The 286,427-nt window shown below is 48.2% G+C and overlaps 7 protein-coding genes, 2 long non-coding RNA genes and 1 pseudogene across 32 annotated transcripts; 5 read left to right on the top strand and 5 right to left on the bottom strand.

Annotated features, from left to right (window-relative positions):
* Positions 1–31,669: 31,669 nt before the first annotated feature.
* LOC142854243 (butyrophilin subfamily 3 member A2-like) lies at positions 31,670–58,624 on the bottom strand. 2 transcript variants are annotated; one of them, XM_075979543.1, is made up of 10 exons: positions 58,302–58,624; positions 57,265–57,434; positions 55,402–55,749; positions 54,257–54,538; positions 53,943–54,143; positions 53,722–53,742; positions 53,583–53,609; positions 52,234–52,260; positions 33,804–33,830; positions 31,670–33,464 (listed from the first exon to the last, which is right to left on the bottom strand). In XM_075979543.1, the coding sequence occupies exons 2-10, from the start codon at positions 57,347–57,349 to the stop codon at positions 32,737–32,739; spliced, it is 1,746 nt and encodes a 581-aa protein (XP_075835658.1). In that variant the 5' UTR covers positions 57,350–57,434; positions 58,302–58,624; the 3' UTR covers positions 31,670–32,736. The 2 variants fall into 2 exon arrangements, with proteins under 2 accessions (XP_075835658.1, XP_075835657.1); XM_075979542.1 differs by having other exon boundaries at positions 31,679–33,464; positions 58,241–58,624.
* Positions 58,625–70,342: 11,718 nt separating this feature from the next.
* On the top strand, positions 70,343–104,449 carry LOC142854233 (H-2 class I histocompatibility antigen, Q10 alpha chain-like). 3 transcript variants are annotated; one of them, XM_075979511.1, is made up of 8 exons: positions 70,343–70,454; positions 70,660–70,929; positions 71,220–71,495; positions 73,078–73,353; positions 73,481–73,594; positions 73,774–73,806; positions 73,961–74,007; positions 74,148–74,567. In XM_075979511.1, exons 1-8 carry the CDS (start codon positions 70,391–70,393, stop codon positions 74,178–74,180), a joined length of 1,113 nt encoding a protein of 370 aa, XP_075835626.1. In that variant the 5' UTR covers positions 70,343–70,390; the 3' UTR covers positions 74,181–74,567. The 3 variants fall into 3 exon arrangements, with proteins under 3 accessions (XP_075835626.1, XP_075835628.1, XP_075835627.1); XM_075979513.1 differs by lacking the exons at positions 73,961–74,007; positions 74,148–74,567 and adding an exon at positions 104,361–104,449; XM_075979512.1 differs by lacking the exon at positions 73,961–74,007.
* On the bottom strand, positions 98,152–100,480 carry LOC142854242 (uncharacterized). The gene is made up of 2 exons (XR_012911307.1): positions 99,805–100,480; positions 98,152–99,755 (listed from the first exon to the last, which is right to left on the bottom strand). It is a non-coding gene; the product is annotated as an uncharacterized LOC142854242 (long non-coding RNA).
* Positions 100,540–200,263, top strand: LOC142854236 (H-2 class I histocompatibility antigen, D-D alpha chain-like). Of its 16 annotated transcripts, none has more exons than XM_075979526.1 (9): positions 100,540–100,692; positions 100,898–101,167; positions 101,443–101,718; positions 103,295–103,352; positions 130,246–130,463; positions 130,591–130,701; positions 130,882–130,914; positions 131,063–131,110; positions 131,250–131,666. In XM_075979526.1, exons 1-9 carry the CDS (start codon positions 100,620–100,622, stop codon positions 131,252–131,254), a joined length of 1,092 nt encoding a protein of 363 aa, XP_075835641.1. In that variant the 5' UTR covers positions 100,540–100,619; the 3' UTR covers positions 131,255–131,666. The 16 variants fall into 16 exon arrangements, 15 of the variants coding, with proteins under 15 accessions (XP_075835641.1, XP_075835640.1, XP_075835648.1 ...); XM_075979525.1 differs by having other exon boundaries at positions 130,246–130,474; positions 130,599–130,701; XM_075979520.1 differs by lacking the exons at positions 130,591–130,701; positions 130,882–130,914; positions 131,063–131,110; positions 131,250–131,666 and adding exons at positions 170,519–170,624; positions 170,805–170,837; positions 170,984–171,031; positions 171,172–171,548 and having other exon boundaries at positions 100,541–100,692; positions 130,246–130,474.
* Positions 143,142–152,713, bottom strand: LOC142854231 (butyrophilin subfamily 3 member A2-like). Its single transcript, XM_075979510.1, has 10 exons — positions 152,349–152,713; positions 151,377–151,546; positions 149,499–149,846; positions 148,352–148,633; positions 148,038–148,238; positions 147,820–147,840; positions 147,681–147,707; positions 146,087–146,113; positions 144,779–144,805; positions 143,142–144,440 (listed from the first exon to the last, which is right to left on the bottom strand). Exons 2-10 carry the CDS (start codon positions 151,459–151,461, stop codon positions 143,701–143,703), a joined length of 1,758 nt encoding a protein of 585 aa, XP_075835625.1. The 5' UTR covers positions 151,462–151,546; positions 152,349–152,713; the 3' UTR covers positions 143,142–143,700.
* LOC142854240 (H-2 class I histocompatibility antigen, L-D alpha chain-like) lies at positions 196,200–250,238 on the top strand. 4 transcript variants are annotated; one of them, XM_075979538.1, is made up of 8 exons: positions 196,200–196,323; positions 196,530–196,799; positions 196,995–197,270; positions 198,780–199,055; positions 199,183–199,296; positions 199,477–199,509; positions 199,658–199,705; positions 199,845–200,263. In XM_075979538.1, the coding sequence occupies exons 1-8, from the start codon at positions 196,260–196,262 to the stop codon at positions 199,847–199,849; spliced, it is 1,086 nt and encodes a 361-aa protein (XP_075835653.1). In that variant the 5' UTR covers positions 196,200–196,259; the 3' UTR covers positions 199,850–200,263. The 4 variants fall into 4 exon arrangements, with proteins under 4 accessions (XP_075835653.1, XP_075835655.1, XP_075835652.1 ...); XM_075979537.1 differs by lacking the exon at positions 199,845–200,263 and adding an exon at positions 249,866–250,238 and having other exon boundaries at positions 196,234–196,323; XM_075979540.1 differs by lacking the exon at positions 199,658–199,705 and having other exon boundaries at positions 199,845–199,977.
* Positions 213,726–232,069, bottom strand: LOC142854230 (butyrophilin subfamily 1 member A1-like). Its single transcript, XM_075979509.1, has 10 exons — positions 231,718–232,069; positions 230,740–230,909; positions 228,472–228,819; positions 227,328–227,609; positions 227,014–227,214; positions 226,791–226,811; positions 226,652–226,678; positions 225,299–225,325; positions 215,357–215,383; positions 213,726–215,017 (listed from the first exon to the last, which is right to left on the bottom strand). Exons 1-10 carry the CDS (start codon positions 231,774–231,776, stop codon positions 214,275–214,277), a joined length of 1,905 nt encoding a protein of 634 aa, XP_075835624.1. The 5' UTR covers positions 231,777–232,069; the 3' UTR covers positions 213,726–214,274.
* On the bottom strand, positions 240,802–269,608 carry LOC142854241 (uncharacterized). The gene is made up of 3 exons (XR_012911306.1): positions 269,568–269,608; positions 246,269–247,107; positions 240,802–246,094 (listed from the first exon to the last, which is right to left on the bottom strand). It is a non-coding gene; the product is annotated as an uncharacterized LOC142854241 (long non-coding RNA).
* On the top strand, positions 246,487–250,285 carry LOC142854235 (H-2 class I histocompatibility antigen, Q10 alpha chain-like). 3 transcript variants are annotated; one of them, XM_075979515.1, is made up of 8 exons: positions 246,487–246,672; positions 246,878–247,147; positions 247,391–247,666; positions 248,818–249,093; positions 249,221–249,334; positions 249,498–249,530; positions 249,678–249,725; positions 249,866–250,238. In XM_075979515.1, exons 1-8 carry the CDS (start codon positions 246,591–246,593, stop codon positions 249,868–249,870), a joined length of 1,104 nt encoding a protein of 367 aa, XP_075835630.1. In that variant the 5' UTR covers positions 246,487–246,590; the 3' UTR covers positions 249,871–250,238. The 3 variants fall into 3 exon arrangements, with proteins under 3 accessions (XP_075835630.1, XP_075835632.1, XP_075835631.1); XM_075979517.1 differs by lacking the exon at positions 249,678–249,725 and having other exon boundaries at positions 249,866–250,285; XM_075979516.1 differs by lacking the exon at positions 249,678–249,725 and having other exon boundaries at positions 249,839–250,238.
* LOC142854234 (RT1 class I histocompatibility antigen, AA alpha chain-like) lies at positions 269,019–273,211 on the top strand (annotated as a pseudogene).
* Positions 273,212–286,427: the final 13,216 nt, after the last annotated feature.

Here is a 286,427-nt window from a genome sequence, read left to right as displayed (position 1 = left end):
TGTCTCAACTCCCATTCCTGAAGAATTTCCCATACATGTTCCGTGATTGCATTCAAAGTCCATGACACCGCCTGACGCCACGACCTAAGACAAAATGCCCTGAAACGTCACTGAGTTTAAGAAAAGGGAAGGTTAAATAGGTTTAACATTTTTGTTTTCTTTTTTTATTATTTTGTTGAGATTTTTGTTTCTATTTATTTCTCAGTTAAGATGGGCCCTGAATAACCTGCTCTGATGGGAACTTTTCATGATTCTTTGCTAAATTGCGTGCCGTCTTTGTATTAGCCACCCTCCTTCTGGTTGAGCTGTCTCACGATGTCTTTGGGAAATACTGGTGGCATGTAAATTCTGCACCTGTTAGCCACACTGATGCTCCCTTGTTTAAATTGTAGTGCAATTCTCCGCGCCTATCCGTGAGTATCTGTCTTCCACTCCGGCCCTCCCCATAGCCAGCCTGCAAGGGTGGGGGTGGACCTGCCCCTTTCCCGGGCATCTCATTACAGTTCCCAAAGCGACCATGCGTGAAATGCAAAGACCTCGAATCCCATGTACTAACCTAATTAAAAAACAAAACAAAAAACAAAAACAAAAAAAAACCCCGCAGTAAGGGCCTCTAGGGGGCAATATAACCATTCTTCAGAAAAGGAGGATCCACTTAAGCTCTAAGTGTAAGTCTCTAAGGAAAGTACAAAGGAAAACATAGTCACCGCGATCTAATGTGGGGCCTTTCTCGACTGCCTAAGGCTGGCCCGCCACAGCACAGAAAGCAAGCTCCACTCTTACAGGTACCATGTGTTGTACAGTGGGAAGGCTGCCCGTGGCTTAGCGAACAAGCCATGCTCGATTTTCACAGACTTTGCATCCATGATAGTTCTGCTAGCATGAAGGCTGAGAGGCAGGTATTCGGGCATTTCCTTCATAAAGTAATGATCTCTCTCTCTCTCCATCTCTCTGCAGCTGGAGCCACAGGACCTATCAGTAAGTCTCTTGTCCAAATCTCTACGGGGGTGCTCGCTCTTTCTATGCAGTAGCTAAAGGGTCTTTTCCCGCTTTCCCTGGTAGTGTCAAAGGTCTGGAAGTGTCATTTTCTTGGCCTTTTTGGTTTTCCTCCACCTGGCATTTCAGTGAGTCATCTGGGAGTCGTGAACACACACTTCATGGTAGCAGAAAGTAGAGGTTGGGCCCTGGTAAACATCACACACGTGCTTTTAACAACAGCATGAAGGAGGGAGGGCAGTGGGAGCGAAAGAAAATGATTCCAGCAGGTTTTCCTAGTCCTCTGCAAGGCTTTGAAAAGAACCTCTGCCACCCATGTCTCAGGGGACCCAAGGGCGAAGGGCTTTTCTCTGCCCGAGCTTGCTCTAGCGCTTTCAGCAAGTCAGCTTGCAGCAGCCCAACTCCAGTCCACTCCGTCCCCAGCAGAGAAGGCTTGTAGATCAGAGCCCAATCCAGAGCCCAGATCACCTACTAACTCACCTTCTTGTTTCATTCCTTTTTTCTTTCCAGATCTGTCTCAGAAAACCTTCGGTAAGTCACCTCGGTATCCATTGCATGCTTGGACCCTTGGGATACTTAGGCTAATAGTCTGCCTTGGGCCAATGGTCTACACCCACAGATTGAGACACTGAGCACGACCATGCTCCATTGTCCCTCCCAGAGCTCCTACAGATGCTGTTAACTGTGACAGTGGAGCCCACAAGCCCGGGGTTCCCTTCCTGACCCACTTCTCACGACCCAGCACTTTGGAGTCAGCGTGCAATCGAGGTTTCCCACACAGCGCCAAAACCTCCACCCTCCGTGCATTCATTCATCCTGTGAATGATGCCAAGCATCAAGTTTCTCTGACGACTTTTCTCCAGTTGGTTCTGTTGTCACCAGCTGCCATGGCAACCATCACCTCCCGATTCATACTTTTCCTCAGAAACAGCATAAGTAATGGCTAGGTGCCAAGATAAAACTCTTCATTGTTTTCTATATAGCTTTATAAATTGAGTCCTAGCTACACACAAACTAGATTTTTTACATTGTGTTTTGATCTTACTAACAAAATTAAGATTTTTTTTTTAAATGAAGTGCCTCAGAGTCATGTGATTAACCGAATGAGCCGTCACTGGCTAACTCTGAAATGTCTCGTTGCCATTTGTCTTATTTTGGGGGCGTAGCAATGAGGAATGGCACAGTATCATTTTGTCCTTAAGAAGTAAGGACTCAAATTTTTTTTTAATTTATTTTTGTTTTCTATGTGTTGGTATTTTGCCTGAACATATGTCTAAGGGTGTCAGGTTCCCTAGAACTGAAGTTACAGACAGGTGTGAGCTGCAGTGAGGGTTCTGGGAATTGAACCCAGGTCCTCTAGAAGAGCAGTCTGTGTTCTTAGCCACTGAGCCATCTCTCCAGCCCAAGGACTCAAGTTTTATTGACTCAGTCCTTCTGCTACCATTTTTGGGTGTTACAAAGAGGGTTACAGAACATGCTGAATTCAGGAGAGAACGGGCCTAAAGGAAGAGAAGGCGGAAAAAGGATGAAGATGACAGCCAGAGAGAGGAAAGGGAAGAAGTCAGTGAGCAGGAGGCGGGAGGCTCAGTGTGGCTGAGAAGGGGCTGGAAAGAGAGGCTGTGCATGCTGACAGCGGGGGGGGGGGGTGGGGACCGAAGAAAGAGCAGAAACGTGAAGCGGTCATCTGTGCAATGCTGACACTCACTTAGCAAGTACTCTAGAGGTTCTACCCCGAGAGCAAGGGTAAACACGCATGCATGCGTGCGTGCACACAATGAAGAGGGGGAGAAACTGCTAAGGTATGTTGCAAAACACCCAAAATTCCAGCTTGTCTACTGCTCGTGGCCCGGGGTACCCCGATCTGGAAAGCCACCTTCAGATGAGTCAACCACGGACATCTTTCATCATGAGCACCAGGGCATGAAGCATGGTGGAAAAGAAAGGGGCTGCTGTCCCAACGGGGGGTCTTTTGGATGAACTGAGCTGCGCTCATAGGATTACCGCTGCCCTCTGATGCCAGCTGACTCGGTGCATCCTCAGCAGAAGCTGTCAGCCAGCAGGACCGCAGCAGCCAAACCCCTTCTTGAGAACTGTCCTTGCTGTGGTCTCCACAAGGCTCAAAAGCTGTCTCGGCTCTGTTCTCTTGGATGTTCCAACAAACAAAGTAGGAGCTGACCTGCCCTGGAAACCCCGCAGACCCCTCAGAAGCCCTGTGTCTACAGTCTACAGGAATCCTGAAAGGAGCCCAGCCACGACTTCTGAACGAAAATCTGTAGGGTCTCCCTTCTGGACGCGTTACCCTACAAGGCTCATCCTACACAAGCAATGCTTGTGGGGGAGGTGACAGGCTGGTCCTCGGGTCGCCTCGGCGTCATCAACCGAAAGCCAGTTCTCCACTAAAAGCAGAAGGCTCCACTGGCCCTCAACTCAGACTCTGAAGCTCCTCAAACCAGACAGCCCCCCCCCCCCCGTGCACCCCTGGTGAGAAAGAAGACTCTTACCTTAGTCCTCATGTAGGCAAGCAGTCTCTTCTCCTGGTACTGGCGGGAAGAGCACAGGTCCTTGTTTCTATAGTTAGCGGACTGGGTTTGCTCCCCGTGACCCCAGCATTGCTGCCCCTTCTCCCTGCTCGACCTCCCCTAGGAAAATTCTCCAGCAAAAGTATTCATGCTAACATGCTAATTCTGATTTCTTTCTAGTGCAAACTCCAGGCCCTTTTGGTAAGTTGCCCATAGACACACTGGCTCGCCACTAGTGACTGTCTATGGCAAAGGACTTTGGCTCCAGCCACTCTCTAACCCGTCCTTGGCCTTGCCTTTCCCTCTGCCGTCACCGTCCTTCTTAAAGACTTGTCATATTTAAGAAAACAGTCAGTATCAGGCAGCCTACTATTGTTTATGAGCATAACAACGTTAACTAACACTGAAACGACTTTTAAAGCAAGCATAATGGTCAAGAGAGTTGGAGGCAGTGTAGTGATATTTCATTTGTATTTTAATAAACAAAACTGGCCTGAAGTTCAGAGAATAAAACAGCCACACTAAACAGTCTTACAGGTCAGGCAGTGGTGACACACACCTTTAATCCCAGTAGCCACACTAGTTTGCCATAGAAACCAGGTGGTAGTGGTACACGCCTTTACCCAGTCCTAGAGAGAGGAATATAAGATGGGAGGAGACAGCTCTCACAATCTCATTCTGAGGATTCCAAGAGGCAGGATGACCATTTTGGACTGAGGTCGAGGAAAGAGCCAGTGGCTGGCTGTTTTTCTTTTCTGACCTTCAGGTTGAACCCCAATATCTGTCTCTGGGTTTTTATTAATTGTGGTACAAGAAAAGGTTTAAAAGTAAGCGTAAGTTCCAAGAGGGTAGCCATAAAAATGAAGCCTGCATGCCTGGCAGGACAGGGGTGGGAATGCAAACCTGAGGAGGCAGCCCTTCCTCCTGGCTAGATCTAGAGGGAGGCTGGGGGCTGGTGCAGGCTGCTCTCCACAGCCTTTGGAGGACAGTTTACCTGCTCCATATCTAACCACAATCATTTTTTCTATTTGCAGTGCAACTTGCAGAACAAGGTAAACCTCTCGTTTTCCTCTCTGGTGTCCCTTGCCCTCGCATGTTCTGATGGCGCGTTCTGCATCTTGGTGGTTTTTATTGCCATAGGATGATGGTCTGAAGCACGTTGTCATGCTTCCCACTCTGTAGCTGCTAAGAACTCTTCTAGGGTCACATATTAAGAGAGGGGCTGCAGAGATGGCTCAGCAGTTAAGAGCAATTGCTGCCCTTGCGGAGGACCCAGGTTCAGTTCCCAGCACCCACAACTTTAACTCCAGCTCCAGAGGATCTAATACCCTCTTTGGGTCTCTGTAGATACCAGGCACATCAAAGTATACAGATATATGGGCAAGCAGGATACCCATATACATAAAATAAATTTTTTCAAATAAAAGAGCAAGGAAACCACTAAATGCTATGATGTGCTTCAAAGCATGGTATGCTTTATAATATATAGCATATAACACGTCATCTTCCCGGGTCAGGAGAGAGGTCTGCTAGGACACAGTAGCACTAACATAGAGAAAACAACAAGGGGCGAGAACACTGGTCAAGTGAGCCGTAAAGAGCGGAGACTTTACTGCTTAAACAGACTGAGGCTGGTTGGTCTCGGGTGCCGTGGTGTGTACAACCTCATAAAGCATACAAAAGAAATGAAGTCAAACTGTAGAGGGGCAGGGTAGCATCCACAACAGCGTGACCACTGAGACCTCCACAATGGGTGTTGTTCCCACATGACTCTGGTCCTAAGGAACTTTGGGTAAATGAATAAGTCAGTATAGTTGACTTTGGCCACACCCTAACCCTCAGTTAAGGCTACCTCTATCCGGACTCTCAATAACCTTACACCTGCTGTCTTGGAAATTCTCAAAGAAAGAAACTCTTTTCTTAGTGTCCCAAAGTCTCCTAAGAGCCACTATATATCTCCTGCGCATAAATACTTTGGAAATATTATAATGTACACATGAAAATTGTATTACTAGTTTTGCTCCTAGGAGGAATAGCGAGAAAGCCAGAAGCTTTCCTATAAGTTGTAGATGAACAAAAAAAAGTTTAGAGAAAGATAATTAAAACTAAAGGAATTTATAGAAATGAGTGTCTTTAGAAGCCTACAAAAAGGAGTGAGGAAGAAACGCTTTTCAGATGGCTCAGGTGGCCAGGCAGGGAGCAGGTCTGAAGGGACTGCAGGTGACATTATGAATCATGACGTCACCTCGAGCTGTTTCGAGAAGTTTCCACCCTAGATGGAAAGAAGGTAAGTGAAGCCTTGCTGATGACTGTCCCTGTTTGCTCTTCTCCAGCCGAAGACCCTTCAGAGCTCTGCAGCGGTGAGTCACGAGTGCTGGTGGGAATGAAAGACTCTTGGAGAGGCTGGACACTTTTGCTCTGCTTCCTTCTGCCTTCTGCCTGTGACTGTAGCAACTGTGCTCCTCCTGTGCTCCACCCCGTGCTTCTCCCGTCTTTCTCCTGTCTTCCTCCTGTCCTCCCCCTGTCCTCCTCCTGTGCTCCCCTTGTGATCCTCCTGTCCTCCTCCTGTGCTCCCCCTGTCCTCCTCCTGTGCTCCTCCTGTGTTCCCCTGTCCTCCTCCTGTCCTCCTCCTGTCCTCCTCCTGTGCTCCTCCTGTCCTCCTCCTGTGCTCCTCCGGTCCTCCTCCTGTCCTCCTCCGGTCCTCCTCATGTGCTCCTCCTGTGCTACTCCTGTGCTCCCCCTGTCCTCCTCCTCTGCTCCCCCTGTCCTCCTCCTGTGCTCCCCTGTCCTCCTCCTGTGCTCCTCCTGTCCTCCTCCTGTGCTCCCCCTGTCCTCCTCCTGTGCTCCTCCTGTGCTCCCCCTGTGCTCCCCCTGTCCTCCTCCTGTGCTCCTCCTGTCCTCCTCCTGTCCTCCTCCTGTGCTCCCCCTGTCCTCCTCCTGTGCTCCTCCGGTCCTCCTCCTGTCCTCCTCCTGTGCTCCTCCTGTGCTGCTCCTGTCCTCCTCCTGTGCTCCTCCTGTCCTCCTCCTGTGCTCCTCCTGTGCTCCCCCTGTCCTCCTCCTGTGCTCCTCCGGTCCTCCTCCTGTTCTCCTCCTGTCCTCCTCCTGTCCTCCCCCTGTGCTCCTCCTGTGCTCCTCCGGTCCTCCTCCAGTCCTCCTCCTGTGCTCCTCCTGTGCTGCTCCTGTCCTCCTCCTGTCCTCTTCCTGTCCTCCTCCTGTGCTCCTCCTGTCCTCCTCCTGTCCTCCTCCTGTGCTCCTCCGGTCCTCCTCCTGTCCTCCTCCTGTCCTCCCCCTGTCCTCCTCCTGTGCTCCTCCTGTCCTCCTCCTGTCCTCCTCCTGTGCTCCTCCTATCCTCCTCCTGTGCTCCTCCTGTCCTCCTCCTGTGCTCCTCCTGTCCTACCCCTGTCCTCCTCCTGTGCTCCCCTTGTGATCCTCCTGTGCTCCTCCTGTGCTCCCCTTGTGATCCTCCTGTCCTCCTCCTGTGCTCCTCTGGTCCTCCTCCTGTCCTCCTCCTGTCCTCCTCCTGTGCTCCTCCTGTGCTACTCCTGTGCTCCCCCTGTCCTCCTCCTGTGCTCCCCCTGTCCTCCTCCTGTGCTCCTCCTGTCCTCCTCCTGTGCTCCCCCTGTCCTCCTCCTGTGCTCCTCCGGTCCTCCTCCTGTCCTCCTCCTGTGCTCCTCCTGTGCTGCTCCTGTCCTCCTCCTGTCCTCCTCCTGTGCTCCTCCTGTCCTCCTCCTGTGCTCCTCCTGTGCTCCCCCTGTCCTCCTCCTGTGCTCCTCCGGTCCTCCTCCTGTCCTCCCCCTGTGCTCCTCCTGTGCTCCTCCGGTCCTCCTCTGGTCCTCCTCCTGTGCTCCTCCTGTGCTGCTCCTGTCCTCCTCCTGTCCTCCTCCTGTGCTCCTCCTGTCCTCCTCCTGTGCTCCTCCTGTCCTCCTCCTGTGCTCCTCCTGTCCTCCCCCTGTCCTCCTCCTGTGCTCCCCTTGTGATCCTCCTGTCCTCCTCCTGTGCTCCCCCTGTCCTCCTCCTGTGCTCCTCCTGTGTTCCCCTGTGCTCCTCCTGTCCTCCTCCTGTGCTCCCCCTGTCCTCCTCCTGTCCTCCTCTGGTCCTCCTCCTGTCCTCCTCCTGTGCTCCTCCTGTGCTCCTCCTGTCCTCCTCCGGTCCTCCCCCTGTCCTCCTCCTGTGCTCCCCCTGTCCTCCTCCTGTGCTCCTCCTATCCTCCTCCTGTGCTCCTCCTGTCCTCCTCCTGTGCTCCCCCTGTCCTCCCCCTGTCCTCCTCCTGTCCTCCTCCTGTGCTCCTCCTGTGCTCCTCCTGTGCTCCCCCTGTCCTCCTCCTGTGCTCCTCCTATCCTCCTCCTGTGCTCCCCCTGTCCTCCTCCTGTCCTCCTCCTGTGCTGCTCCTGTGCTCCCCCTGTCCTCCTCCTGTGCTCCTCCTATCCTCCTCCTGTGCTCCCCCTGTCCTCCTCCTGTGCTCCTCCTGTCCTCCTCCTGTGCTCCTCCTGTCCTCCTCCTGTCCTCCCCCTGTCCTCCTCCTGTGCTCCTCCTATCCTCCTCCTGTGCTCCTCCTGTCCTCCTCCTGTGCTCCTCCTGTGCTCCCCCTGTCCTCCTCCTGTGCTCCTCCTGTCCTCCTCCTATCCTCCTCCTGTGCTCCTCCTGTCCTCCCCCTGTGCTCCTCCTGTCCTCCTCCTGTGCTCCTCCTGTGCTCCCCCTGTCCTCCTCCTGTGCTCCTCCTCCTCTCCTTCTGTATTTCCCTTGTTCTCCCCCTTGTCCTCTTCCTTTCCACCATCAAGCTGGTGTCCCCAGGAAGTGATGAACACGGTGCCACACTGTATCCCTTGTACTGGAGAGCTAGCAGAGGTGATAATCCAGGGTTCAAGATCACCCTTAGCAATCCCAGTGCCAGTCTGGCTACATGAGAGCTTGTCAAAAAAAAATTAGAGAAAACCCCCAAATATCATAGCAACTTGTCAACCAGAGCGGGAGGGAGGCTGGATAAGTGAGTCAAGGCTTGCACCAAAGTCGGGGGAGAAGGTGAGCAGCAGGGTTAGAAAAGACTCCAACCTGAGGAGCAGGCAGGTGGCAGTCCCGTAGAGGAGAGGAGACGAGAGTGTGCTGGCGTGTCTCCAGCAGGCCCTGAGTCCCTCCACTGAGGACCCTGTCACCAGACTTCCCACCTAACTTCTGCCTTTGTTTTTCAGCTGCCGGATCCACCTGTAAGTCTGGCTGCCTCCTTTCATGACGGACCCCGATGTCTCCAGGGACGTCAAAAAACTCTTGAGCCAAAATGTCCCCATCCATGTTAGGACCCAACAGCTTAAAGCTCCCATTCCTTGAGCCCTTATGACTCTACTAGGATAGTAACAAGCTTCTAGGATGTTGCTTGACTTACTGAAGAATTGAAGGTCAAAGGAAAAAGTTTCCCTGTGGTTCTAAAGATTCTGAATCGGGAACTTATTGCAGAAGGAAGAATGAACAAATGAAAAATAATGCATATTCCTGTCTTCCAGCTGGGCCATCTCTACAAGTGATCAGTGTGTTGTTTGTCCCTGCTGAACCTTCTCAGAGTCCTACAGTACCTATCACACCTGATGTCCTAACAAAGGGACTGAAAAGTCCCATTTTCTGAGCCTTCTGCTTTTCCATTGCCTGGAATTCCACAAAGTGGTCACCAGTTCTCTGAAAATTTTAAACGCCTTTATTGTAGTCTGCAGCAAGGAAGAAATAAGAAATAAGGCTGGTGGTTCGGGTCTGTGAGGGCGCAGGTCTGTGAGGCCAGCTACTCCAGAGCTAGGGGCTGCCTGCTTTGCAGCCAATCTGGACCCAGGCTAAGAGAAGAGCATGGCTGGGCAAACTAGCATGACCTTGTCTCAAAATAAAGAGCAAAAATGCAAAAGAAGGGGGCTGGGAGTGGGAAGAGAAGGGGCCAGGAATATTGAAGAATATAGGTTGATGATAAAGTTCTGGCCTATGTGTGTGAGACCCTAGGTTCAATCCCTAATGTGGGGAGGTTGGGGGAGAAAACCAGGAACAAGCAGGAAGTAGTGGGGCTGGTCTGGTGCCGTCTGTAACCGGGAGTCACAGTTCTAACCTGGTCATAGTGAGACCCTGTCTCAAAGTCACTGTTTTTAAAGGAAGAAAGCAAAGTGTTCAACTTCTCTGCTTGCTTTTCAGGTGCAATGCAGACTCAAGCGATGTGTAAGTCTCCATCCATCCGCCTCCCCCCGCACCCCCATGCTGGGTCCAACAGTCTTTATCTGGCCACTGTGGGATCCACTATCAAAATCTGCCTGGTTACTAGTAATAGCCTCTAAAATCTGAAGTTGACTGATATACAAACATATGAAAGGAAAAATGTACAGGGTCCTACAGTTTTACATAATCACCAATAAAAGATTGGTTATAGAAAAGAATAACTGACAGAGAAAGAGAAACAGGGTACTTAAAAAAACCGCTGTGATGAGGGTGTCCCAGCCTCCTGGATCTGCCTTTCCACATTTGATACCACAACATCTAACCATTTCCCTGGCTGTGCAGGGCATCTTCGAGCCTAGAAGCTGCTGTGTCCGTGTTGCACCCACTTTTACATTATATATATATAAAGTATAAATATATGTATATATATATACTTTTTAAATACTTTTATGGGAAAAAAATCCAAGAATCGACTTATATAAAATAATAGTGGGAAAACTTCTCAACAACTTAAAATACGATGGCTCAGGGTCAAAGGACTTGTCCCGCAAGCCTGACACCTGAGTTCAATGCATGAAACCCTCAGGGAGAAGCAGAGAACCAACTTCAGAAGTTGACCCCTGACCTCCACATGTGTGTGTCCACACACCCTACACCCACACACACGCACACACACATACAAAATAAATACTCTTTTAAAGTGTAAAAATAAAACAAAATAAAAACGAATGGGAAAAAATAAAAAACAGGTAATTTTCTGTTTTTTTGTTTGTTTTTTCTTACCAGGTGGACCACCTCCATGTGCAATCAGTAAGTCCAGCACGGGAGCCCCAAGCTCTCCTCTCTTTGACTCCTAAGGTCTCTGGGTTTAGGGGACATATGACTTTAACTACCTGCCTTCTTGTATCAGAAGCCTTGACATCATGGAGCCCCTTCAGAAAGCGCGGGTCTGCTAAGGCATGGGGACCAGGCGGGACCAAAGGGTGCTTAATCTCCCATCAAGACAGAGCTCTAAACAGAGACAAACCTGTGCGGCACAGAAGCACTGAGCCCCTTCTCTGTCTTACAGGTGGTCGTTCCTCATCGGTTCCGAACTGTGAGTTCTACCTGGTTTCCTTCTGTTGTCCAATGTTGTTATTGTGTGCCCAGCCCATTTCTGCCCTGTGTGCAGACACCTGAGATGTGTGACCCCCAGTTCCCTTTGCCTTTGTCTTCCAGCCCAACCTGGCCCCAAGGCTGTATCCGCGTCCCCCTCCCGTACGAACTAACGTCTTTTCAGTTGCACCGTCTCATTGAATTCCTATGATAGTGAAGTGGATAGGAAACTGAGGCCAACTCTTTACCCGAGAATATCGTCATCGGACCTAATTCAAGACTAGCGCTGTACCCTGCTAAGCTGCCCACATCACAGATGTGCCTCTCACAGCTCTTCTTACTTTTCAGGCCCGTCTGCAACGCCCATAAGTGAGTACCGTTTGATTTGATTCTCTTCTCTGCCGAGACTCTCCCTCTTGTTCCGGTCCAGCTTTCCTGCACCAAACATAACTGCAGGACAGGATACAAAGAAGTAACGAGCTAGCATGGGTCTGCAAAGATCAATCTAAAATCGCTACGAAGTAGCAGACATAGGCAGAAGTTTTTCTAGCAAGAGAATATTGGTGTAGGCAGGAATACAAAGTCCCCCGGTCTCAGGCAAGTCTGTAACCCAATGATGAGGGGACCTGAAGGCATTCTGCCCTGACCTCTTCACCACTACTTAATCTCGCATTTAAATTTGAGCTAATCTGCATGGAGTTGTTTTGAATGCATCCTTGCTCTTTAGCTGAGTAATCCCCTCGCAGACACCATCAAAACCATTAGAGAGTTCTATGTTGGTTCTAGTTAAGAAAAATAAATGGATTTCTCTCTCTCTTTCTCTCTCTCTCTCTCTCCTAGTAATTTCACAGAGAACCACAAGTAAGTTCTTTACTTTTCTGCTGGGGTATGTGGGGGTTTTCAAGGCTTAGCTGATTTCACCTCTAAATGCTAGAAGCTGAGATTGCTGTTTCTTACGTCCAGTTGCTTTCACGTTTCACAAGGTCCTGAGGCCAACTACACGGCAGCCAGCACGGGTCCCAGATACAGACTCCCCCCCCCCTTCTGTTAGCAACACACACCTCAGATACCAGATGCTATCTGAGACTATACTGAACACCAATCAAATTTTGTTTGTTTTGGTTTTCGTTTTGGTTTTGGTTTTTGTTGTTGTTTGTTTGTGGCTTTCAAGACAGGGTTTCTCTGTGTAGCTTTGGAGCCTGTCCTGGAACTCACTTTGTAGAGCAGGCTGGCCTTGAACTCACAGGCAGCCTTTGCCTCCCGGAGTGCTGGAGCTAAAGGCGTGGCTACCACCACCCAACTTGCAGATGGAATGTTGACGGTGACCGCAGAATTCAAGGGCTATCTCTTGAGTCTATTGCAACATCCCCACCTGTTCCTCGTGCTGAGCTTAAAATGCTAAGTTCTTGTCAAGGTTAAAAACTCAGAATGCTCAAGGGGGACCATAAGTGAGTGTGCCCAGAAGACCTGAGCTGCCGGAAGTGGGGTCAGGAGGCTGCAGGGTCTAAAGAGACTGCTCCTCCCAGCCTATGGATTCGTGAAGAAAGAAAGAAAGAAAGAAAGAAAGAAAGAAAGAAAGAAAGAAAGAAAGAAAGAAAGAAAGAAAGAAAGAGAAAGGAAGGAAGGAAGGAAGATGCAGATAGAGAGTTGACAAAGATGACTTGGGGTGAAAATGTCCCCATCTATAACCATGCTGTGTGTCTGAACCCGTCTGGTAGACTACAGACCTCTGCTTCCACACAAGCGGGCCCCAGTCCTTCCTGCTGGTAGAATGTAGTGGTTTCAGTGTTAGGACCAAGGGGCTGCTTTGATGGATTGGAATAGATGCTATTGATAGAACATGTATGTTAGTGCCTCTCTGAAGTCCCCACCCACATGTATTCCTCGACAGACAGACAGATCAGCCAATTTCCACTGCACGATGAACATAGCATCATGACCCAGGACCAAGAACAGAGCTGGAAACTCCAAGTGTCCTAGATTAGGTATCAGTCGCTGCTGTTGTGACAGAAAGCATCTTCAGGAAGAAGGCTTTGTTGTGGCTCGGGATTTAAGGGTAGTTTAGCATGCTGGGAAAGCTGTTGTGACAGAAAGCATCTTCAGGAAGAAGGCTTTGTTGTGGCTCGGGATTTAAGGGTAGTTTAGCATGCCGGGAAAGGATTAAGTATAGTCAGATGCGCTAGGAAAGGATTTAAGGGTATCTGGACATGCCAGGAAGGAAAGGCAAGGCAGCAGGGGTGTGGGGCAGCCGGTCACACTGCATCTGCAGTCAGGAAGCAGAGACAAATGCTGGTGACAGCACACTTCCTCCTCTCTTTATTCAGTCCAAGACCTAGCCCATGGCAGGTGCCACCCACATTCAGGAGCGGTCTTCCCTCCCCGAAACATCCTGCGGGCTGGAGAGCTGCCTCTCTTATGTTGAAAGACAGTGTTGTTAATACTGAAGCAGACCAGAGTTTGGTTCCCAGAACCCACATCTGGTGGCTCAATACCACTGAAACTCCAGTTCCAAGAGATCCAAAACCACTGGCCCCCCAAAACACCTGCACTCCTGTGCACACACTCACACCCTGACATATAATTTAGGGGGGAAAAAGCTACCTGGAAACACTCTCCTACATACACCCAGAAGTGTGTCTCCTGCCTGATTCTAAATCAATCAAGTTGATAAAGAAGAGAACCATCACAAACCCACATACAGCTGGGAACAGGAACACAGGGCCATCGGCCAGCAGCTGGGAACAGGAACACACACAGGTCACTTGAAGTAAGCAGAGGGTCTGGCCACTGGAAATGAAAAGCTGGAATCCAAACTGAACAAATAATACTCTTTTTGGTGGAGGCTTCAGGGACACTAGGCAGAGAAGGCATGCAAAAGCCGGGACATGGGGTTTATGATGGCATAAAGGCATGCCAAAGGCACCTGGGAACTACGCCAGCGCAGTCTCGTCTGGCTTTAAGCACAAACATGAGGCATGCACTGGTTTACAGGACCAGAACAAACCTAGGAGGAAACTGATCAATCTGAAGAGGACTGAGACAAGACATTACTTATTCTCAAGTATGTCAGAGTTAGCAGGCTTGGCAGACACAGATGAGACACGCTGCAGGATATATATGTAATATCTATTGGTCTGCTCTGCCCAGGCGTGGTCCTACGCACTGGTGCCGATCCGGTGACTCCACGTCTCCTCACTCAAGATTTTATTTTGAGATTTTAAAATGTAGTGGAGGCTTCAGAATGGTCTCAGTGGTTAAGAGCACTGACTGCTCTTGCAGATGACCTGAGTTCATGTCCAGCACCCACATGATGGCTCACAATCTTTCATGACTCCAGTCCAGGGGATCCCACACCCTCTTCTGCCTAAAGATCTTCTTTCTGTGGACACATACGGTGTTCGTCTGAATCCGAAGACTCGGAGCAAAACGCAGCAAGGAATAAATCTGAGTTAATTAGCAAACAGATAATACGTGAGCCATGGGGCAGTCAAGCAGAGTGGCTCACGCCTACAATCCCACCACTCTGGAGACGGGAGCTGTCTGTGATGACGACGACAATGATGATATAAAGGACGGGAGGACAGTGAGGAACAGCCGACATGGAAAGAGTAAGAAGCAGACTGGAGCCAACTGGATCATCCGAGGTGTACACAACGATGCAGAGCCAAGGACCACGCTGAAGACAGCCCGTTTGAGACACAAAAGGAGGATGTAGGCACAGACATGGAGTGAGAGGATGGCAATAGCAGAGGCCAGGGTCCCACAGAACCACCTTCCCGAGCTGGAGAGAATATGACTTAGCGTTTGCAAAGTGGAAGTCGTTGCTGACTTTGACAGGACAGGGGTCTCCCTGGAGAAGGTCCCGGAGACAGGGGCTTTCTGATGGGAAGGCAGAGATGCAGGGCAGGGTGTGTGGGAGATCACAGCTTTTTCTCAAAACAAACGCCTCGTAAGTGTGATAGAAGTTTTCATACAGGCGGTGACCATCGGTGCTTGCGCCATTAGCTTGAATGTGGGATTTTTTTTTTATTTCTCAAATCAATAAGAGACCAAACAAAGCAATCACACCCCAAGGAGGCAGTCCTGGAAAAACTGGGCACCTGCAGAAGATCCAACCTTCTGTGTTTCTCAGACAGAGTAGGGGGCAACTAGCGATGAGAACAACCCTCCGTGCTTTCCTCTGTCCCTGGTGAGATCTGAAGGCATCCCACTTCCAGAACTGAAGCCCTTGGCAGCCACGGATGCAGTTCTCGGAAGAGGAGAAACCCAGCAGCTCAAAGAGCCTGGAATTCACAAGACACAGGTTTCTAGCCCACAGCAACACTGTCACGGAGCCTGAGACAGTGTGAGACTCACATCTAAGAACACCGCTGCTTTGCCATCTATCAACAAAAACGTGTGCCCACACTCAGGGAAATGGCATTCACATTTAACCAGGTGGCTCAGAGGCAAGGCAGGCACTTGCTGCCAAGCCTGATGATCTGAATTCCATCCTGGGACTCACATGGTGGAAGGAAAGAACCAATTCCCACGGACTGTCCTCTGATGCCCACAAGTGAGCATCAAATGACAAATGACAGTGGAGGGTCAAGAAGGCAGCTCAGCTCAACACAGCTTGGGATATGGGACTTTAACTAAGTGATCCAGAGACCAAATGAACCCGCTGAACCTCCCCCTCTTAGTCAGTTTGCAAGACTCATCTAGCAGTCATACATGTGCACAGATAATTCTGTTTCATCGGAAACTATACTAACGTTTTTGTCTTTTTCATTAAAGCAAGACCTGGACCACCTGTAATACGTAAGTCCTGCGTTTTCCTCAATTGTATTGTTATTAACTTCCTATCGACGAGTCCCCATGTCAACCCTGTGAATGCACCAAGACCCAACATTTCTATTTCTGACTCTCTGCCTTACTGGCTTTTTAGAATCCCTAGTTTCCCAATTCCCCACTCCTGTTCCCAGCAGCTGGCTTCATTCTCAACTCTCCGCAGCCATTTGGAGGTCATAACTGAAGTTGCTTAGTACCTGGTCTGGTACTGTGATGATAACTATTTATTAGGTATTTAGCTTGTGCCAAGCAGTGAACTCAGTACTTAATATATGAATATACATTGTATCACATAAGTCATTTCCTAACATACACAGGAGGAATTCCAAGCTAACATATCTACTACCATGGTCACTCAGACTAGGTCTCCTTAGCTGACTCTCTGAGAAACAATGGACCCCCAACCCCACCCCTGTGAAATATTTATGCTTATGGAAGAAGAGGAGAGAGCTCACGAAAATGAACCTAAGAACAGCTGAGCTCTAATAAAAATATCGCAGTTGAACACAGTCTTTCCAAAGAGGGGTAAGGAAAGGATAGGGATGTAAAATTCTTAGCAGTGAATTTTCAAACTTCTGTCTGGGGAGACTGGGGAGAAATCGGGGGGAAATGGCCTTTTCCAGAGACACTCGTCTCTCCAAAAGGCGCCTCAGTTCAGAGCCGCCAGTGCACTTGAAGGGCGCTAACACGGCAAGCCCTCACTGGCCTTCTCTAGAACTTGTCGCAGCGTTTAAGAAGTAGCTGTATTCTTCATCCAGAAACTTGTGGTCATTTATCTATCTGTTTCTTTTCACAGTGAGACAAGACCCAAGTAAGTGCCATGTCTGCCCGCCCATCCTGGGTTGGTTCCTACACCCGCTGTCTCAGTCTCTCTTGTTTCATATCACACAGCTTCCTCTAAAGTCACCGGTAACCGAAAACCCTACCGGTAACAAGTCAGATCATGAGCTGCCTGAAGGCGCCTTGAAGTCAGATCCACGCCTTTTGAATATTTTTAGTTGGGTTATTTTGTTCTTATTTGCAATGACATGATAATGTTGGCACTGACGGGCTACTAAGTATCCTCTGTCGTGTGTCTGTGATGTGCTGCCAGCGCATCCAGCACCTTCATCTCCGAGCAGCATCCCTTCTTGTTCAGTGCACAGCTGCTAGCCTTTGCTGGAAGCTGCCGCCCCTACTGAGGACGCCAGCATGTCTTCCTGCTGCTTCGGACAGCTTTCACAAATTGTCCCCTATGGGAAATGTCACCTGCTGCTTTTCTTGTTAGAGTTAATAGATAATTGGGGTTTTTAAACAAAAAGAAAGTAAGAGATAGAAGAAATCAAACTGAATTAGCAAGTTAAGTCAACTGAGATGTTACTCATTTATAAAAAATAAAAAATAGTGGAGGGCCAGGGGAAGGACAACAGGGCCAAGATAGAAAAAAAGCTCATTCCTCCAGAGTTCACTTGTGCATTTGAACATTTATGACGTTTCATGTCCAAGGAAGTTGAGAGAAAAAGAAAAGCTCCTTCTTCTGAGCGCTAACAAATCCTCTTAGAACTTGGTGTGTCTCTGCCCTCACTGGAGAGCAGCCGTGTGGAGAGCAGCCGTGTGGAGAGCAGCCGCGTGCATCGTGCTCTCTCTGCTGGCTTTGCCAACTACAGCGACTCTAAGAAAGCTCCCCTTTGATAAGTACGGCCCCTGCTCAGGGCAGGCGCGTCTGTCTCCGCGTTAGGGTAGATTACCTGCTCAGGGCAGGCGCGTCTGTCTCCGCGTTAGGGTAGATTACCTGCTCAGGGCAGGCGCGTCTGTCTCCGCGTTAGGGTAGATTACCTGCTCAGGGCAGGCGCGTCTGTCTCCGCGTTAGGGTAGATTACCTGCTCAGGGCAGGCGCGTCTGTCTCCGTGTTAGGGTAGATTACATAGTCTCCTGAGTACCAGGATCTCTTAGGGAACAGTGGACTAGCAGAAACATGAACATGACGGTATATTCCTGGTAAGTAGAATGTCTTGCTAGAGTCAAACAAGTTTTACACACTTAGGAAGACTCACACTCCTACAAGATGTCCTCAGACCCCCATGTGCACGCCACGACACATAAGTGCTCAGAGAGGGGGACTAAAGCAGAAGAGGACTCCCGTGAGACGCCACAGGTCACTGCTGTTGTTGTTACCTCCAGCAGCAGCACTAGGGTGCTCCCGATTGCACGGGATTCACAGAGCTCTGCCCCTGTTGACTAAATGGAGTGAAACTGGCAAATACAAGCTAGAGCTGGGTAAGCATCTCCTGAGTTCACTGTCCAGACTCTTCCACAAATAACAGAGGTGAGGAGGATAGGGGAAGCAGAAAAAGTCCCGAGAGAGCAACAAAACTGGGGGCAAAAGCCCGAGAAACGGAGTTTGCCCAGCCTGTGCAGAGGAACCGGATAACAAAAGGAAAGGAAAATGACTCGTCTCCTTTTCACCCTTCCAAAATGACTGTGTTAGTGTAGGAAAAATACACAGCAGCCTCTCGTTCTGAAGGGCGGGGAGGGTCTCTTCTCAGCCCAGAGCCCCTGTCTGGACAGACCTTACCGTTAGACAGTGTCAGCCTCCACAAACTGTGTGTGGTGTTAGCCCGTGGAGCAGTGCCTATCTGCAAGTGCAGATGCCCACAGTGGAGAGAATGCTGTCCTGGCCGATCTCTCTTCGGTGGGATGCTTCTATTCATGACTACCCCAAGCATGCCCTCTTAGTGAGCAATCTGTTACTGGAAAGACTAACACTCGACTGAAAAATCCCCGAACAACCTGCCAACGGCTTTGCTTCTCCTGGTTTTGTAATTTATTTATGAGCATTGGCATTTTGCCTGTGCATATGTCACACCCTCTGGAATTAGAGTTACAGATAGTTGTAAGATGCCACGTGGGTGCTGAGAAAGGGCCCCCTGAAAGAGCAGCCAGTGCTGTTAACCACTGAGCCATCTCTCCAGCTCGCCAATGGCTTTCCATACGAAATAAAAATTTCCCTGCTTCTATCAAGAAGAAAAGCTACAGAGGATGCTACGCCAGGTACAGAGAGAGCCCAGAGGAGCCCAGGGCACATAGGCTGAGGGAGGGGAAGGAGGGAGTGAGTGCAGCCAGCACCAGCTTGCTGACTGCTCTGCCTTTAACCTTCCTTCTGGAAGGGAAGAAAAGGGAGCCCTACAGGGACTGCGGTCACAGCAGACCAGTCCCCCTCATTAGAATATGCCCCACCTCTTATCACAGGTAGCTCTGGGGGGGGGTCTGACACCTGCAGAAGCACTAGCAATGGTTAACTCTTGGAGAAAAAAAAACAAGGAAAGAGACTAGAGTTTGTTCCAAATATTCTGCTAATATGTTTTTGTTTCATGTTGTCCTGCCAGTTGCTTCCGTGATTTTTGGTAAGTTATTTACCCATCTACTCTACATTTCAGTATCGTTTAGAGCCTTTCCTAGATGGAAAGGATTTTGGATTCATGTTTACCAAGCTCCCTTCCTTCTCTGTTGTCTAGAACCCCTTAAGTACTGGAGAATTTTCTGTCTAATATGCACAATGACTGGCCAGCAGGGGGTAAATGGAATGAAGACGACAGATGGACATTGGGGCCCTCCATGGCGCTGGTCACTTAATGCAGAGAGAACTTTAGGACTGATTAGTGCTGACGCTATTTTGGTAGAAATCCTGCTTTCATACATGACTAGTCCTTTAGAATACAAGCAGGCCAGTGTGCTATGAGGTCCAGGAGGGTCCAGGGGCCTGCATTTTGGGAGTGACCCTAAATATGGGCGCTGTCTCTCCAGGGCCTCTTTAGCATAATTCCTAGTGGAGAATTTTCAAGAGAAATCCTTCACCACGGAACTCAGAATCTGCCGCTCCCACGTTTCCTAGGAAACGTTTGTCCCACAGCACAGTCTTAGCTTTTCACGTGACATGGTCAAGGTGACAATCCCGCCACTCCACTAGCAGGGGAGTCGGTGCTGGTCTGTTCCCGGCCACACTTGACACACCGTGGCGTGGCACCTGAGACCTGGAGTGGTTAGTCCTCCAGTGTGCAGTCGTGTGCTCTCTAGTAGACATGACCTACTGCAAGCACTTTGTGGTTGTGAGAGAATTGGGGTTTTAATCAAATGATAAAACCCTGCTAGCATTAAAGACAAATTTTGTTTAGGACTCTAAGGGGAGCTATGGCCCCAGCCCGGGTGCCATTCTCCCGCGAACCCACTCACCTTCCCTCTATATCCTCCCTAACCCACAAAGAGCACTTTTATCAAATGACGGTATTTCAACTCATCCCTAAATGCCTGTGAGCGAAGAGCAAGCCGGAATTGCTCATGACCACCGTACACCCTCAGCTGAAGATCAGTTCAGAACTGTGGTTCTAGCTGCCCTCAGTTCTTAGGAAGCTGTGGAGTTACTGACTTTTCCTCAGTCATGGCATGAGCTTATCACAAAACCCAGAGCAATCTTAAAGACAACTCATGCAGTTTTGAAATAAAGATAAACTGTACTGAGCAATGGGAGCCTTGCAGGGCATGACGGAAGGTAAAGAACAGAATAGACACCATGGAGAAAGGCGCTCGCCGCTGAGCCAGCAACCCAAGTCCAAGCCCTGAATCCTAAGTGGTGGGAAGTTTTTAGAAGGCCCAGAGACTCCAAGAAGTCCCCCCACACACAAGACACACACACACACAGAGACACACACCTATTTAGAAATCTTTAACTATAAAGAAATTTGGTTTATTTCTTAATCCCAAAATATCTCTTATTTCCTCAATCACAGCTCCTCCCAAACCAGCTTTAGAATTCTCATTAAACCCCAGAGACTGTCAAAAATAGAAACTGTAACCAAAGTTTAGAGAAGTTTACTGTCTGGAGAACATGTTGGCCCCTGAGTACACACAGAACGAGGCCATGAGGAAGGGGCTCACGGTAGGTGAGTACACACAGAGCGAGGCCATGAGGAAGGGGCTCACGGTAGGTGAGTACACACAGAAGAGGCCATGAGGAAGGGGCTCACGGTAGGTGAGTACACACAGAGCGAGGCCATGAGGAAGGGGCTCACGGTAGGTGAGTACACACAGAAGAGGCCATGAGGAAGGGGCTCACGGTAGGTGAGTACACACAGAGCGAGGCCATGAGGAAGGGGCTCACGGTAGGTGAGTACACACAGAAGAGGCCATGAGGAAGGGGCTCACGGTAGGTGAGTACACACAGAAGAGGCCATGAGGAAGGGGCTCACGGTAGGTGAGTACACACAGAGCGAGGCCATGAGGAAGGGGCTCACGGTAGGTGAGTACACACAGAAGGAGGCCATGAGGAAGGGGCTCACGGCAGGACCTTGCCAGTCTCCTCAAAGCCGTGACACTTTGCTTTGGCTAAGAATCTTTTTTTTTTTCATTTTGTGAAGGAAAAAAAATGTCCATTACTCCTAAAACTGGTCCCACAGGCCATGAAGATGATGAGGGTTTCTAAGTCACTGGCTGTGAGAAGGGAGCATATTCTTGGAGGATAGAACTGTCTGACTAAGTCCTTCCTCTAGTGTTACAAGTGGGGTCTGGATGGGAACTGAGTGAATAATTTATTTTAAAACCAATCTTTTTTTTCCTTTTCCTTTTAAGTGTTTGCACCAATAGGCTCGGGTAAGTCCAGGTCTCGCCCCTCAAACTCCCTCCGTGTGGGTAGCATCCTTGGTCTCTGCTTGCACTGGCACTTTTGACCTCTGACCGCCGAACTCATGGACATAAATAATTCTCCATCCCTTTTCCTCCACGTTTTCTAGTGTAAGTTTAAATCATTTTATCTGTCTGCCTGCCCTGACCATGTGTCTCTCCCATCACTCTGCCTTCAGTATTTTCTGAGACACAGTCTTGAAATTAAGCCAGTGGAAAACCCCTACACTAGCCTAAGGATCTCCCATTTCAAATCAAAACTAAAAAATGATTAAGGTTAGTGAAGACGGGGCATACAACCTTTTATGTCAAAGAGCTGAGCTGCATAGGAAACCGAAGTGTCCCACATTTAACCCAATGGGACTCAGACAGCAATGACATGGATTCTATCCAATGTAGGGGCTTGGAGGTCAGGAAGGAGGGAGGATCCCCACTGACTGATGATGTGTTTGCCTTTATGTCTTTCAGTGGACAGTTCGGGAAAATTCAGTAAGTGTGTATCACTTCCCTGTTCCTGGGATTAACACCCTTGAGTTTATGTTGCAAAATCTTGTTGAAATGGAAACCCTTCCATCTGAAGGAGTCATTCTGTCTTAAGTGGTTCCTTCTTATTTCAGTTTGGATCCTTCTTGCCTATTTTCCTTTTGTAGGAAAATACAGCATTTTGTCTGATTCAGTTACTAATAGAAGAGCCACCACAGCCCAGGGATTCTCCACCTTAGGGTCACGACCCCTTTAGCAAACCTCTATCTCCCAAAAACATTTACATTACAGTTCTAATAGTAGCAAAATTACAGTTATGAAGTAGCAATGAAAATAATCCTATGGTTGGGGTTGCCACAACATGAAGAACTGTGTTAAAGGGTTGCAGCTTTAGGACGGTGAGAACCACTGGTATAGTCTGCCATAATGGGACTGGCTTTCTCTGTGCTGTGCTATCAAACTGTTTTCACTTAAGATGTTAAGATGAGAAATATTCTGGGGTTGACAAAATGTGCACATCAAGACACGATGATGATAGTGACTGTCAGTCAGGAAAATGGGATTTAAAGGGACTTGTGGGAGAGTAAGGGAAGGCAGGGGATGCATTCACTTAGACCCAGGGAGGACCGACATCACTAGCCTGAGGATGTGGCTCTCAGCTCAGTGGGACAGGGTGGTCTTCTCTGTGGCCAAGAATGCTCTGCTTTTCAGAAGGCTTGGGTTCCGTTCTCAGCACCCATGCCAGGTGGCTCCCAGCTGCCTGCAGTTCCACCTGGCCTCACCCACGCCAGATGGCTCCCAGCTGCCTGCAGTTCCACCTGGCCGTCTAGAGCGTCCCAGCATGAGGCACATGCTTTCTTTCACAGACTAAACACACAAACAAAAGCACAAATAATTTCCTAGAGAAAGGCTGCTGGAAGGTGGGTTCTTTGGGGGTTTGAAGCTGGCCACTGATGTGTCTTCTGTGTTTTGTCTTCTAGCACTTCCTCCTATGGGTAAGTTCCTCAACCATTCTCAACTCAGATATTTGACGTAGCTTCTCAGACTTTCTACATGCCTAAAATTGAGGCACCTCAAATGCTCCTCTTATTCAAAATCTCCTAAGGCTCCCAGTGTCTGTTTTGGGGGCTATTGCTGCAGGGAAGTTGAAGCCCTACACAAGGGCTTACCATTTGCACTGCTACCACCTTCTGAGTGCCCAATGAACATGGCCACATCCATCTTCAGCAGAGCGTGAGGAAAATGCACTCTGAACCCCTAAGTTCTTAGAGTTCCTCTCTTCATAAATGGAGGCCCCCACCTCTTTTCTGCTACCCCTCTAAATGACTCTAGTTGACAGGCAGACTGAGCCTTCCTTCCCCAGCAAAAATGTTCATAGTTTACTTTGATAGCCTAGATAGTTCCTTCTCTTGATTTGGGGAACCAAATTACTAAATAGAAAACAAACAAAAAAATCCACAAAATTCTTACCCAAAGCTAACAACTTGAGTCTTATGAGATCACACAGAAAGGATGGACTGGAAGGTTGGTTACCCACATGTAATTAGAGGGACCTGAAATTTTGAATAATGAGGTAGCACCTGTTTTAAGTAGTCAAAAGTGATTATTTAAAACTGAATTCTGGAATCTGACTAACAGGTTCAGTTCCCACCTCCACCCTCAGCATCACCTGGACCCTGTCCCCAGCTCCATACACCCTCAGCATCACCTGGACGCTGTCCTCCCCACCACCATCAGCATCATCTGGACACTGTCCACACCTCCACCATCAGCATCACCTGGACACTGTCCTCCCCTCCACCATCAGCATCACCTGGACACTGTCCTCCCCACCACCATCAGCATCACCTGGACACTGTCCTCCCCACCACCATCAGCATCACCTGGATACTGTCCTCCCCACCACCATCAGCATCATCTGGACACTGTCCTCCCCACCACCATCAGCATCACCTGGACACTGTCCTCCCCACCACCATCAGCATCATCTGGACACTGTCCTCCCCACCACCATCAGCATCATCTGGACACTGTCCTCCCCACCACCATCAACATCATCTGGACACTGTCCTCCCTACCACCATCAGCATCACCTGGACACTGTCCCCACCTCCACCACCAGCATCACCTGGACACTGTCCTCCCCACCACCATCAGCATCACCTGGACACTGTCCTCCCCACCAACATCAGCATCACCTGGACACTGTCCTCCCCACCACCATCAACATCATCTGGACACTGTCCTCCCCACCACCATCAACATCACCTGGACACTGTCCTCCCCACCACCATCAGCATTACCTGGACACTGTCCTCCCCACCACCATCAGCATTACCTGGACACTTCCCACACCTCCACCATCAGCATCACCTGGACACTGTCCTCCCCACCACCATCAGCATCACCTGGACACTGTCCTCCCCTCCACCATCAGCATCACCTGGACACTGTCCCCACCTCCACCATCAGCATCACCTGGACACTGTCCCCACCTCCACCATCAGCATCACCTGGACACTGTCCTCCCCACCACCATCAGCATCACCTGGACACTGTCCCCACCTCCACCATCAGCATCACCTGGACACTGTCCCCACCTCCACCATCAGCATCACCTGGACACTGTCCTCTCTACCACCATCAGCATCATCTGGACACTGTCCACACCTCCACCATCAGCATCACCTGGACACTGTCCTCCCCACCACCATCAGCATCACCTGGACACTGTCCCCACCTCCACCATCAGCATCACCTGGACACTGTCCTCCCCTCCACCATCAGCATCACCTGGACACTGTCCTCCCCACCACCATCAGCATCACCTGGACACTGTCCTCCCCACCAACATCAGCATCACCTGGACACTGTCCCCACCTCCACCATCAGCATCACCTGGACACTGTCCTCCCCACCAACATCAGCATCATCTGGACACTGTCCTCTCTACCACCATCAGCATCATCTGGACACTGTCCCCACCTCCACCATCAGCATCACCTGGACACTGTCCTCCCCACCTCCACCATCAGCATCACCTGGACACTGTCCCCACCACCACCATCAGCATCACCTGGACACTGTCCTCCCCACCACCATCAGCATCACCTGGACACTGTCCCCACCTCCACCATCAGCATCACCTGGACACTGTCCCCACCACCACCATCAGCATCACCTGGACACTGTCCTCCCCACCACCATCAGCATCACCCAGACACTCATTTCATCTTCATCTGTAGAACTCAAAAAACAACAGTATCCAGCTTACCTGGCTGTTGTGTGGATTGGGCTATTTCATATTATGCATTGCTCTTCCTGAGGATCTGGTTCCCCAAACCCAGGTGGTGGCTCACAGCATCCATAACACCAGTTCCAGGGAATCTGGCACTCTCCTCTAGTCTCCAAGAGCACTGCACATGTGTGGTAGACTTTCACCAAAAACACACACTCAACACAAACAAACCTAAAAACAAATGGAGCGTGGGCTCTTAGAAGAGGATAAACGCGATCAGCTAGTGCTGTTCCACTTCTGCATACTGAAATATGCTTTTTGTCACAGGGACAGCGCTTTTGGGTTTCCTCCCGTTTAAGAGATGATTGTTTCTTCCCACAGTTCCGAGCTCATCACACCCCGTCCCTTCTTTAGACCTGACCACTGAACAAATGACAAGCACATTTTACCTTTTTCCTCATTTTCTAGCTTATTGAAAAAAATCCAGAATTTTATCAATAGTATGTGTATTTTATTAGTTATCAACACCTGTGTTATCTAATATTTAAGTCATAGTAATATCTGTACTATGTGATTTTCATCATTTTATATTTGCGGGGGGATGTCTCCAGTTACTGTGTTTGTTGGCTTTAAAGTCAGTCTTGGGGGAAAGAGATAGGAAACACTGGACACCTGAATCACACACTTTTTCTGTATACCCAGTTCTATTCCCAGGGCACGTGTGTGGAGGGTTTGCCAGAAGAGCAGATTCCAAAGCCCAGATGCTAAAATGTGAAGGAAGCACAATCTGCCCAGACTACAACAGGGAGTCTATGAGGAAGAAAATGCTGGTAGGTTCTAATGAATCCTTTACAGCGTTGCACAAAAGAGAGATGAAACGAAGAGTCAAGAGCATCGAGGGGGCGAGAGACAGGGCGTGGATGGGCAGGAGAGGCCGGTGTGACTCCGACATAAGAAGAGAGAACTACTTGTGCGAGGGTGAGACCCATGTAGTCGACCAGATGGGAATTACAAGGAGACCAGAATCTCTAATTTGCTGCGAGGCAGAAATTCCAAGAGCACAAGAATCTCAAGTAAGGTTTGGCACAGGAGTGGAAAATGAATGTGTGCCCCAAGTTGTATGGTGTGAACCGCCAGCTCCCAAAAGATGGGAATGCGTGAACAGGAAGAATGAGGACGGAATATTGAAGAGACAGGAATCGCCAAGGAGAGCTGAGGCCAACCCATCGGTCACATGGGAACCCCAATACACAAATAATACTACTCCACCTCCTGCAGCATGGCCACCCGAAGCAGGAGCCCCAGCAGGGACACACACAGCACCATCTGAAGCAAGTCTTGGACAACAGGGAGAAGGTGAATACCCCGTGGAAAAGAAGAGTAGGAAGAAGAGGAGAGATGCGAGCGAAGACTGAGAAGGAGAGGGCAAAGCTGAGCCTCCACTGTGACCTAGGGTACAAGCTGAGTCTCAATTCCAGTGGATCATGGCCATAAAATCCATTTTCTCTAGACATCTTGATTTTCTGCTATTCAGAAGTTTGCCATTACTAGACTTACCCGCCACAAACTTCATCCTCCAAATTTTGCTTTATAAGTCAATATATACACAATCCAATGAGGAAAGACGGTGTTTTCTGAAATAAAATGTCTTTACTAAATATCTGATAAGTTCCTTTGACAGTATTTTATCTCTAGCTTACCCAGTTGACCTTATGATCTTGGTGGCTGCAAATGCTTTATTAGTCATAAAAAAAACATAGACAATAAAAGTCAGACTTCCTGCAACCAAGTAGTCTATGGCAGAAATAGAGACAATGTAAGCACAATTCTCTCTCAGAGCCAGTATTAAAATGCGTCCAAAAGTAGTTTAAAAGGACAGGCTGGTAAGAGTTTAGAAATAAAAGGGTCAGAAATCTCAAAAAAAGGAAAATCCCTGTCCCTTTGATGGGGAGAGAGCAATGACACGTGACAAACGGTGGATTAGATGTGGACACATGACGTAGAGAGAGCAGAAAAAAGGCAGGGAATACACAGCAGGAGGCTGTGCTCCCGGGCACACCCTGGTGCCCAGCTGAGACTCGCCAGGGCTAACGTGGGGTTCTGAAAATGGCGGTGGAAAAGAGGTTCCTAAAAACAAACCTAAGGTTACACTTTACTCTCTGGGCAACTGAAAAGCTTCCTGAGTATCTGAGGCAAGTGACTCACGGGGTTAACCTCGTGGCTGTGCAAAGGAGATGGGAAGACACTGCAGGCAGGTAAGTGGTGGGCAGCTCGCCAAAGAGGCGACCTACAAATGGATTAAGTGGGAAATAAGGTGGAATAGTATCGTCTTATCCAAGGAAGCTCGTTTCTTAAGTGAGATTACAGGAACCGATGAGGGGCTCCGAGCAGTCTTACAATTGAGAAAGTAGTGTGGTTAAAATAAAAATAAAAAATAAAATAAAAAAACACAGATTGGGTTTTAAAAGAAAACCAAAGGAATTCTTAATCCGCATAGAACACACACAGAGGCTGAGATAGCTGTTGCGATCCCTGGCACACCTAGTCACTCACTAACCTTACTTAGAGACCCTTTGCTGGCAGTCCTTAAGTCAACTGCTCATGTGAAAATCCTTTGCTGTGGGGGTTGTTAAGGTGGCTCAGCAGTCAAGAGCACTGGATGCTCGCAGAGCCCTGGATCTGACTTCCAGTACCCACAGAGTTCACAGCCTTCAGTAACTCCAGTTCCCAGGGATCCAGCGCCCTCCTCAGGCCTTCTCAGGCACTGCATACATGTGCACAGATGTGCAGCCAACACCCATATCATAAAAGATAAATAAAAGTAAAAATAGAGCCTGTGTGATGGCATGTTCTTAATCCCAGCACTGGAGAGGCAGAGGCCGAGGGAGGCATCGCTCTGTGAGCCTGAGGCCAACCTGGTCTACACAACAGTGACTCTAAGGCCAGCCTGGTCTACACAGCAGTTCCAAGCCAGCCAGACATACATAGTGAAACTCTATCTCAATAATAATAATAATAATACTTTAAATAAAAATTGAAAAGTACTTACCTTCAGCAAGAGACGTAACCCAGCACAGAGCTGTGAGGGGCTCTTTTTTCCCCTCATGTCCTCTTAATTTCTGTCTTCCTGTCCTGCCTCAGAAAGCAGTTGGCTGGTGGCTCAACGGGTAACGTTGCCTTCAGCCAAACCTGAAGCCAGGACCCACACGGTGGAAAGGAGAGCACCTACTCCAAGTTGTCCTATGACCTCCGCACATCATACGCGCATGCGCGCATACTGCTGTGACTGGGGCCAGAAGAGGCTGGAGTGGGGTTCCGTGAGCACATGGGGAGATGCACTGCCAAGACAGACCCCGCCATCCTCCAGCTCCTCTCCTGCTCTCAGCTTGCTGCCCCGCACACGCTTCCCGCCACTGCCTTCTGCTGGTTTCCCTTTCCACTGGTGCCCCCTCAATACCTTCCCCCAGGTTCCCATCACCGCCTTCCTCCCAGTTCCCCTCTCGACCTTCTCAGTAATTCCCTCACTACCGCCCACCCAGGTCCCTCCCACTGTGTTCCCCCTGTTTCTTCTCCTTTCCCTGGCCCTAATTCTCCCTCTCCACCTTCCCCACTTAGTTCCCATCACCACCTTGGCCCCTCAGTTTCCCCCACTCTCTTTTCCAAGTGTCTTTCCACGCCAATTTCTCTCTCTCCCTCATTTCCCCCCAGCCGCCCAACCCCTTGGACACCACCTTCTCTCCTCAGAGACCTACCTCATTCTCCCAATCATCTGCCCCTCCTGCCAGGTCCCACTCACAACTTCCCACAATTGAGCTTTCTGCTCCGGCTGGTCCTTTCTATGAACGTCTGCCTCAGTTTCTTTCTGCACAGGTGTCTGCTCATCCCCCCTCCACCCTAGCTAACTCCACATTCTCCCCTCAGGCTCGCTCAGGTCTCAACCCAGGAACCCTCCTGAGTCCTCAGCCTAAGCGAGATGTCCAGCGCAATGACCAACTGCTAAAGGCCTCTCTCTCTTCCCTGACACAACCAGCAATTTCCTAGAAATTAGAAACCCTGTTTACAGAGAAGAGACACCTACTAAACCCTGTACGACACTACTGTCTTCTGGTTTTCTCCTCCAAGGAATCTCAGAGCCACACTAAAACCTCACTTCGGAAGGAGGGGGTGTGAACTGGAGAGAGGGCTCAGTGGTTAAAAGCACTTGTTGCTCTTGCAGAGGACAGAGGCTCACAACCATGTGAGACTCCAGTTCTGGGGGATCTGGCGCCCTCTTCTGTCCTCTGTGGGCACTGCAGGCAAAACACCATACACATAAAAATAAATCTTGCCCTGTGGTCACACCTTAATCACAATACTCAAGAGGCAGGGAAATCTCTGTGAGTTCTAGGCCACCCTGACCTACAGAATTGAGTTCCAGGACAGTCAGGGTTACATAGAGAAACCCTGTCTCAAAAGACAAATCATCTTTAAAAAAGGGAGAGAGAGAGAGAATGGGGAGGGTGTTTTAGTAGCGTTTTGGGGATGTAACTTGAGGACCAACATGCTGAGTGCTGAGACAAACACCTGTCCATCAGAAGCCAGCAATCAGGCCTCACTCGCTGCAATACTCCCTAGAGAAGCCAGTATTGTGCTGGGCTGTGTCTTCCTTTCTCTCTTAGAGGAGCCCAGGCCCATGTACTTGAGAGTGCCTTAGTCTCTTCCCGGCATGCCTCTCTTTCTCCTAACCCTCGTGACTAAAGCCTATATTTAAAAAAAAAATTGAAAGACTCTCCAATTCTGCTTCATAATAGCTCTGCCATGACCTAGACCTGGCCTGAGTCAAGGTCCCCGTGTTAGAGAAACCTAAAGAATGAAGATCTATAAAGAGAAGGGGATTTACTAGAGTGGCTTATGGGCTGGGGTCCCACAATGGTTGTCTCCCACCGGAAAGTCCAAGAATCCAGCAGTTGCTCAGTCCACGAGGCTGAGTGTCTCAGCTGGTCTTCAGTATACACCGAATCCCGAGTAAGCAGGCTCTGAGGCCAGTAAATGAATGGACTTGCCGGCAAGAGTGAAAACCAGCAGGCAGAGAGAGTCAGCAGGCAGAGAGAGCAAGGCAGAGAGAGCCAGGCAGAGAGAGCCGGCAGGCAGAGAGAGCAAGCCTCTTCACATAAACCGCTGGCAGAAAGTGTGGCTGAGGGCAAGAGCACAGAGCCTTCGGCTGCCAACAATCCTCCAGCTCCCTCTCCTCACTCCCACGTCCTCTTCTGCACAGACAGCCTCATTCTGACCCAGACGACCTCCACCCACTCCTTGTCCACCCCCCACAACACCCCAAAGCTCTTCCCTCTCTCCAACCCTCACCTCTCCACCCTCTCCACCCTCCATCTTGTCCTCCATTGTCCCCTCACCCTGCAGTCCCCTCCCTCTCACAGCTCCTGACAGGACTGATGGAGAGGAAGGCTGGACACTGTGCCCAGCCTGAGCATCTGTAGGAGGAGACGCTGGTCCAGATGCTATCCACACCTTACTCTGTGGGGAGCAAGGCTGGACACTGTGCCCAGGCTGAGCATCTGTCGGAGGAGACGTTGGTCCAGATGCTGTGCACACCTTACTCTGTGGGGAGGAAGGCTGGACACTGTGCCCAGCCTGAGCATCTGTCGGAGGAGACGCTGGTCCAGATGCTGTGCACACCTTACTCTGTGGAGAGCAAGGCTGGACACTGTGCCCAGCCTGAGCATCTGTAGGAGGAGACGTTGGTCCAGATGCTGTGCACACCTTACTCTGTGGGGAGGAAGGCTGGACACTGTGCCCAGCCTGAGCATCTGTAGAAGGAGACGCTGGTCCAGATGCTGTGCACACCTTACTCTGTGGAGAGCAAGGCTGGACACTGTGCCCAGGCTGAGCATCTGTAGAAGGAGACGCTGGTCCAGATGCTGTGCACACCTTACTCTGTGGGGAGGAAGGCTGGACACTGTGCCCAGCCTGAGCATCTGTCGGAGGAGACGCTGGTCCAGATGCTGTGCACACCTTACTCTGTGGGGAGGAAGGCTGGACACTGTGCCCAGCCTGAGCATCTGTCGGAGGAGACGCTGGTCCAGATGCTATCCACACCTTACTCTGTGGAGAGCAAGGCTGGACACTGTGCCCAGCCTGAGCATCTGTAGAAGGAGACGCTGGTTCAGATGCTGTGCACACCTTACTCTGTGGGGAGCAAGGCTGGACACTGTGCCCAGCCTGAGCATCTGTAGGAGGAGACGCTGGTCCAGATGCTGTGCACACCTTACTCTGTGGGGAGCAAGGCTGGACACTGTGCCCAGCCTGAGCATCTGTAGGAGGAGACGCTGGTCCAGATGCTGTGCACACCTTACTCTGTGGGGAGCAAGGCTGGACACTGTGCCCAGCCTGAGCATCTGTAGGAGGAGACGCTGGTTCAGATGCTGTGCACACCTTACTCTGTGCAACCAGGAATCCAGCTTTCCCACAACAGTTTTTACTCTACAAGGGTCAGTAGAATTACTAAATAAAATTATTACCTTGTAATTATTATTTCATTACTAAATAAAATACCTTGTCGAGGCCAGTTAAATTTTTTATAAGAGAACAAATACATATTCTTGTCTGCTTATACCATCACCCAGCTCGGTTGTGGGCACCAAGGCAGCCATACGTACTATACAAATGAGTGAACACTGCTGTGTTCCAATAAAACTTTATTTATGGATATTCAAATTTGAATTTCATCTTTACTCATAGCACAAAGTACTATTTGACATTTTACATTAAATAAATGTTTACAACAGTTCACAGCACATACCGACACACACACACACACAAAAAAAACAGTCAAACACAATTTGGCTCAGAGGAGATAATTTTTCAAACTCTGCTTGAAGAAACAAGCACTAATAAACCAGAAATGCTTTAACTTAATAAATCCGTCTACTTCAGGTAGTTCTTTGTTTTACTTTACAATCCTGAGGACTGAACAAAGGACCTCACACATGAGGAGCTATGATTTCTGGCCTCTACAACACATTTCCCAGAAAGAAGCCATAGGCACCTCGTCTCAGCTAGGGCTTCTGTGCTGTGGTAAACACCATGACAAACATAGGCAACAAGGAGAGGACAGGGTTTGTTTCAATACACTTCCAGATCACAGTCCATCATCAAAGGAAGTCAGGACAGGAACTCAGGCAGGGCAGAGCTGGTGCAGAGGCCGTAGAGGAGGCTGCTTCCTGGCTTTCTCCCACCGCTTGCTCAGCTTGTCAGTTTATAGCACCGGGACCAGCAGTCCAGTGTAAAGATGTGTTGCTGCTTCACTTCACCTGCCTAAGGCATCTGATGGGTTGAGTAAAAAGCTGAACACCCAATATCTAAGCAGTAGAGGGATGGGCAGAGCTGGTGGGCAGAGAGAATAAGGAGGAGGAAGAATCTAGGGGGTTCTCAGGGGAGAAGAGAACAAGGGAGAAAGAGAGGAGGACGCCACGGGGCAGCCAGGCAGCCACCAGACAGACACGCACAGAGCAGGATATGTAAAAGGAAAGAAAGGTAAAAGGTCCTGAGGCAAAGCAGAGATGAAGAGAAACAGGCTAATCTAAGCAATGAGAGCTAGTACGGCAAGCACAAGATAAGGCCAAGCATCCACAATAAATGCCAAGTCCCCATTCAGGACTTGGGAGCTGGTTGGTGACCCAAAGAAAGCCTGTGGCTTCTACAGTCCCACAAGGACACACACTGACAACTTAGAGGCAGTGAACTGCACTATGGGAGCAAAGTGTCACCAGGATGAGGGAGGAATGGGGATTCCTCCCCTGGGGGAGAGTCAACTCCAGAGCCTGGGGTGAACCCCTCCCCTGGAGGATTCCCAGACTCCTTCAGAAAAGGCAAAAATAACCTCTTCCCTTTCTTCTCCCTCTTCTTCCTCTTCCACCTCCTCCCCTTCCTCCTTTTTCTCTCCTCCCCTTCCTCCCCCTCAGAGTCATGCTCCAAGGAGCTGAGAATCATTGAAACATCTCCGGACTTGAGCCTGAAGTATGGGAAAAGAGTCCCAGCGAAGGAAGCTTCACGGAAGGAGAAAATGTGGGACATCTCACTCATGTTATAGAAGGAAATGTCGCCTTCGCTGTAGTCCACAAACACCCCCACACGCTGGGGAGCTTGCCTAAAGGATAATGAAGTTTTTCCAGGTTCAGTAAAGGCCCAATATACATCATTAGACCGTCCCATGGTCCAAAACCCCTTTCCTGGACACTCTGAATACCAATTTTTCCTGTCCACATCTTCCCTGCAGACCCCCAGAGTCCACTCACTGCTGTCCCCATTCCCTATCTCCACCTCCCAGTAGCGTCTTCCGGAGGAGATGCCTTCCATGCCTAACACACTGAAGGGGCCAATCAAGTGCATGGTGGTGTCCTTCCAGGTCACACGCCTCCTGTCCTGAGAGATGGCGAGGGTGGGGTGGGCAGTGTCTGGATCCAGAGTGACAGACCCTGCAGGAGAGTTACCAATCATGGGAGGTCCTCTCCAGCCCCTAAACAAGGCCTCAGCCATCCCATCTCCACCTCAAAGTCTCTTAGCTTCTTCTAGGGAGACAAGTCCCTCCCAGAACATCCTGTGGCTCAAGACCATGACTGGCAAGCAGGGGAAGGGAACAAAAGGCCGTCTAGGGGTTCAAGGTCACAGGGCCCTTGAGAACCAGATCCAGCTTAGTGAGCATCCCCTCTGCCTCCCAGACCACCACCACTGAGGTTGTCACCACAGGAGCTGAAGGAGGGACCAGAGCCATGGGAAGAGCAGGAGGAGTGTCCCTAAGGACCAGAGTCACTCACAGGACTGGAAGTGCTCCCTGCGCCAATCTACAAGAGAAGAACAGGTCATGTAAGAGATTTCAGACACCCATTTTCTAAAGCACAGACTTGGGAGTTGTGGGGACAACAAACCTTCCATAAACACACACACACACACACAGAGAGAGAGAGAGAGAGAGAGAGAGAGAGAGAGACAGAGACAGAGAGAGACAGAGACAGAGAGAGACAGAGAGAGACAGAGACAGAGACAGAGAGAGAGAGACGAAGACAGAAAATCTCCATTAGTAAGGGCAGGTCCTTGTGGCTCTCCTCTCCTCATAGGTTAACTCTAATGCAGGTCTCTGGGTAGTCACAGCTTCTGACAGCTCAAGGAGACAACAACCAAATTGTGCTGACTAACTTTTATGTGAGCTCGACACAAGATAGGGTAATCCGGGAGGAAAGAATCTAAATAGAGAAAATGCTTCCATAGGATTCGCCTGTAGGCAAGTCTATGGGACATTTTTTTGATTAGTGATTGATGTGCGAGGGCTCAGCCCATTGTGGGCAGTGTAATCCCTTGGGAGGTGGTCATAGAGAATATGAGAAAAGAAACAGAGGGCTGGAGAGATGGCTCAGTGGTTAAGAGTCCTGGCTGTTCTTCCAGAGGTCCTGAGTTTAATTCCCAGCAACTACATGGTGGCTCACAACCATTTGTAATGAGATCTGGTGCCCTCCTCTGATGTGCGGGCATACATGCAGGCAGAATTCATCTGGAAGGAAGCACTAGAGCAAACAAACCCAAAAGGAGTAGATGGCAAGATATTATCAACCTCAGGGGCAGAATCAATAAAACAGAAACAAAGAGAACAACAAAAAGAATCAATGAAACAAAGAGTTGGTTCTTGAGAAAATCAACAAATTAGACAAACCCTTACCCAAACTAACTAAAAGACGGAGAGAGAATAGCCAAATTAACAAAATCAAAATGAAAGGGGGAACTTAACAACAGACACAGAGGAAAGAGAATTACTGGACAATCTAAAAGAAATGGACAATTTTTTCAATAGGTACCACTTACCAAAGTAAAATTAAGATTAGATATACAATTTAAATAGACTTTTAACCCCTAAGAAAATAGGAGTAGCCATTAAGTCTTCCAATCAAAAAAAAAGAATCCTAGAGCCAGATAGTTTTGAAGCAGAATTCTACCAGACTTTCAAAGAATAACCAATATCAATAGTACTCAAATTATTCCACAAAATAGAAACAGAAGGAACATGCCAAATTCATTTTATGAGGCCACAATAGCCCTGGATACCCAACCCACAGAAAGACTCAACAAAGAGAATTTTAGCCAACTTCCCTCATGAACATTGATGTAACGATATTACATAAAATACTCATAAATCAAATCCAAGAACATATTTTTAAAAAATCACCCATCATGATCAATAGTTTCATCCCAAAGATGCAGAGATGGTTCATCATACAAAAATCTATCAATGTAACCCACCATATAAACAGACAGAAAGGAAATAACCACATGAATCAACTCATTAGATGCTGAAAAAGCCTTTCACAAACTCCAACACCCCTTCATGATTAAAAAAAAAGTCTTGGAGTGTGGGAGCCCACATGTGACTCAGTTTCCATCTGGAGTCATTTCTGACTTAAAGAAGTCATTTGAGTTCAAGCTTGCCTGCTCTACTTTTTCCTATAACCTCGAGGGCTGTGAAAGACTTCTGATTCATCCCATAAGAAATAAAACACTCTATCTAGTGAAAAGTATACTGCTGACGACAAACCTCAGGAGTGTCAAGATAAAAAAGTAAGGCTGCTTCCGAGCAGCAAACACCTGTTGGAGAGGAGGCTGCTCACTCAAGGACAGGAATGGTCCTGCAGTTAGATACTGACTGAAGCCTGTGCTGTGCTTTGTTCTGCCTTTCTATATAAGCAAGTTCTGAAATAAACGCTCAGCGGTTTGGCTGCTTGGACATGACCAGACAGACTGCCCGATTCTATCCTGTCTTCTGTTTCTTTTAGCTGACTTTTCTTTGGCCACAAGGATCTATCTATTAACCCTAACTGACTCTGTAGGAGGAGCGGGCTCCTACACTGGAGTGGTGAGGGATAAACAGGACATACCTAAACATAATAAAGGCCATTTACAGAGGCGGAGAGGCTGCGGCGTCTGGACACAAGAGAGACACCGCATTCAGGAAGAGGCTTTGGGGGACTGGCGCGGAGGCAGACGCAAGTGGGGACAGGCATGCAATACGGAGAGCAGATCGCCCTACTACAATTAAATCAAAGAGGTAGGCCTTTGGTTGGCCAGGTCACTGGCAAACGTGGAGCCTGGTCCTGTCCTGAAGACCCTTCGGAAGGGTGAGAGGGTTCTTGGCCTGCGGCAGGAACCAGGAAACAGAGCGAGGGCATTTTGTAAGCGGAGCCCTTGGCCAGCAGGGAAACCTGATCCAGTTTTTAAAAGACCCATTAGATAGGATCAATAGGAGGAGATGGGCAGGCGCCAAGGCAAGAATTCACCCAATAATCTGACAAACAACATGAAAACACCAGAACCCAATGATCTTACAACAGAAGTATTTGAACAACCTAACACAGAAGAAGTAGAAAAAATTGATTTTATGAAAGCAATAGAGTCCCTTAAACAACATGTAAAAAATGCCCTTATAGAAATGGATGAGAAGTATAACAAAAAGTTTGAAGAAATGAGTAAATACGTATATGATACCCTGGGAAACCAAGAAAAAACGATCAAACAGGTAATGGAAACAGTTCAAGAATTGAAAACTGAAATGAAGGCAAGGAAGAAAATACAAACTGAGGACCAGCTGGATATGGAAAATCTAGGTCAATGAGCAGAGTCTACAGAAACAAGCATAATCAACAGAATACAAGAGATAGAAGAAAGAATCTCAGATGCTGAGGACACCATAGAGAAAATAAACGAACAGATCAAAGAAAACAGCAAAGCCAACAAATTCTCAACACAAAACATTCAGGAAATATGGGACACAATAAAAAGACCAAACCTAAGAATAATAGGAATAGAAGAAGGAGAAGAGTCACAGCTCAAAGGCCCAGAAAAATATTTTCAACAAAATTATGGAAGAAAACTTTCCCAACATAAAGAAAGATATTCATTTAAATATTCAAGAAGCATACAGAACACCAAACAGACTGGATCAAAGAAAAACATCTCCTCGCCATATAATAATCAAAACACAAAATATACAGGTTAAAGAAAGAATATTAAGAGCTGCAAAGGAAAAAGGCCAAGTAACTTATAAAGGTAAACCGATCAGACTTACACCTGACTTCTCTATGGAAACTATGAAAGCCAGAAGGTCCTGGATAGATGTACTGCAGAAGCTAAGAGACCACGGACACAAACCCAAACTACTATACCCAGCCAAGCTATCGTTCACTATCAATGGAGAAAACAAGACATTCCAGGATAAGAACAAATTTAAACAATACATAGCCACAAATCCAGCCCTACAGAAAGTAATAGAAGGAAAATCACAACCCAAGGAATCCAACACTGCCAACACTGCCTACAATAACTCAGGCATCTAGCGACCCTTCACCAGCACATCTCAAAGAAGGGAGACACACAATCTCTACTACCAAAAGCAATAAGAATAACTGGAGTAAACAACCACTGGTCATTAATATGACTTAATATTAATAGGCTCAATTCACCTATAAAAAGGCACAGACTAAAAGATTGGATATGAAAACAGGATCCAACATTCTGCTGTTTGCAAGAAACACATCTCAACCACAAAGACAGGCATCTACTCAGAGTAAAGGGTTGGGAAAAGGTGTTTCAAGCAAATGGTCCTAAGAAAAAAGCAGGTGTGGCCATACTAATTTCTAACAAAACTGACTTCAAACTAAAATCAATCAGAAGAGACTGAAATGGTCACTTTATACTCATAACAGGAACAATTCATCAGGATAACGTCTCAATCCTGAATATCTACACCCCCAATATAAAAGCACCTACTTATGTAAAAGAAATATTACTAGAACTCAAGGCAGACATCAAACCACACACACTAGTAGTAGGAGACTTCAACACACCTCTCTCTCCAAGGGACAGGTCAATCAGACAGAAACCTAATAGAGAATTAAGATAATTATTGGAGGTAATGAAGCAAATGGACTTAACAGACATCTATAGAACATTCCACCCAAATAGGAAAGAATATACCTTCTTCTCTGCAGTTCATGGAATCTTCTCAAAAATTGACCACATACTTGGAAACAAAGGAAACCTCCACAGATACAAAAAAATATCAGTGTCCACCTGTGTCCTATCTGATCACCACGGATTAAAGTTAGAAGGCAACAACAATGCTACCCACAGAAAGCCGACAAACTCATGGAAACTGAACAGTCAACTACTGAACCACACCTGGGTCAAGGAAGAAATTAAGAAAGAAATTAAAGTCTTCCTTGAATTTAATGAAAATAAAGAGACAACATACTCAAACCTATGGGACACGATGAAAGCAGTGCTAAGAGGAAAGTTCATAGCACTAAGTGCCCACTTAAAGAAAACTGAGAAAGCATACATTGGGGACTTAACAGCACACCTGAAAGCTCTAGAAAAAAAAAAGAAGCAGACGCGCCCAGGAGAAGTAAAAGGCTGGAAATAATAAAACTGAGGGCTGAAATCAACAAAATAAAAACACAGAAAACAGTCCAAAGAATCAATGAAACAAAAAGCTGGTTCTTGGAGAAAATCAACAAGATTGACAAACCCCTATCCAAACTAATTCAACGACAGAGAGAGAACACGCAAATAAATAAGATCAGAAATGAAAAGGGGGACATAACCACAGACACAGAGGAAATTCAGAGAATCATTAGATCTTACTACAAAAGCCTGTATAACATAAAACTGGAAAATGTAAAAGAAATGGACACTTTTTTAGATAAATACCATATACCAAAGTTAAACCAGGACCAGGTGAACAATCTAAACAGATCTGTTGGTCGCGAAGAATTAGAAGCTGTTATCAAAAACCTCCCTACCAAAAAAAGCCCAGGACCAGATGGTTTCAATGCGGAATTCTACCAGAACTTCCAAGAAGAGCTAATACCTATACTCCTTAATGTATTCCACAATATAGAAACAGAAGGGTCATTACCAAATTCCTTTTATGAAGCTACAGTTACTCTGATACCAAAACCACACAAAGACTCAACCAGGAAAGAGAATTACAGGCCAATCTCACTCATGAACATCGACGCAAAAATCCTCAACAAAATACTGGCAAACCGAATCCAAGAACACATTAGAAAAATTATCCATTATAATCAAGTAGGCTTCATCCCAGAGATGCAGGGCTGGTTCTACATACGCAAATCTATCAATGTAATCCACTATATAAATAAACTGAAAGAAAAAACCATATGATCATTTCATTAGATGCTGAAAAAGCATTCGACAAAATTCAACACCCCTTTATGATAAAGGTCTTGGAGAGAATAGGGATACAAGGATCCTACCTAAATATAATAAAAGCTATTTACAGCAAGCCAACAGCTAACATTAAATTAAACGGAGAAAAACTCAAAGCCATCCCACTAAAATCAGGAACACGACAAGGATGTCCACTCACTCCATACCTCTTCAATATAGTGCTTGAAGTTCTAGCAATAGCAATAAGACAACATAAGGAGAATAAGGGGATTCGTATTGGAAAGGAAGAAGTTAAGCTTTCGTTATTTGCAAATGATATGATAGTATACATAAGTGACCCCAAAAATTCTACCAAAGAACTCCTACAGCTGATAAACACCTTTAGTAATGTTGCAGGATACAAGATCAACTTCAAAAAATCAGTTGCCTTCCTATACACTAAGGATAAGGAAACAGAGCGGGAAATCAGAGAAGCATCACCTTTCACAATGGCCACAAATAGCATAAAATATCTTGGGGTAACCCTGACCAAGGAAGTGAAAGATCTATTTGACAAGAACTATAAGTCTTTGAAGAAAGAAATTGAAGAAGACACCAGAAAATGGAAGGACCTCCCTTGCTCTTGGAGTGGGAGGATCAACATAGTAAAAATGGCAATTCTACCAAAAGCAATCTATAGATTCAATGCAATCCCCATCAAAATCCCATCAAAATTCTTCACAGATCTGGAGAAGACAATAATCAACTTTATATGGAAAAACAAAAAACCCAGGATAACCAAAACAATCTTATACAATAAAGGATTGTCTGGAGGCATTACCATCCCTGACTTCAAACTCTATTACAGAGCTACAGTATTGAAAACAGCTTGGTATTGGCATAAAAACAGAGAAGTTGACCAATGGAATCGAATAGAAGACCCTGACTTTAACCCACAAACCTATGAACACCTGATTTTCGATAAAGGAGCTAAAAGTATACAATGGAAAAAAGAGAGCATCTTCAACAAATTGTGCTGGCAAAACTGGATGTCAATCTGTAGAAGAATGAAAATAGATCCATATATATCACCATGCACAAAACTCAAGTCCAAAAGGATTAAAGACCTCAATATCAGTCCGAACACACTGAACCTGATAAAAGAGAAAGTGGGTAGTACTCTACAACAGATGGGCACAGGAGACTACTTCCTATGTATAACCCCAGCAGCACAGACATTAAGGGCCTCATTGAATAAATGGGACCTCCTGAGACTGAGAAGCTTCTGTAAAGCAAAGGACACTGTGACTAAGACAGGAAGGCAACCTACTGACTAGGAGATCTTCACCAACCCCACAACTGACAAAGGTCTGATCTCCCAAATATATAAAGAACTCAAGAAACTAGACCGTAAAAATCTAATCAACCCAATTATAAAATGGGGCACTGAGCTGAACAGAGAATTCTCAACAGAAGAAGTTCAAATGGCCAAAAGACACTTAAGGTCATGCTCAACTTCCTTAGCGATCAGGGAAATACAAATCAAGACAGCTTTAAGATACCATCTTACACCTGTCAGAATGGCTAAAATCAAAAACACCAATGATAGCCTTTGCTGGAGAGGTTGTGGAGAAAGGGGTACACTCACCCATTGCTGGTGGGAATGCAAACTTGTGCAACCACTCTGGAAAGCAGTGTTTCGGTTTCTCAGGAAATTCGGGATCAACCTACCCCTGAATCCAGCAATACCACTCTTGGGAATATACCCAAGAGAGGCCCTATCATACAACAAAACTATATGCTCAACTATGTTCATAGCAGCATTGTTTGTAATAGCCAGAACCTGGAAACAACCTAGATGCCCTTCAACGGAAGAATGGATGAAGAAAGTATGGAATATATACATATTAGAGTATTACTCAGCAGTAAAAAACAAGGACTTCTTGAATTTTGCATACAAATGGATGGAAATAGAAAACACTATCCTGAGTGAGGTAAGCCAGACCCAAAAAGAGGAACATGGGATGTACTCACTCATATTTGGTTTCTAGCCATAAATAAAGGACATTGAGCTTATAATTCATGTTCCTAGAGAAGCTAAATAAGAAGGTGAATCCAAAGACAAACACATAGGCATCCTCCTGAATATTAACCTTCATCAGGCGATGAAAGGAGACAGAGACAGAGACCCACATGGGAGCACCAGACAGAAATCTCAAGGTCCAAATCAGGAGCAGAAGGAGACGAAGCACGAGCAAGGAACTCAGGACCGCGAGGGGTGCACCCACACACTGAGACAATGGGGATGTTCTATCGGGAACTCACCAAGGCCAGCTGGCCTGGGTCTGAAAAAGCATGGGATAAATCCGGACTAGCTGAACATAGAGGACAATGAGGAATACTGAGAACTCAAGAACAATCGCAGTGGGTTTTTGATCCTACTGCACGTACTGGCTTTGGGGGAGCCTAGGCAGTTTGGATGCTCACCTTAGGAGACCTGGATAGAGGTGGGCGGTCCTTGGGTGAAGGCGTAAGTCACAAACAATGCCAATTTGGGATTATGATTAATAGGGTGATATTTATTTAAAGGGGAAAAAACTTACAGATCACTTTCAGCCCTCTGCGTAACCAGGAAGGAAGTCAAGTCACCGGCGGAGCAGGAAGTGAAGAGAGAGAGGAGAGGGAAGTGGCTGCTTTTTTAAAGGGAGAGAGACCACGCCCCAAGGGGCTGGTATCTCAGCGACGATAGGCTGGAGGAGTGGGAGGACCTCCCGCAACACCTCCCCCTTCTGTTTAAATAAGAGAGCTCTAAACCTACTATGAAATTATATACAATAAGTACAAATATGCTATTCTAACTAGCTTAGGTCTTGTATAATAAATAACTTGGCCAAGTCATGAGAGAAAGTAACTACATTTATATAGTCTTCAACCCCATCAAAGATCTGAGAAGGGAAATAATGTTACCTGGGTAATTAGGAAGTTCAGTAAAACAACTTCCAAAACATGCAACAAATCACAGAGACAACTAGCTACCTAGGCAATCACCCAAAGTCACATTAGCAGCGTTGAAGCAACCAACTTTGGCTAAGGCCTAACATAACTGACACACCATTTTCAAAGGCAAGCAACTTTCAAAACTATCTTACCCTGTCTTGGCAGGATAAGACAGCCCTGTTTTATCCATTGATGCATGCTCTGTATCTTTGTCAGTGGTTGAGGTATGGGCATTTCTTTGCCCCAAGGCCAGTTCTGCCAAAAAGAAATGCTCCAGGTGGAGTGTCTTTGGTGCTCAACATTCTCTCGGGAATAGAGTGGTGTTGCCAGGAGCAATTGTGTCTCACTACCACAAAACTCTGAGTTAGATTAAAGGCCATTTTCTACAGCTCTTTGAAGAAGTTGAAGATTATCTATCTATACTGAGTATAATCTCTATATATCTAAAGAACCTGATTAGTCTAATTATAAATGACAAACTTAGATGACTATTAGTCTATATAATTCTCAATATCTATCTAACTTAAAGACTAAGACAATAAACGACTGTGAAACAAATGAGGACAATGACCTCCAAATATAAACAATGTACAAATATACATTGCAGTGAGTAAATATATACCAATACACGAACATTATATAAGTATCTTAATCAGAGGTAGAAATGTACACTGCAATATGGTAAATATATACAATATATATATGTCAATACATAAAAAATGTTTTAAACAGAGGTAGAAACATGAATGCATACAATAGTCAATACAATTTAACTTTGTATCAATATACAAGAATCTATATCAATATATTTGTCTAACAACAGTAACTCACAATTACAAATCTATTATCCCATCATCCCTCTTTTTTTTTTTTTTTTTTTTCAAAATGATCCCTGAGCTTATAAAATTCCTCCCCCAACCCTCAATCGTATACTAATTATAATCAACCCCTAAATGATGTCCCTAAACCCAAGGGCAAACTTTACTGGGAGAGGGGACGTCGTCCTCTAAAATTACTTCCAGCTGTCATAGGGGCGACGTTCTTTCTGGGGGATCCTGTGAAAGTAAAATGATGGTTAAATTTCAAGATCAATGTCTTTTAAAATTGCAAATAGTCTCTGAGTATTTTGTGGAGGTCTGGCCAGAATGTTGTACAAGATGTGCACCATTTCAGCTAACCAAGTTGGAACTGTCTTGTGCAGCTGGTACCCAAAGCAGGTCTTGTTGTAGCGCTATCAGTATCTGACGTCATATCAACCAGGTGGAGTTGTTGTTATGGGGCCCCATCTTCTTCCTGGAAACTTCAAATGTCACTTCAGGAAAAACTCATTGTTCATTATGAAAAACTTAAGCATTAATCATATAGACATATATATATATATATATATATATATATTCAATGAAAGACATGATAGATATATTCAATGAAAAGTATGATAGATATGAAGAAAAGCAAAGATGTTTTCTAAACTCATATTTCTTTCTGTCCCATATCATGGCTCTTGACATGAGACAGAAACTCCAGAAACTCTGGGTTTTTCTCTTACTAACAGGCTTGGAATTGGAGAGGGACTGAGCCAGAGTCCAACTTCAAAACCAGCTTTATAAATTTAGAAATATGGTTTAATATTACTTACACAACCCATTCAGTTTTCTTGATATTTCCTATCGGGCAGGTATTTTTCCATCTGTCAGTATCCAAACATCCAGGGTCCCTTGAATTTCTCAAAGATGAGTGTTTTCCTGTGGAGATAAGAACAGAACCCTGCCCCCATTCTACATGTTTTTCTTACCACCTGTATGAATATCATCATTGTGGATAAGTTGTCATTTCTCCTTTCCAAGAGGTTTCTCCTCTTCAAATCGAAACTTTATTAATTTTGATGGTATCCACAATTTTTCTTCTCCTGTGGAAACAAGAGCAAAACCCCTTCCCCAACGTAGCACATCTCCTGGCTTCCACTGAGAGGTCAGCACATCTTTGAAATAAATCGGTTGATTTAGTTCAGCAGACTTTTCCATTATCCAATGTCTTTCTGCTGCTGTCGTTCCTTTCTCATTAGCGTTAAGAAAATTCAAGGTTAATAAAGCATTATGTAATCTATTTCTGGGGGTATTTTCGGTCCCTTTCTGTTTGTTCAGCATATCCTTTATAGTACGATTTGATCTTTCTATAACTGCCTGACCTGTAGGATTATTTGGTATACCTGTAATGTGTTTTATATTATAATAATCAAAAAAGCGTTTCATTTTCTTAGATACATATGCTGGACCATTGTCTGTCTTTATTTGTGCAGGTATACCCATGATGGCCATAACTTCCAATAAATGTGTGATTACTGAATCAGCCTTTTCTGAGCTCAGGGCAGTAGCCCATTGAAAACCTGAATACGTGTCTATGGTGTGGTGTACATATTTTAATTTACCAAATTCCATAAAGTGGAACACATCCATCTGCCAGATTTCATTTCTCTTAGTGCCCTTTGGGTTACTCCCTGCAGGCAACGGTGTTTGATTATAGAAAGAACAAGTAGGACATCTCTTTATAATGTCCTTAGCTTGTTGCCAAGTAATGGAAAATTCTTTCTTTAGGCCTTTACTATTGACATGATGCTTCTTATGAAATTCTGAGGCCTGCAACACACTTCCAATCAATAATTGATCAATCTCAGCATTGCCTTGGGCTAGAGGACCAGGCAGACCTGTATGGGAACGGATGTGTGTTATGTACATCGGACAAAGCCTGTTCCTGATTATGTCTTGTACCTGGATAAACAATGAAGTCAACTCTGTGTCATCTGGTATAAATTCAGCGGTTTCAATATGCAAGATAACTCTTTCTGCATATTGTGAATCTGTAACTATATTAAGAGGTTCTTTAAAATCCCTTAGCACCATAAGAATGGCATATAATTCTGCCTTCTGGACAGAATTATAAGGGCTTTGTTCCACCTTACTCAATTCATCTGACTTGTAACCTGCTTTCCCTGATTTATTTGCATCAGTATAGAACGTACGGGCTCCAGTTATTGGAGCATCACGTACAATTCTAGGAAGAATCCAAGAAGTTCTTTTTATGAGGTTAAGTCTACCACTTTTGGGATAGTTGCTATTAATTTCTCCCAAAAAATTAGCACAAGCTCTTTGCCACGGTTCATTGTCTTCCCATAACTTTTTTATTTCTTCAGTAGTAAAAGGCACTATAATTTCTGCTGGGTCTATACCTGCTAGTTGACGAAGTCTCAGCTTACCTTTTATAATTAATTCAGAGACTTTTTCCACATAAGTTTTTAATTTTTTACTTGGTTTATTAGGTATAAATATCCACTCTAAAATAATATCTTCCCTCTGCATTAGAATCCCTGTAGGAGAAATTCTGGAAGGCAATATGACTAGGATGCAGCTAAGATTTGGGTTCACCCTATCCACATGTGCCTCCTGTAATTTTTCCTCAATCATTGTCAGTTCCTTTTCTGCTTCAGCTGTCAGTTCTCTTGGACTATTCAAATCTTTATCACCATCTAAGGTTTTGTTTAAATGAACTATTAGATCAGGTGTTATCCCAACAGCTGGTCGTAGACTGGAAATGTCTCCTAACAATCTTTGGAAGTCATTAAGAGTCTTTAAGCGGTCTCTCCTAATTTGTGCCTTTTGCGTTTTAATTTTCTCTAACCCTATTCTGTAACCTAGGTAATTAATAGAGTTTCCTCTTTGAATCTTTTCAGGGGCAATTTGTAATCCCCACCTAGGCAAGACTTTCTTTACTTCTTCAAACATCCTTTCTAAAGTATCTTTATTTGAATCAGATAACAAGATGTCATCCATGTAATGATAAATAATGGACTTGGGGAATTGTTTACGAATTATTTCCAATGGCTTACTTACAAAATATTGGCACAGTGTAGGACTATTGAGCATACCCTGTGGGAGGACAGTCCATTGATATCTCCTATTGGGCTGAGAATTATTATAAGTAGGCACTGTAAAGGCAAATTTTTCTCTATCCTTTTCTTGTAACGGTATAGTGAAAAAACAATCTTTCAAATCAATAACTATAAGAGGCCATCCTTTTGGTAACAGAGAAGGCAAAGGAATTCCAGATTGTAGTGAGCCCATAGGTTGAATTACTTTGTTGACAGCTCTTAGATCTGTCACCATTCTCCATTTACCAGATTTCTTTTTTACAACAAACACAGGAGAATTCCAAGGGCTGGTTGATTCTTCAATGTGGTGAGCATCTAGTTGCTCCTGCACCAGCTGTTCCAATGCCTGTAGTTTATCTTCAGCTAGAGGCCACTGTTTGATCCATATTGGCTTCTCAGTTAGCCATTTTAAAGGTAGGGCTGTTGGTACCTCTAAAGGTTTGGTATTTGCTGTATGTTCTTGTACAGCCTGAATGGCTAGTGACCTTTTTCCATAATACCTCATCATATACTTCCCAGAATTATGAGTTCCTGGAACTACAGGAATGTTAATCTGGGTATTCCATTGCTGTAGCAGGTCACGGCCCCATAAATTTATGGCAATATTGGCTATATATGGCCTTAGTCTTCCTATTTGCCCTTCGGGCCCTATGCATTCAACCCATCTTGTGCTTTGTTTTACACGAGATAGGGTTCCAATTCCCAGGAACTGAACATCTACCTCTTGAAGAGGCCAATTCGGATGCCAAGATTCTGGGGTAATGATACTTACATCCGCACCTGTGTCTAATAAGCCTTCAATAAAAGTGCCATTTATACAGACTCTTAGCTTTGGTCTTTGATCATTAATAGAAGTCTGCCAAAATATACGTTTACTCTGTCCAACTGGGTTTTTTGACTCATCCTCCACATGGATTTCATCATTTAGACCAGTATTACTTTTTACAGCAGAAATTGGAGCTTTTAATTTTCTTGGTGAGGCACGTTCTCCACTGTGACTGGGAATGACTGGGCCACTGTTGGCTTGGGGGCCTGCGAGAGGCCCCTCAAGGAGTTTCCCGACGGTATCGGGTTGCCTTGTTTGTCTGTTGTTGACCTGCATTCATTGGACCAATGTCGGCCTTTACCGCATCTCCTACATATACCTGAAGGCCTAGGTCTCCTATCTTTGTCATTCCCAGAGGAGATAATATTCCTAGAAATTCTGTGCCTGCAATCCCTTTTCAGATGTCCTAATTTACCACAATTAAAACACCTGGCAGTTTGATGTCTCCTCATTGCTGTGGAAATCGCTTCTCCTACCCAAGATTCATCGTTATAGCTAAACGTCTCAACATTCATCGTATGCTGAATCCATTCATCCATAGGTGCTGATCTAGACTTTAAAGGCCCAATTATCTTTTTGCATTCTATGTTTGCATTCTCAAAAGCTAGAGATTCAAGAAGTATTCGTCTAGCTTCTGGGTCTGTTACCCCTATGTCCAGAGCCTTAATTAATCTTTGCAAAAAGTCAATAAAGGGTTCTCTCTGTCCCTGCCTAATTCTGGTATATGATTCAACCCTTTTTGCTGGATCTTGTATCCTATTCCAAGCATTTAAAGCTGCTTGGTGACATAGACACAGTACTTCATCATCATAAAGAGCTTGGACCTGTGGATCAGCATATTCTCCTGCACCAAGAATTTGATCTTGGGAAACCTCAATACCTTTTGCTCTTCCTTGCTGTTCCATATGTTTGGATTCTTCTCTGAAATAAATTCCAAACATCAAGGAAGGTCCATTATCTAAAACTGCAGACACTAACTGATGGAAATCATGGGGGGTAGCTCTAGCATTAGAAGCCCAAGTCCTTATCATTTCCTTTACGTATGCAGAGTGCAAGCCAAAATTAACAATAGCTTGCTTAATTTCTTTTAGATCATTCATTGCTATTGGCGTCCATCTAGCTTCTCTGACTCCCTTTGAGCCTTTAGAAGTTGACGCTTTGTCAGAATTAAGTATAGGGTATGCTGCTAAAACCTTTGGTAAGCCAGTTCTAATAGCTGGTGTTGGCATTGTATTCTGTCCTTGTGCCTTATTACTCTGTTCACCAGCTCCAATCATTTCTTCAATCATTTCAAGTCTTTTTATTATTGTCTCTTTTGAATCCTTAATCTCCTGACCTGCATGAGTTTCTAGTAAAGATTGTATGGTTCTTAGGAGTGCCATGATCTTCCTAAATGATAGAATATGCAAAAAAATACTGAAACCTAGTAACCAGTAAATTAAGTTATCCCCATAGTCATATAAACCTTGCATGATATAACCCATTGTATTGGTAACCAGAACAGTAAAATTCGCGTTGGAAACGAGAACTGCCATATTACCTATTATCCAGCAGGTGGCGCTGTTGCCAAGTCTCGACGAAAACACGGTCCTGTTTCAGAGTCCGCCTAGTATTTGTTAAAAACTGGAAAATGTAAGTTGCTCAACAAAGTAAATGTAATTAAATCAATTCCAGAGAAGGAACCAGAAACCAGAATCCAGGGGTAGGGAAGAGCAACCTGGAAGCCGCTTATGCCTCCACGTGACAGAGTCACCCTGAGGGGTTGCAGCTTTCAGCAACCACGTGCTCTGGTTCGCGCCACTTAAGAGCTGTGCTTGCAAGGGAGATTTGAAAACGACTCAGAAAAGAGCAAATCACGCGGGCAGAGACTTCGCGGGCCTGTGGAGTTTAAATCCACAGGCAGCGGCTGAGGAAGCAACTGCTCCCGCCAAGCTGAACAAGCGCCCGCCAAGCCGAACTTGCGGCCGCCAAGCCGAACTTGCGGCTGCCAAGCCGAACTCGCGGCTGCGAGCCGGGAGAGGTTCTAAAACCAAACGTTGGGCGCCAAATGAAGGCGTAAGTCACAAACAATGCCAATTTGGGATTATGATTAATAGGGTGATATTTATTTAAAGGGGAAAAAACTTACAGATCACTTTCAGCCCTCTGCGTAACCAGGAAGGAAGTCAAGTCACCGGCGGAGCAGGAAGTGAAGAGAGAGAGGAGAGGGAAGTGGCTGCTTTTTTAAAGGGAGAGAGACCACGCCCCAAGGGGCTGGTATCTCAGCGACGATAGGCTGGAGGAGTGGGAGGACCTCCCGCAACACTTGGGCTTCCCACAGGTCAGGGAACCCTGATTGCTCTTCGAGCAGATGAGGGAGGGTGACTTGATCGGGGGAGGGGGAGGGAAATGGGAGGCGGTGGCGGGGAGGAGGCAGAAATCCTTAATAAATAAATAAATTAAAAAAAAATTCCGAATGTTTAAAAGACAAAAAAAAAAGAATGAAAATAGATCCTTGTCTATCACCCTGCACAATATTCAAGTCCAAGTGGATGAAAGACCTCAACATAAAACCAGATACACTGAACCTGATGGAAGAGGAAGTGGGAAGTAGCATGGAACGAACACCTTAGCACAGGAGACAAGTTCCTAAATATAAGACCAGTAGCACAGACACTGAGCAACAATTAATGAATGGGAAATCCTGAAGTAAAAAGCTTTTTGAGGCAAAGAGTATGGTCAAAAGGACAAAACAGCAGCCTGCAAGATGGGAAAAGATCTTCACCCACATCTGACAGAGGACTGATATTCAAAATATATAATGAACTCAAGAAACTAGACATCAGAAAACCAAATAATCCAATTAAAAATGGGATATGAATCTAAATAGAGAATTCTCAACAAAAAAATAAATATTTAAAAAATAAAGAAGAGAGAATGCACGTGAGTAGTTCCAAGTTTCACGTTGGTTCCCATTGTGCAACATCACAGAGAGTCATATATAATTTCAAGTGGATCACAAAGGCCTCAGCAAGACCACAAACATCCTGGAGGCCCGAACACAGACTCAGAACACCTGGTCTAAACACTCAATCCATGAGCAGCCAGGTGCTCTGGAGAAGGAATCCAGCATGGAACACAAAGTAGATCACAGAGAAGGAGAGGGAGAGGGAGAAGGAGAGGGAGAGGGAGAAGGAGAGGGAGAGGGAGAGAGAGAGAGAGAGAGAGAGAAAGAGAGAGAGAGAGAGAGAGAGAGAGAGAGAGAGAGAGAGAGAGAGAACCAATAGACCAGAGGACTAGGAAGAAGAGGAACCCAAAGCAGAGGAATTCCAACCATAAGGAGGACACGGGACCAAAGACTAAGAAGTGAGTCCCGAGCTGCCTGACCTGACTTCTGGAATTTTCCTTCCACAGCATCATCATGACCTCCACCAGTCTCTACCTGTAGGCCCATATTTCTATATGGTATGGCTGCCAGGCTCTAACGCCATAGTCAGTATCTGAAGTGGTCACGTAACCTTCCAGACAGGCTGTCTCTACCTAACAAAAGGTCAGGATGTGGTTTTGCTCCTTTCTTTGTATTTGGAGGATGCCTGATAGAGATGCTGATTCAAGTCTACCTGACAGCTAGTGTACACAGCAGACAGGTAGTTGTAGATGTGACTAAAAGCCATTCGTCTGGTTACCTATGAGACAGAATGCTAATGTATTTACCCCTCAGTTTATGTTTTGGTATATAAGGCTGCTTGGAGAATAAATGAGGAGGAATTCTTCAGGATGTGAACTCAGGACTTCATGAGGGACCACTGAGAATCTCCCTCCCAATAAAACCATGTGAGTTGTGTCTTTATTCCCGCGCCTCCACGCCAGTCCAGAGAGAGATAGTTTATGTTGGGGTCTGGTCCAGAGAAATAATTTAGAGTCCTGGCTAGCAACAGAGCCCAACATCTACGCAAAGCTGAACTGGCCACTAACCCTGCTCCTAGAAGATGTCCACCGAACCAGGCGACTGCAGACTGGGCCATGCTGATGCTGACAATGACTTACACCGGAGAACAAACCAGAATGCATTCTGTGAGCCCGAGGAGGCTCCCTGTGGTGTTCTGATGGAGGCTCAGCAGTGACAAGGACAGAAGGACACTCATCTCATCCTGCCAGAGAGTGGGTGGGGACACACGTGCACACATAGAGAAGAGGATGACGGGAGCTGGAGAAGGTGAGGAAACATGAGAGCCGGTGCTGGGTGAGGTGAACACATGTCTGTACACAGGGACAGGGTACCAAGGACAGATCAGAGGAAAGTCCACGTGAGCACAGAGCATGGGAACACAGACACAATGGCGTTGATCAGGGTTCCTTAGAGAAGCATGAGCCATGGATGAGCGACCACAACACTAAAGAAAAAATCCCTCTCGCCCAACAGCCATGAACTGTCTACATATGAACAGGGGAAGAGCCTGATTAGGAGGCCTCCCCCAGCCCCTTCAACTGCCCCATAGAGGGTAACAGAGATGACTTAGCAAGGATAATGGTGCTTGTCACCAACCCAGACAACCTGAGATTGATCCCGGGGACCCACTTCATGGAAAGAAAGCAAAGACTTCTGGAAGTTGTCCTCTGACCTCCACACTCATGTCAACACACACACATACACACATGCATACACGTGCGCGCACACACACACAAACATACACACATGCATACACTTGCACACACATACACCACACACACACACACACACACAGAGTGAGAGAGAAAAAGCATCTTGGGAAGGGCAGGCCGTGTGACTCCTCTCTCCTAATGCGCCCGTCTTGTGCAGATGTCCTTTGGGCAGTCACTGCTTCTGACAGCTCCAAGGACAATGGCTACATTGTGCTGACAAGCTTCTGTGCCAGCTTAGCACAAGGTAGGGTCATCTGGGAAGAAGGAATATTAACTGAGAAAATGCTTCCATAGGATTGGTCTGTAGGGAAGCCCATGGGGAATTATCTTGGTTGATGGATGATTGATACTGGAGAATGCAGCCCGTGGTGGGCTGTGTCATCCCATGGACAGTGGTCATAGGAACATGGGAAAAGAAACAGAACAAGCCGGGTGGCTAATACGGTACCCAACAGTCCTCCATGAACTCTGTGTTCGCTCCAAACTCCACATCCTGCCCTGTGTGACTTCCTGCCTTGACTTGCTGTGGTGTGGACTGGAAGTGTGAGTCACACAAACTTTCCTCCTCAAGCTGCTTTTCCTCACTTAGGGGAAACCGTAAGACCCGTGTTCTGCCCAGAAGACAGCAGTCTCCAGAGTCACGCACCTGCATACAGCTGGGCCTTCCTCCAGGCTGCAAAGGAACATATTCTCCTGAGAACCAATCAGAACAGCCCACTCAAACAGTCCACCAACCTGTCCTCCCTCCATTATAAAGGTGAGGTTTACCTAGGAGGAGAGATTACCCTGAGGAGCTGGATTCTGCAAGATGCAGAGGCAGCAAAGTATTATGGGAAATTCCCTGGACCACAGATGAGAACGATGGTGCTTTAGGGTTAAGTCTCCCTTTGTCCCAATTCTGTGTGGTTTTTTAGCTGTAAAATGGCTGCCTCTACTTCAAAACCCAAAACTTAAATAGTAATATTAATAATAATCTATAATTGTTCTAGCCTCACTCTTAATCAAACTTTGCTATGTAAGGAAAAAAATTTTAGCGAATAAGTAAAATTATTTGACAATTGTCAGAAAACATGACGATATCAGCACTTCTTGGAAAGATAGCACTTCTTAGAGATGTTCTGAAGAGAAGAATGTGTATAAACATGGACAGGAAGTGAGTTCTGGGTGAAGCGCCCACTGTTCCTCATGGACACTTAAATATCTCTTCAGCCAGGCACCACTATTCCACGGGCACCCCCCTCACCATCCCTTCCCACTCAGGTGCGCAGCCCCGACTCTGCCCATCACTTTGATCAACACCTTCAGAGCTGAGGGAACAGACTCCCTGGGGGATGACTGTGGAATGGGTGGAGGTCACACCCCAGGGTCTGTGACCTGATTCACTTATAAACGTCTTCTGCAGGTTGGCTTTGTGTCAGCTTGGCACAGGCTAGAGTCATCTGAGAGGAGGAGACTCAGCTGAGAAAATGCCCCCATAAAAACGCTGCAAGCAACGCTGTGGGGCGTTTTCATGGTTTAGGATTATTGTAGAAGGGGTCAGCCCACTGGGAATAGTGTCAGTACTAGGAAGGGGATCCTGGAGAGGACTAGCAAGCAGGCTGAGCAGGCCATTGGGAGTGAGACAGCAAGAGGTTGTTCTCTGTGGTCCCTGCTTCAGTTCCTGCCCCAGGTTCCTGCCTGCATCTTCACTGAAAGTTTAACCCTGTTGTTTGGCCCCCAGGGCAGGCAATAGTCCAGAGCTAATGGAGACAAAAGTCAACAATACAGACAACAGGCATTGGTGGGAATAAGGCCCCGGGGCACAGGGCACATCCAGAGACATAGGTCTTCCAGCTCTGAGCAAAGATCTGGAAAAGCACATAGAACAGGCCTCCCCGTCCCAGAACCTTCCACTTCTGTCCCCTCAAGAAGTCCCCATTCTGTCTAGAATCAAGGAGAGGACACCCCGGGGCGCATGTGCACAGGGAACCATGGGACATTGGGGCAGTCACTCACCAGCCATATAAGCTGCCTTCCTCCAGTCTGAAAAAGAACATGAGGACTCAAGTGAGCTGCTGGGCTACGGAGGGGACACAGAGTCAGGAGGAAAAGCATGAGGGGACACACAGGACTCGGGAAGAAAAGCATGACTCACCCAGCTCCTCCTGGAGTCTGCCTGAAAAACAGTGAGAAGACAGGAGCTGTGCACTTGGCAGAAAAACAGGAAACAATGTTTCCTACTAGTCTGCACTAGAGCCCAGCTGACCCCAGGACTCCAGCCCTGCTCTCGGGGCTTCGGGGACCACAACTCTGATCCCAGAACCCTGGATCTTCCTGGAGACTCTGGCCCAGCCCTTCACTGCCATCAGGACTTACAGACTGTCTGCAGCGCATGCTCCTTTGTCTTCTGCCACTCCTCCTGCTCACGCCGCAGATTCTCCAGTACCTGATACGCCTGCAGCATTGCACGCTGTTCCCATATGAGAAAACAGCAAGACCCTAGGACTAGAAGTCCCATCATGGTCATGCTCACGGCAAAAGCTGGCATCCAGGGAGAAGCCTGAGGGAAGAAGGGCTCTGTGGCCCAGGCAGAGAGCCAGTGAGGGGCACACCTAAGGACAGGCAGCCCAGCACACTCCAGAAAGGACATCCACTTCCCGAGCTCTGTAGGAGTGAGGAACCGCCCTCACCTGGGATGAACATGGCCATGGCCTTCTCCTGGCCCAGGATGGGGTTGAAGGTGGAGCAGGTCACACTCCCCAAGGACCTGTCTCTCACCACCAATGTGCTCTCCATGCTGAACAGACCTGCAGCATCTTCAGTGTGGGTCTCAGAGGATGCTGGGAGATTCTCCCCTCTGGAATCTCTCCACTGCACCTGGGGCTTCGGGTACCACCCTGAAGCACTGCACACCACACACACACCACCATCTTCTGTACCTTTGATGTGCACTTCAGGGACAGAGCCCATCCCTGCAGGAGGACACATGTGAGGACCCTAGAAGACACTTTAGGCTCAGGGACCCCAGGATCACCTGTGCGTCTCATAGGAACCTCTCATGGGAAACACAGGTATTGAAGAGGAAAGCCCTCCGGGGCTGGGACCAGGATTTGCCCCCATTGCTCAACAGCAGAAAAATAACAGTGTCCACTGCTATGGGAAAGAGGGCACTGGTCACTCTTCTATCAACCACAAGACCCAGAGGAACTGAAGGACATTGAACCCCAGAGCCCTGAGGTAGAAACCATCACTCCGTCTCCCCATTCTCCACACACCTGTGACCCCCAGGAGAGCAGGACACCCAGCTCCACCCAGGGAAGCCCTGAACGCCCTCCCTTTCTCTACCCGATCATTTGTCTAAAGCATTGATCATTTCTCACTGACGTCTCTTTGGAGTCTCTGACTTTTTCTGCCTACGCCTCTAAAATATGAAATCTAACATCTGATGTTTACCATGACATTGGCAGAAACCCTGGTCCCCAGAACAAGGCCCAGTACATTTAGGGACTACACATATAGAATTTAGATCGACTTAACCTATTGAAGAATGTATCACCTATTTCTCAATTTAAAAAAATGAAACTAAAAATAAATAGAAATAACAATGATGGCCCAGAGCCCTGTATGGCAGAGCATGCCTGTGAGCCCAGAATTAGGAAAAGCAGGAGGATCCAAAGTTCAGGGTCACCCTCCACTACACGGCTGGCTTCACCACAGTCTGGTCTACAGAAGACATTGCTCAAAAATAAATTAGGGAGCTGAGTGACACGATCCCTTACTTTCCTCCCACACACAGGTCCCCCAACCTGTTTAGAACAGGGATCAGTTAACCAACCTGCCACCTTCAGCTCCAAGATGGCCTCTTCATAGAAGAGACCCTGTCTGAAGAAGCAGACATACATCCCTCTGTCTGAGACCTGGACATTTCCGATGCGCACAGCAGCCTTGCCTTGGTGGAACTGGTCCTTCACCAGCGAGGTGCGTCCTGAATACTCAGCCATCTGCTCTTGCTTCTGCTCTTGTTGGTCCCGATAGACAAACACTGCTTCTGAGAATCTGGAGCGGAACCACCTGAGCTCCATCTTCTCCACACTCATGGCTGGAGACAGGGAGCAGGGAAGTATGGCTTCCCCACCTGGAGCAGCCACGATGGGGTCTGAGGGACCCAACACCCGGAACTGCTCTGTGGACACAGATGTCACCGTGAGAGGACTGAAGAGACACAGGTTAAAGCAGAGAACACCCACTATGACACGGAATGTCCTGGGACCAGGAGGCAAAGGCTAGATGAGGTTGCTCTAGGCATTGTGGGTTAGGCATCTATGGTTAATGTATAAGAGATCTTCAGAGCCAAGCAGTGGTGGCGCATGCCTTTAATCCCAGCACTCGGGAGGCAGAGGCAGGCAGATCTCTGTGAGTTCGAGGCCAGTCTGGTCTACAAGAGCTAGTTCCAGGACAGGCTTCATAAGCTACAGAGAAACCCTGTCTGAGAGAGAGAGAGAGAGAGAGAGAGAGAGAGAGAGAGAGAGAGAGAGAGAGAGAGAGAGGGAGGGAGGGAGGGAGGGAGGGAGGGAGGGAGGGAGGGAGGGAGGGAGGGAGAGAGAGAGAGAGAGAGAGAGAGAGAGAGAGAGAGAGAGAGACTCCCCATTCTGCCTGTGCCCCTGGCCCCAGACCCTTCCATTAGGAAACCTCTTGGGATTCCACTCTCCAGCTTCCATGAATCTGGTCCCAGATGCCCTTCAGGTAACTGGGTCTCAGCCCAGAGCTCAGGCTTGAGTAGGTCTGGGCTGGGCCAAGATTCTGCCTTTGTAAAATCCCTGCAGATGCTCACACCTTGGGTTTGAGAACACACCTTGAGAAACATAGTTCTACCTGGTCTGTTTTAGACCACACACAGGAAACTCATAACCTACAACCCTGCATTTACTGTATTAGCGCACATCTTCCTCCACTGAATTATACGTGAACCTTAAGACACAGAACAAAGGCCTGGAGAGAGTGCTGAGCAGCCAAGAACACTAATTCCACTTGCAGAGGACCCGGGTTCCATTACCAGCACTCATGACTGTCTGTAACAGTCTTCTAGACTCTGTGGTATCAGACATGAAGGGGTACACAGTCAAACTTTCTGGAAAAAGCACCATATACATGGAGCCAAAGGCTACTTCTGAGAAAAATCACCCAGCACTACCAGAAATCCCAATTGCTTTTTGATAAAGAAGAAAGATGGCTGCCTCAGTCTGAGTGCCCTTGGCCCTCTAGCCCAGGACTGTGATACTGGGACTGAGGGTGCCATCTGCTGCAGGACCTCCCACCCTCACCCCTGTAGGACCTCCCACCCTCAGCCCCTGCTTCTCTCTGCCTGGCTCTCTCTGCTTCAGCCAACCCTGGAGTCTGCAGCTCCTCACACCCCTGGCACACTGCCAGCTCCAAGGCTGTGTTCCCAGCTCTGCTCCCCAGGTAGGGTGTGGCCACTGTGCGCAGGCTGGGCAAGGACTCGCAATTTTCCATTCCCAGCCTCTCTAACGCTCATGCAAGCAGGCTCAGCCTAGATCTTATTAGTAACTCACTGTAAATGGAACACTAGACAACCCCTGGGTCCCAGTATTAATGAGTCTGTGCACATCTGAGCAGCCTGGTATGTGGCGGATCCCTGTCACCGCAGGGAGACATGGGAGAGAGAACAGAGCACACTCACCTGTGGACACCCGGGTAAGCAGCTGTGCAAGGACAAACAGGCAGGTCACACAGCGGAGCAGAGCATGCTTGCAGCACTTGTCCATGTCCTTGGAGCCGGGGAGACACAGGTGGGGAGACCAAGACCCTTGGGCTGCAGCAGGAGGCAGGTTCCACACTGAGCTTGGACACCTGAGCAGGGAGAGGATCAGCAGGGCAGGTGTCAGCCCTTCTGGACAAAACACGTCTACACTACCAGGCAAACATCCATGCTGGGTTCCTCCCAGCCATGCAGAACAAGACTGGGGAGCTGGGGACATCCAAGTCCTCTGAGAGGAAGCCATCCCTTCATTTCCACCCCATGCCCAGCCACAGTACAGCCAGGCTCCACCCAGAACCCAGGCCCTGCCCTCTCAGCACCCTGAGGAGAGCCCAGAGGAGACACCTTCAATCCCACTCTCCATGTCCACACTGCCTGTGACCCCAGACACGGAGCCTGTGCCCACCCCTCCCTCGGGGACAGCATGGCCTCCTCCTGTGCTTCTGTTGTTCCATAACTGTGACCAGGCGTCATCTGGGCAGCTCCAGAGACAGACGTGTCCCCGAGGAGGCTGAGCTGCCCATCACGAGGGCCTTGGACGAGCTCTTGGTTGTGGAGTTTTCCACACTTCAGTCCCAGCCCAGTCCCTGCCATGGTTCCAGGCCATCACCCCACACTCGGCAGATGTCACACACACACACACACACACACACACACACACACACACACACACACGTCCCACAGACAGGTTTATCCTCCTCTCTCTGTCCTTGATAAAGACCCTGCACGGTGAAGACAGGCTTGAAAAGAACATAAATAAACCCTAGTCTGCCCCAATCACCACTCTTTAGAAGGTTAGGGGAGGGGGCAACCTAAAGGCCTGAGAGGACAAACTCAGGGACTTCTAAGGTGTCTCCTCCAGGCTCAGCCACCAGACATGTGACCTGCTGGGACTCACCGAACATAAACTCCTCCCAGGTTTCTTACTCAGGCTCCAGGTATCTTCAGAGCAAACATACCTGCTTCTCTTTGCTCCCAGCTTTGAAAGGATGTGACTTCATGGGGACACCTCAAGATATTAGGGAACTCAACAGGCTCCAAATCTTTCTCTCGGAGTTCAGCCCTGCTCCACGGTGCTCTCACAGCGCTAAGCTCGGGTCTCCCCAACGCCAGGCTCCGATTTCCACATCTCCAACAGGGTCATGGTTCCTAGGTCAGCAGACAAGAAGCAGAGCCTGGCACGAGCTGTCATGGCCTCTGCAGAGGCTTAGACACAGCCGGCTCCAGCAGAGCGCTCCCAGTCAGTAGAGCAATGGGAACACCGAAACTGAAAGCTGATGTGAACAGGGTGTGTGTTCCTTCTGCTTCTTCCTTTCTCTATAAGGAAGAGGTGAAAGTTCATCTCACCACCCCACTCCACCCCTAATCTGCCACCAACAACCCTGCCTGTAGGGGAGATTCCTGAGCAAAGCAAGATTAATAGAAACTCAGAGAGAGAAACTGGGGTTCAACCTGAAGATCTGAAAAGCAAAGCAGTCAGACTCTGCTCTTACCTCGACCTCAGTTGGAGAATGGCGATCCTGCTCCAGGAATCTCAGAATGGGACTGGGACTGAGAGCTGTCTCCTCCTGTGTTATAATCCTCTCTGGGCTTAGGTTAAAGACGTGCACAGCTGGAATTAAAGGCATGCCCCTCCCTCCCTGTCTCTATGGCAGCTAAAGGTTGTGTTACCACTGCCTGGTCTGTAAGGCTGTAAGGCTGACCAGTGGGGCTGTTTTCTTCTCTGATCTTCAGGCAAGCTTTCTTTATTAAAATGCAAATGAAATGCTGACACCTGAGGCCTACACGTTGTAAGGAAATGCTCTGGGTGAGAGAAGGGGGAAGGAATCATCGCTGAATCTCTGTTCAGCATCAGGAGCTGGGCTGGACTCACCAGAGTTATGTCAGCCCAGTCAAAACTGCGAACAGAGACGATTCCATGGGCGCTGTTCCAGCTCCAGGAACTACTAACATGAGGGGAAGGTGGGCCTTTCAGAAACCTGTCCTCCCTGTGCCCACCCCATCTGCTTGACCTAGAGATGGTTCTGGGACACCATGTGGCTACTGGGCCAACGAGGGCTCCTAACCACGGAGCCGGCTCTCCAGCCCCTTGAAAACAACTTCAGATTTAGGGAAAGAAAGCAAGGCTGGCACAGAATCCTCACCTGCAGTCATCCCCAGCCCCGCCCAACCCCCACCCACACAGCACAGACTCAGTCATCCCCAGCCCTGCCCAACCCCCACTGCACACAGCACAGACTCAGTCATCCCCAGCCCCGCCCAACCCCCACTGCACACAGCACAGACTCAGTCATCCCCAGCCCCGCCCAACCCCCACTCCAGGCTTCACAGACTCAGTCATCCCCAGCCCCACCCAACCCCCACTGCACACAGCACAGACTCAGTCATCCCCAGCCCCGCCCAACCCCCACTGCACACAGCACAGACTCTGTCATCCCCAGCCCTGCCCAACCCCCACTGCACACAGCACAGACTCAGTCATCCCCAGCCCCGCCCAACCCCACTCCACACAGCACAGACTCAGTCATCCCCAGCCCAACCCCCACTGCACACAGCACAGACTCAGTCATCCCCAGCCCAACCCCACCCACACAGCACAGACTCAGTCATCCCCAGCCCAACCCCCACTCCACACAGCACAGACTCAGTCATCCCCAGCCCTGCCCAACCCCCACTGCACACAGCACAGACTCAGTCATCCCCAGCCCAACCCCCACTCCACACAGCACAGACTCAGTCATCCCCAGCCCTGCCCGACCCCCACTGCACACAGCACAGACTCAGTCATCCCCAGCCCTGCCCAACCCCCACTCCACACAGCACAGACTCAGCAGGAACCTGCAAGGAACCTTGGACTCCAGGTGCCTTGATGTTATAAACCTTATCTCCTCCTGGGTCCCCAGTCTATACCTTCCCTGGGGGAGGGGAGGAGAGACTATGACCAGGAGCAGATCAGACAGCCTGAGTGGACACTAACTGGCCTGACCGCTTGTCCACTGTGTCCTCTCCCAGGGCACTGTGGTCACATCAGCTGCACTGACCATAGCACTGGTACAGAAGCCACAGCTGGCTGTGCTGGACACGTGAACCTGAGGCTGTGGAGTGAGACAGGCCTGCCCTCTCAGCGCTCAGAAGGGAGAGGCGGGATGATCAGGAACTCAGGGACATCCGCAGCTACACAGGGAGTTGTGGAGGCCAAAAACGCAGGCCCATTTCCACCTTGTTGAGGGTCAGAGAGTTTGGAGATTTGACAGGCATAGTTGCACCTCCTAACTCAGGAGGTGATTGCCTGGTTCTTTTGAAATTAAGACAGTTACATCCCATCCTGACAGGTGGTCAGGATATGCAAATGTGCTTCTGCTCCTTCTTCAGTAACTATGAGGTCACCTGGGGAAGGGAAGTCTTCAGCATATGTGACCTAGACCTCCTTTGCTACCCAGACAACAGAATGCTGATGATTTGATGTCTCAGAGTGATGAAGCCATTGACTGTGTGAGTTATCCTTTGTATCACGTTAATAAAGCCTTTGTTACCTTCTCGCCCCCATTTATATTAAATATAAAAGCTATAAAAAATAAATGCTGGTAAAACTTCAGAATTTTTAACTGAAATGCCCTCCCAACACTTTCTATATTTTCTGTCGTATTATTTTAATTCGTCTTCAAATTCTTTGCTTATATTTCTTCAATTCCCATGCCCTATCTCCTAAAAAGTATTTTTGTTGAGGCTGTTCCTTGACAGAGGGTTCAACACCAGCCTGAGCTGTGTGAATGCAGTCTCAGAAGGTGAGAGGCTGGGAGGCGGAGACACTTTAACACCAGCACAGACAGAGCAGATGGACCTCTGTCTGCCTGAGTCCAGCCTGCTCTAAATATTGAGTTTCAGAACAGCTCTGTAGAGAGGAATGAAAAGAAAGAAATAGAGAAAAGAAACCACAACAAAGCCAAAGAAGGGGTGAGTATGGTTTAGCAGATTATAGAAGCCCTGGCCACCAACTCTGACAACCTGAGTTTCATTGCTGACTCCACATAAGGTCAGAGAGCACTGACTCCATCATCCCACGACTCCCGTGTGTGAGCCACGACACGGGCACCACAGTCTCATTTCCCTGCACTCACACCCACGCACACATGTAAAACAGATGAAGAATGGTTTCTTAAATCTTTATTTTCTTAAATCTTTATTTTTATTCAATATGCATTCATATCTTCTTATGTTTGTACATGTGTGTCTCATGTGTGCCTGGTTGTCACAGAATCAGAAGCTGAAAATGTGAGCAGCTATGTGGGTGCTGGGAACTGACCCCACGTCCTCCTGTGTGGGGCTGGGAAGTGACTCCACGTCCTCTGAAAGAATGCAAGCATTCCTAACCACTGTGCGGTCTCTCCAGCCACATAGAGAAGTTTACTGGCTGGGACACACAGGCTCCTGTCACCTGCTCTCTCCTCACTGCTGAACACCGTCATGTGTAGCATGAGGAGGAGACGGGGACCAGCAGTGGAGGCAGCGGTGATGACGTCTGCATCAGGCTGTTGGCAGGGTCACTATGGTGCCTAGTTTTGTTCCTCAGCTTGACTACATCTGGAATTAAGCAAAACCGAAACATTGAGGGTACACATCTAAGGGATTTTTGCTAAATTTGAGGTAAGAAGGAAGATCCTCATCATTTTTTTTTTTGTTTCTTTGTTTTTGTTTGTTTTCTTTCTGTGCAGCCCTGTCTGCTCTAAAATTCACTCTATAGACCAGGCTGGCCTTGAACTCAGAGATCTGCCTGACTCCTTCCAGAGTTCTGGGATTGAGGGTGTGAGCCATCACTTTTCATCTTGGTCTTGAGGTGGGAAGACAAAACTTTAACCCTAATCATTTGAGTTGGAAAATCCCACCTCTAATCTGGGCCCCACCTTATGCTGGAAACCTAGGTAAAGACAGGGAAGAAGGAAGCTTCTGATCTCTCCCTGCTGGTTTTCCTCTTGCGAGTAAGTCCATTCCTCCACTGCATCAGAGCCGACTTCTCCAGGGGATTCCATCACACACTGAGGACCACCGAGACAGCCAGCCTCGGGGGCTGAGAAACTTCTGGATCCTTGGGTTTTCTTTTCACACCCAGCTATTTTTGGATTGCCAGGACCACAGACTATAAGTCATTCCAATAAATACCTTTCCTTCAGCTATCTGTGTCTCTCTGTGTCTCCTTCTCTCTAGGTCTCTCTCTGCCTCTCTCTCTGACTCTGCTTCTCTCTCTAACTCTCAGTCTATAAATTCTGTTTCCCTAGAGAACCTTGATGAATACAGACACCGACAGCAGCAGAGGTAACAAGGGGCTGACAAAGGGCTGTGCCCAGGGCAGATCACAAGGACAGAGACACCGAGGGACAGCTGAAGCAGAGGGAGGATGACAGTGGACAGACAACTGTGCAAAAGACAGACAGACAGACATGAAGAGCCAACAATGAGAAACTGCAGACCCAAGTCACCAGATGAGATCTGGATGCCACCAAGCTTCTAGAGTCAGGGCTCCTGGGGCTGGAGAGGCAGCGCAGTGGGTAAGAGGCACACTGCTCTTGTGGAGGAACCACAGCTCTTCAGCTGACTTCAGTTCCAGCTCCAGGGCATCTGGCGCCCTCTTTTGTCCTACACGTGTAACTGCTCTCACCAATGCATAAACACACATAGAAACAAACATTTATACTTAATTAAAAACAAAGCAAAATAAATCTTCCTTAAAGATACAAGGGTCCGGGCACTCTAGGACTGCACACACAGCTGCAACCCCTGCATGTGTGACAGGTGATCCTGAGAATGGCTGCAGCTGAGGATGCAAACACCCAGAGCTGCAACCGCCGCATTTGTGACAGTTGACACAGACAGTGGCTGCAGTTGAGGATGCAAACACCAGAGCTGCAACCCCTGCATGTGTGACAGGTGACCCTGACCATGGCTGCAGCTGAGGATGCAAACACCAGAGCTGCAACCCCTGCATGTGTGACAGGTGACCCTGACCATGGCTGCAGCTGAGGACGCAAACGCCAGAGCTGCAACCCCTTCATGTGTGACAGGTGACCCTGACCATGGCTGCAGCTGAGGATGCAGAGACCAGAGCTGCAACCCCCGCATGTGTGACAGGTGACCCTGACCATGGCTGCAGCTGAGGATGCAAACACCCAGAGCTGCAACCCCCATATGTGTGACAGGTGACACTCACAATGGCTGCAGCTGAAAATGCAAACACCCAGAGCTGCAAACCCTGCATGTGTGACAGGTGACCCCGACCATGGCTGCAGCTGAGGATGCAAACACCAGAGCTGCAACCCCCGCATGTGTGACAGGTGACCCTGACCATGGCTGCAGCTGAGGATGCAAACACCAGAGCTGCAACCCCTGCATGTGTGACAGGTGACACTGACCATGGCTGCAGCTGAGGATGCAAACACCAGAGCTGCAACCCCCGCATGTGTGACAGGTGACACTCACCATGGCTGCAACTGAGGATGCAAACACCAGAGCTGCAACCCCCGCATGTGTGACAGGTGACACTCACCATGGCTGCAACTGAGGATGCAAACACCAGAGCTGCAACCCCCGCATGTGTGACAGGTGACCCTGACCATGGCTGCAGCTGAGAATGCAAACACCAGAGCTGCAACCCCCGCATGTGTGACAGGTGACCCTGACCATGGCTGCAGCTGAGAATGCAAACACCAGATCTGCAACCCCCGCATGTGTGACAGGTGACCCTGACCGTGGCTGCAGCTGAGGATGCAAACACCCAGAGCCCTCCTCAGGGCTCTGACACCAGCATGTCATCTGTGGCGGCTGTCAATCAATCACTCCTGCTGGAAGCTGAGCATCTCATGGCTGTCAGGTGCTGGAGCTGCTGCCAGCTGACGCCCAGAGCCACGGCCAGGTGTGTGCAGCTGTGACCCCAGGAAGGAGAGGAGAATCCAGGTCAGCCTCAGCTGCAGGGAGTAAGGCCCTGTGCAGCCAGGCAGGGAATTTTTAACCACCCTGGCATGCGGGGCAGCCTGGGCCCTATTACCACAGGGTCTCCAGAAGAAGTGACCACAAATTCCCAGGCCCATGCTCACAGTCACTTCATCCTGAACACCTTCTCCTTCATTCCCATGGATTTTTGTGTAAGACTGTGATATTTGGAGGGTTAGCAATGGATAGAAACCTACCCAGGGCCGGCCACAGAATCACAGAGACAAACCCTGCAGGAGTCAGGTTGGCCCCTACAGCCAGATTGGGAAATCACTGTGAGGGGTGCTCCACTGACCTGGGGGAAGTGGAGACAGGAACTTCTACTGCAGAGGTCACTCTCCCTTCTCTTGCGTTTCTGGATTTCTCTTGTATAATCTCTGCACCGTGGTGCAGGTTTGTGAGCTCTGAGTTCTAAGCATCTTAGTGGTCAAGAGCATCTTAGGGGCTTGGAGGAACCGTGCATCTCACAGTGGGACCAGAGCCTGGCAGGACCCCTCAGTGGTCTAGCCCAAGGGTGTGTGAAATGCTAGTCCAGGTGCTGGGGAGATGGCTCAGCTGGTAGGGTGCTCTTTCTTAGGATCCAGGTCAGTTCCCAGCACCCTCCTTAGGTGTTCTCAATCAGCTACAACTCCAGCTCCAGGGATCTTATGCTCTCAGGGCCTCGGCTGGAAACTGAACACATGAGGCATAAACTCACAAAGATATAGACACATACACATAAGTGAAATAAAAATAAATTTCTATATAGGTTTGTTTTTATTGTGCATGTAAGTACATTTGCCACTCAGGAAGTCTCACCTGCATTTCCTCAGCCTCTGTTGCCCCCTTGTGGCCAAAATATGACACAGCAACCAGCTCCCAACTAGGCAGCTGCCCATTGAATTCCCTGTTACACCCTTTGCAGAGCTTTCACAGAGGTGTGACCAGGACTCCCCTCTCCCTTTCCTGACTCCCACGTCCTCTTCTGCACAGACAGCCTCATTCTGACCCCACCAACCTCCACCCACTCCTCATCCCCCCCACAACACTCCAAAGTTCTTCCCTTTCTCCAACCCTCACCTCCCCACCCTCTCCACCCCTCCATCTTGTCCTCCATTGTCCTCTCACCCTGCAGTCCCCTCCCTCCCACAGCTCCTGAAGGACTGATGGAAAGGAAGGCTGGACACTGTGCACAGCCTGAGCATAGGAGGAGACGCTGGTCCAGATGCTGTGCACACCTTACTCTGTGGGGAGCAAGGCTGGACACTGTGCCCAGGCTGAGCATCTGTCGGAGGAGACGCTGGTCCAGATGCTGTGCACACCTTACTCTGTGCAACCAGGAACCCAGCTTTCCCACGACACCAGTTTCTACTCTACAAGGGTCAGTATAATTACTAAATAAAATTACTACTTTGTCCAGGACAGTTAAATTTTTCTGTGACAACAAATACACATTCTTGTCCACTTATATCCTTCCTAACTCAGTGCTGTCTTGTTGGTAACGAGGCAGCCATGCGCACTCTACAAATCAGTGAACAGCATGGGGTTACAATAAAACTTTATTTGTGGATTACGGCAACTGGAATTTCATCTTTTCACATAGCATGTCTAGATCTCATCCAAATAATTTTGGACACTTTACATTAAATATAATCATGAGCTCACAGGCCACAGAGAAACAGTCAAATTCAATTTGTCTCACAGTTATTTTTCAAACTCTCACTTGAAGAAACACAATTATTAATAAACTGACAACATAATAAAAAGGAAGTTATTTTAAAGTTTATCTATTTACATTTTATGTATGAGTGCTGTCTTAGTTAGGGTTTCTATTGCTGCGATGAAACACCATGACCCAAACACAAGCTGGGGAGGAAAGGGTTTACTAGGCTCACACTTCAGCATTGCTGCTCATCACTGAAGGAAGTCAGGACAGGAGCTCACACAGGGCAGGATCCCAGAGGCAGGAGCTGACACAGAGGTCATGGAGGGAGACGCTTCCTGACTCAGCCTGCTGTCTGAGAGAACCCAGGACACCAGCCCAGGGCTGTCCCTAGCCGCTGTGGACCAGGTTCTCCCTCACTAATCACTATTGAGAATGTGCCTTACTCCTGGATCTCATGGAAGCATTTCCTAAACTGAGGCTCCTTCCTCTCTGAAGACTCTAGCTTATGTCAACCTGACACAGAAAACCAGCCAGTGCTGCTGACCCCTATCAACCTTACACACAAACCATCACTATTCAGACACAACCCTCCCGTTCTCACATGATCTCACATGAAAATCATAAATAATTTTAAAAGTCCAGTCTTTACAAATTCAAACATAATAAAAGTTCAGTCTCTTTAGAATATCTATTCTCTTTAAACATTCAAAATCTCTTTTAAAAGTTCAAGTATTTCATCTATGGGATTCTTTAAAATTTAAAAGTGGTGGTGCACATTTAATCCCAGGACTTGGGAGGCAGAGGCAGGTGTATCTCTGTGAGTTCAAGGCCAGCCTGGTCTACAGAGCGAGTTCCAGAATACCTAGGGCTGTTACACAGAGAAACTCTATCTTGAAAAAGGAGAAAGAAAGAGAGAGAGAGAGAGAGAGAGAGAGAGAGAGAGAGAGAGAGAGAGAGATACTAAATACCTTCTTCAAGAGGGAAGAACCTAGGCACTGTCCCAATCTAATCCAAGCAAAGCCAATGTCAGCAGTATAAAAACCCACTGTCAAGTTGTCTGGGACTCACTCACAAGCATCTGGACCCCTGCAAAGGGCTATGGTCTCTTCTCCAGCTCTGCCTTCTGCAGCTCACACAGCTCCTCTTCTAGGCCCCCACTGGCTCCACTCACTGCTGCTGCTGTTCTTGGTGATCTTCCATGGTGCTGCTGTGTCCAAAACACCTGGGCTGCACTTTCACCAATGGCCTCTCACAGGGTCTCATGGTGCCAAGCCTCAAATCCTCGTCATGACCCCTTCAGTCCTGGGCCTCCACTGCCACGGAGGCTGTACCTTCACCAGCGGCCTCTCCTGTCCTCGCACAGTGCCAAGCCTCACCTGTCCTCCATGACTGCTTCATGCCCTCAAAACCAGCACCACCCAGGTGACAGTCACGCATTACCCAATCTGCATCAGGACTGTTTGCACAGCTGGCAGTTGACAAAAAGCAGGAAGCTTTTTGAGAGAACTATGCCCATATTCCCAAATATTGTCTATAAATGTTTGTTTACATTTAAAGGGGGAGAAGCTATGGAGATGCATACTCTGCATTGCTATGGCTCTTGCTCTATCGATACAAATTTAAGGTCAATTTTGTTACATTTCTGCTCTTGGTTAAGGTATTATGTTTGTACAGCTCATTTTAAAATGTAGTGTATAATTAAGAAATATGGGTTACTTGATAATCATCTATAATAGTCAAGCTTGTAGTCATGTTAGTTAGGTTTTCTAAATATATAGAGATATATTTCCGTTAGATAGGTATTCTTCAGATCTTTCAGAGACCTTCAGAATATGGCATTTGAAGTGTTTTAGGAGCTTAGGATTTTCATGACAATGAGACACATCTGCACTTGGAAGCACCAAAAGCTTCAAGAGGAAGATTGGCAGCAAAGAGGCTCTGTATGGAGTTAGCTAGCCATTTGGGCAAGAGATTGCTCTTGTCTAGACTGCTTGATGTGATGCTGTGTGAACTGGACATGCAGAACCCACAGAAAAATGACTGCTAAAGCTGCCTAAAGAAGGTGACAGTCCTTCAGGGTTCCTGCTTCATGAAAGAGTCTGCCAGACATTCTGCAGGACACTGATTGACAAACTGCTAATACAGGCAGAACTGTCTTTGAAATTTCCTGCTTCATGGGAAAGTCTGCCAGATACTATGGGCTTGTGGGCTGAAGATATGTACCCCAGTGATACAGAAGAACTTTGGGTGACTTAGTCCAGGCATGAGATGTCTCTGTCAATTCTACAGTTTTGGAAGTTGCTTACAATGCACTTCCTGTTACTTAGGTAAAATTACATCCTTCTGGAATCTTAAATGGAGTTGAAGAATAGATAGTAATTGGGCTGAAGAAATGGCTCAGAGGTTAAGAGCACTGGTTGCTATTCTAGAGGTTCTGAGTTCAATTCCCAGCAACCACATGGTGGCTCACAACCACCTATAATGAGATTTGATGTCCTCTTCTGGTCTGCAGGCATAGGTGCAGGCAGAACACTGTATATATAGTAAATAAATAAATAAATCTTTAAAAAATTAAATTAAAAAAGAGATAGTTTTCCTTAGTTATTATAAAAGATAAAGGAGATATAAATACCATAACTGTAATTCTTGCTTGATAACTGTTTTGTTATATATAATTTTACAATGTTAAAGTTATAAACTTCCTTTTTATTTAAACAGAGAAGGGAAAATGTGTTGTGGGAAATCCTTCTGTCTATGTGTTGCTTTTTTTGGTTAATGAATAAAGAAACTGCTTTGGCCTATAGCAGGGCAGAACTTAGCTAGGCAGGGAAATAAACTGAATGCTGGGAGAAAAAAGGGGGAGTTTGGAGAAGCCACGGAGCTGGCACCAGACAGACACGCCGAAACTTTCCCAGTAAGGCAAAGTCACATGGCAATACACAGATTAATGGAGATGGGTTAGTTTAGGATATAAAAGTTAGCCAGAAATACACTTAAGCTATTGGACAAACAGTATTGCAAATAATGTGATTTCCGTGAGATTATTTCAGGAGTCTGGGTGGCTGAGAAACAAACAAGCAGCCTCCTTACAACAAAGACCCATGCTCAGGATCTCACCTGTAAACAGAGACTTTGCCTCTTCACTCAGGATCGTGTCTTCACAGCCTGTGCTTACACTCAGACTCCTAGTGTTTCTTCCCAGATGATCATCTGTGGCTCCAGGTGCCTGTGTTTTATAGGGATCTTCATTGCATGGTCCTGAGATTGTCCGTGTGGACCTGGGTCATTGTATCAGCCCAGTAGACCCCTTCTCCATGGGAAAAGACCCCTGTGGAGACAAAATACATCAGGGCACTGACCCTGTCTACACTCCACGTTTCCCTGTGTGCACACACTTCCATGGTACAGTTGCTTTAGGGAATAAACCACAGTAAGTAAGAGTTAAGAGTAACTAAATATAAATCAAAATAAAACCATAGTGTGGTAAAAGTTACATAATATATGGCTCTGTGTGTGTGTGTTTCTTCCTCTCTCTCTCTCTCTCTCTCTCTCTCTCTCTCTCTCTCTCTCTCCCCCCCTCCCTCTCGCTCCCTCTCTCTGACCTTCCCTCTCGCTTTATGAGATGATGAGATAGGGAGAAGATTGTCACAGGCTTGTGGGACACTGGACTTGATAACAGTTGGCTTCTGAGTTCCTCAGTCATGTACAGTGTAGACAGAGGGTGATTCTCATGGCAGAGGACACGCTAGGGATTCTAGATTGTATCCGGTTCAGTAGTGTGGAGAAAAATTAAATTTATTAATTTTTTGTTTCTCTGGATTTTTTTTACTTGATGTCTTCAAATCGCAGCCATACACAGCTCAAGTAGAAAGGGAAAGCAGAGGTGAGCAGGGCCTCCTTCCTGCAGGGAGAGTCACATATGACACAGTGTGTCAAAAGTGCTTAATCAGAGCAGTAAAAACTCCAGTCACCTCCCGATGCAGGTGTCCACAGCAGCCCCGCACCCTCCAGGACTCCGACAGCACCTGTTTCCGTGAACATCCATTTTAAGTGCTGTGTGTATTTTAACCTGGAAACTTCATCCTGACTAACCTGAGGAGCAGTTGTCCTTAGGCAGCTCAGAGACACCATGACACCCAATGCTCCATCCTGCAGCACAGGACTCAGACAAAGTCTTAGTCCCCAGGCAGTGAGGTCTGGGTGGGGAAGCGCAGGGCTGGGGACTCCCCTGTCCCCAGTTTCACTTCACCAGCTCATAACCCGGGTCAGATCCTTCTGCAGGGACACTGATGACAACTTGGCGGTTCTCACCCCCATTGGGTGACGGGATCCCGGGGAACCAACCAGCGTCGCCGGGGTCACAGGTTATAAAGTCCACGGAGTCCGCGCAACTCAGAGTCGCCCCAGATCTGAGATGGGGCAATGGCACCGCACTGGCTGCTCATGCTGCTGGCGGCTGCCCTGGCCCCAACCCAGACCCGCGCGGGTGAGTGCGGGGTCGGGAGGGAAACGGGCTCCGCGGGGAGGGCGGGGGCGGCACCGGGGAAGCCGCGTCCCCGCGTGGCCCAGCCGGACCCTCCCGCCCCTTCCCCACCCGCGTCCCGAGCCCCGCGCCCTGCTCCCCTCCCGGCCCGCGCTCCTGCCCGGGGACCCGGGAACAGGGTCGGGGTCTCACCGCGCGCCGCCCCCAGGCTCGCACTCCCTGCGATATTTTCGCACCATCGTGTCCCGGCCCGGCCTCGGGGAGCCCCGGTTCATCTCTGTCGGCTACGTGGACGACACGCAGTTCGTGCGCTACGACAGCGACGCGGAGACTCCGAGGATGGAGCCGCGGGCGCCGTGGGTGGAGCAGGAGGGGCCGGAGTATTGGGAGAGGGAGACACAGATCGCCAAGGACACCGAGCAGATTTTCCGAGGGAACCTGAAGACCCTGCTCCGCTACTACAACCAGAGCGAGGGCGGTGAGTGACCGCGGTCGGAGGTCACGACCCCTCCACGTCCCCACGCACGGGCCGGAGTCGCCCCGGGTCCCAGGTCCGAGGTTCGGGAGGAGAGCGGGGACCGGACCCGGTTTCCTTTCGGTTTTGAGTCCGCGGGTGGGCGGGGACTGGGGCGGGGCCGCGGGGCGCGGGCGACCGGAGGGCGTGGCCTCAGGGCAGGGCTGTTGCGCTTGCTGACCTCTGGTGGGCGGGGCCTCGGGTGAATCCCGGGGCTGAACAGGTGGGCGGGGCTGACCACGGGGTCCCCGCAGGCTCTCACACAGTACAGTGGATGTATGGCTGTGACTTGGGGTCAGACGGGCGCCTCCTCCGCGGGTACCGTCAGGACGCCTACGACGGCCGCGATTACATCGCCCTGAACGAGGACCTGAAGTCGTGGATGGCGGCGGACACAGCGGCGCAGATCACCCAGCGCCAGTGGGAGCAGGCTGGTGTTGCAGAGAGACACAAGGCCTACCTGGAGGGCCCATGCGTGCAGTACCTGCACAGGTACCTGGAGAACGGGAAGGACGCGCTGCTGCGCAAAGGTGCTGGGGCCGCGGGCAACTCCTCCCTCTGCCCTCTGGCTGGGCTCAGTCCTGAGGAAGAGGAAACCCTCACTGGGGTCACGCCCCTGTTTCTGAGGGCAGACAGGGTCCCTGGGTCTCCTGATCCAGCATGGCAGGGACTGCACTGACCTCCCTGGACAGTTCCACATCTGTCTCAGGAGGGAGGACAGAGGATCCCGACATCACCAACAGTGGCTCCTTCAGTCTGCAGCCCCTGTCAGCCATGGCCTCTCCCAGGCCGGGTTCTCTGCCCACACCCAGTGTCTGTGGACACCGAGTCCTGTCATCTGAGTGTTTCAGCCCTGACACACCAGGACCGGAGTCTCCTTCACCTGATGGGGGACCGGAGTCTCCTTCACCTGATGGGAGACATGGACTCCCCTACCGTATGCTGCTTCCCCAGTTTCTAGAACTTTCCAAAGAATAAATTCTCCCAGATTCCTGTGTGTCAGGTTTGCATCCTTCTCACACCCCAATTCTATCTCTTCCTAGATACATTTATGGGGTTCCCTGGACAAATAGTAAATTGTGGGTGTTTTTCTTTCTTTCTTTTATTTTCTTCTCTTCCTCTCTCTCTCTCTCTCTCTCTCTCTCTCTCTCTCTCTCTCTTCTTCTTCTTCTTCTCTTCTTGTTGTCATTTTGCTTTAAGTTTTTCTTCTGGGATGGTATTTCTTCTTTTCCTCCCCTGTATTATCATGTGTATCAGTCTCCACAGGTGCCCTGGGGACTCTGGATAATGAGACAAGTTAAGTCAGGGTTCCTTTAAATGAGAAAGATTCCTGGGAGCTTAGACTATTTTCTGCCAGAATTAACCATCAGGAGACCCCTGACCCCCCCCCTCTGACCCAACAAGTTACAGTGTAGCCCTAGTGAATTAGGAACGGGGTTTCCTCAGAGACAGGGTCTTCGGCAATCCAGGACTGGAGTGACAGGGAAGATCCACACACCCTGTGAGCACCGCTGTGTCCCATGAGTGCTGCACTGGACTCTATAGCACACTTCAGGGATCCTGGGTGACAATACCTGGTATCTTATCCCCCAGAGGCAGGGCTTGGGGAGTCCTTCTCTCTGGCTGAGTTTAACAGGTTCACCACAATTGTTCCACACAGTTTGGTGATGGCTGTTCACTTGGATTCACAGTTAAACTGGTCAGCAAGAAGGCCACAGATCTTGTTCCCCAATGGTGGCAGCAGGAGTTGGTGGCGCCCTTCATGTAGCCCAATCATCTTAATTTCTTATTCCTGTAGGAGCTTAATCACAAAATAAATCAATTATTTTCCATTCCTTCATCCTTTTCCTACCTAACTTATGCTATAGAACATCACATAAGAAGACCATGTTGACCTGCTGGCTCTGTGGATTCCGTCTTAGCTTCTGAGTCTTCTCAGGAAACTGTGCAGTTCTGTGATGAGGGGACCAGCTCTACCTGCAGGTCACTGTGTGATGACAGAAGTGTTCAAACAGTCACATAGTTAGTTCAGTGTCATCATTGATTTAACTTTGTCTTTGCAGATTTCAGTTTATCTTGTTAATTGTGGGATTTCTTTAATCTTCCACACAGATCCCCCAAAGGCACATGTGACCCATCATCCTGGACCTAAAGGTGATGTCACCCTGAGGTGCTGGGCCCTGGGCTTCTATCCTGCTGACATCACCTTGACCTGGCAGAGGGAGGATGAGGAACAGACTCAGGACATGGAGCTGGTGGAGACCAGACCTTCTGGAGATGGAACCTTCCAGAAGTGGGCATCTCTCATGGTTCCTTCTGGGGAGGAGCACAAATACACATGCCATGTGTACCATGAGGGACTGCCTGAGCCCCTGACCCTGAGATGGGGTAAGGAGGGAGTGGGTGCAGACCTGGGGTCAGGGAAAGCTGGAGCCTTCTGGGGACCCTGAGCAGGGTCAGGGCTGAGAGCTGGGGTCATGACCCTCACCTTCCCTTCCTGTCCTTCCGTTCCCAGAGCCTCCACAGCCCATGGTCCCCATCATGGCAGTCATTGCTGGTCTGGCTCTCCTTGGAGCTGTGATCATTGTAGCTGTGGTAGCTGTGGTGAGGAAGAGGAGGAGAAACACAGGTAGGAAAGGGCAGGGTCTGAGTTCTCTCTCAGCCCCTTTTAGAAGAATCTCTGCCTCATTAATGGGAAACACATCTACACCCCTCATTGTTCCTGTCTCTACCCTCGGTCTGCTGTCAGTTCTGGAAACTTCCTAGACTGGAGACTTCCCTGGTCTCTCACAGCTTTTCTTCTCACAGGTGGAAAGGGAGGCAACTATGCTCCAGCTCCAGGTAAAAGTGGGAGGCAGGATTGTCCCTGAGGCCTGTGGGGTGAAGCTGGCATATTTGGGGAGCTCTGGCAATACATAATAGCTCCTCCAGCAAATCGTCTAGGGGCCAAATTTTTACCTTCCCATGAATATATATATATATATTTTTACCCCAGGCAGGGACAGTTCCCAGAGCTCCGACGTGTCTCTCCCAGACTGTAAGGTGACCCTCTGGGACCTGACTTGGGGAGGGGCAGAATGGACATGATTGGGTTTCAGGGACTCCCAGAATCACTTTTGAGTGAGTGGTGGGTTGTTGGGATGTTGTCTTCACAGTGATTGTTCTTGACTCTTGTTCTGTAGCGTGAAGACAGCTGCCTGGTGTTGATGCAGTGACAGACGATGTGTTCAGGTCTCTCCTGTGACATCCAGAGCCCCTCAGTTCACTCTCAGCAATAGTGTCTGATGTTCCCTGTGATCGTATGGGCTCAGTGTGAAGAACTGGGGGCCCAGCCCACCCCTGCACACCAGGACTCTGTCCCTACACTGCCCTGTTCCCTTCCACAGCCAACCTTCCTGTTCCTGCAGACAGGAGGGGAATCTCCATCCTGTCTCCTCCATGCTGCCCTGAGCTGCTGCCCTGATTTCCCCACTGAAAATAAGAATCTGAATGTGAACTTGATTGTTAATGTCCTTGATCTCAATGGTTGATTAGCAGTAAAATAAAGGATTGAGCTAGAGATTGTGGAGGAAATAAATGGCAGCATGGAGAACCTCCCAGAATCTGTGTTCACAGTGCTGTGTGCATCTGGTGGGACAGGATGAGGCTGTGGGAGCTGAGTGAGAACAGGGCTGTGCGTTGTTGGCTGTGACAAGGTCACTCCTCAGCTCTGTCCCCTCCTAGCTCAGTTCTATTCATCACTTAGAACCAAATGCTGACATCTGTGCAACAGGGACACTGGGATGGCCAGAGCCTCATCCTGTCCCTGGGATTATGAGCCGCCAGGGCTGCTGTGACAGTCAGGGCTGCTGTCCTGGCTGTGACTCTTTCCCCTGTCTTCTCTGTTTATTTCTTGTCTTTTTAGTTAGTATGGAAGACTAGGCCTGTTCTTGCTCCTGTGAGTGGTGTCTGCTTCACTATCCTGTGGGGTCCCTGAGTGACAGCAGTAAAGGTGTTTTCCATCCCTGTCCCCTCAAGGTCCACTAGGCCCCTGTGCTCAGGAGACTGTGGGATGAGAACATGAGCTTCAGTCTCCTGAGCTCCTGCCTCCCTTCAGGCCCCTCCCTGAAGGTTCTCTCCTTCTTTCCCATCTATCAGAATCTAACCCAGGTTGTAGGATGGGCAGAGAGGAGGGATCCACAGGGTCTCATCTCAGATCTGTCCTGTGTCTGCCCAAGGTCCCCTCTCCCTCTCTGCCTCTGGGAATCCGGTGCTGCCTCCAGTGGAGACTCGAGGATTTACAGGCTGAGTCTACTTTAGATTTATGTTTATTAAAAAAACATGATCCCGGGACTGAAGAGATGGCTCAGGGCTTGAGAGCACTTGCTGCTCTTGCAGAGGACCCAGGTTCAGATCCCAGCACCCATCTGATGGCTCATAGCCATATTTAACTCCTGTTCCATGACATTCAATTCCCTTGTGGACACCATGCAGATACATGGTGCAAACACTACTAGCAAAAAAAAAAAAACTCATAGATGCAAAATTCATAAATTAAAATAAAATTGTGGGGAATGCTGGAGATGGAAATTTCTTCATTCCCTGCTCCAGGTTCCGGGCTCTGCAGTTTTCTCTTCTAGCTTTGTGACATCCAGTCAAGAGTTCCAGGAGCCTTAGCAGAGATGTCTGATGACCAAGGAGGTGATCATCTCTGTCATGGGGCTGCCATCTGTCTTGTGAGGGATGATGGGTCCCAGTGCTGACCACAGATAACATTCATACACAGTAAGTATATGAGGAATGAAGAAAAATTAAAAATGAAATATAAGATTGCTTGTCAAAGAAGAGAGATGAAGGGAAAATGGTGGGACTTTCTGAGGGAAAAGGTCAGGTGACTGTGACCTCAGTGTGAGGGGACCTGGGGTTGCACGTGACACCCCAGCACTTGGCCTGAGGTTGTGTTAACCAAGGGAGCTTCTGTTGAAAAGGGAGGTGACTGAATTTTCCTCTGGTCTGAAACATCCCTGCTGGAGCCAGGAGGAGCTGATGAGGCTCAGGAAACAAGAAGGAACAGGTTCACGAAGCTGACACAATGTAGCGCTTCCCTCTCAGGGTTAAACCAGCTGCAGTTCCTGAGGGAGAGGAGATTTGGCGTGGAGCTGCTGGGAGCTGTGCAGGGGACTGCAGTGGTGCAGCTGTGTGAGCGGACATGCGCACTGGGGGGGCTGTCAGTGGTTATCCCCGACTCACCCAGACTCCTGTGAGGGACCAGTGAGCTCAGGGCTCACGGAGCTGACTGTGGATGGATGTTTTCCTTGGTCTGCTGTCACTGTCTCCGTCTGGGTGGAGGAAGTCCACTCCTCAAGCAGGGGGACACAGCTATGTTAATTGTTTGTGTAAATTGTTCTATCATTAATAAATCTCAGAAGTTAGCTATTGGGGTAAAACCTGATAGGTCAAGAAAGCAACAGAAGGGGGCTGGAGAGATGGCTCAGTCGTTAAGAGCATTGCCTGCTCTTCCAAAGATCCTGAGTTCAATTCCCGACAACCACATGGTGGTTCACAACCATCTGTAATGAGGTCTGGTGCCCTCTTCTGGCCTGCAGACATACAGACAGAACATTGTATACATAATAAATAAATATTTAAAAAAAGAAAGCAACAGAAGAAAAACGAGCTGATCCTCTCTCTCCATGCTTCCCACATTGATATCCCCATGAATCTCCATAGGCCGTGCCCTACTCTTTTCTCTGCCTCTCTATCTTATTGTATCCTGGGTCCTCCAAAACCTCTATGGCTATTTCCAGACAGCTGGTTGTTGACTGTGCCCCCGACTCAAGGATAACTTTATTAATAGTCTTGAGTTTCACGGTACAATCACATATCCCTCGACATTTTCCCCTCTGTCCACATAAAAAGGAAAAGTTTTAACTCTAACATAGTGAAACTATGTACAATAAGAACAATAATCAGGTAGGAATTACATTTACATGTGGTGGTGGTGGCACATACCTTTAATCCCAGCACTCAGGAGGCAGAGGCAGACAGATCTCTGTGAGTTTGAGGCCTGGTCTACAGAGTAAGATCCAGGGCAGGCTCCAGAGCTGCAAAGAACCCTGTCTCAAAACAAAAAACAAAAACAAAAATCAAACAGAATTACATTTACAATGTCCAATCCATTTGTATTTGAAAAATTCTGAGAAATTACTCTATTATCTATGATACCTTAGAGTTTTATACATAAACCACTTTCTATCATAACTTGTGTTACTATCCTAAAACTATCTTTTTAGACCTTAGACATTTCTAAGATAACTCTCTCAAGCTTATATGTCTCTCAACCTTGTAAACTTTACATCTCTTTTCTAAGTTAACTTTTCTAAATTTGGTAATAAAGAAAATGGTTTAACTATCTAGTTTTTAACCCCATAAGAGACTTGAAAAAGAATGAACATTGCCTGAATATTCAGGAAGTGTGGCACATACAACTTCCTTTTGTTTTTGTTTTTGTTTTTGTTTTGTTTTTTGAGACGGGGTTGCTCTGTGTAACAGCCCTGGCTGTCCTGGAACTCACTTTGTAGACCAGGCTGTCCTTGAACTTCTGTCCCACAGCAGGTGACTCTTCTGACATGAGACAGAGATTTGGATTTTTCTTTAACAAGCATGCTTGGGTTTAGAGAAGAAGAGAGACACACTCCAACTCAAAAGACAGCTTTAATTTTTAATTGAACTGGGACTACAAAAACACCATTTGCCTTATATGTCTGTAGAGAACATAAACACAACATCTGGGAAGATTGATGAGAATTTGTTCTATTGGATTTGTGCTGTCCCATCAGGTCAATTACTCTCTCCCCCGAGGATTCATCCTCCTTCTTCAGATGTCTCATCTGTCCAGTGGTCTTCAGATTCCTTAATTGGATGCTTGCTTTTATTCTCCTGGAAAGAAAAACCAAAACCTTTCCCCAACCCTAACTTCAGGGAGTTCCCATATTTTCCAGGTTTTGTCTGATCGAATGAAAGGCATTGGTCAGTCTTATAAGTCAGTTTAGACCCAATGGCCATTATGTTTGATGAACTATCACCTCTCATACTCAAGAGGTTTCTCCTGCTCAGATCAAAACGTTGCCCTTCTTGATGGAATAAACAGCTTTCTTCCCATGTGGAAATAAACGCAAAACCCCTTCCCCAACCTAACACACACCCTGGTTTCCATTCTGAGGTCAACACATCTTTAAAGTATTCAGGCTGACTTAACTCGGCAGTTGTTTCTATTACCCGCTGTCTCTCCACAGCTGTCATCACTTCCTCGTTAGCATTTAAAATGTTACAATTAGAGCATTGTGTGATCTGTCTCTGGGTCTTTATTACTCCTTTCTGTTTATTAAGCAGAGCTCTTAAAGTGTGTTTAGACCTTTCTATATCTGTTTGTCATGTAGGGTTGTGTGGTACACCTGTAATATGCTTTATGTTGTAATATGCAAAACCTGTTTCATTTTACAGGAGACATCTGCTGAAGCGTTGTCTGTCTTAATTTGTACAGATATCCTCATGATGTAAGTGTGTAATTAGAGAACCAGCCTTGTCAGAACTCAGACCTGTTGCCCATGTCACCCCTGAATATCTTTATGATATGGTGCACATACTGCCATTTTCTGAGCCTTGCAAAATGAAACACAACCATTTGCCAAATTTCATTTCTTTGGGTTACTTCCTGCAGGTAATGAAGTTTGGATATACAAAGAATAAATAGGACCTTTCCTTATAATTCCCTTGGTTTGTTGCCAAGTGACAGAAAAAAACCTTTTTAAAACATTTTCTTGTAACATGGTGTTTTTATGAATTTATGAGGCTTCTAGCACATTCCCTGTTATTGCTGACCAGTTTCATCATTACCTATGCTAGAGGGCCTGGTAGACTCTTATGGGATCTGATGTGTGTTACATACAAGGGATAATTTCTATTTCTGATTACTTGTTGTAACTGAATAAATAGCAAAGGTAATTCTGAATCATCTGGAATAAGCTCAGTGGTTTCAATGTGTAAAACAACTCTTTCTGCATATTGAGAGTTAGTAACTATATTAAGACAGTCAGGGAAATCTCATAATAACATAAGATTGGCGTACCGCTCTGAGATTTTAACTGAATCACAAGGGCTTTGAGAAACTTTACTTATTTTTCCGGACACATATGCCTTTCCTGATTTATTTGCATCAGTATAGAATGTAGGGCCCCAGAAATTGGTGTCCTTTTTAATATATAAGGGATAATCCAATTAGTTCTTCTTATAAACTAAAGTCTCCTACTTTGATGATAATTTTGTTTATCTCTCCCAAAAAAATTACTGCAAGCTCTATGCCAATGCCCATTTTCTGCCTCTACTGAGGCAACCTCAGCATCAGTAAAAGGTACCACAGCTTCAGCTTTGTCTCTTTCTACTAATTGATGGAGTCTCACTTTTCCTTTCAGAATCAGTGCAGAAACCTTGTTTACATAGGTCGTTATTTATTTACTTAATTTGTTTGCTAAAATATCCACACTAAAATATTTTCTTCTGTTTAAGAATTCCTTTATACTCATATGGTAGTGGCACACACCTTTAATTCCAGCACTAGGAAGGCAAAGGCAGGGGAATATCTGTGAGTTCAAGGCCAGCCTGGTCTAACAAACGAAATACAAATGACAAGGAGGAGGAGGGGGGAGGGTAAGAAGGAGGGGAAGGGAAAGGAGGAAAAGAAGGAAGAAGAAGGAGGAGGATGAAGAAGAGGAGGAGGAGAAGGAGGAGGAGTAGGAAACAAGTCTGGATCCAAGTGATCCACGTGTGCATCCTGTTGTCAAGTTGGGAGCGTATATTCCTAACACCTGTAATCTTTTTTCTATCAAAGCCTATTCCCTCTCAGACTCAGGTAATAATTTTTTTAGATTATTTAAGTCCTTATAACCTCATAAGGTTTAAGATAAATTACTTAGATCTTGAGTAATTAATCCAGTTATGGGCTGTAGCCAGTTAATATCTCCCAACAATTCTGAAAATCATTAAGAGTTCGTAATTGATCTGTCCTGATTTGTACTTCCTGTGGCTGAATTTTCTGTAAACCTATCTTATATCCTAGATAATTGATAGAATCTCTTCTTTGTATTTTTTTCAGTAACAATTTGTAATTTAGCAAAGCAAAATTTTCTTTACTTCATCAAACACTTTTTCTAAGGTATCTGCATCTGAAACACCCAGTAAGATATCATCCATGTATTGATAATTTTTAGATTGAGGAAACTGTTTTTATGATTTAGTTCTCATGGCTGTTGTACAAAATATTGACACAGGTGAGGCTGCTTAACATTCCTTGTGGGAGAATTTTCCATTGACACCTTTCAACACTTTGAGGATTGTAATGTGTAGGCACCATGAAGCCAAAGTTTTCTCTATCCTGTTTTGTTTTAGTTTTTGAGACAGGGTTTCTCTGTAGCTTTGGAGCCTGTCCTGGAACTAGCTCTTGTAGACCAGGCTGGCCTCATACTCACAGAGATCTGTCTGTCTCTGCCTCCCGAGTGCTGGGATTAAAGGTGTGCACCACCACCGCCCGGCTTTCAGAAGCATTCTTTATTTTATGATTTGTTTCTGAGACTGGAGGAATGTTAATCTGTGTTTTCATTGCTGCAATAATCATCCCCCCATCAATTCATGGCTACATTAACCACATATGGCTTTAATTTTCCTATTTAAGCTGGGCAGTGATGGCAGTGGTGTCAGGGCTCCTGGGACAGAGCCTGGACAGTTTCCAGCCTTGTGTGCAGCAGGAGAGGACACAGGCGCCCTGGAAGCAGGATTGAGACCCTAAGGTGTCCAGTTCCCTGGATGCCTGGGTCCCTGGTGGGAAAGGGAAAACTTCACCCATAATTGTTTTGTCCCACGAACCTCGTGCGTGTGTGAAGACTGTGGAATGTGCGGGTGAGTTGTCAGTGTGTCCGTGTGTCTGTCCACTCCTTCCCAGTCACCTCTCACACCACAGTCGTTCCTGTCTGCATTGTCCCACACAGGCCTCTGTCCTGAGTGTGGGGACACAGACTATCCTGAAGGGGGCACACCAGGGCCTCTGTCCTGAGTGTGGGGACACAGCCTGTCCTGAAGGGGGCACACCAGGGCCTCTGTCCTGAGTGTGGGGACACAGGCTGTCCTGAAGGGGGCTCACCAGGGCCCCTGTCCTGAGTGTGGGGACACAGCCTGTCCTGAAGGGGGCACACCAGGGCCTCTGTCCTGAGTGTGGGGACACAGCCTGTCCTGAAGGGGGCTCACCAGGGCCTCTGTCCTTAGTGTTCGGACACAGCCTGTCCTGAAGGGGGTTCACCAGGCCCTCTGTACTCAGTGTGGGAACACAGCCTGTCCTGAAGGGGGCTCACCAGGGCCTCTGTCCTGAGTGTGGGGACACAGCCTGTCCTGAAGGGGGCTCACCAGGGCCTCTGTCCTGAGTGTGGGGACACAGCCTGTCCTGAAGGGGGCTCACCAGGGCCTCTGTCCCACAGCAGCGGGAAGCTGTGCAGAAAGCAGGTTAGCATCCCAGATTGTCCTTCTACATTGTATGGCAGTCAGAGTTCTGAGCGACCTGCAAAGCACAGTTTGCACCTAGCACCCAGAAGATGGTCGCCTAGTCTTTTGATAGTGAGAGAACCTGATGCCATCCTAACAAGTGGTCAGGATGTTAATGTCATTCTGATCCTTCTATTGTAATTTAGGAGGTCGCCTGGGGAAGAGATTTTTCAGTCTACTTGACAAAATGGGCATGGACAGGAAGACATGACCTAAGTCATCACCCTCTGCAGAGACTTTGTCCCAGCCTGCTCCCGGAGAGAGCTCCCAGCCACAGAACACGGGGAGCTTCATCCATCAGAACTGGAAGCTGAAGCAATGGGAACAGGGCGTGTTTCTCTATCAGGAAGAGGTGGAAGTTCACCTCACCACCCCACCTCACCCTCACCCCGGTCACCACCAATGCTGCCTGCTGGGGAGACTCCTGGGGTCACACTTGGTAAGGAAAGGCTGTGGGGTGACAGAAAGAAGTAAAGGAGACCTCACTGAATCTCTGTGACACATCAGGAACTGGCTGGACTCCTCTGAGTGATGTCAACTCCTGTCAGGACTGCAAATAGAGCTGACATCAGGAGCCCTGTTCCAGCTCCAGTAACTACTAGGATGAAGGGAAGTAAGTCTTCCAGAAATCTCTCTTCCCTGTGCCCACCCTGCACTCCCCCTCATCCCCAGCCCTGCCCAACCCCCACTCCAGGCTTCACAGACTCAGCAGGAGGCTGCAAGGAACCTTGGACTCCAGATGCCTTGATGTTACAAACCTTATCTCCTCCTGAGGCCCCAGCCTATGCTGTCCATGGGGAGCGGGAGGGGGAGCAATGGCCAGGAGCAGATCAGACAGCCTAAGGGGACATTGAGGGACATGACCGCTTGTCCACCGTGTCCTCTCCCAGGGCACTGTGGTCACATCAGCTGCACTGACCATAGCACTGGTACAGAAGCCACAGCTGGCTGTGCTGGTGGACACGTGATCCTGAGGCTGTGGAGTGAGGCAGGCCTGTCCTCTCAGTGCTCAGAAGGGAGAGGCCGGGTGATCAGGAACTCAGGGACATCCCCAGCTACAGGGAGCCTTCAAAGTCAGCGTGAGCTATGTGAACCCTGTCTCAAAATGGGGGGGACTGAGTGAGGTGGAAGACACCTTTAATACCAGAACAGACAAGGAGATGGATCTCTGTCTGTTTGAGTCCAGGCTGGTCAAAATACTGAGTTCCAGACCACCACTGTAGGAAGGAGAGGGGGAGGGAGGGAGGGAGGGAGAGAGAGAGAGATTGGGTGGGAGAGAGGGAGGAAGAAAGAGAGGAAAAGAAGAAAGGGAGGAAGAAGGAAGAGAGAGAGAGTGGGGGTGAAATTATGATTAAGTAGATTATACAAGATTCGAGCCCCAAGCCTGACACCTGGAACGGTAGGAGGAGAGCACTGACTCCTGCATCCTGTGGCTTCCATGTGTGAGCCATGACGTGTTCACCCAGTTCTCATTTGCCGGCACCCACACCCATGCGCACACACACACAACAATAGATAAAGAGTCCTTTCTAAAGATCTACTGATTTTTATTCAGGGTGTAAGCATGTCCATACATGCATCTCCATGTGTGCAACAATGGATGTTCACGTTCATGGGGGAGAGGGGCTGGGAACTGAAGCCAGGATGTCTGCAAGAGCAGCCAGCATTCCTAACCACTGAGCCGTCTCTCCAGCCACATAGAGAAGTTTACTGGCTGGGACACACAGGCTTCTCTCACCTGCTCTCTCCTCACGGCTCCTGATCACCGTCATGTGTAGCATGAGGAGGAGACGGGGACCAGCGGTGGAGGCAGCGGTGATGGAGTCTGCATCAGGCTGTTGGCAGGGACACTATGGTGCCTAGTTTTGTTTCTCAGCCTGACTACATCTGGAATTAAGTAAACCCTAAACATTGAGTGTACACATCTCAGAGGTTTTTGCTGAAATTGAAACAGGAAGCAAGATCCCCGTCATTTTTTCTTTCTTTGTTTTTTTTTTTTTTTTGTTCCTCAAAACAGGGTTTCTTGGTGTAGCCCTGGCTGCCCTGGAATTTACTCTGTAGAGCAGGATGGCCTTGAACCCTGAGATCTGCCTCCTCTGCCTCCTGAGTGCTGGGATTAAAGGCGTACACCACCACTGCTCAGCAAAGATTCATTTCTAATATTGGTCTTGAGGGGGGAATACAAACCTTTAACCCAGATCATCGAGATAGAAAATCCCAACTCTAAGCTGGGCCCACCTTGTGCTAGAAACCCAGACAAGGCTGTAGAAGATGCTCTGATCTCTCCCTGCTGGCTTTGTACTGGTGAGTAAGTCCATTCCTCCACCAGCATCAGAGCTGACTTCTCCAGGGATTCCACCATGTACTGAAGACCAGCTGAGACAGCCTCGGGGACTGAGCAACTTCCGGACTCTTGGACTTTCTCTTCATAGCCAGCTATGGTTGTATTAGCTGGACCACAAGCTCTAAGTGATTCTAATAAGCACCTTTCCTTCCTCTCTCTGTATCTCTGTCTCTCTGTTTTTGTCTTCCTTTGCGCCTCTCTCTCTCTCTCTCTCTCTCTCTCTCTCTGTGTGTGTGTGTGTGTGTGTGTGTGTGTCTTTCTCTCTCTTATTCTCAGTCTATAAATTCTGTTCTTCTAGTGAACTTTGATGAATACAGACACCAACAGCAGCAGAAAAACAACGGGGAAACTAAGGAGTGTGCCCAGAGCAGAAACTGCAGGGAGCAGGGACACTGAGGGACAGCTAACGTAGAGGTAGGGTGACAGAAGACAGAAAGCTAGGGTTAAAGAAAGACAGATGGACTTGAAGAGCCAACAATGAGAAACTGCAGACCCCAGATGAGACCTGGATGCCACCAAGCTTCTAGAGTCAGGGCTCCTGGGGCTGGAGAGGCAGCACAGTGGGCAAGAGGCACACTGCTTTTGCGGAGGAACCACAGCTCCATAACTGACCACAACTCCAGCTCCAGGGCGTCTGGCGCCCTCTTTTGGCCTCCACATACCTGCACTCACAAATACACGAACACATACACATAAACATATATGCATAATTAACAATAAAGCAAAATAAATCTTCCTTAAAGATACAAGGGTCCTGGCACTCTAGTCCTGACAGCTGCAACCCCGCATGTGTGACAGGTGAACCTGACAATTGCTGCAGCTGAGGATGCAAACACCAGAGCTGCAACCCCTGCATGTGTGACAGGTAACCCTGACAGTGGCTGCAGGCGAGGAAGAAAACACCAGAGCTGCAGCTCCTGCATGTGTGACAGGTGACCCTCACCATGGCTGCAGCTGAGGATGCAAACACCCAGAGCTGCAACCCTCGCATGTGTGACAGGTGACCCCGACCATGGCTGCAGCTGAGGATGCAAACACCCAGAGCTGCAACCCCCGCATGTGTGACAGGTGACCCCGACCATGGCTGCAGCTGAGGATGCAAACACTCAGAGCTGCAACCCCCGCATGTGTGACAGGTGACCCTGACCATGGCTGCAGCTGAGAATGCAAACACCCAGAGCTGCAACCCCTGCATGTGTGACAGGTGACCCCGACCATGGCTGCAGCTGAGGATGCAAACACCAGAGCTGCAACCCCCGCATGTGTGACAGGTGACCCTGGCCATGGCTGCAGCTGAATATGCAGACACCCAGAGCCCTCCTCAGGGCTCTGACACCAGCATGTCATCTGTGGCTGCTGTCAATCAATCACTCCTGCTGGAAGCTGAGCATCTCGTGGCTATCAGGTGCTGGAGCTGCTGTCAGCTGACGCCCAGAGCCACGGCCAGGTGTGTGCAGCTGTGACCCCAGGAAGGAGAGGAGAATCCAGGTCAGCCTCAGCTGCAGGGAGTAAGGCCCTGTGCAGCCAGGCAGGGAATTTTTAACCACCCTGGCATGCGGGGCAGCCTGGGCCCTATTACCACAGGGTCTCCATAAGAAGAGACCACAAATTCCCAGGGCCGTGCTCACAGTCATTTCATCTTGAACACCTTCTCCTTCATTCCCATGGATTTTTGGTGTAAGACTGTGATATTTGGAGGGTTAGCAAAGGGTAGTAACTTACCCTGGCCACAGAATCATTGAGACAAACCCTGGCAGGAGTTAGGTCTGCTTCTAAAGCCAGGAGAACTCAACAGGAAACCCCCAGACTGAGACATTGATATGGGGAGCGCTCCACTGATCTAGGGGGAAGTGGAGACTGGGATTCACTAGAACTTCTACTGCAGAGGTCACTCTCCCTTCTCTTGTGTTTCTGGATTTCTCTTATATCTCTGCGCTGTGGTGCAGGTTTGTGAGCTCTGAGTTCTAAACGTCTTAGTGGTCAAGAGCATCTTAGGGGCTTGGAAGAACAGTGCATCTCACAGTGGGACCAGAGCCTGACAGGACCCCTCAGTGGTCTATCCCATGGGTGTGTGAAATGCTAGGCCAGGTGCTGGAGAGATGGCTCAGCTGGTAGGGTGCTCTTTCTTAGGATCCATGTCAGTTCCCAGCACCCTCATTGGGTGTTTTCAATCGCCTGTAACTCCAGCTCCAGGGATCCGATGCCCTTGGGGCCTCAGCTGGAAACTGCACACACAAGGCGTAGGCTCACAAAGATACAGACACATATAAATAAAATAAAAATACATCTCTATATGGGTTTGTTTTTATTGTGTGTGTGAGACCCTCAGGAAGTCTCTCCTGAATTTCCCCAGTCTCTGCTGCCACCTTGTGGCCAGAATGTGGCACACCGGTTCCCATCTGGACACCTGCCCATTGATTTCCCTGTTACATGCTTTGCACAGCTTTGGCAGAGGTGTGAGCAGGCCTTCCCTCTCCCTCTCCTCACTACCACGTCCTCTTCTGCACAGACAGCCTCATTCTGACCCCACCGACCTCCACCCACTCCTCATCCACTCCCCACAAAGCTCTTCCCTCCCCCAATCCTCACTTCCCCACCCTCCCCACCCCTCCATCTTGCCCTCCATTGTCTCCTTATCCTGCAGTCCCCTCCCTCCCACAGCTCCCAAAAGGACTGATGGGGAGGAAGGCTGGACACTGTGCCCAGCATGAGCATCTGTAGGAGGATATGCTGGTCCAGATGCTGTGCACACCTTACTTTGTAGAACCATGAATCCAACTTTCCCTCAGCAGCAGGTTTTATTCTACAAGGGTCAGTAGAATCCTAAATAGCATCAGACTTTGCCAAGGACAGTTAAATTTTTCTATAAAAGAACAAATTCACATTCATATCCACTTATATCCATCACTCAACTCAGTGCTGTCTTGTCGGTACCAAGGCAATCCTACATATTATACAAATCAGTGAACACCACTGTTCCAATAAAACTTTAAGTGTGGATACTGAAACCTGAATTTTATCTTTTCACATAGCAGGAAGTAGTGTTTGACATTTTACTTTAAATGTAAACATGGGTTCACAGGCCACACAAAAGCTGGTTCATAGATAATTTATCAAGCTCTGACTTGAAGAAACACAATTATTAGAAAACTGAGAATATAATAAAAAAGAAAATTTTTTAAATTTTATTTATTTATATTTTATGTGTGAGAACTGTCTTAGGTAGGGCTTCTAATGATGTGATGAACACCATGACCATAAAGCGAATTGAGGAGGAAAGGGATTTTTAGGCTTATACTTCAACATTGCTGTTCATCACTGAAGGAAGTCAGGACAGGAACGCAAATGCAGTAGGACCCTGGAGGCAGGAGCTGAGGCAGAGGCCATGGAGGGGAGCTGCTTATGGATCTGCTTGGCCTGCTGCCTTATAGAAGCCAGGAACACAAGCCCAGGGATGGCTCAGGACACGTGAGGCTGGGCCTCTCTCATTTACCATTAATTGGGAAAATGCCTTACAGCTGGATCTCATGGAAGCGTTTCCTCAACTGAGGTTCCTTCCTCTATGGTGACTCTGGCTGGTTCCACCCGCTGCTACTGCTGTCCTTGGTGGTCACTCCATGGTGTTGATGTCTCCAAAACGCTGGGGTCTTCTGTTGCAACTGGGCTGCACTTTCACCAAAAGCCTCTCAAAGGATCTCGTGGTAGCAAGAGTCAACTTCTTTTCAGGACCCCTTCAGTCCCGGGCCTTCAACTGCCAAGAGGCTGCACCTTCACCAATGGCCTCCCCTGGCCTCTCGCAGTGCCAAGACTCAGCTGCTCTCCATGACCCCTTCATGCCCTCAAAACTCACTTAGGTGAGGCTCACATGTTAGCAAGTCTGGCTGCCAGCATGAGGTACAAGCTTGGCATCCTCTGGAGCCTGGTTTCCCTGTGCTCTCAGAAAATACTTCCGTGAAGATTTCACCTCAACGATGCTGGTCTCTTCTCCATCATCGCTGACTTCTTAGCTCCACCGAGCAGCATCAAGTATCTCAGAGACACAAAGGTCCCCTTTAGTATTGGTATTTGGTCATTACAGGAGAATCTTCAGCCCCAGATAACCAGAACCACAGGATCTTAATTCAGTATAACAAATGGCCCTGAGAGAACTTTTAAACTTCCCTCTGAAACTCCGCAGGCCAGGCCTCCAGCTTCTGCACTGCTCTCGGTGTTCTTATCTCCCACGTCCCCACAGAAGACCCCACGGAGATCCTAACACTCAGTGGCTGTTCTAGCCCAAAGTTCCTTCCCACAATCCTCCCAGAAGCACGGTCAGGGTTGTCACAGCAATACCCACAATCCTCCCAGAAGCACGGTCACAGCAATACCCACAATCCTCCCAGAAGCATGGTCAGGGTTGTCACAGCAATACCCACAATCCTACAGAAGCATGGTCAGGGTTGTCATAGCAATACCCACAATCCTCCAGAAGCATGGTCAGGTCTGTCATAGCAATACCCACAATCCTCCAGAAGCATGGTCAGGGTTGTCATAGCAATACCCACAATCCTCCCAGAAGCACGGTCACAGCAATACCCACAATCCTCCAGAAGCATGGTCAGGGTTGTCATAGCAATACCCACAATCCTCCAGAAGCATGGTCAGGGTTGTCACAGCAATACCCACAATCCTCCCAGAAGCACGGTCACAGCAATACCCACAATCCTCCAGAATCATGGTCAGGGTTGTCATAGCAATACCCACAATCCTCCAGAAGCATGGTCAGGGTTGTCATAGCAATACCCACAATCCTCCAGAAGCATGGTCAGGGTTGTCACAGCAATACCCACAATCCTCCAGAAGCATGGTCAGGGTTGTCATAGCAATACCCACAATCCTCCCAGAAGCACGGTCAGGGTTGTCATAGCAATACCCACAATCCTCCAGAAGCATGGTCAGGGCTGTCACAGCAATACCCACAATCCTCCAGAAGCATGGTCATGACTGTCATAGCAATACCCACAATCCTCCCAGAAGCATGGTCACGGCTGTCACAGCAATACCCACAATCCTCCAGAAGCATGGTCAGGTCTGTCACAGCAATACCCACAATCCTCCAGAAGCATGGTCAGGGCTGTCACAGCAATACCCACAATCCTCCAGAAGCATGGTCAGGGTTGTCATAGCAATACCCACAATCCTCCAGAAGCACGGTCAGGGTTGTCATAGCAATACCCACAATCCTCCAGAAGCACGGTCAGGGTTGTCATAGCAATACCCACAATCCTCCAGAAGCACGGTAAGGGCTGTCACAGCAATACCCACAATCCTCCAGAAGCATGGTCAGGTCTGTCATAGCAATACCCACAATCCTCCAGAAGCACGGTAAGGGCTGTCACAGCAATACCCACAATCCTCCCAGAAGCATGGTCAGGTCTGTCACAGCAATACCCACAATCCTCCAGAAGCATGGTCAGGGTTGTCACAGCAATACCCACAATCCTACAGAAGCATGGTCAGGGTTGTCACAGCAATACCCACAATCCTCCAGAAGCACGGTAAGGGCTGTCACAGCAATACCCACAATCCTCCCAGAAGCATGGTCAGGTCTGTCACAGCAATACCCACAATCCTCCCAGAAGCATGGTCACAGCAATACCCACAATCCTCCCAGAAGCACGGTCACAGCAATACCCACAATCCTCCAGAAGCATGGTCAGGGCTGTCACAGCAATACCCACAATCCTCCCAGAAGCATGGTCAGGTCTGTCACAGCAATACCCACAATCCTCCAGAAGCATGGTCAGGGTTGTCACAGCAATACCCACAATCCTCCCAGAAGCACGGTCAGGGCTGTCACAGCAATACCCACAATCCTCCCAGAAGCATGGTCACAGCAATACCCACAATCCTCCCAGAAGCATGGTCACAGCAATACCCACAATCCGCCAGAAGCACGGTCATGACTGTCATAGCAATACCCACAATCCTCCAGAAGCATGGTCACAGCAATACCCACAATCCTCCAGAAGCACGGTCATGACTGTCATAGCAATACCCACAATCCTCCAGAAGCATGGTCAGGGCTGTCACAGCAATACCCACAATCCTCCAGAAGCACGGTAAGGGCTGTCACAGCAATACCCACAATCCTCCAGAAGCACGGTCATGACTGTCATAGCAATACCCACAATCCTCCAGAAGCATGGTCAGGGTGTCACAGCAATACCCACAATCCTCACAGAACCATGGTCAGGGCTGTCATAGCAATACCCACAATCCTCCAGAAGCATGGTCATAGCAATACCCACAATCCTCCAGAAGCATGGTCATAGCAATACCCACAATCCTCCAGAAGCATGGTCATAGCAATACCCACAATCCTCCAGAAGCATGGTCAGCTCTGTCATAGCAATACCCGCAATCCTCCAGAAGCATGGTCAGGGTTGTTATAGCAATACCCACAATCCTCCAGAAGCATGGTCAGGTCTGTCACAGCAATACCCACAATCCTCCAGAAGCACGGTCAGGGTTGTCATAGCAATACCCACAATCCTCCAGAAGCATGGTCATGACTGTCACAGCAATACCCACAATCCTCCCAGAAGCATGGTCAGGGTTGTCATAGCAATACCCACAATCCTCCCAGAAGCACGGTCAGCTCTGTCATAGCAATACCCACAATCCTCCCAGAAGCATGGTCACAGCAATACCCACAATCCTCCAGAAGCATGGTCAGGGTTGTCACAGCAATACCCACAATCCTCCAGAAGCATGGTCATGACTGTCACAGCAATACCCACAATCCTCCAGAAGCATGGTCAGGTCTGTCACAGCAATACCCACAATCCTCCAGAAGCATGGTCAGGGTTGTCATAGCAATACCCACAATCCTCCAGAAGCATGGTCAGGTCTGTCATAGCAATACCCACAATCCTCCCAGAAGCATGGTCAGGGCTGTCACAGCAATACCCACAATCCTCCAGAAGCATGGTCAGGGTTGTCATAGCACCCACAATCCTCCAGAAGCATGGTCAGGTCTGTCATAGCAATACCCACAATCCTCCAGAAGCATGGTCAGGGCTGTCACAGCAATACCCACTACACTGGTGCCAATGTGTCTTATGGTTTCTATTGCTACGATGAAACATCATGACCAAAACACAGGTTGGGGGAGGAAAGAGTTTATTTGGCTCAAACTTCAGCATTGCTGTTCAGCACTGAAGGGATTCAGGACAGGAACTCACACAGGAAAGGATCCCCGAGCCAGGAGCTGATGCAGAGGCCATGGAGGGGCAAAGCTACCTGGCTTGCTCTTTATGGTTTGCTCAGCCAACCTTGGTAAAGAACCCAGGACCACCAGCCCAGGGATGGCACCATCACAATGGGCTGGGCCCTCCCTCATTGACTGCTAACTGAGCAAATGCCTGACGGGTGGATCTCATGGAGACTTTTCCTCAACTCTGGCTCCTTCCTCTCTGATGATCTAGCCTGTTTCAAGTTCACAACAAGCACAGGCAGAACAAGTGCACTGCATGCGTACCTGCAGACAGAGGAATCCTTTAACTTGAGACATGCGGTCTACTTTTGGTTGTTCTTTGTGTTTGTCTTATTTTGAACTACTAAGGATTGACCCCAGGGCCTCATATGTGTGGGTCAAGAGCTCTACCATGGAGCTACATTCTCAGAACTTCATTTCCTGACTCTACCACACATTTCCCAAAGAAAACCTATGTACTCCTCCTGAGGGAACTCCTTCAGCCAATAGCCTTTAAGACACTGGTCCACTTTGGGCGTGGTCACACGTACTATATGTGCAGATGTAAAAGCACCCCGGGATGCGGGACGCAGTTCCAGCTCCACACTCACGCAGAGGACTGCTGATCTGTGAGTCTACCCCTAAACAAAGTGACTTTAATGTACGCCATTCTGGGCTCGTGTGGGACTATTTTATTATATGCTGAACAGATTTCCTGCGTGGCTGTACAAGCTAGCATTCCCACCAGCAATGGAGGAGTGTTCCCCTTACTCCACAGCCTCTTCAACAGAAGCTATCATTGGTGATTTTGAGCTTAGCCATTCTGACTGTTATATGACGGTATTTCGATTTGCATTCCCCTGATGGCTAAGAATGTTGAACATTTCTGTGAGTGTCTTTTGGTCATTTGACATTCTTCTGTTGAGAATTCTCTGTTTAGATCTGTATGCCATTCTTTAATTGGATTATTTGGTATTTTGATGTCTAATTTTTTTAGTTCTTTATATATTTTGGAACTCAGTCCTCTGTCTGATGTGGGGTTGGTGAAGATCTTTTCCCATTCAGTAGGCTGCACTTTTGTCTTATTGACCATGTCCTTTGCTTTACAGAAGCTTCTCAGTTTCAGGAGGTCCCATTTATTTATTGTTGCTCTCAGTGTCTGTGCTACTGGGGTTATATTTAGGAAGTGGTCTCCTCTGCCCAAGGCTACTTTCCAATTTCTCTTCTATCAGGTTCAGAGTGACCGGATTTATACTGAGGTCTTTATCCATTGGACTTGAGTTTTGTACATGGGGATAAATGCGGATCTATTTCCATTCTTCTACATGTTGATATCCAGTTATGTCAGTACCATTTGTGGAAGATGCTTTCTGTTTCCCATTGTATTATTTTAGGTTCTTTGTCAAAAATCTGGTGTTCATAGGTCTGTGGATTAATATCCGGGTCTTCCATTCAATTCCATTTGCCAACCTAACTGTTTTTATGATGACAGCAAGCTGTTTTCTTTGCTATAGCTGTATAATAGAGCTTGAAGTCAGGGATGGTGATAACCTCTGGAAATTCCTTTTTTGTACAAGATTTTTGACTATCCTGATTTTTTGTTTTTCCATATGAAATTGAGTATTGTGTTTTCAAGGTCTGTGAAGAATTGTGTTGAGATTTGGATGGGGATTGCATTGAATCTATAGTTTGCTTTGGTAGGATTGCCATTTTTATTATGTTGATCCTACCTATCCAAGAGCCTGAGAGATCTTTCCATTTTATGGTATCTTCTTCAAATTCTTTCTTCAAAGACTTAAAGTCCTTGTTAAAGTGGTCTTTCACTTCTTTGGTTAGTGTTATCCCAAGATATTTTATGTTATTTGTGGCTATTGTGAAAGGTGACATTTCTCTAATTTCTTTCTCAGCTTCTTTATCATTTGTATGTAGGAGGACTACTGAGGTTTTTTTTAGTTGATCCTGTATCCTGACACATTACTGAAAGTATTTATCAGCTGTAAGAGTTTCCTGGTAAATTTTTGGGGTCACTTATGTATAAAAACATACTATCTGCAAATAGCGAAAGTTTGACTTCCTTAACAATTTGTGTCCCCTTGATCTCCTTTTGTTGTCTTATTGCTCTAGCTAGAACTTCAAGACCTATGCGGAATAGATATGGAGAGAGTGAACGCCCTTGTCTTCCCCCTGATTTTAGTGGAATTGTTTTGAGTTTTTCTCCACTTAATTTGATGTTGGCTTCCAGCTTGTTGTATATTGTTTTATAATGTTTAGATATGTTCCTTGTATCCCTGATTTCTCCAAAACACTTATCGCAAAGGGAATTGGATTTTGTTGAATACTATTTCAACATCTAATGAGATGATCATATGTTTTTTTTCTTTCAGTTTATTTACATGGTGGATTACACTGATAGATTTTTGTATGTTGAACCATCCCTGCATCTCTGGGATGAAGCTGTCTTGATCATGGTGGATGATTTTTTTATGTGTACTTGGATTCAGTTTGTCAATATTTTATTGAGTATTTTTGCATCAATGTTCATAAGGGAAACTGATTTGTAATCTCTCTCTCTCTTGTTTGAGTCTTTATATGGTTCAGTATCAGCGTAACTGTAGCCACATAAAAAGAGTTTGGAAATGTCCTCTGTTCCTATTATGTGGAACTTTGAGGAGTGTAGGTGTGAGATCTTCTTTGAAGTTCTGGAAGAATTCTGCACTGAAATCATCCTGCCATGAGCTTTTTCTGGTTGGGAAGCTTTTGATGATTGCCTCTCTTTTACTGCATGTTGCAAATCTATTTAAATTGTTCACCTGGACCTAATTTAATTTTGGTATGTGGTACCTATGCAGTAAATTGTCCATTTCTTTCAAATCTTCCAATTTTGTGGAGTACAGCTTTTTGAAGTATGACCTAATGATTCTCTGGATTTTGTCAGTAACTGTTGTTATGTCTGCCTTTCCACTTCTTTGTTAATTTGGATGTTCAGACTTTGGGTAAGAGTTTGTCGATCTTCTTGGTTTTCTCAAAAAAAAATCACCTCTTTATTTCATTGATTCTTTGTATTGTTTTCTTTGTTTCCATTTGTTTATTTTAGCCCACAATTTGATTATATTCAGTCACGTACTCCTGTTGGGAGTGTCTGTTTTTTTTGTTCTAGAGATTTCAGGTGTGTTGTTAACTTAATAGTATGATCTTTTTCTGCTTTCTTGATGTAGGCACGTAGTGCTAAGAACGTTCCTCTTAGCACTGCTTCCATAGTGTCCCACAGGTTTGGGAACTTCAGTTCCATTTGGGTATTCATTTTGTGCCTTCATTTTTGTTGAATTCAAGGAAGTCTTTAATTTCTTCTTTTATTTCTTCCTTGATCCAAGGGTGATGCAATTGCATACTGTTCAATTTCCATGAGTTTGTAGGCTTTCTGCTATTAGTGTTGTTGTTAAAAATCTAACTTTAAACCATGGTGATCCGATAAGATACAGAGGGTTATCCCAATATTTTTTTAATCCATTGAGATTTGCTTTCTTACTGAGTATGTGGTCAATTTTAGAGAAGGTTCCATGAAGTGCTAAGAAGAAGGGGTATGTTTTTCTGTTTGGGAGAAATGTTCTATAGATGTCTGTTAAGTCCATTTGATCATCTGATAGTTCTACTTCTCTGTTCAGCTGATGTCTGGTTGACCTGTCCATTGGGGAGAGTTGGGGTGTTGAAGTCTCCCACAATTGGTATGTGTGGTTTGTTGTGCAATTTAAGCTGTAATAATGTGTCCTTTACATATGTGGGTGCTCTTGTATTTGGGGCATAGATGTTCAGGATTGGGACTTCATCTTGATGGATTTTTACTGTGATGACTATAAAGTGTTCTTCTCCACCTCTTCTGATTGATTTTAGTTTGAAGTCTATTTTGTTAGACGTTAGAATAGCTACACCTACTTGTTTCTTACGTCCAATTGATTGGAAAAAACTTTCCCCAACATTTTACTCTGAGAAAATGTCTGTCTTTGAGGTTCAGGTGTGTTTCTTATACACAGCAGAAGGATGGATCCTACTTATGTATCCATTGTCTTAGTCTGGATCTTTATATAGGTGAATCGAGTCCACTGATATTAAGAGATATTGATGACCAGTGATTGTTAATTCCTTTTTATTTTTCAGTGGTAGTATTTGTGTGTTTCCCTTCTTTGGGGTTTGCTGGTGTGAGGTTATCCGATGCCTGTGTTTTTGCTGCTGCAGTTAGCTTCCTTGGGTGGGTGTTTTCCTTCTAGTACTTCTGTAAGACTGGATTTGTGGTATTGTCTAAATCTGGTTTTGTCATGGAATATCTTGTTTTCTCCTTAGATGGTGATTGAAAGTTTTGCTGGGTACAGTAGCCTGGGCTTTCATCATTGGTCTTTTAGTGTCCAGAGCACATCTGTCCACGACCTTTCCGCTTTCATGGTTTCCATTGAGTAGTTGGGTGTAATTCTGTTAGGCCTGCCTTTATATATTACACGGCCTTTTTCCTTTGCAGCTTTTAATATTCTTTTTTATTGTGTATGTTTTGCAGCTTGATTATTATATTGAGAGACAACTTTTTCTCATTCAGTCTATTTGGTGTTCTGTAAGCTTCTCATATCTTCATTGGGATATCCTTCTTTAGGTTGGGAAAGTTTTCCTTTATGATTTTGTTGAATATATTTTCTGTGCCTTTGAGATGGAGTTCTCCTTCTTCTATCCCTGTTATTCTTAGGCTTGGTCTTTTCAGATGTCCCAGATTTCCTGGAGTTTTGTGTTAAGATTTTGTTGGATTTAACACTTTCTTTGTTCAATGAATCAATGTCCTCTGTGACATCTTCAAACCTGAGATTCTCTCCTCCATTTCCTGGATTCTGTTGGCTATGCTTGCCTCTATATAGTAACCATTCACTTACCCAGATTTTCCATTTCCAGAATTCCCTTGGTTTGTGTTTTCTTTATTGCCTCCTTCCAGTTTTTGAGTCTCAAACTATATGAATTGTTTGCTCCACCTGTTTAAATTTTTCTTGTTTTTCTTGGTTTCTTTAAAAGATTCATTGATTTCTTTAAAATTTTTGTTTGTCTTTTTCTCTATTTCTTAAAGAGAATTGAACTCAGAACCTTTGGAAGAGCAGGCAATGCTCTTAACCACCTAGCCATCTCTCCAGCCCTTAATGCCCATTTTTTAACTGCTGTTTCAGAGTTCTAGAAACTTCCCTGATTTCAGACCTTGAAGCCTCTTTTAGTTTCCATGGATCTGCTCCCTCCCTGCGAGGAGGGTAATTTTAACATGGAGAGGCTTGAGCTGAGGCTCTGCAGAGTCTAAGGCAGGAACTATAGATGATCCCTCTTCTCTGCTGCGAGGACCTGGCCATTTCTCAGGATCGAGAACAGGGAGGACTTTGTTTTAAATAAGACAGAGACCTGTCAATGTGTTTTGCATCCTTGACATCTGGCCAGCGTCTGGGAGTGGACGTGCGCACTGGACCAGGTGTTTGGACGACTGCCGATGACTGGGCAATGAGCCCCCTCTGTTCATGAGGCTTCACAGCCTGGGAACAGCTCGAGCTGCTGCTGTCTCAACCCGGGAGAGACGTGCCGTCAGATGAGTGTAAGCCTGTGCCCGTGATGGTGTGCTGCTGATACGTGTTCCCATGTGGTTCCGGTGATGTGTAAGCCTGTGCCCGTGATGGTGTGCTGCTGATACGTGTTCCCATGTGGTTCCGGTGATGTGTAAGCCTGTTCCCGTGATGGTGTGCTGCTGATACGTGTTCCCATGTGGTTCCGGTGATGTGTAAGCCTGTGCCCGTGATGGTGTGCTGTTGATACATATTCCCATGTGGTTCCGGTGATGTGTAAGCCTGTTCCCGTGATGGTGTGCTGTTGATACGTATTCCCATGTTGTTCCGGTGATGTGTAAGCCTGTTCCCATGATGGTGTGCTGTTGATACGTATTCCCATGTGGTTCCGGTGATGTGTAAGCCTGTTCCCGTGATGGTGTGCTGCTAATACGTATTCCCATGTTGTTCCGGTGATGTGTAAGCCTGTTCCCGTGATGGTGTGCTGTTGATACGTATTCCCATGTTGTTCCGGTGATGTGTAAATCTGTGCCCGTGATGTCTACTGGGATGTGTATTCCCATGAGGTTCCGCTGCTGTATACAGAACACCTAGTGATAAATTCCTGGGTGAAGCCCCCTCTCTATTCCTTTGTTTCAATTAAGCATCTTTGTAGAATAAATCTCTCTCTTTACTAATTCCATGATGTACAGAAGTTCTTTCTTACGGATTGAATCAAAAATAAAAGTCTGTGCCAGAAAAGCGGCTAAAATTATTTGCCCCTACACTCCCTGAAAGAAAACAAGATGTCTTCTTCCCACTGGTGGAAAAGGATGTGATGTTCCACCTGCCTGTAAGTTTGATGAAGGCAGGGCAGCCTGAGTCCTGAGACCCTTGGAGTAGTGTGAACAGGAGCCTGTGGGGCAGCTCAGGCAGCCACGGGTCCCTTCAGCCTCACCCTCTGTGGGCTCAGACCCAGTCCAGTGTTTTTTCTTCAGTAGGTTGAACTTTCACCCTAGACTCTGATGCGTCTCCTTCATATTAATAAAGTAAGAGCCTGGAGGGCCTGAAGTAAGAATGAAGATGGGGACAGGGGCATCACTAACTGCAGGAACTCTCTGGATGTTGGGGATGTCATGGTCTGTCACAAGGGACTATTTAAGTAGTAAAATTTTTCTTGTTCAGCAGCAATTAAAAACTAGCACATGGTTCAAGTGCACAGATGAACACACAGTGTCTTCTGCCTGGGATGAGGCTGTGATCCACTGTGCACAGTAGGTCTATAGGATGAAATCTTTTTGTATTTTTTATTTTATGCTGCTTTGCAAATTACCATTTCAGCACAGTCTCTTTCAGTCACCAGTCCCTGTCCTGCTCCTGCTCTGACTCCTTTGGCTGGAGGTGCAATGTTGACTCAACAGCCCTGTGCCCTCAGCCCCTGGGACCCACACTCTAGATGTGTAGGAGAGGAAGAGAGACATGATAGAGCATTTTAAAAATTTTAATTTTGTGTTTATTAGATTGTATATTTTAAGCCTAAAAGTGTGCAGGTGCACCAGGCACAGGATCCCTGGAACTGGAGTCACTGATGGTGGGGAAGCAGCATATGGGTGCTGGGAACTGAACCTGGATCCTCTGCAACAGCAACAGGTGCTCCTTACCTTGAGCCACCTCTCCAGCCCCTATTGCAGCTTTTACAGGATGAAACCACACAGCCTGGCTCACAGTAAGATGGCTGACCACAGAGAGAAACTAGATGCAAAGGAGGAGACAGTGTTAGTGCAGAACTCTGGAGTGAGGGGTGCTGGGCACCTCTGGGGTGAGACCTGAGGGAGAAGGCAGAGGACTGGGCAGGAGGAGATAGAAGCAAAGAGGGAGATCCCAATGCAGTGGGGTCCTCCTGTTTGTGTCTACAGATCACAGTGGACACATCTGCAGATCCCTTCAGGGCATCTGACATCCCACACTGAATACTGTGGGGGTTTGAATGAGAATGGACACAGGCTCAGAGGTTTAGATACTTCAGATCCAGCTGATGGAACTGTTTGGGAAGGATCAGGAGGTGTGGCCTTGTTGGAGCAGGTGTGTCACTGGGACTGGGCACGGAGGTTTTAAAGACTCCCACTATTCCCAGTGTCTCTGACACTTGCCTGTGGATCACGATGTGAGCTCTCAGCTGTTCCTGCCACCACAGCTTCCTCTGCCTCATGGACTCAAACCCTCTGAAAACTTAACCCCAAATCTAACAAGGCCTTTTATAAGTTGCTGGGGTCACAGTGTCTTCACAGCCATAGAAAAGTAACTAAAGCCAGGTGTGATGACACAGCCTCTAATCCCAGGACGAGGGATGCAAAGGCAGGGGGGTTTCTGTGAGATCAAAGAAAGACAGCTAGAGCTGTGGAGACAGACCTTGTCTCAAAACAAAACAAAAACCAGAAGAAACCTGCAGGTCAGACTCACTTCATCCTCTCCTCACCCTTCCTCTTCTTTCTTCTCTCCAGTAGTCAAACCCTGAATCTTCTAGGAGAAAAGTCACTTCCAGGAACACAATAACATCAACAGCAGGTTGGTATGCAAGGCACAGATACTTCTCTTTAAAGCTGAGGCGCTGGCCTCAAGCACCACACAGACTCCCACAGACACCAGGCTCCTGTGTTCACCTGCAGTGGGCAGCTCCCATTGCCAAACCTGATGCTCAGGGATCTCACCTGTAAGCAGAGACTTTGCCTCTTCACTTAGGATCGTGTCTTCACAGCCTGTGCTTACACTCAGACTCCTAGTGTTTGTTCCCAGATGATCATCTGTGGCTCCAGGTGCCTGTGTTTACACGGATCTTCATTCCATAGTCCTGAGATTGTCCGTGTGGACCTGGGTCATTGTCTCAGCACAGTAGACCCCTTCTCCATGGGAAGAGACCCCTGTGGGGACCAAATACAACAGGGCACTGACGCTGTCTGCACTTCGTTTCCCTGTGTGCACACACTTCCATGGTGCAGTTGCTTTAGGGAATAAACCACAGTAAGTAAGAGTTAAGAGTAACTAAATATAAAGCAGAATAAAATGATAGTTACATAATCAATCTCTCTCTCTCTCTCTCTCTCTCTCTCTCTCTCTCTCTCTCTCTCTCTCCCCCCTCCTCTGACCTTCGCTCTCACTTTATGAGCTGATGAGATGAGAGAGATGAACGTCACAGGCCTGTGGGACACTGGATCTGATAACAGTTGACTTCTGAGTTCCTCATTCATGTAGACTGTGGACAGAGAGTCATTCTCACGACACAGTACACACTGGATAGTCACGGTAGCATTCGGTTCAATAGTGTGAAGAAAAATTAAATTTATTAATTTTTTGTTTCTCTGGAATTTTTTTACTTGCTGTCTTCAAATCTCAACGAAACACAACTGAAGTAGAAAGGGAAAGCAGAGGTGAGCAGGGCCTCCTTCCTGCAGGGAGAGTCACATATAACACAGTGTGTCGAAAGTGCTTAATCAGAGCTGTAAAATCTCCAGTCACCTCCCGATGCAGGTGTCCACAGCAGCCCCGCACCCTCCAGGACTCCGACAGCACCTGTTTCCCTGAACATTCATTTTAAGTGCTGAGTGTATTTTACCTGGAAACTTCACGCTCTCACTAACCTGAGGTGCCTTTGGCCTTAGGCGGCTCAGAGACACCATGACACACAGCGCCCCATCCCGCAACACAGGGCTCAGGCAAAGTCTTGGTCCCCAGGAGGGTGAGGTCTGGGTGGGGAAGCCCAGGGCTGGGGATTCCCCTGTCCCCAGTTTCACTTCTCCAGCTCCTAACCTGGGTCAGGTCCTTCTGCCCGGACACTGATGACAACTTGGCGGTTCTCACCCCCATTGGGTGACGAGATCCCGGGGAACCAACCAGCGTCGCCGCAGTCACCGGTTATAAAGTCCACGCAGACCGCGGAACTCAGAGTCTCCGCAGATCTGAGATGAGGGCGATGGCCCCACGCACGCTGCTCCTGCTGCTGGCGGCCGCTCTGGCCCCGACCCCGACCCGCGCGGGTGAGTGCGGGGTCGGGAGGGAAACGGGCTCTGCGGGGAGGGCGGGGGCGGCACCGGGGAAGCCGCGTCCCCGCGTGGCCCAGCCGAACCCTCCCGCCCCTTCCCCACCCGCGTCCCGAGCCCCGCGCCCTGCTCCCCTTCCGACCCGCGCTCCTGCCCGGGGTCCTGGGAGCAGGGTCGGGGTCTCACTGTGCGTCGCCCCCAGGCTCGCACTCCATGCGGTATTTCCACACCGCCGTGTCCCGGCCCGGCCTCGGGGAGCCCCGGTACATGGAAGTCGGCTACGTGGACGACACGCAGTTCGTGCGCTACGACAGCGACGCGGAGACTCCGAGGATGGAGTCGCGGGCGCCGTGGGTGGAGCAGGAGGGGCCGGAGTATTGGGAGAGGAGCACACAGGTAGCCAAGAACACCGAGCAGATTTTCCGAGGGAACCTGAAGACCGCGCTCCGCTACTACAACCAGAGCGAGGGCGGTGAGTGACCGCGGTCGGAGGTCACGACCCCTCCACGTCCCCACGCACGGGCCGGAGTCGTCCCGGGTCCCAGGTCCGAGGTTCAGGAGGAGAGCGGGGACCGGACCCGGTTTCCCTTTCGGTTTAAAGTCCGCGGGTGGGCGGGAACGCGGGCGTGGGTGACGGGGGCGGGGCCTCAGGGCAGGGCTGTTGCGCTGGCTGACCTCTGGTGGGCGGGGCCTCGGGTGACCCCGGAGCAGAACAGGTGGGCGGGGCTGACCGCGGGGTCCCCGCAGGCTCTCACACCATCCAGCGGATGTACGGCTGTGAGTTGGGGTCTGACGGGCGCCTCCTCCGCGGGTATGACCAGTACGCCTACGACGGCCGCGATTACATCGCCCTGAACGAGGACCTGACGACGTGGACGGCGGCGGACACGGCGGCGCAGATCACCCAGCGGAAGTGGGAGCAGGCTGGGGAGGCAGAGAGAGACAAGGCCTACCTGGAGGACACGTGCGTGCAATGGCTGCGCAGACACCTGGAGAACGGGAAGGACGCGCTGCTGCGCACAGGTGCGGGGGCCGCGGGCAACTCCTCCCTCTGCCCTCGGGCTGGGCTCAGTTCTGAGGAAGAGGAAACCCTCGCTGGGGTCATGCCCCTGTCTCTGAGGGCAGACAGGGTCCCTGGGTCTCCTGATCCAGCATGGCAGGGACTGCACTGACCTCCCAGGGCTCAGCCTTCTCCCTGGACAGTTCCACATCTGTCTCAGGAGGGAGGAGAGAGGATCCCGACATCACCAATTGTGGCTCCTTCAGTCTGCAGCCCCTGTCAGCCATGGCCTCTCCCAGGCCGGGTTCTCTGCCCACACCCAGTGTCTGTGGACACCGAGTCCTGTCATCTGAGTGTGTCAGCCCTGACACACCAGGACCGGAGTCTCCTTCACCTAATGGGAGACACGGACTTACTCTACCCTAGCCTGCTCCCCAGTTTCTAGAACTTTCCAAAGAATAAATTCTCCCAGATTCCTGTGTGTCAAGTTTGCATCCATCCCACACCCCAATTCTATCTCTTCCTAAAAGGGGTTCGCTGGACAAATAGTAAATTGTGGGTGTTTTTGTTTCTTTTTTTCTTTCTTTTATTTTCTTTTCTTCTTCTTCTTCTTCTTTCTCTCTCTCTCTCTCTCTCTCTCTCTCTCTCTCTCTCTCTCTCTCTCTCTCTCTTTCTTGTGGTCATTTTGCTTTAAGTTTTTCTTCCTCACTGGGACGTTATTCCTTCTCTCCCTCCCCTGTGTTATCATGTGTATCAGTCTCCACAGGTGCCGTGGGGACTATGGATAATGAGACAAGTTAAGTCAGAGTTCCCTTTAAATAAGAAAGATTCCTGGAAACTTAGACTATTTTCTGGCAGAATTAACCATCCAGAGACCCCTGCTCTCCCTGTGACCCAAAAAGTTACAGTGTAGGCCTAGTGAATTAGGAACTGAACTTCCTCAGAGACAGGGTCTTCTGCAATCCAGGACTGGAGTGACAGGGAAGATCCACACACCCTGTGAGCACCGCTGTGTCCCAGTGAGAGCTGCACTGGGCTCCACAGCAAACTTCAGGGATCCTGGGTGACCGTACCTGGTATCTTGTCCCTCAGAGACAGGAGTTGGGAGTCATTTTCTCCCCTGATTGTCAGAGGGTCACCACATTTCTGCTGCTCACTGTGGTGATGGCTGTTCACCTGGATGGACAGTTGATGCTGGACAGAAAGATGGCCACAGTGGCTGTGCCTCAGTGGTGGCAGCAGGAATTAGTGGCACATTTCATGTAACCTGTTCCCCTAATTTCTTATTTGGATATGAAAATTAATATCATGTATATAAATTGTTTTCCATCCCTTCATTCTTTTACTACCTAACTCATGCTACAGAACATCACATAAGGAAGACCATGGTGACCTGCTGGCTCATGTGGATTCCCTCTTAGCTTCTGGGTTCCCAGGAAACTGCAGTTCTGTGATGAGGGGACCAGCTCTACCTGCAGGTCACTGTGTGATGACAGAAGTGCTCAAACAGTCACACAGTTCAGTGTCAACATTGTTATAGCTTTGTCTTTACAGGTTTCAGTTTATCTTGTTAATTGTGGGATTTAATTTTCCACACAGACCCCCCAAAGGCACATGTGACCCATCATCCTGGACCTAAAGGTGACGTCACCCTGAGGTGCTGGGCCATGGGCTTCTACCCTGCCTTTATCGACCTGACCTGGCAGAGGGAGGAGGAGGAACAGACTCAGGATATGGAGCTGGTGGAGACCAGACCTACTGGGGATGGAACCTTCCAGAAGTGGGCATCTCTGGTGGTGCCTTCTGGGGAGGAGCACAAATACACATGCCATGTGTACCATGAGGGGCTTAGGCAGCCCCTCACCCTGAGATGGGGTAAGGAGGGAGTGGGTGCAGAGCTGGGGTCACGGAAAGCTGGAGGCTTCTACAGACCCTGAGCAGGGTCAGGGATGAGAGCTGGGGTCATGACCCTCACCTTCCCTCCCTGTCCTTCCATCCCAGAGCCTCCTCAGTCCACAGTCCCCATCGTGGCAGTCATTGCTGGTCTGGTTCTCCTTGGAGCTGTGGTCATTGGAGCTGTGGTGGCTGTTGTGATGAAGAGGAGGAGAAACACAGGTAGGAAAGGGCAGGGTCTGAGTTCCCTCTCTGCCCCTTTTAGAAGTGTGCTCTGCCTCATTAATGGGAAACACATCCACACCCCTCATTGCTGCTGTCTCTAACCTGGGTCTGCTGTCAGTTCTGGAAACTTCCTAGCGTCGGGGACTTCCCTGGTCTCTCACAGCTTTTCTTCTCACAGGTGGAAAAGGAGGAAACTATGCTCCAGCTCCAGGTAAGAGTGGGGGGCAGGATTGTCCCTGAGGCCTGTGGGGTGAAGCTGATGTATTTGGGGAGCTCTGGCAATACATAAGAGCTCCTGCAGTAAATCTTCTAGGGGCCAAATTTTTACCTTCCCATGAATATATATATTTTTACCCCAGGCAGGGACAGTTCCCAGAGCTCCGATGTGTCTCTCCCAGACTGTAAAGGTGACCCTCTGGGGCCTGACTTGGGGAGGGGCAGAGTGGACATGATTGGGTTTCAGGGACTCCCAGAATCAGCTTTGAGTGTGTGGTGGGTTGTGGGGATGTTGTCTTCACAGTGATTGTTCATGACTCCTGTTCTGTAGCGTGAAGACAGCTGCCTGGTGTGGATGTAGTGACAGACGATGTGTTCAGGTCTCTCCTGTGACATCCAGAGCCCCCCAGTCCACTCTCAACAATAGTGTCTGATGTTCCCTGTGATCCTATGGGCTCAGTGTGAAGAACTGGGGAGCCCAGCCCACCCTGCACACCAGGATCCTGTCTGTCCCTGCACTGCCCGGTTCCCTTCCACAGCCAACCTTCCTGTTCCTGCAGACAGGAGGGGAATCTCCATCCTGTCTCCTCCATGCTGCCCTGAGCTGCAGCCCTGACTTCCCCACTGAAAATGAGAATCTGAATGTGAACTTGATTGTTAATGTCCTTGATCTCAAAGGTTGATTGGTGGTAAAATAAAGGACTGAGATAGAGTTTATGGAGGAAATAAATGACAGCGTGGAGAACCTCCCAGAATCTGTGTTCACTATGCTGTGTGCATCTGGTGGGACAGGATGACCTGCGGGATCTGAGTGAGAACAGGGCTGTGCCCAGGTGGAGCTCAGTGCGTTGTTGTCATTGACAAGGTCACTCCTCAGCTCTGTCCCCTCCTGGCTCTGTTCTCTTCATCACTTAGAACCACAAACTGACATCTCTGATCACAGGGACACTGGGATGGCCAGAGCCATGTCCTGTCCCCAGGATTATGAGCCACCAGGGCTGCTGTCCTGGCTATGACTCTTTCCTCTGTCTTCTCTGTTAATTTCTTGTCTCTTTAGCTAGTATGGAGGACTAGGCCTGTTCTTGCTCCTGTGAGTGGTGTCTGCCTCATTATCCTATGGGGTCCCTGAGTGTTTTCCGTCCTTGTCCCCTCAAGGCCCAACTAGGTCCCTGCACTCAGGAGACAGTGGGATGAGAACATGAGCTTTAGTCTCCTGAGCTCCTGTCTCCCTTCAGGCCCCAACCTGAAGGTTCTCTTCTTTCCCATCTATCAGAATCTAACCCAGGTTGTAGGATGGGCAGAGAGGAGGGATCCCCAGGGTCTCATCTCAGATCTGTCCTGTGTTCTGCCCAAGGTCCCCTCTCCCTCTCTGCCTCTGGGAATCCTGTGCTCCCTCCAGTGGAGACTCAAGGATTTACAGGCTGAGACTACTTTAGATTTATGTTTATTAAAAAACATGATCCAGGGAATGAAGAGATGGCTCAGGGCTTGAGAGCACTTGCTGCTCTTGCAGAGGACCCAGGTTCAGATCCCAGCACCCACCTGATGGCTCATAACCATCCTTAATTCCTGTTCCATGACATCCAATGCCCCTCTGGACACCATGCAGATGTCTACTACTACATGCAAACACTACTAGCAAAAAACAAAAACCCTCATAGATGTAAAATTCATAAATTAAAATAAAATATTGTGGGGAATGCCAGAGATGGAAAATCCTTCATTCCCTGCTCCAGGTTCCGGCCTCTGCAGTTTTCTCTTCTAGCTTTATGATGTCCAGTAGCCTTAGCAGAGATGTCTGAAGACCAAGGAGGTGATAACCTCTTTCATGGGGCTGCCATCTTTATCTTGTGACGGATGATGGGTCCCAATGTTGACCACAGATAACATTAATACACAATAAGTATACGAGGAATGAAGAAAAATTAAAAATGAAATATAAGATTGCTTGTCAAAGAAGAGAGATGAAGGGAAAATGGTAGGACTTTATGAGGGAAAAGGTCAGGTGACTGTGACCTCAGTGTGAGGGGACCTGGGGCTGCACGTGACACCCCAGCACTTGGCCTGAGGTTGATGGAGGTGGGTCATCTGTCTATCTGTTGCTTTCATTGGTTAATTAATAAAGAAAATGCTTGGCCTTTGATAGGACAGCTGCTTAGATAGGCGGAGTAGACAGAACTGAATGCTGGGAAGAAGGCAGTGAGGCAGTCACCATGACTCTCCTCTTTGACACAGACGCAGGTTAAGATCCTTCCTGGTAAGCTACCACTTCGTGGTGCTATACAGATTATTAGAAATGGGTCAATTGAGATGTGAGAATTAGCCAATAAGAGGCTGGAACTAATGGGCCAGACAATGTTTAAAAGAATGCAGTTTCCACGTAATTATTTCGGGTGTAAAGCTAGCTGGTGGCCGGGAGTCGGGGCGGCAGGAACGCAGCCCGCCGCTCCTACTATATGAGGTTGTGTTAACAAAGAGCTGTTGAAGAGGGAGGTGACTGTGAATTTTCCTCTGGTCTGAAACATCCCTGCTGGAGCCAGGAGGAGCTGATGAGGCTCAGGAAACACAAGAAGCTACAGGTTCACGGAGCTGACACAATGTAGCGGTTCCCTCTCAGGGTTAAACCAGCTGCAGTTCCTGAGGGAGAGGAGATGTGGAGTGGAGCTGCTGGGAGCTGTGCAGGGGACCGCAGTGGTGCAGCTGTGTGAACGGACATGCGCCCTGGGGGGGCTGTCAGTGGTGCAGCTGTGTGAGCGGACATGCGCACTGGGGGGGGCTGTCAGTGGTGCAGCTGTGTGAGCGGACATGTGCACTGGGGGTGTCTGTCAGTGGTGCAGCTGTGTGAGCGGACATGCGCACTGGGGTGGCTGTCAGTGGTGCAGCTGTGTGAACGGACATGCGCCCTGGGGGGGCTGTCAGTGGTGCAGCTGTGTGAGCGGACATGCGCACTGGGGGGGGCTGTCAGTGGTGCAGCTGTGTGAGCGGACATGCGCACTGGGGGTCTGTCAGTGGTGCAGCTGTGTGAGTGGACATGCGCACTGGGGTGGCTGTCAGTGGTTATCCCCGACTCACCCAGGCTCCTGTGAGGGACCAGTGAGCTCAGGGCTCACAGAGCTGACTGTGGATGGATGTCTTCCTTGGTCTGCTGTCACTGTCTCCGTCTGGGTGGAGGAAATCCACTCCTCAAGCAGGGGACACAGCCATGTTAATTTGTTTATGTAAATTGTTCTATCATTAATAAATCTCAGAAGTCAGATATTGGGGTAAAACCTGATAGGTCAAGAAAGCAACAGAAGAAAAACCAACTGATCCTCTCTCTCCATGCTTCCCACATAGATATCCCCATGAATCTTTATAGGCCCCGCCCTGCTCTTTTCTCTGCCTCTCTATCTTATCGTATCCTGGGTCCTCCAAAACCTCTATGGCTAATTCCAGACAGCTGGTTGTTGACTGCGCACCCTGACTCAAGGATAACTTTATTAACAGTCTTCAGTTTCACAGTACAATTAAATATCCCTCGACATTTCCCCTTTGTCTAAATAAATAAAAAGGAAAAGTTTTAACTCTAACATAGTGAAACTATGTACAATAAGAACAATAATCAGGTAGGAATTACATTTACATGTGGTGGTGGTGCACACCTTTAATCCCAGCACTCAGGAGGCGGAGGCAGGTGGATCTCTGTGAGTTTGAGGCCAGCCTGGTCTACAGAGTAAGTTCTAGGGCAGGCTCCAAAACTACAGAGAAACCCTGTCTCAAAACAAAACAAAACAAAAAACAAAAAGCAAACAGAATTACATTTAAATGTCCAATCCATTTGTATTTGAAAAATTCTGAGAAATTATTATCTATGATACCTTAAAGTTTTACACATAAACCACTTTCTAATATAACTTGTGTTACTATCCTAAAACTATCTTTTTAGACTTTAGACATTTCTAAGATAACCATGTCAAGCTCATGTGTCTCTCAACCTTATAAACTTTACATGTCTTTTCTAAGTTTCTTTCCTGAATTTGGTAACAAAGAAAATGGTTTAACTATCTAGTTTTTAACCCCATTAGAGACATGAAAAGAATACATATTGCCTGAATATGCAGGAAGTGTGGCACAAACAACTTCCTTTTTCTTTTGTTTTGTTTTGTTTTTTGAGACAGGGCTGCTCTGTGTAACAGCCCTGGCTGTCCTGGAACTCACTTTGTAGACCAGGCTGGCCTTGAACTTCTGTCCCACAGCAGGTGACTCTTCTGACGTGAGACAGAGATTTGGATTTCCCTTTAACAAACCTGCTTGGGTTTAGAGAAGAAGAGAGACACACTCCAACTCAAAAGACAGCTTTAATTTTTAATTGAACTGGGACTACAAAAACACCATTTGCCTTATATGTCTGTAGAGAACATAAACACAACATCTGGGAAGATTGATGAGAATTTGTTCTATTGGATTTGTGCTATCCCATCAGGTCAATTACTCTCTCCCCTGAGGATTCATCCTCCTTCTTCAGATGTCTCATCTGTCCAGTGGTCTTCAGATTCCTTAATTGGATGCTTGCTTTTATTCTCCTGGAAAGAAAAACCAGAACCTTTCCCCAACCCTACCTTTGGGGAGTTCCCATTTTTTTCCAGGTTTTGTCTGATCAAATGAAAGGCATTGGTCAGTCTTATAAGTCAGTTTAGACCTAATGACCACGATGTTTGTTGAATTATCACCTCTCATAATCAAGAGGTTTCTCCTGCTCAAATCAAAACTTTGTCCTTCTTGATGGAATCCACAGCTTTCTTCCCCTGTGGAAACAAACGCTGAACCCCTTCCCCAACCTAACACACACCCTGGTTTCCATTCTGAGGTCAACTCATCTTTATTCAGGCTGACTTAACTGGGCAGTTGTTTCTATCACCCGCTGTCTCTCCGCAGCTGTCATCACTTCCTCATTAGCATTTAAAATATTACAATTAACAGAGCATTGTGTGGTCTGTCTCTGGGTCTTTATCACTCCTTTCTGTTTATTAAGCAGAGCTCTTAAAGTGTGATTAGACCTTTCTATGACAGTTTGTCCTGTAGGGTTGTGTGGTACACCTAAATATGCTTTATGTTGTAATATGCAAAACCTGTTTCATTTTACAGGAGACATCTGCTGAAGCGTTGTCTGTCTTAATTTGTACAGATATCCTCATGATGTAAGTGTGTAATTAGAGAACCAGCCTTGTCAGAACTCAGACCTGTTGCTCATGTCACCCCTGAATATCTTTATGATATGGTGCACATACGGCCATTTTCTGAGCCTTGCAAAATGAAACACATCCATTTGCCAAATTTCATTTCTTTGAGTTACTTCTGCAGGTAATGGAGTTTGGTTATACAAAGAACAAGTAGGACCTTTCCTTATATTTTCCATGGCTTGTTGCCAAGTGACAGAAAAAACTTTTTTTAAACATTTTCTGGTAACATGGTGTTTTTATGAAATTCTGAGACTTCTAGCACATTCCCTGTTAACTGCTGCTCAGTTTCATCATTACCTGTGCTAGAGGGCCTTGTAGACAGTTAAGGCATCTGATGTGTGTTACATACAAGGGATAATTTCCATATCTGATTACTTGTTGTAACCGAATAAATAGCAAAGATAATTCTGAGTCATCTGGAATAAGCTCAGTGGTTTCAATATGTAAAACAACTCTTTCTGCATATTGAGAGTTAGTAACTATATTAAGAGATTCAGGAAAATCTCATAATACCATAAGATTGGCATACCGCTCTGACTTTTTAACTGAATCGCAAGGGCTGTGAGCAACTTTACACATTTTTCCAGACATATATGCATTTCCTGATTGATTTGTATCAGTATAGAATGTAGGGGCCCCAGAAATTCATGTCCTTTTTAATATATGAGGGAGAATCCAATTAGTTCTTTTTATAAACTGAAGTCTCCTGCTCTGTGAATATTGTTGTTAATCTCTCCCAAAAAAAATACTGCAAGATCTTTGCCAATGCCCATTTTCTGCCCCTACTGAGGCAATTTTACCATTAGTAAAAGGTACCACAATTTCTGCTATGTCTCTTTCCACTATTTGATGGAGTGCTGCAGGGAGCGCCTTCCACTCCTTCAGCCAATAGCCGCTGAGATACCAGCCCACTGGGGCGTGGTCTCTTTCTCTTTCAACAGCAGAGGCAGCCCTCTGCTCCTTCTCTTGCTCCAGCGACTAGACTTCCTGGCTGTCATGTAGGACGGTGTTCTGTAAGTTTTTCCTCTCAAATAAATAACCCTTTGATTCCAAACTGGTGTGGGATTGTTTTGTGCATTAATGGAGTCTCTCTTTTCCTTTCAGAATCAATTCAGAAAACTTGTCTACATAGGTCTTTATTTATTTACTTAATTTGTGTGCTAAAAATATTCACTTTAAAATATTATCTTCTGCTTAAGAATTCCTTTATAGCCAGGTGGTATTGGCACACACCTTTAATTCCAGCACTAGGGAGGCAAAGGCAGGTGAATCTCTGTGAGTTCAAGGCCAGCCTGGCCTAAAAAAACAAAATACAAATGAAAAGGAGGAGAAGGAGAAGAAGAGGAAGAGGAAAAAGAAGAAGAATTCCTTTATAAAAGTGAGTATAAGATAGAATGGTTGGGCTACAATCAAGGTCTGGATCCAGGTGATCCACATGTGCATCCTGTGATCTTTTTTCTACCAAAGCCAATTCTCTCTCAGCCTCAGGTGATAATTTTCTTGGATTATTTAAGTCCTTATCACCTCACAAGGTTTGAGATAAATTACTTAGATCTTGAGTAATTAATCCAATTATAGGCTGTAGCCAGTTAATATCTCCCAGCAACTTCTGAAAATCATTAAGGGTTCGTAATTGATCTCTCCTGATTTGTACTTCCTGTGGCTGAATTTTCTGTAAACCTATCCTATATCCTAGACAATTGATAGAATCTCTTCTTTGTATTTTTATCATTAACAACTTGTAATCCCTAGCAAAGCAAAATTCTCTTTACTTCATCAAACACTTTTTCTAAGGTATCTGCATCTGAAACATCCAGTAAGGTATCATCCATGTAATGATAATTCTTAGATTGAGAAAACTGTTTATGATTTAGTTCTCATGGCTGTTGTACAAAATATTGACACAAGGTGGGGCTGTTTAACATTCCTTTGACACCATTGACACCTTTCAACACATTGAGCATTATAATACGTAGGCACCACGAAGCCAAATTTTTCTCTATCCTGTTTGTTTGGTTTTGGTTTTGGTTTTTTGAGACAGGGTTTCTCTGTAGCTTTGGAGCCTCTGTTGGAACTAGCTCTTGTAGATCAGGCTGGCCTTGAACTCACAGAGATTCACCTGCCTTTGCCTCCCTAGTGCTGGTATTAAAGGTGTGAGCCACCACTGCCCGGCTTTCAGAAGCATTCTTTATTTTATGAATTGTTTCTGAGACTGGAGGAATGTTAATCTGTGTTTTCTATTGCTGCAATAATCATACCCCCCCCCATCAATTCATGGCTGCATTAACCACATACGGCTTTAATTTTCCTATTTAAGCTGGGCAGTGATGGCAGTGGTATCAGGGCTCCTGGGACAGAGCCTGGACAGTTTTCAGCCTTGTGTGCAGCACGAGAGGACACAGGTGCCCTGGAAGCAGGATTGAGACCCTAAGGTGTCCAGTTCCCTGGATGTCTGGGTCCCTGGTGGGAAAGGGAAAACATCACCCATAATTGTTTTGTCCCATGAACCTCGTGCGTGTGTGAAGACTGTGGAATGTGTGGTTGAGTTGTCAGCGTGTCCGTGTGTCCGTCCACTCCTTCCCAGTCACCTCTCACACCACAGTCGTCTCTGTCTGCATTTTCCCACGCAGGCCTCTGTCCTGAGTGTGGGGACACAGCCTGTCCTGAAGGGGGCTCGCCAGGGCCTCTGTCCTGAGCGTGGAGACTCAGCCTGTCCTGAAGGGGGTTCGCCAGGGCCTCTGTCCTCAGTGTGGGGACACAGCCTGTCCTGAAGGGGGTTCACCATGGCCTCTGTCCTCAGTGTGGGGACACAGCCTGTCCTGAAGGGGGTTCACCAGGGCCTCTGTCCTCAGTGTGGGGACACAGCCTGTCCTGAAGGGGGCTCACCAGGGCCTCTGTCCTCAGTGTGGGGACACAGCCTGTCCTGAAGGGGGTTCACCAGGGCCTCTGTCCTCAGTGTGGGGACTCAGCCTGTCCTGAAGGGGGTTCACCAGGGCCTCTGTCCTCAGTGTGGGGACACAACCTGTCCTGAAGGGGGCTCACCATGGCCTCTGTCCTGAGTGTGGGGACACAGCCTGTCCTGAAGGGGGCTCACCATGGCCTCTGTCCTCAGTGTGGGGACACAGCCTGTCCTGAAGGATGCTCACCAGGGCCTCTGTCCTGAGTGTGGAACACAGCCTGTCCTGAAGGGGGCCCACCAGAGCCTCTGTCCTGAGTGTGGGGACACAGCCTGTCCTGAAGGGGGCTCACCAGGGCCTCTGTCCTCAGTGTGGGGACACAGCCTGTCCTGAAGGGGGCTCACCAGGGCCTCTGTCCTGAGTGTGGGGACACAGCCTGTCCTGAAGGGGGCTCACCAGGGCCTCTGTCCCACAGCAGCGGGAAGCTGTGCAGAAAGCAGGTTAGCGTCCCAGATCATCCTTCTACCTTGTATAGCAGTCAGAGTTCTGAGCGACTGCAAAGCACAGTTTGCACCTAGCACCCAGAAGATGGTCACCTGGTCTTTTGATAGTGAGAGAACCTGACACCATCCTAACAAGTGGTCAGGATGTGCTAATGTCGTTCTGATCCTTCCATTGTAATTTAGGAGGTCGCCTGGAGAAGAGATGTTTCTCAGTCTACTTGACAAAATCGGCATGATAGGAAGACATGACCTATAGGAGTCATCCCCCCCTACAGAGACTTTGTCCCAGCCTGCTCCAACAGAGCGCTCCCAGCCCACAGAACACGGGGAGCTTCATCCATCAGAACTGGAAGCTGAAGCAATGGGAACAGGGCGTGTTTCTCTATCAGGAAGAGGTGGTGGAAGTTCACCTCACCACCCCACCTCACCCTCACCCCGGTCATCACCAACGCTGCCTGCTGGGGAGATTCCTGGGGCCACACTTGTCAAGGAAAGGCTGTGGGGTGACAGAAAGAAGTAAAGGAGACCTCACTGAATCTCTGTGAAGCATCAGGAGCTGGCTGGACTCCTCTGAGTGATGTCAACTCCTGTCAGGACTGCAAATAGAGCTCACATCAGGAGCCCTGTTCCTGCTCCAGTAACTACTAGGAAGAAGGGAAGTAAGACTTCCAGAAATCTCTCTTCCCTGTGCCCACCCTACACTCCCCCTCATCCCCAGCCCTGCTCAACCCCCCCCCCCCACTCCAGGCTTCACAGACTCAGCAGGAACCTGCAAGGAACCTTGGACTCCAGATGCCTTGATGTTAGAAACCTTATCTCCTCCTGAGGCCCCAGCCTATGCTGTCCATGGGGAGCGGGAGGGGGAGCAATGGCCAGGAGCAGATCAGACAGCCTAAGGGGACATTGAGGGACATGACTGCTTGTCCACTGTGTCCTCTCCCAGGGCACCGTGGTCACATCAGCTGCACTGACCATAAGCACTGGTACAGAAGCTACAGCTGGCTGTGCTGGTGGACACGTGATCCCGAGGCTATGGAGTGAGGCAGGCCTGCCCTCTCAGCACTCAGAAGGGAGAGGCCGGGTGATCAGGAACTCAGGGACATCTGCAGCTACAGAGAGTGTTCAAAGTCAGCCTGAGCTATGTGAACCCTGTCTCAAACTGAGGGGACTGAGTGAGGTGGCAGACACCTTTAATACCAGCACAGACAAGGAGATGGATCTCTGTCAGTTTTAGTCCAGGCTGGTCTAAATCCTGAGATCCAGGCCACCACTGTAGGAAAGAGAGGGAGAGGGAGGAAGGGAGGAAGGGAGGGAGAGAGAAAAAGATTGGGTGGGAGAGAGGGAGGAAGAAAGGGAGGAAAAGAAGAAAGGGAGGAAGGAAGAAGGAAGAGAGAGAGAGTGGGGGTGAATTATGATTAAGTAGATTATAGCATTGAGCCCCAAGCCTGACACCTGGAACGGTAGGAGGAGAGCACTGACTCCTGCATCCTAGGGCTTCCATGTGTGAGCCATGACGTGGACACCCAGTTCTCATTTGCTGGCACTTACACCCATGCGCACGCACACACAACATTAGATAAAGAGTCCTTTCTAAAGATCTATTGATTTTTATTCAGGGTGTAAGCGTGTCCATACATGCATCTCCATATGTGCAACAATGGCTGTTCACACTCATGGGGGGGGGAGGCTGGGAACTGAACCCAGGACGTCTGTAAGAACAGCCAGCATTCCTAACCACCGAGCCGTCTCTCCAGCCACATAGAGGAATTTACTAGTTTGGACACGCAGGCTCCTCTCACCTGCTCTGTCCTCACGGCTCCTGATCACCGTCATGTGTAGCATGAGGAGGAGACGGGGACCAGCGGTGGAGGCAGCGGTGATGAAGTCTGCGTCAGCCTGTTGGCAGGGACACTATGGTGCCTAGTTTTGTTTCTCAGCTTGACTACATCTGGAATTAAGTAAACCCAAACATTGAGTGTCCACATCTGGGAGGTTTTTGCTGAAATTGAAACAGGAAGCAAGATCCCCTTCATTTTTTGTTTCTTTGTTTTTGTTTATTTTGTTTTGTTCCTCAAAACAGGGTTTCTCCTTGTAGCCATGACTGCCCTGGAAATCACTCTGTAGAGCAGGCTGGCCTGAACCCAGAGATCTGCCACCTCTGCGTCCCGAGTGCTGGGATTAAAGGCTTGTACCACCACTGTTCAGCAAAGATCCATTTCTAATCTTGGTCTTGAGGTGGGAATACAAACCTTTAACCCAGATCATTGAGATAGAAAATCCCAACTCTAAGCTGGGCCCACCTTGTGCTAGAAACCCAGACAAGGCTGTAGAAGATGTTCTGATCTCTCCCTGCTGGCTTTGCACTGGTGAGTAAGTCCATTCCTCCACCGGCATCAGAGCTGACTTCTCTAGGGATTCCACCATGTACTGAAGACCAGCTGAGACAGCCTCGGGGACTAAGCAACTTCTGGGCTCCTGGACTTTCTCTTCATAGCCAGCTATGGTTGTATTAGCTGAACCACAGGCTCTAAGTGATTCTAATAAATACCTTTCCTTCCTCGCTCTGTATCTCTGTCTCTCTGTTTTTGTCTTCCTTTGCCTCTCTCTCTCTCTCTCTCTCTCTCTCTCTCTCTCTCTCTCTCTCTGTGTGTGTGTGTGTGTGTGTGTGTGTCTTTCTCTCTCTTATTCTCAGTCTATAAATTCTGTTCTTCTAGTGAACCTTGATGCATACAGACACCAACAGCAGCAGAAAAACAACGGGGAAACTAAGGAGTGTGGCCAGGGCAGAAACCGCAGGGAGCAGGGACACTGAGGGACAGCTAACGTAGAGGGAGGGTGACAGTGGACAGAAAGCTGGGGTTAAAGAAAGACAGATGGACTTGAAGAGCCAACAATGAGAAACTGCAGACCCCAGATGAGATCTGGACGCCACCAAGCTTCTAGAGTCAGGGCTCCTGGGGCTGGAGAGGCAGCGCAGTGGGCAAGAGGCACACTGCTTTTGCGGAGGAACCACAGCTCCCTAACTAACCACAACTCCAGCTCCAGGGCGTCTGGCACCCTCTTTTGGTCTCTACGTGTACCTGCATTCACAAATACACAAACACATAGACACAAACATATATACATAATTAACAATAAAGCAAAATAAATATTCCTTAAAGATACAAGGGTCCTGGCACTCTAGAACGGACAGCTGCAACCCCCGCATGTGTGACAGGTGACCCTGACCATGGCTGCAGCTGAGGATGCAAACACCAGAGCTGCAACCCCTGCATGTGTGACAGGTGACCCTGACCATGGCTGCAGCTGAGGATGCAAACACCAGAGCTGCAACCCCCGCATGTGTGACAGGTGACCCTGACCATGGCTGCAGCTGAGGATGCAAACACCCAGAGCCCTCCTCAGGGCTCTGACACCAGCATGTCATCTGTGGCTGCTGTCAATCAATCACTCCTGCTGGAAGCTGAGCATCTCATGGCTGTCAGGTGCCGGAGCTGCTGCCAGCTGACGTCCAGAGCCACGGCCAGGTGTGTACAGCTGTGACCCCAGGAAGGAGAGGAGAATCCAGGTCAGCCTCAGCTGCAGGGAGTGTAAGCCCTGTGCAGCCAGGCAGGGAATTTTTAACCACCCTGGCATGCGGGGCAGCCTGGGCCCTATTACCACAGGGTCTCCAGAAGAAGAGACCACAAATTCCCAGGCCCATGCTCACATCCACTTCATCCTGAACAGCTTCTTCATTCCCATGGATTTTTGATGTAAGACTGTGATATTTGGAGGGTTAGCAATGGGTAGAAACTTACCCTGGCCACAGAATCATTGAGACAAACCCTGGCAGGAGTTAGGTCTGCTTCTAAAGCCAGGAGAACTCAACAGGAGACCCCCAGACTGAGACATTGATATGGGGAGCGCTCCACTGATCTAGAGGGAAGTGGAGACTGGGGTTCACTAGAACTTCTACTGCAGAGGTCACTCTCCCTTCTCTTGTGTTTCTGGATTTCTCTTGTATAATCTCTGCGCTGTGGTGCAGGTTTGTGAGCTCTGAGTTCTAAATGTCTTAGTTGTAAAAGCATCTGAGGGGCTTGGAAGAACCGTGCATCTCACAGTGGGACCAGAGCCTGGCAGGACCCCTCAGTGGCCTACCCCAAGGGTGTGTGAAATGCTAGTCCAGGTGCTGGGGAGAGGCTCAGCTGGTAGGGTGCTCTTTCCGAGGATCCAAGTCAGTTCCCAGCACCCTCATTGGGTGTTTTCAATCGCCTGTAAATACAGCTCCAGGGATCCGATGCCCTTGGGGCCTCAGCTGGAAACTGCACACACAAGGCGTAGGCTCACAAAAATACAGACACACATAAGTGAAAAAAAAATACATCTCTATATGGGTTTGTTTTTATTGTGTGTGTGAGACCCTCAGGAAGTCTCACCTGAATTTCCCCAGTCTCTGCTGCCACCTTGTGGCCAGAATGTGGCACACCGGTTCCCATCTGGACACCTGCCCATTGATTTCCCTGTTACACACTTTGCAGAGCTTTGGCAAAGGTGTGAGCAGGCCTCCTCTCTCCCTCTCCTCACTCCCACGTCCTCTTCTGCACAGACAGCCTCATTCTGATCCAAACGACCTCCACCCACTCCTCGTCCACTCCAACAAAGCTCTTCCCTCCCCTCAACCCTCACCTCCCCACCCTCTCCACCCCTCCATCTTGCCCTCCATTGTCCCCTCACCCTGCAGTCCCCTCCCTCCCACAGCTCCCGAAAGGACTGATGGGGAGCAAGGCTGGACACTGTGCCCAGCCTGAGCATAGGAGGAGACGTTGCTGTCCACACCTTACTTTGTAGAACCATGAATCCAACTTTCCCTCAGCAGCAGGTTTTATTCTACAAGGCTCAGTAGAATTACTAAATAGCATCAGACTTTGCCAAGGACAGTTAAATTTTTCTATAAAAGAACAAATTCACATTCACATCCACTTATATCCATCACTCAACTCAGTGCTGTCTTGTCGGTACCAAGGCAGTCCTACATATTATACAAATCAGTGAACACCACTGTTCCAATAAAACATTAAGTGTGGATACTGAAACCTGAATTTTATCTTTTCACATAGCAGGAAGTAGTGTTTGACATTTTACTTTAAATGTAAACATGGGTTCACAGGCCACACAAAAGCTGGCTCGCAGGTATTTTATCAAACTCTGACTTGAAGAAACACAATTACTAGAAAACTGAGAATATAATAAAAAGGAAATTCTTTTTAAACTTTATTTATTTATATTTTATGTGTGAGAACTGTCTTAGGCAGGGCTTCTATTGATGTAATGAACACCATGACCATAAAGTGGATTGAGGAGGAAAGGGATTTTTGGCTTACGCTTCAACATTGCTGTTCATCACTGAAGGAAGTCAGGACAGGAACTCAAACAGGTTAGGACCCTGGAGGCAGGAGCTGAGGCAGAGGCCATGGAGGGGAGCTGCTTATGGATCTGCTCGGCTTGCTGCCTTATAGAAGCCAGGACCACAAGCCCAGGGATGGCCCAGGAACATGGGGCTGGCCCTCTCTCATTTACTATTAATTAGGAAAATGCCTTACAGCTGGATCTCATGGAAGCGTTTCCTCAACTGAGGTTCCTTCCTCTATGGTGACTCTGGCTGGTTCCACCCCTCTGCTACTGCTGTCCTTGGTGGTCACTCCATGATGTTGATGTCTCCAAAACGCTGGGGTCTTCTCTTGTAACTGGGCTGCACTTTCACCAAAAGCCTCTCAAAAAATCTCGTGGTAGCAAGAGTCAAATCCTTGTCATGAGCCCTTCAGTCCCGGGCCTTCAACAGCCAAGAGGCTGCACCTTCACCAACGGCCTCCCCTGGCCTCTCGCAGTGCCAAGACTCAGCTGCTCTCCATGACCCCTTCATGCCCTCAAAACCAGTAGCACCTAGGTGAGGATTACATGTTAGCAAGTCTGGCTGCCAGCATGAAGCACAACCTCGGCATCCTCTGGAGCCCGGTTTCCCTGTGCTCTCAGGAAATACTTCCCTGAAGATTTCACCTCAACGATGCTGGTCTCTTCTCCATCATCGCTGACTTCTTAGCTCCACCGAGCAGCATCAAGTATCTCAGAGACACAAAGGTCCCCTTTAGTATTGGTATTTGGTCATTACAGGAGAATCTTCAGCCCCAGATAACCAGAACCACAGGATCTTAATTCAGTATAACAAATGGCCCTGAGAGAACCATTAAACTTCCCTCTGAAACTCCGCAGGCCAGGCCTCCAGATTCTGCACTGCTCTCGGTGTTCTTATCTCCCACGTCCCCACAGAAGATCCCACGGAGATCCTAACACTCAATGGCTGTTCTAGCCCAAAGTTCCAAATCCTTCCCACAATCCTCCCAGAAGCACGGTCACAGCAATACCCACAATCCTCCAGAAGCATGGTCACAGCAATACCCACAATCCTCCCAGAAGCATGGTCAGGGCTGTCACAGCAATACCCACAATCCTCCCAGAAGCATGGTCAGGGTTGTCACAGCAATACCCACAATCCTCCAGAAGCACGGTCAGGTCTGTCACAGCAATACCCACAATCCTCCAGAAGCATGGTCAGGGTGTCACAGCAATACCCACAATCCTCCAGAAGCATGGTCAGGGTGTCACAGCAATACCCACAATCCTCCAGAAGCATGGTCAGGGTTGTCATAGCAATACCCACAATCCTCCCAGAAGCACGGTCAGGGTTGTCATAGCAATACCCACAATCCTCCCAGAAGCACGCTCACAGCAATACCCACAATCCTCCAGAAGCATGGTCAGGGCTGTCACAGCAATACCCACAATCCTCCAGAAGCATGGTCAGGTCTGTCACAGCAATACCCACAATCCTCCAGAAGCATGGTCAGGGTTGTCACAGCAATACCCACAATCCTCCCAGAAGCATGGTCAGGGCTGTCACAGCAATACCCACAATCCTCCCAGAAGCATGGTCAGGGTTGTCATAGCAATACCCACAATCCTCCCAGAAGCACGGTCAGGTCTGTCACAGCAATACCCACAATCCTCCAGAAGCATGGTCAGGGTTGTCATAGCAATACCCACTACACTGGTGCCAATGTGTCTTATGGTTTCTATTGCTACGATGAAACATCATGACCAAAACACAGGTTGGGGGAGGAAAGAGTTTATTTGGCTCAAACTTCAGCATTGCTGTTCAGCACTGAAGGAAGTCAGGACAGAAACTCACACAGGAAAGGATCCCAGAGCCAGGAGCTGATGCAGAGGTCATGGAGGGGCAAAGCTACCTGGCTTGCTCTCTATGGTTTGCTCAGCCAACCATGTTAAAGAACCCAGGACCACCAGCCCAGGGATGGCACCATCACAATGGGCTGGGCCCTCCCTCATTGACTGCTAACTGAGCAAATGCCTGACAGGTGGATCTCATGGAGACTTTTCCTCAACTGAGGCTCCTTCCTCTCTGATGATCTAGCCTGTGTCAAGTTCACAACAAGCCCAGGCAGAACAAGTGCACTGCAGATAGAGGAATCCTTTAACTTGAGACATGCTGTCTACTTTTGGCTGTTCTTTATGTTTGTCTTATTTTCAACTACTAAGGATTGACCCCAGGGCCTCATATGTGTGGGTCAAGAGCTCTACCATGGAGCTACATTCTCAGTACTTAATTTTCTGACTCTACCACACATTTTTCAAAGAAAACCTATGTACTCTTGCTGAGGGAACTCCTTCAGCCAATAGCCTTTAAGACACTGGTCCACTTTGGGCGAGGTCACACATACTATATGTGCAGTTGTAAAAGCACCCCGGGATGCGGGACGCAGTTCCAGGTCCACACTCACGCAGAGGACTGCTGATCTGTGAGTCTACCCCTAAACAAAGTCACTTTAATGTACGCCATTATGGGCTCGTGTGGGACTATTTTATTATATGCTGCAACAGATTTCCTGAGGGGCTGTACAAGCTAGCATTCCCACCAGCAATGGAGGAGTGTTCCCCTTACTCCACAGCCTCTTCAACAGAAGCTATCATTGGTGATTTTGAGGTTAGCCATTCTGACTGTTGTATGATGGTATTTCGATTTGCATTCCCCTGATGGCTAAGAATGTTGAACATTTCTGTGAGTGTCTTTTGGTCATTTGACATTCTTCTGTTGAGAATTCTCTGTTTAGATCTGTATGCCATTCTTTAATTGGATTATTTGGTATTTTGATGTCTAATTTTTTTAGTTCTTTATATATTTTGGAACTCAGTCCTCTGTCTGATGTGGGGTTGGTGAAGATCTTTTCCCATTCAGTAGGCTGCACTTTTGTCTTATTGACCATGTCCTTTGCTTTACAGAAGCTTCTCAGTTTCAGGAGGTCCCATTTATTTATTGTTGCTCTCAGTGTCTGTGCTACTGGGGTTATATTTAGGAAGTGGTCTCCTCTGCCCAAGGCTACTTTCCAATTTCTCTTCTATCAGGTTCAGAGTGACTGGATTTATATTGAGGTCTTTACTCCATTGGACTTGACTTTTGTACATGGGGATAGATACGGATCTATTTCCATTCTTCTACATGTTGACCTCCAGGTATGTCAGTACCATTTGTGGAAGAGGCTTTCTTTATTCCATTATATCACTTTAGGTTCTTTGTCAAAAATCTGGTGTTCATAGGTCTGTGGATTAATATCCGGGTCTTCCATTCAATTCCATTTGCCAACCTAACTGTTTTTATAATGACAGCAAGCTGTTTTCATTAGTATAGCTCTATAACAGAGCTTGAAGTCAGGGATGGTGATACCTCTGGAAGTTCCTTTTTTTTACAAGATTGTTTTGACTATCCTGGATTTTTTGTTTTTCCATATAAATTGAGTATTGTGTTTTCAAGGTCTGTGAAGAATTGTGTTGGGATTTTGATGGGGATTGCATTGAATCTATAGTTTGCTTTGGTAGGATTGCCATTTTTATTAATGTTGATCCTACCTATCCAAGAGCCTGAGAGATCTTTCCATTTTATGGTATCTTCTTCAAATTCTTTCTTCAAAGACTTAAAGTCCTTGTTAAAGAGGTCTTTCACTTCTTTGGTTAGTGTTATCCCAAGATATTTTATGTTATTTGTGGGTATTGTGAAAGGTGACATTTGTCTAATTTCTTTTTTTTTAAAACATATTTATTTATTTATTATGTATACAATATTCTGTCTGTCTGCCTGAAGGCCAGAAGAGGGCGCCAGACCTCTTTACAGATGGTTGTGAGCCACCATGTGGTTGCTGGGAATTGAACTCAGGACCTCTGGAAGAACATGCAATGCTCTTAACCACTGAGCCATCTCTCCAGCTCCTTCTCTAATTTCTTTCTCAGCTTCTTTATCATTTGTATGTAGGATGGCTACGATTTTTTTTTAGTTGATCCTGTATCCTGACACATTACTGAAAGTATTTATCAGCTGTAAGAGTTTCTTGGTAGAGTTTTGGGGTCACTTATGTATAATAACATATTATCTGCAAATAGCGAAAGTTTGACTTCCTTAACAATTTGTGTCTCCTTGACCTCCTTTTGTTGTCTTATCACTCTAGCTAGAACTTCAAGACCTATGCGGAATAGATATGGGGAGAGTGAACGCCCTTGTCTTCCCCCTGATTTTAGTGGAATTGTTTTGAGTTTTTTACCACTTAATTTGATGTTGGCTTCCAGCTTGCTGTATATTGTTTTATAATGTTTAGATATGTTCCTTGTATCCCTCACTTCTCCAAAACATTTATCGCAAAGGGTATTGGATTTTGTTGAATACTATTTCAGCATCTAATGAGATGATCATATGGTTTTTTTCTTTCAGTTTATTTACATGCTGTATTACATTGACAGATCTTTGTATGTTGAACCATCCCTGCATCTCTGGGATGAAGCTTTCTTGATCATGGTGGATGATTTTTTTTATGTGGACTTGGATTCAGTTTGTCAATATTTTATTGAGTATTTTTGCATCTATGTTCATAAGGGAAATTGGTTTGTAATCTCTTTCTTGTTTCAGTCTTTGAATGGTTCAGTATCAGTGTAACTGTAACAACATAAAAAGAGTTTGGAAATGTCCTCTGTTCCTATTATGTGGAACTTTGAGGAGTATAGGTGTGAGATCTTCTTTGAAGTTCTGGAAGAATTCTGCACTGAAATCATCCTGCCTTGAGCCTTTTCTTTTGATGACTGCTTCTCTTTTATTGCATGTTGCAAATCTATTAAAATTGTTCACTTGGACCTAATTTAATTTTGGTATGTGGTACCTATGCAGTAAATTGTCCATTTCTTTCAAATCTTCCAATTTTGTGGAGTACAGCTTTTTGTAGTATGACCTAATGATTCTCTGGATTTTGTCAGTAACTGTTGTTATGTCCGGCTTTCCACTTCTGAGTTTGTTAATTTGCATGTTCAAACTTTAGGTAAGAGTTTGTCAATCTTCTTGGTTTTCTCAAAAAAAATCAGCTCTTTGTTTCATTGATTCTTTGTATTGTTTTCTTTGTTTCTATTTGTTTATTTTAGCCCACAATTTTATTATATTCAGTCACGTGCTCCAGTTGGGAGTGTCTTCTTTTTTTTTTTGTTCTAGAGATTTCGGGTGTGTTATTAACTTAATACTGTGATCTTTTTCTGCTTTCTTGATGTAGGCACTTCGTGCTATGAACGTTCCTCTTAGCACTGATTTCATAGTGTCCCACAGGTTTGGGAACTTCAGTTTCATTTGGGTATTTCATTTTGTGCCTTCATTCTTGATGAATTCAAGGAAGTCTTTAATTTATTCTTTATTTCTTCCTTGACCCAGAGGTGATGCAATTGCGTACTGTTCAATTTCCATGAGTTTGTAGGCTTTCTGATAATAGTGTTGTTGTTAAAAATCTAACTTTAAACCACGGTGATCTGATAAGATACAGAGGATTATCCCAATATTTTTTTTAATCTATTGAGATTTGCTTTCTTACTGAGTATGTGGTCAATTTTAGAGAAGGTTCCATGAAGTGCTAAGAAGAAGGTATATTCTTTTCTGTTTGGGAAAAATATTCTATAGATGTCTGTTAAGTCCATTTAATCATCTGATAGTTCTTTTACTTCTCTGTTCAGCTGATGTCTGGTTGACCTGTCCATTGGGGAGAGTTGGGGTGTTGAAGTCTCCTACAATTGGTATGTGTGGTTTGTTGTGGGAGCTGTGGGCTGAGCTCCTGCCACCCAGCTCACAGCTGCCTGGCTAGCTTATGCTCCGGAATAACAACACACAAATTGTATTCTTTTTTTTTTTTTTTTTGGTTTTTCGAGACAGGGTTTCTCTGCAGCTTTGGAGCCTGTCCTGGAACTAGCTCTGTAGACCAGGCTGGTCTCGAACTCACAGAGATCCGCCTGCCTCTGCCTCCCGAGTGCTGGGATTAAAGGCGTGCGCCACCAACGCCCGGCACAAATTGTATTCTTTAAACACTTCTTGGCCCATTAGTTTCAGCCTCTTATTGGCTAGCTCTTACATATTTATCTAACCCATTTCTAATATTCTGTGTTGCACCACGAGATGGTGGCTTACCGGGAAAGATTCAGCATGTCTGACCTGGCGGCTTGCTTCATCGTGTCTGCATCTGAGAGGAGCTGCATCATGTCTGTCTGAGGCATCTTACCTCACTTCCTATTCCTCCCAGCATTCTGTTCTGTTTACTCCGCCCACCTATGTTCTAACCTATCAGGGCCAAGCAGTTTCTTTATTAATTAACCAATGACCTTCCTCCATCAATCCTCGTAGAATAAATCTCTCTCTTTACTAATTTCATGACGTACAGAAGTTCTTTCGCACGGATTGAATCAAAAATAAAAGTCTGTGCCAGAAAAGCGACAAAAATTATTTGCCCCTACACTCCCTGAAAGAAAACAAGATGTCTTCTTCCCACTGGTGGAAAAGGATGTGATGTTCCACCTGGCTGTAAGTTTGATGAGGGCAGGACAGCCTGGGACCCGAGACCCTTGGAGTAGTGTGGACAGGAGCCTGTGGGGCAGCTCAGGCAGCCATGGTCCCTTCAGCCACACCCTCTGTGGGCTCAGACCCAGTCCAGTGTTTTTTCTTCAGTAGGTTGAACTTTCACCCTAGACTCTGATGCGTCTCCTTCATATTAATAAAGTGAGAACCTGGAAGGCCTGAAGTAAGAATGAAGATGGGGACAGGGGCATCACTAACTGCAGGAACTCTCTGGATGTTGGGGATGTCATGGTCTGTCACAGGTCACTATTTAAGTAGTAAAATTTTTCTTGTTCAGCAGCAATTAAAAACTAGCACATGGTTCAAGTGCACAGATGAGCACACAGTGTCTTCTGCCTGAATGAGGCTGTGATCCACTGTGCACAGTAGGTCTATAAAATGAAATCTTTTGTATTTTTTATTTTATGCTGCTTTGCAAATTACCATTTCAGCACAGTCTCTTTCAGTCACCAGTCCCTGTCCTGCTCCAGCTCTGACTCCTTTGGCTGGAGGTGCAATGTTGACTCAACAGCCCTGTGCCCTCAGCCCCTGGGACCCACACTCTAGATGTGTAGGAGAGGAAGAGAGACATGATAGAGCATTTTTTAAATTTTAATTTTGTGTTTATTAGATTGTATATTTTAAGCTTATGAGTATGCCGGTGCACCAGGCACAGGATCCCTGGAACTGGAGTCACTGGTGGTTGTGAAGCAGCATATGGGTGCTGGGAACTGAACCTGGATCCTCTGCAACAGCAACAGGTGCTCCTTACCTTGAGCCACCTCTCCAGCCCCTTTGTAGCTTTTACAGGATGAAACCACACAGCCTGGCTCACAGCAAGATGGCTGACAAGATGGCTGACCACAAAGAGAAACTAGATGCAAAGGAAGAACAGTGTTGGTGCAGAGCTCTGGAGTCAGGGGTGCTGGGCACTGCTGGGGTGAGGCCTGAGGGAGAAGGCAGAGGACTGAGCAGGAGGAGACAGAAGCAAAGGGGGAGATCCTCATGCAGTGGGGTCCTCCTGTTTGAGGGTGTTTGTCTACAGATCACAGTGGACACATCTGCAGACCCTGCAGGGCATCTGACATCCCACACTGAATACTGTGGGGGTTTGAATGAGAATGGCCACACAGGCTCAGAGGTTTGGATGCTTCAGCTCCAGCTGATGGAACTGTTTGGGAAGGATCAGGAGGTGTGGCCTTGTTGGAGCAGGTGTGTCACTGGGACTGGGCATGGAGGTTTTAAAGACTCCCACTATTCCCAGTGTCTCTGACACTTGCCTGTGGATCAAGATGTGACCTCTCAGCTGTTCCTGCCACCACACCTTCCTCTGCCCTCATGGACTCAAACCCTCTGAAAACTTAAACCCAAATGAAACAAGTCCTTTTATAAGTTGCTGGGGTCACAGTGTCTTTTCACAGCCATAGAAAAGTAATTAAAGCCAGGTGTGATGACACAGCCTCTAATCCCAGGACGAGGGATGCAAAGGCAGGGGGGTTTCTGTGAGATCAAGGACAGACAGATCTGTGGAGACAGACCTTGTCTCAAAACAAAACAAAACAAAAACCAGAAGAAACCTGAAGGCCAGACTCACTTCATCCTCTCCTCACCCTTCCTCTTCCTTCTTCTCTTCAGTAGTCAGACCCTGAATCTTCTAGAAGAAAAGTCACTTCCAGGAACACAATAACATCAACAAGCCAGTTGGTATGCAGGGCACAGATGCTTCTCTTTAAAGCAGAGGCGCTGGCCTCAAGCACCACACAGACTCCCACAGAGACCAGGCTCCTGTGTGGACAGCTCACACTGCCAAGGTGATGCTCAAGGATCTCACCTGTAAACAGAGACTTTGCCTCTTCACTCAGGATGGTGTCTTCACAGCCTGTGCGTACATTTAGACTCCTAGTGTTTCTTCCCAGATGATCATCTGTGGCTCCAGGTGCTTGTGTTTTACACGGATCTTCATTCCATAGTCCTGAGATTGTCCGTGTGGACCTGGGTCATTGTCTCAGCAGAGTAGACCCCTTCTCCGTGGGAAGAAACCCCTGTGGAGCCAAATACAGCAGGGCACTGACGCTGTCTGCACTCCGTTTCCCTGTGTGCACACACTTCCATGGTGCAGCTGCTTTATTGAATAAAAAACAGTCAGAGAGGAACTGGAACGAATAATAAAGAGAATAATGATGACCGTGTGGTAGAAGATACATAACATCTCTATCTATCTATCTATCTATCTTTATCTCTCTCCCTTTCTCTCTCTCCCCTCCCCCCTCTGACCTTCACTCGCACTTTATGAACTGATGAGCCCTGGGAGATGGATGTTGCCGACATATGGGACCTTAGATCTGATAACCGTTGACTTCTGAGTTCCTCAGTCCTGTGCAGTGCGGGCAGAGGGTGATTCTCACGGCAGAGGTCCACACTGGAGATTCTAGGTTTCATCATTGTTCAGTACTGTGGAGAATAATTAAACTTATAATTTTTTTCTGTGGATTTTGACTTGATGTCTTCAAATCCCAACCGAACACAACTGAAGTAGAAAGTGAAAGCAGAGGTGAGCAGGGCCTCCTTCCTGCAGGGAGAGTCACATATAACACAGTGTGTCGAAAGTGCTTAATCAGAGCTGTAAAAACTCCAGTCACCTCCCGATGCAGGTGTCCACAGCAGCCCCGCACCCTTCAGGACTCCGACAGCACCTGTTTCCGTGAACATTCATTTTTAGTGATTTGTGTATTTCACCTGGAATCTTCATGCTCCCAGGTTTCATCCTGACTGAGGAGCAGTTGTCCTTGGGCGGCTCAGAGACACCATGACAAACAGCGCTCCTTCCCGCAGCACAAGGCTCAGACAAAGTCTTAGTCTGCAGGCTGATGAGGTCTGGGTGGGAAGCCCAGGGCTGGGGACTCCCCTGTTCCCAGTTTCACTACTCATGCTCCTAACCTGGGTCAGGCCATTCTGGCCTGATGACCACTTGGCGGTTCTCACCGGTTTTGGGTGACGAGATACCCAGGGAACCAACCAGCGTCGCCGAGGGCAATGGTTCTAAAGTCCACGCAGACCGCGAAACTCAGAGTCGCCCAGATCTGAGATGGGGCGATGGCACCGCACTGGCTGCTCCTGCTGCTGGCGGCAGCCCTAGTCCAGACCCAGACCCGCGCGGGTGAGTGCGGGGTCGGGAGGGAAACGGGCTCCGCGGGGAGGGCGGGGGCGGCACCGGGAATGCTGCGTCCCCGCGTGGCCCAGCCGGACCCTCCCGCCCCTTCTCCACCCGCGTCCCGAGCCCCGCGCCCTGCTCCACTCCCGGCCCGCGATGCTGCCCGGGGTCCCGGGAACAGGGTCGGGGTCTCACCGCGCGCCGCCCCCAGGCTCGCACTCCATGCGGTATTTCTCCACCATCGTGTCCCGGCCCGGCCTCGGGGAGCCCCGGTTCATCTCTGTCGGCTACGTGGACGACACGCAGTTCGTGCGCTACGACAGCGACGCGGAGACTCCACGAGAGGAGCCACGGGCGCCGTGGGTCGAGCAGGAGGGGCCGGAGTATTGGGAGAGGCAGACACAGAACGCCAAGAACAGCGAGCAGATTTACCGAGTGAGCCTGAGAATCCTGCTCGGCTACTACAACCAGAGCGAGCGCGGTGAGTGACCGCTGACAGAGGTCACAACCCCTCCAGGTCCCTACCCACCAGCCAGAGTAGCCTAAGGTACCAGGTCCGAGATTTGGCAAGAGAGCAGGGACAAGACACGGTTTCGCTTTCAGTTTAGAGGAGGGCGCGGGTGAAGGGGGGGGGGCGTGAACGGGGCTGACCGCGGGGTCCCCGCAGGCTCTCACACCATCCAGCGGATGTATGGCTGTGAGTTGGGGTCGGACGGGCGCCTCCTCCGAGGTTATCATCAGGCCGCCTACGATGGCCGCGATTACATCGCCCTGAACGACGATCTTAAAACGTGGACAGCAGCGGACACGGCGGCGCAGATCACCCAGCGCAAGTGGGAGCAGGCTGGTGTTGCAGAGATACACAAGGCCTACCTGGAGGGCGAGTGCGTGGACTCTCTGCGCAGACACCTGGAGAACGGGAAGGACGCGCTGCAGCGCACAGGTGCGGGGCCACGGGCAACTCCTCCCTCTGCCCTCGGGCTGGGCTCAGTCCTGAGGAAGAGGAAACCCTCACTGGGGTCATGTCCCTGTCTCTGAGGGCAGACAGGGTCCCTGGGTCTCCTGATCCAGCATGGCATGGACCGCACTGACCTCCCAGGGCTCAGCCTTCTCCCTGGACAGTTCCCGACATCACCAACAGTGGCTCCTTCGGTCTGCAGCCCCTGTCAGCCATGGCCTCTCCCAGGCCGGGTTCTCTGCCCACACCCAGTGTCTGTGGACTCTGACTCCTGTCATCTGAGTGTGTCAGCCTTACACACCAGGACATAGCAGTATCTTTACCAGATGGCAGACTGGGCGCCATACCTAGGCTTGTTCCCCCGGTGTCTAGAACTTTTCAAATAATAAATCCTCATAGAACCCTGTGTGAGGTTTACATGCCTCCAACACCCCAATTCTATCTTTTCCTAGAATGGGCAAGTGGGAACTTATGGGGTGCCTTAGACAAATACTAAATTGTAGGGGTTTTTTCTTTTCTTTCTTGCTTTTATTTAAGTTGTCATTTTGATTTTAGCGAGTTTCTCTTCCTCACTGGGGAGGTCTTGTTTCTCTGTCCCCTTTTATTATCATGTGTTACAGTCTCCACAGGTGCCATTCGGGACTGACACTCTGGATAATGAGACAAGTTAAGATAGGGTTCCCTTTAGAGGAGAAAAATTACTGTGAATTTAGACTATTTTCTGCCAGAAATAACGGTCCAGAGCTCCCTGCTATCCTTCAGCCCCAACAAGTCACAGTGTTGCCCTAGTGAATTAGGAACTGAACTTCCTCAGAGACAGGGTCTTCTGCAACTCCAGGACTGGAGTGACAGGGAAGATCCGCACACCCTGTGAGCACCACTGTGTCCCAGTGAGTGCTGCACTGGGCTCCACAGCACACTTCAGGGACCCTGGGTCACCATACCTGGTATCTTATCCCCCAGAGGCAGGGGTTAGGAAGTCATTTTCTCTGGCTGAGTGTCACAGGTCCACAACGATTGTTCCACACAGTTTGGTGATGGCTGTTCACTTGGATTCACAGTTAAACTGGTCAGCAAGAAGGCCACAGATCTTGTTCCCCAATGGTGGTAGCAGGAGTTGGTAGCACCGTTCATGTAGCCCAATCATCTTAATTTCTTATTCCTGTAGGAGCTTAATCACAAATAAATCAATTCTTTTCCATTCCTTCATCATTTTTCTACCTCACTTATGCTATTGAAAGTCAAATAGGATCATGCTGACCTGCTGGCTTATATAGATTCCCTCTTAGTTTCTAGGCCCCTGAGATAAATGTGCAGTTCTGTGAGGAGGGGACCAGCTCTACATGCAGGTCACTAGTGTGATGACAGAAGTGTTCAAATAGTGACATAGTTCAGTGTTATCATTGATTTAACTTTGTTTTTACAGATTTAAGTTTATCTGTTAATTGTGGGATTTCTTAAATCTTCCACACAGATCCCCCAAAGACACATGTGACCCATCATCCTGGACCTAAAGGTGATGTCACCCTGAGGTGCTGGGCCCTGGGCTTCTACCCTGCTGACATCACCCTGACCTGGCAGAGGGAGGAGGAGGAACAGACTCAGGACATGGAGCTGGTGGAGACCAGACCTTCTGGAGATGGAACCTTCCAGAAGTGGGCATCTCTGGTGGTGCCTTCTGGGGAAGAGCACAAATACACATGCCATGTGTACCATGAGGGGCTGCCTGAGCCCCTGACCCTGAGATGGGGTAAGGAGGGAGTGGGTGCAGAGCTGGGTTCAGGGAAAGCTGGAGCCTTCTGCGGACCCTGAGCAGGGTCAGGGCTGAGAGCTGGGGTCATGACCCTCACCTTCCCTTCCTGTCCTTCCCTTCCCAGAGCCTAAGTCCACAGTCCCCATCATGGCAGTCATTGTTGGTCTGGTTCTCCTTGGAGCTGTGGTCATTGTAGCTATGGTGGCTGTTGTGTGGAAGAGGAGGAAAAGCACAGGTAGGAAAGGGCAGGGTCTGAGTTCTCTCTCAGTCCCTTTTTGAAGAATCTCTGCCTTATTAATGGGAAACACATCCACACCCTCATTGCTGCTGTCTCTACCCTGGGTCTGCTGTCAGTTCTGGAAACTACTGAAGGGTCAGGGACTTCTCTGGTCTCTCACAGCTTTTCTTCTCACAGGTGGAAAAGGAGGCAACTATGCTCCAGCTTCAGGTAAGAGTGGTGGGCAGGATTGTCCCTGAGGGCTGTGGAATGAAGCTGGCGTATTTGGGGAGCTCTGGTAACACATAATAGCTCCTCCAGTAAATCTCCTAGGAACCAAATTTTTACCTTCCCATGAATACATATATTTTTACCCTAGACACGGACAGTGACCAGAGCTCTGATGTGTCTCTCCCAGACTGCCAAGGTGAAACTCTTGGGACTGATTTGGGGAGGAACAAATTGGACATGATTGGATTTCAGAACTCCCAGAATCACGTTTAAGTGAGTGGTGGGTGGTTGGGATGCTGTCCTCACTGTGATTGTTCATGACTCTTGTTCTGTAGCGTGAAGACAGCTGCCTGATGTGGATGGAGTGACAGACGATGTGTCCAGGTCTCTCCTGTGACATCCAGAGCCCCTCAGTTCACTCTCAGTAAGAGTGTCTGATGGTCCCTGTGATCCTATGGGCTCAACGTGAAGAACTGGGGAGCCCAGCCAGCATATCAGGACGCTGTCCCTGCACTGCCCTGTTCCCTTCCACAGCCAACCCTTCTGTTCCTGCAGACAGGAGGGGAATCTCCATCCTGTCTCCCCCATGCTACCTTAAATTGCAGCCCCTGACTTCCCCACTGAAAATAAGAATCTGAATGTGAACTTGATTGATTATATCTTTGATCTGACAGTTTGATTCGCAGCTAAATTAAAGGATTGAGCTAGAGTTTATGGAGGAAATAAATGGCAATGTAGAAAACCTCCCAGAATCTGTGTTCTGTGCTCTGTGCATCTGGTGGGTCAGGATGAGGCTGTGGGAGCTGAGTGAGAACAGGGCTGTGCCCAGGTGGAGCTCAGTGTGTTGTTGAGATTGACAAGTTCACTTGTCAACTCTGTCTCCTCCTGGCTCAATTCTCTTTATCACTTAGAACCAAATGCTGACATCTGTGATCACAGGGACACTGGGATGGCCAGAGCCTTGTCCTGTCCCAGGGATTATGAGGAACCAGGGCTGTTGTCTTGGCTGTGATCTTTTCCCTGTCTTCTGTTTTTATTTCTTGTATGTTTAGTTAGTAAGGAGGACTAGGCTTGTTCCTGTTCCTGTGAGTGGTGTCTGCCTCATTATCCTGTGGGGTCCCTGAGTGACAGCATTAAGAGGTGTTTTCCGTCCTTATCCCCTCAAGGCCCAACTAGGCCCCTGCACTCAGGAGACTGTGGGATGAGAACATGAGTTTCTGTCTCCTGAGCTCCTGCCTCCCTTGAGGCCCCTCCCTTTCCATTCTCTCCTTCTTTCCCATCTATCAGAATCTAACCCGGGTTGTAGGATGGGAAGAGAGGAGGGATCCACAGGGTCTCGTCTCAGATCTATCCTGTGGAGCCGGGCTATGGTGGCGCACGCCTTTAATCCCAGCACTCGGGAGGCAGAAGCAGGCGGATCTCTGGGAGTTCGAGACAGCCTGGTCTACAGAGCTAGTTCCAGGACAGGCTCCAAAGCCACAGAGAAACCCTGTCTCGAAAAACCAAAAACAAAAAAGAAAGTAATCAAATCTATCCTGTGTTCTGCCCAAGTCCCCTCTCCCTCACTACCTCTGGGAATCCTGGTTGTTTCCTCAAGTGGAGACTGGTGTGGGATAATTGTATTCTGTCAATCATGTTTTAAATAAATGCTGATTGGCCAGGCAGGAAGTATAGGCGGGAAAAACAGACAGGAAGTAAAGGTGGAGCAAAGAGAACAGGAGTATTCTGGGAAGGAGGAAGCTCCCTCAGCCATTCCTGCCCATACTACTGAAGAAGCAGGATGTGACCTGCCTTATGGCTAACAAGGATAAGAATAATGGATTAATATAAACCACAAGAGCTAATAAGTAGCCTGAGCTAATGGGCCAATCAGTTTATAGTTAATGCAGACTCTCTGTGTGGTTTTCTCTGGGATTAAACGGCTGGGGGACCGGCTGGGAGAGAAACCCCAACAAGCAGGCCCTCATGTTACAGAATGCTGCCCACGTGTTACAGAACAGGCTGAGTCTACTCAGATTTGTGTTTATTAAAAAACATGATGCAGATAAGGACAGGACTGAGCCAGCGACCTGGGTCAGAGCAGGTCTGAGGCAGCAATCTCCAAAAGAGCAGGACTGAGCCAGCGACCTGGGTCAGAGCAGGACTGAGCCAGCAACCTGGGCCAGAGCAGGCCTCAGACAGTGAACTCCACAAGAGCAGGTACAGGGGAGCAACCACTGAGCAGTAGGCCAGAGACCAAGACCTCTGTAGGTCTAGACGTGAAATTGGGTACTTCAGGAAATAGATCTGAGCAAGGGACCCTGTGAGTCTGGGTATCATTTGAGGACTACCGAGGAACAAGGCCAGAGCCAGGACCTCTGTGGGTCTGGGCATGAGTCAGGAACCTCAGGGGTTCCTGAGCCCGGGAACTCCAAGGAGTAGATGAGCGCCAGAGTCCTTTAAAGGACCAACCCCGAAGCCAGGGACTTCTGCAGGAATGGATCCAGACCAGGGACCTTTAAGAAACAGGTCTGAGCTGACAACCTAGGCTAGAGCAGGCCTCAGAAAGCTCCGATTAGAAGACCCAGATATTAATCTGTGGTAGGAGCTGCGGGCCACTTCCTACCACCCGGCTCCCGCACTGCTAGCTTTACCCAAAATAATTACACAGAAATTGTATTCTTTTCAACACTGCCTGGCCCATTAGTTCTAACCTTTTATTGGCTAACTCGCACATCTTGATTAACCCATATTTAGTAATCTGTGTAGCCCCACAAGGTGGCTTACCAGAAAAGATCTTAACCTGTGTCTGTCTCGGAGAAGAGAGTCATGGTGACTGCTTGAATCTGCTTCTTTCTCCCAGCATTCTGTTCTGTCTACTCCACCCACTTAAGGGCTGGCCTATCAAAGGCCAAGCAGTTTCTTTATTAATTAACCAATGAAAGCAACAGATAGATGACAATTCCACATCATTAATCCACAAACATTCAAACACCTGATTTTTGACAAAGAAGCAAAAAAATAATCAACTGGAAAAAAGAAAACATAGTTAACAAATGGTGCAGGCATAATTAAATATCAACTTATAGAAGAATGAAAATAGATCCATGTCTATCACCATGCACAAAACTCAAATTCAAATGGATCAAAACCTCATCATAAAGCCAGCCACACTGAACGTTATAGAAGAGATTTGGGAAGTATATCTGAATGCACTGGCACAGGAGAACACTTCCTAAATATAACCCCAGTAGCAAAGACACTGAGAGAAGCAATTAATAAATGGGACCTCCTGGAACTGAGATCCTTCTATAAAGCAAAGGACATGGTCAACAAGACAAAACGACAGCCTATAGAATGGGAAAAGATCTTTACCAATCCCACATCAGACAGAGGTCTGATTTCCAAAAGATACAAAGAATGCAAGAAATTGGTCATCAAAAGAATAAATATTCCAATAAAAAATGGAGTACAGACCTAAACAGAGAACTCTCAATAGAGGAATCTAAAATGTCTGAAAGACACTTAAGGAAATACTCAACATCTTCAATTTAGTTGAAGGATAGTTGCATCCTTAGAGAATGCAAATCAAACCAACTCTGAGATTCCATCTTAACCTATAAAAATGGCCAAGATCAAAAACACTGATGACAACTTATGCTGGAGAGAATGTTGGGTAAAGGGGACACTCCTGCATTGCTAGCGGGAATTCAAGCTGGCACAGCATTTTTAGATGGCATTATGGTGATTTCTCTGAAAATTAAGAAGTAAGCTTCCTCCAAACCCAGTAATACCACTTTTGGGTATGTATCCAAAGGATGCTCAACCACAAGGGCATGTGCTCAACTATGTTCTTAACAGCATTGCTTGTCATAACCAGAACCAAGAAATAAACTAAATGCCCCTTGACCGAAGAATGGATAAGGAAAACATGGTACATTTACACAATGGTATACTATACAGCAGAAAAAATAACGCATCTAGCCGGGCGGTGGTGGCGCACGCCTTTAATCCCAGCAATCGGGAGGCAGAGGCAGGCAGATCTCTGGGAGTTCGAGGCCAGCCTGGTCTACAAGAGCTAGTTCCGGGAGGGGCACCAAAGCTACAGAGAAACCCTGTCTCAAAAAACAAAAACAAAAACAAAAAAAAACGCATCTTGAATTTTGAAGGAAAATGGCTGGAGCTAGAAAACATTATTTTGGGTGAGGTAACCCAGACCCAGAAAGACAATTATCACACGTATTCACTCATAAGTGGTTTGTAAACATAAAGCAAAGAAATCATCCCACAAATCACAATCCCAGAGAACCTAGACAACAATGAGAACCCTAAGAGAGACAAACATAGATCTAATCTACATGGGAAGTAGAAAAGGACAAGATGTCCTGAGTAAATTGGAAGCATGAGGACCTTAGGAAAGAGGTGAAGGGGAGGGGAGAGGCAGAGAGGGGAGAAGAGAAAAATATAGACCTCAATAAAAATCAATCCACAAAAACATGATTCATGGGCTGAAGAGATGACTCAGGGCTTGAGAGCACTTGATGCTCTTACAGAGGACCCAGGTTCAGATCCCAGCACCCAATGATGGCTCATAACCATCCATAATTCCTGTTATGACCAGTGAGGTGAGGGTTTACTCAGCTGATGGTGGATGGATGTTTTCCTTGGTCTGCTGTCACTGTCTCTATCTGGAGTTGGAAAAATCCAGTCCTCATGCAGGGGGCACCAATATGTCAATTGTTTATGTAAATTTTTCTATTATTAATAAAACTCGGGGGTCAGATATTGTGGTAAAAACCTGATAGATCAAGAAAGGAGTGGAGAAGCAACCAGCTGACCCTGTCTCTTCATGCTTCCCACACTGAAGAGGCCCATGAATCTTTACAGGCCCACCCTTCTCTTTCTTCTGCCTCTATCATACTGTATTCTGGGTCCCCCACAATGTCATGGCTAATTCCAGACAGCTGGTTCTTGACTCCGCCCCCTGACCCAAGGATAACTTTATTGACAGTCTTGAGTTTCACAGTACAATCAATTTTCCCTCTAGATTTCCCCCTTGTCTACATAAAAAGGAAAAGTTTTAACTCTAACATAGTAAAACTATGTACAATAAGAACAATTATCAGGTAGGAATTACATTTACATGCAGCAGTAGAAGGCGCTGGAGATGCACACCTTTAGTTCCAGCAGTAGAGGGCGCTGGAGATGCACACCGTTAGTTCCCGCACTCGGGAAGACAGAGGCAGGCTGATCTCTGTGAGTTCCAGGGCAGCCTGGTATACATAGTTAGTTCCAGGTCAGGCTCCAAAGTTACAGAAAAAAACCTTTCTCAAAAAAAAAAATACATCTACAATGTTCAATCCATTTGTATTTGACAAATTGGTAGAAATTATTCTATTATCTGTCATACCTTAGTGAATTCAATGTTTTAAACCTAAAGCCCTTTCCAACGTAACTTCTATTACTATCCTAAAACTACCGTTTTAGACCTCAGATATTTCTAGGATAAACATCTTAAGCTTTTATGTCTCTCAACCCTATAAACCATACATCTCTTTGTAAGTTTCTTTTCTGAATTTTGTAGAAAAATAAAATGGTGAAACTATCTAATTTTCAACCACATCAGAGACCTGAGAAGGATAAGTATTACCTAAATGTTTAGGAAATGTTCAGGAAGTGTAGCACAAACAACTTTCTTTTGAGGGGGTTCGAGACAGGGTTTCTCAGTGTAATAGCACTGAGAAATGTCCTGGAACTCATTTTCTAGACCAGCCTGGCCTTGAACTCACAGAAATCCACCTGCCTCTACTTCTTGAGTGCTGGGAATAGAGGCATGCATCACCACCGCCTGGCTCAAACTACTTTCAAAACTACAGTAATGATAGAGCCAACTGGCTGCCTAGACAATCACCCAAGGTTTCTTTGCAATGTTGTGGCATTCAGCTTTGGCCTACAAACCTAGAATGTCTGACTTGTCTGTGGAGAGGAAATTCTGAAGCACTGTCATATCCTGTTTTAGGAAGTTCAGCAGTTGCCTTTCTTTGTGTCCTGCTTCTCCAGTTTGCTCATCTTACCGTCAGCAGCTGAGGCGAGGGCAGTTTCCTGCCCAATGGTTAGCTTTTCCACATCGAGAGCAAAGTTCTCTATGTGCCCCAGTGCCCATCAGCTTCTCTGAAGGAAATTTGTGCTTTCCGGAGCAGATGGGTCTCACTCTCATGAAAAGCCTCATGTTATTAAAACATCTGAAATGCCAAAGTCTATACATCTCTGAAGTGTTTGAAGACTAACTATCTACCTATCTATCATCTATCTATCTATCATCTATCTATCTATGTATCTATCTATCTGTCTACCTATCTATCATCTATCTATCTATCATCTATCTATCTATCTATCATCTATCTATCTATCATCTATCTATCTACCTATCTACCTATCTATCTATCTATCTATCTATCTAAGACTATCTGTTCAACCTTGAAAACATACCTAACATGACTACAAGTTTGACTGTTATGGGTGACTAACTATTAACCTGCATTTCTTAATTATCTTAAATATTTATAATAAAAGCTTTCAAGGACTAGGACTTTGCATCACATTTTTAAATGAGCTGCATAGTTGCAATACCTTAAACAAGAGTAAAAAAACATATGCAGTATGTTATACAAAAATAACAAATTTATTTAGTATACACAAATCCATACCAATGTAAAATATTTTAAGGTAATTGTTCCTTTTCAGTTTAAAAGTAGATCCAGCAACCTACCCTTTTACCCTGTCATTTCTATATCTCCCTCTTTTATCTTTCAAAGAAAGATCCATCAATATATTCTCCTCCCTTTCTTAGTTTCCTCCCTGCCCATGACAAATAACAACTTGCAGCTAACTCCCTAAGCGACAACGAACATCCATAACCCATTGAATGACCAAAAATCATCCACCCCATCTCTTAGGAATGTGGGCATCATGTTCTTAAAATTACTTCCTGTTGCCTGGGGGCAATGGCATCTTTAGGGGACCCTGAGAAACTTAAAATAAGGGTCAAGTCCTGGGGGATCAGCTGTATCATTTGTTGTCCAGTCTCAGTGTGATGAGAAAGTGCAGGGCTTACGTCCTTGACTGGAAGAGTCTGGGAGGCTGGATCATCTCAGCTAACCACTTTGAAGTTGTCCTGAGTAGTTTGTAACTCAAAGCTGCACTTTGGGTGGTGTTTGTAAGCTCAGTGGTGTTACCGCAATCCAGGCAGATTCATCATTGCAGGGCCCATCATCTTCTTGAAGTACTCAAAGGTCACTGCTAGGAATGGTCACAGTTCACTGCAGAAAACCTAATCATTTGAAATGTCATGTGTGTGAGGTCCACGTGTGACTCAGTTTCCACCTGGAGTCATTCTGACTTAAAGAAGTCATTTGAGTTCAAGCTCGCCTGTTCTGTCTTTTCCAATACCCTTGAGGGCTGTGAAGAAGTTCTATAAGTCCATGGGAAGAACATTTCTGCCCATAAGAAAGCACACATTACTATTAAGATTTGGACTGCTATATGCCTGCTGAAGGCACTCCTCCTTAGTGATTGGCAGCTGCTTGCTACTAGCTGAATTCTTGCATAGAGATAACGCACCTGCTTGAGCTCCCTCCCAAGGACGGAGCAGGGAGGGGCCTAGCAGACTCTACTGCCCTTTGTTCTGCCTTTTGCCTGTAATTAGTATATATGCTAGCTGAGAAATAAACTTCGGGATGTTTGGTATTTACCTTCTGTCCTCCCAGGCTATCCCATGTTTCAGTCTTCATTTCTCTTAATCAACCATTTCCTGTAACCTTGCACACCCTCCCAGGTACCTCTTGTTCATTCCTGCCAGCTCAGGCTCCAACACATATGCAGCAGGTCTCTGGGTTAAAGGACCACAGTCTGTTAAATACATTCGGGATACACAAACTTAGTTCCCAGTTACCTGCCTCAGACTCAAACCCGAAGCCATGTACAGGAAGCTAGATGAAGCTTATTTCTAGAATTAGTTAGTATTGTATATGACCATAAATATCATGATGGAAAGCTTAAATATAGATATATAATAATCTTATAAATTTTGAGATAGGACTTAATCTTAAGAAATGTTTTTAAGGCAGGTGGTGGTGGCATAAGCCTTTAATGCCAGCACTGACGGCAGAGGCAGGGGGATTGGCCATAACACGTTTCATCTCAAATATTCGCCTCTCTGGGTCTCAGCTTCACACATCTACTCCTTGGCCTTGGGCCCCACCTCACCTGCCCTCTGTGTAGGTCTATAAAATTTATAGGCATAAAATTGATTTTATTATTCATAAAATATAGCCTTTCCTTGACATTCTTATTTGTCAGAAACTGGAATCCATCTCATTAAGTCAACCAGGTGGCAGCCATGTGATTGTCCCAGCTCATTTGCATGAGAATCTGCAGTTTGTCAAAGTCACATGACCTCAGCAGATGTGCCAGCTGTTGGTGTCCAGTGCAGGAGGGTCAAATGGCCTTTAAAAATGTCTTCAAGGGCCTGGAAACATGATCTCCAGCTAAGAGCATTTACTGTTCCTGCAGGAGATGATGGTTTGAACCCAGCACCATGTCTCTGTCTGAAGGTGGAGTTCACAGCTGCCCACATCTCCAACTCTAGGTACCTGCGCCCTCTTGTGGTCTCCTCGGGCACTGCATGCTCATCCCTGCCTGTCCAGGCCATGGGATGCAGCTGAAGACAGGAGAAATCAACGCAAGGGTGAATTGGTGAAACAAATCAAAGCTGAGAGGTCGGTGGAAACACGATTTTAATAAAAACTCAAGGTCAGAAATTGGGGTTGGACCTGAAGATCTGAAAACCAAAACAGCCAGCCACTGGCTCTTCCCTTGACCTCAGTCTGAAATGGCACTCCTCTGTCCTGGAATCTCAGAGAGACACTGTCTCTGAGAGCTGTTTCCTCCTATTTTATAATCCTCTCTGGGACTGGGATTAAAGGTAAGCACCACCACCATCAAAGGCCTGCACCACCCAGTTTCTATGGCAACCAGAACTCAAAAAGAAGGTGTGCGTCATTACGGCTACTGCGGCTAAAGGTGTGTGTTACCGTGATCTGGTCCGTAATGCTGACCAGTGGGACTGTTTCACTCTCAGATCTTCAGGCAGTATTTAGTTAGTAAAACACAAATGAAATGCCACTACACTTCTCCTTTTTGTCTAAAAAAAAAAAAACTATAACTAATATAAGAAAACTATATACAATAAGTACAATGACTATATACAATATATACAGGCAGTAAATACATCAACAATGTCTAGTCCATTTGCATTTGACAAACTCACAGAAAATATTTTATATCTATCCTATTTTGGTGAGTCCAAAGTCTTATACTTAATTTACTTTTTATCATAGCTTGCTTTCTGTATCTGGTAAACTATAACTATAGCTAACTAGTCTTGAACTCCCTCAGAGACCCAAGAAGGAAATCATATTAACTGTGTGAGCAGGAAGTGCAAGCAAGTGACTTGAGTAATGACAGAGACGGTGACTTCCTGAACAGGCACCCAAAGTTCCTCTGCAACATTGAGGCTTCGGTCTTCAGCCTACAGGGATAACAAATTCAACAGACTTTTCTGGAAGCAGGATATTTCGTGTGCTGCTTGTCTAATTAGGACAGTATACTGACAGCTTGAGACATGGGCGTTTTCTTGCCCAGTGTCTTACTTTTCCCACAAAGAAAGTAAATTCCATATGGAGTTTCTTCAGTGTCCATTATCTTCTCTGAACAAGGTTGGTGCTGCCAGAAGCAAACACGTCTCATTGCCATAAAAATGAAGAACCTAAGATATTAAAACATTTAAATGCCATATTCTACAGATCTCTGAGGCAATTGAAGATGATCTATCTAAATTATATATTTTTTGACCTTTAAAACATCCCTAATGTGATATCCAAAACCGATCTGAAAGTAGCACTGTCAGCATCATGACGTCATAACAGCCAGGTGGATTCGTTGTTGTGGGGCCCACCTTCTTCCTGGAAACTTCATAGATTACTGCAGAAAATTTAATGTTCATTGTGAAAAACATAAACATTATTTATACAGACATACATTCAATGAAAGGTACTATAGAGACAAAAGTATTAATGGGGAAAAATAATATCTTTCCAAAATTCTTCCTTCTTTCTGTCCCATACCAGATGGATCCTGATATGAGACAGAAACACTGCATTTTATTTGATTGGCGAGCGTTTCCTCTATCGTGTCTTCAATGCCTGAGATTCTCTTCCATCTCTTGTATTCTCTTAGTGATGCTTGCATCTGTAGCTCCTGTTCTCTTCCCCGGATTTTCCATTTCCAGAACTCCCTCAGTTTGTGTTTTCTTGATTGTGTCTTGATTCTTGATTATTTCAGTTTTCAGGTGTTGAATGGTTTCCTTCATCAGGTGATGGTTTTTCTTGACTTGCTTAGCATTCTTTAAGGGATTTATTGATTTCTTCGATTTTCTGATTTGTTTTTCCTTGACGTCGTTAAGAGAATTTTGTGTTTCCTCATTAAGAGCCTCTGTCATCTTCATAGAGTAATCTTTAAGTTCATTTTCCTGTGTTTCTGCCGCATTGGATGTTCAGGCTTCTCTGTTGTAGGATCACTGGGTTCTGGTGGAGGCAGGACGGCTCTTTCCATTGTTGGATGGATTCTTACGCTGTCATTTACTCTTCTCCTCCAAAGCTGTGGCTTCTGCCTGTGCTGGTTCTTCCAACTGTTGTGGTTTGCACCTGTGTCTATGCAGCCGGCTGTTTTTCAACTGGTGTGTTTCATGCCTGTGCCTGTGTGGTCTGCTGGGGTTGCAGGTGAGGGCCGGCCACAGGGAGGGTGCTCAGGTGCTTGGGATTGGGCAGAAGAGTGTGTCTTGTGGGACAGTGTTCAGTGGGTGTCGGGGGATGTAACCTGGAGGCAGGTATCTCATCTGATTGCAGGATGGTGGGAACTGCAGCAGAGCCTCAACTTGCTTTCTTAAAGCGCCCAGGACCAGCACCCAGGGATGGCACCACTCACAACAGGCTGGGCCAACCCCACCAATCGCTAGTTATGAAAATGACCCATGGACTTGTGTACAGGCCAATCTGATGGGAGTCTTTCTCAACTGAGAGTTCATCCCTCCTCCAAAATGACTCTAGTTTATGTCAATTGACATTAAAATCTACAGTCATTAAATTTGTGGAGAAACAGACCCCACAATTCTAATACAAATTTCCATATTAGTTATTTCTCTATTTCTGTGCTGAAATGCCATAACCAGGCAATGTATATAAGAAAGCGTTTACTTGGACTTACTGTGTAATGGGAACAGAGATGACCACTCAGACACTTCACAGCCAACAGAAAGTCTTGATATCAGCTGGCTGGGACAACACCCAGGTACTCAGGACACAGAAGGGACGACACCCAGGTACTCTGAGGCCCAGATGAGACCCAAGTGTCCAGATTTTGAATGCAAATCCACATTCTGACATTTTACTCAACACCTTCAGGGGCCTTCACACAGGCAAGCAAATTAGCAGAAGACACGATGAGCTAGCTGGGGCCTATTGACCTCAGGTACCTAGAATACAGTTGGGGTTCCAAGGGATTCTCCAAGCAGATCACATTATAGTTAGACTTGAAATGTCTTCAGCAAGAACACAGGTGGAGAAACCTGCACCATCTTGTCCTGCCATGAGTGCTCTAGAGGGCAGAGTCCGTGACGGGGGAGTGGAAGCATGGTGACTGCAGCAGGGACCTGAGAGCTTATGTCCTCATCCACACACAGGAAGAGGCGACGACGAGCTGGGAATAAGGCACAGCTTTGAATCCTCAAAGCCCACCCCAGTGATGACTTCATCAGGGCTACATACATCCTGCCCCAACCCCACAACCAATGGGAACCAAGTATCCAAACATATGGAACTACAGGGGGCATTCTCATTCATAACATCATGTATGGCTACAAAGAGAGGTTCATGGGTCGCATGAGATCCTGTTTTAAAAAATAAATGATAGATACATACATACATACATATATACATACATAGAGAGAGAAAGAGATTCATAGATAGGTAGGTAGGTACATACACACATACAAACATACATACATACATACATATCTACATACACAAATAAACAGTTAAAATACATGAAGTCAATCTTTAGTAAATATAAATTGTCATAGTCATATGTATATTTATGTGTGGGTAGAGAGACTTGATTATAGAATCAAACACTTTGTGTAATAAATTATTTTATTAACAGACTGACTTAGGATGAGGCTGGTCCATGGACACCTGATGCACAGGTTGTTGTCCACAGAGAAGGTCACCAAATGTAACTATCTATGGCCCAGAAATCCCACTACTGGGAAAGAATCCTGAGGACAGGAAGTCATGTGTCAGAGGTCAGCTCCCCCTGATTCACGGCACACTGGTCACAAGAGCCAACATACACAGAAGACCCTAGAGTCCCATGGCCAGATGAATGAGTTAAAACAATGTCCATTCAGCCCTTGGTCAGTTTCCTACCAAAAGGTATGAAACCCAGGAAAATGCCATTTAACACCAAAAGGAGCATGCCTACCCATAATTCAAACCAGCTGAAGCAATGGTCAGGACTCATCGCCTGGTGTCTGAACAGAAGGCATGGACGCCCTGTTCCCACAGCCACAGAGTCAGATCTGAGAGCAGTGTCAAGGCTCCAGGCCCTTCCAGGACTCAGCCTGCGGGCTTTTCTGTGGCTTCTACAGTCCCACAAGGACACACACTGACAACTTAGAGGCAGAGAACTGCACTATGGGAGAAAAGCGTCACCAGGATGAGGGAGAAATGGGGATTCCTCCCCTGGGGGAGAGTCAACTCCAGAGCCTGGGGTGAACCCCTCCCCTGGAGGATTCCCAGACTCTTCCAAAGAAGGCAAAAATAACCTCTTCCCTTTCTTCTCCCTCTTCTTCCTCTTCCCCCTCCTCCCCTTCCTCCCCTTCTTCCTTCTTCCCTTCTCCTCCCCTTCTTCTCCCTCAGAGTCATGCTCCAAGGAGCTGAGAATCATTGAAACATCTCCGGACTTGAGCCTGAAGTATGGGAAAAGAGTCCCAGCGAAGGAAGCTTCATGGAAGGAGAAAATATGGGACATCTCACTCATGTTATAGAAGGAAATGTCGCCTTCGCTGTAGTCCACAAACACCCCCACACGCTGGGGAGCTTGCCTAAAGGATAATGAAGCCCTCCCACTGTCAATATAGGCCCAGTATCCACTGCTAGACCGCCCCACAGTCCAAACCCCCTTTTGGGGACACTCTGAGTAAAAGCCTTTTCTCTCCACATCTTCCCTGCAGACCCCCAGAGTCCACTTGCTGCTGTCTCCATTCCTTATCTCCACCTCCCAGTAGCGTCTTCCGGAGGAGATGCCTTCCATGCCTAACACACAGAAGAGGTCATCCAGGCACAGAGTGGTATCCTTCCGGGTCACACGCCTCCTGTCCTGAGAGATGGCGAGGGTGGGGTGGGCAGTGTCTGGATCCAGAATGACAGACCCTGAAGGAGAGTTACCAATCATGGGAGGTCCTCTCCAGCCCCTAAACAAGGCCTCAGCCATCCCACCTCCACCTCAAAGTCTCTTAGCTTCTTCAGGGGGAAAAGTCCCCCCCAGAGCAGCCTGTGGCTCAAGACCATAACTGGCAAGCAGGGGAAGGGAACAAAAGGCCATCTAGGGGTTCAAGGTCACAGGGCCCTTGAGAACCAGATCCAGCTTAGTGAGCATCCCCTCTGCCTCCCAGACCACCACCACTGAGGTTGTCACCACAGGAGCTGAAGGAGGGACCAGAGCCATGGGAAGAGCAGGAGGAGTGTCCCTAAGGACCAGAGTCACTCACAGGACTGGAAGTGCTCCCTGCGCCAATCTACAAGAGAAGAACAGGTCATGTGAGGGGTTTCAGACACTGTACCCATCTGGTCAGTGCCTGTCTCGTGAAACACAGACCTGGGAGTTGTGGGGACAATGTACCTGCTGAACAAACATATACATACACACACACACGCAAATACATACACACACATAAACACACACAAATAGACACACAGAGACACACATATACACAAACACATACACATAAACATATATACACATACACACACAAATATACATACACAGAGGCACACTAAGACACACATATACACATACACATAAACATATATACACATACACACACAAACACACATAAATATACATACACAGAGACACACTAAGACACACATATACACATACACATAAACATATACACACAAACACACACAATATACACACAGAGAGATACGCAGAGACACACATATATACAAACACATACACATAAATATATATACACACATAAATATACACACACAGAGACATGCAAAAATACACATACACATATATACACATACACACACATAAAGAAACATACATACACACAGAGATATATGCATACACACGAACACACACATACACACATACACACAGCGACATACACATACACACAAAAACACACAGAGAGACACACATATATACACATACAACAGAGAAACACGTACATATAGACACAAACACACACATACACAGAGAGACATACACATACACACACACACTCACACACATTCTTGAAAAGGGAGAGGAAGGGCCTTGTGATTCTTCTCTCCTAGTAACCAACAATTTCCTGTAAATCCACGGGGGAGGGGCCATGAGCCCACCCCTCTCTCCATGACAGAAAACTAATGGCCCCACTTCTGTGCAGGCCTCCTTGGGGTAGCTGCTTCTGACAGCTCAAGAGGTAGGGTCATCTGAAGGAAGGAATCCGAACAGAGGAAATGCCTCCATAGGATTGGCTGTAGGCAAGTCCTTGGGGCATTCTCTTGATTGATGATGGGTATGGGAGAACCCAGCCCATGGTGGGCTACGTCTTCCCGTGGACAGTGGTCATAGGGCTGGCCAGGAGGACACGACACTCCTCCTGGCTCTGCACCAATTCCTGCCTCCACATCCTGCCCTGTGCGACTCCTGCCTAGACTTGCTGTGGTGTGAACTGGAAGTGTGAGTCACACAAACTCTTTCCTCTTGAAGTTGCTTTTGGTCATAGCGTTTCAACACAGCAGGGAAACCCTAAGACCCGTGTTCCGCCCAGAGGACAGCGGTCTCCAGAGTCACGCACCTGCATACAGCTGGGCCTTCCTCCAGGCTGCAAAGGAACATATTCTCCTGAGAACCAATCAGAACAGCCCACTCAAACAGTCCACCAACCCATCCTCCTCCATTCTAAAGGTGAGGTTTACCTAGGAGGAGAGAGGACCCTGAGGAGCTGGATTCTGCAAGATGCAGAGGCAGCAGAGAATTGTGAAAAATTCCATGGACCAGGGATGAGGAGAATGGTGCCGTAGGCTGTCTCCCACGGGTCAGATGCTATGTGGCTTTTTGGCTGTCAAATACCTGCCTCTACTTCAAAACCCAAAAAGGAATTACTAAAATAATAATAATAAAAGTATTCTAAGAATATTCAGCTTCGTTGTTAATAACCAATACGTCGCTGTGACGTTTTGAAAGAAAATGGCCCCCAAAGGGAGTGGCACTATTAGGAGGTGTGCCCCTGTTGGCGTAGGCATGGTCTTGTTGAAGGAAGTGTGTCACTGTGGAGATGGGCTTTGAGGTCTCCTATGCTCAGGTAAGAGAGACCACTTTCTATTGTCCCTGAGTCAAGACATGAAAACGCCCAGCGCCTTCTCCAGCACCATGTCTGCCCACCTGGCACCTTGCTTCCTGCCATGCCAATGATGGACTTAACCTCTGAACTAAGAGAAAGCCAATTAAATATTTTCCTCCTAAGAGTTACTGTGGTCAAGGTTTCTTTTCACAGCAATAGAAACCGTAACTAAAACAAGTGCTATATAGGAAATTATCCTAGAGAATAAAGTAAAATTGTTCAGCAGTTGTCAGAAACTAGGACGGCAACAGAGTTTTTTGGAAAGGTAGATTTGGAGGCCAGAGGACCCAGCTCACCATCCCTTCCCACTCAGGTCCGCAGCCCTGGCTCTGCCCATCACTTTGATCAACACCTTCAGAGCTGAGGGAACAGACTCCCTGGGGGATGACTGTGGAATGGGTGGAGGTCACACTCCAGGATCTGTGACCTGATTCACTTATAAACATCTTCTGCAGGTTGGCTTTGTGTCAGCTGGGCACAAGCTAGAGTCATCTGAGAGGAGGAGACTCAGCTGAGAAAATGCCCCCATAAAAACGGCTGCAAGCAACACTGTGGGGCGTTATCATGGTTTAGGATTATTGTAGAAGGGGTCCGCCCACTGTAGACAATGTCAGTACAGGGAAGGGGATCCTGGAGAGGACCAGCAAGCAGGCTGAGCAGGCCATTGGGAGCGAGACAGCAAGAGGTTGTTCTCTGTGGTCCCTGCTTCAGTTCCTGCCCCAGGTTCCTGCCTGCATCTTCACTGAAAGTTTAACTCTGGTGTTTAGCCCCCAGGGCAGGCAATAGTCCAGAGCTAATGGAGACAAAAGTCAACAATACAGACAACAGGCATTGGTGGGAATAAGGCCCTGGGGCACAGGGCACATCCAGAGACCCAGGTCTTCCAGCTCTGAGCAGAGATCTGAAAAGCCCATAGAACAGGCTTCCCCATCCCAGAACCTTCCACTTCTGTCCCCTCAAGAGGTTCCCATTCTGCCTAGAATCAAGGAGAGGGCACCCCTGGGCGCATGTGCACAGGGAACCATGGGACTTTGGGGCAGTCACTCACCAGCCTTATAAGCTGCCTTCCTCCAATCTGAAAAACAACATGAGGACTCAAGTGAGCTGCTGGGCTACGGAGGGGACACAGAGTCAGGAGGAAAAGCATGGGGGGACACACGGGGCTCAGGAAGAAAAGTGTGACTCACCCAGCTCCTCCTGGAGTCTGCCTGAAAAACAGAAGAGAGGAGCTGTGCACTTGGCAGAAAAACAGGAAACAATGTTTCCTACTAGTCTGCACTAGAGCCCAGCTGACCCCAGGACTCCAGCCCTGCTCTCGGGGCTTCGGGGGCCACCTACTCTGATCCCAGAACCCTGGATCTTCCTGGAGACTCTGGCCCAGTCCTTCACTGCCATCAGTACTTACAGGCTGTCTGCAGCGCATGCTCCTTTGTCTTCTGCCACTCCTCCTGCTCACGCTGCAGATTCTCCCATTCCTGATGACCCTGCAGCCTTGCACGCTGCTCCCATATGAGAAAACAGCAAGACCCTAGGACTAGAAGTCCCATCATGGTCATGCTCACGGCAAAAGCTGGCATCCAGGGAGAAGCCTGAGGGAAGAAGGGCTCTGTGGCCCAGGCAGAGAGCCAGTGAGGGGCACACCTGAGGACAGGCAGCCCAGCACACTCCAGAAAGGACATCCTCTTCCCGAGCTCTGTAGGAGTGAGGAACAGCCCTCACCTGGGATGAACATGGCCATGGCCTTCTCCTGGCCCAGGATGGGGTTGAAGGTGGAGCAGGTCACACTCCCCAAGGACCTGTCTCTCACCACCAATGTGCTCTCCATGCTGAACAGACCTGCAGCATCTTCAGTGTGGGTCTCAGAGGATGCTGGGAGATTCTCCCCTCTGGAGTCTCTCCACTGCACCTGGGGCTTCGGGTACCACCCTGAAGTACTGCACACCACACACACACCACCATCTTCTGTACCTTTGATGTGCACTTCAAGGACAGAGCCCATCCCTGCAGGAGGACACATGTGAGGACCCTAGAAGACACTTTAGGCTCAGGGACCCCAGGATCACCTGTGCGTCTCATAGGAACCTCTCATGGGAAACACAGGTATTGAAGAGGAAAGCCCTCCAGGGCTGGGACCAGGATTTGCCCCCATTGCTCAACAGCAGAAAGATAACAGTGTCCACTGCTATGGGAAAGAGGGTACGGGTCACTCTTCTATCAACCACAAGACCCAGAGGAACTGAAGGACATTGAACCCAGAGCCCTGAGGTAGAAACCATCACTCCGTCTCCCCATTCTCCACACACCTGTGAGCTCCAGGAGACCAGGACACCCAGGTCCACCCAGGGAAGCCCTGAACACCCTCCCTTCCTCTACCCGATCATTTGTCTTAATCATTGATCATCATTTCTCACTGACGTCTCTTTGGAGCTCTCTGACTTTTTCTGCCTACGCCTCTAAAATATAAAACCCAACAGCTGGTGTTTACCATGACATTGGCAGGATCCCTGGTCCCCAGAACAAGGCCCAGTACATTTAGAGACTACACATAAAGAATTTAGATTAAAATAACCTATATAAGAATGTATCACCTCTTTCTCATCTCAAAAAAAACTTAAAAAATAAATAGAAATAACAATGATGGCCCTGAGCCCTGTATGGCAGAGCATGCCTGTGAGCCCAGAACTAGGAAGAAGCAGGAGGATCCAACGTTCAGGGTCACCCTCCACTACACGGCTGGCTTAAGCACAGTCTGGTCTACATAATTCATTGCTCAAAAATATATTAGGGAGCTGAGTGACATGATCCCTTACTTTCCTCCCACACACAAGTCCCCCAACATCTTTAGAACAGGGATCAGTTAACCAACCTGCCACCTTCAGCTCCAAGATGGCCTCTTCATAGAAGAGACCCTGTCTGAAGAAGCAGACATACATCCCTCTGTCTGAGACCCGGACATTTCCGATGCGCACAGCAGCCTTGCCTTGGTGGAACTGGTCCTTCACCAGCGAGGTGCGTCCTGAATACCCAGCCATCTGCTCTTGCTTCTGCTCTTGTTGGTCCCGATAGACAAACACTGCTTCTGAGAATCTGGAGCGGAACCACCTGAGCTCCATCTTCTCCACACTCACGGCTGGAGACAGGGAGCAGGGAAGTATGGCTTCCCCACCTGGAGCAGCCACGATGGGGTCTGAGGGACCCAACACCCGGAACTGCTCTGTGGACACAGATGTCACCGTGAGAGGACTGAAGAGACACAGGTTAAAGCAGAGAACACCCACTATGACATAGAATGTCCTGGGACCAGGAGGCAAAGGCCGGATGAGGCTGCTCTAGGCATTGTGGGTTAGGTGTCTATGTACAAGAGATCTTCAGAGCCAGGCAGCGGTGGCGCACGCCTTTAACCCCAGCACTCGGGAGGCAGAGGCAGGCGGATCTCTGTGAGTTCGAGGCCAGTCTGGTCTACAAGAGCTAGTTCCAGGACAGGCTTCATAAGCTACAGAGAAACCCTGTCTCAGAGAGAGAGAGAGAGCGAGAGCGAGAGAGAGAGAGAGAGAGAGAGAGAGAGAGAGAGAGACTCCCCATTCTGCCTGTGCCCCTGGCCCCAGACCCTTCCATTAGGAAACCTCTTGGGATTTCACTCTCCACCTTCCATGAACCTGTTCCCAGGGGACCTTTCAGGTAACTGGGTCTCAGCCCAGAGCTCAGGCTTGAGTAGGTCTGGCCTGGGCCAAGATTCTGCCTTTGTAAAATCCCTGCAGATGCTCACACCTTGGGTTTGAGAACACACCTTGAGAAACATAGTTCTACCTGGTCTGTCTTAGACCACACACAGGAAACTCATAACCTACAACCCTGAATTCACTGTATTAGTGCACATCTTCCTCCACTGAATTAACGTGAACCTTAAGACACAGAGCAGAGGCCTGGAGAGAGGGCTGAGCAGCCAAGAACACTAATTCCACTTGCAGAGGACCCGGGTTCCATTCTCAGCACCACATGGTAACTCCCAAGTGTCTGTAACAGTCTGCTAGACTCTGTGGGCATCAGACATGAAGGGGGCACACAGTCATACTTTCTGGAAAAAGCACCATATACATGGAGCCGAAGGCTACTTCTGTGAAAAATCACCCAGCACTACCAGGAATCCCAATTGCCTTTTGATAAAGAAGAAAGATGGCTGCCTCAGTCTGAGTGCTCTTGGTCCTCTAGCCCAGAAGGACTGTGATACTGGGACTGAGGGTGCCATCTGCTGCAGGACCTCCCACCCTCAGCCCAGCAGGACCTCCCACCCTCACCCCAGCAGGACCTCCCACCCTCACCCCTGCAGGACCTCCCACCTTCACCCCTGCAGGACCTCCCACCCTCACCCCTGCAGGACCTCCCACCCTCAGCCCCTGCTTCTCTCTGCCTGGCTCTCTCTGCTTCAGCCAACCCTGGAGTCTGCAGCTCCTCACACCCCTGGCACACTGCCAGCTCCAAGGCTGTGTTCCCAGCTCTGCTCCCCAGGTAGGGTGTGGCCACTGTGCGCAGGTTGGGCAAGGACTCGCAATTTTCCATTCCCAGCCTCTCTAACGCTCATGCAAGCAGGCTCAGCCTAGATCTTATTAGTAACTCACTGTAAATGGAACACTAGACAACCCCTGGGTCCCAGTATTAATGAGTCTGTGCACATCTGAGCAGCCTGGTATGTGGCGGATCCCTGTCACCGCAGGGAGACATGGGAGAGAGAACAGAGCACACTCACCTGTGGACACCCGGGTAAGCAGCTGTGCAAGGACAAACAGGCAGGTCACACAGCGGAGCAGAGCATGCTTGCAGCACTTGTCCATGTTCTTGGAGCCGGGGAGACACAGGTGGGGAGACCAAGACCCTTGGGCTGCAGCAGGAGGCAGGTTCCACACTGAGCTTGGACACCTGAGCAGGGAGAGGATCAGCAGGGCAAGTGTCAGCCCTTCTGGACAAAACACGTCTACACTACCAGGCAAACATCCATGCTGGGTTCCTCCCAGCCATGCAGAACAAGACTGGGGAGCTGGGGACATCCAAGTCCTCTGAGAGGAAGCCATCCCTTCATTTCCACCCCATGCCCAGCCACAGTACAGCCAGGCTCCACCCAGAACCCAGGCCCTGCCCTCTCAGCACCCTGAGGAGAGCCCAGAGGAGACACCGTCAATCCCACTCTCCACGTCCACACTGCCTGTGACCCCAGACACGGAGCCTGTGCCCACCCCTCCCTCGGGGACAGCATGGCCTCCTCCTGTGCTTCTGTTGTTCCATAACTGTGACCAGGCGTCATCTGGGCAGCTCCAGAGACAGACGTGTCCCCGAGGAGGCTGAGCTGCCCATCACGAGGGCCTTGGACGAGCTCTTGGTTGTGGAGTTTTCCACACTTCAGTCCCAGCCCAGTCCCTGCCATGGTTCCAGGCCATCACCCCACACTCGGCAGATGTCACACACACACACACACACACACACACACACACACACACACACGTCCCACAGACAGGTTTATCCTCCTCTCTCTGTCCTTGATAAAGACCCTGCACGGTGAAGACAGGCTTGAAAAGAACATAAATAAACCCTAGTCTGCCCCAATCACCACTCTTTAGAAGGTTAGGGGAGGGGGCAACCTAAAGGCCTGAGAGGACAAACTCAGGGACTTCTAAGGTGTCTCCTCCAGGCTCAGCCACCAGACATGTGACCTGCTGGGACTCACCGAACATAAACTCCTCCCTGGTTTCTTACTCAGGCTCCAGGTATCTTCAGAGCAAACATACCTGCTTCTCTTTGCTCCCAGCTTTGAAAGGATGTGACTTCATGGGGACACCTCAAGATATTAGGGAACTCAACAGGCTCCAAATCTTTCTCTCAGAGTTCAGCCCTGCTCCACGGTGTTCTCACAGCGCTAAGCTCGGGTCTCCCCAACGCCAGGCTCCGATTTCCACATCTCCAACAGGGTCATGGTTCCTAGGTCAGCAGACAAGAAGCAGAGCCTGGCACGAGCTGTCATGGCCTCTGCAGAGGCTTAGACACAGCCGGCTCCAGCAGAGCGCTCCCAGTCAGTAGAGCAATGGGAACACCGAAACTGAAAGCTGATGTGAACAGGGTGTGTGTTCCTTCTGCTTCTTCCTTTCTCTATAAGGAAGAGGTGAAAGTTCATCTCACCACCCCACTCCACCCCTAATCTGCCACCAACAACCCTGCCTGTAGGGGAGATTCCTGAGCAAAGCAAGATTAATAGAAACTCAGAGAGAGAAACTGGGGTTCAACCTGAAGATCTGAAAAGCAAAGCAGTCAGACTCTGCTCTTACCTCGACCTCAGCTGGAGAATGGCGATCCTGCTCCAGGAATCTCAGAATGGGACTGGGACTGAGAGCTGTCTCCTCCTGTGTTATAATCCTCTCTGGGCTTAGGTTAAAGACGTGCACAGCTGGAATTAAAGGCATGCCCCTCCCTCCCTGTCTCTATGGCAGCTAAAGGTTGTGTTACCACTGCCTGGTCTGTAAGGCTGTGAGGCTGACCAGTGGGGCTGTTTTCTTCTCTGATCTTCAGGCAAGCTTTCTTTATTAAAATGCAAATGAAATGCTGACACCCAAGGCCGACACATTGTAAGGAAATGCTCTGGGTGAGAGAAGGGGGAAGGAATCCTTGCTGAATCTCTGTTCAGCATCAGGAGCTGGGCTGGACTCACCAGAGTTATGTCAGCCCAGTCACAACTGCGAACAAAGACGATGTCATGGGCGCTGTTCCAGCTCCAGGAACTACTAACATGAGGGGAAGGTAGGCCTTTCAGAAACCTGTCCTCCCTGTGCCCACCCCATCTGCTTGACCTAGAGATGGTTCTGGGACACCATGTGGCTACTGGGCCAACGAGGGCTCCTAACCACGGAGCCGGCTCTCCAGCCCCTTGAAAACAACTTCAGATTTAGGGAAAGAAAGCAAGGCTGGCACAGAATCCTCACCTGCAGTCATCCCCAGCCCCGCCCAACCCCCACTCCACACAGCACAGACTCAGTCATCCCCAGCCCTGCCCAACCCCCACTCCACACAGCAAACACTCTGTCATCCCCAGCCCTGCCCAACCCCCACTGCACACAGCACAGACTCAGTCATCCCCAGCCCCACCCAACCCCCACTGCACACAGCACAGACTCAGTCATCCCCAGCCCCGCCCAACCCCCACTGCACACAGCACAGACTCAGTCATCCCCAGCCCTGCCCCCCACTCCACACAGCATAGACTCAGTCATCCCCAGCCCTGCCCAACCTCCACCCACACAGCACAGACTCAGTCATCCCCAGCCCTGCCCAACCCCCACTCCACACAGCACAGACTCAGTCATCCCCAGCCCTGCCCAACCCCCACTGCACACAGCACAGACTCAGTCATCCCCAGCCCTGCCCAACCCCCACTGCACACAGCACAGACTCAGTCATCCCCAGCCCTGCCCAACCCCCACTCCACACAGCACAGACTCTGTCATCCCCAGCCCTGCCCAACCCCCACTGCACACAGCACAGACTCAGTCATCCCCAGCCCCGCCCAACCCCCACTGCACACAGCACAGACTCAGTCATCCCCAGCCCCGCCCAACCCCCACTGCACACAGCACAGACTCAGTCATCCCCAGCCCAACCCCCCACTCCACACAGCACAGACTCAGTCATCCCCAGCCCTGCCCAACCCCCACTCCACACAGCACAGACTCAGTCATCCCCAGCCCCGCCCAACCCCACTCCACACAGCACAGACTCAGTCATCCCCAGCCCTGCCCAACCCCCACCCACACAGCACAGACTCAGTCATCCCCAGCCCCGCCCAACCCCCACCCACACAGCACAGACTCAGTCATCACCAGCCCTGCCCAACCCCCACCCACACAGCACAGACTCAGTCATCCCCAGCCCTGCCCAACCCCCACTGCACACAGCACAGACTCAGTCATCCCCAGCCCTGCCCAACCCCCACTCCACACAGCACAGACTCAGTCATCCCCAGCCCTGCCCAACCCCACTCCACACAGCACAGACTCAGTCATCCCCAGCCCTGCCCAACCCCACTCCACACAGCACAGACTCAGTCATCCCCAGCCCCACCCAACCCCACTCCACACAGCACAGACTCAGTCATCCCCTGCCCAACCCCCACTGCACACAGCACAGACTCAGTCATCCCCAGCCCCGCCCAACCCCACTGCACACAGCACAGACTCAGTCATCCCCAGCCCCGCCCAACTCCCACTGCACACAGCACAGACTCAGTCATCCCCAGCCCCGCCCAACCCCCACTGCACACAGCACAGACTCAGACATCCCCAGCCCAACCCCCACTGCACACAGCACAGACTCAGTCATCCCCTGCCCAACCCCCACTGCACACAGCACAGACTCAGTCATCCCCAGCCCCGCCCAACCCCCACTGCACACAGCACAGACTCAGTCATCCCCAGCCCTGCCCAACCCCCACTCCACACAGCACAGACTCAGTCATCCCCAGCCCCACCCAACCCCCACTCCACACAGCACAGACTCAGTCATCCCCAGCCCTGCCCAACCCCCACTGCACACAGCACAGACTCAGTCATCCCCAGCCCCGCCCAACCCCACTCCACACAGCACAGACTCAGTCATCCCCAGAGCCGCCCAACCCCACTCCACACAGCACAGACTCAGTCATCCCCATTCCAACCCCCACTCCAGACAGCACAGACTCTGTCATCCCCAGCCCTGCCCAACCCCACTCCACACAGCACAGACTCAGTCATCCCCAGCCCCGCCCAACCCCACTCCACACAGCACAGACTCAGTCATCCCCAGCCCTGCCCAACCCCCACCCACACAGCACAGACTCAGTCATCCCCAGCCCCGCCCAACCCCCACTGCACACAGCACAGACTCAGTCATCCCCAGCCCCACCCAACCCCCACTGCACACAGCACAGACTCAGTCATCCCCAGCCCAACCCCCACTGCACACAGCACAGACTCAGTCATCCCCAGCCCCGCCCAACCCCCACCCACACAGCACAGACTCAGTCATCCCCAGCCCAACCCCCACTGCACACAGCACAGACTCAGTCATCCCCAGCCCTGCCCAACCCCACTCCACACAGCACAGACTCAGTCATCCCCAGCCCTGCCCAACCCCACTCCACACAGCACAGACTCAGTCATCCCCTGCCCAACCCCCACTGCACACAGCACAGACTCAGTCATCCCCAGCCCCGCCCAACCCCACTGCACACAGCACAGACTCAGTCATCCCCAGCCCAACCCCCACTCCACACAGCACAGACTCAGTCATCCCCTGCCCAACCCCCACTCCACACAGCACAGACTCAGTCATCCCCAGCCCCACCCAACCCCCACTGCACACAGCACAGACTCAGTCATCCCCAGCCCAACCCCCACTGCACACAGCACAGACTCAGTCATCCCCAGCCCAACCCCCACACCACACAGCACAGACTCAGTCATCCCCAGCCCAACCCCCACTGCACACAGCACAGACTCAGTCATCCCCAGTCCAACCCCCACTGCACACAGCACAGACTCAGTCATCCCCAGCCCTGCCCCCCACTCCACACAGCACAGACTCAGTCATCCCCAGCCCTGCCCAACCCCCACTGCACACAGCACAGACTCAGTCATCCCCTCCCAACCCCCACTGCACACAGCACAGACTCAGTCATCCCCAGCCCAACCCCCACCCACACAGCACAGACTCTGTCATCCCCAGCCCAACCCCCACTGCACACAGCACAGACTCAGTCATCCCCAGCCCCGCCCAACCCCCACTGCACACAGCACAGACTCAGTCATCCCCAGCCCTGCCCAACCCCCACTCCACACAGCACAGACTCAGCAGGAACCTGCAAGGAACCTTGGACTCCAGGTGCCTTGATGTTATAAACCTTATCTCCTCCTGGGGCCCCTGTCTATACCTTCCCTGGGGGAGGGGAGGTGAGGAGAGACTATGACCAGGAGCAGATCAGACAGCCTGAGTGGACACTAACTGGCCTGACCGCTTGTCCACTGTGTCCTCTCCCAGGGCACTGTGGTCACATCAGCTGCACTGACCATAGCACTGGTACAGAAGCCACAGCTGGCTGTGCTGGTGGACACGTGATCCTGAGGCTGTGGAGTGAGGCAGGTCTGCCCTCTCAGCGCTCAGAAGGGAGAGGCGGGATGATCAGGAACTCAGGGACGTCCACAGCTACAGAGAGTTGTGGAGGCCAAAAACGCAGGCCCATTTCCACCTTGTTGAGGGTCAGAGAGTTTGGAGATTTGACAGGCATAGTTGCACCTCCTAACTCAGGAGGTGATTGCCTGGTTCTTTTGAAATTAAGACAGTTACATCCCATCCTGACAGGTGGTCAGGATATGCAAATGTGCTTCTGCTCCTTCTTCAGTAACTATGAGGTCACCTGGGGAAGGGAAGTCTTCAGCATATGTGACCTAGACCTCCTTTGCTACCTAGACAAGAGAATGCTGATGATTTGATGTCTCAGAGTGATGAAGCCATTGACTGTGTGAGTTATCCTTTGTATCACGTTAATAAAGCCTTTGTTACCTTCTCGCCCCCATTTATATTAAATATAAAAGCTATAAAAAATAAATGCTGGTAAAACTTCAGAATTTTTAACTGAAATGCCCTCCCAACACTTTCTATATTTTCTGTCGTATTATTTTAATTCGTCTTCAAATTCTTTGCTTATATTTCTTCAATTCCCATGCCCTATCTCCTAAAAAGTATTTTTGTTGAGGCTGTTCCTTGACAGAGGGTTCAACACCAGCCTGAGCTGTGTGAATGCAGTCTCAGAAGGTGAGAGGCTGGGAGGCGGAGACACTTTAACACCAGCACAGACAGAGCAGATGGACCTCTGTCTGCCTGAGTCCAGCCTGCTCTAAATATTGAGTTTCAGAACAGCTCTGTAGAGAGGAATGAAAAGAAAGAAATAGAGAAAAGAAACCACAACAAAGCGAAAGAAGGGGTGAGTATGATTTAGCAGATTATAGAAGCCCTGGCCACCAACTCTGACAACCTGAGTTTCATTGCTGACTCCACATAAGGTCAGAGAGCACTGACTCCATCATCCCACGACTCCCATGTGTGAGCCACGACACGGGCACCACAGTCTCATTTCCCTGCACTCACACCCACGCACACATGTAAAACAGATGAAGAATGGTTTCTTAAATCTTTATTTTCTTAAATCTTTATTTTTATTCAATATGCATTCATATCTTCTTATGTTTGTACATGTGTGTCTCATGTGTGCCTGGTTGTCACAGAATCAGAAGCTGAAAATGTGAACAGCTATGTGGGTGCTGGGAACTGACCCCACGTCCTCCTGTGTGGGGCTGGGAAGTGACTCCACGTCCTCTGAAAGAATGCAAGCATTCCTAAGCACTGGGCTGTCTCTCCAGCCACATAGAGAAGTTTACTGGCTGGGACACACAGGCTCCTGTCACCTGCTCTCTCCTCACTGCTGATCACCGTCATGTGTAGCATGAGGAGGAGACGGGGACCAGCAGTGGAGGCAGCGGTGATGAGGACTGCATCAGCCTGTGGGCAGGGACTCTATGGTGCCTAGTTTTGTTTCTCAGCTTGACTACATCTGGAATTAAGCAAAACCGAAACATTGAGGGTACACATCTAAGGGATTTTTGCTAAATTTGAGGTAAGAAGGAAGATCCTCATCATTTTTTTTTTGTTTCTTTGTTTTTGTTTGTTTTCTTTCTGTGCAGCCCTGTCTGCTCTAAAATTCACTCTATAGACCAGGCTGGCCTTGAACTCAGAGATCTGCCTGACTCCTTCCAGAGTTCTGGGATTGAGGGTGTGAGCCATCACTTTTCATCTTGGTCTTGAGGTGGGAAGACAAAACTTTAACCCTAATCATTTGAGTTGGAAAATCCCACCTCTAATCTGGGCCCCACCTTATGCTGGAAACCTAGGTAAAGACAGGGAAGAAGGAAGCTTCTGATCTCTCCCTGCTGGTTTTCCTCTTGCGAGTAAGTCCATTCCTCCACTGCATCAGAGCCGACTTCTCCAGGGGATTCCATCACACACTGAGGACCACCGAGACAGCCAGCCTCGGGGGCTGAGAAACTTCTGGATCCATGGGTTTTCTTTTCACACCCAGCTATTTTTGGATTGCCAGGACCACAGACTATAAGTCATTCCAATAAATACCTTTCCTTCCCCTATCTGTGTCTCTCTGTGTCTCCTTCTCTCTGGGTCTCTCTCTGCCTCTCTCTCGTCCCTCTGTCTCTCTCTCTGGCTCTGTTTCCCTCTGCCTCTCTCTCTGACTCTGTTTCTCTCTCTAACTCTCAGTCTATAAATTCTGTTTCCCTAGAGAACCTTGATGAATACAGACACCGACAGCAGCAGAGGTAACAAGGGGCGGACAAAGGGCTGTGCCCAGGGCAGACCACAAGGACAGAGACACCGAGGGACAGCTGAGGCAGAGGGAGGATGACAGTGGACAGACAACTGTGCAAAAGACAGACAGACAGACCTGAATAGCCAACAATGAGAAACTGCAGACCCAAGTCACCAGATGAGATCTGGACGCCACCAAGCTTCTAGAGTCAGGGCTCCTGGGGCTGGAGAGGCAGCACAGTGGTAAGAGGCACACTGCTCTTGTGGAGGACCCACAGCTCTTCAGCTGACCTCAGTTCCAGCTCCAGGGCATCTGGCGCCCTCTTTGGTCCTACACGTGTAACTGCTCTCACCAATGCATAAACACACATAGAAACAAACATTTATACTTAATTAAAAACAAAGCAAAATAAATCTTCCTTAAAGATACAAGGGTGCGGGCGCTCTAGGACTGCACACACAGCTGCAACCCCTGCATGTGTGACAGGTGATCCTGAGAATGGCTGCAGCTGAGAATGGAAACACCCAGAGCTGCAACCGCCGCATTTGTGACAGTTGACACAGACAGTGGCTGCAGCTGAGGACGCAAACACCAGAGCTGCAACCCCTGCATGTGTGACAGGTGACCCTGACCATAGCTGCAGCTGAGGATGCAAACACCAGAGCTGCAAACCCTGCATGTGTGACAGGTGACCCTGACCATGGCTGCAGCTGAGAATGCAAACACCCAGAGCTGCAACCCCCGCATGTGTGACAGGTGACCCTGACCATGGCTGCAGCTGAAGATGCAAACACCAGAGCTGCAACCCCCGCATGTGTGACAGGTGACCCTGACCATGGCTGCAGCTGAGGATGCAAACACCAGAGCTGTAACCCCCGCATGTGTGACAGGTGACCCTGACCATGGCTGCAGCTGAGGATGCAAACACCAGAGCTGTAACCCCCGCATGTGTGACAGGTGACCCTGACCATAGCTGCAGCTGAGGATGCAAACACCAGAGCTGCAACCCCCACATGTGTGACAGGTGACCCTGACCATAGCTGCAGCTGAGGATGCAAACACCAGAGCTGCAAACCCTGCATGTGTGACAGGTGACCCTGACCATGGCTGCAGCTGAGGATGCAGACACCAGAGCTGCAACCCCTTCATGTGTGACAGGTGACCCTGACCATGGCTGCAGCTGAGAATGCAAACACCCAGAGCTGCAACCCCCATATGTGTGACAGGTGACACTCACAATGGCTGCAGCTGAGGATGCAAACACCCAGAGCTGCAAACCCTGCATGTGTGACAGGTGACCCCGACCATGGCTGCAGCTGAGGATGCAAACACCAGAGCTGCAACCCCCGCATGTGTGACAGGTGACCCTGACCATGGCTGCAGCTGAGGATGCAAACACCAGAGCTGCAACCCCTGCATGTGTGACAGGTGACACTGACCATGGCTGCAGCTGAGGATGCAAACACCAGAGCTGCAACCCCCGCATGTGTGACAGGTGACCCTGACCATGGCTGCAGCTGAGGATGCAAACACCAGAGCTGCAACCCCCGCATGTGTGACAGGTGACACTCACCATGGCTGCAACTGAGGATGCAAACACCAGAGCTGCAACCCCCGCATGTGTGACAGGTGACACTCACCATGGCTGCAACTGAGGATGCAAACACCAGAGCTGCAACCCCCGCATGTGTGACAGGTGACCCTGACCATGGCTGCAGCTGAGAATGCAAACACCAGAGCTGCAACCCCCGCATGTGTGACAGGTGACCCTGACCATGGCTGCAGCTGAGAATGCAAACACCAGAGCTGCAACCCCCGCATGTGTGACAGGTGACCCTGACCATGGCTGCAGCTGAGAATGCAAACACCAGAGCTGCAACCCCCGCATGTGTGACAGGTGACCCTGACCATGGCTGCAGCTGAGGATGCAGACACCAGAGCTGCAACCCCTTCATGTGTGACAGGTGACCCTGACCATGGCTGCAGCTGAGAATGCAAACACCCAGAGCTGCAACCCCCATATGTGTGACAGGTGACACTCACAATGGCTGCAGCTGAGGATGCAAACACCCAGAGCTGCAAACCCTGCATGTGTGACAGGTGACCCCGACCATGGCTGCAGCTGAGGATGCAAACACCAGAGCTGCAACCCCCGCATGTGTGACAGGTGACCCTGACCATGGCTGCATCTGAGGATGCAAACACCAGAGCTGCAAACCTTGCATGTGTGACAGGTGACACTCACCATGGCTGCAGCTGAGGATGCAAACACCCAGAGCCCTCCTCAGGGCTCTGACACCAGCATGTCATCTGTGGCGGCTGTCAATCAATCACCCCTGCTGGAAGCTGAGCATCTCGTGGCTGTCAGGTGCCGGAGCTGCTGTCAGCTGACGCCCAGAGCCAAGGCCAGGTGTGCACAGCTGTGACCCCAGGAAGGAGAGGAGAATCCAGGTCAGCCTCAGCTGCAGGGAGTAAGGCCCTGTGCAGCCAGGCGGGGATTTTTAACCACCCTGGCATGCGGGGCAGCCTGGGCCCTATTACCACAGGGTCTCCAGAAGAAGAGACCACAAATTCCCAGGCCCGTGCTCACAGTCACTTCATCCTGAACACCTTCTCCTTCATTCCCATGGATTTTTATGTAAGACTGTGATATTTGGAGGGTTAGCAATGGATAGAAACCTACCCAGGGTCACTGGATCACAGAGACAAACCCTGCAGGAGTCAGGTTGGCCCCTACAGCCAGATTGGGAAATCACTGTGAGGGGTGCTCCACTGACCTGGGAGAAGTGGAGACTGGAACTTCTACTGCAGAGGTCACTCTCCCTTCTCTTGCGTTTCTGGATTTCTCTTGTATAATCTCTGCACCGTGGTGCAGGTTTGTGAGCTCTGAGTTCTAAACATCTTAGTGGTCAAGAGCATCTTAGGGGCTTGGAGGAACTGTGCATCTCACAGTGGGACCAGAGCCTGGCAGGACCCCTCAGTGGTCTAGCCCAAGGGTGTGTGAAATGCTAGTCCAGGTGCTGGGGAGATGGCTCAGCTGGTAGGGTGCTCTTTCTTAGGATCCAGGTCAGTTCCCAGCACCCTCCTTAGGTGTTCTCAATCAGCTACAACTCCAGCTCCAGGGATCTTATGCTCTCAGGGCCTCGGCTGGAAACTGCACACATGAGGCATAAACTCACAAAGATATAGACACATACACATAAGTGAAATAAAAATAAATTTCTATATAGGTTTGTTTTTATTGTGCATGTAAGTACATTTGCCACTCAGGAAGTCTCACCTGCATTTCCTCAGCCTCTGTTGCCCCCTTGTGGCCAAAATATGACACAGCAACCAGCTCCCAACTAGGCAGCTGCCCATTGAATTCCCTGTTACACCCTTTGCAGAGCTTTGGCAGAGGTGTGACCAGGACTCCCCTCTCCCTTTCCTGACTCCCACGTCCTATTCTGCACAGACAGCCTCATTCTGACCCCACCAACCTCCACCCACTCCTCATCCCCCCCACAACACTCCAAAGTTCTTCCCTTTCTCCAACCCTCACCTCCCCACCCTCTCCACCCCTCCATCTTGTCCTCCATTGTCCTCTCACCCTGCAGTCCCCTCCCTCCCACAGCTCCTGAAGGACTGATGGAAAGGAAGGCTGGACACTGTGCCCAGCCTGAGCATAGGAGGAGACGCTGGTCCAGATGCTGTGCACACCTTACTCTGTGGGGAGCAAGGCTGGACACTGTGCCCAGGCTGAGCATCTGTCGGAGGAGACGCTGGTCCAGATGCTGTGCACACCTTACTCTGTGCAACCAGGAACCCAGCTTTCCCACGACACCAGTTTCTACTCTACAAGGGTCAGTATAATTACTAAATAAAATTACTACTTTGTCCAGGACAGTTAAATTTTTCTGTGACAACAAATACACATTCTCGTCCACGTATATCCTTCCTAACTCAGTGCTGTCTTGTTGGTAACGAGGCAGCCATGCGCACTCTACAAATCAGTGAACAGCATGGGGTTACAATAAAACTTTATTTGTGGATTACGGCAACTGGAATTTCATCTTTTCACATAGCATGTCTAGATCTCATCCAAATAATTTTGGACACTTTACATTAAATATAATCATGAGCTCACAGGCCACAGAGAAACAGTCAAATTCAATTTGTCTCACAGTTATTTTTCAAACTCTCACTTGAAGAAACACAATTATTAATAAACTGACAACATAATAAAAAGGAAGTTATTTTAAAGTTTATCTATTTACATTTTATGTATGAGTGCTGTCTTAGTTAGGGTTTCTATTGCTGCGATGAAACACCATGACCCAAACACAGCTGGGGAGTAAGGGTTTACTAGGCTCACACTTCAGTATTGCTGTTCATCACTGAAGGAAATCAGGACAGGAGCTCACACAGGGCAGGATCCCAGAGGCAGGAGCTGACACAGAGGTCATGGAGGGAAGCCGCTTCCTGACTCAGCCTGCTGTCTAAGAGACCCAGGACCACCAGCCCAGGGCTGTCCCTAGCCGCTGTGGACCGGGTTCTCCCTCACTAATCACTGTTGAGAATGTTCCTTACTCCTGGATCTCATGGAAGCATTTCCTAAAATGTGGCTCCTTCCTCTCTGAAGACTCTAGCTTATGTCAACCTGACACACAAACCATCACTATTCAGACACAACCCTCCCGTTCTCACATGATCTCACATGAAAATCATAAATAATTTTAAAAGTCCAGTCTTTACAAATTCAAACATAATAAAAGTTCAGTCTCTTTAGAATATCTATTCTCTTTAAACATTCAAAATCTCTTTTAAAAGTTCAAGTATTTCATCTATGGGATTCTTTAAAATTTAAAAGTGGCGGTGCACATTTAATCCCAGGACTTGGGAAGCAGAGGCAGGTGTATCTCTGTGAGTTCAAGGCCAGCCTGGTCTACAGAGCGAGTTCCAGAATACCTAGGATTGTTACACAGAGAAACTCTATCTTGAAAAAGGAGAGAGAGAGAGAGAGAGAGAGAGAGAGAGAGAGAGAGAGAGAGAGAGAGAGAGATACTAAATACCTTCTTCAAGAGGGAAGAACCTAGGCACTGTCCCAATCTAATCCAAGCAAAGCCAAACTCAGCAGTATAAAAACCCACTGTCGAGTTCTCTGGGACTCACTCACAACCTCCTGGACCCCTGCGAAGGGCTATGGTCTCTTCTCCAGCTCTGCCTTCTGCAGCTCACACAGCTCCTCTTCTAGGCCCCACTGGCTCCACTCACTGCTGCTGCTGTTCTTGGTGATCTTCCATGGTGCTGCTGTCTCCAAAACACCTGGGCTGCACTTTCACCAATGGCCTCTCACAGGGTCTCATGGTGCCAAGCCTCAAATCCTTGTCATGACCCCTTCAGTCCTGGGCCTCCACTGCCACGGAGGCTGCACCTTCACCAACGGCCTCTCCTGGCCTCGCACAGTGCAGAACCTCACCTGCCCTCCATGACCCCTTCATGCCCTCAAAACCAGCACCACCTAGGTGACGCTCACACATTACCAAATCCTCATTGGGACTGTTTGCACAGCTGGCAGTTGACAAAAAGCAGGAAGCTTTTTGAGAGAACTATGCCCATATTACCAAATATTGTCTATAAATGTTTGTTTACATTTAAAGGGGGAGAAGCTATGGAGATGGATACTCTGCATTGCTATGGCTCTTGCTCTATCGATACAAATTTAAGGTCAATTTTGTTACATTTCTGCTCTTGGGTAAGGTATTATGTTTGTACAGCTCATTTTAAAATGTAGTGTATAATTAAGAAATATAGGTTTCTTGATAATCATCTATAATAGTCAAGCTTTGTAGTCATGTTACTTAGGTTTTCTAAATATATAGAGATATATTTCCGTTAGATAGGTATTCTTCAGATCTTTCAGAGACCTTCAGAATATGGCATTTGAAATGTTTTAGGAGCTTAGGATTTTCATGACAATGAGACACATCTGCACTTAGAAGCACCAAAAGCTTCAAGAGGAAGATTGGCAACAAAGAGGCTCTGGATGGAGTTAGCTAGCCATGTGGGCAACAGATTGCTCTTGCCTGGACTGCTTGATGTTATGCTGTGTGAACTGGACATGCAGAACCCACAGAAAAATGACGCTAAAGCTGCCTAAGGAACGTGAGACGATCCTTTGGGGTTCCTGCTTCATGAAAGAGTCTGCCAGACATTCTGCAGGACACTGATTGACAAACTGCTAATACAGGCAGAACTGTCTTTGAAATTTCCTGCTTCATGGGAAAGTCTGCCAGATACTATGGGCCTGTGGACTGAAGATGGGTACCCCAGTGATACAGAAGAACTTTGGGTGACTTTGTCCAGGCATGAGACGTCTGTCAATTCTACAGTTTTGAAAGTTGCTTACAATGAACTTCCTGTTACTTACAATGCACTTCCTGTTACTTAGGTAATATTACATCCTTCTGGAATCTTAAATGGAGTTGAAAAACAGATAGTAATTGGGCTGAAGAGATGGCTCAGAGGTTAAGAGCACTGGCTGCTCCTCTAGAGGTTCTGAGTTCAATTCCCAGCAACCACATGGTGGCTCACAACCACCTATAATGAGATTTGATGTCCTCTTCTGGTCTGCAGGCATAGGTGCAGGCAGAACACTGTATATATAGTAAATAAATAAATAAATCTTAAAAATAATAAAACTAAATTAAAAAAGAGATAGTTTTCCTTAGTTATGATAAAAGATAAAGGATAAATACTATAACTGTAATTCTTGCTTGATAACTGTTTTGTTATATATAATTTTACAATGTTAAAGTTATAAACTTCCTTTTTATTTAAACAGAAAAGGGAAAATGTGTTGTGGGAAATCCTTCTGTCTATGTGTTGCTTTTTTTGGTTAATGAATAAAGAAACTGCTTTGGCCTATAGCAGGGCAGAACTTAGCTAGGCATGGAAACTAAACTGAATGCTGGGAGAAAAAGGGGGAGTTTGGAGAAGCCACAGAGCTGCCACCAGACAGACATGCCGAAACTTTCCCAGTAAGGCAAAGTCACATGGCAATACACAGATTAATAGAGATGGGTTAGTTTAGGATATAAAAGTTAGCCAGAAATACACTTAAGCTATTGGCCAAACAGTATTGCAAATAATGTGATTTCCGTGAGATTATTTCAGGAGTCTGGGTGGCTGAGAAACAAACAAGCAGCCTCCTTACAACAAAGACCCATGCTCAGGATCTCACCTGTAAACAGAGACTTTGCCTCTTCACTCAGGATCGTGTCTTCACAGCCTGTGCTTACACTCAGACTCCTAGTGTTTCTTCCCAGATGATCATCTGTGGCTCCAGGTGCTTGTGTTTACACGGATCTTCATTCCATAGTCCTGAGATTGTCTGTGTGGACCTGGGTCATTGTCTCAGCACAGTAGACCCCTTCTCCATGGGAAGATACCGCTGTGGAGACCAAATACAGCAGGGCACTGACCCTGTCTACACTCCACGTTTACCTGTGTGCACACACTTCCATGGTACAGTTGCTTTAGGGAATAAACCACAGTAAGTAAGAGTTAAGAGTAACTAAATATAAAGCAGAAATGATAGTTACATAATATCTCTCTCTCTCTACCCCCCCCTCTGACCTTCGCTCTCACTTTATGAGCTGATGAGATGAGAGAGATGAACATCACAGGCCTGTGGGACACTGGATCTGATAACAGTTGACTTCTGAGTTCCTCATTCATGTAGATTGTGGACAGTGGGTGATTCTCACGACACAGTACACACTGGATAGTCTCGGTCGCATTCGGTTCAGTAGTGTGAAGAAAAATTAAATTTATTAATTTTTTGTTTCTCTGGAATTTTACTTGCTGTCTTCAAATTGCAGGCACACATAACTGAAGCAGAAAGTGAAAGCAGAGGTGAGCAGGGCCTCCTTCCTGCAGGGAGAGTCACATATAACACAGTGTGTCGAAAGTGCTTAATCAGAGCTGTAAAAACCCCAGTCACCTCCCGATGCAGGTGTCCACAGCAGCCCCGCACCCTCCAGGACTCCGACAGCACCTGTTCCGTGAACATCCATTTTAAGTGCTGTGTGTATTTTACCTGGAAACTTCATGCTCTTAGGTTTCACCCTGACGAACCTGAGGAGCAGTTGTCCTTAGGCGCTCAGAGACCCCACGACACACAGCGCTCCATCCCGCAGCACAGGGCTCAGGCAAAGTCTTAGTCCCCAGGAGGGTGAGGTCTGGGTGGGGAAGCCCAGGGCTGGGGATTCCCCTCTCCCCAGTTTCACTTCTCCAGCTTCTAACCCGGGTCGGGTCCTTCTGCCCGGACACTGATGACAACTCGGCGGTTCTCACCCCCATTGGGTGACGGGATCCCGGGGAACCAACCAGCGTCGCCGCGGTCACCGGTTATAAAGTCCACGCAGACCGCAGAACTCAGAGTCTCTGCGGATCTGAGATGGGGGCGATGGCTCCGCGGACGCTGCTCCTGCTGCTGGCGGCCGCCCTGGCCCCGACCCAGACCCGCGCGGGTGAGTGCGGGGTCGGGAGGGAAACGGGCTCCGCGGGGAGGGCGGGGGCGGCACCGGGGAAGCCGCGTCCCCGCGTGGCCCAGCCGGACCCTCCCGCCCCTTCTCCAGCCGCGCCCCGAGCCCCGCGCCCTGCTCCCCTCCCGGCCCGCGCTCCTGCCCGGGATCCCGGGAGCAGGGTCGGGGTCTCACCGCGCGCCGCCCCCAGGCTCGCACTCGCTGCGGTATTTCTACACCGCCGTGTCCCGGCCCGGCCTCGGGGAGCCCCGTTTCATCGCCGTCGGCTACGTGGACGACACGCAGTTCGAGCGCTTCGACAGCGACGCGGAGACTCCGAAGGCCGAGCCGCGGGCGCGGTGGGTGGAGCAGGAGGGGCCGGAGTATTGGGAGAGGCATACAGGGATCTTCAAGGACACCGAGCAGCTTTACCGAGTGAACCTGAGGAACCTACTCGGCTACTACAACCAGAGCGAGGGCGGTGAGTGACCGCGGTCGGAGGTCACGACCCCTCCACGTCCCCACGCACGGGCCGGAGTAGCCCCGGGTCCCAGGTCCGAGGTTCCGGAGGAGAGCGGGGACCGGACCCGGTTTCCCTTTCGGTTTAAAGTCCGCGGGTGGGAGGGGCCGCGGGGCGCGGGCGTGGGTGACGGGGGCTTGGATTCAGGGCAGGGCTGTTGCTCTGGCTGACCTCTGGTGGGCGGGGCCTCGGGTGACCCCGGAGCAGAACAAGTGGGCGGGGCTGACCGCGGGGTCCCCGCAGGCTCTCACACCTTCCAGCTGATGTACGGCTGTGAGGTGGGGTCGGACGGGCGCCTCAACCGCGGGTATGAACAGTTCGCCTACGACGGCCGCGATTACATCGCGCTGAACGAGGACCTGACGACGTGGGCGGCGGCGGACACAGCGGCGCAGATCACCAAGCGCAAGTGGGAGCAGGATGGGGAGGCAGAGAGATGGAAGGCCTACCTGGAGGACACGTGCGTGCAGTGGCTGCGCAGATACCTGGAGAACGGGAAGGACGCGCTGCAGCGCACAGGTGCGGGGCCGCAGGCAACTCCTCCCTCTGCCCTCGGGCTGGGCTCAGTCCTGAGGAAGAGGAAACCCTCACTGGGGTCTTGCCCCTGTCTCTGAGGGCAGACAGGGTCCCTGGGTCTCCTGATCCAGCATGGCAGGGACTGCACTGACCTCCCAGGGCTCAGCCTTCTCCCTGGACAGTTCCACATCTGTCTCAGGAGGGAGAGAGGATCCCGACATCACCAACAGTGGCTCCTTCAGTCTGCAGCCCCTGTCAGCCATGGCCTCTCCCAGGCCGGGTTCTCTGCCCACACCCAGTGTCTGTGGACACCGAGTCCTGTCATCTGAGTGTGTCAGCCCTTACACACCAGGACCGGAGTCTCCTTCACCTAATGGGAGACAGGGACTCACTCTACCCTAGCCTGCTCCCCAGTTTCTAGAACTTTCCAAAGAATAAATTCTCCCAGATTCCTGTGTGTCAAGTTCGCATCCATCCCACACCCCAATTCTATCTCTTCCTAGAAGGGGTTCCCTGGACAAATAGTAAATTGTAGGTGTTTTTGTTTCTTTTTTTCTTTCTTTTATTTTCTTTTCTTCCTCTCTCTCTCTTTCTCTCTCTCTCTCTTTCTCTCTCTCTGTCTCTCTCTTTCTTCTTGTGGTCATTTTGCTTTAAGTTTTTCTTCCTCACTGGGACGTTATTCCTTCTCTCCCTCCCCTGTGTTATCATGTGTATAAGTCTCCACAGGTGCCGTGGGGACTATGGATAATGAGACAAGTTAAGTCAGGGTTCCCTTTAAATAAGAAAGATTCCTGGGAACTTAGACTATTTTCTGGCAGAATTAACCATCCAGAGACCCCTGCTCTCCCTGTGACCCAAAAAGTTACAGTGTAGGCCTAGTGAATTAGGAACGGGGTTTCCTCAGAGACAGGGTCTTCTGCAATCCAGGACTGGAGTGACAGGGAAGATCCACACACCCTGTGAGCACCGCTGTGTCCCATGAGTGCTGCACTGGGCTCCAAGCACACTTCAGGGACCCTGGGTGACAATACCTGGTATCTTGTCCCCCCAGAGGCAGGGGTTTTCTCCGGCTGAGTGTCAGAGGTTCACCACAATTGTTGCACACAGTTTGGTGATGGCTGTTCACTTGGATTTACAGATAAACTGGTCAGCAAGATGGCCACAGTGCTTGTTCCCCAATGGTGGCAGCAGGAGTTGGTGGCGCCCTTCATGTAGCCCAATCATCTTAATTTCTTATTCCTGTAGGAGTTTAATCACAAAATAAATCAATTATTTTCCATTTCTTCATCCTTTTACTACCTAACTTATGCTATAGAACATCACATAAGAAGACCATGGTGACCTGCTGGCTCATGTGGATTCCCTCTTAGTTTCTGTGTTCCCCAGGAAACTGTGCAGTTCTGTGATGAGGGGACCAGCTCTACCTGCAGGTCACTGTGTGATGATTCAAACAGACACATAGTTTAGTGTCATTATTGATTTAACTTTGTCTTTGGAGATATCAGTTTACCTTGTTGATTGTGGGATTTCTTTAATCTTCCACACAGATCCCCCAAAGGCACATGTGGCCCATCATCCTGGACCTAAAGGTGATGTCACCCTGAGGTGCTGGGCCCTGGGCTTCTATCCTGCCTTTATCGACCTGACCTGGCAGAGGGAGGAGGAGGAACAGACTCAGGACATGGAGCTGGTGGAGACCAGACCTTCTGGGGATGGAACCTTCCAGAAGTGGGCATCTCTGGTGGTGCCTTCTGGGGAGGAGCACAAATACACATGCCATGTGTACCATGAGGGGCTGCCTAAGCCCCTCACCCTGAGATGGGGTAAGGAGGGAGTGGGTGCAGAGCTGGGGTCAGGGAAATCTGGAACCTTCTCTGGACCCTGAGCAGGGTCAGGGCTGAGAGCTGGGGTCATGACCCTCACCTTCCCTTCCTGTCCTTCCCTTCCCAGAGCCTAAGTCCACAGTCCCCATCATGGCAGTCATTGCTGGTCTGGTTCTCCTTGGAGCTGTGACCATCATTGGAGCTGTGGTGGCTGTTGTGAGGAAGAGGAGGAGAAACACAGGTAGGAAAGGGCAGGGTCTGAGTTCTCTCTCTGCTCCTTTTAAAAGAATCTCTGCCTCATTAAAGGGAAACAGATCCACACCCTCATTGCTGCTGTCTCTAACCTGGGTCTGCTGTCAGTTCTGGAAACTACTGAAGGGTCAGGGACTTCCCTGGTCTCTTACAGCTTTTCTTCTCACAGGTGGAAAAGGAGGCAACTATGCTCCAGCTCCAGGTAAGAGTGGGGGACAGGATTGTCCCTGAGGCCTGTGGGGTGAAGCTGATGTATTTGGGGAGCTCTGGCAATACATAAGAGCTGCAGTAAATCTTCTAGGGGCCAAATTTTTACCTTCCCATGTATACATATATTTTTACCCCCAGGCAGGGACAGTTCCCAGAGCTCCGATGTGTCTCTCCCAGATTGTAAAGGTGACCCTCTGGGACCTGACTTGGGGAGGGGCAGAGTGGACATGATTGGGTTTCAGGGACTCCCAGAATCAGCTTTGAGTGAGTGGTGGGTTGTTGGGATGTTGTCTTCACAGTGATTGTTCATGACTCTTGTTCTGTAGCGTGAAGACAGCTGCCTGGTGTGGATGGAGTGACAGTCGATGTGTCCAGGTCTCTCCTGTGACATCCAGAGCCCCTCAGTTCACTCTCAGCAATAGTGTCTGATGTTCCCTGTGATCCTATGGGCTCAATGTGAAGAACTGGGGGCCCAGCCCACCCCTGCACACCTGACCCTATCCCTGCACTGCCTGTTCCCTTCTACAGCCAACCTTCCTGTTCCTGGAGACAGGAGGGGAATCTCCATCCTGTCTCCTCCATGCTGTCCTGAGCTTCAGCCCTGACTTCCCCACTGAAAATAAGAATCTGAATGTGAACTTTATTGTTAATGTCCTTGATCTCAAAGGTTGATTGGTGGTAAAATAAAAGATTGAGATATGTAGAGTTTGTGGAGGAAATAAATGGCAGCGGGAGAATCTCCAAGAATCTGTGTTCACTATGCTGTGTGCATCTGGTAGGACAGGATGAGGCTGTGGGAGCTGAGTGAGAACAGGGCTGTGCGTTGTTGGCTGTGACAAGGTCACTCCTCAGCTCTGTCCCCTCCTGGCTCAGTTCTCTTGGTCACTTAGAACCACAAGCTGACATCTGTGATCACAGGGACACTGGGATGGCCAGAGCCTTGTTCTGTCCCCAGGATTATGAGTCGCCAGAGCTGCTGTCCTGGCTGTGGCTCTTTCCCCTGTCTTTAGTGTTTATTTCTTGTCTTTTTAGTTAGTTCGGAGGACTAGGCCTGTTCTTGCTCCTGTGAGTGGTGTCTGCCGAGTGACAGCATTAAGAGGTGTTTTCTGTCCTTGTCCCCTCAAGGCCCAAGTAGGCCCCTGCACTCAGGAGACTGTGGGATGAGAACATGAGCTTTAGTTTCCTGAGCTCCTGTCTCCCTTCAGGCCCCTCCCAGGAGGTTCTCTCCTTCTTTCCCATCTATCAGAATCTAACCCGGGTTGTAGGATGGGCAGAGAGAAGGGATCCACAGGGTCTCATCTCAGATCTGTCCTGTGTCTGCCCAAGGTCCCCTCTCCCTCTCTGCCTCTGGGAATCTTGTGCTGCCTCCAGTGGAGACTCAAGGATTTACAGGCTGAGTCTACTTTAGATTTATGTTTATTAAAAAACATGATCCAGGGACTGAAGAGATGGCTCAGGGCTTGAGAGCACTTGCTGCTCTTGCAGAGGACCCAGGTTCAGATCCCAGCACCCATCTGATGGCTCATAACTGTCCTTAACTCCTGTTCCATGACATCCAATGCCCCTCTGGACACCACGCAGATTCATGGTGCAAACACTACTAGCAAAAAACAAACAAAAGAACTCATAGACGCAAAATTCATAAATTAAAATAAAATATTGTGGGGAATGCCAGAGATGGAAATTCCTTCATTGCCTGCTCCAGGTTGTGGCCTTTGCAGTTTCCTCTTCTAGCTTTGTGACGTCCAGTAGCCCTAGCAGAGATGTCTGATGACCAAGGAGGTGATCATCTCTGTCATGGGGCTGCCATCTTTGTCTTGTAAGGGATGATGGGTCCCAGTGTTGACCACAGATAACATTCATACACAGTAAGTATATGAGGAATGAAGAAAAATTAAAAATGAAATATAAGATTGCTTGTCAAAGAAGAGAGATGAAGTGAAAATGGTGGGACTTTCTGAGGGAAAAGGTCAGGTGACTGTGACCTCAGTGTGAGGGGACCTGGGGCTGCACGTGACACCCCAGCACTTGGCCTGAGGTTGATGGAGGTGGGTCATCTGTCTATCTGTTGCTTTCATTGGTTAATTAATAAAGAAAATGCTTGGCCTTTGATAGGACAGCTGCTTAGATAGGCGGAGTAGACAGAACTGAATGCTGGGAAGAAGGCAGTGAGGCAGTCACCATGACTCTCCTCTTTGACACAGACGCAGGTTAAGATCCTTCCTGGTAAGCTACCACTTCGTGGTGCTATACAGATTATTAGAAATGGGTCAATTGAGATGTGAGAATTAGCCAATAAGAGGCTGGAACTAATGGGCCAGGCAATGTTTAAAAGAATGCAGTTTCCACGTAATTATTTCGGGTGTAAAGCTAGCCGGTGGCCGGGAGTCGGGGCGGCAGGAACGCAGCCCGCCGCTCCTACTATATGAGGTTGTGTTAACAAAGAGCTTCTGTTGAAGAGGGAGGTGACTGTGAATTTTCCTCTGGTCTGAAACATCCCTGCTGGAGCCAGGAGGAGCTGATGAGGCTCAGGAAACACAGGAAGCTACAGGTTCACGGAGCTGACACAATGTAGCGCTTCCCTCTCAGGGTTAAACCAGCTGCAGCTCCTGAGGGAGAGGAGACTGTGGAGTGGAGCTGCTGGGAGCTGTGCAGGGGGCTGCAGTGGTGCAGCTATGTGAGCGGACATGCGCACTGGGGGGGCTGTCAGTGGTGCAGCTGTGTGAGCGGACATGCGCCCTGGGGGGGCTGTCAGTGGTGCAGCTGTGTGAGCGGACATGCGCATTGGGGTGTCTGTCAGTGGTGCAGCAGTGTGAGCGGACATGCGCACTGGGGGGCTGTCAGTGGTGCAGCTCTGTGAGCGGACATGCGCACTGGGGGGGCTGTCAGTGGTGCAGCTGTGTGAGCGGACATGCGCACTGGGGGGGGCTGTCAGTGGTGATCCCCGACTCACCCAGGCTCCTGTGAGGGACCAGTGAGCTCAGGGCTCACCGAGCTGACTGTGGATGGATGTTTTCCTTGGTCTGCTGTCACTGTCTCCGTCTGGGTGGAGGAAATCCACTCCTCAAGCAGGGGACACAGCTATGTTAATTTGTTTATGTAAATTGTTCTATCATTAATAAATCTCAGGAGTCAGATATTGGGGTAAAACCTGATAGGTCAAGAAAGCAACAGAAGAAAAACCAGCTGACTCTCTCTCTCTCCATGCTTCCCACATTAATATCCCCATAAATCTTTATAGGCCCCGCCCTGCTCTTTTCTCTGCCTCTCTATCTTATCGTATCCTGGGTCCTCCAAAACCTCTATGGCTAATTCCAGACAGCTGGTTCTTGACTGCGCATCCTGACTCAAGGGTAACTTTATTAACAGTCTTCAGTTTCACAGTACAATTAAATATCCCTCGACATTTCCCCTTTGTCTAAATAAATAAAAAGGAATAGTTTTAACTCTAACATAGTGAAACGATGTACAATAAGAACAATTATTAGGTAGGAATTACATTTACATGTGGTGGTGGTGCACACCTTTAATCCCAGCACTCAGTTGGCAGAGGCAGGTGGATCTCTGAGTTTGAGGCCAGCCTGGTCTACAGAGTAAGTTCTAGGACAGGCTCGAAAACTACAGAGAAACCCTGTCTCAAAACAAAACAAAACAAAAAACAAAAAGCAAACAGAATTACATTTAAATGTCCAATCCATTTGTATTTGAAAAATTCTGAGAAATTATTATCTATGATACCTTAAAGTTTTACACATAAACCACTTTCTAATATAACTTGTGTTACTATCCTAAAACTATCTTTTTAGACTTTAGACATTTCTAAGATAACCATCTCAAGCTCATGTGTCTCTCAACCTTATAAACTTTACATCTCTTTTCTAAGTTTCTTTTCTGAATTTGGTAACAAAGAAAATGGTTTAACTATCTAGTTTTTAACCCCATTAGAGACATGAAAAGAATACATATTGCCTGAATATGCAGGAAGTGTGGCACAAACAACTTCCTTTTTCTTTTGTTTTCTTTTGTTTTTTGAGACAGGGCTGCTCTGTGTAACAGCCCTGGCTGTCCTGGAACTCACTTTGTAGACCAGGCTGGCCTTGAACTTCTGTCCCACAGCAGGTGACTCTTCTGACACGAGACAGAGATTTGGATTTCCCTTTAACAAGCCTGCTTGAGTTTAGAGAAGAAGAGAGACACACTCCAACTCAAAAGACAGCTTTAATTTTTAATTGAACTGGGACTACAAAAACACCATTTGCCTTATATGTCTGTAGAGAACATAAACACAACATCTGGGAAGATTGATGAGAATTTGTTCTATTGGGTTTGTGCTATCCCATCAGGTCAATTTCTCTCTCCCCTGAGGATTAATCCTCCTTCTTCAGACGTCTCATCTGTCCAGTGGTCTTCAGATTCCTTAATTGGATGCTTGCTTTTATTCTCCTGGAAAGAAAAACCAGAACCTTTCCCCAACCCTACCTTTGGGGAGTTCCCATTTTTTTCCAGGTTTTGTCTGATCAAATGAAAGGCATTGGTCAGTCTTATAAGTCAGTTTAGACCTAATGACCACGATGTTTGTTGGATTATCACCTCTCATAATCAAGAGGTTTCTCCTGCTCAAATCAAAATTTTGTCCTTCTTGATGGAATCCACAGCTTTCTTCCCCTGTGGAAACAAACGCTGAACCCCTTCCTCAACCTAACACACACCCTGGTTTCCATTCTGAGATCAACTCATCTTTATTCAGGCTGACTTAACTGGGCAGTTGTTTCTATTACCCGCTGTCTCTCTGCAGCTGTCATCACTTCCTCGTTAGCATTTAAAATGTTACAATTAACAGAGCATTGTGTGGTCTGTCTCTGGGTCTTTATCACTCCTTTCTGTTTATTAAGCATAGCTCTTAAAGTGTGATTAGACCTTTCTATGACAGTTTGTCCTGTAGGGTTGTGTGGTACACCTAAATATGCTTTATGTTGTAATATGCAAAACCTGTTTCATTTTACAGGAGACATCTGCTGAAGCGTTGTCTGTCTTCATTTGTACAGATATCCTCATGATGTAAGTGTGTAATAGAGAACCAGCCTTGTCAGAACTCAGACCTGTTGCCCATGTCACCCCTGAATATCTTTATGATATGGTGCACATACGGCCATTTTCTGAGCCTTGCAAAATGAAACACATCCATTTGCCAAATTTCATTTCTTTGGGTTACTTCTGCAGGTAATGGAGTTTGGTTATACAAAGAACAAGTAGGACCTTTCCTTATATTTTCCGTGGCTTGTTGCCAAGTGACAGAAAAAAACTTTTTAAAACATTTTCTGGTAACATGGTGTTTTTATGAAATTCTGAGACTTCTAGCACATTCCCTGTTAACTGCTGCTCAGTTTCATCATTACCTGTGCTAGAGGGCCTTGTAGACTCTTATGGGATCTGATGTGTGTTACATACAAGGGATGATTTCCATATCTGATTACTTGTTGTAACCGAATAAATAGCAAAGATAATTCTGAGTCATCTGGAATAAGCTCAGTGGTTTCAATATGTAAAACAACTCTTTCTGCATATTGAGAGTTAGTAACTATATTAAGAGATTCAGGAAAATCTCATAATACCATAAGATTGGCATACCGCTCTGACTTTTTAACTGAATCGCAAGGGCTGTGAGCAACTTTACTCATTTTTCCAGACATATATGCATTTCCTGATTGATTTGTATCAGTATAGAATGTAGGGGCCCCAGAAATTCATGTCCTTTTTAATATTTGAGGGAGAATCCAATTAGTTCTTTTTATAAACTGAAGTCTCCTGCTCTGTGAATATTGTTGTTAATCTCTCCCAAAAAAATACTGCAAGATCTTTGCCAATGCCCATTTTCTGCCCATAATGAGGCAATTTTACCATTAGTAAAAGGTACCACAATTTCTGCTATGTCTCTTTCCACTATTTGATGGAGTGCTGCAGGGAGCGCCTTCCACTCCTTCAGCCAATAGCCGCTGAGATACCAGCCCACTGGGGCGTGGTCTCTTTCTCTTTCAACAGCAGAGGCAGCCCTCTGCTCCTTCTCTTGCTCCAGCGACTAGACTCCTTTCCTGGCTGTCATGTAGGATGGTGTTCTGTAAGTTTTCCTCTCAAATAAATAACCCTTTGATTCCAAACTGGTGTGGGATTGTTTTGTGCATTAATGGAGTCTCTCTTTTCCTTTCAGAATCAATTCAGAAAACTTGTCTACATAGGTCTTTATTTATTTACTTAATTTGTGTGCTAAAAATATTCACTTTAAAATATTATCTTCTGCTTAAGAATTCCTTTATAGCCAGGTGGTATTGGCACACACCTTTAATTCCAGCACTAGGGAGGCAAAGGCAGGTGAATCTCTGTGAGTTCAAGGCCAGCCTGGCCTAAAAAAACAAAATACAAATGAAAAGGAGGAGAAGGAGAAGAAGAGGAAGAGGAAAAAGAAGAAGAATTCCTTTATAAAAGTGAGTATAAGATAGAATGGTTGGGCTAAAATCAAGGTCTGGATCCAGGTGATCCACATGTGCATCCTGTGATCTTTTTTCTACCAAAGCCAGTTCTCTCTCAGCCTCAGGTGATAATTTTCTTGGATTATTTAAGTCCTTATCACCTCACAAGGTTTGAGATAAATTACTTAGATCTTGAGTAATTAATCCAATTATAGGCTGTAGCCAGTTAATATCTCCCAGCAACTTCTGAAAATCATTAAGGGTTCGTAATTGATCTCTCCTGATTTGTACTTCCTGTGGCTGAATTTTCTGGAAACCTATCCTATATCCTAGACAATTATTAGAATCTCTTCTTTGTATTTTTATCATTAACAACTTGTAATCCCTAGCAAAGCAAAATTCTCTTTACTTCATCAAACACTTTTTCTAAGGTATCTGCATCTGAAACATCCAGTAAGATATCATCCATGTAATGATAATTCTTAGATTGAGAAAACTGTTTATGATTTAGTTCTCATGGCTGTTGTACAAAATATTGACACAAGGTGGGGCTGTTTAACATTCCTTTGACACCATTGACACCTTTCAACACATTGAGCATTATAATACGTAGGCACCACGAAGCCAAATTTTTCTCTATCCTGTTTGTTTGGTTTTGGTTTTGGTTTTTTGAGACAGGGTTTCTCTGTAGCTTTGGAGCCTCTGTTGGAACTAGCTCTTGTAGATCAGGCTGGCCTTGAACTCACAGAGATTCACCTGCCTTTGCCTCCCTAGTGCTGGAATTAAAGGTGTGAGCCACCACTGCCCGGCTTTCAGAAGCATTCTTTATTTTATGAATTGTTTCTGAGACTGGAGGAATGTTAATCTGTGTTTTCTATTGCTGCAATAATCATACCCCCCCCATCAATTCATGGCTGCATTAACCACATATGGCTTTAATTTTCCTATTTAAGCTGGGCAGTGATGGTAGTGGTATCAGGGCTCCTGGGACAGAGCCTGGACAGTTTCCAGCCTTGTGTGCAGCAGGAGAGGACACAGGCGCCCTGGAAACAGGATTGAGACCCTAAGGTGTCCAGTTCCCTGGATGTCTGGGTCCCTGGTGGGAAAGGGAAAACTTTACCCATAATTGTTTTGTCCCATGAACCTCGTGCGTGTGTGAAGACTGTGGAATGTGCGGGTGATTTATCAGTGTGAGTCCGTGTGTCCGTCCACTCCTTCCCAGTCACCTCTCACACCACAGTCGTCCCTGTCTGCATTTTCCCACACAGGCCTCTGTCCTGAGTGTGGGGACACAGCCTGTCCTGAAGGGGGCTCAGCAGGGCCTCTGTCCTGAGTGTGGGGACACAGCCTGTCCTGAAGGGGGCTCAGCAGGGCCTCTGTCCTGAGTGTGGGGACACAGCCTGTCCTGAAGGGGGCTCACCAGGGCCTCTGTCCTCAGTGTGGGGACACAGCCTGTCCTGAAGGGGGCTCACCAGGGCCTCTGTCCTCAGTGTGGGGACACAGCCTGTCCTGAAGGGGGCTCACCAGGGCCTCTGTCCTCAGTGTGGGGACACAGCCTGTCCTGAAAAGGGCTCACCAGGGCCTCTGTCCTCAATGTGGGGACACAGCCTGTCCTGAAGGGGGCTCACCAGGGCCTCTGTCCTGAGTGTGGGGACACAGCCTGTCCTGAAGGGGGCTCACCAGGGCCTCTGTCCCATAGCAGCGGGAAGCTGTGCAGAAAGCAGGTTAGCGTCCCAGATCGTCCTTCTACCTTGTATAGCAGTCAGAGTTCTGAGCGACTGCAAAGCACAGTTTGCACCTAGCACCCAGAAGATGGTCACCTGGTCTTTTGATAGTGAGAGAACCTGACACCATCCTAACAAGTGGTCAGGATGTGCTAATGTCGTTCTGATCCTTCCATTGTAATTTAGGAGGTCGCCTGGAGAAGAGATGTTTCTCAGTCTACTTGACAAAATGGGCATGATAGGAAGACATGACCTAAGTCATCCCCCCCTACAGAGACTTTGTCCCAGCCTGCTCCAGCAGTGCGCTCCCAGCCCACAGAACACGGGAGCTTCATCCATCAGAACTGGAAGCTGAAGCAATGGGAACAGGGCGTGTTTCTCTATCAGGAAGAGGTGGTGGAAGTTCACCTCACCACCCCACCTCACCCTCACCCCGGTCATCACCAACGCTGCCTGCTGGGGAGATTCCTGGGGCCACACTTGTCAAGGAAAGGCTGTGGGGTGACAGAAAGAAGTAAAGGAGACCTCACTGAATCTCTGTGAAGCATCAGGAGCTGGCTGGACTCCTCTGAGTGATGTCAACTCCTGTCAGGACTGCAAATAGAGCTCACATCAGGAGCCCTGTTCCAGCTCCAGTAACTATTAGGAAGAAGGGAAGACTTCCAGAAATCTCTCTTCCCTGTGCCCACCCTACACTCCCCCTCATCCCCAGCCCTGCTCAACCCCCCCCCCCACTCCAGGCTTCACAGACTCAGCAGGAACCTGCAAGGAACCTTGGACTCCAGATGCCTTGATGTTAGAAACCTTATCTCCTCCTGAGGCCCCAGCCTATGCTGTCCATGGGGAGCGGGAGGGGGAGCAATGGCCAGGAGCAGATCAGACAGCCTAAGGGGACATTGAGGGACATGACTGCTTGTCCACTGTGTCCTCTCCCAGGGCACCGTGGTCACATCAGCTGCACTGACCATAAGCACTGGTACAGAAGCTACAGCTGGCTGTGCTGGTGGACACGTGATCCCGAGGCTATGGAGTGAGGCAGGCCTGCCCTCTCAGCGCTCAGAAGGGAGAGGCCGGGTAATCAGGAACTCAGGGACATCCACAGCTACACAGGGAGCGTTCAAAGTCAGCCTGAGCTATGTGAACCCTGTCTCAAAATTGGGCGGGGGGGACTGAGTGAGGTGACAGACACCTTTAATACCAGCACAGACAAGGAGATGGATCTCTGTCAGTTTTAGTCAAGGCTGGTCTAAATCCTGAGTTCCAGGCCACCTCTGTAGGAGAGAGAGAGAGAGAGAGAGAGAGAGAGAGAGAGAGAGAGAGAGAGAGAGAGAGAGAGAGTGTGTTTGGGTGGGAGAGAGGGAGGAAAAGAAGAAAGGGAGAAAGGAAGAAGGAAGAGAGAGAGAGTGGAGGTGAAATTATGATTAAGTAGATTATACAAGCATTGAGCCCCAAGACTGACAACCTGGAACGGTAGGAGGAGAGCACTGACTCCTGCATCCTACGGCTTCCATGTGTGAGCCATGACGTGGACACCCAGTTCTCATTTGCCGGCACTCACACCCACGCGCACACACACACACACACACACACACACACACAACAATAGATAAAGAGTCCTTTCTAAAGATCTATTGATTTTTATTCAGAGTGTAAGCGTATCCATACATGCATCTCCATGTGTGCAACAAAGACTGTTCACACTCATGGGGGGGGGGCTGGGAACTGAACCCAGGACGTCTGTAAGAGCAGCCAGCATTCCTAACCACGGAGCCGTCTCTCCAGCCACATAGAGGAATTTACTAGTTTGGACACGCAGGCTCCTCTCACCTGCTCTCTCCTCACGGCTCCTGATCACCGTCATGTGTAGCATGAGGAGGAGACGGGGACCAGCAGTGGAGGCAGCGGTGATGAAGTCTGCATCAGCCTGTGGGCAGGGAATCCATGGTGCCTAGTTTTGTTTCTCAGCCTGACTACATCTGGAATTAAGTAAACCCAAACATTGAGTGTCCACATCCGGGAGGTTTTTGCTGAAATTGAAACAGGAAGCAAGATCCCCTTCATTTTTTGTTTCTTTGTTTTTGTTTATTATGTTTTGTTCTTAAAAACAGGGTTTCTCCGTGTAGCCATGGCTGCCCTGGAATTTACTCTGTAGACCAGGCTGGCCTTGAACCCAGAGATCTGCCTCCTCTGCCTCCCGAGTGCTGGGATTAAAGGCTTGTACCACTACTGCTCAGCAAAGATCCGTTTCTAATCTTGGTCTTGAGGTGGGAATACAAACCTTTAACCCAGATCATTGAGATAAAAAATCCCAACTCTAAGCTGGGCCCACCTTGTGCTAGAAACCTAGACAAGGCTATAGAAGAATGCTCTGTTCTCTCTCTGCTGGCTTTGCACTGGCGAGTAAGTCCATTCCTCCACCGGCATCAGGGATTCCACCATGTACTGAAGACCAGCTGAGACAGCCTCGGGGACTGAGCAACTTCCGGACTCTTGGACTTTCTCTTCACAGCCAGCTATGGTTGTATTAGCTGGACCACAGGCTCTAAGTGACTCTAAAAAATACCTTTCCTTCCTCTCTCTGAATCTCTCTGTCTCTCTGTTTTTGTCTTCCTTTGCCTCTCTCTCTCTCTCTCTCTCTCTCTCTCTCTCTCTCTCTCTCTCTCTCTCTGTGTGTGTGTGTGTGTGTGTGTGTGTGTGTGTATCTATCTCTTTCTCTCTCTTATTCTCAGTCTATAAATTCTGTTCTTCTAGTGAACTTTGATGAATACAGACACCAACAGCAGCAGAAAAACAACGGGGAAACTAAGGAGTGTGCCCAGGGCAGAAACCGCAGGGAGCAGGGACACGGAGGGACAGCTAACGCAGAGGGAGGGTGACAGTGTACAGAAAGCTAGGGTTAAAGAAAGACAGATGGACTTGAAGAGCCAACAATGAGAAACTCAGACCCCAGGTGAGATCTGGACGCCACCAAGCTTCTAGAGTCAGGGCTCCTGGGGCTGGAGAGGCAGCACAGTGGGCAAGAGGCACACTGCTTTTGCAGAGGACCAAGAGCTCCATAACTGACCACAACTCCAGCTCCAGGGCATCTGGCACCCGCTTTTGGCCTCCACATGTACCTGCACTCACAAATACACAAACACATAGACACAAACATATATGCATAATTAAAAATAAAGCAAAATAAATCTTCCTTAAAGATACAAGGGTCCTGGCACTCTAGTCCTGACAGCTGCAACCCCGCATGTGTGACAGGTGACCCTGACCATGGCTGCAGCTGAGGATGCAAACACTCAGAGCTGCAACCCCCGCATGTGTGACAGGTGACCCGGACAGTGGCTGCAGCTGAGGATGCAAACACCAGAGCTGCAACATCCGCATGTGTGACAGGTGACCCTGACAGTGGCTGCAGCTGAGGATGCAAACACTCAGAGCTGCAACCCCCGCATGTGTGACAGGTGACCCGGACAGTGGCTGCAGCTGAGGATGCAAACACCAGAGCTGCAACCCCTGCATGTGTGACAGGTGATCCTGACCATGGCTGCAGCTGAGGATGCAAACACCCAGAGCCCTCCTCAGGGCTCTGACACTAGCATGTCATCTGTGGCTGCTGTCAATCAATCACTCCTGCTGGAAGCTGAGCATCTCATGGCTGTCAGGTGCTGGAGCTGCTGCCAGCTGACGCCCAGAGCCACGGCCAGGTGTGTACAGCTGTGACCCCAGGAAGGAGAGGAGAATCCAGGTCAGCCTCAGCTGCAGGGAGTAAGGCCCTGTGCAGCCAGGCAGGGAATTTTTAACCACCCTGGCATGCGGGGCAGCCTGGCCCCTATTACCACAGGGTCTCCAGAAGAAGAGACCACAAATTCCCAGGGCCGTGCTCACAGTCATTTCATCTTGAACACCTTCTCCTTCATTCCCATGGAATTTTGTGTAAGACTGTGATATTTGGAGGGTTAGCAATGGGTAGTAACTTACCCTGGCCACAGAATCATTGAGACAAACCCTGGCAGGAGTTAGGTCTGCTTCTAAAGCCAGGAGAACTCAACAGGAGACCCCCAGACTGAGACATTGATATGGGGGGCGCTCCACTGATCTGGGGTGAAGTGGAGACTGGGGTTCACTAGAACTTCTACTGCAGAGGTCACTCTCCCTTCTCTTGTGGTTCTGGATTTCTCTTGTATAATCTCTGCGCTGTGGTGCAGGTTTGTGAGCTCTGAGATCTAAACGTCTTAGTGGTAAAGAGCATCTGAGGGGCTTGGAAGAACCGTGCATCTCACAGTGGGACCAGAGCCTGGCAGGACCCCTCAGTGGCCTATCCCAAGGGTGTGTGAAATGCTAGGCCAGGTGCTGGGGAGAGGCTCAGCTGGTAGGGTGCTCTTTCAGAGGATCCAGGTCAGTTCCTAGCACCCACCTTGGGTGATTCAAATGCCTGTAACTCCAGCTCCAGGGATCCAATGCCCTTGGGGCCTCAGCTGGAAACTGCACACACAAGGTGTAGGCTCACAAAGATACAGACACATATAAATGAAATAAAAATACATCTCTATATGGGTTTGTTTTTATTGTGTGTGTGAGACCCTCAGGAAGTCTCACCTGAATTTCCCCAGTCTCTGCTGCCCCTGGCCAGAATGTGGCACACCGGTTCCCATCTGGACCATTGATTTCCCTGTTACATGCTTTGCACAGCTTTGGCAGAGGTGTGACCAGGACTCCCCTCTCCCTCTCCTCACTACCACGTCCTCTTCTGCACAGACAGCCTCATTCTGACCCCACCGACCTCCACCCACTCCTCATCCACTCCCCACAAAGCTCTTCCCTCCCCCAACCCTCACTTCCCCACCCTCCCCACCCCTCCATCTTGCCCTCCATTGTCCCCTCACCCTGCAGTCCCCTCCCTCCCACAGCTCCCAAAAGGACTGATGGGGAGGAAGGCTGGACACTGTGCCCTGCCTGAGCATCTGTAGGAGGAGACATTGCTGTCCACACCTTACTCTATAGAACCAGGAATCCAACTTTCCCTCAGCAGCAGGTTTTATTCTACAAGGGTCAGTAGAATCCTAAATAGCATCAGACTTTGCCAAGGACAGTTAAATTTTTCTATAAAAGAACAAATTCACATTCATATCCACTTATATCCATCACTCAACTCAGTGCTGTCTTGTCGGTACCAAGGCAATCCTACATATTATACAAATCAGTGAACACCACTGTTCCAATAAAACTATAAGTGTGGATACAGAAACCTGAATTTTATCTTTTCACATAGCAGGAAGTAGTGTTTGACATTTTACTTTAAATGTAAACATGGGTTCACAGGCCACACAAAAGCTGGTTCATAGATAATTTATCAAACTCTGACTTAAAGAAACACAATTACTAGAAAACTGAGAATATAATAAAAAAGAAAATTTTTTAAATTTTATTTATTTATATTTTATGTGTGAGAACTGCCTTAGGCAGGGCTTCTAATGATGTGATGAACACCATGACCATAAAGCAAATTGAGGAGGAAAGGGATTTTTAGGCTTACACTTCAACATTGCTGTTCATCACTGAAGTAAGTCAGGAGAGGAACGCAAATGCAGTTAGGACCCTGGAGGCAGGAGCTGAGGCAGAGGCCATGGAGGGGAGCTGGTTATGGATCTGATCAGCCTGCTGCCTCATAGAAGCCAGGACCACAAGCACAGGGATGGCCCAGGACATATGGGTTGGCCCTCTCTCATTTACCATTAATTGGGAAAATGCCTTACAGCTGGATCTTATGGAAGCGTTTCCTCAACTGAGGTTCCTTCCTCTATGGTGACTCTAGCTGGTTCCACCCCTCTGCTACTGCTGTCCTTGGTGGTCACTCCATGGTCTCGATGTCTCCAAAACGCTGGGGTCTTCTGTTGCAACTGGGCTGCACTTTCACCAAAAGCCTCTCAAAGGATCTCGTGGTACCAAGAGTCAAATCCTTGTCATGAGCCTTTCAGTCCTGGGCCTTCAACTGCCAAGAGGCTGCACCTTCACCAACGGCCTCCCCTGGCCTCTCACGGTGCCAAGACTCAGCTGCTCTCCATGACCCCTTCATGCCCTCAAAACCAGTAGCACCTAGGTGAGGCTTGCATGTTAGCAAGTCTGGCTGCCAGCATGAGGTACAAGCTTGGCATCCTCTGGAGCCCGGTTTCCCTATGCTCTCAGGAAATACTTCCCTGAAGATTTCACCTCAACGATGCTGGTCTCTTCTCCATCATCGCTGACTTCTTAGCTCCACCGAGCAGCATCAAGTATCTCAGAGAAACAAAGGTTCCCTTTAGTATTTCTGGTATTTGGTCATTACAGGAGAATCTTCAGCCCCAGATAACCAGAACCACAGGATCTTAATTCAGTATAACAAATGGCCCTGAGAGAACCTTTAAACTTCCCTCTGAAACTCCGCAGGCCAGGCCTCCAGATTCTGCACTGTTCTCAGTATTCTTATCTCCCACGTCCCCACTAAGACCCCACGGAGATCCTAACACTCAGTGGCTGTTCTAGCCCAAAGTTCCAAATCCTTCCCACAATCCTCCCAGAAGCACGGTCAGGGCTGTCACAGCAATACCCACAATCCTCCCAGAAGCACGGTCAGGGTTGTCACAGCAATACCCACAATCCTCCCAGAAGCACGGTCAGGGTTGTCACAGCAATACCCACAATCCTCCAGAAGCATGGTCACAGCAATACCCACAATCCTCCCAGAAGCACGGTCAGGGTTGTCACAGCAATACCCACAATCCTCCCAGAAGCACGGTCAGGGCTGTCACAGCAATACCCACAATCCTCCAGAAGCATGGTGAGGTCTGTCATAGCAATACCCACAATCCTCCCAGAAGCATGGTCACAGCAATACCCACAATCCTCCAGAAGCATGGTGAGGTCTGTCATAGCAATACCCACAATCCTCCAGAAGCATGGTGAGGTCTGTCATAGCAATACCCACAATCCTCCAGAAGCATGGTGAGGTCTGTCATAGCAATACCCACAATCCTCCAGAAGCATGGTCAGGGCTCTCACAGCAATACCCACAATCCTCCAGAAGCACGGTCAGCTCTGTCATAGCAATACCCACAATCCTCCAGAAGCATGGTGAGGTCTGTCATAGCAATACCCACAATCCTCCAGAAGCATGGTCAGGGTTGTCATAGCAATACCCACAATCCTCCAGAAGCATGATCACAGCAATACCCACAATCCTCCAGAAGCACGGTCAGGGTTGTCATAGCAATACCCACAATCCTCCAGAAGCATGGTCAGGGCTGTCATAGCAATACCCACTACACTGCTGCCAATGTGTCTTATGGTTTCTTTTGCTACGATGAAACACCATGACCAAAACACAGGTTGGGGGAGGAAAGAGCTGATTTGGCTCAAGCTTCAGCATTGCTGTTCAGCACTGAAGGAAGTCAGGACAGGAACTCACACAGGAAAGGATCCCAGAGCCAGGAGCTAATGCAGAGGTCATGGAGGGGCAAAGCTACCTGGCTTGCTCTTTATGGTTTGCTCAGCCAACCATGTTAAAGAACCCAGGACCACCAGCCCAGGGATGGCACCATCAGAATGGGCTGGGCCCTCCATCATTGATTGCTAACTGAGCAAATGCCTGACGGGTGGATCTCAGGGAGACTTTTCCTCAACTGTGGCTCCTTCCTCTCTGATGATCTACCCTGTGTCAAGTTCACAACAAGCACAGGCAGAACAAGTGCACTGCATGCGTACCTGCAGACAGAGGAATCCTTTCACTTGAGACATGCTGTCTACTTTTGGCTGTTCTTTATGTTTCTCTTATTTTGAACTGCTAAGGATTGACCCCAGGGCCTCATATGTGTGGGTCAAGAGCTCTACCATGGAGCTACATTCTCAGAACTTCATTTCCTGACTCTACCACACATTTCCCAAAGAAAACCTATGTACTCCTCCTGAGGGAACTCCTTCAGCCAATAGCCTTTAAGACACTGGTCCACTTTGGGAGTGGTCACACGTACTATATGTGCAGATGTAAAAACACCCCGGGATGCTGGACGCAGTTCCAGCTCCACACTCACGCAGAGGATTACTGATCTGTGTGTCTACCCCTAAACAAGGTGACTTTAATATACGCCATTCTGGGCTCGTGTGGACTATTTTATTATATGCTGAACAGATTTCCTGAGGGGCTGTACAAGCTAGCATTCCCACCAGCAATGGAGGAGTGTTCCCTTACTCCTCAGCTTCTTCAACAGACTATCATTGGTGATTTTGAGCTTAGCCATTCTGACTGTTATATGACAGTATTTCGATTTGCATTCCCCTGATGGCTAAGAATGTTGAACATTTTTGTGAGTGTCTTTTGGTCATTTGACATTCTTCTGTTGAGAATTCTCTGTTTGGATCTGTATGCCATTCTTTAATTGGATTATTTGGTATTTTGATGTCTAATTTTTTGAGTTCTTTATATATTTTGGAACTCAGTCCTCTGTCTGATGTGGGGTTGGTGAAGATCTTTTCCCATTCTGTAGGCTGCACTTTTGTCTTATTGACCATGTCCTTTGCTTTACAGAAGCTTCTCAGTTTCAGGAGGTCCCATTTATTTATTGTTGCTCTCAGTGTCTGTGCTACTGGGGTTATATTTAGGAAGTGGTCTCCTCTGCCCATGTTTGAAAGCTACTTTCCAATTTCTCTTCTATCAGATTCGGAGTGACTGGATTTATATTGAGGTATTTACTCCACTGGACTTGAGTTTTGTACGTGGGGATAGATACAGATCTATTTCCATTCTTCTACATGTTGATATCCAGTTATGTCAGTACCATTTGTGGAAGACACTTTCTTTTTTTCCATTGTATTATTTTAGGTTCTTTGTCAAAAATCTGGTGTTCATAGGTCTGTGGATTAATATCCGGGTATTCCATTCAATTCCATTTGCCAACCTAACTTTTTATGATGACAGCAAGCTGTTTTCATTGCTATAGCTCTATAATAGAGCTTGAAGTCACGGATGGTGATACCTCTGGAAATTCCTTTTCTGTATAAGGTTGTTTTGACTATCCTGGATTTTTTGTTTTTCCATATGAAATTGAGTATTGTGTTTTCAAGGTCTGTGAAGAATTGTGTTGGGATTTTGATGGGGATTGCATTGAATCTATAGTTTGCTTTGGTAGGATTGCCATTTTTATTTTGTACCTATCCAAGAGCCTGAGAGATCTTTCCATTTTATGGTATCTTCTTCAAATTCTCTCTTCAAAGACTTAAAGTCCTTGTTAAAGAGGTCTTTCACTTCTTTGGTTAGTGTTATCCCAAGATATTTTATGTTATTTGTGGCTATTATGAAAGGTGACATTTCTCTAATTTCTTTCTCAGCTTCTTTATCATTTGTATGTAGGAGGGCTACTGATTTTTTTTAGTTGATCCTGTATCCTGACACATTACTGAAAGTATTTATCAGCTGTAAGAGTATGCTGGTAGAGTTTTTGGGGTCACTTATGTATAAAAACATATTATCTGCAAATAGCGAAAGTTTGACTTCCTTAACAATTTGTGTCCCCTTGATCTCCTTTTGTTGTCTTATCACTCTAGCTAGAACTTCAAGACCTATGCGGAATAGATATGGGGAGAGTGAACGCCCTTGTCTTCCCCCTGATTTTAGTGGAATTGTTTTGAGTTTTTTACCACTTAATTTGATGTTGGCTTCCAGCTTGCTGTATATTGTTTTATAATGTTTAGATATGTTCCTTGTATCCCTCACTTCTCCAAAACATTTATCGCAAAGGGTATTGGATTTTGTTGAATACTATTTCAGCATCTAATGAGATGATCATATGGTTTTTTTTCTTTCAGTTTATTTACATGGTGTATTACACTGATAGATTTTTGTATGTTGAACCATCACTGCATCTCTGGGATGAAGCTGTCTTGATCATGGTGGATGATTTTTTTATGTGTTCTTGGATTCAGTTTGTCAATATTTTATTGAGTATTTTTGCATCAATGTTCATAAGGGAAACTGATTTGTAATCTCTCTCTCTTGTTTGAGTCTTTGTATGGTTCAGTATCAGTGTAACTGTAGCCACATAAAAAGAGTTTGGAAATGTCCTCTGCTCCTATTATGTGGAACTTTGAGGGGTATAGGTGTGAGATCTTCTTTGAAGTTCTGGAAGAATTCTGCACTGAAATCAACCTGCCTTGAGCTTTTTCTGGTTGGGAGGCTTTTGATGACTGCTTCTCTTTTATTGCATGTTGCAAATCTATTTAAATTGTTCACCTGGACCTAATTTAATTTTGGTATGTGGTACCTATGCAGTAAATTGTCCATTTCTTTCAAATCTTCCAATTTTGTGGAGTACAGCTTTTTGTAGTATGACCTAAAGATTCTCTGGATTTTGTCAGTATCTGTTGTTATGTCTGCCTTTCCACTTCTGAGTTTGTTAATTTGGATGTTCAAACTTTGGGTAAGAGTTTGTCGATCTTCTTGGTTTTCTCAAAAAAAAAATCACCTCTTTATTTCATTGATTCTTTGTATTGTTTTCTTTGTTTCCATTTGTTTATTTTAGCCCACAATTTGATTATATTCAGTCACGTACTCCTGTTGGGAGTGTCTGCTTTTTTTTGTTCTAGAGATTTCAGGTGTGTTGTTAACTTAATAGTGTGATCTTTTTCTGCTTTCTTGATGTAGGCACGTAGAGCTATGAACGTTCCTCTTAGCACTGCTTCCATAGTGTCCCACAGGTTTGGGAACTTCAGTTCCATTTGGGTATTCATTTTGTGCCTTCATTTTTGTTGAATTCAAGGAAGTCTTTAATTTCTTCTTTTATTTCTTCCTTGACCCAGGAGTGATGCAATTGCATACTGCTCAATTTCCATGAGTTTGTAGGCTTTCTGCTATTAGTGTTGTTGTTAAAAATCTAACTTTAAACCATGGTGATCCGATAAGATACAGAGGGTTATCCCAATATTTTTTTAATCCATTGAGATTTACCGAGTATGTGGTCAATTTTAGAGAAGGTTCCATGAAGTGCTAAGAAGAAGGGGTATGTTTTTCTGTTTGGGAGAAATGTTCTATAGATGTCTGTTAAGTCCATTTGATCATCTGATAGTTCTACTTCTCTGTTCAGCTGATGTCTGGTTGACCTGTCCATTGGGGAGAGTTGGGGCGTTGAAGTCTCCCACAATTGGTATGTGTGGTTTGGTGTGCAATTTAAGCTGTAATAATGTGTCCTTTACATATGTGGGTGCTCTTGTATTTGGGGCATAGATGTTCAGGATTGGGACTTCATCTTGATGGATTTTTCTGTGATGAGTATAAAGTGTTCTTCTCCACCTCTTCTGATTGATTTTAGTTTGAAGTCTATTTTGTTAGACGTTAGAATAGCTACACCCATTTGTTTCTTACGTCCAATTGATTGGAAAATCTTTTCCCAACATTTTACTCTGAGAAAATGTCTGTCTTTGAGGTTGAGGTGTGTTTCTTGTACACAGCAGAAGGATGGATCCTACTTATGTATCCATTGTCTTAGCCTGGATCTTTATATAGGTGAATCAAGTCCACTGATATTAAGAGATATTGATGACCAGTGATTGTTAATTCCTTTTTATTTTTCAGTGGTAGTGTTTGTGTGTTTCCCTTCTTTGGAGTTTGCTGGTGTGAGGTTATCTGATGCCTGTGTTTTTGCTGCTGCAGTTAGCTTCCTTGGGTGGGTGTTTTCCTTCTAGTACTTCTGTAAGACTGGATTTATGGTATTGTCTAAATCTGGTTTTGTCATGGAATATCTTGTTTTCTCCATAGATGGTGATTGAAAGTTTTGCTGGGTACAGTAGCCTGGGCTTTCATCATTGGTCTCTTAGTGTCCACAGCACATCTGTCCACGACCTTTCCGCTTTCATGGTTTCCATTGAGTAGTTGGGTGTAATTCTGTTAGGCCTGCCTTTATATATTACACGGCCTTTTTCCTTTGCAGCTCTTAATATTCTTTTTTATTGTGTATGTTTTGCAGCTTGATTATTATATTGAGAGACAACTTTTTCTCATTCAGTCTATTTGGTGTTCTGTAAGCTTCTCATATCTTCATTGGGATATCCTTCTTTAAGTTGGGAAAGTTTTCCTTTATGATTTTGTTGAATATATTTTCTGTGCCTTTGAGATGGAGTTCTCCTTCTTCTATCCCTGTTATTCTTAGGCTTGGTCTTTTCAGATGTCCCAGATTTCCTGGAGTTTTGTGTTAAGATTTTGTTGGATTTAACACTTTCTTTGCTCAATGAATCAATGTCCTCTGTGACATCTTCAAACCTGAGATTCTCTCCTCCATTTCCTGGATTCTGCTGGCTATGCTTGCCTCTATATAGTAACCATTCACTTACCCAGATTTTCCATTTCCAGAATTCCCTTGGTTTGTGTTTTCTTTATTGCCTCCTTCCAGTTTTTGAGTCTCAAACTATTTGAATTGTTTGCTTCACCTGTTTGATGGCTTTTTTTTCTTGTTTTTCTTGGTTTCTTTAAAAGATTCATTGATTTCTTTAAAATTTTTGCTTGTCTTTTCCTCTATTTCTTTAAGGGAATTGAACTCAGAACCTTTGGAAGAGCAGGCAATGCTCTTAACCACTGAGCAATCTCTCCAGCCCTTAATGCCCATTCTTTAACTGCTGTTTCAGAGTTCTAGAAACTTCCCTGATTTCAGACCTTGAAGCCTCTTTTAGTTTCCATGGATCTGCTCCCTCCCTGCGAGGAAGAGAGACTTGAGCTGAGGCTCTGCACAGTCTAAGGCAGGAACTGTAGATGCTCCCTCTTCTCTGCTGGGAGGACCTGGCCAGTTCTCAGGATCGAGAACGGGGAGGGCTTTGTTTTAAATAAGACAGAGACATGTCGATGCGCTTTGCATCCTTGACATCTGGCCAGCGTCTGGGAGTGGACGTGAACACTGGACCAGGTGTTTGGACGACTGCCGATGACTGGGCAATGAGCCCCCTCTGTTCATGAGGCTTCACAGCCTGGGAACAGCTCTAGCTGCTGCTGTCTCAACCGGGGGGAGACGTGCAGTCAGATGAATGTAAGCCTGTGCCCGTGATGGTGTGCTGCTGATACGTATTCTCATGCTCTTCCGGTGATGTGTAAGCCTGTGCCCGTGATGTTTACTGGGATGCGTATTCCCATGTTGCTCTGGTGATGTATAAGCCTGTTCCCGTGATGTTTACTGGGATGCATGTTCCCATGTTGTTCCAGTGATGTGTAAGCCTGTTCCCGTGATGGTGTGCTGCTGATACGTGTTCCCATGTGGCTCCGGTGATGTGTAAGCCTGTTCCCATGATGGTGTGCTGTTGATACGTATTCCCATGTGGTTCCAGTGATGTGTAAGCCTGTTCCCGTGATGGTGTGCTGCTGATACGTATTCCCATGTTGTTCCGGTGATGTGTAAGTCTGTGCCCGTGATGGGGTGCTGCTGATACGTATTCCCATGTTGTTCCGGTGATGTGTAAGTCTGTGCCCGTGATGGGGTGCTGCTGATACGTATTCCCATGATGTTCCAGTGATGTGTAAGCCTGTTCCCGTGATGTTTAATGGGATGCGTATTCCCATGATGTTCCGGTGATGTGTGAGGCCTGATCCCGTGATGTCTACTGGGATGTGTATTCCCATGATGTTCCAGTGATGTGTAAGCCTGTTCCTGTGATGTCTACTGGGATGTGTATTCCCATGATGTTCCGGTGATGTGTAAGCCTGTTCCCGTGATGTTTACTGGGATGCGTATTCCCATGTTGCTCTAGTGATGTGTAAGCCTGTTCCCGTGATGTCTACTGGGATGTGTATTCCCATGAGGTTCTGCTGCTGTATACAGAACACCTAGTGATAAATTCCGGGGCGAAGCCCCCTCTCTATTCCTTTGTTTCAATTAAGCATCTTTGTAGAATAAATCTCTCTCCTTTTACTAATTCCATGATGTACAGAAGTTCTTTCTTACGGATTGAATAAAAAATAAAAGTCTGTGCCAGAAAAGCGGCTAAAATTATTTGCCCCTACACTCCCTGAAAGAAAACAAGATGTCTTCTTCCCACTGGTGGAAAAGAATGTGATGTTCCACCTGCCTGTAAGTTTGATGAAGGCAGGGCAGCCTGAGTCCTGAGACCCTTGGAGTAGTGTGAACAGGAGCCTGTGGAGCAGCTCAGGCAGCCATGGGTCCCTTCAGCCTCACCCTCTGTGGGCTCAGACCCAGTCCAGTGTTTTTTCTTCAGTAGGTTGAACTTTCACCCTAGACTCTGATGCGTCTCCTTCATATTAATAAAATAAGAGCCTGGAGGGCCTGAAGTAAGAATGAAGATGGGGACAGGGGCATCACTAACTGCAGGAACTCTCTGGATGTTGGGGATGTCATGGTCTGTCACAGGTCACTATTTAAGTAGTAAAATTTTTCTTGTTCAGCAGCAATTAAAAACTAGCACATGGTTCAAGTGCACAGATGAACACACAGTGTCTTCTGCCTGGGATGAGGCTGTGATCCACTGTGCACAGTAGGTCTATAGAATGAAATCTTTTTGTATTTTTTATTTTATGCTGCTCTGCAAATTACCATTTCAGCACAGTCTCTTTCAGTCACCAGTCCCTGTCCTGCTCCAGCTCTGACTCCTTTGGCTGGAGGTGCAATGTTGACTCAACAGCCCTGTGCCTTCAGCCCCTGGGACCCACACTCTAGATGTGTAGGAGAGGAAGAGAGACATGCTAGAGCATTTTTAAAATTTTAATTTTGTGTTTATTAGATTGTATATTTTAAGCATAAAAGTGTGCAGGTGCACCAGGCACAGGATCCCCTGGAACTGGAGTCACTGATGGTGGGGAAGCAGCATATGGGTGCTGGGAACTGAACCTGGATCCTCTGTGACAGCAACAGGTGCTCCTTACCTTGAGCCACCTCTCCAGCCCCTATTGCAGCTTTTACAGGATGAAACCACACAGCCTGGCTCACAGCAAGATGGCTGACAAGATGGCCGACCACAGAGAGAAACTAGATGCAAAGGAGGAGACAGTGTTAGTGCAGAACTCTGGAGTGAGGGGTTCTGGGCACCTCTGGGGTGAGGCCTGAGGGAGAAGGCAGAGGACTGAGCAGGAGGAGACAGAAGCAAAGGGGGAGATCCTCATGCAGTGGGTTCCTCCTGTTTGAGGGTCTTTGTCTACAGATCACAGTGGACACATCTGCAGCACCCTGCAGGGCATCTGACATCCCACACTGAATACTGTGGGTGTTTGAATGAGAATGACCACACAGGCTCAGAGGTTTGGATACTTCAGCTCCAGCTGATGGAACTGTTTGGGAAGGATCAGGAGGTGTGGCTTTGTTGGAGCAGGTGTGTCACTGGGACTGGGCATGGAGGTTTTAAAGACTCTCACTATTCCCAGTGTCTCTGACACTTGCCTGTGGATCAAGATGTGACCTCTCAGCTGTTCCTGCCACCACACCTTCCTCTGCCCTCATGGACTCAAACCCTCTGAAAACTTAAACCCAAATGAAACAAGTCCTTTTATAAGTTGCTGGGGTCACAGTGTCTTTTCACAGCCATAGAAAAGTAACTAAAGCCAGGTGTGATGACACAGCCTCTAATCCCAGGACGAGGGATGCAAAGGCAGGGGGGTTCCTGTGAGATCAAGGACAGACAGAGATGTGGAGACAGACCTTGTCTCAAAACAAAACAAAACAAAAACCAGAAGAAACCTGAAGGCCAGACTCACTTCATCCTCTCCTCACCCTTCCTCTTCCTTCTTCTCTTCAGTAGTCAGACCCTGAATCTTCTAGAAGAAAAGTCACTTCCAGGAACACAATAACATCAAAAAGCCAGTTGGTATGCAGGGCACAGATGCTTCTCTTTAAAGCAGAGGCGCTGGCCTCAAGCACCACACAGACTCCCACAGAGACCAGGCTCCTGTGTGGACAGCTCACACTGCCAAGGTGATGCTCAAGGATCTCACCTGTAAGCAGAGACTTTGCCTCTTCACTCAGGATGGTGTCTTCACAGCCTGTGAGTACATTTAGACTCCTAGTGTTTCTTCCCAGATGATCATCTGTGGCTCCAGGTGCTTGTGTTTTACACGGATCTTCATTCCATAATCCTGAGATTGTCCGTGTGGACCTGGGTCATTGTCTCAGCACAGTAGACCCCTTCTCCGTGGGAAGAAACCCCTGTGGAGCCAAATACAGCAGGGCACTGACGCTGTCTGCACTCCGTTTCCCTGTGTGCACACACTTCCATGGTGCAGCTGCTTTATTGAATAAAAAAGTCAGAGAGGAACTGGAACTAATAATAAAGAGAATAATGATGACCGTGTGGTAGAAGATACATAACATCTCTATCTATCTATCTATCTATCTATCTATCTATCTATCTATCTATCTATCTTTATCTCTCTCCCTTTCTCTCTCTCCCCTCCCCCCTCTGACCTTCACTCGCACTTTATGAACTGATGAGCCCTGGGAGATGGATGTTGCCGACTTATGGGACCTTAGATCTGATAACCGTTGACTTCTGAGTTCCTCAGTCCTGTGCAGTGCGGGCAGAGGGTGATTCTCACGGCAGAGGTCCACACTGGAGATTCTAGGTTTCATCATTGTTCAGTACTGTGGAGAATAATTAAACTTATAATTTTTTTCTGTGGATTTTGACTTGATGTCTTCAAATCTCAACCGAACACAATTGAAGTAGAAAGTGAAAGCAGAGGTGAGTAGGGCCTCCTTCCTGCAGGGAGAGTCACATATAACACAGTGTGTCGAAAGTGCTTAATCAGAGCTGTAAAAACTCCAGTCACCTCCCGATGCAGGTGTCCACAGCAGCCCCGCACTCTTCAGGACTCCGACAGCACCTGTTTCCGTGAACATTCATTTTTAGTGATTTGTCTATTTCACCTGGAATCTTCATGCTCCCAGGTTTCATCCTGACTGAGGGGCAGTTGTCCTTGGGCGGCTCAGAGACACCATGACAAACAGCGCTCCATCCCGCAGCACAAGGCTCAGACAAAGTCTTAGTCCCCAGGCTGGTGAGGTCTGGGTGGGGAAGCCCAGGGCTGGGGACTCCCCTGTTCCCAGTTTCACTACTCCAGCTCCTAACCTGGGTCAGGCCATTCTGGCCTGATGACCACTTGGCGGTTCTCACCGGCTTTGGGTGACGAGATACCCAGGGAACCAACCAGCGTCGCTGAGGGCAATGGTTCTAAAGTCCACGCAGACCGCGGAACTCAGAGTCGCCCAGATCTGAGATGGGGCGATGGCACCGCACTGGCTGCTCCTGCTGCTGGCGGCAGCCCTAGTCCAGACCCAGACCCGCGCGGGTGAGTGCGGGGTCGGGAGGGAAACGGGCTCCGCGGGGAGGGCGGGGGCGGCACCGGGAATGCTGCGTCCCCACGTGGCCCAGCCGGACCCTCCTGCCTCATTCTCCACCCGCGTCCCGAGCCCCGCGCCCTGCTCCACTCCCGGCCCGCGATGCTGCCCGGGGTCCCGGGAACAGGGTCGGGGTCTCACCGCGCGCCGCCCCCAGGCTCGCACTCCATGCGATATTTCTCCACCATCGTGTCCCGGCCCGGCCTCGGGGAGCCCCGGTTCATCTCTGTCGGCTACGTGGACGACACGCAGTTCGTGCGCTACGACAGCGACGCGGAGACTCCACGAGAGGAGCCACGGGCGCCGTGGGTGGAGCAGGAGGGGCCGGAGTATTGGGAGAGGCAGACACAGAACGCCAAGAACAGCGAGCAGATTTACCGAGTGAGCCTGAGAATCCTGCTTGGCTACTACAACCAGAGCGTGCGCGGTGAGTGACCGCGGTCGGAGGTCACAACCCCTCCAGGTCCCTACCCACCACCAGAGTAGCCTAAGGTACCAGGTCCGAGATTTGGCAGGAGAGCAGGGACAAGACACGGTTTCGCTTTCAGTTTAGAGGAGGGCGCGGGTGAAGGGGGCGGGGGGGGGGGGGGAGTGAACGGGGCTGACCGCGGGGTCCCCGCAGGCTCTCACACCATCCAGCGGATGTATGGCTGTGAGTTGGGGTCGGACGGGCGCCTCCTCCGAGGTTATCATCAGGCCGCCTTCGACGGCCGCGATTACATCGCCCTGAACGACGATCTTAAAACGTGGACAGCAGCGGACACGGCGGCGCAGATCACCCAGCGCAAGTGGGAGCAGGCTGGTGTTGCAGAGATACACAGGGTCTACCTGGAGGGCGAGTGCGTGGAGTCTCTGCTCAGACACCTGAAGAACGGGAAGGACGCGCTGCTGCGCACAGGTGCGGGCCGCAGGCAACTCCTCCCTCTGCCCTCGGGCTGGGCTCAGTCCTGAGGAAGAGGAAACCCTCACTGGGGTCATGCCCCTGTCTCTGAGGGCAGACAGGGTCCCTGGGTCTCCTGATCCAGCATGGCAGGGACTACACTGACCTCCCAGGGCTCAGCCTTCTCCCTGGACAGTTCCACATCTGTCTCAGGAGGGAGGAGAGAGGATCCCGACATCACCAACAGTGGCTCCTTCAGTCTGCAGCCCCTGTCAGCCATGGCCTCTCCCAGGCCGGGTTCTCTGCCCACACCCAGTGTCTGTGGACACCGAGTCCTGTCATCTGAGTGTGTCAGCCTTACACACCAGCACAAGGCAGTATCTTTACCTGATGGCAGACTGGGCGCCATACCTAGGCTTGTTCCTCCGGTGTCTAGAACTTTTCAAATAATAAATCCTCATAGAAGCCTGTGTGAGGTTTACATGCCTCCAACACCCCAATTCTACCTTTTCCTAGAATGGGCAAGTGGGAACTTATGGGGTGCCTTAGACAAATACTAAATTTTACGGGTTTTTTCTTTTCTTTCTTGCTTTTATTTAAGTTGTCATTTTGATTTTAGCGAGTTTCTCTTCCTCACTGGGGAGGTCTTGTTTCTCTGTCCCCTTTTATTATCATGTGTTAGTCTCCACAGATGCCATTCGGGACTGACACTCTGGATAATGAGACAAGTTAAGATAGGGTTCCCTTTAGAGGAGAAAAATTACTGTGAATTTAGACTATATTCTGCCAGAAATAACGGTCCAGAGCCCCTGCTCTCCCTCTGACCCAACAAGTTACAGTGTAGCCCTAGTGAATTAGGAATTGAACTTCCTCAGAGACAGGGTCTTCTGCAACTCCAGGACTGGAGTGACAGGGAAGATCCACACACCCTGTGAGCACCACTGTGTCCCAGTGAGTGCTGCACTGGGCTCCACAGCACACTTCAGGGATTCTGGGTGACAATACCTGGTATCTTATCCCCCAGAGGCAGGGGTTAGGAAGTCATTTTCTCTGGCTGAGTGTCACAGGTCCACAACGATTGTTCCACACAATTTGGTGATGGCTGTTCACTTGGATTCACAGTTAAACTGGTCAACAAGAAGGCCACAGTGCTTGTTCCCCAATGGTGGCAGCAGGAGTTGGTGGCACCGTTCATGTAGCCCAATCATCTTAATTTTTTATTTCTGTAGGAGCTTAATCACAAAATAATTATTTTCCATTCCTTCATCCTTTTTCTACCTCACTTATGCTATTGAAAGTCACATAAGATCATGCTGACCTGCTGGCTTATATAGATTCCCTCTTAGTTTCTAAGCCCCTGAGAAAAATGTGCAGTTCTGTGATGAGGGGACCAGCTCTACCTGCAGGTCACTGTGTGATGACAGAAGTGTTCAGTCACATAGTTCAGTGTTATCATTGATTTAACTTTGTTTTTACCGATTTATGTTTATCTTGTTAATTGTGGGATTTCTTACATCTTCCACACAGATCCCCCAAAGGCACACGTGACCCATCATCCTGGATCTAATGGTGACGTCACCCTGAGGTGCTGGGCCCTGGGCTTCTACCCTGCTGACATCACCCTGACCTGGCAGAGGGAGGAGGAGGAACAGACTCAGGACATGGAGCTGGTGGAGACCAGACCTTCTGGAGATGGAACCTTCCAGAAGTGGGCATCTCTGGTGGTGCCTTCTGGGGAGGAGCACAAATACACATGCCATGTGTACCATGAGGGGCTGCCTGAGCCCCTCACCCTGAGATGGGGTAAGAAGGGAGTGGGTGCAGAGCTGGGGTCAGGGAAAGCTGGAGCCTTCTACAGACCCTGAGCAGTGTCAGGGCTGAGAGCTGGGGTCATTACCCTCACCTTCCCTTCCTGTCATTCCCTTCCCAGAGCCTCCTCAGTCCACAGTCCCCATCATGGCAGTCATTGCTGGTCTGGTTCTCCTTGGAGCTGTGATCATTGGAGCAGTGGTGGCTGTTGTGAGGAAGAGGAGGAGAAACACAGGTAGGAAAGGGCAGGGTCAGAGTTCCCTCTCAGCTCCTTTTAGAAGAGTCTCTGCCTCATTAATGGGAAACACATCCACACCCTCATTGCTGCTGTCTCTACCCTGGGTCTGCTGTCAGTTCTGGAAACTTCTGAAGGGTCAGGGACTTCTCTGGTCTCTCACAGCTTTTCTTCTCACAGGTGGAAAAGGAGGCAACTATGCTCCAGCTTCAGGTAAGAGTGGTGGGCAGGATTGTCCCTGAGGGCTGTGGAATGAAGCTGGCGTATTTGGGGAGCTCTGGTAACACATAATAGCTCCTTCAGCAAATCTTCTAGGAACCAAATTTTTACCTTCCCATGAATACATATATTTTTACCCTAGACTCGGACAGTGATCAGAGCTCTGATGTGTCTCTCCAAGACTGTAAAGGTGAAACTCTTGGGACTGATTTGGGGAGGAACAAATTGAACATGATTGGATTTCAGAACTCCCAGAATCATGTTTAAGTGAGTGGTGGGTTGTTGGGATGTTGTCTTCACAGTGATTGTTCATGACTCTTGTTCTGTAGCGTGAAGACAGCTGCCTGGTGTGGATGGAGTGACAGACGATGTGTTCAGGTCTCTCCTGTGACATCCAGAGCCCCCAGTTCACTCTCAGCAATAGTGTCTGATGTTCCCTGTGATCGTATGGGCTCAGTGTGAAGAACTGGGGGCCTGCCCTCCCCTGCACACCAGGACCCTGTCCCTGCACTGCCTGTTCCCTTCCACAGCCAACCTTCCTGTTCCTGCAGACAGGAGAGGACATCTCCATCCTGTCTCCTCCATGCTGCCCTGAGCTGCAGCCCCTGACTTCCCCACTGAAAATGAGAATCTGAATGTAAACTTGATTGATTATATCTTTGATCTCACAGGTTGATTGGCAGCTAATTAAAGGATTAAGCTAGAGTTTGTGGAGGAAATAAATGGCAGCATGGAGAACCTCCCAGAATCTGTGTTCACTGTGCTGTGTGCATCTGGTGGGACAGGATGAGGTTGTGGGAGCTGAGTGAGAACAGGGCTGTGCATTGTTGGCATGGACAAGGTCACTCCTCATCTCTGTCCCCTCCTAGCTCTGTTCTCTTGGTCACTTAGAACCAAATGCTGACATCTGTGATCACAGGGACACTGGGATGGCCAGAGTCTTGTTCTGTCCCCAGGATTATGAGCCATCAGGGCTGCTGTCCTGGCTATGACTCTTTCCCCTGTCTTCAGTGTTGATTTCTTGTCTCTTTAGCTAGTATGCAGGACTAGGCCTGTTCTTGCTCCTGTGAGTGGTGCCTGCCTCATTATCCTGTGGGGTCCCTGAGTGACAGCATTCAGGGGTGTTTTCCATCCCTGTCCCTTCAAGGCCCAACTAGGTCCCTGCACTCAGGAGACTGTGGGATGAGAACATGAGCTTCAGTCTCCTGAGCTCCTGCCTCCCTTCAGGCCCCTCTCTGGTGGTTCTCTCCTTCTTTCCCATCTATCAGAATCTAACCCGGGTTGTAGGATGGGCAGAGAGGAGGGATCCATAGGGTCTCATCTCAGATCCGTCCTATGTTCTGCCCAAGTCCCCTCTCCCTCTCTACCTCTGGGAATCCTGGGGGTTTCCTCAAGTGGAGACTGGTGTGGGATAATTGTATTCTGTCAATCATGTTTTAATTAAATGCTGATTGGCCAGGCAAGAAGTATAGATGGGAAAACCAGACAAGAAGTAGAGGTGGAACCCCGCAACTGACAAAGGTCTGATCTCCAAAATATATAAAGAACTCAAGAAACTAGACCGTAAAAGGCTAATCAACCCAATTATAAAATGGGGCATTGAGCTGAACAGAGAATTCTCAACAGAAGAACTTCAAATGGCCAAAAGACACTTAAGGTCATGCTCAACTTCCTTAGCGATCAGGGAAATGCAAATCAAGACAACTTTAAGATACCATCTTATACCTGTCAGAATGGCTAAAATAAAAAACACCAATGATAGCCTTTGTTGGAGAGGTTGTGGAGAAAGGGGTACACTCATCCATTGCTGGTGGGAATGAAAACTTGTGCAACCACTTTGGAAAGCAGTATGGCGGTTTCTCAGGAAATTCGGGATCAACTTACCCCTGGACCCAGCAATACCACTCTTGGGAATATACCCAAGAGAGGCCTTATCATACAACAAAAGTATGTGCTCTACGATGTTCATAGCAGCATTGTTTGTGATAGCCAGAACCTGGAAACAACCTAGATGCCCTTCAATGGAAGAATGGATGAAGAAAGTATGGAATTTATACATCTTAGAGTACTACTCAGCAATAAAAAACAAGGACTTCTTGAATTTTGCATGCAAATGGATGGAAATAGAAAACACTATCCTGAGTGAGGTAAGCCAGACCCAAAAAGAGGAACATGGGATGTACTCACTCATATTTGGTTACTAGCCATAAACCAAGGACATTGAGCCTATAATTAGTGATCCTAGAGAAGCTAAATAAGGAGAACCCAAAGAAAAACATATAGGCATCCTCCTGAATATTAACCTTCAGCAAGCGATGAAAGGAGACAGAGACAGAGACCCACATTGGAGCACAGGACTGAAATCTCAAGGTCCAAATCAGGAGCAGAAGGAGAGAGAGCACGAGCAAGGAACTCAGGACCGCGAGGGGTGCACCCACACACTGAGACAATGGGGATGTTCTACTGGGAACTCACCAAGACCAGCTGGCCTGGGTCTGGAAAAGCCTGGGATAAAACCGGACTCTCTGAACATAGCGGACAATGAGGACTACTGACAACTCAAGAACAATGGCAATGGGTTTCTGATCCTACTGCACGCACTGGCTTTGTGGGACCCTAGGCAGTTTGGATGCTCAACTTACTAGACCTGGATGGAGGTGGGGGTTCTTTGGACTTCCCACAGGACAGGGAACCCTGATTGCTTTTCGGGCTGGGGGGGGACTTAACTGGGGGAGGGGGAGGGAAATGGGAGGCGGTGGTGGGGAAGAGACAGAAATCTTTAATAAATAAATTTAATTTTAAAAAAAAGAAGTAGAGGTGGAGCAAAGAGAACAGGAGTATTCTGGGAAGGAGGAAGCTCCCTCAGACATTCCTGCCCAGACTACCAAAGAAGCAAGATGTGACCTGCCTTGTGGCTAACATAGATAAGAATAATGGATTAATATAAGCTACAAGAGCTAATAAGTAGCCTGAGCTAATGGGCCAATTGGTTTATAATTAATGCAGACTCTCTGTGTGGTTTTCTCTGGGATTAAACGGCTGGGGGACCGGCTGGGAGAGAAACCCCAACAAGCAGGCCCTCATGTTACAGAATGCTGCCCACGTGTTACAGAACAGGCTGAGTCTATTTAGATTTGTGTTTATTAAAAAACATGATGCAGATAAGGACAGGACTGAGCCAGCGACCTGGGTCAGAGCAGGACTGAGCCAGCAACCTGGGCCAGAGCAGGCCTCAGACAGTGAATTCCATGGGAGCAGGAGCAGATGCAGACCAGGAACATTTGTGGAGGCAGGACTGAGTCAGCAACCTGGGCCAGAGCAGACCTGAGACAGTGAACTCCACAAGAGCAGGTACAGGGGAGCAACCACTGAGCAGTAAGCTAGAGACTGAGACCTCTGCAGATCCAGACGTGAAATTGGGTCCTTCAGGAAATAGACCTGAGCAAGGGACCCTATGAGTCTGGGTATCATTCGAGGACTTCCGAGGAACGAGGCCAGAGCCAGGACCTCTGTGGGTCTGGGCATGAGTCAGGGACCTCAGGGGGAGTAATCCTGAGCCTGGGAACTCCAAGGAGTAGATGAGAGCCATAGTCCTTTAAAGGACCAACCCCGAAGCCAGGGACTTCTGCAGGAATGGATCCAGACCAGGGACCTTTAAGAAACAGGTCTGAGCTGACAACCTAGGCTAGAGCAGGCCTGAGACAGAAAGCTCCGATTAGAAGACCCAGATATTAATCTGTAGTAGGAGCTGCGGGCCGCTTCCCGCCACCCGGCTCCTGCACGGCTAGCTTTACCCAAAATAATTACACAGAAACTGTATTCTTTTCAACACTGCCTGGCCCATTAGTTCTAACCTTTTATTGGCTAACTCGCACATCTTGATTAACCCATATTTAGTAATCTGTGTAGCACCACGAGGTGGCTTACCAGAAAAGATCTTAACCTGTGTCTGTCTCGGAGAAGAGAGTCGTGGCGACTGCCTGAATCTGCTTCTTTCTCACAGCATTCTGTTCTGTCTATTCCACCAACCAAAGGGATGGCCTATCAAAGACCAAGCAGTTTCTTTATTAATTAACCAATGAAAGCAACAGATAGATGACACTCCCACATCATTAATCCACAAACATTCAAACACCTGATTTTTGACAAAGAAGCAAAAAAATAATCAACTGGAAAAAAGAAAACATAGTTAACAAATGGTGCTGGCATAATTAAATATCAACTTGTAGAAGAATGAAAATAGATCCATGTCTATCACTATGCACAAAACTCAAATTCAAATGAATCAAAACCTCATCATAAAGCCAGCCACACTGAACCTTATAGAAGAGAAAGTGGGAAGTATATCTGAACGCATTGGCACAGGAGACCACTTCCTAAATAGAACCCCAGTAGCAAAGACACTGAGAGAAGCAATTAATAAATGAGACCTCCTAAAACTTAAAAGCTTTTGTAAAGCAAAGGACATGGTCAACAAGACAAAACGACAGCCTACAGAATGGGAAAAGATCTTCACCAACCCCACATCAGACAGAGGTATGATTTCCAAAAGATACAAAGAACTCAAGAAATTGGTCATCAAAGAATAAATATTCCAATAAAAAAATGGAGTACAGACCTAAACAGAGAACTCTCAACAGAGGAATCTAAAATGTCTGAAAGAGACTTAAGGAAATACTCAACATCTTCAACTTAGTTGAAGGATAGTTGCATCCTTAGAAAAATGCAAATCAAAATAACTCTGAGATTCCATCTTACACCTATAAAAATGGCCAAGATCAAAAACACTGATGACAACTTATGCTGGAGAGAATGTTGGGTATAGGGGACAGTCCTGCATTGCTAGCAGGAATTCAAGCTGGTACAGCCTTTTTACATGGCACTATGGTGATTTCTCAGAAAATTAAGAAGCAACCTTCCACCAAACCCAGTAATACCGCTTTTGGGTATGTATCCAAAGGATGCTCAATCACAAAGACATGTGCTCAACTATGTTTTTAAAAGCATTGATTGTCATAACCAGAACCAAGAAATAACCTAAATTCCCCTTGACCGAAGAATGAATAAGGAAAACATGGTACATTTACACAATGGAGTACTACACAGCAGAAAAAATAACGCATCTTGAATTTTGAAGGAAAATGGGTGGAGCTAGAAAACATTATTTTGAGTGAGGTAACCCAGACCCAGAAAGACAATTATTACATGTACTCACTCATAAATGGTTTGTAAACATAAAGCAAAGTAATCAGCCCACAAATCACAATCCCAGAGAACCTAGACAACAATGAGAACACTAAGAGAGACAAACATAGATCTAATCTACATGGGAAGTAGAAAAGGACAAGATGTCCTGAGTAAATTGGAAGCATGGGGACCTTAGGAAAGAGGTGAAGGGGAGGGGAGAGGCAGAGAGGGGAGAAGAGAAAAATGTAGAGCTCAATAAAAATCAATCCACAAAAACATGATTCATGGGCTGAAGAGATGACTCAGGGCTTGAGAGCACTTGCTGCTCTTACAGAGGACCCAGGTTCAGATCCCAGCACCCAATGATGGCTCATAACCATCCATAATTCCTGTTATGACCAGTGAGCTGAGGGTTTACTCAGCTGATGGTGGATGGATGTTTTCCTTGGTCTGCCGTCACTGTCTCTATCTGGAGTGGGAAAAATCCAGTCCTCATGCAGGGGGCACCACTATATGAATGGTTTATGTAAATTTTTCTATTATTAATAAAACTCGGGGGTCAGATATTGTGGTAAAAACCTGATAGATAAAGAAAGGAGTGGAGAAGCAACCAGCTGACCCTGTCTCTTCATGCTTCCCACACTGAAGAGGCCCATGAATCTTTCCAGGCCCACCCTTCTCTTTCCTCTGCCTCAATCATATTGTATCCTGGGTCCTCCACAATGTCATGGCTAATTCCAGACAGCTAGTTCTTGACTCCGCCCCCTGACTCAAGGACAACTTTATTGACAGTCTTGAGTTTCACAGTACAATCAACTATCCCTCTAGATTTCCCCCTTGTCTACATAAAAAGGAAAAGTTTTAACTCTAACATAGTAAAACTATGTACAATAAGAACAATTATCAGGTAGGAATTACATTTACATGCAGCAGTAGAGGGCGCTGGAGATGCACACCTTTAGTTCCAGCAGTAGAGGGCACTGGAGATGCACACCTTTAGTCCCAGCAGTAGAGGGCGCTGGAGATGCACACCGTTAGTTCCAGCAGTAGAGGGCGCTGGAGATGCACACCTTTAGTCCCAGCAGTAGAGGGCGCTGGAGATGCACACCGTTAGTCCCAGCAGTTGAGGGCGCTGGAGATGCACACCTTTAGTCCCAGCAGTAGAGGGTGCTGGAGATGCACACCGTTAGTCCCAGCAGTTGAGGGCGCTGGAGATGCACACCTTTAGTTCCAGCAGTAGAAGGCGCTGGAGATGCACACCTTTAGTCCCAGCAGTAGAGGGCGCTGGAGATGCACACCTTTAGTCCCAGCAGTAGAGGGCGCTGGAGATGCACACCTTTAGTCCCAGCAGTAGAGGGCGCTGGAGATGCACACTTTTAGTCCCAGCAGTAGAGGGTGCTGGAGATGCACACCTTTAGTCCCAGCAGTAGAGGGTGCTGGAGATGCACACCTTTAGTCCCAGCAGTAGAGGGCGCTGGAGATGCACACTTTTAGTCCCAGCAGTAGAGGGTGCTGGAGATGCACACCTTTAGTCCCAGCAGTAGAGGGTGCTGGAGATGCACACCTTTAGTTCCAGCAGTAGAGGGCGCTGGAGATGCACACCGTTAGTTCCAGCAGTAGAGGGCGCTGGAGATGCACACCTTTAGTTCCAGCAGTAGAGGGCGCTGGAGATGCACACCGTTAGTTCCAGCAGTAGAGGGCGCTGGAGATGCACACCTTTAGTTCCAGCAGTAGAGGGCGCTGGAGATGCACACCGAGTTCCAGGGCAGCCTGGTATACATAGTTAGTTCCAGGGCAGGCTCCAAAGTTACAGAAAAAAAAACTTTCTCAAAAAAAAAAAATCTACAATGTTCAATCCATTTGTATTTGACAAATTGGTAGAAATTATTCTATTATCTGTCATACCTTAGTGAATTCAATGCTTTAAACCTAAAGCCCTTTCTATTACTATCCTAAAACTACCGTTTTAGACCTCAGACATTTTTAAGACAAACATCTTAAGCTTTTATGTCTCTCAACCCTCTAAACCTTACATCTCTTTGTAAGTTTCTTTTCTGAATTTTGTAGAAAAATAAAATGGTGAAACTATCTAATTTTCAACCACATCAGAGACCTGAGAAGAATAAATATTACCTAAATGTTTAGGAAATGTTCAGTAAGTGTAGCACAAACAACTTTCTTTTCGGGGAGTGGGGGTGAGTTCGAGACAGGGTTTCTCAGTGTAATAGCACTGAGAAATGTCCTGGAACTCATTTTCTAGACCAGCCTGGCCTTGAACTCACAGAAATCCACCTGCCTCTACCTCTTGAGTGCTGGGAATAGAGGCCTGCATCACCACCGCCTGGCTTCAAACTACTTTCAAAACTACAGTAATGATAGAGCCAACTGGCTGTCTAGACAATCACCCAAGGTTTCTTTGCAATGTTGTGGCATTCAGCTTTGGCCTACAAACCTAGAATATCTGACTTGTCTGTGGAGAGGAAATTCTGAAGGACTGTCATATCCTGTTTTAGGAAGTTCAGCAGTCGCCTTTCTTTGTGTCCTGCTTCTCCAGTTGCTCATCTTACCGTCAGCAGCTGAGGCGAGGGCAGTTTCCTGCCCAATGGTTAGCTTTTCCACATAGAGAGCAAAGTCCATATGAAGTTCCCCAGAGCCCATCAGCTTCTCTGAAGGAAATTTGTGCTTTCCGGAGCAGATGTGTCTCACTCTTATGAAAAGCCTCATGTTATTAAAACATCTGAAATTCCAAAGTCTATCCCACTCCGAAGTGTTTGAAGACTATCTATCTATCTACCTATCTATCATCTATCTATCTATCTATCTATCTATCTATCTATCTATCTATCTATCTATCTATCATCTATCATCTATCTATCCATCTATCTATCATCTATCTGTCTGTCTATCTATCTATCTATCTATCTATATATCATCTATCTATCTATCATCTATCTCTCTATCTCTCTATCATCTATCTATCTATCTATCTATCTATCTATCTATCTATCTATCTATCTAAGACTATCTGTTCAACCTTGAAAACATACCTAACATGACTACAAGTTTGACTGTTATGGGTGACTAACTACTAACCTGCATTTCTTAATTATCCTAAATATTTATATTAATAGCTTTCAAGGACTAGGACTTTGCATCACATTTTTAAATGAGCTGCATAGTTGCAATACCTTAAACAGGAGTAAAAAAATATATGCAGCATGTTATAACAAAAATAACAAGTTTATTTAGTATACACAAATCCATGCCAATGTAAAATATTTTAAGGCAATAGTTCCTTTGCAGTTAAAAAGTAGATCCAGCATTCTACCCTTTTACCCTGTCATTTCTATATCTCCCTCTTTTATCTTTCAAAGAAAGATCCATCAATATAATCTCCTCCCTTTCTTAGTTTCCTCCCTGCCCATGACTAATGACAACTTGCAGCTAACTTCCTAAGCGACAACGAACATCCATACCCATTGAATGACCAAAGATCATCCACCCCATCTCTTGGGAATGTGGGCATCATGTTCTTAAAATTACTTCCTGTTGCCTGGGGGCAATGGCATCTTTAGGGGACCCTGAGAAACTTAAAATAAGGGTCAAGTCCTGTTGTCCAGTCTCAGTGTGATGGGAAAGTGCAGGACTTATCTTAAGTCCTGGCTGGAAAAGTCTGGGAGGCAGGACCATCTCAGCTAACCACTTTGAAGTTGTCCTGAGCAGTTTGTAACTCAAAGCTGCACTTTGGGTGGTGTTTGTAAGCTCAGTGGTGTTACAGCAATCCAGGCGGATTCATCATTGCAGGGCCCATCATCTTCTTGAAGAACTCAAAGGTCACTGCTAGGAATGGTCACAGTTCACTGCAGAAAACCTAACCATTTGAAATGTCATGTGTGTGAGGTCCACGTGACTCCAGTTTCCATCTGGAGTCATTCTGACTTAAAGAAGTCATTTGAGTTCAAGCTCGCCTGTTCTGTCTTTTCCAATACCCTTGAGGGCTGTGAAGAAGTTCCAATTAAGTCCATGGGAAGAGCATTTCTGCCCATAAGAAAGCACACATTACTATTAAGATTTGGACTGCTATATGCCGGCTGAAGGCACTCCTCCTTAGTGATTGGTAGCTGCTTGCTACTAGCTGAATTCTTGTATAGAGATAATGCACCTGCTTGAGCTCCCTCCCAAGGACGGAGCAGGGAGGTGCCTAGCAGACTCTACTGCCCTTTGTACGGCCTTTTGCCTGTAATTCGTCTGTGTGCTGGCTGAGAAGTAAACTTCGGGCTGTTTGGTATTTACCTTCTGTCCTCCCAGGCTATCCCATGTTTCAGTCTTCATTTCTCTTAATCCGCCATTTCCTGTAACCTTGCACACCCTCCCAGGTACCTCTTGCTCATTCCTGCCAGCTCAGGCTCCAACACGTATGCAGCAGGTCTCTGGGTTAAAGGACCACAGTCTGTTAAATACATTCGGGATACACAAACTTAGTTCCCAGTTACCTGCATCAGACTCAAACCCGAAACCATGTACAGGAAGCTAGATGAAGCTTATTTCTAGAATTAGTTAGTATTCTATATGACCATAAATATCATGATGGAAAGCTTAAATATAGATATATAATAATCTTATAAATTTTGAGATAGTACTTAATTCTTAAGAAATGTTTTTAAGACAGGTGGTGGTGGCATAAGCCTTTAATGCCAGCACTGACGGCAGAGGCAGGGGGATTGGCCATCACACGTTTCATCTCAAATATTCGCATCTCTGGGTCTCTGCTTCACACATCTACTCCTTGGCCTTGGGCCCCCACCTCACCTGCCCTCAGTGTAGGTCTATAAAATTTATAGGCATAAAATTAATTTTATTATTCATAAAATATAGCCTTTCCTTGACATTCTTATTTGTCAGAAACTGGAATCCATCTCATTAAGTCAACCAGGTGGCAGCCATGTGATTGTCCCAGCTCATTTGCATGGGAATCTGCAGTTTGTCAAAGTCACATGACCTCAGCAGATGTGCCAGCTGTTGGTGTCCAGTGCAGGAGGGTCAAATGGCCTTTAAAAATGTCTTCAAGGGCCTGGAAACATGATCTCCAGATAGGAGCATTTACTGTTCCTGCAGGAGATGATGGTTTGAACCCAGCACCATGTCTCTGTCTGAAGGTGGAGTTCACAGCTGCCTAGATCTCCAACTCTAGGTACCTGCGCCCTCTTGTGGTCTCCTGGGGCACTGCATGCTCATCCCTGCCTGTCCAGGCCAAGGGATGCAGCTGAAGACGGGAGAAATCAACGCACCCTTGGAATTGGTGAAACAAATCAGAGCTGAGAGGCCGGTGGAAACACGATTTTAATAAAAACTCAAGGTCAGAAATTGGGGTTGGACCTGAAGATCTGAAAACCAAAACAGCCAGCCACTGGCTCTTCCCTTGACCTCAGTCTGAAATGGCACTCCTCTGTCCTGGAATCTCAGAGAGAGACTGTCTCTGAGAGCTGTTTCCTCCTATTTTATAATCCTCTCTAGGACTGGGATTAAAGGTATGCACCACCACCATCAAAGGCCTGCATCACCGAGTATCTATGGCAACCAGAACTCGAGAAGAAGGTGTGCGTCATTATGGCTACTGCGGCTAAAGGTGTGTGTTACCGTGATCTGGTCCGTAATGCTGACCAGTGGGACTGTTTCACTCTCAGATCTTCAGGCAGTCTTTAGTTAGTAAAACACAAATGAAATGCCACTACACTTCTCCTTTTTGTCTAAAAAAAAAATAAAACTATAACTAATATAAGAAAACTATATACGATAAATACAATGACTATATACAATATATACAGGCAATAAATACACCAACAATGTCTAGTCCATTTACATTTGACAAACTCAGAGAATATATTTTATATCTATCCTATTTTGGTGAGTCCAAAGTCTTATACTTAATTTACTTTCTATTATAACTTGCTTTCTGTATCTGGTAAACCATAACTATAGCTAACTAGTCTTGAACTCCCTCAGAGACCCAAGAAGGAAATCGTATTAACTGCGTAAGCAGGAAGTGCAAGCAAGTGACTTGAGTAATGACAGAGACGGGTGACTTCCTGAACAGGCACCCAACGTTCCTCTGCAACATTGGGGCTTCGGTCTTCAGCCTACTGGGATAACAAATTCAGCAGACTTTTCTGGAAGCAGGATATTTCGTGTGCTGCTTGTCTAATTAGGACAGCATACTGTCAGCTTGAGACATGGGCGTTTTCTTGCCCAGTGTCTTACTTTTCCCACAAAGAAAGTAAACTCCATGTGGAGTTTCTTTGCTGTCCATTATCTTCTCTGAACTAGATTGGTGCTGCCAGAAGCAAACACGTCTCATTGCCATAAAAATGAAGAATCTAAGATATTAAAACATTTAAATGCCATATTCTACAGATCTCTGAGGCAATTGAAGATGATCTATCTAAATTATATATTTTTTGACCTTTAAAACATCCCTAATGTGATATCCAAAACCGATCTGAAAGTAGCACTGTCAGCATCATGACGTCATAACAGCCAGGTGGATTCGTTGATGTGGGGTCCACCTTCTTCCTGGAAACTTCATAGATTACTGCAGAAAATTTAATGTTCATTGTGGAAAACATAAACATTATTTATACAGACATACATTCAATGAAAGGTACTATAGAGACAAAAGTATTAATGGGGAAAAATAATATCTTTCCAAAATTCTTCCTTCTTTCTGTCCCATACCAGATGGATCCTGATATGAGACAGAAACACTGCATTTTATTTGATTGGCGAGCGTTTCCTCTATCGTATCTTCAATGCCTGAGATTCTCTCTTCCATCTCTTGTGTTCTCTTAGTGATGCTTGCATCTGTAGCTCCTGTTCACTTCCCCAGATTTTCCATTTCCAGAACTCCCTCAGTTTGTGTTTTCTTGATTGTGTCTTGATTCTTGATTATTTCAGTTTTCAGGTGTTGAATGGTTTCCTTCATCAGGTGATGGTTTTTCTTGGCTTGCTTAGCATTCTTTAAGGGATTTATTGATTTCTTCGATTTTCTGATTTGTTTTTCCTTGACGTCGTTAAGAGAATTTTGTGTTTCCTCATTAAGAGCCTCTGTCATCTTCATAGAGCAATCTTTAAGTTCATTTTCCTGTGTTTCTGCGGCATTGGATGTTCAGGCTTCTCTGTTGCAGGATCACTGGGTTCTGGTGGAGGCAGGACGGCTCTTTCCATTGTTGGATGGATTCTTACGCTGTCATTTGCTCTTTTCCTCCAACTGCTGTGGCTTCTGCCTGTGCTGGTTCTTCCAACTGTTGTGGTTTGCACCTGTGTCTATTTGGCCGGCTGTTTTTCAACTGGTGTGTTTCATGCCTGTGCCTGTGTGGTCTGCTGGGGTTGCAGGTGAGGGCCGGCCACAGGGAGGGTGCTCGGGTGCTTGAGATTGGGCAGAAGAGTGTCTTGTGGGACAGTGTTCAGTGGGTGTCGGGGGATGTAACCTGGAGGCAGGTATCTCATCTGATTGCAGGATGGTGGGAACTGCAGCAGAGCCTCAACTTGCTTTCTAAAAGCACCCAGGACCAGCACCCAGGGATGGTACCACTCACGACAGGCTGGGCCAACCCCACCAATCGCTAGTTATGAAAATGACCCATGGATTTGTGTACAGGCCAATCTGATGGGAGTCTTTCTCAACTGAGAGTTCATCCCTCTTCCAAAATGACTAGTTTATATCAATTGACATTAAAATCTACAGTCATTAAATTTGTGGAGAAAACAGACCCCACAATTCTAATAGAAATTTCCATATTAGTTATTTCTCTATTTCTGTGCTGAAATGCCATAACCAGGCAATGTATATAAGAAAGCGTTTACTTGGACTTACTTGGACTTACTGTGTAATGGGAACAGAGATGACCACTCAGACACTTCACAGCCAACAGAAAGTCTTGATATCAGCTGGCTGGGACGACACCCAGGTACTCAGGGACCCAGAAGGGACGACACCCAGGTACTCAGGACACAGATGGGACGACACCCAGGTACTCAGGACCCAGAAGTGACGACACCCAGGTACTCAGGGACCCAGAAGGGACGACACCCAGGTACTCAGGACCCAGAAGTGACGACACCCAGGTACTCAGGTACCCAGAAGGGACGACACCCAGGTACTCAGGGACCCAGAAGGGATGACACCCAGGGACTCAGGGACCCAGAAGGGACGACACCCAGGTACTCTGAGGCCCAGATGAGACCCAAGTGTCCAGATTTTGAATGCAAATCCACATTCTGACATTTTACTCAACAACTTCAGGGGCCTTCACACAGGCAAGCAAATTAGCAGAAGACACGATGAGCTAGCTGGGGCCTATTGACCTCGGGTACCTAGAATACAGTTGGGGTTCCAAGGGATTCTCCAAGCAGATCACATTATAGTTACACCTGAAATGTCTTCAGCAAGAACACAGGTGGAGAAACCTGCACCATCTTGTCCTGCCATGAGTGCTCTAGAGGGCAGAGTCTGTGACGGGGGAGTGGAAGCATGGTGACTGCAGCAGGGACCTGAGAGCTTATGTCCTCATCCACACGCAGGAAGAGGCGAGGACGAGCTGGGAATAAGGCACAGCTTTGAATCCTCAAAGCCCACCCCAGTGATGACTTCATCAGGGCTACATACATCCTGCCCCAACCCCACAACCAATGGGAACCAAGTATCCAAACATATGGGACTACAGGGGGCATTCTCATTCATAACAACATGTATGGCTACAAAGAGAGGTTCATGGGTCACATGAGATCCTGTTTTAAAAAAATAAATGATAGATACATACATACATACATATATAGAGAAAGAGATTCATAGATAGGTAGGTAGGTACATACACACATACAAACATACATACATACATATCTACATACACAAATAAACAGTTAAAATACATGAAGTCAATCTTTAGTAAATATAAATTGTCATAGTCATATGTATATTTATGTGTGGGTAGAGAGACTTGATTATAGAATCAAACACTTTGTGTAATAAATTATTTTATTAACAGACTGACTTAGGATGAGGCTGGTCCATGGACACCTGATGCACAGGTTGTTGTCCACAGAGAAGGTCACCAAATGTAACTATCTATGGCCCAGAAATCCCACTACTGGGAACGAATCCTGAGGACAGGAAGTCATGTGTCAGAGGTCAGCTCCCCCTGATTCACGGCACACTGGTCACAAGAGCCAACATACACAGAAGACCCTGGAGTCCCATGGCCAGATGAATGAATTAAAACAATGTCCATTCAGCCCTTGGTCAGTTTCCTACCAAAAGGTATGAAACCCAGGAAAATGGCATTTAACACCAAAAGGAGCATGCCTACCCATAATTCAAACCAGCTGAAGCAATGGTCAGGGCTCATCGCCTGGTGTCTGAACACAAGACATGGACGCCCTGTTCCCACAGCCACAGAGTCAGACCTGAGAGCAGTGTCAAGGCTCCAGGCCCTTCCAGGACTCAGCCTGCGGGCTTTCCTGTGGCTTCTACAATCCCACAAAGACTCACACTGACAACTTAGAGGCAGTGAACTGCACTATGGGAGAAAAGTGTCACCAGGATGAGGGAGGAATGGGGATTCCTCCCCTGGGGGACAGTCAACAACTCCAGAGCCTGGGGTGAGCCCCTCCCCTGGAGGATTCCCAGACTCTTCCAAAGAAGGCAAAAATAACCTCTTCCCTTTCTTCTCCCTCTTCTTCCTCTTCCCCCTCCTCCCCTTCCTCCCCTTCCTCCTTCTTCCCTTCTCCTCCCCTTCTTCCCCCTCAGAGTCATGCTCCAAGGAGCTGAGAATCATTGAAACATCTCCGGACTTGAGCCTGAAGTATGGGAAAAGAGTCCCAGCGAAGGAAGCTTCACGGAAGGAGAAAATGTGGGACATCTCATTCATGTTATAGAAGGAAATGTCGCCTTCGCTGTAGTCCACAAACACCCCCACATGCTGGGGAGCTTGCCTAAAGGATAATGAAGCCCTCCCACTGTCAATATAGGCCCAGTATCCACTGCTAGACCGCCCCACAGTCCAAACCCCCTTTTTGGGACACTCTGAGTAAAAGCCTTTTCTCTCCACATCTTCCCTGCAGACCCCCAGAGTCCACTTGCTGCTGTCTCCATTCCTTATCTCCACCTCCCAGTAGCGTCTTCCAGAGGAGATGCCTTCCATGCCTAACACACAGAAGAGGTCATCCAGGCACAGAGTGGTATCCTTCCGGGTCACACGCCTCCTGTCCTGAGAGATGGCGAGGGTGGGGTGGGCAGTGTCTGGATCCAGAGTGACAGACCCTGCAGGAGAGTTACCAATCATGGGAGGTCCTCTCCAGCCCCTAAACAAGGCCTCAGCCATCCCACCTCCACCTCAAAGTCTCTTAGCTTCTTCTAGGGGGAAAAGTCCCTCCCAGAGCAGCCTGTGGCTCAAGACCATGACTGGCAAGTAGGGAAAGGGAACAAAAGGCCATTTAGGGGTTCAAGGTCACAGGGCCCTTGAGAACCAGACCCAGCTTAGTGAGCATCCCCTCTGCCTCCCAGACCACCACCACTGAGGTTGTCACCACAGGAGCTGAAGGAGGGACCAGAGCCATGGGAAGAGCAGGAGGAGTGTCCCTGAGGACCAGAGTCACTCACAGGACTGGAAGTGCTCCCTGCGCCAATCTACAAGAGAAGAACAGGTCATGTGAGGGGTTTCAGACACTGCACACATTTTGTCTGCAGCTCTTTTCTCAAACACAGTCCTGGCAGTGTGGGGACAATATACCTGCCATACAGAGAGAGACAGAGACAGAGAGAGACAAGGAGAGAGAAAATCTCCATTAGTAAGGGCAGGTCCTTGTGGCTCTCCTCTCCTCATAGGTTAACTCTTACACAGGTCTCTGGGTAGTCACAGCTTCTGACAGCTCAAGGAGACAACAACTACATTGTGCTGACTAACTTTTACATGAGCTCGACACAAGATAGGGTAATCCCGGAGGAAAGAATCTAAATAGAGAAAATGCTTCCATAGGATTCGCCTGTAGCCAAGTCTACGGGACATCTTCTTGATTGATGATTTATGTGCAAGGGCCCAGCGCATTGTGGGCAGTGTCATTCCTTGGAAGGTGGTCATAGAGAATATGAGAAAAGAAACCGAGCAAATCAAGAAGCACAGCCCTACATGCACACACACATAAACGCAAACACATACACACACAGTTACACATGCACACACAGGTACACATGCACACACACATAAACGCAAACACATACACACACAGTTACACATGCACACACAGGTACACATGCACACACACATAAACACGCACACACAGGTACACATACACACACAGTTACACATGCACACACACATAAACGCAAACACACACACACACAGTTACACATGCACACACAGGTATACATGCACACACAGGTACACATACACACACAGTTACACATGCACACACACATAAACGCAAACACATACACACACAGTTACACATGCACACACAGGTACACATGCACACACACATAAACACACACACACAGTTACACATGCACACACAGGTACACTCAAAGCCTTTCCATAAGGACTTGACAAAAGAATTCCACAATTCTGACAGAAGGCTTCAGCTTACCAGAGGCCACACAGAGCTAGGAACACCAGTTCCAGCACTACCTAACTCCTGCTAACACCCATTAAAGCCTGCCCACAAGCCCCCAAATGTAATCCTTCCCCTGGGCTCCAAATCCCAGCCTGTTATTTTGACAAAAGGCTTCTGAATTACCAGAGGCCATGCTGTACTAGGAACCCCAGACACCAAGCAGGTACCAAGAACCCCAGAGCCAGCACTGACACCCAAAACACCAGAAGTCACAAGAGTTGCAAAATCCCCAGTAAAAACAACTTACTGGATCTCAAGAATTGCTGGTCACCATAATCCCATGCCACTCAGTCCAGAAGACCAAAAAGAAAACAGAAATCAAGGGAAAAGATCTCCGTGTGACAAACAAAAACTCAGAAATCACCATGTAAATCTATAATAACCCCAAACCCACATGACGAGCATAAGAACACAATCAACAACAGCTACAGCAACATGGCATCACTAGAACCCAGCTCTCCTACTACAGTCCTGGGTATTCCAACACAGCAGAAGCTCAAGAATCTTCTCAAGACAATCCAGACCCTTATAGAGGAAATGAATAAGTCCTTTAAAGAAATCTAGGGAAACACAAGCATGTGAAGGAAATGAATAAAACCAATCAAGACCTGAAAATGGAAATAGAAGCAATAAAGAAAACTCAAACAGAGGGAATCTAAGAGATGGAAAAAGCAGGTAAGTGAGTAGGAACTACAGATGCAAGCACCATCAACAGAGTACACGAGATGAAAGAGAGAACCTCGGGCACAGAAGATATGATAGAAGAAATTGGTACACCAGTCAAAGGAAATGTTAAACCTAAAACTTCCTAACACAAAGCATCCAGGAAATCTGGGACACTGTAAAAAGACTAAACCTAAGAATAATAGGAATAAAAAAAAGATTCCCAGCTCAAGGAACCAGAAAATATTTTCAGTAAAATCATAGAAGAAAATTTACCTACCCTAAAGAAAGACACCTAAAAATGTACATGAAGCTTACAGGAAACCAAATAGATTGAACCAGAAAAGAAAACCACCACCACCACATAGTAATCAAAACAGTAAATGTACAGATGAGAAGAGAGAGAGAGAGAGAGAGAGAGAGAGAGAGAGAGAGAGAGAGAGAATATCAAAAGCAGCAGGGGGAAATGGGGAAAGGCCAGGTAACATATAAAAGCAGACCTATTAGAATTACACCCAACGTCTCAACAGAGACTCAGAAGGGCCTGGACAATGTGCTGCAGTATCTAAGAGGCCAAGATGCCAGCCCTGACTTCTATACCCAGCAAAACATTCAATCACCATAGATAAAGAAAGAAAGATGTTCCATGACCAAACCAAACTGAAATAATATCTGCCCACAAATCCAGCTCTACAGAAGATACTAGAAGGAAAACTCCAACCCAAGGAGGTTAATTATACCGAAGAAAACACAGGAAATACATAATTTGTCGCCATCAAATCCAAAAGAAGGGAAGCACATGCATGTGCACACACACACACACACACACACACACTACCAACAACAATGACTATATCAAAATAACAGGAATTAACAATCATTGATCATTAATATCTCTCAATATCAAAGACTCAGACTCAGTTCCCCAATAAAAAGACACAGAATAACAGAATGTATACAAAAACAGGATCCATCCTTCTACTGCATACAGGAAACACACCTCAATATCAAAGATTGACATTACCTCAGAGTTAAGGGCTGGAAAGAGATTTTCCAAGCAAATGGACCCCAGAAGCAATCTGTTGTAGCCATTCTAATATCTAACAAAATAGACTTCAAACCAAAATTAAACAAAAGAGATGGGAAAGGACACTTCATACTCATCAAAGAGAAATCCACCAAGATGATTCTCAAAGCTGAACATCTGCAGCCCAAATGAAAGGGCACCCACTGATGCAGGTGCCTTTCTGTATGCTGTGAATATGTGTTATTACCATTGGTTAAAAAAGAAGCTGATGTGGTCAATAGCCAGCCAGACTAGAGCCGGGTGGGAAATCCAAGCAAAAATACAGGAAAAAAAGAAGGTGGAGTCTGGGAAACTCGAACATCTGCTGAAGGAGTAAGATGCCAGGGCATGACCAGGATGCCACGGGGCACATGGTGATACACAGATAGTCATAAATGGGTTAGTGTATATGTAGAGCTAACCAGCAAGAAGCCTGAGCTACTGCTCAAACACTTATAGTTAACACTAAGCCTCAGAATTATTATTTCATAAGCACCAGCAGAGACCAGCGGGTGGGAGAGAAACTGGTCCACTGGGACTGGAGAACAGAGAAAAGCTTCCAACTACAACCCACACTGTAAGAGAAACATTACTGATGCTTAAATGACACAGCAAACCCCACATGTTAATAATGGGACGCTCAGCACCCCAATCTCACCAATTGACAGGTTATCCTGACAGAACTAACAGACATCATGAATCAAATGGGCCTAACAGATATTTACAGAGCATTTAACTCAAACACAAAAGAATATACCTTCTTCTCAGCACCACCTGGAACCTTCTCCAAAACTGGCCATAGAACTGGTCACAAAACAGTCTCAACAGATACAAGAAAGTTAAAATAACCCCTGCAAAAAGAAAATTAAAAAAAAATAAAATAAAATAAATAACCCCTGCATCTAATCAAACCACCATGGAATAAAGTTGCATTTTAACAACAACAGAAAATCTACAAACTCATGGGAACTAGGCAACTCTCTACTGAATTATCAATGGGCTAAGGAAGAAATAAAGAAATTAAAGACTTCCTAGAATCCAATGAAAAAGTATCTACACCATTCCCAAGTTTATGGACACAATGAAAGCAGAGCCAAGAGGACAGTTCCTAGTGCTTGGTGTCTTCATGAAGGTGGCAAAGAGAGTCCACACCTGCAGTTCATCAGCACATCTGGAAGCACTAGAGCAAACAAACCCAAAAGGAGTAGATGGCAAGATATTATCAACCTCAGGGGCAGAATCAATAAAACAGAAACAAAGAGAACAACACAAAGAATCAATGAAACAAAGAGTTGGTTCTTTGAGAAAATCAACAAATTAGACAAACCCTTACCCAAACTAACTAAAAGACAGAGAGAGAATATCCAAATTAACAAAATCAAAATGAAAGGGGGAACTTAAAAACAGACACAGAGGAAATAGAATTACTGGACAATCTAAAAGAAATGAACAATTTTTTCAATAGGTACCACTTACCAAAGTAAAATTAAGATTAGATATACAATTTAAATAGACTTTTAACCCCTAAGGAAATAGAAGTAGCCATTAAGTCTTCTAATCAAAAAAAGAATCCTAGAGCCAGATAGTTTTGGAGAAGAATTCTACCAGACTTTCAAAAAATAGCCAATATCAATAGTACTCAAATTATTCCACAAAATAGAAACAGAAGGAACATGCCAAATTCATTTTATGAGGCCACAATAGCCCTGGATACCCAACCCACAGAAAGACTCAACAAAGAGAATTTTAACCAACTTCCCTCATGAACATTGATGTAACGATATTACATAAAATACTCATAAATCAAATCAAGAACATATTTTTAAAAAAAAAATCACCATCATGATCAATAGTTTCATCCCAAAGATGCAGAGATGGTTCATCATACAAAAATCTATCAATGTAACCCACCCTATAAATAGACTGAAAGGAAATAACCGCATGGATCAACTCATTAGATGCTGAAAAAGCCTTTCACAAACTCCAACACCCCTTCATGTTAAAAAAAAAAAAAGTCTTGGAGTATGGGAGCCCACGTGTGACTCAGTTTCCATCTGGAGTCATTTCTGACTTAAAGAAGTCATTTGAGTTCAAGCTCACCTGCTCTGTCTTTTCCAATACCCTTGAGGGCTGTGAAAGACTTCTGATTCATCCCATAAGAAATAAAACACTCTATCTAGTGAAAAGTATACTGCTGACGACAAACCTCAGGAGTGTCAAGATAAAAAAGTAAGGCTGCTTCCGAGCAGCAAGCACCTGTTGGAGAGGAGGCTGCTCACTCAAGGACAGGAATGGTCCTGCAGTTAGATACTGACTGACGTCTGTGCTGTACTTTGCTCTGCTTTTCTATATAAGAAAGTTCTGAAATAAACGCTCGGCTGTTTGTCTGCTTGGACATGACCAGACAGACTGCCCGATTCTATCCTGTCTTCTGTTTCTTTTAGCTGACTTTTCTTTGGCCACAAGGATCTACCTATTAACCCTAGCTGACTCTGTAGGAGGAGCGGGATCCTACATTGGAGGGGTGAGGGATAAACGGGACATACCTAAACATAATAAAGGCCATTTACAGCAGACCTATAGCCAACGTCACATTAAATGGAGAGAAACTTAAAGCAATTTCACCAAGATCAGGAACAAGACAAGGCTGTCCACTCTCTCCAAATCCTTTGGCTATAGTACTCGAAGCTTTAACTAGAGCAATAAGACAACTAAAGTAGATCAATGGGATACAGATTGGAAAGAAAGAAGTCAAAGTGTCACTATTTGCAGATGATATGATAGTATATATAAGTGACCCCCAAAACTCTACCAGGGAACTCCTAAAGCTGATAAACACCTTCAGCAAAGTGTCTGGATATAAAATTAACTCAAAGAAAAATCAATAGCCTTCCTATACACAAATCATAAATGGATTGAGGAAGAAATCAGGGAGACAACACACTTTACAATAGCTATAAATGATATCAAATATCTTGGTGTAATTAGCCAAGCAAGTGAAAGGCCTGTATGTAGAGGGAGGTCCCTCAGGGCATTGCATCTGGCTTGAATTCTGCAGTGTGGGTCCAGGACTGGGTCCTGGACTGGGACAGCCTCCTGGGATGCTGCTTTTTGTTACTGTTTCTTTTGTAACTGTTACTTTTTGTGAATGTTACCTTTTATTACTGTTGCTGTTTGTGACTGTTACCTTGTAACTACTACTTTTTGTTCTGTTACCTTTTGTTCTGTTAACTCTTTTTGTTTGCTTTTGTTCTGTTTTGTTTTTCAAGATGGCATCTCTGTAGCTTTGGAGCCTGTCCTGGAACTAGCTCTTGGAGACCAGGCTGGCCTGGAACTCACAGAGATCCACCTGCCTCTGCAGCCCAGGTGCCAGAATTAAAGACAAGCGCTACCACTACTAGGCTGTTCTGTTGTGTGAATGTTACCTTTCATTACTGTTACTTTTTGTTACTGTTACCTTTGTAACTGTTGCCTTTTCTGACTGTTATTTTTTGTTCCTCTCACCTTTTGTTAGTGTGTTTGATTTTTATCTGAGTTCTTCCTGAAAGTTTCAAGGGCTTGGCAAGACTTGGTTATGAGAGAGCTTGGAAAACCAAGAAGCTTGGTGACTGAGAATTGCTTGGGCAGATGGGTCCTTCAGACAACCTCAGAGAAGAGATTTGGTTTGCAGAAACTGACTTCCAGAGAGGTGTAAATTGTGTAACAATAAAAAAGGTTTTTTGGAAGCAACCAGCTGTCAGTTCAATAGAAGCTGATATCCAGGATGCTATAAAGTCTAAAATATACTTTGGAATGACTCTGATTTTCCCATGGACCCATGCAAAACAGAACACTGACAAAAGTATGACAAGAACATCACATCTTTGAAGAAAAAATTATAGAAGATGCCAGAAGATGGAAAGATCTCCCATGCTCATGGATCAATAGGATTAATATAATGAAATTTGCCATCTTACCAAAACCAATCTATGATTAAGTGCAATTCACATCAACATTCCAACACAATTCTTTACAGACATTGAGAGAACAATACTCAACTTCAAATAAAAAAAAAAGGATAGCTCAAACAATACTGTACAATAAAAGAATTTCCAAGAGTATTGCTAACCCTGATCTCAAACTGGACCAGAGCAAAAGCAGTAGAAACTGCATGGCATCGGCATCAAAACAGACAGGTTGGTCAAAGGAATCAAATTGAAGACCCAGAAGTTAGCCACACACCTATGGACACCTGATTTTTTTTTTATAAAGAAGCCAAAATTATACAATAGAATATAGAAAGCAATGATGCCAGTCCAACTGCATGGCTGCATGGATAAGAATGAAAATAGATCCTCGTCTATCACCCTGCACAATATTCAAGTCCAAGTGGATCAAGGACCTCAACATAAAACCAGATACACTGAACCTGATGGAAGAGGAGGTGGGAAGTAGCACAGACACTGAGAGCAACAGTTAATGAATGGGACCTCCTGAACTGAAAAGCTTTTTGAGGCAAAGAATATGGTCAAAAGGAGGAAACAGCAGCCTGCAAGATGGGAAAAGATCTTCACCCACATCTGACAGAGGACTGATATTCAAAATATATAATGAACTCAAGAAACTAGACATCAGAAAACCAAATAATCCAATTAAAAATGGGATATGAATCTAAACAGAGAATTCTCAGCAAAAAAAAATAAATATTTAAAAAATAAAGAAGAGATAATGTATGTGAGCAATTCTAAGTTGTACGTTGGTCCCCATGATGCAACATCACAGAGAGTCATATATAATTTCAAGTGGATCACACAGGCCCAGCAAGACCACAAACATCCTGAAGGCCCAAACAAACTCAGAACACCTGGTCTAAACGCTCAATCACTGAGCAACCAGGTGCTCTGGAGAAGGAGTCCAGCAGGGAAAGCAGAGCAGAGAGAGAGAGAGAGAGAGAGAGAGAGAGAGAGAGAGAGAGAGAGAGAGAGAGAAGAAGAAGAAGAAGAAGAAGAAGAAGAAGAAGAAGAAGAAGAAGAAGAAGAGAGGAGAGGAGAGAGGGAGGGAGGGAGGGAAGGAGAGAGAGAGAGAGAGAGAGAGAGAGAGAGAGAGAGAGAGAGAAAGAGAACACCAATAGACCAGAGGACTAGGAAGAAAAAGAACTCAAAGCTGAGACAAAAGCAGAGGAATTCCAACTATAAGGAAGACACAGGACCAAAGACTAAGAAGTGAGTTCTGAGCTGCCTGACCTGACTTCTGGAATCTTCCTTGCACAACATCATCATGACCTCCACCAGTCTCTACCTGTAGGCCCATATTTCTATATGGTATGGCTGCCAGGCTCTAATGCCATAGTCAGTATCTGAAGTGGTCACATAACCTTCCAGACAGGCTGTCTCTACCTAACAAAAGGTCAGGATGTGGTTTTGCTCCTTTCTTTGTATTTGGAAGATGCCTGATAGAGATGCTGATTCAAGTCTACCTGATGTGCCAGCTAGTGTACAAAGCCGACAGGTGTGACTAAAAGCCATTTGTCTGGTTACCTAGGAGGCAGAATACTAATGTATTTACTGCTCAGTTTATGTTTTTGGAATAAAGGCTGTTTGGAGAATAAACGAGGAGGAATTCTTCAGGATGTGAACTCAGGATTTCATGAGGGACCACTGAGAATCTCCCTCCCAATAAAACCATGTGAGTTGTGTCTTTATTCCCGCGCTTCCGCGCCAGTCCAGAGAGAGATAGTTTTTGTTGGGGTCTGGTCCAGAGAAATACTTTAGAGTCCTGGCTAGCAACAGAGCCCAACATCTACGCAAAGCTGAACTGGCCACTAACCCTGCTCCTAGAAGATGTCCACCGAACCAGGTGACTGCAGACTGGGCCATGCTGATGCTGACAATGACTTACACCAGAGGACAAGCCAGAATGCATTCTGTGAGCCCGAGGAGGCTCCCTGTGGTGTTCTGGTGGAGGGTCAGCAGTGACAAGGACAGAAGGACACTCACCTCATCCTGCCAGAGAGTGGGTGGGGACACACATGCACACATAGAGAAGAGGATGACGGGAGCTGGAGAAGGTGAGGAAACATGAGAGCCGGTGCTGGGTGAGGTGAACACATGTCTGTACACAGGGACGGGGTACCAACGACAGATCAGAGGAAAGTCCACATGAGCACAGAGCGTGGGAACACAGACACAATGGCCTTCATCAGGGTTCCTTAGAGAAGCATGAGCCAAGGATGAGCGGCCACAACACTAAAGAAAAAATCCCTCTCCCCCAACAGCCGTGAACTGTCTACATATGAACTGGGGAAGAGCCTGATTAGGAGGCCTCCCCCAGTCCCCTTCATCTGCCCCATAGAGAGGGTAACAGAGATGACGTAGCGAGGATAATGGTGCTTGTCACCAACCCAGACAACCTGAGACTGATCCTGGGGACCCACTTCATGGAAAGAAAGCAAAGACTTCTGGAAGTTGTCCCCTGACCTCCACACTCATGTCAACACACACACACACATACACACATGCATACACGTGCACACACACACACACAAACATACACACATGCATACACGTGCACACACATACACATGAACACATGTGCACAATACCACACACACATGCATACACATGCACACACACACACACACACACTTACAGAACACACACAGAGTGAGAGAGAAAAAGCATCTTGGGAAGGGCAGGCCGTGTGACTCCTCTCTCCTAATGCGCCCGTCTTGTGCAGATGTCCTTTGGGCAGTCACTGCTTCTGACAGCTCCAAGGACAATGGCTACATTGTGCTGACAAGCTTCTGTGCCAGCTTGGCACAAGGTAGGGTCATCTGGGAAGAAGGAATATTAACTGAAAAAATGCTTCCATAGGATTGGTCTGTAGGCAAGCCCATGGGAAATTCTCTTGGTTGATGGATGATTGATACTGGAGAATGCAGCCCGTGGTGGGCTGTGTCATCCCATGGACAGTGGTCATAGGAACATGGGAAAAGAAACAGAACAAGCCGGGTGGCTAATATGGTACCCAACAGTCCTCCACGAACTCTGCATTCGCTCCGAACTCCACATCCTGCCCTGTGTGACTTCCTGCCTTGACTTGCTGTGGTGTGGACTGGAAGTGTGAGTCACACAACCTTTCCTCCTCAAGCTGCTTTTCCTCACTTAGGGGAAACCCTAAGACCCGTGTTCTGCCCAGAAGACAGCAGTCTCCAGAGTCACGCACCTGCATACAGCTGGGCCTTCCTCCAGGCTGCAAAGGAACATATTCTCCTGAGAACCAATCAGAACAGCCCACTCAAACAGTCCACCAACCCATCCTCCCTCCATTCTAAAGGTGAGGTTTACCTAGGAGGAAAGAGGACCCCGGGGGAGCTGGCTCCTGCAAGATGCAGGGGCAGGAGAATTGGGGAAATTACATGGACCAGGGATAAGAACGATGGTGCTGTAAGGCTAATCTCCCATTGTCCCAATTCTGTGTGGCTTTTAAACTCTCAACTGGCTCCTTCTACTCCAAAAATCAAAGCTAAAATAGTAGTAGTAGTAGTAGCAGTAGTAACAATCTATAATTATTCAGTTTCACTCTTAATTAAAACCTTACAATATAGGAAAAAATCTTAGAGAATAAAATACAATTATTCAATAGTTATCAGAAACCATGATGACCTCAGCACTTCTTGGAAAGGTGGATTTGGAGATGTGCTGAAAAGAAGAATGTGTGTACATGGACAGGAAGTGAGTTCTGGGTGAAGCGCCCACTGCTCCTCATGGACACTTAAATATCTCTAGAGCAGGGCACCACTATTCCACGGGCACCCCCCTCACCATCCCTTCCCACTCATGTCCGCAGCCCCGACACTGCCCGTCACTTTGATCAACACCTTCAGAGCTGAGGGAACAGATGACTCCCTGGGGGATGACTGTGGAATGGGTGGAGGTCACACTCCAGGGTCTGTGACCTGATTCACGTATAAACATCTTCTGAAGGTTAGCTTTGTGTCAGCTTGGCACAGGCTAGAGTCATCTGAGAGGAGGAGACTCAGCTGAGAAAATGCCCCCATAAAAACGCTGCAAGCAACGCTGTGGGGCGTTTTCATGGTTTAGGATTATTGTAGAAGGGGTCAGCCCACTGAGGACAGTGTCACTACTAGGAAGGGGATCCCGGAGAGGACCAGCAAGCAGGCTGAGCAGGCCATTGGGAGCGAGACAGCAAGAGGTTGTTCTCTGTGGTCCCTGCTTCAGTTCCTGCCCCAGGTTCCTGCCTGCATCTTCACTGAAAGTTTAACCCTGTTGTTTGGCCCCCAGGGCAGGCAATAGTCCAGAGCTAATGGAGACAAAAGTCAACAATACAGACAACAGGCATTGGTGGGAATAAGGCACCGGGGCACAGGGCACATTCAGAGACCCAGGTCTTCCAGCTCTGAGCAGAGATCTGAAAAGCCCATAGAACAGGCTTCCCCATCCCAGAACCTTCCACTTCTGTCCCCTCAAGGGGTTCCCATTCTGCCTAGAATCAAGGAGAGGGCACCCCTGGGCGCATGTGCACAGGGAACCATGGGACATTGGGGCAGTCACTCACCAGCCTTGTAAGCTGCCTTCCTCCGGTCTGAAAAACAACATGAGGACTCAAGTGAGCTGCTGGGCTACGGAGGGGACACAGAGTCAGGAGGAAAAGCATGGGGGGACACACGGGGCTCAGGAAGAAAAGTGTGACTCACCCAGCTCCTCCTGGAGTCTACCTGAAAAATAGTGAGAAGAGAGGATCTGTACACTTGGCAGAAAAACAGGAAACAATGTTGTTTCCTACTAGTCTGCACTAGAGCCAGCTGACCCCAGGACTCCAGCCCTGCTCCTAGGGCTCCAGGGGCCACCTACTCTGATCCCAGAACCCTGGACTTCCTGGAGACTCTGGCCCAGTCCTTCACTGCCATCAGGACTTACACGCTGTCTGCAGCGCATGCTCCTTTGTCTTCCGCAACTCCTCCTGCTCACGCTGCAGATTCTCCCATTCCTGATGACCCTGCAGCCTTGCACGCTGCTCCCATATGAGAAAACAGCAAGACCCTAGGACTAGAAGTCCCATCACGGTCATGCTCACAGCGAAAGCTGGCATCCAGGGAGAAGCCTGAGGGAAGAAGGGCTCTGTGGCCCAGGCAGAGAGCCAGTGAGGGGCACACCTGAGGACAGCCAGCCCAGCACACTCCAGAAAGGACATCCTCTTCCCGAGCTCTGTAGGAGTGAGGAACCGCCCTCACCTGGGATGAACATGGCCATGGCCTTCTCCTGGCCCAGGATGGGGTTGAAGGTGGAGCAGGTCACACTCCCCAAGGACCTGTCTCTCACCACCAATGTGCTCTCCATGCTGAACAGACCTGCAGCATCTTCAGTGTGGGTCTCAGAGGATGCTGGGAGATTCTCCCCTCTGGAGTCTCTCCACTGCACCTGGGGCTTCGGGTACCACCCTGAAGCACTGCACACCACACAAACACCACCATCTTCTGTACCTTTGATGTGCACTTCAGGGACAGAGCCCATCCCTGCAGGAGGACACATGTGAGGACCCTAGAAGGCACTTTAGGCTCAGGGACCCCAGGATCACCTGTGCGTCTCATAGGAACCTCTCATGGGAAACACAGGTATTGAAGAGGAAAGCCCTCCAGGGCTGGGACCAGGATTTGTCCCCATTGCTCAACAGCAAAAAAATAACAGTGTCCACTGCTATGGGAAAGAGGGCACGGGTCCCTCTTCTATCAACCACAAGACCCAGAGGAACTGAAAGACATTGAACCCCAGAGCCCTGAGGTAGAAACCATCACTCCGTCTCCCCATTCTCCACACACCTGTGACCCCCAGGAGAGCAGGACACCCAGCTCCACCCAGGGAAGCCCTGAACGCCCTCCCTTCCTCTACCCGATCATTTGTCTAAAGCATTGATAATTTCTCACTGATGCCTCTTTGGAGCTCTCTGACTTTTTCTGCCTACGCCTCTAAAATATAAAACCCAACAGCTGGTGTTTACCATGACATTGGCAGGATCCCTGGTTCCCAGAACAAGGCCCAGTACATTTAGAGACTACACATAAAGAATTTAGATTAAAATAACCTATATAAGAATGTATCACCTTTTTCTCATCTCAAAAAAAACTTAAAAAATAAATAGAAATAACAATGATGGCCCAGAGCTTGTATGGCAGAGCATGCCTGTGAGCCCAGAACTAGGAAGAAGCAGGAGGATCCAACGTTCAGGGTCACCCTCCACTACACGGCTGGCTTCACCACAGTCCGGTCTACATAATTCATTGCTCAAAAATATATTAGGGAGCTGAGTGACATGATCCCTTACTTTCCTCCCACACACAAGTCCCCCAACATCTTTAGAACAGGAATCAGTTAACCAACCTGCCACCTTCAGCTCCAAGATGGCCTCTTCATAGAAGAGACCCTGTCTGAAGAAGCAGACATACATCCCTCTGTCTGAGACCTGGACATTTCCGATGCGCACAGCAGCCTTGCCTTGGTGGAACTGGTCCTTCACCAGCGAGGTGCGTCCTGAATACCCAGCCATCTGCTCTTGCTTCTGCTCTTGTTGGTCCCGATAGACAAACACTGCTTCTGAGAATCTGGAGCGGAACCACCTGAGCTCCATCTTCTCCACACTCATGGCTGGAGACAGGGAGCAGGGAAGTATGGCTTCCCCACCTGGAGCAGCCACGATGGGGTCTGAGGGACCCAACACCCGGAACTGCTCTGTGGACACAGATGTCACCGTGAGAGGACTGAAGAGACACAGGTTAAAGCAGAGGACACCCACTATGACACGGAATGTCCTGGGACCAGGAGGCAGAGGCAGGTGGATCTCTGTGAGTTCGAGGCCAGTCTGGTCTACAAGAAACCCTGTCTCAGAGAGAGAGAGAGAGAGAGAGAGAGAGAGAGAGAGAGAGAGAGAGAGAGAGAGAGAGAGAGAGAGAGAGAGAGACTCCCCACTCTGCCTGTGCCCCTGGCCCCAGACCCTTCCATTAGGAAACCTCTTGGGATTTCACTCTCCAGCTTCCATGAATCTGGTCCCAGGGGACCTTTCAGGTAACTGTGTCTCAGCCCAGAGCTCAGGCTTGAGTAGGTCTGGGCTGGGCCAAGATCCTGCCTTTGTAAAATCCCTGCAGATGCTCACACCTTGGGTTTGAGAATGCACCTTGAGAAACATAGTTCTACCTGGTCTGTCTTAGACCACACACAGGAAACTCATAACCTCCAGCCCTGCATTCACTGTATTAGAGCACATCTTCCTCCACTGAATTATACGTGAACCTTAAGACACAGAGCAGAGGCCTGGAGAGAGGGCTGAGCAGCCAAGAACACTAATTCCACTTGCAGAGGACCCGGGTTCCATTCCCAGCACTCACGACTGTCTGTAACAGTCTGCTAGACTCTGTGGGCATCAGACATGAAGGGGGCACACAGTCATACTTTCTGGAAAAAGCAGCCATATACATGGAGCCAAAGGCTACTTCTGTGAAAAAAAAATCACCCAGCACTACCAGGAATCCCAATTGCCTTTTGATAAAGAAGAAAGATGGCTGCCTCAGTCTGAGTGCTCTTGGTCCTCTAGCCCAGAAGGACTGTGATACTGGGACTGAGGGTGCCATCTGCTTCAGGACCTCCCATCCTCACCCCTGCAGGACCTCCCACACTCACCCCTGCAGGACCTCCACCCTCACCCCTGCAGGACCTCCCACACTCAGGCTATGCAGGACCTCCCACCCTCACCCCTGCAAGACCTCCCACCCTCAGGCTATGCAGGACCTCCCACCCTCATCCGTGCAGGACCTCCCACACTCACCCCTGCAGGACCTCCACCCTCACCCCTGCAGGACCTCCACCCTCACCCCTGCAGGACCTCCCACCCTCACCCCTGTAGGACCTCCCACCCTCACCCCTGCAGGACCTCCACCCTCACCCCTGCAGGACCTCCCACCCTCACCCCTGCAGGACCTCCCACCCTCAAGCAGTGCAGGACCTCCCGCCCTCACCCCTGCAGGACCTCCCACCTTCACCCCTGCAGGACCACCCACCCTCACACCTGCAGGACCTCCCACCCTCACACCTGCAGGACCTCCCACCCTCACCCCTGCAGGACCTCCCGCCCTCACCCCTGCAGGACCTCCCGCCCTCACCCCTGCAGGACCTCCCACCCTCACACCTGCAGGACCTCCCGCCCTCACCCCTGCAGGACCTCCCACCCTCAAGCCAAGCAGGACCTCCACCCTCACCCCTGCAGGACCTCCCACCCTCAGCCTTGCAGGACCTCCCACCCTCAGCCCCTGCTTCTCTCTGCCTGGCTCACTCTGCTTCAGCCAACCCTGGCCTCTGCAGCTCCTCACACCCCTGGCACACTGCCAGCTCCAAGGCTGTCTTCCCAGCTCTGCTCCCCAGGTAGGGTGTGGCCACTGTGCGCAGGCTGGGCGAGGACTCGCAATTTTCCATTCCCAGCCTCTTGAACGCACATGCAAGCAGGCTCAGCCTAGATCTTATTAGTAACTCACTGTAAATGAATCACTAGAAAACCCCTGGGTCCCAGTATTAATGAGTCTGTGCACATCTGAGCAGCCTGGTCGTGGCAGATCCCGGTCACCGCAGGGAGACATGGGAGAGAGAGCAGAGCACACTCACCTGTGGACGTCCGGGTAAGCAGGTGTGCAAGGACAAACAGGCAGGTCACACAGCGGGGCAGAGCATGCTTGCGGCAGTTGTCCATGTCCTTGGAGCCGGGGAGACACAGGTGAGGAGACCAAGACCCTTGGGCTGCAGCAGGAGGCAGGTTCCACACTGAGCTTGGACACCTGAGCAGGGAGAGGATCATCAAGGCAGGTGTCAGCCCCACTGGACAAAACACGTCTACACTACCAGGCAAACACCCATGCCCGGGTCCCTCCCAGCCACACAGAAGAAGACTGGGGAGCTGGGGACATCCAAGTCCTCTGAGAGGAAGCCATTCCTTCGTTTCCACCCCATGCCCAGCCACAGTGCAGCCAAGCTCTGCCCAGAACCCAGGCCCTGCCCTCTCAGCACCCCGAGGAGAGCCCAGAGGAGACACCGTCAATCCCACTCTCCACGTCCACACTGCCTGTGACCCCAGACACGGAGCCTGTGCCCACCCCTCCCTCAGGGACAGCATGGCCTCCTCCTGTGCTTCTGTTGTTCCATAACTGTGACCAGGCATCATCTGGGCAGCTCCAGAGACAGACGTGTCCCCGAGGAGGCTGAGCTGCCCATCACGAGGGCCTTGGATGAGCTCTTGGTTGTGGAGTTTTCCACACCACAGTCCCAGCCCAGTTCGTTCCATGGTTCCAGGCCATCACCCCACATTTGGCAGATGTCTCTCTCACACACACACACACACACACACACACACACACACACACACACCCCACAGACAGGTTTATTCTCCTCTCTCTGTCCTTGATAAAGACCCTGTGTGGTACAGACAGGCTTGAAAAGAACATGAATAAACCCTAGTCTGCCCCAATCACCGCTCTTCAGAAGGTTAGGGGAGGGGACAGCCTAAAGGCCTGAGAAGGACAAACTCCTTAGAAGATTTGAAGGTGTCTCCAGGCCCAGTCACCAGGCACGTGACCTGCTGAGACTCACCTAACATAAATTCCCCTCTGGTTTCTTCCTCGGGCTCCAGGTATCTTCAGAGCAAACATACCTGCTTCTCTTTGCTTGCAGCTTTGAAAGGACTTGGCTGCATGGGGGATGGTTCAAGATCCTAGAGGACTTAGTAGACCGCAGATCTTCCTCCTGGAGTTCAGCCCTGCTCCACGGTGCTCTCAGAGGGCTAAGCTCAGCTCTCCCCAAAGCCAGGCTCTGCTTTCCACATCTCCATCAGAGTCATGGTTCCTAGGCCAACAGACAGGAAAGAGAGCCTGGCATGAGCTGTCATGGCCTCTGCAGAGACTTTGTCCCAGCCGGCTCCAGCAGAGCGCTCCCAGTCAGTAGAGCAATGGGAACACCGAAACTGAAAGCTGATGTGAACAGGGTGTGTGTTCCTTCTGCTTGTTCCTTTCTCTGTCAGGAAGAGGTGAAAGTTCATCTCACCACCCCACTCCAGCCCACTCTGCCACCAACAACCCCGCCTGTTGGGGAGATTCCTGAGCGAAGCACGATTAATAGAAACTCAGAGAGAGAAACTGGGGTTCAACCTGAAGATCTGAAAAGCAAAGCAGTCAGACTCTGCTCTTACCTCGACCTCAGGTGGAGAATGGCGATCCTGCTCCAGGAATCTCAGGATGGGACTGGGACTGAGAGCTGTCTCCCCCTGTGTTATAATCCTCTCTGGGCTTAGGTTAAAGATGTGCACCGCTGGAATTAAAGGCATGCCCCTCCCTCCCTGTCTCTATGGCAGCTAAAGGTTGTGTCACCACTGCCTGGTCTGTAAGGCTGTAAGGCTGACCAGTGGGGCTGTTTTCTTCTCTGATCTTCAGGCAAGCTTTCTTTATTAAAATGTAAATGAAATGCTGACACCCGAGGCCAACACACAGTAAGGAAATGCTCTGGGTGAGAGAAGGGGGAAAGGAATCCTCGCTGAATCTCTGTTCAGCATCAGGAGCTGGGCTGGACTCACCAGAGTTATGTCAGCCCAGTCACAACTGCGGACAGAGACGATGCCATGGGTGCTGTTCCAGCTCCAGGAACTACTAACATGAGGGGAAGGTGGGTCGTTCAGAAACCTGTCCTCCCTGTGCCTACCCCATCTGCTTTACCTAGAGTTACAGAGGGTTCCGGGACACCATGTGGCTACTGGGCCAACAAGGGCTCCTAACCACGGAGCTGTCTCCCCAGCCCCTTGAAAACAACTTCAGATTTAGGGAAAGAAAGCAAGGCTGGCACAGAATCCTCACCTGCAGTCATCCCCAGCCCTGCCCAACCCCCACTGCACACAGCACAGACTCAGTCATCCCCAGCCCTGCCCAACCCCCACTCCACACAGCACAGACTCTGTCATCCCCAGCCCCGCCCAACCCCACTCCACACAGCACAGACTCTGTCATCCCCAGCCCTGCCCAACCCCCACTCCACACAGCACAGACTCAGTCATCCCCAGCCCCGCCCAACCCCACTGCACACAGCACAGACTCAGTCATCCCCAGCCCAACCCCCACTGCACACAGCACAGACTCAGTCATCCCCAGCCCTGCCCAACCCCCACTGCACACAGCACAGACTCAGTCATCCCCAGCCCCGCCCAACCCCACTGCACACAGCACAGACTCAGTCATCCCCAGCCCCGCCCAACCCCACTCCACACAGCACAGACTCTGTCATCCCCAGCCCCGCCCAACCCCACTCCACACAGCACAGACTCTGTCATCCCCAGCCCTGCCCAACCCCCACTGCACACAGCACAGACTCAGTCATCCCCAGCCCCGCCCAACACCACTGCACACAGCACAGACTCAGTCATCCCCAGCCCTGCCCAACCCCCACTGCACACAGCACAGACTCAGTCATCCCCAGCCCCGCCCAACCCCCACTCCACACAGCACAGACTCAGTCATCCCCAGCCCTGCCCAACCCCCACTGCACACAGCACAGACTCAGTCATCCCCAGCCCTGCCCAACCCCCACTCCACACAGCACAGACTCAGTCATCCCCAGCCCCACCCAACCCCCACTCCACACAGCACAGACTCAGTCATCCCCAGCCCTGCCCAACCCCCACTGCACACAGCACAGACTCAGTCATCCCCAGCCCTGCCCAACCCCCACTGCACACAGCACAGACTCAGTCATCCCCAGCCCTGCCCAACCCCCACTCCACACAGCACAGACTCAGTCATCCCCAGCCCTGCCCAACCCCCACTCCACACAGCACAGACTCTGTCATCCCCAGCCCAACCCCCCACTCCACACAGCACAGACTCAGCAGGAACCTGCAAGGAACCTTGGACTCCAGGTGCCTTGATGTTATAAACCTTATCTCCTCCTGGTCCCCAGTCTATACCTTCCCTGGGGGAGGGGAGGAGAGACTATGACCAGGAGCAGATCAGACAGCCTGAGTGAACACTAACTGGCCTGACCGCTTGTTCACTGTGTCCTCTCCCAGGGCACTGTGGTCACATCAGCTGCACTGACCATAGCACTGGTACAGAAGCCACAGCTGGCTGTGCTGGTGGACACGTGATCCTGAGGCTGTGGAGTGAGGCAGGCCTGCCCTCTCAGTGCTCAGAAGGGAGAGGCCGGGTGATCAGGAACTCAGGGACATCCCCAGCTACAGAGAGTTGTGGAGGCCGAAAATGCAGGCTCATTTCCACCTTGTTGAGGGTCAGAGAGTTTGGAGATTTGACAGGCATAGTTGCACCTTCTAACTCAGGAGATGATTGCCTGGTTCTATTGAAATTAAGACAGTTACATCCCATCCTGACAGGTGGTCAGGATACACAAATGTGCTTCTGCTCCTTCTTCAGTAACTATGAGGTCAGCTAGGGAAGGGAAGTCCTCAGCATATGTGACCTAGACCTCTTTTGCTACCTAGACAACAAAATGCTGATGATTTGATGTCTCAGAGTGATGAAACCTTTGACTGTGTGAGTTATCCTTTGTATCACGTTAATAAAGCCTTTGTTACCTCCTTGTCCCCATTTATATTAAATATAAAAGCTACAAAATAATAAATGCCGGTAAAACTTCAGGATTTTTAACTGAAATGCCCTCCCAACACTTTCTATATTTTCTGTCGTATTATTTTAATTCGTCTTCAAATTCTTTGCTTATATTTCTTCAATTCCCATGCCCCTATCTTGTCAAAAGTGTTTTATTGAGGCTGGTCCTTGACAGAGGGTTCAACACCAGCCTGAGCTGTGTGAATGCAGTCTCAGAAGGTGAGAGGCTGGGAGGCAGAGACACTTTAACACCAGCACAGACAGAGCAGATGGACCTCTGTCTGCCTGAGTCCAGCCTGGTCTAAATATTGAGTTTCAGAACAGCTCCATAGAGAGAAAAGAAAAGAAAGAAATAGAGAAAAGAAACCACAACAAAGTGCAAGAAGGGGTGGATATGATTTAGCAGATTATAAAAGCAATGGCCACCAACTCTGACAACCTGAGTTTCATTGCTGACTCCACATAAGGTCAGAGAGCACTGACTCCACGATCCTATGACTCCCGTGTGTGAGCCACGACACGGACACCACAGTCTCCTTTCCCTGCACTCACACCCATGCACACATGTAAAACATATTAGATGAAGAATGGTTTCTTAAATCTTTATTTTCATTCAATATGCATTCATATCTTCTTATGTTTGTGTATGTGTGCCTCATGCGTGCCTCGTGTGTGTCTCGTGTGTGTCTCGTGTGTGTCTCGTGTGTGCCTCGTGTGTGTCTCGTGTGTGTCTCGTGTGTGCCTCCTGTGTGTCTCCTGTGTGTCTCATGTGTGTCTCCTGTGTGTCTCGTGTGTGTCTCACGTGTGTCTCGTGTGTGCCTCGTGTGTGTCTCGTGTGTATCTCATGTGTGTCTCGTGTGTGTCTCACGTGTGTCTCTTGTGTGTCTCGTGTGTGTCTCGTGTGTGTCTCACGTGTGCCTCATGTGTGTCTCGTGTGTGTCTCGTGTGTGTCTCGTGTGTGTCTCGTGTGTGTCTCGTGTGTGTCTCATGTGTGTCTCGTGTGTGTCTCGTGTGTGCCTCGTGTGTGTCTCATGTGTGTCTCATGTGTATCTCATGTGTGTCTCGTGTGTGTCTCATGTGTGTCTCGTGTGTGTCTCATGTGTGTGTCTCCTGTGTGTCTCATGTGTGTCTCCTGTGTGTCTCGTGTGTGTCTCACGTGTGTCTCGTGTGTGTCTCATGTGTGTCTCGTGTGTGCCTCGTGTGTGTCTCATGTGTGTCTCATGTGTGCCTTGTGTGTGCCTCGTGTGTGCCTCGTGTGTGCCTCATGTCTATATCACGTGTACCTCGTGTGTCTCATGTGTGTCTTGTGTGTATCTCATATGTGCCTCGTGTGTGTCTCGTGTGTGTCTCATGTTTGCCTGGTTGTCACAGAATCAGAAGCTAAAAATGTGAGGAGCTGTGTGGAGCTGGGAACTGACTCCACGTCCTCTGTGAGCAGCCAGCATTCCTAACCACTGAGCTGTCTTTCCAGCCACATAGAGAAGTTTACTGGCTGGGACACACAGGCTCCTCTCACCTGCTCTATCCTCACTGCTCCTGATCACCACCATGTGTAGCATGAGGAGGAGACGGGGACCAGCGGTGGAGGCAGCGGTGATGAGGACTGCATCAGCCTGTGGGCAGGGACTCTATGGTGCCTAGTTTTGTTCCTCAACTTGACTACATCTGGAATTAAGCAAAACCGAAACATTGAGCCTACACCTCTAAGGGAGTTTTGCTAAAATTGAAGTAAGAAGGAAGATCCTCTTCATTCTTTGTGTCTCTGTTTTTGATTGTTTTCTTTCTCAAGACAGGATTCCCTGTGTGTAGTAATAGGGGCGGCGGCGGGGCTGCGTCCCCAACACCCCAGCCGCCTGCTCGGCTAGATTTTGCCCCGAAATAATTACACAGACACTGTATTCTTTTAATCACTGCTTGGCCCTTAGCTCTAGCCCTTACTGGCTAATTCTGATATCCCGATCAACACATCTCTAACAATCTGTAAGCACCGGTCTTACCGGGAAGATTCTAGTTCAGAGCTTCATCGCGTGTGTCTGCCCAGGAGCCTGGAGCATGGTGTCTCTCCTGAGGCGTCTGTCCCCGAGAGGAGAGCTGTCAGTCTGACTTCACTTCCTCTTCCTCCCAGCATTCTGTTCTGTTTACTCCTCCCACCTATCTCCTAACCAATGAGAGCCAAGCTGTTTCTTTTTATTTGACCAATGACCTTCCTCCATCACCTGTGTAGCCCTGTCTGCTCTGGAATTCACTCTATAGACCAGGCTGGCCTTGAACTCAGAGATCTGCCTGACTCTGCAGCTAGAGTTCTGGGATGGGGGGGGGGGTGTGCCACACTTCTCATCTTGGTCTTGAGGTGGGAAGACAAACCTTTAACCCAAATCATTTGATTGGGAAACCCCACCTCTAATCTGGGCCCCACCTTATGCTGGAAACCTAGGTAAAGACAGGGAAGAAGGAAGCTTCTGATCTCTCCCTGCTGGTTTTCCTCTTGCGAGTAAGTCCATTCCTCCCTGCATCAGAGCCGACTTCTCCAGGGGATTCCATCACACACTGAGAACCAGCTGAGACAGCCAGCCTCGGGGGCTGAGAAACTTCTGGATCCTTGGGTTTTCTTTTCACACCCAGCTATTTTTGGATTGCCAGGACCACAGTCTGTAAGTCATTCAAAGGAATACCTTTCCTTCCCCTACCTGTGTCTCTCTGTGTCTCCTTCTCTCCAGGTCTCTCTCTGCCTCTCTGACTCTGTTTCCCTCTGTCTCTCTCTCTGACTCTGCTTCTCTCTCTAACTCTCAGTCTATAAATTCTGTTTCCCTAGAGAACCTTGATGAATACAGACACCGACAGCAGCAGAAGTAACAAGGGGCGGACAAAGGGCTGTGCCCAGGGCAGACCACAAGGACAGAGACACCGAGGGACAGCTAAAGCAGAGGGAGGATGACAGTAGACAGACAACCGTGCAAAAGACAGACAGACAGACATGAAGAGCCAACAATGAGAAACTGCAGACCCAAGTCACCAGATGAGATCTGGACGCCACCAAGCTTGTAGAGTCAAGGCTCCTGGGGCTGGAGAGGCAGCGCAGTGGTAAGAGGCACACTGCTCCTGTGGAGGAAACACAGCTCTTCAGCTGACCTCAGTTCCAGCTCCAGGGCATCTGGCGCCCTCTTTGGTCCTACACGTGTAACTGCTCTCACCAATGCACATACACACATAGACACAAACATTTATACTTAATTAAAACAAAGCAAAATAAATCTTTCTTAAAATACAAGGGTCCTGGTACTCTAGGCCTGACAGCTGCAACCCCGCATGTATGACAGGTGACCCTGACCATGGCTGCAGCTGAGGATGCAAACACCAGAGCTGCAACCCCCGCATGTGTGACAGGTGACCCTGACCATGGCTGCAGCTGAGGATGCAAACACCAGAGCTGCAACCCCCGCATGTGTGACAGGTGACCCTGACCGTGGCTGCAGCTGAGGATGCAAACACCAGAGCTGCAACCCCCGCATGTGTGACAGGTGACCCTGACCATGGCTGCAACTGAGGATGCAAACACCAGAGCTGCAACCCCTGCATGTGTGACAGGTGACCCTGACCATGACTGCAACTGAGGATGCAAACACCCAGAGCTGCAACCCCCGCATGTGTGACAGGTGACCCTGACCGTGGCTGCAGCTAAGGATGCAAACAACCCCCGCATGTGTGACAGTTGACCCTGACCATGGCTGCAACTGAGGATGCAAACACCCAGAGCTGCAACCCCCGCATGTGTGACAGGTGACCCTGACCGTGGCTGCAGCTGAGGATGCAAACACCAGAGCTGCAACCCCTGCATGTGTGACAGGTGACCCTGACCGTGGCTGCAGCTGAGAATGCAAACACCAGAGCTGCAACCCCCGCATGTGTGACAGGTGACAATGACAATGGCTGCAGCTGAGGATGCAAACACCAGAGCTGCAACCCCCGCATGTGTGACAGGTGACACTCACAATGGCTGCAGCTGAGGATGCAAACACCAGAGCTGCAACCCCTGCATGTGTGACAGGTGACCCTGACAATGGCTGCAGCTGAGGATGCAAACACCAGAGCTGCAACCCCCGCATGTGTGACAGGTGACACTGACCATGGCTGCAGCTGAGGATGCAAACGCCAGAGCTGCAACCCCCGCATGTGTGACAGGTGACCCTGACCATGGCTGCAGCTGAGGATGCAAACACCAGAGCTGCAACCCCTGCATGTGTGACAGGTGACCCTGACCGTGTCTGCAGCTGAGGATGCAAACACCCAGAGCCCTCCTCAGGGCTCTGACACCAGCATGTCATCTGTGGCTGCTGTCAATCAATCACTCCTGCTGGAAGCTGAGCATCTCATGGCTGTCAGGTGCTGGAGCTGCTGCCAGCTGACGCCCAGAGCCACGGCCAGGTGTGTACAGCTGTGACCCCAGGAAGGAGAGGAGAATCCAGGTCAGCCTCAGGTGTGCACAGCTGTGACCCCAGGAAGGAGAGGAGAATCCAGGTCAGCCTCAGCTGCAGGGAGTGTAAGGCCCTGTGCAGCCAGGTAGGGAATTTTTAACCGCCCTGGCATGTGGGGCAGCCTGGGCCCTATTACCACAGGGTCTCCAGAAGAAGTAATCACAAATTCCCAGGGCCATGCTCACAGTCATGTGTTCTGAACAGCTTCTTCATTCCCATGGATTTTTGGTGTAAGACTGTGATATTTGGAGGGTTAGTGATGGATAGAAACTTACCCAGGGTCACTGGATCACAGAGACAAACCTTGGCAGGAGTTAGGTCTGCCCCTAAAGCCAGGTGAACTCAACAGGGACCATCAGACCGGGACATCACTGGGGGGAGTGCTCCACTGATTTGGGGGGAAGTGGAGACTGGGGTTCACTAGAACTTCTACTTCAGAAATCACTGTCCCTTATCTTGTGTCTCTGGATTTCTCTTGTATAATCTCTGTGCTGTGGTGCAGGTCTGTGAGCTCTGAGTTCTAAACATCTAAGGGGCTTGGAGGAACCGGGCATCTCACAGTGAGACCAGAGCCTGGCAGGACCCCTCAGTGGCCTACCCCCAGGGTTGTGAAATGCTAGTCCAGGTGGGGGGAGATGGCTCAGCTGGTAGGGTGCTCTTTCAGAGGATTCTTCCCAGCACCCTCATTGGGTGTTTTCAGTCACTTGTAACTCCAGCTCCAGGGATCTGATTCTCTCAGGGCCTCGGCTGGAAACTGCACACATGAGGCGTAGGCTCACAAAGATATACACACATACACATAAGTGAAATAAAAATAATCTCTATATAGGTTTGTTTTTATTGTGCATTAAGTACATATGCCACTGAGGAAGTCTCTCCTGCAGTTCCTCAGTCTCTGCTGCCCTCTTGTGGCAAGATATGACACAGCGGCCAGGACCCAACTAGGCACCTGCCCTTGATTTCCCTCTTACACACTTTGCTGAGGTTTAGCAGAGGTGTGACCAGGCCTCCCCTCTCCCTCTCCTCACTCCCACGTACTCTTCTGCACAGACAGCCTCATTCTGACCCCATCGACCTCCACCCATTCCTCATTCTCCCCCACAACACCCCAAAGCTCTTCCCTCTCTCCATCCCTCACTACCCACTCCTCATCCACCCCCCACAAAGCTCTTCCCTCCCCCCAACTCTCACCTCCTCACCCTCTCCACCCCTCCATCTTGTCCTCCATTGTCCCCTCACCCTGCAGTCCCCTCCCTCCCACAGCTCCTGACAGGACTGATGGGGAGGAAGGCTGGACACTGTGCCCAGCCTGAGCATAGGAGGAGACGCTGGTCCAGATGCTGTGCACACCTTACTCTGTGCAACCAGGAATCCAGCTTTCCCACGACACCAGTTTCTACTCTACAAGGGTCAGTAGAATTACTAAATAAAATTACTACATTGTCCAGGACAGTTAAATTTTTCTGTGACAACAAATACACATTCTCGTCCACGTATATCCTTCACAACTCAGTGCTGTCTTGTTGGTACCAAGGCAGCCATACGCACTCTACAAATCAGTGAACAGCATGGGGTTACAATAAAACTTTATTTGTGGATTACGGCAATTGGAATTTCACCTTTTCACATAGCATGTCGAGATCTCATCCAAATACTGTTGGACATTTTACATTAAATATAATCATGAGCTCACAGGCCACAGAGAAACAGTCAAATTCAATTTGTCTCACAGTTATTTTTCAAACTCTCACTTGAAGAAACACAATTATTAATAAACTGACAACATAATAAAAACAAAATTCTTTTTAAAACTTATTTATTTACATTTTATGTATGAATGCTGTCTTAATTAGGGCTTCTATTGCTGTGATAAACACCATGTCCCAAACATAAGTTGGGGAGGAAAGGGTTTACTAGGCTCACACTTCAGCATTGCTGCTCATCACTGAAGGAAGTCAGGACAGGAGCTCACACAGGGCAGGATCCCAGAGGCAGGAGCTGATGCAGAGGTCATGGAGGGAAGCCGCTTCCTGACTCAGCCTGCTGTCTGAGAGAACCCAGGACACCGGCCCAGGGCTGTTCCTAGCCGCTGTGGACCGGGTTCTCCCTCACTAATCACTATTGAGAATGTGCCTTACACCTGTCTCTCATGGAAGCATTTCCTAAACTGAGGCTCCTTCCCCTCTGAAGACTCTAGCTTATGTCAACCTGACAAACAAGCCATCACTATTCAGACACAACCCTCCCGTTCTCACATGATCTCACATGAAAATCATAAATAATTTTAAAAGTCCAGTCTTTACAAATTCAAACATAGTAAAAGTTCAGTCTCTTTAGAATATCCATTCTCTTTAAACATTAAAAATCTCTTTTAAAAGTTCAAGTATTTCATCTATGGGATTCTTTAAAATTCAAAAGTAGGCCAGGTGGTGGTGCACATTTAATCCCAGGACTAGGGAGGTAGAGGCAGGTGGATCTCTGTGAGTTCAAGGCCAGCCTGGTCTACAGAGCGAGTTCCAGAATACCTAGGGTTGTTACACAGAGAAACTCTATCTTGAAAAAGGAGAGAGAGAGAGAGAGAGAGAGAGAGAGAGAGAGAGAGAGAGAGAGAGAGAGAAATACTAAATACCTTCTTCAAGTGGGAAGAACCTAGGCACTGTCCCAATCTAATCCAATCAAAGCCAAACTCAACAGTATAAAAACTCACTGTCCAGTTGTCTGAGACCCACTCACGACCTCCTGGACCCCTGCGAAGGGCTATGGTCTCTTCTCCAGCTCTGCCCTCTGCAGCTCACACAGCTCCTCTTCTAGGCCCCGCTGTCTCCACTCACTGCTGCTGCTGTTCCTGGTGATCTTCCATGGTGCTGGTGTCTCCAAAACACCTGGGCTGCACTTCCACCAATGGCCTCTCACAGGGTCTCATGGTGCCAAGCCTCAAATCCTTGTAGTGACCCCTTCAGTCCTGGGCCTCCACTGCCACGGAGGGTGCACCTTCACCAACGGCCTCTCCTGTCCTCGCACAGTGCAGACCTCACCTGCCCTCCATGACTCCTTCATGCCCTCAAAACCAGCACCACCTAGGTGACGCTCACACGTTACCAAATCCTCATTGGGACTGTTTGCACAGCTGGCAGTTGACAAAAAGCAGGAAGCAGTTTTGAGAGAACTATGCCTATATTCCCAAATATTGTCTATAAATGTTTGTTTACATTTAAAGGGGGAGAAGCTATGAAGATGGATACTCTGCATTGCTATGGATCTTGCTCTATCGATACAAATTTAAGGTCAATTTTGTTATATTTCTGCTCTTGGTTAAGGTATTGTATTTGTACAGCTCATTTAAAAATGTAATGTATAATTAAGACATATAGGTTAGCAGATAATCGTCTATAGTAGTCAAGCTTGTAGTCATGTTAGTTAGGTTTTCTAAATATACAGAGATATATTTCAGTTAGATAGGTATTCTTCAAATCTTTCAGAGACCTTCAGAATATGGCATTTGAAATGTTTTAAGAGCTTAGGACTTTTCATGAGAATGAGACACATCTGCACTTGGAAGCACCAAAAGCTTCCAGAGGAAGATTGGCAACAAAGAGGCTCTGTATGGAGTTAGCTAGCCATGTGGGCAACAGATTGCTCTTGTCTGGACTGCTTGATGTGATGCTGTGTGAATTGGACATGCAGAACCCACAGAAAAATGACTGCTAAAGCTGCCTAAAGAAGGTGACAGTCCTTCAGGGTTCCTGCTTCATGAGTCTGCCAGACATTCTGCAGGACACTGATTGACAAACTGCTAATACAGGCAGAACTGTCTTTGAAATTTCCTGCTTTGTTGGAAATCTGCTAAATACTATGGGCCTGTGAGCTGAAGATGGGTACCCCAGTGATACAGAAGAACTTTGGGTGGCTTCATCTAGGCATGAGATGTCTCTGTCAATTCTACAGTTTTGGAAGTTGCTTACAATGCACTTCCTGTTACTTTGGTAATATTACATCCTTCTGGAATCTTAAATGGAGTTGAAGAATAGATAGTAATTGGGCTGAAGAAATGGCTCAGAGGTTAAGAGCACTGGCTGCTCTTCTAGAGGTTCTGAGTTCAATTCCCAGCAACCACATGGTGGCTCACACCCACCTATAATGAGATTTGGTGTCCTCTTCTGGTCTGCAGGCATAGGTGCAGGCAGAACACTGTATATATAGTAAATAAATAAATAAATCTTTAAAAAATTAAATTAAATTAAAAAAGAGATAGTTTTCCTTAGTTATGATAAAAGATAAAGGAGATAAAAATACTATAACTGTAATTCTTGCTTGATAACTGTTTTGTTATATATAATTTTACAATGTTAAAGTTAAAAACTTCCTTTTTATTTAAACAGAAAAGAGAAAATGTGTTGTGGAAAATCCTTCTATGTGTTGCTTTTTTTGTTTAATGAATAAAGAAACTGCTTTGGCCTATAGCAGGGCAGAAGTTAGCTAGGTAGGGAAACTAAACTGAATGCTGGGGCAAAAAAGGGTGAGTTTGGAGAAGCCATGGAGCTGCTGCCAGAGTCAGACATGCCGAAACTTTGCTGGTAAGGCAAAGTCACATGGCAATACACAGATTAATGGAGATGGGTTAGTTTGGGATATAAACGTTAGCCAGAAATACACTTAAGCTATTGGCCAAACAGTATTGCAAATAATGTGGTTTTTGTGTGATTATTTCAGGAATCTGGGTGGCTGAGAAACAAACAAGCAGCTTCCTTACAACAAAGACAGATGCTCAGGATCTCACCTTAAACAAAGACTTTGCCTCTTCACTCAGGATCGTGTCTTCACAGCCTGTGCTTACACTCAGACTCCTAGTGTTTCTTCCCAGATGATCATCTGTGGCTCCAGGTGCTTGTGTTTACACGGATCTTCATTCCATAGTCCTGAGATTGTCCGTGTGGACCTGGGTCATTATCTCAGCACAGTGAACCCCTTCTCCAAGGGAAGAGACCCCTGTGGAGACCAAATACAGCAGGGCACTGACCCTGTCTACACTCCACGTTTCCTGTGTCCACACAATTCCACGGTACAGTTACTTTAGTGAATAAACCACAGTAAGAATTAAGAGTAACTAAATATAAAGCAGAATAAAATGATAGTTACATAATATGTGGCTCTCTCTCTCTCTCTCTCCCCCCCCTCTCTCTCCTTCTCTCTCTCTCTCCCTCTCTCTCTCTCTCCCCTTCTCTCTCTAGCCTTCGCTCTCACTTTATGAGCTGATGAGATGAGAGAGAGGAACATCACAGGCTTGTGGGACACTGGATCTGATAACAGTTGACTTATGAGTTCCTCAGTCATGTAGTGATATATATATGAATAATTTGTATTAGTATAGATTTTCCTTTATTGATAGATATTTAAGGTCAATTTTGTTATATGTATATGCATATTACTGCTATTGATTAAGATATTGTGACTGTGTAGTTCATTTAAAAATGTAATGTATAATTAGAAATATAGATTGTTAAGAGATAATTATAATAGTCAAGTTTGTAGTCATGTTAGTTAAGATTTTCTAGATGTACATAGATATATTTTAGATAGGCATTCTTCATATCTTTCAAAAATTATAGAATATGGCATTTTAAATGTTTTAATAACTTAGGACTTTTCATGACAATGAGACACTCTGCTCCTGGCAGCACCAATCTACTTCAAGAGGAAGATGGGCATCGAAGAGGATCCTTATGGAGTTTGATAGCCATTTGGGCAAGAAACTGCTCTTGCCTGGACTACTGCATAAACTGGACACAGAGAACCCACAGAGAGAGGACTGCTAAACTTGCCTAAGGTGAGATGATCTTTCGGGGTTCCTGATTCATGAAAGAGTCTGCGAGACATTCTGCAGGACACAACAGATAATGACTGAACTGACTTTGAATTTTCCTGCTTTATGGAAATGTCTGCTGGATACCATGGGCCTGAAGGCTGAAGATGGATGCCCCAACGGTACAGAGGAACTTTGGGTGATTGTCCAGGCAGCGAGATGTCTCTGTCATTTCTAGAGTTTTAAAAGTTGCTTTTTTTCTTGTTTGCTTAGGTAATACTGTATCTTTCTGGAGTCTTTGATGGAGTTAAGAATAGTTAGTTATAGTTATAGTTTTCCTTAGTTATGATAAAGATTATTGTAATTTTTACTTGATAACTGTTTTGTTATATGTAATTTTGCTATGTTAAAGTTAAAGCCTTCCTTTCTTTTTGTTTAAACAGAAAAAGGGGAAGTGATGGAGGAAGGTCATTGGTTAAAAAAATAAAGAAACTGCTTGGCTGGCCTATGAGGTTAGAACATAGGTGGGTGGAGTAAGCAGAACACAATGCTGGGAGGAAGAGGAAGTGAGCTCAGACTCCACAGCTCTCCTCTCGGGAGCAGATGCCTCAGAGAAACGCCCTGCTCCCAGCTCCCAGGCAGACACAGGCGATGAAGCTCCGATCCCGATCCCGGTAAGCGCACCTAGGGGCGCTACACAGATGATTAGAAATGGGCTAAATTAATATGTGAGAATTAGCGTAGAAGAGGCTAGATAGAAATGGGCCAAGCAGTGATTAAATGAAAGCAGTGTCCGTGTAATTATTTCGGGGCATAAGCTAGCCGAGCAGGCGGCCGGGGTGCTGGGAACACAGACCAGCCGCCAATATTACTACAATGTAGAGTGTGGACAGAGGGTGATTCTCACGACACAGTACACACTGGATATTCTAGGTTGCATATGGTTCAAAATAGTGTGGAGAAAAATTAAATTTATTAATTTTTTGTTTCTCTGGATTTTTACTTGCTGTCTTCAAATCCCAGCCAAACATAACTGAAGTAGAAAGTGAAAGCAGAGGTGAGCAGGGCCTCCTTCGTGCAGGGAGAGTCACCTGTAACACAGTGTGTCGAAAGTGCTTAATCAGAGCTGTAAAAACTCCAGTCACCTCCCTATGCAGGTGTCCACAGCAGCCCCGCACCCTCCAGGACTCCGACAGCACCTGTTTCCGTGAACATCCATTTTAAGTGCTGTGTGTATTTTACCTGGAAACTTCATCCTGACTAACCTGAGGAGCAGTTGTCCTTGGGCGTCTCAGAGACACCACGACGCACAGCGCTCCATCCCGCAGCACAGGGCTCAGACAAAGTCTTAGTCCCCAGTAGGAGGAGGTCTGGGTGGGGAAGCCCAGGGCTGGGGATTCCTCTGTCCCCAGTTTCACTTCTCCAGCTCCTAACCTGGGTCAGGTCCTTCTGCCCGGACACTGATGACAACTCGGCGGTTCACAACCCCATTGGGTGACGAGATCCCGGGGAACCAATCAGCGTCGCCGCGGTCACCGGCTGTAAAGTCCACGCAGACCGCGGACTCAGAGTCGCTCCAGATCTGAGATGGGGCCGATAGGGCCGATGGCGCCGCGCACGCTGCTCCTGCTGCTGGCGGCCGCCCTGGCCCCGACCCAGACCCGCGCGGGTGAGTGCGGGGTGGGGAGGGAAACGGGCTCCGCGGGGAGGGCGGGGGCTGCACCGGGGATGCCGCGTCCCCGCGTGGCCCAGCCGGACCCTCCCGCCCCTTCTCCACCCGCGTCCCGAGCCCCGCGCCCTGCTCCCCTCGCGGCCCGCGATGCTGCCCGGGGTCCCGGGAGCAGGGTCGAGGTCTCACCGCGCGTCGCCCCCAGGCTCGCACTCGCTGCTGTATTTCAACACCATCGTGTCCCGGCCCGGCCTCGGGGAGCCCCGGTACATAGAAGTCGGCTACGTGGACGACACGCAGATTGAACGCTTCGACAGCGACGCGGAGACTCCGAAGGCCGAGCCGCGGGCGCCGTGGATGGAGCAGGAGGGGCCGGAGTATTGGGAGAGGAGCACACAGAACGCCAAGATCACCGAGCAGACTTTCCGAGTGAGCCTGAGGAACCTGCTCCGCCTCTACAACCAGAGCGAGAGCAGTGAGTGACCGCGGTCGGAGGTCACGACCCCTTCACATCTCCACGCACGGGCCGGAGTCGCCATGGGTCCCAGGTCCGAGGTTCGGGAGGACAGCAGGGACCGGACACGGTTTCCCTTTCGGTTTAGAGTCCGCGGGTGGGCGGGGCCGCGGGCGTGGGTGACGGGGGCGGGGAAGATGGGCTGGGCCTCGGGTAACCCCGGAGTTGAACAGGTGGGCGGGGCTGACCGCGGGGTCCCCACAGGCTCGCACGCCTTCCAGTGGATGTATGGCTGTGACTTGGGGTCAGACTGGAGCTTCCTCCGCGGGTACAGTCAGTTCGCCTACGACGGCCGCGATCACATCGCCCTGAACGAGGACCTGAAGACCTGGACAGCGGCGGACATGGCGGCGAAGATCACCCAGCGCAAGTGGGAGCGGGATGGAGAGGCAGAGATACACAGGGTCTACCTGGAGAGCCGGTGCGTGGAGTCTCTGCGCAGATACCTGGAGAACGGGAAGGACACACTGCTGCGCACAGGTGCGGGGCCGCGGGCAACTCCTCCCTCTGCCCTCGGGCTGGGCTCAGTCCTGAGGAAGAGGAAACCCTCACTGGGGTCATGCCCCTGTCTCTGAGGGCAGACAGGGTCCCTGGGTCTCCTGATCCAGCATGGCAGGGACTGCACTGACCTCCCAGGGCTCAGCCTTCTCCCAGGACATTTCCACATCTGTCTCAGGAGGGAGGAGAGAGGATCCCGACATCACCAACAGTGGCTCCTTCAGTCTGCAGCCCCTGTCAGTCATGGCCTCTCCCAGGCCGGGTTCTCTGCCCACACCCAGTGTGTGTGGACTCTGACTCCTGTCATCTGAGTGTGTCAGCCCTTACACACCAGGACCGGAGTCTCCTTCACCTGATGGGAGACACAGACTCCCCTACCCTAGGCTGCTTCCCCAGTTTCTAGAACTTTCCAAAGAAGTTACAGTTCCCAACAAGTTACAGTGCTGCCCTAATGAATAAGGAACTGAAGTTCCTCAGAGACAGGGTCTTCTGCACCTCCAGGACTGGAGTGACAGGGAAGATCCGCACACCCTGTGAGCACCGCTGTGTCCTAGTGAGTGCTGCACTGGGCTCCACAGCACACTTCAGGGACCCTGGGTGACAATACCTGGTATCTTGTCCCCCCAGAGGCAGGGGTTTTCTCCGGCTGAGGGTCAGAGGTTCACCACAATTGTTGCACACAGTTTGGTGATGGCTGTTCACTTGGATGCACAGTTAAACTGGTCAGCAAGATGGCCACAGTGCTTGTTCCCCAATGGTGGCAGCAGGAGTTGGTGGCGCCCTTCATGTAGCCCAATCATCTTAATTTCTTATTCCTGTGGGAGTTTAATCACAAAATAAATCAATTATTTTCCATTCCTTCATCCTTTTACTACCTAACTTATGCTATAGAACATCACATAAGGAAGACCATGTTGACCTGTTGGCTCATGTGGATTCCCTCTTAGCTTCTGAATCTTCTCAGGAAACTGTGCAGTTCTGTGATGAGGGGACCAGCTCTACCTGCAGGTCACTGTGTGATGAAAGAAATGTTCAAACACACACATAGTTCAGTGTCATCATTGATTTAACTTTGTCTTTGCAGATTTCAGTTTATCTTGTTAATTGTGGAATTTCTTTAATCTTCCACACAGATCCCCCAAAGGCACACATGACCCACCATCCTGGACCTAAAGGTGATATCACCCTGAGGTGCTGGGCCCTGGGCTTCTACCCTGCTGACATCACCCTGACCTGGCAGAGGGAGGAGGAGGAACAGACTCAGGACATGGAGCTGGTGGAGACCAGACCTTCTGGTGATGGAACCTTCCAGAAGTGGGCATCTCTGCTGGTGCCTTCTGGGGAGGAGCACAAATACACATGCCATGTGTACCATGAGGGGCTGCCTGAGCCTCTGACCCTGAGATGGGGTAAGGAGGGAGTGGGTGCAGAGCTGGGGTCAGGGAAAGCTGGAGCCTTCTGCAGACCCTGAGCAGGGTCAGGGCTGAGAGCTGGGGTCATGACCCTCACCTTCCCTTCCTGTCCTTCCCTTCCCAGAGCCTCTCCAGTCCACAAGCCCCATCATGGCAGTCATTGCTGGTCTGGTTCTCCTTGGAGCTGTGATCATTGGAGCTGTGGTGTCTGTGGTGAGGAAGAGGAGGAGAAACACAGGTAGGAAAGGGCAGGGTGTGAGTTTTAGAAGTCTCTCTGCCTCATTAAGGGAAAACACATCCACACCCTCATTGCTGCTGTCTCTACCCTGGGTCTGCTGTCAGTCTGGAAACTTCCTAGGGTCAGGTTCTTTCCTGGTCTCTCACAGCTTTTCTTCTCACAGGTGGAAAAGGAGGAAACTATGCTCAAGCTCCAGGTAAGAGTGGCGGGCAGGATTGTCCCTGAGGCCTGTGGGGTGAAGCTGGAGTATTTGGGGAGCTCTGGCAATACATAATAGCTCCTCCAGCAATTCTTCTAGGGCCAAGTTTTTACCTTCCCATGAAGACATATATTTTTACCCCAGGCAGGGACAGTTCCCAGAGCTCTTATGTGTCTCTCCCAGACTGTAAAGGTGACCCTCTGGGACCTGACTTGGGGAGGGGCAGAGTGGACATGATTGGGTTTCAGGGACTCCCAGAATCAGCTTTGAGTGTGTGGTGGGTTGTTGGGATGTTGTCTTCACAGTGATTGTTCGTGACTCCTGTTCTGTAGCGTGAAGACAGCTGCCTGGTGTGGATGGAGTGACAGACGATGTGTCCAGGTCTCTCCTGTGACATCCAGAGCCCCCCATTTCACTCTCAGCAATAGTGTCTGATGTTCCCTGTGATCCTATGGGCTCAGTGTGAAGAACTGGGGAGGCCAGCCCACCCTGCACACCAGGACGCTGTCCCTGCACTGCCCTGTTCCCTTCCACAGCCAACCTTCCTGTTCCTGCAGACAGGAGGGGACATCTCCATCCTGTCTCCTCCATGCTGTCCTGAGCTGCAGCCCTGACTTCCCCACTGAAAATAAGAATCTGAATGTGAACTTGATTGTTAATGTCCTTGATCTCAAAGGTTGATTGGCGGTAAAATAAAGGATTGAGTAGAGCTTGTGGAGGAAATAAATGGCAGCGTGGAGAACCTCCCAGAATCTGTGTTCACAGTGCTGTGTGCATCTGGTGGGACAGGATGAGGCTGTGGGAGCTGAGTGAGAACAGGGCTGTGCATTGTTGGTATTGACAAGGTCAGTGGTCAACTCTGTCCCCTCCTCGCTCTGTTCTCTTCATCACTTAGAACCAAATGTTGACATCTGTGAAACAGGGACACTGGGATGACCAGAGCCTTGTCCTGTCCCCAGGATTATGAGTCAACAGGGCTGCTGTGACAGTCAGGGCTGCTGTCCTGGCTGTGACTCTTTCCCCTGTCTTCAGTGTTGATTTCTTGTCTTTTTAGTTAGTATTGAGGACTAGGCCTGTTCCTGTTCCTGTGACTGGTGTCTGCCTAATTATCCTGTGGGGTCCCTGAGTGACATCAGTAGGAGGTGTTTTTCATCCCAGTCTCCTCAAGGCCCAACTAGGCCCCTGCACTCAGGAGACTGTGGGATGAGAAAATGAACTTCAGTCTCCTGAGCTCCTGCCTCCCTTCAGGCCCCTCCCTGAAGGTTCTCTCCTTCTTTCCCATCTATCAGGATCTAACCTGGGTTGTAGGATGGGCAGAGAGGAGGGATCCACAGGGTCTCATCTCAGATCTGTCCTGTGTCTGCCCAAGGTCCCCTCTCCCTCTCTGCCTCTGGGAATCCTGTGCTGCCTCCAGTGGAGACTCAAGGATTTACAGGCTGAGTCTACTTTAGATTTATGTTTATTAAAAAACATGATCCAGGGACTGAAGAGATGGCTCAGGGCTTGAGAGCACTTGCTGCTCTTACAGAGGACCCAGGTTCAGATCCCAGCACCCATCTGATGGCTCATAACTGTCCTTAACTCCTGTTCCATGACATCCAATGCCCCTCTGGACACCACACAGATTCATGGCGCAAACACTACTAGCAAAAACAAAAAACAAAAAAAAACTCATAGATGCAAAATTCATAAATTAAAATAAAATTGTGGGGAATGCTGGAGATGGAAATTTCTTCATTCCCTGCTCCAGGTTCCGGGCTCTGCAGTTTTCTCTTCTAGCTTTGTGACATCCAGTCAAGAGTTCCAGTAGCCCTAGCAGAGATGTCTGATGACCAAGGAGGTGATCATCTCTGTCATGGGGCTGCCATCTTTATCTTGTGAGGGATGATGGGTCCCAGTGCTGACCACAGATAACATTCATGCACAATAAGTATATGAGGAATGAAGAAAAATTAAAAATGAAATATAAGATTGCTTGTCAAAGAAGAGAGATGAAGTGAAAATGGTGGGACTTTCTGAGGGAAAAGGTCAGGTGACTGTGACCTCAGTGTGAGGGGACCTGGGGCTGCACGTGACACCCCAGCACTTGGCCTGAGGTTGTGTTAACCAAGGGAGCTTCTGTTGAAAAGGGAGGTGACTGAATTTTCCTCCGGTCTGAAACATCCCTGCTGGAGCCAGGAGGAGCTGATGAGGCTCAGGACACACAGGAAGCTACGGGTTCACGGAGCTGACACAATGTAGCGCTTCCCTCTCAGGGTTAAACCAGCTGCAGTTCCTGAGGGAGAGGAGATGTGGAGTGGAGCTGCTGGGAGCTGTGCAGGGGGCTGCAGTGGTGCAGCTGTGTGAGTGGACATGCGCACTGGGGTGGTTGTCAGTGGTGCAGCTGTGTGAGCGGACATGCGCACTGGGGGGCTGTCAGTGGTGCAGCTGTGTGAGCCGACATGCGCACTGGGGTGGCTGTCAGTGGTTATCCCCGACTCACCCAGGCTCCTGTGAGGTACCAGTGAGCTCAGGGCTCACCGAGCTGACTGTGGATGGATGTTTTCCTTGGTCGGCTGTCACTGTCTCCGTCTGGGTGGAGGAAATCCACTCCTCAAGCAGGGGACACAGCTATGTTAATTGTTTATGTAAATTGTTCTATCATTAATAAATCTCAGAAGTCAGATATTGGGGTAAAACCTGATAGGTCAAGAAAGCAACAGAAGGGGGCTGGAGAGATGGCTCAGTCGTTAAGAGCATTGCCTACTCTTCCAAAGGTCCTGAGTTCAATTCCCGACAACCACATGGTGGCTCACAACCATCTGTAATGAGGTCTGGTGCCCTCTTCTGGCCTGCAGACATACAGACAGAATATTGTATACATGATAAATAAATATTTAAAAAAAAAGAAAGCAACAGAAGAAAAACGAGCTGATCCTCTCTCTCCATGCTTCCCACATTGATATCCCCATGAATCTTTATAGGCTGTGCCCTACTCTTTTCTCTGCCTCTCTATCTTATTGTATCCTGGGTCCTCCAAAACCTCTATGGCTAATTCCAGACAGCTGGTTGTTGACTGTGCCCCCTGACTCAAGGATAACTTTATTAATAGTCTTGAGTTTCACGGTACAATCACATATCCCTCTACATTTTCCCCTCTGTCCACATAAAAAGGAAAAGTTTTAACTCTAACATAGTGAAACTATGTACAATAAGAACAATAATCAGGTAGGAATTACATTTACATGTGGTGGTGGTGGCACATACCTTTAACCCCAGCACTCGGGAGGCAGAGGCAGACAGATCTCTGTGAGTTTGAGGCCAGCCTGGTCTACAGAGTAAGATCCAGGGCAGGCTCCAGAACTGCAAAGAACCCTGTCTAAAAACAAAAAACAAAAACAAAAATAAAAACAGAATTACATTTACAATGTCCAATCCATTTGTATTTGAAAAATTCTGAGAAATTACTCTATTATCTATGATACCTTAGAGTTTTATACATAAACCACTTTCTAACATAACTTGTGTTACTATCCTAAAACTATCTTTTTAGACCTTAGACATTTCTAAGATAACTCTCTCAAGCTTATATGTCTCTCAACCTTGTAAACTTTACATCTCTTTTCTAAGTTAACTTTTCTAAATTTGGTAATAAAGAAAATGGTTTAACTATCTAGTTTTTAACCACATAAGAGACATGAAAAGAATAAATATTGCCTGAATATTCAGGAAGTGTGGCACATACAACTTCCTTTTGTTTTTGTTTTTGTTTTGTTTTGTTTTTTGAGACGGGGTTGCTCTGTGTAACAGCCCTGGCTGTCCTGGAACTCACTTTGTAGACCAGGCTGGCCTTGAACTTCTGTCCCACAGCAGGTGACTCTTCTGACATGAGACAGAGATTTGGATTTTTCTTTAACAAGCATGCATGGGTTTAGAGAAGAAGAGAGACACACTCCAACTCAAAAGACAGCTTTAATTTTTAATTGAACTGGGACTACAAAAACACCATTTGCCTTATATGTCTGTAGAGAACATAAACACAACATCTGGGAAGATTCATGAGAATTTGTCCTATTGGATTTGTGCTGTCCCATCAGGTCAATTTCTCGCTCCCCTGAGGATTCATCCTCCTTCTTCAGATGTCTCATCTGTCCAGTGGTCTTCAGATTCCTTAATTGGATGCTTGCTTTTATTCTCCTGGAAAGAAAAACCAGAACCTTTCCCCAACCCTACCTTTGGGGAGTTCCCATTTTTGGCAGGTTTTGTCTGATCAAATGAAAGGTGTTTGTCAGTCTTATAAGTCAGTTTAGACCCAATGGCCATAATGTTTGATGAACTATCACCTCTCATACTCAAGAGGTTTCTCCTGCTCAGATCAAAACTTTGCCCTTCTTGATGGAATCAACAGCTTTCTTCCCCTGTGGAAATAAACGCAAAACCCCTTCCCCAACCTAACACATACCGTGGTTTCCATTCTGAGGTCAACACATCTTTAAAGTATTCAGGCTGACTTAACTGGGCAGTTGTTTCTATTACCCGCTGTCTCTCCACAGCTGTCATCACTTCCTCGTTAGCATTTAAAATGTTACAATTAGAGCATTGTGTGGTCTGTCTCTGGGTCTTTATCAATCCTTTCTGTTTATTAAGGATAACTGTTAAAGTGTGATTAGACCTTTCTATGACAGTTTGTCCTGTAGGGTTGTGTGGTACACCTGTAATATGCTTTATGTTGTAATATGCAAAACCTGTTTCATTTTACGGGAGACATCTGCTGAAGCGTTGTCTGTCTTAATTTGTACAGATATCCTCATGATGTAAGTGTGTAATTAGAGAACCAGCCTTGTCAGAACTCAGACCTGTTGCCCATGTCACCCCTGAATATCTTTATGATATGGTGCACATACGGCCATTTTCTGAGCCTTGCAAAATGAAACACATCCATTTGCCAAATTTCATTTCTTTGGGTTACTTCCTGCAGGTAATGAAGTTTGGTTATACAAAGAATAAATAGGACCTTTCCTTATAATTCCCTTGGTTTGTTGCCAAGTGACAGAAAAAAACCTTTTTAAACATTTTCTTGTAACATGGTGTTTTTATGAATTTATGAGGCTTCTAGCACATTCCCTGTTAATTGCTGACCAGTTTCATCATTACCCGTGCTAGAGGGCCTGGTAGATTCTTATGGGATCTGATGTGTGTTACATACAAGGGATAATTTCTATTTCTGATTACTTGTTGTAACTGAATAAATAGCAAAGATAATTCTGAATCATCTGGAATAAGCTCAGTGGTTTCAATGTGTAAAACAACTCTTTCTGCATATTGAGAGTTAGTAACTATATTAAGACAGTCAGGGAAATCTCATAATACCATAAGATTGGTGTACCGCTCTGAGTTTTTAACTGAATCACAAGGGCTTTGAGAAACTTTACTTATTTTTCTGGACACATATGCCTTTCCTGATTTATTTGCATCAGTATAGAATGCAGGGCCCCAGAAATTGGTGTCCTTTTTAATATATAAGGGATAATCCAATTAGTCCTTCTTATAAACTGAAGTCTCCTACTTTGATGATATTTTTTGTTTATCTCTCCCAAAAAAATTACTGCAAGCTCTTTGCCAATGCCCATTTTCTGCCTCTACTGAGGCAACTTCAGCATCAGTAAAAGGTACCACAGCTTCAGCTTTGTCTCTTTCTACTAATTGATGGAGTCTCACTTTTCCTTTCAGAATCAGTGCAGAAACCTGGTCTACATAGGTCGTTATTTATTTACTTAATTTGTTTGCTAAAATATCCACACTAAAATATTATCTTCTGTTTAAGAATTCCTTTATACTCATATGGTAGTGGCACACACCTTTAATTCCAGCACTAGGAAGGCAAAGGCAGGGGAATATCTGTGAGTTCAAGGCCAGCCTAGACTGACAAACAAAATACAAATGACAAGGAGGAGGAGGGGAGGGGAGGGGGGAGAAAAGTGGGGGAGGGGAGGGGAGAGGAGGGAGAGGAGAGAAGAGGGGAGGGGGAAAAGGAGGGGAAGGGAAAGGAGGAAAAGAAGGAAGAAGAAGGAGGAGGAGGAAGAAGAGGAGGAGGAGAAGGAGGAGGAGGAGGAGGAAAAAAGTCTGGATCCAAGTGATCCACGTGTGCATCCTGTTGTCAAGTTGGGAGCGTATATTCCTAACACCTGTAATCTTTTTTCTATCAAAGCCTATTCTCTCTCAGTCTCAGGTAATAATTTTTTTAGATTATTTAAGTTCTTATAACCTCATAAGGTTTGAGATAAATTACTTAGATCTTGAGTAATTAATCCAGTTATGGGCTGTAGCCAGTTAATATCTCCTAGCAACTTCTGAAAAATCATTAAGATTTTGTAATTGATCTCTCCTGATTTGTAATTCCTGTGGCTGAATTTTCTTTAAACCTATCTTATATCCTAGATAATTGATAGAATCTCTTCTTTGTATTTTTTTCAGTAACAATTTGTAATTTAGCAAAGCAAAATTCTCTTTACTTCATCAAACACTTTTTCTAAGGTATCTGCATCTGAAACACCCAGTAAGATATCATCCATGTAATGATAATTTTTAGATTGAGGAAACTGTTTATGATTTAGTTCTCATGGCTGTTGTACAAAATATTGACACAGGTGGGACTGCTTAACATTCCTTGTGGGAGAATTTTCCATTGACACCTTCAACACATTGAGCATTGTAATGTGTAGGCACCATGAAGCCAAAGTTTTCTCTATCCTGTTTTGTTTTGCTTTGGTTTTTGAGACAGGGTTTCTCTGTAGCTTTGGAGCCTGTCCTGGAACTAGCTCTTGTAGACCAGGCCGGCCTCATACTCACAAGATCTGTCTGTCTCTGCCTCCCGAGTGCTGGGATTAAAGGTGTGCGCCACCACTGCCCGGCTTTCAGAAGCATTCTTTATTTTATGATTTGTTTCTGAGACTGGAGGAATGTTAATCTGTGTTTTCATTACTGCAATAATCATCCCCCCATCAATTCATGGCTACATTAACCACATATGGCTTTAATTTTCCTATTTAAGCTGGGCAGTGATGGCAGTGGTGTCAGGGCTCCTGGGACAGAGCCTGGACAGTTTCCAGCCTTGTGTGCAGCAGGAGAGGACACAGGCGCCCTGGAAGCAGGATTGAGACCCTAAGGTGTCCAGTTCCCTGGATGCCTGGGTCCCTGGTGGGAAAGGGAAAACGCCACCCATAATTGTTTTGTCCCACAAACCTCATGCGTGTGTGAAGACTGTGGAATGTGTGGGTGAGTTGTCAGTGTGTCCGTGTGTCTATCCACTCCTTCCTAGTCACCTCTCACACCACAGTCGTTCCTGTCTGCATTGTCCCACACAGGCCTCTGTCCTGAATGTGGGGACACAGCCTATCCTGAAGGGGGCTCACCAGGGCCTCTGTCCTTAGTGTTGGGACACAGCCTGTCCTGAAGGGGGTTCACCAGGCCCTCTGTCCTGAGTGTGGGGACACAGCCTGTCCTGAAGGGGTCACACCAGGGCCTCTGTCCTGAGTGTGGGGACACAGCCTGTCCTGAAGGGGGCTCACCAGGGCCTCTGTCCTGAGTGTGGGACACAGCCTGTCCTGAAGGGGGCTCACCAGGGCCTCTGTCCTTAGTGTTGGGGCACAGCCTGTCTTGAAGGGGGCTCACCAGGGTGTCTGTCCTCAGTGTGGGGACACAGACTGTCCTGAAGGGGGCTCACCAAGGCCTCTGTCCTGAGTGTGGGGACACAGCCTGTCCTGAAGGGGGCTCACCAGGGCCTCTGTCCTCAGTGTGGGGACACAGCCTGTCCTGAAGGGGGCTCACCAGGGCCTCTGTCCTCAGTGTGGGGACACAGCCTGTCCTGAAGGGGGGCTCACCAGGGCCTCTGTCCTGAGTGTGGGGACACAGCCTGTCCTGAAGGGGGCTCACCAGGCCCTCTGTCCTCAGTGTGGGGACACAGCCTGTCCTGAAAGGGGCTCACCAGGGCCTCTGTCCTCAGTGTGGGGACACAGCCTGTCCTGAAGGGGGCTCACCAGGGCGTCTGTCCTCAGTGTGGGGACACAGACTGTCCTGAAGGGGGGGCTCACCAGGGCCTAAGTCCTGAGTGTGGGGACACAGCCTGTCCTGAAGGGGGCTCACCAGGGCCTCTGTCCCACAGCAGCAGGAAGCTGTGCAGAAAGCAGGTTAGCATCCCAGAATGTCCTTCTACATTGTATGGCAGTCAGAGTTCTGAGCGACCTGCAAAGCGCAGTTTGCACCTAGCACCCAGAAGATGGTCGCCTAGTCTTTTGATAGTGAGAGAACCTGATGCCATCCTAACAAGTGGTCAGGATGTTAATGTCATTCTGATCCTTCTATTGTAATTTAGGAGGTCGCCTGGGGAAGAGATGCTTCTCAGTCTACATGACAAAATGGGCATGGACAGGAAGACATGACCTAAGTCATACCCCTCTGCAGAGACTTTGTCCCAGCCTGCTCCACGAGAGAGCTCCAGGCCACAGAACACGGGGAGCTTCATCCATCAGAACTGAAAGCTGAAGCAATGGGAACAGGGCATGTTTCTCTATCAGGAAGAGGTAGAAGTTCACCTCACCACCCCACCTCACCCTCACCCCGGTCACCACCAATGCTGCCTGCTGCGGAGACTCCTGGGGTCACACTTGGTAAGGAAAGGCTGTGGGGTGACAGAAAGAAGTAAAGGAGACCTCACTGAATCTCTGTGACACATCAGGAGCTGGCTGGACTCCTCTGAGTGATGTCAGCTCCTGTCAGGACTGCAAATAGAGCTGACATCAGGAGCCCTGTTCCAGCTCCAGTAACTACTAGGATGAAGGTAAGTCTTCCAGAAATCTCTCTTCCCTGTGCCCACCCTGCACTCCCCCTCATCCCCAGCCCCGCCCAACCCCCACTCCAGGCTTCACAGACTCAGCAGGAGGCTGCAAGGAACCTTGGACTCCAGATGCCTTGATGTTACAAACCTTATCTCCTCCTGAGGCCCCAGCCTATGCTGTCCATGGGGAGCGGGAGGGGGAGCAATGGCCAGGAGCAGATCAGACAGCCTAAGGGGACATTGAGGGACATGACTGCTTGTCCACTGTGTCCTCTCCCAGGGCACTGTGGTCACATCAGCTGCACTGACCATAGCACTGGTACAGAAGCCACAGCTGGCTGTGCTGGTGGACACGTGACCCTGAGGCTGTGGAGTGAGGCAGGCCTGCCCTCTCAGCGCTCAGAAGGGAGAGGCCGGGTGATCAGGAACTCAGGGACATCCACAGCTACACAGAGAGTCGTGGAGGTCGAAAATACAGGCCCATTTCCACCTTGTCTGAGGGTCAGAGAGTTTGGAGATTTGACAGGCATAGTTGCACATCCTAACTCAGGAGGTGGAGTTGATTAGCTGGTTCTTTTGAAATTAAGACAGTTACATCCCATCCTGACAGGTGGTCAGGAGACGCAAATGTGCTTCTGCTCCTTCTTCAGTAACTATGAGGTCACATGGGGAAGGGAAGTCTTCAGCATATGTGACCTAGACCTCCTTTGCTACCTTGACAACAGAATGTTGATGATTTGATGTCTCAGAGTGATGAAGCCATTGACTGTGTGAGTTATCCTTTGTATCACGTTAATAAAGCCTTTGTTGCCTTCTCGTCCCCATTTATATTAAATATAAAAGCTATAAAATAATAAATGCTGGTAAAACTTCAGGATTTTAGTCACTGAAATGCCCTCCCAACACTTTCCATATTTTCTGTCGTATTATTTTAATTAGTCTTCAAATTCTTTGCTTATATTTCTTCAATTTTCATGCCCCTATCTTCTAAGACGTGTTTTATTGAGGCTGTTCCTTGACAGAGAGTTCAAAACCAGCCTGAGCTGTGTGAATGCAGTCTCAGAAGGTGAGAGGCTGTGAGGCAGCAGACACTTTAACACCAGCACAGACACAGCAGATGGACCTCTGCCTGAGTCCAGCCTGGTCTAAATATTGAGTTTCAGAACAGCTCTGTAGAGAGAAAAGAAAAAGAAAGAAATCGAGAAAAGAAACCACAACAAAGCGAAAGAAGGGGTGGATATGATTTAGCAGATTATAGAAGCCCTGGCCACCAACTCTGACAACCTGAGTGTCATTGCTGACTCCACATAAAGGTCGGAGAGCACTGAGTCCACCATCCTATTGAAAGACCCTTGATGAGGACCTCTTTTCGGGAGGAGACCTCCCCAACGCCAAGGAACAGGCCGAGACCGCACAGATGCAAATCGCAAGAAGTTTATTGAGTAGACACAGGTACCTGTGGGCAGCAAGATCTCTCGGAAGATTTGTGCACCTGCCAACTGGAGGGCGGGCTTTTTATAGGGAAGAGCAAAAAGCAAGTTTACAGAAGCAAAAGCGTGGTTATCGGAATGCGGCGGGGGGGGGGGTGGGGGGAGGCATGAATGGTTTCCTCTCTCAGCATGGATGCCTGGCAACAATCATCCTGTTCCTATCTTATAGCTAACCTGCTTTGTTGATGTCCTATCTTATTGACGTCTTGCCTTGCAGTCTTCCTATCTCTATCTCATAGATCTCCTGCCCTCTCAGGCACATGGGATGTTCTTACGGGAGCAGGCTGGCTGCTGATCCGGAGAGTTTTTTTTTTTAAAGCAAACAGGACGTTCCCCAGGGAGCATGCTAGTTACGGGTTTTGAGGAGGGGGTCTGTAGGGTCTTTCACTATGACTCCCGTGTGTGAGCCACGACACGGGCACCACAGGTCTCCTTTCCCTGCGCTCACACCAACGCACACATATAAAACATATTAGATGAAGAATGGTTTCTTAAATCTTTATTTTATTAAGTCATTATTTTTATTCAATATGCATTCATATCTTCTTATGTTTGTGCATGTGTGTCTCATGTGTGCCTCGTGTGTGTCTCATGTGTGTCTCGTTTATGTGTCTTGTGTGTCTCATGTGTGTCTCACATGTGTCTCGTGTGTGTCTCCTGTGTGCCTCGTGTGTGTCTCATGTGTACCTGGTTGTCACAGAATCAGAAGCTAAAAATGTGAGCAGCCGTGTGGGTGCTGGGAACTGACCCCACGTCCTCTGAGGTGATGAAGTGCATCAGCCTGTGGGCAGGGTCACTATGGTGCCTAGTTTTGTCCTCAACTTGACTACATCTGGAATTAAGCAAAACCGAAACATTGAGCATACACCTCTAAGGGATGATGGAGGAAGGTCATTGGTTAAATTAAAAGAAACTGCTTTGGCCCATCTCATTGGTTAGGAGATAGGTGGGAGGAGTAAACAGAACAGAACGCTGGGAGGAAGAGGAAGTGAGGTCAGACTCGACAGCTCTCCTCTCCAGAGCAGACGCCTTCAGAGAGACACCATGCTGCCCGCTCCAGGGAAGATGCACGCTATGAAGCTCCAACCCAGGATGGACATAGGCTAGAATCTTCCCGGTAAGCGCACCTAGGGGCGCTACACAGATGATTAGAAATGGGCTAAATTAATATGTGAGAATTAGCCTAGAAGAGGCTAGATAGAAATGGGCCAAAGCAGTGTTTAAAAGAATACAGTGTCCATGTAATTATTTCGGGGCATAAGCTAGCCGGGCAGGTGGCTGGGGGTTTTGGGGACGTAGCCAGGCCGCCGCCCTTATTACTACAAAGGGACTTTTGCTAAAATTGAAGTAAGAAGGAAGATCCTCTTCATTTTTTGTTTCTTTGTTTTTGGTTGTCTTCTTTCTCAAGACAGGATTCTCTGTGTAGCCCTGTCTGCTCTGGAATTCACTCTATAGACCAGGCTGGCCTTGAACTCAGAGATCTGCCTGACTCTGCAGCTAGAGTTCTGGGATGGAGGGTGTGAGCCACATTTCTCATCTTGGTCTTGAGGTGGGAAGGCAAACCTTTAACCCAAGTCATCTGATTTGGAAAACCCCCCTCTAATCTGGGCCCCACCTTATGCTGGAAACCTAGGTAAAGACAGGGAGGAAGGAAGCTTCTGATCTCTCCCTGCTGGTTTTCCTCTTGCGAGTAAGTCCATTCCTCCACTGCATCAGAGCCGACTTCTCCAGGGGATTCCATCACACACTGAGGACCAGCCGAGACAGCCACGGGGGCAGAGAAACTTCTGGATCCTTGGGTTTTCTTTTCACACCCAGCTATTTTTGGATTGCCAGGACCACAGTCTGTAAGTCATTCAAAGAAATACCTTTCCTTTCCCTTCTGTGTCTCTCTGTGTCTCCTTCTCTCTAGGTCTCTCTCTGCCTCTCTCTCGTCCCTCTGTCTCTCTCTCTGGCTCTGTTTCCCTCTGTCTCTCTCTCTGACTCTGTTTCTCCCTCTAACTCTCAGTCTATAGATTCTGTTTCCCTAGAGAACCTTGATGAATACAGACACCGACAGCAGCAGAGGTAACAAGGGGCTGACAAAGGGCTGTGCCCAGGGCAGACCACAAGGACAGAGACACCGAGGGACAGCTGAAGCAGAGGGAGGATGACAGTAGACAGACAACTGTGCAAAAGACAGACAGACAGACATGAAGAGCCAACAATGAGAAACTGCAGACCCGAGTCACCAGATGAGATCTGGACGCCACCAAGCTTCTAGAGTCAGGGTTCCTGGGGCTGGAGAGGCAGCGCAGTGGGTAAGAGGCACACTGCTCCTGTGGAGGACCCACAGCTCTTCAGCTGACCTCAGTTCCAGCTCCAGGGCATCTGGCGCCCTCTTTTGTCCTACACGTGTACCTGCACTCACAAATGCACACACACACACATAGACACAAACATTTATACTTAGTTTAAAATAATGCAAAATAAATCTTACTTAAAATACAAGGGTCCTGGCACTCTAGGCCTGACAGCTGCAACCCCTGCATGTGTGACAGGTGACCTGACCATGGCTGCAGCTGAGGATGCAAACACCCAGAGCTGCAACCCCCGCATGTGTGACAGGTGACCCTGACCATGCCTGCAGCTGAGGATGCAAACACCCAGAGCTGCAACACCCGCATGTGTGACAGGTGACCCTGACCATGGCTGCAGCTGAGGATGCAAACACCCAGAGCTGCAACCCCTGCATGTGTGACATTTGACAATCACAATGGCTGCAGCTGAGGATGCAAACAACCCCCACATGTGTGACAGTTGACCCTGACCATGGCTGCAGCTGAGGATGCAAACATTCAGAGCTGCAACCCCCGCATGTGTGACAGGTGACCCTGACCATAGCTGCAGCTGAGGATGCAAACACCAGAGCTGCAACCCCCGCATGTGTGACAGGTGACCCTGACCATGGCTGCAGCTGAGGATGCAAACACCCAGAGCCCTCCTCAGGGCTCTGACACCAGCATGTCATCTGTGGCTGCTGTCAATCGATCACTCCGCTGGAAGCTGAGCATCTCATGGCTGTCAGGTGCTGGAGCTGCTGCCAGCTGACGCCCAGAGCCAAGGCCAGGTGTGTACAGCTGTGACTCCAGGAAGGAGAGGAGAATCCAGGTCAGCCTCAGCTGCAGGGAGTAAGGCCCTGTGCAGCCAGGCAGGGAATTTTTAACCACCCTGGCATGCGGGGCAGCCTGGGCCCTATTACCACAGGGTCTCCAGAAGAAGAGACCACAAATTCCCAGGGCCGTGCTCACAGTCATTTCATCCTGAACACCTTCTCCTTCATTCCCATGGAATTTTGTGTAAGACTGTGATATTTGGAGGGTTAACAATGGATAGAAACCTACCCAGGGCCGGCCACAGAATCACAGAGACAAACCCTGGCAGGAGTTGGTCTTTTCCTAAAGCCAGATGAACTCAACAGGAGACCACCAGACTGAGACATCGATGGGGGGAGCGCTCCACTGACCTGGGAAAAGTGGAGACTGGGGTGCATTAGAACTTCTACTGAAGAGGTCACTCTCCCTTCTCTTGTGTTTCTGGATTTCTCTTGTATAATCTCTGTGCTGTGGTGCAGGTTTGTGAGCTCTGAGTTCTAAACGTCTTAGTGGTAAAAGCATCTAAAGAGCGTAGAGGAACCGTGCATCTCACAGTGGGACCAGAGCCTGGGAGGACCCCTCAGTGGCCTACCCCCAGGGTGTGTGAAATGCTAGTCCAGGTGCTGGGGAGAGGCTCAGCTGGTAGGGTGCTCTTTCTTAGGATCCATGTCAGTTCCCAGCACCCTCATTGGGTGTTCTCAATCACCTACAACTCCAGCTCCAGGGATCTTATACTCTCAGGGCCTTGGCTGGAAACTGCACACATGAGGCATAAACTCACAAAGATACAGACACATACACATAAGTGAAATAAAAATAAATCTCTATATAGGTTTGTTTTTATTGTGCATGTAACTACATTTGCCACTCAGAAAGTCTCACCTGCATTTCCTCAGCCTCTTCTGCCCCCTGGTGGCCAAAATATGACACAGCAACCAGCTCCCAACTAGGCAGCTGCCCATTGAATTCCCTGTTACACCCTTTGCAGAGCTTTCACAGAGGTGTGAGCAGGACTCCCCTCTCCCTTACCTGACTCCCACGTCCTCTTCTGCACAGACAGCCTCATTCTGACCCCACCAACCTCCACCCACTCCTCATCCCCCCCACAACACTCCAAAGCTCTTCCCTTTCTCCAACCCTCACCTCTCCACCCTCTCCACCCCTCCATCTTGTCCTCCATTGTCCCCTCACCCTGCAGTCCCCTCCCTCCCACAGCTCCCGAAAGGACTGATGGGGAGGAAGGCTGGACACTGTGCCCAGCCTGAGCATCTGTCGGAGACGCTGGTCCAGATGCTGTCCACACCTTACTCTGTGGGGAGGAAGGCTGGACACTGTGCCCAGCCTGAGCATAGGAGGAGACGCTGGTCCAGATGCTGTGCACACCTTACTCTGTGCAACCAGGAATCCAGCTTTCCCACAACACCAGTTTCTACTCTACAAGGGTCAGTAGAATTACTAAATAAAATTACTACTTTGTCCAGGACAGTTAAATTTTTCTGTGACAACAAATACAAATTCTTGTCCACGTATATCCTTCACAACTCAGTGCTGTCTTGTTGGTAACAAGGCAGCCATATGCACTATACAAATCAGTGAAAGCATGGGTTTCCAATAAAACTTTATTTGTGGATTACGGCAACTGGAATTTCATCTTTTCACATAGCATGTCTAGATCTCATCCAAATACTGTTGGACACTTTACATTAAATATAATCATGAGCTCACAGGCCACAGAGAAACAGTCAAATTCAATTTGTCTCACAGTTATTTTTCAAACTCTCACTTGAAGAAACACAATTATTAATAAACTGACAACATAATAAAAAGGAAGTTCTTTTAAAGTTTATCTAATTACATTTTATGTATGAGTGCTGTCTTTGTTAGGGTTTCTATTGCTGCGATGAAACACCATGACCCAAACACAAGCTGGGGAGGAAAGGGTTTACTGGGCTCACACTTCAGTATTGCTGTTCAGCACTGAAGGAAGTCAGGACAGGAGCTCACACAGGGAAGGATCCCAGAGGCAGGAGCTGATGCAGAGACCATGGAGGGAAACCGCTTCCTGACTCAGCCTGCTGTCTGAGAGAACCCAGGACACCAGCCCAGGGCTGTCCCTAGCCGCTGTGGACCGGGTTCTCCCTCACTAATCACTGTTGAGAATGTGCCTTACTCCTGGATCTCATGGAAGCATTTCCTAAACTGAGGCTCCTTCCTCTCTGAAGACTCTAGCTTATGTCAACCTGACACACAAACCATCACTATTCAGACACAACCCTCCCGTTCTCACATGATCTCACATGAAAATCATAAATAATTTTAAAAGTCCAGTCTTTACAAATTCAAACATAATAAAAGTTCAGTCTCTTTAGAATATCTATTCTCTTTAAACATTCAAAATCTCTTTTAAAAGTTCAAGTATTTCATCTATGGGATTCTTTAAAATTCAAAAGTGGCGGTGCACATTTAATCCCAGGACTTGGGAGGCAGAGGCAGGTGTATCTCTGTGAGTTCAAGGCCAGCCTGGTCTACAGAGTGAGTTCCAGAATACCTAGGGTTGTTACACAGAGAAACTCTATCATGAAAAAGGAGAGACAGAGAGAGAGAGAGAGAGAGAGAGAGACAGACAGACAGACAGACAGACAGAGAGAGAGAGACAGAGAGAGAGAGAGAGAGAGAGAGAGAGAGAGAGAGAGAGATACTAAATACCTTCTTCAAGAGGGAAGAACCTAGACTGTCCCAATCTAATCCAAGCAAAGCCAAACTCAGCAGTATAAAAACTCAGTCGAGTTGTCTGGGATTCACTCACGACCTCCTGGACCCCTGCGAAGGGCTATGGTCTCTTCTCCAGCTCTGCCCTCTGCAGCTCACACAGCTCCTCTTCTAGGCCCCGCTGGCTCCACTCACTGCTGCTGCTGTTCTTGGTGATCTTCCATGGTGCTGGTGTCTCCCAAACACCTGGGCTGCACTTTCACCAACGGCCTCTCACAGGGTCTCATGGTGCCAAGCCTCAAATCCTCCTCATGAGCCCTTCAGTCCGGGCCTCCACTGCCACGGAGGCTGCACCTTCACCAGCGGCCTCCCCTGTCCTCGCACAGTGCAGACCTCACCTGCCCTCCATGACTCCTTCATGCCCTCAAAACCAGCACCACCTAGGTGACGCTCACACGTTACCAAATCCTCATTGGGACTGTTTGCAGAGCTGGCAGTTGACAAAAAGCAGGAAGCTTTTTGAGAGACCTATGCCCATATTACCAAATATTGTCTATAAATGTTTGTTTACATTTAAAGGGGGAGAAGCTATGGAGATGGATACTCTGCATTGCTATGGATCTTGCTCTATCAATACAAATTTAAGGTCAATTTTGTTATATTTCTGCTCTTGGTTAAGATATTATGTTTGTACAGCTCATTTTAAAATGTAGTGTATAATTAAGAAATATAGGTTACTTGATAATCATCTATAATAGTCAAGCTTGTAGTCATGTTAGTTAGATTTTCTAAATATATAGAGATATATTTCCGTTAGATAGGTATTCTTCAGATCTTTCAGAGACCTTCAGAATATGGCATTTGAAATGTTTTAGGAGCTTAGAATTTTCATGACAATGAGACACATCTGTACTTAGAAGCACCAAAAGCTTCAAGAGGAAGATTGGCACCAAAGAGGCTCTGTATAGAGTTAGCTAGCCATGTGGGCAACAGATTGCTCTTGCCTGGACTGCTTGATGTTATGCTGTATGAACTGACATGCAGAACCCACAGAAAAATGACTGCTAAAGATGCATAAAGAAGGTGACAGTCCTTCAGGGTTCCTGCTTCATCAAAGAGTCTGCCAGACATTCTGCAGGACACTGATTGACAAACTGCTAATACAGGCAGAACTGCCTTTGAAATTTCCTACTTCATGGGAAAGTCTGCCAGATACTATGGGCCTGTGGGCTGAAGATGGGTATCCCAGTGATACAGAAGACCTTTGGGTGACTTCATCCAGGCATGAGATGTCTCTGCCAATTCTGAAGTTTTGGAAGTTGCTTACAATGCACTTCCTGTTACTTACAATGCACTTCCTGTTACTTAGGTAATATTACATCCCTCTGGAATCTTAAATGGAGTTGAAGAATAGAGAGTAATTGGGCTGAAGAAATGGCTCAGAGGTTAAGAGCACTGGCTGCTCTTCTAGAGATTCTGAGTTCAATTCCCAGCAACCACATGGTGGCTCACAACCACCTATAATGAGATTTGATGTCCTCTTCTGGTCTGCAGGCATAGGTGCAGGCAGAACACTGTATATATAGTAAATAAATAAATAAATCTTAACAATAATAAAACTAAATTAAAAAAAGAGATAGTTTTCCTTAGTTATGATAAAAGATAAAGGAGATATAAATACCATAACTGTAATTCTTGCTTGATATCTGTTTTGTTATATATAATTTTACAATGTTAAAGTTAAAAACTTCCTTTTTATTTAAACAGAAAAGGGAAAATGTGTTGTGGGAGGTCCTTCTATCTATGTGTTGCTTTTTTGGTTAATGAATAAAAAAACTGCTTTGGCCTATAGCAGGGCAGAACTTAGCTAGGCAGGGAAACTAAACTGAATGCTGGGACAAAAAAAGGGGAGTTTGGAGAAGCCACGGAGCTGCCACCAGAGAGACACGCCGAAACTTTGCCAGTAAGGAAAAGTCACATGGAAATACACAAATTAATAGAGATGAGTTAGTTTATGATATAAAAGTTAGCCAGGAATACACTTAAGCTATTGGACAAACAGTATTGCAAATAATGTGATTTCCGTGAGATTATTTCAGGAGTCTGGGTGGCTGAGAAACAAACAAGCAGCCTCCTTACAACAAAGACCCATGCTCAGGATCTCACCTGTAAACAGAGACTTTGCCTCTTCACTCAGGATCGTGTCTTTACAGCCTGTGCTTACACTCAGACTCCTAGTGTTTCTTCCCAGATGATCATCTGTGGCTCCAGGTGCTTGTGTTTACACGGATCTTCATTCCATAGTCCTGAGATTGTCCGTGTGGACCTGGGTCATTGTCTCAGCACAGTAGACCCCTACTCCATGGGAAGAGACCCCTGTGGAGACCAAATACAGCAGGGCACTGACCCTGTCTACACTCCACGTTTACCTGTGTGCACACACTTCCATGGTGCAGTTGCTTTAGGGAATAAACCACAGTAAGTAAGAGTTAAGAGTAACTAAATATAAAGCAGAATAAAATGATAGTTACATAATATCTCTCTCTCTCTCTACCCCCCCTCTCTGACCTTCGCTCTCACTTTATGAGCTGATGAGATGAGAGAGATGAACGTCACAGGCCTGTGGGACACTGGATCTGATAACAGTTGACTTCTGAGTTCCTCAGTCATGTAGAGTGTGGACAGAGGGTGATTCTCACGACACAGTACACACTGGATAGTCTCGGTCGCATTCGGTTCAGTAGTGTGAAGAAAAATTAAATTTATTAATTTTTTGTTTCTCTGGAATTTTACTTGCTGTCTTCAAATTGCAGGCACACATAACTGAAGCAGAAAGTGAAAGCAGAGGTGAGCAGGGCCTCCTTCCTGCAGGGAGAGTCACATATAACACAGTGTGTCGAAAGTGCTTAATCAGAGCTGTAAAAACCGCAGTCACCTCCGATGCAGGTGTCCACAGCAGCCCCGCACCCTCCAGGACTCCTACAGCACCTGTTTCCGTGACCATTCATTTTAAGTGCTGTATTTTACCTGGAAACTTCGTGCTCCCAGGTTTCATACTGACTGAGGAGCAGTTGGCCTTAGGCAGCTCAGAGACACCATGACAAACAGCGCTCCGTCCCACAGGACAGGGCTCAGGCAAAGTCTTAGTCCCCAGGAGGGTGAGGTCTGGGTGGGGAAGCCCAGGGCTGGGGATTCCCCTGTCCCCAGTTTCACTTCTCCAGCTCCTAACCTGGGTCGGGTCCTTCTGCCCGGACACTGATGACAACACGGCGGTTCTCATCCCCATTGGGTGACGAGATCCCGGGGAACCAACCAGCGTCGCCGTGGTCACCGGGTATAAAGTCCACGCAGACCGCGGAACTCAGAGTCTCCGCAGGTCTGAGATGGGGGCGATGGCACCGCGCACGCTGCTCCTGCTGCTGGCGGCCGCCCTGTCCCCGACCCTGACCCGCGCGGGTGAGTGCGGGGTCGGGAGGGAAACGGGCTCTGCGGGGAGGGCGGGGGCGGCACCGGGGAAGCCGCGTCCCGCGTGGCCCAGCCGGACCCTCCCGCCCCTTCCCCACCCGCGTCCCGAGCCCCGCGCCCTGCTCCCCTCCCGGCCCGCGCTCCTGCCCGGGGTCCCGGGAGCAGGGTCGGGGTCTCACCGCGCGCCGCCTCCAGGCTCGCACTCGCTGCGGTATTTTCGCACCATCGTGTCCCGGCCCGGCCTCGGGGAGCCCCGGTTCATCTCTGTCGGCTACGTGGACGACACGCAGTTCGTGCGCTACGACAGCGACGCGGAGACTCCGAAATATGAGCCACGGGCGCCGTGGGTGGAGCAGGAGGGGCCTGAGTATTGGGTAGGAACAAACAGATCGTCAAGAGCGTCGAGCAGATTTACCGAGGGAACCTGAAGACCCTGCTCGGCTACTACAACCAGAGCGAGGGCGGTGAGTGACCGCGGTCGGAGGTCACGACCCCTCCACGTCCCCACGCACGGGCCGGAGTCGCCCCGGGTCCCAGGTCCGAGGTTCGGGTGGAGAGTGGGGACCGGACCCGGTTTCCCTTTCCGTTTAGAATCCGCGGGTGGGCGGGGCCGCGGGCGTGGGTGACGGGGGCGTGGCTTCAGGGCAGGGCTGTTGCGCTGGCTGACCTCTGGTGGGCGGGGCCGCTGATGACCCCGGGGCTGAACAAGTGGGCGGGGCTGACCGCGGGGTCCCCGCAGGCTCCCACACCATCCAGCGGATGTACGGCTGTGAGGTGGGGTCGGACGGGCGCCTCCTCCGCGGGTACAATCAGTTCGCCTACGACGGCCGCGATTACATCGCCCTGAACGACGACCTGACGACGTGGACGGCGGCGGACACCGCGGCGCAGATCTCCAGGCGCAAGTGGGAGCAGGCTGGGGAGGCAGAGAGACGGAAGTCCTACCTGGAGGACACGTGCGTGCCGTGGCTGCGCAGATACCTGGAGAAGGGGAAGGACGCGCTGCAGCGCACAGGTGCGGGGCCGCGGGCAACTCCTCCCTCTGCCCTCGGGCTGGGCTCAGTCCTGAGGAAGAGGAAACCCTCACTGGGGTCATGCCCCTGTCTCTGAGGGCAGACAGGGTCCCTGGGTCTCCTGATCCAGCATGGCAGGGACTGCACTGACCTCTCAGGGCTCAGCCTTCTCCCTGGACAGTTCCACATCTGTCTCAGGAGGGAGGAGAGAGGATCCCGACATCACCAACAGTGGCTCCTTCAGTCTGCAGCCCCTGTCAGCCATGGCCTCTCCCAGGCCGGGTTCTCTGCCCACACCCAGTGTCTGTGGACACCGAGTCCTGTCATCTGAGTGTGTCAGCCTTACACACCAGGACCGGAGTCTCCTTCACCTAATGGGAGACACGGACTCACTCTACCCTAGCCTGCTCCCCAGTTTCTAGAACTTTCCAAAGAATAAATTCTCCCAGATTCCTGTGTGTCAAGTTTGCATCCATCCCACACCCCAATTCTATCTCTTCCTAGAAGGGGTTCCTTGGACAAATAGTAAATTGTAGGTGTTTTTGTTTCTTTTTTTCATTCTTTTATTTTCTTTTCTTCCTCTCTCTCTCTCTCTCTCTTTCTCTCTCTTTCTCTCTCTCTGTCTCTCTCTTTCTTCTTGTGGTCATTTTGCTTTAAGTTTTTCTTCCTCACTGGGACGTTATTCCTTCTCTCCCTCCCCTGTGTTATCATGTGTATCAGTCTCCACAGGTGCCGTGGGGACTATGGATAATGAGACAAGTTAAGTCAGGGTTCCCTTTAAATAAGAAAGATTCCTGGGAACTTAGACTATTTTCTGGCAGAATTAACCATCCAGAGACCCCTGCTCTCCCTGTGACCCAAAAAGTTACAGTGTAGGCCTAGTGGATTAGGAACTGAACTTCCTCAGAGACAGGGTCTTCTGCAATCCAGGACTGGAGTGACAGGGAAGATCCACACACCCTGTGAGCACCACTGTGTCCCATGAGTGCTGCACTGGGCTCCACAGCACACTCTGGGACCCTGGGTGACAATACCTGCTATCTTGTCCCCCAGAGGCAGGGGTTAGGAAGTCATTTCCTCTGGCTGAGTTTCACAGGTTCACAATTGTTCCACACAGTTTGGTGATGGCTGTTCACTTGGATTCACAGTTAAACTGGTCAGCAAGAAGGCCACAGTGCTTGTTCCCCAATAGTGGCAGCAGGAGTTGGTGGCACCCTTCATGTAGGCCGATCATCTTAATTTCTTATTCTATAGGAGTTTAATCACAAAATAAATCAATTATTTTCCATTTCTTCATCCTTTTACTACCTAACTTATGCTATAGAACATAACATAAGAAGACCACGTTGCCCTTCTGGCTCATGTAGATTCCCTCCTAGTCTCTGGGTTCCCCAGGAAACTGTGCAGTTCTGTGATGAGGGGACCAGCTCTACCTGCAGGTCACTAGTGTGATGACAGAAGTGTTCAAACAGGCACATAGTTCACCGTCATCATTGATTTAACTTTGTCTTTGGAGATTTCAGTTTACCTTGTTGATTGTGGGATTTCTTTAATCTTCCACACAGATCCCCCAAAGGCACATGTGACCCATCATCCTGGACCTAAAGGTGATGTCACCCTGAGGTGCTGGGCCCTGGGCTTCTATCCTGCCTTTATCGACCTGACCTGGCAGAGGGAGGAGGAGGAACAGACTCAGGACATGGAGCTGGTGGAGACCAGACCTTCTGGTGATGGAACCTTCCAGAAGTGGGCATCTCTGGTGGTGCCTTCTGGGGAGGAGCACAAATACACATGCCGTGTGCACCATGAGGGGCTAAGGCAGCCCCTCACCCTGAGATGGGGTAAGGAGGGAGTGGGTGCAGAGCTGGGGTCAGGGAAAGCTGGAGCCTTCTGCAGACCCTGAGCAGGGTCAGGGGTGAGAGCTGGGGTCATGACCATCACCTTACCTTCCTGTCCTTCCCTTCCCAGAGCCTCCTAAGTCCACAGTCCCCATCATGGCAGTCATTGCTGGTCTGGTTCTCCTTGGAGCTGTGGTCATTGGAGCTGTGGTGGCTGTGCTGGCTGTTGTGAGGAAGAGGAGGAGAAGAAACACAGGTAGGAAAGGGCAGGGTCTGAGTTCTCTCTCAGCCCCTTTTAGAAGTGTGCTCTGCCTCATTAATGGGAAACACATCCACACCCCTCATTGCTGCTGTCTCTACCCTGGGTCTGCCGTCAGTTCTGGAAACTTCCTAGACTGGGGACTTCCCTGGTCTCTCACAGCTTTTCTTCTCACAGGTGGAAAAGGAGGCAACTATGCTCCAGCTCCAGGTAAGAGTGGGGGACAGGATTGTCCCTGAGGCCTGTGGGGTGAAGCTGATGTATTTGGGGAGCTCTGGCAATAAATAAGAGCTCCTGCAGTAAATCTTCTAGGGGCCAAATTTTTACCTTCCCATGAATATACATATACATATACATACATATATATATATATTTTCTTTTTTTACCCCAGGCAGGGACAGTTCCCAGAGCTCCGATGTGTCTCTCCCAGACTGTAAAGGTGACCCTCTGGGACCTGACTTGGGGAGGGGCAGAGTGGACATGATTGGGTTTCAGGGACTCCCAGAATCAGCTTTGAGTGTGTGGTGGGTTGTTGGGATGTTGTCTTCACAGTGATTGTTCGTGACTCCTGTTCTGTAGCGTGAAGACAGCTGCCTGGTGTGGATGGAGTGACAGACGATGTGTTCAGGTCTCTCCTGTGACATCCAGAGCCCTCAGTTCACTCTCAGCAATAGTGTCTGATGCTCCCTGTGATCATATGGGCTCAACGTGAAGAACTGGGGAGGCCAGCCCACCCTGCACACCTGACCCTGTCCCTGCACTGCCCTGTTCCCTTCCACAGCCAACCTTCCTGTTCCTGGAGACAGGAGGGGACATCTCCATCCTGTCTCCTCCATGCTGTCCTGAGCTGCAGCCCCACACTTCCCCACTGAAATTAAGAATCTGAATGTGAACTTGATTGTTAATGTCCTTGATCTCAAAGGTTGATTGGTGGTAAAATAAAAGATTGAGATATGTAGAGTTTGTGGAGGAAATAAATGGCAGCGGGAGAATCTCCCAGAATCTGTGTTCACTATGCTGTGTGCATCTGGTGGGACAGGATGAGGCTGTGGGAGCTGAGTGAGAACAGGGCTGTGCGTTGTTGGCTGTGACAAGGTCACTCCTCAGCTCTGTCCCCTCCTGGCTCAGTTCTCTTGGTCACTTAGAACCACAAGCTGACATCTGTGATCACAGGGACACTGGGATGGCCAGAGCCTTGTCCTGTCCCCAGGATTATGAGTCGCCAGAGCTGCTGTCCTGGCTGTGGCTCTTTCCCCTGTCTTTAGTGCTTATTTCTTGTCTTTTTAGTTAGTTCGGAGGACTAGGCCTGTTCTTGCTCCTGTGAGTGGTGTCTGCCGAGTGACAGCATTCAGGGGTGTTTTCCGTCCTTGTCCCCTCAAGGCCCAAGTAGGCCCCTGCTCTCAGGAGACTGTGGGATGAGAACATGAGCTTTAGTTTCCTGAGCTCCTGTCTCCCTTCAGGCCCCTCCCAGGAGGTTCTCTCCTTCTTTCCCATCTATCAGAATCTAACCCGGGTTGTAGGATGGGCAGAGAGGAGGGATCCACAGGGTCTCATCTCAGTTCTGTCCTGTGTCTGCCCAAGGTCCCCTCTCCCTCTCTGCCTCTGGGAATCCTGTGCTGCCTCCAGTGGAGACTCAAGGATTTACAGGCTGAGTCTACTTTAGATTTATGTTTATTAAAAAACATGATCCAGGGACTGAAGAGATGGCTCAGGGCTTGAGAGCACTTGCTGCTCTTGCAGAGGACCCAGGTTCAGATCCTAGCACCCACCTGATGGCTCATAACCATCCTTAACTCCTGTTCCATGACATCCAATGCCCCTCTGGACACCATGCAGATACATGGTGCAAACACTACTAGCAAAGAACAAAAAAACTCATAGACGCAAAATTCATAAATTAAAATAAAATATTGTGGGGAATGCCAGAGATGGAAATTCCTTCATTCCCTGCTCCAGGTTGTGGCCTTTGCAGTTTCCTCTTCTAGCTTTGTGACATCCAGTAGCCCTAGCAGAGATGTCTGATGACCAAGGAGGTGATCATCTCTGTCATGGGGCTGCCATCTTTGTCTTGTGAGGGATGATGGGTCCCAGTGCTGACCACAGATAACATTCATACACAGTAAGTATATGAGGAATGAAGAAAAATTAAAAATGAAATATAAGATTGCTTGTCAAAGAAGAGAGATGAAGTGAAAATGGTGGGACTTTCTGAGGGAAAAGGTCAGGTGACTGTGACCTCAGTGTGAGGGGACCTGGGGCTGCACGTGTCACCCCAGCACTTGGCCTGAGGTTGATGGAGGTGGGTCATCTGTCTATCTGTTGCTTTCATTGGTTAATTAATAAAGAAAATGCTTGGCCTTTGATAGGACAGCTGCTTAGATAGGCGGAGTAGACAGAACTGAATGCTGGGAAGAAGGCAGTGAGGCAGTCACCATGACTCTCCTCTTTGACACAGACGCAGGTTAAGATCCTTCCTGGTAAGCTACCACTTCGTGGTGCTATACAGATTATTAGAAATGGGTCAATTGAGATGTGAGAATTAGCCAATAAGAGGCTGGAACTAATGGGCCAGACAATGTTTAAAAGAATGCAGTTTCCACGTAATTATTTCGGGTGTAAAGCTAGCCGGTGGCCGGGAGTCGGGGCGGCAGGAACGCAGCCCGCCGCTCCTACTATATGAGGTTGTGTTAACAAAGAGCTTCTGTTGAAGAGGGAGGTGACTGTGAATTTTCCTCTGGTCTGAAACATCCCTGCTGGAGCCAGGAGGAGCTGATGAGGCTCAGGAAACACAAGAAGCTACAGGTTCACGGAGCTGACACAATGTAGCGCTTCCCTCTCAGGGTTAAACCAGCTGCAGTTCCTGAGGGAGAGGAGATGTGGAGTGGAGCTGCTGGGAGCTGTGCAGGGGGCTGCAGTGGTGCAGCTGTGTGAGCGGACATGCGCACTGGGGGGGCTGTCAGTGGTGCAGCTGTGTGAGCGGACATGCGCACTGGGGGGGCTGTCAGTGGTGCAGCTGTGTGAGCGGACATGCGCACTGGGGTGGCTGTCAGTGGTGCAGCTGTGTGAGTGGACATGCGCACTGGGGGGCTGTCATTGGTGCAGCTGTGTGAGCGGACATGCGCACTGGGGTGGCTGTCAGTGGTTAACCCCGACTCACCCAGGCTCCTGTGAGGGACCAGTGAGCTCAGGGCTCACAGAGCTGACTGTGGATGGATGTCATCCTTGGTCTGCTGTCACTGTCTCCGTCTGGGTGGAGGAAATCCACTCCTCAAGCAGGGGACACAGCTATGTTAATTTGTTTATGTAAATTGTTCTATCATTAATAAATCTCAGAAGTCAGATATTGGCGTAAAACCTGATAGGTCAAGAAAGCAACAGAAGAAAAACCAACTGATCCTCTCTCTCCATACTTCCCACATAGATATCCCCATGAATCTTTATAGGCCCCGCCCTGCTCTTTTCTCTGCCTCTCTATCTTATCGTATCCTGGGTCCTCCAAAACCTCTATGGCTAATTCCAGACAGCTGGTTGTTGACTGCGCACCCTGACTCAAGGATAACTTTATTAACAGTCTTCAGTTTCACAGTACAATTAAATATCCCTCGACATTTCCCCTTTGTCTAAATAAATAAAAAGGAAAAGTTTTAACTCTAACATAGTGAAACTATGTACAATAAGAACAATAATCAGGTAGGAATTACATTTACATGTGGTGGTGGTGGCACATACCTTTAATCCCAGCACTCAGGAGGCGGAGGCAGGTTGATCTCTGTGAGTTTGAGGCCAGCCTGGTCTACAGAGTAAGTTCTAGGGCAGGCTCCAAAACTACAGAGAAACCCTGTCTCAAAACAAAACAAAACAAAAACCAAAAAGCAAACAGAATTACATTTAAATGTCCAATCCATTTGTATTTGAAAAATTCTGAGAAATTATTATCTATGATACCTTAAAGTTTTACACATAAACCACTTTCTAATATAACTTGTGTTACTATCCTAAAACTATCTTTTTAGACTTTAGACATTTCTAAGATAACCATGTCAAGCTCATGTGTCTCTCAACCTTATAAACTTTACATCTCTTTTCTAAGTTTCTTTTCTGAATTTGGTAACAAAGAATATGGTTTAACTATCTAGTTTTTAACCCCATTAGAGACATGAAAAGAATACATATTGCCTGAATATGCAGGAAGTGTGGCACAAACAACTTCCTTTTTCTTTTGTTTTGTTTTGTTTTTTGAGACGGGGTTGCTCTGTGTAACAGCCCTGGCTGTCCTGGAACTCACTTTGTAGACCAGGCTGGCCTTGAACTTCTGTCCCACAGCAGGTGACTCTTCTGACACGAGACAGAGATTTGGATTTCCCTTTAACAAACCTGCTTGGGTTTAGAGAAGAAGAGAGACACACTCCAACTCAAAAGACAGCTTTAATTTTTAATTGAACTGGGACTACAAAAACACCATTTGCCTTATATGTCTGTAGAGAACATAAACACAACATCTGGGAAGATTGATGAGAATTTGTTCTATTGGATTTGTGCTATCCCATCAGGTCAATTACTCTCTCCCCCGAGGATTCATCCTCCTCCTTCAGACGTCTCATCTGTCCAGTGGTCTTCAGATTCCTTAATTGGATGCTTGCTTTTATTCTCCTGGAAAGAAAAACCAGAACCTTTCCCCAACCCTACCTTTGGGGAGTTCCCATTTTTTTCCAGGTTTTGTCTGATCAAATGAAAGGCATTGGTCAGTCTTATAAGTCAGTTTAGACCTAATGACCACGATGTTTGTTGAATTATCACCTCTCATAATCAAGAGGTTTCTCCTGCTCAAATCAAAATTTTGTCCTTCTTGATGGAATCCACAGCTTTCTTCCCCTGTGGAAACAAACGCTGAACCCCTTCCTCAACCTAACACACATCCTGGTTTCCATTCTGAGGTCAACTCATCTTTATTCAGGCTGACTTAACTGGGCAGTTGTTTCTATCACCCGCTGTCTCTCCCCAGCTGTCATCACTTCCTCATTAGCATTTAAAATGTTACAATTAACAGAGCATTGTGTGGTCTGTCTCTGGGTCTTTATCACTCCTTTCTGTTTATTAAGCAGAGCTCTTAAAGTGTAATTAGACCTTTCTATAACTGTTTGTCCTGTAGGGTTGTGTGGTACACCTAAATATGCTTTATGTTGTAATATGCAAAACCTGTTTCATTTTACAGGAGACATCTGCTGAAGCGTTGTCTGTCTTAATTTGTACAGATATCCTCATGATGTAAGTGTGTAATTAGAGAACCAGCCTTGTCAGAACTCAGACCTGTTGCCCATGTCACCCCTGAATATCTTTATGATATGGTGCACATAAGGCCATTTTCTGAGCCTTGCAAAATGAAACACATCCATTTGCCAAATTTCATTTCTTTGGGTTACTTCTGCAGGTAATGGAGTTTGGTTATACAAAGAACAAGTAGGACCTTTCCTTATATTTTCCGTGGCTTGTTGCCAAGTGACAGAAAAAAACTTTTTTTAAACATTTTCTGGTAACATGGTGTTTTTATGAAATTCTGAGACTTCTAGCACATTCCCTGTTAACTGCTGCTCAGTTTCATCATTACCTGTGCTAGAGGGCCTTGTAGACAGTTATGGAATCTGATGTGTGTTACATACAAGGGATAATTTCCATATCTGATTACTTGTTGTAACCGAATAAATAGCAAAGATAATTCTGAGTCATCTGGAATAAGCTCAGTGGTTTCGATATGTAAAACAACTCTTTCTGCATATTGAGAGTTAGTAACTATATTAAGAGATTCAGGAAAATCTCATAATACCATAAGATTGGCATACCGCTCTGACTTTTTAACTGAATCGCAAGGGCTGTGAGCAACTTTACTCATTTTTCCAGACATATATGCATTTCCTGATTGATTTGTATCAGTATAGAATGTAGGGGCCCCAGAAATTCATGTCCTTTTTAATATTTGAGGGAGAATCCAATTAGTTCTTTTTATAAACTGAAGTCTCCTGCTCTGTGAATATTGTTGTTAATCTCTCCCAAAAAAATACTGCAAGATCTTTGCCAATGCCCATTTTCTGCCCATAATAAGGCAATTTTACCATTAGTAAAAGGTACCACAATTTCTGCTATGTCTCTTTCCACTATTTGATGGAGTGCTGCAGGGAGCGCCTTCCACTCCTTCAGCCAATAGCCGCTGAGATACCAGCCCACTGGGGCGTGGTCTCTTTCTCTTTCAACAGCAGAGGCAGCCCTCTGCTCCTTCTCTTGCTCCAGCGACTAGACTCCTTTCCTGGCTGTCATGTAGGACGGTGTTCTGTAAGTTTTCCTCTCAAATAAATAACCCTTTGATTCCAAACTGGTGTGGGATTGTTTTGTGCATTAATGGAGTCTCTCTTTTCCTTTCAGAATCAATTCAGAAACCTTGTCTACATAGGTTTTTATTTATTTACTTAATTTGTGTGCTAAAAATATCCACTTTAAAATATTATCTTCTGCTTAAGAATTCCTTTATATCCAGGTGGTAATGGCACACACCTTTAATTCCAGCACTAGGGAGGCAAAGGCAGGTGAATCTCTGTGAGTTCAAGGCCAGGCTGGCCTAAAAAATCAAAATACAAATAAGAAGGAGGAGGAGGAGGAGGAGGAGGAGGAGGAGGAGGAGGAGGAGGAGGAGGAGGAGGAGGAGGAGGATGGAAGAAGAAGAAGAGGAGGAGGAGGAGGAGGAAGGAGGAGGAGGAGAGTAGAAGAAGAAGAAGAAGAAGAAGAAGAAGAAGAAGAAGAAGAAGAAGAAGAAGAAGAAGAAGAAGAAGAAGAAGAAGAAGAAGAAGAAGAAGAAGAATTCCTTTATAAAAGTGAGTATAAGATAGAATGGTCTGGATCCAGGTGATCCACATGTGCATCCTGTGATCTTTTTCTACAAAAGCCAATTTTCTCTCAGCCTCAGGTGATAATTTTCTTGGATTATTTAAGTCCTTATTACCTCACAAGGTTTGAGATAACTTACTTAGATCTTGAGTAATTAATCCAATTATAGGCTGTAGCCAGTTAATATCTCCCAGCAACTTCTGAAAAACATTAAGGGTTCGTAATTGATCTCTCCTGATTTGTACTTCTTGTGGATGAATTTTCTGTAAACCTATCCTATATCCTAGACAATTGATAGAATCTCTTCTTTGTATTTTTATCATTAACAACTTGTAATCCCTAGCAAAGCAAAATTCTCTTTACTTCATCAAACACTTTTTCTAAGGTATGTGCATCTGAAACATCCAGTAAGGTATCATCCATATAATGATAATTTTTAGATTGAGAAAACTGTTTTTATGATTTAGTTCTCATGGCTGTTGTACAAAATATTGACACAAGGTGGGGCTGTTTAACATTCCTTTGACACCATTGACACCTTTCAACACATTGAGCATTATAATACGTAGGCACCACGAAGCCAAATTTTTCTCTATCCTGATTGTTTGGTTTTGGTTTTGGTTTTTTGAGACAAGGTTTCTCTGTAGCTTTGGAGCCTCTGTTGGAACTAGCTCTTGTAGATCAGGCTGGCCTTGAACTCACAGAGATTCACCTGCCTTTGCCTCCCTAGTGCTGGGATTAAAGGTGTGAGCCACCACTGCCCGGCTTTCAGAAGCATTCTTTATTTTATGATTTGTTTCTGAGACTGGAGGGATGTTAATCTGTGTTTTCATTGCTGCAATAATCATCCCCCCATCAATTCATGGCTACATTAACCACATATGGCTTTAATTTTCCTATTTAAGCTGGGCAGTGATGGCAGTGGTGTCAGGCTCCTGGGACAGAGCCTGGACAGTTTCCAGCCTTGTGTGCAGCAGGAGAGGACACAGGTGCCCTGGAAGCAGGATTGAGACCCTAAGGTGTCCGGTTCCCTGGATGCCTGGGTCCCTGGTGGGAAAGGGAAAACTTCACCCATAATTGTTTTGTCCCACGAACCTCGTGCGTGTGTGAAGACTGTGGAATGTGCGGGTGAGTTGTCAGTGTGAGTCCGTGTGTCCATCCACACCTTCCCAGTCACCTCTCACACCACAGTCGTCCCTGTCTGCATTTTCCCACACAGGCCCTCTGTCCTTAGTGTGGGGACACAGCCTGTCCTGAAGGGGGCTCGCCAGGGCCTCTGTCCTGAGTGTGGGGACACAGCCTGTCCTGAAGGGGGCTCACCAGGGCCTCTGTCCTGAGTGTAGGGACACAGCCTGTCCTGAAGGGGGCTCACCAGGGCCTCTGTCCTGAGTGTAGGGACACAGCCTGTCCTGAAGGGGGCTCACCAGGGCCTCTGTCCTGAGTGTGGGGACACAGCCTGTCCTGAAGGGGGCTCACCAGGGCCTCTGTCCTGAGTGTAGGGACACAGCCTGTCCTGAAGGGGGCTCACCAGGGCCTCTGTCCTGAGTGTGGGGACACAGCCTGTCCTGAAGGGGGCTCACCAGGGCCTCTGTCCTGAGTGTGGGGACACAGCCTGTCCTGAAGGGGGCTCACCAGGGCCTCTGTCCTGAGTGTGGGGACACAGCCTGTCCTGAAGGGGGCTCACCAGGGCCTCTGTCCTGAGTGTGGGGACACAGCCTGTCCTGAAGGGGGCTCACCAGGGCCTCTGTCCTCAGTGTGGGGACACAGCCTGTCCTGAAGGGGGCTCACCAGGACGTCTCTCCTCAGTGTGGGGACACAGCCTGTCCTGAAGGGGGCTCACCAGGGCCTCTGTCCTGAGTGTGGGGACACAGCCTGTCCTGAAGGGGGCTCACCAGGGCCTCTGTCCTCAGTGTGGGGACACAGCCTGTCCTGAAGGGGGCTCACCAGGGCCTCTGTCCTCAGTGTGGGGACACAGCCTGTCCTGAAGGAGGTTCACCAGGGCCCCTGTCCTGAGTGTGGGGACACAGCCTGTCCTGAAGGGGGCTCACCAGGGCCTCTGTCCTGAGTGTGGGGACACAGCCTGTCCTGAAGGGGGCTCACCAGGGCCTCTGTCCTGAGTGTAGGGACACAGCCTGTCCTGAAGGGGGCTCACCAGGGCCTCTGTCCTGAGTGTGGGGACACAGCCTGTCCTGAAGGGGGCTCACCAGGGCCTCTGTCCTGAGTGTGGGGACACAGCCTGTCCTGAAGGGGGCTCACCAGGGCCTCTGTCCTGAGTGTGGGGACACAGCCTGTCCTGAAGGGGGCTCACCAGGGCCTCTGTCCTGAGTGTGGGGACACAGCCTGTCCTGAAGGGGGCTCACCAGGGCCTCTGTCCTGAGTGTGGGGACACAGCCTGTCCTGAAGGGGGCTCACCAGGGCCTCTGTCCTCAGTGTGGGGACACAGCCTGTCCTGAAGGGGGCTCACCAGGGCCTCTGTCCTCAGTGTGGGGACACAGCCTGTCCTGAAGGGGGCTCACCAGGGCGTCTCTCCTCAGTGTGGGGACACAGCCTGTCCTGAAGGGGGCTCACCAGGGCGTCTCTCCTCAGTGTGGGGACACAGCCTGTCCTGAAGGGGGCTCACCAGGGCCTCTGTCCTGAGTGTGGGGACACAGCCTGTCCTGAAGGGGGCTCACCAGGGCCTCTGTCCTGAGTGTGGGGACACAGCCTGTCCTGAAGGGGGCTCACCAGGGCCTCTGTCCTCAGTGTGGGGACACAGCCTGTCCTGAAGGGGGCTCACCAGGGCCTCTGTCCTCAGTGTGGGGACACAGCCTGTCCTGAAGGGGGCTCACCAGGGCCTCTGTCCTGAGTGTGGGGACACAGCCTGTCCTGAAGGGGGCTCACCAGGGCCTCTGTCCTCAGTGTGGGGACACAGCCTGTCCTGAAGGAGGTTCACCAGGGCCCCTGTCCTGAGTGTGGGGACACAGCCTGTCCTGAAGGGGGCTCACCAGGGCCTCTGTCCTGAGTGTGGGGACACAGCCTGTCCTGAAGGGGGCTCACCAGGGCCTCTGTCCTCAGTGTGGGGGTACAGCCTGTCCTGAAGGGGGCTCGCCAGGGCCTCTGTCCTAGTGTGGGGACACAGCCTGTCCTGAAGTGGGCTCACCAGGGCCTCTGTCCTCATTGTGGGGACACAGCCTGTCCTGATAGGGGGCTCACCAGGACCTCTGTCCCACAGCAGCTGGAAGCTGTGCAGAAAGCAGGTTAGCGTCCCAGATTGTCCTTCTACCTTGTATGGCAGTCAGAGTTCTGAGCGACCTGCAAGGCACAAGACCAGATGGTGGTCGCCTGGCCTTTTGACAGTGAGAGAACCTGACACCATCCTAACAAGTGGTCAGGATGTGCTAATGTCGTTCTGATGCTTCCATTGTAATTTAGGAAGTCGCCTGGGGAAGAGATGTTGTTCAGTCTACTTGACAAAATGGGCATGGACAGGAAGACATGACCTAAGTCATCCCCCCTCTCCAGAGGCTTAGACACTGCCTGCTCCAGGAGAGTGCTCCCAGTCAACAGAACACCAAAAGCTTCATCCATCAGAACTGGAAGCTGAAGCAATGGGAACAGGGCGTGTTTCTCTATGAGGAAGAGGTGGAAGTTCACCTCACCACCCCACCTCACCCTCACCCTGGTCACCACCAATGCTGCCTGCTGCAGAGACTCCTGGGGTCACACTTGTTAAGGAAAGGCTGTGGGGTGACAGAAAGAAGTAAAGGACACCTCACTGAATCTCTGTGACGCATCAGGAGCTGACTGGACTCCTCTGAGTGATGTCAGCTCCTGTCAGGACTGCAAATAGAGCTGACATCAGGAGCCCTGTTCCAGCTCCAGTAACTTCTAGGATGAAGGGAAGTAAGTCTTCCAGAAATCTCTCTTCCCTGTGCCCACCCTGCACTACCCCTCATCCCCAGCCCCGCCCAACCTCCACTCCAGGCTTCACAGACTCAGCAGGAGCCTGCAAGGAACCTTGGACTCCAGATGCCTTGATGTTACAAACCTTATCTCCTCCTGAGGCCCCAGCCTATGCTGTCCATGGGGAGCGGGAGGGGGGAGCAATGGCCAGGAGCAGATCAGACAGCCTAAGGGGACATTGAGGGACATGACTGCTTGTCCACTGTGTCCTCTCCCAGGGCACTGTGGTCACATCCAGCTGCAGTGACCATAAGCACTGGTACAGAAGCCACAGCTGGCTGTGCTGGTGGACACGTGACCCTGAGGCTGTGGAGTGAGGCAGGCCTGCCCTCTCAGCGCTCAGAAGGGAGAGGCCGGGTGATCAGGAACTCAGGGACATCCTCAGCTATGCGGAGAGTTCAAAGTCAGCCTGAGCTATGTGAAACCTGTTACATAATGGGGGGGGGGGACTGAGTGAGGTGGCAGACACCTTTAATACCAGCACAGACAAGGAGATGGATCTCTGTCAGTTTGAGTCCAGGCTGGTCTAAATACTGAGTTCCAGGCCACCACTGTAGGAAGAAGAGGGAGAGGGAGGAAGGGAGGGAGGGAGGGATAGAGAGAGATTGGGTGGGAGAGAGGGAGGAAGAAAGGGAGGAAAAGAAGAAAGGGAGGAAGAAGGAAGAGAAAGAGAGAGTGGGGGTGAATTATGATTAAGTAGATTATACAACCATTGAGCCCCAAGCCTGACACCTGGAACGGTAGGAGGAGAGCACTGACTCCTGCATCCTATGGCTTCCATGTGTGAGCCATGACGTGGACACCCAGTTCTCATTTGCCGGCACTCACACCCACGCGCACACACACACACACACACAACAATAGATAAAGAGTCCTTTCTAAAGATCTATTGATTTTTATTCGGGGTGTAAGCGTGTCCATACATGCATCTCCATGTGTGAAACAATGGCTGTTCACATTCATGGGGGAGGGGGGCTGGGAACTGAAGCCAGGACATCTGCAAGAGCAGCCAGCATTCCTAACCACTGAGCCGTCTCTCCAGCCACATAGAGAAGTTTACTGGCTGGGACACACAGGCTCCTCTCACCTGCTCTCTCCTCACGGCTCCTGATCAGATCACCATCGTGTGTAGCATGAGGAGGAGACGGGGACCAGCGGTGGAGGCAGCGGTGATGAAGTCTGCATCAGCCTGTTGGCAGGGACTCTATGGTGCCTAGTTTTGTTTCTCAGCTTGACTACATCTGGAATTAAGTAAACCCAAACATTGAGTGTACACATCCGGGAGGTTTTTGCTGAAATTGAAACAGGAAGCAAGATCCCCTTCATTTTTTCTTTCTTTGTTTTTGTTTTTTGTTTGTTTTTTTTTTTTTTTTTTTGTTCTTCAAAACAGGGTTTCTTGGTGTAGCCCTGGCTGCCCTGGAATTTACTCTGTAGAGCAGGATGGCCTTGAACCCAGAGATCTGCCTCCTCTGCCTCCTGAGTGCTGGGATTAAAGGCGTACACCACCACTGCTCAGCAAAGATCCGTTTCTAATTTTGGTCTTGAGGTGGGAATACAAACCTTTAACCCAGATCATTGAGCTAGAAAAACCCAACTCTAAGGTGGGCCCACCTTGTGCTAGAAACCCAGACAAGGCTGTAGAAGATGCTCTGATCTCTCCCTGCTGGCTTTGCACTGGCGAGTAAGTCCATTCCTCCACCAGCATCAGAGCTGACTTCTCCAGGGATTCCACCATGTACTGAAGACCAGCTGAGACAGCCTCGGGGACTGAGCAACTTCCGGACTCTTGGACTTTCTCTTCATAGCCAGCTATGGTTGTATTAGCTGGACCACAAGCTCTAAGTGATTCTAATAAGCACCTTTCCTTCCTCTCTCTGTATCTCTGTCTCTCTGTTTTTGTCTTCCTTTGCGCCTCTCTCTCTCTCTCTCTCTCGCTCTCTCTCTCTCTCTCTCTCTCTCTCTCTCTCTCTCTCTCTCTCTCTGTGTGTGTGTGTGTGTGTGTCTTTCTCTCTCTTATTCTCAGTCTATAAATTCTGTTCTTCTAGTGAACTTTGATGAATACAGACACCAGAAAAACAACAGGGGAAACTAAGGAGTGTGCCCAGAGCAGAAACTGAAGGGAGCAGGGACACTGAGGGACAGCTAACGTAGAGGTAGGGTGACAGAAGACAGAAAGCTAGGGTTAAAGAAAGACAGATGGACTTGAAGAGCCAACAATGAGAAACTGCAGACCCCAGATGAGACCTGGATGCCACCAAGCTTCTAGAGTCAGGGCTCCTGGGGCTGGAGAGGCAGCACAGTGGGCAAGAGGCACACTGCTTTTGCGGAGGAACCACAGCTCCATAACTGACCACAACTCCAGCTCCAGGGCGTCTGGCGCCCTCTTTTGGCCTCCACATACCTGCACTCACAAATACACAAACACATACACATAAACATATATGCATAATTAACAATAAAGCAAAATAAATCTTCCTTAAAGATACAAGGGTCCTGGCACTCTAGTCCTGACAGCTGCAACCCCGCATGTGTGACAGGTGATCCTGAGAATGGCTGCAGCTGAGAATGGAAACACCAGAGCTGCAACCCCCGCATATGTGACAGGTGACCCTGACCATGGCTGCAGCTGAGGATGCAAACACCAGAGCTGCAACCCCCGCATGTGTGACAGGTGACCCTGACCATGGCTGCAGCTGAGGAAGTAAACAGCAGAGCTGCAACCCCTGGATGTGTGACAGGTGACCCTGACCATGGCTGCAGCTGAGGATGCAAACACCAGAGCTGCAACCCCCGCATGTGTGACAGGTGACCCTGACCATGGCTGCAACTGAGGATGCAAACACCAGAGCTGCAACCCCCGCATGTGTGACAGGTGATCCTGACCATGGCTGCAGCTGAGGATGCAAACACCCAGAGCTGCAACCCCCGCATGTGTGACATGTGACCCTGACCATGGCTGCAGCTGAGGATGCAAACACCCAGAGCTGCAACCCCCGCATGTGTGACAGGTGACCCTGACCATGGCTGCAGCTGAGGATGCAAACACCCAGAGCCCTCCTCAGGGCTCTGACACCAGCATGTCATCTGTGGCTGCTGTCAATCAATCACTCCTGCTGGAAGCTGAGCATCTCATGGCTGTCAGGTGCTGGAGCTGCTGTCAGCTGACGCCCAGAGCCAAGGCCAGGTGTGTACAGCTGTGACCCCAGGAAGGAGAGGAGAATCCAGGTCAGCCTCAGCTGCAGGGAGTGTAAGGCCCTGTGCAGCCAGGCAGGGAATTTTTAACCACCCTGGCATGCGGGGCAGCCTGGGCCCTATTACCACAGGGTCTCCAGAAGAAGAGACCACAAATTCCCATGGCC

This window comes from Microtus pennsylvanicus, chromosome 7 (assembly GCF_037038515.1).
Source record: "Microtus pennsylvanicus isolate mMicPen1 chromosome 7, mMicPen1.hap1, whole genome shotgun sequence".
NCBI lineage: Eukaryota > Metazoa > Chordata > Mammalia > Rodentia > Cricetidae > Microtus > Microtus pennsylvanicus.
The sequence above is the reverse complement of the archived record's forward strand: the minus strand, read 5'-3'. Positions and strand labels throughout refer to the sequence as shown.

Excerpts from the sequence above, each read along its gene's own strand:
- LOC142854243 (XM_075979543.1), bottom strand. The coding sequence starts at position 57,349 with ATGGACAAGTGCTGCAAGCATGCTCTGCTCCGCTGTGTGACCTGCCTG. Across the intron at positions 53,743-53,942 it reads GCATGCGCTGCAGACAGTCT|GCAGACTCCAGGAGGAGCTG; the intron begins GTAAGTCCTGAT and ends ACTGTTTTTCAG. Across the intron at positions 33,831-52,233 it reads GAAGGCCCAGCTGTATGCAG|ATTGGCGCAGGGAGCACTTC; the intron begins GTGCGTGACTCT and ends CTTCTCTTGTAG.
- LOC142854236 (XM_075979519.1), top strand. The coding sequence starts at position 167,458 with ATGGGGGCGATGGCTCCGCGGACGCTGCTCCTGCTGCTGGCGGCCGCC. Across the intron at positions 168,006-168,287 it reads CTACAACCAGAGCGAGGGCG|GCTCTCACACCTTCCAGCTG; the intron begins GTGAGTGACCGC and ends GGGTCCCCGCAG. Across the intron at positions 168,564-170,107 it reads GGACGCGCTGCAGCGCACAG|ATCCCCCAAAGGCACATGTG; the intron begins GTGCGGGGCCGC and ends TCTTCCACACAG.
- LOC142854230 (XM_075979509.1), bottom strand. The coding sequence starts at position 231,776 with ATGTTTGCTCTGAAGATACCTGGAGCCCGAGGAAGAAACCAGAGGGGA. Across the intron at positions 228,820-230,739 it reads GCTTACCCGGACGTCCACAG|AGCAGTTCCGGGTGTTGGGT; the intron begins GTGAGTGTGCTC and ends CTGTGTCCACAG. Across the intron at positions 227,610-228,471 it reads CTTGGAGCTGAAGGTGGCAG|GGATGGGCTCTGTCCCTGAA; the intron begins GTTGGTTAACTG and ends GTCCTCCTGCAG.
- LOC142854240 (XM_075979537.1), top strand. The coding sequence starts at position 196,260 with ATGGCACCGCACTGGCTGCTCCTGCTGCTGGCGGCAGCCCTAGTCCAG. Across the intron at positions 197,271-198,779 it reads GGACGCGCTGCTGCGCACAG|ATCCCCCAAAGGCACACGTG; the intron begins GTGCGGGCCGCA and ends TCTTCCACACAG. Across the intron at positions 199,510-199,657 it reads CAACTATGCTCCAGCTTCAG|ACTCGGACAGTGATCAGAGC; the intron begins GTAAGAGTGGTG and ends TTTTTACCCTAG.
- LOC142854235 (XM_075979515.1), top strand. The coding sequence starts at position 246,591 with ATGGGGCCGATAGGGCCGATGGCGCCGCGCACGCTGCTCCTGCTGCTG. Across the intron at positions 247,148-247,390 it reads CTACAACCAGAGCGAGAGCA|GCTCGCACGCCTTCCAGTGG; the intron begins GTGAGTGACCGC and ends GGGTCCCCACAG. Across the intron at positions 249,335-249,497 it reads GAAGAGGAGGAGAAACACAG|GTGGAAAAGGAGGAAACTAT; the intron begins GTAGGAAAGGGC and ends TTCTTCTCACAG.
- LOC142854233 (XM_075979511.1), top strand. The coding sequence starts at position 70,391 with ATGGCACCGCACTGGCTGCTCATGCTGCTGGCGGCTGCCCTGGCCCCA. Across the intron at positions 70,455-70,659 it reads CCCAACCCAGACCCGCGCGG|GCTCGCACTCCCTGCGATAT; the intron begins GTGAGTGCGGGG and ends CGCCGCCCCCAG. Across the intron at positions 73,595-73,773 it reads GAAGAGGAGGAGAAACACAG|GTGGAAAGGGAGGCAACTAT; the intron begins GTAGGAAAGGGC and ends TTCTTCTCACAG.
- LOC142854231 (XM_075979510.1), bottom strand. The coding sequence starts at position 151,461 with ATGGACAAGTGCTGCAAGCATGCTCTGCTCCGCTGTGTGACCTGCCTG. Across the intron at positions 148,634-149,498 it reads CTTGGAGCTGAAGGTGGCAG|GGATGGGCTCTGTCCTTGAA; the intron begins GTTGGTTAACTG and ends GTCCTCCTGCAG. Across the intron at positions 147,708-147,819 it reads CAGACTCCAGGAGGAGCTGG|ATTGGAGGAAGGCAGCTTAT; the intron begins GTGAGTCACACT and ends GTTGTTTTTCAG.